Below are 266,895 nucleotides of genomic sequence, written 5' to 3' on the forward strand. Positions count from 1 at the left end.
TCAATTGAGAAGGAAATGGCTCAATCGGATTGGCCTGTGGGCCATCATCCTGATTGATGATTGATGTGGGAGAGCCCAGCCCACTATTAGTGGTACCATCCCTGGGCAGGTGGTCCTGGAAGATGTAATAGAAGTAAGTATCTATAAGCTTGAGGAGCAAGGCAGTAACCAGTGCTGCTCCCGGGCCTTGCGTTTCTGCATTGAGTCCTTACCCTGTCCTCCCTTCATGATGGGCTATAAGCTGTCAGATGAAATAAACCCTTTCCTCTCTGTGGCATGTGCTGTCACAGGAATAGAAAGCAAACTAGGAAGCTGGGCCTCTGCCATCCATCAAGTACCAACATCTTCAGAAAGATCCTACCATGTGGCGTGTCAGCCCTTGTGCTTGCTGAACAGAGCGTGCTTGGCACTGAGGTGTGTGAAGCGCAACTTAGCCAAGTTGACTCACGTTTTTCAGGGTAGTTCCAAGATGTGATTGAGTAATGCAAAGGGCTCCTGAAGGACAGCCAGGGGTCTCATTCTGGAAACACTGCAGTTAATTCACCATGGTCGTCGTCATCGTGATGTTGTCATAATTCAAAGGTGGGGGATTACACTTCAAAATCCTTTCCAGCCTATGGTGACACACACATATAATCTTAGCTCTTGGGAGGCAGAGGCAGGTGGATCTGTTTGAGTTTGAGGCCACTTTGTCTTACATAGCAGAGTCTCAAGGAAAAAAAATATATATACACACAATATATATATATGTATATATATATACATATATATGTATACACACACACACACACACACACACACATATATATATATATATTGGAGGTAGGGAGTGCAAGGAACAATGTAATTAGTTACATTAACTAGTTAACACTGTGAATCACACGGAGCCATCTGGAAAATACCCTGAAATTGGAAACTTTTAGAGACCTAATTACTGCGGAAACCTATGAGGCCCAGAGCAAAATGAGAGTGTCAACTCTGTATGGTGTGTGTGAGAAAGTTTGTGGTCGTTATCTCACAGGCCTAACGACACAGGTAGCTCTGACACCACTGGCAACAAGTGGCTGGATTTTATTCACTGGCCTTTATCTCAGTGTAAACATGAGTCAGCCCTAAGCTGGTGCCCTGCAGATCGCCTTGGAGGGTGGCCTCGGTGGTAAAAGGGCAGGCTGGGAGTCATGGCTTTGCAGAGCCCCTCTGGGAGATGCAACAGGTGTCTCTCAAGCAGAACTGCTGAGCATCCCCGGGATCATGCAGGGGATGCGAGCACAGTTCAGAAGGCCTTGTTTGCTTTCTAAAATGGTGGCTTTTGGGTTTTTTTGTGTTGTTGCTGTTGGTGGTGGTGGTGGTGGTGGTGTGTAGGCATATATCTTTTTTTTTGGGGTCCTTATATCTCTACCTCCCTTACAAGCTTTATTCTTTCCAATCCCCCCAACACTACACAGGCTAGAAAGGCTAGAGGAGAAAGGATGGAGACCTCTTTAAGCTACTTCCTGTTGATTAGGCGTGTTGAGTTCCTTGGGGGCAAGACCAGTCTTCCTTTTGTCAGGTTATCTCCAACTCCTTGTCTCTTTTCTCTCCACCATTTGACCAACCAGCAGGAAGAGGCAGGAGGAACCACCTCACCTCCCTGAGCCTCTGATCATTTTAGACCCCCTCTAGAGTCCCCAGAATTAAACTACCTTCAGCTGCCAGAATCACACCCCTGCCAGAGCACTTGCAAGGCAAATAGTCTGTTGCTGTGGACAGTCTGAGGTAGCCCCATATCCCACACCTAGGATTAAAACAAAAACATGTTTACGTAACTGGGTTTTTAATGACACCAAAATTCTCACTACAGTGGTGTGTGTGTGTGTGTGTGTGTGTGTGTGTGTGTGTGTTGCTTGGAAGAAAGCATCTCTTCTTAGGTTGCCCCACCTGTGTGCAGGTGCCTGCAGAGGCCAGCAGAGGGAATCTGTTGGAGTTATAGGCAGTTATGTATGTAAGGGACTGGATGTTGGAGCTGGGTACCAAACTCATGTCATCTACAAGATACAGGAAGTGCCTTAACCTCAGAGCCCTCTCTCAGCCCCTAGTTCTGTATTTTATAACCACTTATGATCTGACTCCCTTGTAAAATCCTTTGGCTCCTTCTCATTTTCAGGCTCTCAGTACACAGAGTGATGGGATGCATGCCGACGTGCACTGCTGTTAGTGAACACAGAGCCACTGGGCTGACAGCTCACAACAGATGGGCCAGGCCAGCCCTCACATAAACTGGGGCTCACAGCAGACCTGAGGCTGCTTGACAAATATGAAACAAATTATGAACTCACCAGAGTGTGTCAAGATAGGCGAGCTACGGCTTTAAAATTCGAGTCAGAAAGTCATCAGTCACCTGATGTTTCGGAAATCTAATAGGGAAAACGGTTAAGAATATTACTGAATCCTGAAAATAAGTGAAGAAAGAGGCACACTCATTGCCGAGCAAGCTGTGGCCTCAAGTCCCCGTTTCCAGCCTTGGTTTGGATTTTGGTGACAGCTAATGCCTCCTCAGATTCACTAATGTTGTACAATTAGTGACAGGAAACCCAGCTCTGATTACGGCCACACTTCCTCTCATGGTCGTGATTGCAGCTTCTCAGATTACGAGCAAAGCCTCGTTAGTCAGCATTGAGAAGGTAGGTGACTCACAACGTCTGCTGGGCAGCCTCAACACCCCATTCTGTTCCTTCAGTCTCCCCAGAGAGGACTTGAGACTCGCAGCTGACACACTGGAATATTGGCTATGCAAAGAATCACCTTTAAGCGTTCTGGGAAATGCATTGAATTCTACAAAAACAATCTGATTTATTCTCTCCCATGCACAGTAGTTTAAACGCAGCCAGCATTGCTTTATTATCACCCAGAAGAGATGGTAGACACGAGATATAATATGTGCTCACCTAGCCTTCAAATCGACCCTCCTCCCCACACTATTCCTGAGCCTTTGGGTTGCCATGGAAACCGCATGGCCTCCAGCTGAGATTCCTCCGAGACTTAATTGCATTTGGAATTTCATAAACTCTCTATTAACCTTTGCCTGGCAGGGATGGGTGCGAGGCAAAACGAGTTAGATTAATAGCTTAAAGTGTTGCCTGTACCCTGGTCCCGTGTGCCTAATGCTCCCTTTCAGTCAATTAAGCATGTGCGTAAGTGATCATTAGAGTGTTATTGTTGGCGTGTTTCTTCCTCATTGGGAATGCAGCCAGATGCAAAAACATGCGTCTGAAAGATGTGTCATTTCCAAGGGGGACTTGAAGGGGAAGCTAAATCTGTCTGTGTTTGTATCTGTCTGTCCGTCTGACTACCTTACATGGTTTTTAACCTGTCAGTGTATTTTTATGTTTAATCTGGACTGTCAACTTGACAGGATTCAAATCGCCTAGGAAACAAACCTCCTGACACGCTGGTGAGGGAGTTTCCAGAGAGGTTTAATTGAGAAGGGAAGACCAGCCCTTAATTGTGTGGGTACCGACCCCTGTGTCCTCTGCAAGAGCAGTGTCCACTTTTTAACCACTGAGCCTGGCTTTTTCTTTTTCAGTATTCTTGTTGTTGTTATGAGCCTTTGGCTATTTGGAATTCTCTTGTTGCTTTCCCCCTTTTCATCCTTCTTTCTCTGTCTCTCCATGGCATGCTTCCACACTCCCCCACCCCAGTTCTCATTTCAGCTTCTTGACTCTGCCACCTTATCAGATCACACGCTAGTATGGCTCGAAGCCGATAGCAAGAAAAGCTACAGAAACTGCACAAGAGCCCAGAGACTAAACGATCCACCCCTGAATGACCAGTGGGCCATTGAAGAAACCATGGAGGAAATTAAACATCCCGAGACTCAAATGAAAATGAACTCCCAACTGACAAGAACTGTTGGGACACAGCTAAGGCAGTTCTTAGCCGGTGGGTCTCAACCCCCTTGGGGGGTCCTATATCAAATATCCTCCATATTATATATTTATATCACAACTCATATCTAGCAAAACTTCAGATATAAGTAGATATAAGTAGCAACAAAATAATTTTATGCTTGGGGGGCGGGGTGGGTCACCACACCATGAGGAACTGTGTTAAGGGCCACAGCATTAGAAAAGTTGAGAACCTCTGTCTTAGAGGAAAATGTATAGCCATGGGTGATAATTTCTAAAGAGCTCAGAGAGATGGCGATGTCTGCGCTTTCATTCTGACTTTATCAATTCACAGCTCCTTTATTTTGGTTAGTCTGGCTCGAGGCTTCTCAGTCATTAACCCTGAGGTTGCCGCAGCTACAGTGAAATATAAGACTCCATCGGGTCTTATGCTCCCCCAAACTGGAAAACCTAGAAGAAATGGACAAATTCCTAGACACATATGCCCTAGAAAAATTAAATCAAGAAGACATAAACAACTTAAATGGATCTGTAGTTGGTTGAGGCTGTTAAAGGGAGAATAATTGGCTTTTGTGTGTGTGTGTGTGTGTGTGTGTGTGTGTGTGTGTGTGTGTGTGTTCCCATTTTTAAGTCTTCCATGATCCAATGGCTGCCTCACGCCGACACACAGATTAGCCTATACTTCAAGATGGGACACTCTTGTCTCTGTGATGGTTTGAATGAGAAATGTCGCCGTAGTGTTGAGCATTTGAATATTCGGCCTCCGTTTGATAGTGCTGTTTTGGAAGTTTAGGAGGTGTGTCCTTGTTGGAGGAAGTATGTCGCTGGAGATGGGCTTTGAGAGTTAAGGACTCACACCACTTTAAGGTCTGCCTCGAGGTTCAAGATGTGAGTTCTCAGCATGTTGCCCGCCGCTTCTCCACTGTAGTGGACTCTTATCCCTCTGGGCCCATAAGGACAAATAAAACCTTTCTTCTAATAAGTTGCCTCGGTCATGGTGTTTTATCACAATAGAAAAGTAGCTATTGTTTTTATCACAATAGGAAAGTAAATAAAGTCATGTCTCCTCCCAACTTTGTCTTCAGTGACAGCACAATTGGGGAGAGATGGGACAGGGCATCCCGTGTATGGAGTCAGGGGTCCTAACCCACCGAAGCAACTAGCTCCTAACGGCTAGTTGCCCTAAGACAATGGTAGGTGGTAAGTCAGCTCGATCACTTGTGCTTTTAATAGAACTCTAAGTTTGCATTGTTATAATGCAATTAATAACTGGCTCCCAGAATCAAAAGATTTCAGTTACAGCTAAGAATTTGCAACTTTTGCCTGAACCTTTGGAAACTTAAGCTGGATCACAGAGGAGAGAAACCAGGAAAGGGGAAGCGCATGCGCGGGTTATACCTGACATGCGCAGCTCATACCTGAGTGCAAAGAACTCTGCGCATTTAAGCACCTGGCCGCTTTGTTCTTCTGTGTAGCTGTTCTGCTGCTTTCTCCCAAGCTGTGTGAGAACTGATTTTCATAGTGAGACAACCTTACACGTAATCACGTTTTGCAGGGTGAAGAAAAACTACTTCAGAACTACAAAAATAAATGGCTCTGAGTTGCGTTTTGTTTAGGTGCGGAGTAAAGGCATCCTCGTGCAAAAACCAGGGACTTTGAGAATTACGTAGGAGATAGGTAATGAGAAACAAAACAAAACAGTCCTTTCTTAAACTGCTAAAATCTTAACACATGAGCATCTTTGAGAAATGGCACCGCTGAGTGAAGAGGTTGTATCTTAAACGTCAGTCTTGGGCAGTGGTTGCAGACCATCACCAGACAGCAGGCAGACTTAGGTGTCCCAACAGGGGGTGGTGCCTTTTAGCAGTCAGCCCCTCTCTATTTGGGAGAGTATTCCAGGACTAAGGACCCTGTTTTGTTGTTGTTGTCGTCGTAAGTGTGGTTTTCTGAGACAGGGTCTCATTGTGTGGCCCTGGCTGGCCTGGACCTTGCTATGTAGAAGAGGCAGGCCTTGATGTCATAAGGATCTGCCTACCCTGGTCTCTGTGGTGCCACCTGGCTTACAGCCCTCTTTTGTTCTCCTGTAGCTAGGGTAGAGTCTGGAAACCATTACTAATATTCTTCCTTTTTTAACTTGCTGGAGCGACACATAAATGATTGACTCCTTGAACCCCCCCCCCCCCCCCCCCCCCCCCCCGCAGCTAACTAAGGGAGCATGTATCAATTCTTAAGCTCCCAAAAGACACAGTGAAACCCGGAAAATGGCCAAAACTCAATGTTTCGTCCTGTTCTTGGATCATTTCCTTATGTCTACCTCAAAACTCAAGTGAAAGTCGTTATCATTGTCAATTTCTGCTTTTCCAAACATTCTTGACCACTGAGTGTATGGAGGGATACACAGTAATATTTTATAAGGCGGTACAACATAGCCCAAGCCAATGCTTACTTTATAATTCCACTTATACAAGCTATAGAATAGACAAAATTAATCTATGCTGGAAAATAATTAAATAATGATCAAAATAAACAATTTCACAATTTAGTCGTGGAGATAATCATACCAGGGTGGATAGTGCTCCCTCAAGTTCCTGTCCTTGGAGACATGGTATGTAAGTGTACTAGGAGACAAGGCCATCATAGTTGCAGTTGGCTAAGAGGCGGTATAGGAGCTGATCATCTTTAATTCCATTGGGCTGGTGTCCTTCCTTATGGAAAATGTTGGGGTGCACTGTGCGAAGGTGTGTCTTTGCATATTCAAATATAATGCTGTACCAGCAGAGAGCTATGGTCCAGCACGGTCTCATATTTTCTAATTTGTTCCTTCCTCACCTGCCCAAGGTAATCAAGACTGATTGGCTTTACTAAAGAGCTGACAGCAAAGAGCTGAGCAGGAAGGGGAAGGCGGAAGTTCTGGGCAGAGAAAGGGATTCTGGGAGAAGAAATCAGGGATGGGATGTGAACAGGTACAGAGGAAGAGCCGGCCACGTGGCGGGACACAGTGCCAAGATTAGCCGGGATAAGGCTAGAGTTGCTGAGAGTCTGCCCAGCTAAAACGCCTAAGATTTAAAATATTAATAAGCCTCCGTGCCATTATTCATATCACTGGCGGGTCTGAGATAGTTTTGATATAAAAAGGAGAGGAGATGGGGAGCAGAATCCATGAGAAGATTGTACAAGGATGGATGCGGAGGTGGGAGTACAGTGCCCCAAACCACAGAACCCTAGAGTTCATTGGATATGCCACCATGTTAGAGAGATGCCCTGACTTCAGACTGTGGACCCCAGACTGTGAGGAAATGTGTTTTTCTTGCCTTAAGCCTCTATTTATCTGTTGCATTATTATCATAGCTCCAAGAACCAGATTCAATACTTAGAAAAAAATCTACCTCTAAGCATCCATAGGTCATGTTCTAGGTTCCTGTTGTCACTCTTATCCCCTGAGGAATAAGCTAAAACCAGAGACTCCTGAGGACTTTGTCAATGTCACCCTTGTCAGTCTGACTCCATCATCTGACACCATCACTGCTGTAGGAAGGGCGTGTGTGGAGGCAGTTTAACAGGTGAGAAAGGGGCTGCCCTTCCCCCACATGGACAGCCAAATGACTAAATAAGATGTACAGTGTTTCCATAGATGGTGGCATGTAGCTAGGCTCTACTTTCTTTTCAGAGGAATCCCCAGCCCCTGGGTCAGAGTCTAAGCAGTTAGAATCTGTCAGCGAGTGTGGGTGGGGTGGGGTGGGAGTTGGGATGGGGGTGGTTGATTTTGGCTGGAGAAGGGTTCTTTTTTGGCCTCTGTGTTTTTTACAGCTTCTGTATGCAGGGCATGAATCACTTGTCCATCATGGTCTCATGACATCATGCCCCCCCCCCACCCCGACGAAGTACCATAGACACCAGGACGTTGCTCACATGGCCCTCCAGACTGCCACCAACAACAGTTTCCACCCCCTCTTAGTGTATGATTCTACGTCCCACACATGCCTGTATTCCCAGCACTCTGGGAGGCAGAGGCAGGCGGATCTCTGTGAGTTCAAGACCAGCCTGGTCTACAAAGTGAGCCCAGGATAGCCGATGCTACACAGAGAAACCCTGTCTGGAAAAAAAAAAAAAACCAAAACAACAACAACAACAACAAATGGAGGCCATCTGAACAAGGCAATGTGAAGACTACAATCCCAGACTCTGTTCGCTGGAGTTGGATAGTGGTGACAACACCTGTGGTGCCTGAGCCTCGAAGACTATGGGGTGATGGTGAGGATTCACCTTGACTGTGCTTCTGCGACTGCCACCTTCACTGTTTTCTATGTAGGCCAGTATTTTGTGCTGAAAACCAAACCCAACCAAACCCAAACCCAACCAAACCCAAACCCAACCAAACCAAACCCAACCAAACCCAACCAAACCCAACCCAACCAAACCCAAACCCAACCAAACCAAACCCAACCAAACCCAACCAAACCCAACCCAACCAAACCCAACCAAACCAAACCAAACCCAACCAAACCCAAACCCAAACCCAACCCAACCAAACCAAACCAAACCAAACCAAACCCAAACCCAACCAAACCCAAACCCAACTACCCATTCTGTGCAGCAGAGCATCCCACAACTTCTTTCCTGACTTAATGTTTGTTTGTTTGTTTTCCAGCTTGAAAGACAGAATAAGCCTTAGAACAGCCTGCTCACAAAGGACACACTGATCCCATAAAATTTGTCAGGACACAAGTTCAGGGGAACGTTTTTGAAAAGTGTTAAAATAATTCAAGATTTGGCCAAAGTAATTTCTTGGCCAGGAATCTCTTGGCTGCTTGATTTAAAATTTTCCTTTTACAGTTTAATAAGTGACTCTCAAATGCAAAAAGATAGATGATGTTTTCTATGAATTCTGAATTTTTTTTTAATCTTTAGTGACGAACCGCAGCTAGTCTCTTACATGACAGAAATTGATGAACCAAAGCGATGAAGATTTGATCAGGTCTCAGAGGCTGAGGTAAAGAAAGAAAGAAAGGAAGAAAAAAAAAAAAAACCCAAACCCATTAAAGGATCTGGATAAAACCCTTCATTTCAAGGAGTAGAGAGGGTGTGATCCTTGCCTACAAGCACACAGCAGAGCGAGTGCTCAGTGAGGGTCATCAGTTGCATTCCCAACCCCTGTGAGTGTACCTCTTTCTGGTATCTCTACCAGCCCTTCCACCATTATCAACTCAGAAATGTAGCGCAGGTATTTCATTCCTAGGACTAAGAACCAAAAACAATGGAACAACCCTACATTTGTGGCACAAGCCAAGAGGAAGGACTCTGCTGAAATCTGAAGGCCAGAAGCCTCTTCCTGGCGCCCCCAGTGGCCCTAGGTTTGGATAAGTGACTTTTACACACCATGAGAAACCTAAATTAACAGACAGACATGATGAGCTCGGAGGAAGTCTCTCTCTGAATAAAACATGGCACTGTGCTTCGAATGTGGAGCGTCCCCCACAGGCTCATGAACGTGAACACTCAGTTGCCAGCAGGTAGCACTGGTCCGGGAAGGTTGTGGAGCCTTTATGAGTTGGAGACTTGATGGAGGAAGTGGGCCACTGGGAACAGCCCTTCAGGTTTCATCACTTGGCCCCACTTCCTGTCTACTTTCTGTTTCCTGAGTCTGAGCACAGTGTGACCAGCGGCTTTATCTCCCTGCCGTCAAGTCTTCCCTCTGTGATGGACATTTTCTTTAAACCATGAGCTGAAGTAAACCCTTCCTCTCTTAAGGTAGTTCTTAGGAATTTAGCAACTAAGTCACATGGTTATGATTCTGGAAGTCAACCTTCCAAAGGCTTGCTGCAATGGGGTGCTATGAGGTGACCTCACTGGGTGTTCTTTAGTAGAGTATGTCCCAGAGCCCAGCATTGAACCGAGTTTCTCTGAGGCCACCAGCCACAGCTCTTTCCTCTCCTGTTATCTGGGAAAGACAAACAGTATGTGGTCAGGACACGAACTAGTCATCTTCCTCATGGACTGGTTTGACGTTCAACATAAAAAAAAAAAAAAAAATCTAGCTGATGCAGGGGAATAGAACACTGGCAAGCCCCCCCCCCCCCCTCTCTTTGCATTTCTGTAAGAGAGATTGCCTCCTAACTGTACAACATAACCGTTGATGAGTTTCACTGTTTAGTGTTAAGGCTCACACTGGAACAAGCCAAAAGGCAATACTCCTCTTGAGGATCACCTGGGGAAGCTCTCAGCTGGACAGAAACCCAGATACACTTCCACAAGAGTCAGCAATTTAACTGTTGTCAGGGGAAGCAGAACCTTCTCCAGGTAGTTGCTGTGTCCCAGTGGCCAGTGCTGGTTTCCATATCCTCACTGAAGAAAAGGATGGAGTCTTTTCCTGAGGCCACTGACATTTAACAAAGAAGATAGGCCGTTGCCACGGGGTACCAGTGTCCAGTGTTTTTGAAAAGGTTAAAGGCTCATGATGGATTGCTTTCTTGCTAACACTATTAGGTTGCACCGGGAGGGCCATTTGGGTCTTCATAATATTTGCCAGGCTTCATGCAGATCATCTCATGGAGGCCCCAGAGGCCCAACATCCGCATCAGACAGAGGCTGCCATTTTACACATTGAGTGATTCTTAATCTAAAAGGGCATTAACATAATTTTATCAAGGAATGACTCAGTGTTTTCATTTATGGGCACACTCGGCTGGTTTTCAGTACCCTTACAGAGTTGCTCACCAACGTGTTCAATGCTAGTAGTCAGTATCCCTTCAGCTCCTCACTAGACCAACCTCTAGGCAATCACTAGACTGATTTCTCACTTTGTGGCTCTCCCTATTCGGAGCCCTTCGTATAAGTGGAATCATGCAACGTGGCCCTTTGTGACTAAGCTCTTTTCACTTAGCACAAATAGGTTTCGGGATTTCTCCATGTCATGGTGCTAGAGTTGTCTTGAGAGCTGTATACTATCTCAAGGTACAGATGTACCACAATTTGTTTACATATCCTCTATCGACGCCATGTACCCTTCATGCACAAGTTATTGTGTGGAAAGATGCTTGCTTATACCTAGGTGTGCGGTGTCTGAGCCACAGGCATTGTAGATAGGCACAGTGCTATCCTCTGGGATAGTGCCATCCTACTCAGAGCAGCTGTGGTAAATCATGAGATGTTCAAATGATGGAGCTTGTAGAGAGAGGGACTGGGGAGTTTCATTAGACTTTCACTTGAGATGGAACAGTTCCTTCTTTTCTGTCCCTGCACTTCCATTCCCTGCTGTGTGTAACTCTGCCCAGCTTTATCTGGTCTCGGGTGGTGCTACGAGTGTGTAAGAGGTGAAAGGTTAACTGAAGAGGGGACTCCATCTATACAGCTTTGGGAAAGTTGTCATTCATGCTAGATGTGGTGAAAAATGCTTTTATGTTGATTTATTTTGCTTTCTTCCAAGCAATACACACACACACACACACACACACACACACACACACACACACTCTCTCTCTCTCTCTCTCTCTCTCTCTCACACACACACACACACACACATGTGAGTGCCATGTGCATGTGAGGAGGCTCAGGACAGCTTTCAGCAATGGATTCTCCACCCTCATCTAGTAGGTTCTTGAGTGACTGCCCTTCAGGATTGGCTCTAAGCTCTCTTACCTGCTGAGTCATCTTGCTGACCCCAAATCTGTGTGTAAGAAGGTAATGATCCCAAATTCTCAGCCGTGAGGCTCAAAATCAAGACCCTTCTTTCTGTAGGTTTCTCCCCTATTGTTGACTTTGCTTCCGGCAAGCAGAAGGGGACTAAGCATTTTGCTCACGCCATGTTGCCTCACATGTGTGGCAGAGACACTCTGATGGGCACCAGAAGGAGCCCTTTCCTGTTAACATTTGATTGGTGGGAACTTGCCAGATAGCTGCACATGAGCCGGGGGCGGGTGGTGGTGGTGGTGGTGGTCGGCAACAGCTGCCAATAAACCCAAAGGGGACCATTAGCTATGGTGGATGATGAGTCATCCTATCCTCTACAGACTTCTCTAGTAGAATCCTTGGTAATTTTGATAACAACTGGTTCTGTCTAGTAACCCTCCAACCCCATTATAGTAATTTCATTTTATTTATGATTATGAAGAGAGATACATAGTCAATCCTTGTCAGTCAACTTCTGTCATTCTCTTGAATGTGCCCTGTCTATTCTATGCAGGGCCAGTGTGACTGGTAGAATTTTTTTTTCTTCCTTGGGTGAGTTCCACCTGTAACACTTTGGTTTAATGCTGATTAAGTCTCTGGCTTTGATCCTCATAGAGACTTTATCACTGATGGCAAGTGAAATAAGAGGCCGAGTTTGTTTCAATTGATTTTGAAAAGATTTAAAAAAAAAAAAAAAAAAAAAGAGCTGATAACTAAAGAAATTGGTTTTCTTCCAAAGGAATTGCAGAACTTTAAACACATTGCAGCTCAACCATAGAATCTCATTCAGTATAAAACATGGCTTAGTGTCATCTGGAGATATTTTATTTTTGTCTTTTTTTTTCTTAGTTCTGGTCTTATTTTGTACACTCCTGTTGTTGTGTTTAAGATAGTTATAATCAAGATGGCATCCTTTTGAGAATAATTTTGGAGCTTTTAAAGAAGTTTCTGAGATAAGCGTTGGTTAAAATACTTGCTTTCATCTCTGCCACAGGACCCTCCTCTCATATCTGAACAACAATGAAATATCCCACACAAGTGCTTAAAACGTTAATGATCCTGTCACCTGGCATTAAAGAAATAGGAAACATCCCTTCAAACAGAATGAATCTCAATTCCATTTGACCCAACCTTTATTATTTTTCCCTTGGGAAATTAAAGTGAACAATAAATCTTAAAAGATATTAAGAATTTTTGAGTCAACCACACACACTTAATTGTAATATCCCCTAAGCGATAGACTAGGAGGTTTTCATGGTATTAACAAGAGAAATTGATGAAGTTAAGAAAGGAAACAGGGAAGGGCAACCACTTATTCACTGTGTCCGTTTGATAAATGCTGAACCACCCACCATGTACTCAACACTTGTCTAACTCTGGGGCCTAGCTGAATGTAGTTAGGGTCCATAAGCCTTTGCTTTGGGATGCACCAAGGCTATGCAAAGCTGCCTGCCTTTGCAAGATCAACATCGTAATGGACTGTGGCAGTAAGAATCCTCGGTAAATTGCATCGTAATTTGAAATGCAATACATATGAAGCGGCTGTCATTAACGTGTGCTAACTCCGCAGTGTGACATCTCAGGGAAGACAGGGTGAATTGCTGTGAGGTGAAATGAGATGGCGAGGGTGGCCTTCAGGAGGGATGCTAAAACCTTGGAGGACAAGAATAAGGCGGACACAGATCTGAGAACGGAAAGGAATCACTGTCAAGGACTTGAGGCTGGGCAGATCCCACAGAACAGCAAGGAGGTGGAGTCCTGGGGGCAGATGTTATGGCTTGCATTGCAATGCCTCCAGGACTCATGTTTTGAAAGCTGGTTCCTCCACTGTTTTTTTTTTTTTTTTTTTTTTTTTTTTTTGGCATTGATAATTGCATGATTTATTCAGATCATTTAATATACAATGACATGATTGTGACCCCAAAGTGTGCAAAGTTAAAGCCTTCAACTGCAGCTGAGAGGAGAGGGCAGAAGCGGTTCACCTGGGGATGATGGTGAGTCAGGAATGAAGGGCAGGTGGTCATAGTCAGGCCCTCCCCAAGCTCAGGGATGGGAAAGTGGGCTGAGGGGTAGGGCCCATGGGAGCCTCAAGCCAGAGGAAGGGGCAGAGACCTCCCCCTAGTTTAGGTCCAGAACCCAAATGCCACATGGCTGAGAGGACAGCAGTCCAGGCACCTCTTTCTCGCTGCCTCCTTCCCCCCCCAGGAAATGGTGCTCTCCTGATCCTCCACTGTTTTGTGAGTCTGTGGAACCCTGAAGAGGTGGGGCCTGGCTGGAGGGAGTTGGTCACTGTCTTAGTTAGGGTTACTGTTGGTGTGATGGAGCACCATGACCAAAGTAAACTCACAGAGGAAAGGGTTTACTTGGCTGACACTTCAGATCACTGTTCATCATCAGGACCAGGACTCAAACATGGCAGGAGACAGGACTACCCTAAATAGGAGGGAAAAGAGATTAAGGAGAACAAGAATGAAACCTTCTGGGTATCAGTTCCGCGGGGCAATTCCCCTGGAGTAATTCTCAGGAGTCCAGCAGATCATCTATGCGACAGAAGAAGCTGCACCATCCGTGGACCAAACCTGGAGGTCTCCACAGAGCTCACCACTGCTGCCAAATCCTCCAGCTCCCACGCTTTGGGCCAGAACCTTCGATTTCTCTCTCCAGTTCCCCCCTCCCAGTCATTGATCATTTTTGCAGTACAATGCCCTGGCTGAAGTTGCCCTCCCCTGTCTTTTGTCTTGGGCTGATCCTTCCTCCCTCTCAGTCTATCTAGGATGCTTATCAGTTTGTAGAGACAAAGTCTCAGTGGGGTCAAGCATCCCAAGTCCGTTTTCACCTTGGGCCCAGACTAAGGCATGATTACATTCTCTTGACAGCAGGAGCTGATGCTGAGGCTGTGGAAGATTGCTACTTTCTGCCTTGCTCATCATAGCTTGCTCAGCCTGCTTTCTTATAGATCCCAGGACCACCAGCCCAGGGTTGGCAGGACCCACAATGGGCTAGGCCCTCTCCCATCAATCATTGATTAAGAAAATGTCCTCTAGGCTTGCCTACAACCTGCTCTTATTGGAAGCGTTTTCTTAACTGAGGCTCCCTCCCCTCAGATGACTTTTTAGCTTGTGTCAAGTTGACCTAAAGTAGCCAACACAGTCACCAAGCATAGAGTTTTGGAGCCTTTAGCCTTGCATTCTTGCTGTAAGCCTCCAGGGATCTTGGGGGAAGGGGTTGTTGTAACACAACAGTAAAAATTCAAGGATACAGATACCTTTAAATCTTTGTCTTAGAACCGAAAGGATGGAGTTTCCATTGCTGAGATGTGGCCCCTGGAGGAGAAGCAGACTTCAGAGGGAATAATACATAAAGAGTTCAGTTTTGAACTTGTTAAGTTTGAAATGCCCGTCGTGTCCAGGTGGGAATACTGAGCAGGCAGTCATATGTAAGGATCTAATGTCAGAGGGAGCGGTTCAGCTGGAGACAGCACTGAAGTGCCTCCAGGAAGAATAATCACTCAGAGCAAGATCCTAGGCTGGAGATGACGAGGCTTCTATCAGGCACAGTTCTCTCTTAGCAGGGGGAGCTCACTGCACGAAACTTGAGAAAGTATATGGGGAAAGAAAGTGACTTCAACCAGGATAAGCTAATTCTTTGGCTCATTGCTCCAAGGCAGTAGTTTTCAGCCTTCGTATTCCTGCAAACCTCGTGTTGTGGTGACCCCCAACCATATAATTATTTTTGTTGCTACTTCGTAACTATAATTTTGCTACTGCCATACATCGTGATGTAAATATCTGATACACAGGATATGTGATATGCAACGCCCATGTAAAGGTCATTTGACCCCAATAGCGTTGTGACCCACAGGTTGAGAGCCATTGCTCTCACGGGAGCCTACCAAAAGGGCAGTGAATGGGTACTTCTTCTCCCATGTGGGTCCTGGGGATTGTCAGGCTTGGCAGCAAGTGCATTTACCCGCTGAGCCATCTCAACGACTCTCATTTTAGGGCAAGTTTTAAAATGGCGAACAAATCCCACTTCAAGGCAGAGAGCCTCTCCTGAATTTGCTCCTTGACTTTGCTCATGCTAGCATCTGCTTCGGCTTCGTGATGAGGATGCTATTAATAATTTGTCGCTACATTAGAAATGTATTGTCCGCAAGGTTAGGTTTGATTGATGCTCTCTCTCTCTCTCTCTCTCTCAAGGTTAAGAGCCTGCCAGCTGGCTTCCTGCTTGAGCAAAGGAAAGTGTGATATAGGAAGCTCCACCATTTAAAATTGACTGCACCCTTCTGGCTTTGAGTTTAAAAAGGAGGACGGGAACGGAAATGTGAGAGTGTTTTGAAAACAATCGATGATGGATGACATCATAGTCCAAACAAATCTAAAGAAGGCGTGATCAGAAAAAGAAGTAGAGACAGCCGGTGGTTTGGGTGAGCACACCTGTCGCATTCTCAGGCATCTGAACATGTGGCCCACAGCTGCTGCTGGCATTGTTTAGGAAGGTTGAGGAGGTACAGCTTTGCTATGGGGACATTTGTCACTAGGGGAGGATTTAGGGATTAAAGTACCTCTGCCAGCTGGGCACTGCGCACGCCTGTAATCTCAGCACTCGGGAGGCAGAGGCAGGCAGATCACTGTGAGTTCAAGGCTAGCCTGGTTTACAAAGTGAGTCCAAGACAGCCAAGGCTACAACAGTGAAACCCTGTCTCAAAAAACAAAAAACAAAACAAAACAAAACAAAAATGCCTCTGCCATTGTCCATCACTCTCACTACTTTGTGACTGGAGCTCAAGATGCGAGCTCTCTGCTCTGGTTGCCATGCCTCCCCACTGTGGTGGACCCTCGTCCCTCTGCTGCTGTAAACCTACGTCTAAGCCTTCTCTTCTGTAAGTTGCCTTGATCGCAGGGTTTCATCATAGCAGCAGAACAGCAACTAATACAGACAGTTTTCTCCGTTCAGAGAACTCTTAGCAGGGTCTGTGGTCCTTTCCAGAGACAGATAGTGTGGGATGATGCTGCATCTGGCTAGCTGCTCATCCTTTTTCCTCCAGAGATGAAGTGAAATGGATTGTCTTTCAGTGAACTGTCACTCTAACCACCCAGGTATTGTGGAGAGGGAGGGAGGTGGGGGTATTGTGGAGAGGGAGGGAGGTGGGGGTATTGTGCAGAGAGAGGGAGGTGGGGGTATTGTGGAGAGGGAGGGAGGTGGAAGTAGTGGGAGGGAGGGAGATGGGGGGGTATTGTGGAGAGGGGGGAGGTGGGGGTTTGTATTGGAGAGGGAGGGAGGTGGGGGTATTGTGGAGAGGGGGGAGGTAGGGGTATTGTGAGAGGGAGGGAGGTGGGGGTATTGTGGAGAGGGAGGGAGGTAGAGGTATTGTGGAGAGGGAGGGAGGTGGGGGTATTGTGCAGAGAGAGGGAGGGGTGGGGTATTGTGCAGAGAGAAGGAGGTGGGGGTGTGGAGGGAGGAAGGAGGTGTGGGGGTATTGTGGAGAGGGAGGGGGTGGGGTATTGTGGAGAGGGAGGGAGGTGGGGGGGTATTGTGGAGGGAGGTGGGTGTATTGTGGAGAGGGAGGGAGTATGGAGGTATTGTGGGAGGGAGGGAGGTGGGGGATTGTGGAGAGGGAAGGAGGGGTGGGGGTATTGTGCAGAGGGAGGGGTGGGGGTATTGTGGAGAGGGAGGAGGTAGGGGTATTGTGGAGAGGAGGGAGGTGGGGGGGGTGGTATTGTGGAGAGGGAGGGAGGTAGGGGTATTGTGGAGAGGGAGGGAGGTGGGGGTATTGTGAGCGGGAAGGAGGGGGGGTGGTGGGTATTGTGCAGAGGGAGGGAGGTGGGGGTATTGTGGAGAGGGAGGGAGGTAGGGGTATTGTGGAGAGGGAGGGAGGTGGGGGGGGTATTGTGGAGAGGGAGGGGTGGTAGGGGTATTGTGGAGAGGGAGGGAGGTGGGGGTATTGTGGAGAGGGAAGGAGGTGGGGGCATTGTGCAGAGGGAGGGAGGTGGGTGGGGGTATTGTGGAGAGGGAAGGAGGTGGGGGTATTGTGGAGAGGGAGGGAGGTGGGGGTGGTATTGTGGAGAGGGAGGGAGGTGGGGGTATTGTGGAGAGGGAGGGAGGTGGGGGCATTGTGGAGAGGGAGGGAGGTGGGGGCATTGTGGAGAGGGAGGGAGGTGGGGGTATTGTGGAGAGGGAGGGAGGTGGGGGCATTGTGGAGAGGGAGGGAGGTGGGGGTATTGTGGAGAGGGAGGGAGGTGGGGGTATTGTGGAGAGGGAGGGAGGTGGGGGTATTGTGGAGAGGGAGGAGGTGGGGGTATTGTGGAGCGGGAGGAGGTGGGGGTATTGTGGAGAGGGAGGAGGTGGGGGTATTGTGGAGAGGGAGGGAGGTGGGGGTATTGTGGAGAGGGAGGGAGGTGGGGGTATGTGGAGAGGGAGGGAGGTGGGGGTATTGTGGAGAGGGAGGGAGGTGGGGGCATTGTGGAGAGGGAGGAGGTGGGGGTATTGTGGAGAGGGAGGGAGGTGGGTGTATTGTGGAGAGGGAGGAGGTGGGGGTATGTGGAGAGGGGGAGGTGGGGGTATTGTGGAGAGGGAGGGAGGTGGGGGTATTGTGGAGAGGGAGGGGGTTTGGGGGGTATTGTGGAGAGGGAGGGAGGTGGGGTATTGTGGAGAGGGAGGGAGGGTGGGGGTATTGTGGCGAGGGAGTGGAGGTAGGGGTATTGTGGAGAGGAAGGGAGGTGGGGGTATTGTGAGAGGTAAGGAGGGGGGTATTGGCAGAGGGAGGGAGGTGGGGTATTGTGGAGAGGGAGGGAGGTAGGGGTATTGTGGAGAGGAGGGAGGGGTGGGTGTATTGTGGAGAGGGAGGGAGGGTAGGGGTATTGTGGAGAGGGAGGGAGGTGGGGGTATTGTGGAGAGGGAAGGAGGTGGGGGCATTGTGCAGAGGGAGGGAGGTGGGGGTATTGTGGAGAGGGAGGGAGGTGGGGGTATTGTGGAGAGGGAGGGAGGTGGGGGTATTGTGGCGAGGAGGGAGGTGGGGGTGGTATGTGGAGAGGGAGGCGGTGGGGCATTGTGGAGAGGAGGGAGGGGGGGGTATTGTGGAGAGGGAGGGAGAGGTGGGGGTATTGTGGAGAGGGAGGGAGGTGGGGGCATTGTGGAGAGGGAGGGAGGGGGGGGTATTGTGGAGAGGGAGGGAGGTGGGGGTATTGTGGAGAGGGAGGGAGGTGGGGGTATTGTGGAGAGGGAGGGAGGTGGGGGTATTGTGGAGAGGGAGGGAGGTGGGGGTATTGTGGAGAGGGAGGGAGGTGGGGGTATTGTGGAGAGGGAGGGAGGTGGGGGTATTGTGGAGAGGGAGGGAGGTGGGGGTATTGTGGAGAGGGAGGGAGGTGGGGGTATTGTGGAGAGGGAGGGAGGTGGGGGCATTGTGGAGAGGGAGGGAGGTGGGGGTATTGTGGAGAGGGAGGGAGGTGGGGGTATTGTGGAGAGGGAGGGAGGTGGGGGGTATTGTGGAGAGGGAGGGAGGTAAGGGGTAGTGCAGAGAAGGTACAGGCCAAAGTCACAGGGTGCTGACTCATGGGGATTTCTTTCCAGTTGTTTCCAGTTGTTGGCCTAGAGGCTGGGAAGGCTAACATCAAAGTACATGCGATGGCGTTGTAGTCCTTAGTATAAGTTAGATGAGTTTATCACTTGGACCTAGAGTTAGATCCCACACCACAGTAGAAGAGCATGATGGGAAAAGCCTACTTATAAGACAAGCCAGGTAGCAAAGATCAAGAGGCCAGAGTCCCACAAGGCCCTTAAAACGTCCCCTCAGTCACATAAGGACACCTACTAGGTCCTACCTTGTACAATTTCCACTACTCTAGAGACCAAGTCCTTTACACAGGTCTCTCTGGGGACACTTATTCAAACTACAACAACTATCAAACTTACAAACTTGTCTGTCTGTCTGTCTATCTATCTATCTATCTATCTATCTATCTATCTATCTATCTATCTATCTATCTATTTAGACAGGATCTCACTTTGTAGCCCAGGCTGCCCTTGAACTCCTTAACAATCCTCCTGCCTCTACCTCCATCATAGTGCTGAGATTACAGACAGGAACAACCTTGCCCAGCCAACTTGATTGTACAAGAAACTCACTTTTGTGAGAATGAACCCAGCCCTGAGATACTAATACTAATCAATTATGAATGGAGGACCTGCTGACTGCTGAGAGATCCTGCCTCTTAGCAGTGGGATCAAGTTCCAACAGATGAATTCCTCAGGGCCCTCTCTATTCACACAAGGTACACCATGGGAAAAGCATTTTCTTTTCTTTTTTTAAAAATAGTTAATTTATCTATTCACTTTACATCACAAATGTCACCCCTCCCTCCTCTCCTTCTGGTCCCACCCTTACTTCCTCTTTCCCCCTTCCCTCTCCCCTACTCCTCAGAAAAGGAGAGCCCCACCCTGCTTACCAAGTCTTATCAGGGCTGAGCACACTCTCCTCCCCTGCCCTGCCATGGAGAAGTGATCAAAAAACAGGTAACAGAGTCCATGTCAGAGAAAGTCCCCACTCCCCTTATTAGAAGACCCTCCTGAAGCCTGAGCTGCCCACTGGCTACATCTATGTAGGGGCATAGGTCCAGTCCACGCATGGTCCTTGGTTGGCGCTACATCTCTGCAAGTCCTTCTGGGCCCTGGTTAGTTGGTCTTCTTGTGGAGCTCCTGTCTCCCCCAAGTCCTTCTATTCTTCCCTCCATTGGGGAAAAAAAATTTTTTTTTTCATTTCACCTGGAGAAGCTGGAAATTCTAGTACTTACACTTGAAGGGATGGGAATTTTGCAAGTCCACATTCCTTCGAGCCTCTGTTTTTATAGAGAGGGAATGAGTGTTCTGCCAAAGCCCTGCAGATGTAAGCAGATGTTAGCTGCTTCATAGTGCTGAAGGTCAAAGATGCTGTGTTTGCTCCAAGCTGCACTTTTCAAGCTCCCCAAGGGTTGAGTGTGAAAATGATGGCAGAGAGGTCATGGACTTCACTCTTCTCACTAGTGGGTTTGAGCAGCTGGGTGATTGATCATGCAAGGGACACGCTTCTCTGCACAGTTGGCCAAGGGACCCTCACTAACTTATCCCAGAAACCTCACAAATCTTCCTGACCCCAAATTCCAGAGGCTTTGGCCATCTATAGTGCCCTGTAGCCTTCAGGTTCCTGCCATTAAAATGTCCTGGGGTAAGCATACCCAGAGATTAAATTCTTTTCCTTTAGTTGTTGAAGGCTGGGACCCTCTTCCTATAGCTAAGCTCTTCCAGTGCAATAAAAGAAAGCTGGTGCCTCTTTGGCATGGGGGAGATAAAGTCAGTGCACACCGTGAAGACTCCATGCCTCTTCTTTGTGACTGGATCATAAGCAGCCAGTTTTGGAGTAGGTCATCCGGTCACATCACCTATATTGTGTGCTTGGATATGTGAGCTGTGGAAAGCTCCATGCTTTTCCAGCCACAACCCAGTGAGAATGGAATTGCTTAAATCATGCTCAACTTAAGAAGGATTCATAATATGAAAGAAAGGGAGAGAAAGAAAAAAAGAAAGAAAGAGGTAGGAAGGCAGGAGAAGATGGAAGGGACATAAAGGTAGAATGAAGGAAAGGCAGAAAGGAGGAAAAGATACAACACCACATCTCTTTAGAAATGTTTTAACGTCTAAGGAAAATTCTATACTCAAAGTCCGTGAGCCTCCTGAGCAGGTGGAAAAGGAGCCTTCAAACATGAGGTTGTACGACAGCAAAGCTGCTGTGGAGAAAGGGCTTCTGGCTTGGCAACTCATCACGGATTATATGCAGCTAAACCAAATCCAGAAATTCTCCTCAAGAGAGCTAGAAATATATCCATTAAAAAGAAAACATAGGAATGGAAGTTGTTGTAGGCAACCTTATTCAAAATAGATAAAAGGAAATTTCGCTTTGCAACAAATGGAAGCCCCTGTAGCCCGGATGAACACAAAACACGTCAGGGAACACTGAAGAGGAAGAGGCAGAAAGAGTGCAAGAGCCAGGGTCAAGGATTCTGCTGTGAGGGTGCGTTTCTTAGGAATATCAGAAGCTACCCTCATAAAGTCTTACCAACATGGCTGCCTAAACATGAGCTGAACAGGGCGACAACAACGGACATGCTAAAGTCAACAGAGAAAGTCCACGAGGCCTCAATCCTCTGCAAAGGAAGGGAGAAATATTGTAATTATATTATAATTACAAAAGTAAAATTAAAAAAAGATGCAAGTAGTCCTCATGCATACCAACAGATGAGTGGATAAACAAAATGTGGTATGCCCATACAATGGACTATCACTAGCCTATAAAAAAGGAACAAGATACTGATTCATGCTACAGTTTAGAGGAATGTTGGAAATACTATGCTAAGTGAAAGAAAAAGGTATAAAGGGTCATATACTATATCATACAATTTGCATAAACTGTATAGAAAGCTCAGATGGATAGAGACTGCAGCTGCCTATGGTGAGAAGAAATAGGAAAGTAAGGAAGATTTTCAGTTTCTTTTTCATGTATTAGATTAAAATAGTGATACTTGCCCAACTTTGTGAATACTGTATATTAAGAATTATTGAATTGTATACTTTAAAATGGTCAGTCTTGTGGTATTATGTAAATTATAACTCAAATTTTTTTAAATTTAAAATTGCACTCATTTATCTATTCATGGAGGGGGTGAGGTATGCTTGTCATAGCATGTATGGAGAACAGAGGACAACTAGTGGGACTCTTTTCCTTCTTCTACCGTGTGGGTCCCAGGCATCTGACTCAGGCCAGCAGGCTTGGTGGCAAGCACCTTTAACCACTTTGCCAGCTTGCTGGCCTTTGTCTCTTACTAATGCTCCATCACCAAAGAAACTGACCACATCATGCCCAGACTTGTGACCTGCACAACTGTGAGATCATAAAGAGATAAGAAGCTATGAAATTGGTAGCAAGCTGTTATGTAGTAAATGAGCACACATGCATTTGAATATTAGTTGTTTAATTACAAGTAACTTGATATTACCATAATAATTGCAGTTAAATTGCACCCAGGGCCTCTCTGAGTCAGTTAGAATCACTTACGGCTGGACTCTTGGGAGCTGTGCGTTACTTACCACAGAAAAGTGTTGTGTGAATGTTTCCTGGGAAGATCTGAATAAATGCCTACCTACCCCAGCTGCAGACTCAAGACAGAGCAAAGTCATCATCCACCAAAGTCCAACTTCGTGAACTGATGAGTTTTGGGGATTATCTACAGGAGTATGGTTGAAGGGCCGCTTACATGAGCAGAGATGACTCCAGGGAGTTGCATCACTGAGAAGCCCATGTGAAACTGAGTGCCGAGCCACAAAACCTGCATCCCTGAAGGTCCCTGAACAATTTGCAGGCAGCCATACTTGTCAATGGGTCGTCTCTTCTCAGCAGTTCTTTTTATTTGTGTAACTTAGGGAGGGGCTTTGTGAGTCTTCTAAGTTTCATTTTTCCCCCTTTCAGTTTTGTTTGGTTTTTGAGTCTCTTGAGCACCCCTCTTTTAGGAGGGACATGTTTCATTTTGGAAGAAACTGTTCGACAACAGCAACAACAGTAGAGGGTTTCTGTTTAGATAAGTTTTCAGACTTGGAATTGCAAAGATTTTCCTAGGCTACCACTGACCGCAGAGAGAATCAGTACTTTTGTGGACTTCTGGTCTACCTCCTCCAGAGGCTGGCACTTATTTATAAGTGGTGGTCTGACTGTTTTGGGCATCTTTATTGTTGATGGCACTCTCCTGCAGAGGGGGACCCCATCTCATTTCAGCTTCAGTTGCTGTGGCATTCCTTTCCAGAATTTGTCTTCTTATCCTGTGGACCTCCGCATGGCCTGGGGACCACATGAACATTTCTAAGTGATGACCTGATCCAGTCTTTGTTCTCGTCTCCCATGCTTTTAGTGCCTAGTAGTTTCCTATGGTGCCTTTATATAGTGCTTAATCTGATTGAATTATAACATTTAGGGTATTTGTGAGGCACACCTTTGGTTGAGTCTGTGAAGGCTTTTCCAGAGAATGAACTAAACAAGACCCACCTTAAAGGCGAGTGGCACCATCCCATTACTAAATAAAAAGGGTAAAAGAAGAAAGCCAGTCACATCCTCATATGGGCAAACAGCTTCACGCCCCCCCATCTCTCCCCCCATGGACCCTACTACAGTCATGCCTTTCTTAACATGATGTACTTGAACAGCCACAACAAACCTTTCCTATTAGTTACTTCTTGTCAGGTGTTTGCTCATAGCAACAGAAGAGTAAGCAATCTACCTTATCGTCTCTCAGTGTAAGTGGCACAGCAGCAGCAACCCCACTAGCACGGAGCGTAGACATTGAGTGCTAGTTTTTTCAGAATCACTCTCCAGTGGAGGCCCATGTTCTTCAAGTGAGGAAGCTAAGCATCACAGTAACATGGCCATAGGATCTATGAATCATTGATGTCCACTGTTGGTGCTATCTAGGGCAGATTTTTTTTTTTCTGGAATAAGTAAGAACACAGTGTTTGTTTCCACTCTAGTTAGCAAATGTTTCATATTTGACTGCTTATATGTTTTGTGGCCACAGACATAGCTTTTCGGAATTTAGAAACAGAGAAAGTAGAGGCTTCCAAAACCCAATTATCTTGCAGGCATTTAATTTTTTTTTTTTTAAGTGATGCTCAGGTTAACCTTTACTTACTCTGTAGACATGGATGACCATGGGCCCCTTGGTATCTTCTTTCTCCTCAGTACTGAGATTATAGGAATGTGGCTTCTCAACCAGTTTATGCTGTGCTAAGTATTGAACCCAGGGCCTTGTGCACACTGAGCAGGCTCTAGAGACCTCACCCCTGGATGAGCTGGCCAGGTCAATTGGTTCCTTTATTTTTTAACTTGCCAGGAAATCCTGTATAGTTACTGCATGAAATCTAATGCTTAGAGCATGTCTGTAGATGTAGACGAGCTAAATCAAGTTAATTAGCACGTGTGTTAGCCCACCTACTCATTTTGTGATGAGAACATGTAAAAACAGAGTTTTATATTCTTTGACTAAGACCTCCCTTTCTTCCTTTCTTCTTCATGCTCTCCCTCAGCTTCTGATAACTATGACTCTAGTCTTTTTTCCTTAGCAAGTCAACATTTCTAGAGTCTGTATGTAAGATAATGAAGTATTTGCCTTTCTGCTTCTGTTCAGCTTATCCTACTTAACACAGTGTCAGCTCCCAGGTTCATCTCTAGTGTTACAGCTGATAGGATTTCCAATTTGAAGGCCAAATGCTGTTTCATGGTGTATCACTGTTTGTATGTGCTACGACCTCTCCACCTCCACCCTTACCTCCCTAACCCACCATCCCGACCTCTACCTTGACATTGGGGATGGAATCCAGGCCCTAGTGTCAGCTAAGCAATCTCCTAGATCTCCTAACCCCACCTAGATCTGCCCTACTTAAAAAATATATATGTATGTGTGTATATTCATTTATTGATGGACACTTACCCTCTAAGTCTACTTTTAAATTTTCTTTCTCACAGTTAGAAATGTCCTTTTTAAAAATCTGAGATCTGTGTTGTCTTAACTCTAACAAAATATGTATGAGCTCTCTCTGTCCTGTGACTCTAAAGCATAGATATATCTAATCATTTCCTATTCAGGCATTAAAGCCAATTGCCTGTGTCTGTTTAGGCCTTTTCTTCAGCTAAATGAAGTGGTTTTGGGTTCAGGGGAGGACACTGAGGTAGACTGGTATTTGAGTAAGGACTATCTATAGAGTTACTAACCTTATGGGCAGACACCGACATGGTGGGGGTTCTAAGCAGAGTTCAAGCCCCACATGGCTAAGTGGGGGGTCCCTCATCATGGTATTCACAGGGAGGAGGTGGAAAAGTTTCCTTCATTGGCTAAAATCGGTCACTGTTACAGGTAACAGTTGAGGAATGTCGGGTAGCCTTTCCTGGGGATTCAGGGTGGGGAGTCAAGACTCTGTGACCATTTAATATAGTTCCTCATGTTGTGGTGATCACCCCCCCCCAACCATAAAGTTATTGTATGGCTGCTTCATAATTGCAATTCTGCTACTGTTATGGACCATAATGTAAACATCTGATATGCACGATATTTGATATGCCACTTCCAAAGGGGTGTGGCCTACAGGTTGGGAACCGCTGATCTAGGGGAGTGGCTCACTTGACTTGTAGGAACCGCATTAATGTAATTTCTGCAGTTTTTGTGGTTTATCCAAAACGCAGGTACTTTTCCCACGGTGTGTTTTTCTACTGTGTGGCCATAGCTAGCGCTGCTCCTTTCTTTGTTTTTGCATTTCCTGAAAGGAGTGAAACTCACAGGAGGAGGGTGAGGCATGTTTGTCTTGTGTCTTGCTGAACTCAAAAGGACTCTGACCTTTCTCATCTAAGCTATTAAGGAGACAGACATTGACTCTCCTACCTCCTGGTTTACAGCCAAGAGCCAGAGAGAAATGCCAGATGCCTGATGTCCATGATTCACCGTCCAACAGGAAGACATCTCCACGACAGTCATTTAATTTCCCCCCATTTCCTGTGCGGGCCTTGGTTCTAGGTTACTTGACCTCTAGAGCCACCAGAGGCTCTATCCTCTGGTACAAAACGTGCCCCATCAAACTGCAGAAAAGACACAAAATGGAAGGGACTCAAAGGGATGCTGACAAATAACACCCTCTGCTCCAGTTCCCAAGCCCCCAGCTATCTTCATAACCAGTAATGTTCTCTTCAGACTTCTTTCCTCTTCATAGTTAGTAACTTTCTAGGCGTCACACATCAGTACACATATGACATATTTCAATACACATCATAGGACAAGAGACACACTGTTTTGTAACTTGATTTCTGCCCCCCCACCCCCCCGCATACCTGAGCCAGGGCAACATCATTACACATCAAGACTGCCTCTCATGCACACGATTACAGGCACCCCATAAATCCCTGAAACCACAGAAGGGTTAAACACCCCAGTACTCCAGCTAAACCCATCCTTTATCAATCCCAGTCAAAGCCACAGATAGGTGCCTAAAGCATTTTTGCTACTGCCGACCCAACTGTCGTTGATGAGTAGGAAGCATCTAGCTGAGCCTGCTGTAGCTTCTAGAACATCTAAATCCTGAAGAATCTGTGAGATGAGACAGAACTTTGTCAGTCAGTCACTCCAGGCCATGTTAGGGGTTCCACCAATATGGTGAAAAGGAAGACATGTTTTGAAGCTCAGCTCATAGGCAAAGGAAACAGATGATGGTTAAAGGGGAGCAGCCATATTTGTTCTGGTAGGGTCAGAGGTCAGTGGGTCTCCCACTGGTCAAAGCAGTTGAGTATGATTCGCTTAGGTACGATCGTGGCCACCACAGCCACCTTGATCCAATGCCCTCAGTTAATGACTTTAAATACATTGTGCTCAGGTAGAGAAGTAGAGCAATAGCACAGCGGTCGTCTTTGACATGTCAGCATAACATGACAGAAGTAGACCGTTAACACAGGCTTTCCCTTCCGATGGGTCTCTGCCTCCGGGCCCCAAGCCCCTAGCCTCTGCATGGAGGAAGCTGGCCAGAGGGTACCCAGGACGTTTACTGTTTTTGTAACTTCCTTTGAGCATTTGTTTCAAAACGGAACATTTATCTTAAGGATAAAAAGGCAGGATAGCACTGCAAAATGTTAACACCCGCAGATGTGATTTTTGCTCCCCTCTTGCCCTCTGCGGGCAGACTAAATGTGAGGTGAGTTTGCCAGGCAAATGGGCACTGTAAAAAAGGTCTGTCGCTTGACTGCCCCCTGGTGGTCAGAGAGGAGAAGGTCTAATAAATGGGAGCATTGGGCTTAGACCTTCAGGGCTCTTGGGCGTGCAAGCTCTCTCAGATCAACATCAGCTCCCTACTGACTTCTCTGGAAATGCGGAAGAGGAGAGCAGGACAGTGTGTGTTTGCAGTGTATGATGGGCGCTCGCTGTAATGAAGAGAGTCAGCCCTGTGCTGTGCATGAGGTGCGTGCAGGCATCCAGGAGCTCTCCTGAATTTTTCATAGCTCCGCATGCCACCAGGTCCCACAACCCGTTTCTTCCCCCTGTACTCTTCAGACTGGGTCTTTGGTGTAGGAGCAACAGTTTATAGAATACCCACTATGTGCTGAGTGTACAATAACATGGAAGAATACTGGGGTGTGCTGGTGGTCACTTAGGGGTCCTCTCTCCCTGGCATGAACAAAGAATTAAATGCTGGCAAAGGACAGAAGACAGAGAAAGCTTTTTCCTTTGGGATGGGGGAGGGTTTAAGGCTTGAGTCTGCTAAATATCCTGGTTCTTGCAGTTTTATTTTATTTTATTTATTTATTTATTTTTTTTTTAGGACTCCAGGCTCCAGAATTTTCCTGTATTGGTTCTGTTTAGAAATCCACCCAGTGCTTTCCCTACCATTTTTCCTCGAACTGCCTTCTGGGAACAAGAAGCTAGCTGTCTTCTCAGCCACTTACGTCCTTCTGTAAGTCTCCTTCATAGGAACGAGGAGGTTTTAACAGTATAAACGCACTGTTTCTCATGTTCACTGCTCATGTCTCCAAGGCAGAAGATGTGACCCAAAGCAGCCTGGACCAGGAGTGATGGTGGCCTTGCTCTTCCACAGTCAGTTTGGTCTTCAGTTTTCCTCCCTGGCATCTGCTGTGCTTTTCGGTTTGGGTGATGAAGGTTTCAAAGAGGAGTCAGTTCAAAGAATGAACTGCGCGGCACTTGCTCATTCTCAGGACACAGAACACACCAGTCACCACAGCAGACAGATCCACACGCACACGCAATCACTCCACTGGGTGGAAATGCCCAACCTGTAGCACTGGGCAGCAGCCTAGGGCCTGGAAGAAAGTGACTGAATCAGGTTTCCTGTCGCCACCCTAGAAAAGAGCCACAGTGACCTTCTGCTTTTGGGATCCTTCCTAATTTGCCCCTACTTCATGTTTTTTTCAAGGTCTTGTTGGGAGAAAACAACAGCTCAGGGTACTTGACAATCTGGACTTGGGTATTAAGCACAAGAAATACATCAAGTTCTTCTTCTTCTTCTTCTTCTTCTTCTTCTTCTTCTTCTTCTTCTTCTTCTTCTTCTTCTTCTTCTTCTCTTCTTCATGTATAGGGTGGTTGGGCTGCATATATGTCTGTGTATCATATGCATGCAGGGCCCAAAGAGGCCAGAAAAGGGCATCAGATCCCCTGGGACTCAAGTTGTGAGCTGCAAGAGGGCACTGGGGATCAGATCCCAGGCTTCTGGAAGAGCAGTAAGTGCTCTTGACTGTTGGACTATCTTTCCAGCTCTGAGAAATGAATTTAATAGACTTTGAGTTATCAACACATTATAAGTAAGGTATACAATTAAAGTATTTAAACAATGAGACACAGCAGCGGCTGGGGAGATGACAAGGCTACATTTCTTAGGTGCTGCCCCGTGAGTGGACACAGGCGAGTGGGGTTTTACTAACGGCCACATTTCTTAATGACCCATAAAAACATGGAGAGACTCAGAACAAAATGAGCACCCAGGAGCTGCCAGCTTGGTATGTTTGGTCTGAAGATGAAGCAGGAGTCACCGATGCTACTAGACTTTCATCCTGACAATGAGCCAGCATCAGGACCAGTTGGGTGAGTGAGACCTCAAGGTCTAGGCAGATGGTTTCTGCTGAGCAGCTTTTTACACCCAAATAAATGTAGATCTCCTGAGCTGAAGAGACGATCCCAAAGGGCGCAGGGAAAGCTGGTCCTAGAGAAGCATCCTCTGTGCCTTCTAAGGACTCTGGTGAACTGCAGGACAAACAGAAAGACTGGCACAGAAGAAGTAGATTGGTGCTGAGGGGATAGCTCAGTGGGTAGAGCACTCGCTTGCTCAGCAATCACAAAGGATTTGAGTTCAGTCCTCAGACTCCATGTAAAAGGAGCTGGATAAAGTGGGGACACGCGGATCCTTGTGGCTCTCAGGCCAACCAGGCTAGCCTCGCTGGTGAATTTCATGCCAGTGAAAGACTTCATCTCAGAGGTAAATAAATACAGATGGTGCCTCAGGAATAGCACCCAAGGCTTTCCCTTGATCTCTGTGTGTATGAGGGGTGTACACACACACACACACACACACACACACACACACACACACACACACATGACTTTTTTTTGAGAAGGAAAATGAAATTTCTATTTGGTGAGCTTGCAGGGCCCCAAGGCAAGATCCTAGTACATTTATCGAACAGATAATTAAAAAATAATGACCATTTAGTGTTGATATAAATTTACCAAGAGGGAAGTGTGCACCGTAAAACCTCATCTCTTTCCTGATAATCTTGCCAGAGCACTAGATTCAGATTCATGCAGCATGTCTGGCCGTTACTAAGGTGACTAATGATTTCCTTTTTGATCTCATAGACTAGAGGAATAAACAGAGACTGTTAGGATGCGAAAGCTGATCCCGATGCATCAGGAGTGATGGATTTGGACATAAATCCCTGGTAATTTACCCTGGATCCCACCCTCGTGCCTGCTTGCTTGATGCATCATTGTATTAATGATCTAGCAAATTACATTAGTGGGGAAAGCCAGCCAAGCCTCAACGAGAGAAGAAACTGGAAGAATACTTCAGAGAGGCTGAGATGGATGAGTATTTAAAAGTTCTTGGCTGACTTACACGGCAAAGAAATAAACGGACAGCCTTCTGCCGAGCGTAACAAATACAGTGTGGGAGGAAACACGTGTAAAGGAGAGACTGGAATGCAGACTCATCACCTGCCAGCTCTTCGGCCTCGGACTGCTCTCTTCTGTGCCTTCATTTCTGCAGCCGTAAATGAATGATTAGGAAAGAAACAGTCCATTTGAATGTGCTGGGAAGGAAAAAAATGAGACATTTAAACAGTATGTACATTAACCTACTTTCTTTTTCTTTTAAATGCATTCATTCATATTACATCTCAATTGTCATCCCATCCCGTGTATCCTCCCATTCCTCCCTCCCTCCTGCTTTCACCCTATTCCCCTCCCCTATGACTGTGACTGAGGAGGACCTCCTCCCCCTGTAAATGATCTTAGAGTATCAGGTCTCTTCTTGGTAGCCTGTTATCCTTCCTCTGAGTGCCACCAGGCCTCCCCATCAAGGGGACGTGGTCAAATATGGGGCACCAGAGTTCATGTGAAAGTCAGACCCCACTTTGCACTTAAGTGTGGCGAATGTCCTGTCCATTGGCTAGATCTGGGTAGGGGTTTGATGCTTACAGCATGTATTGTCCTTGCATTAGCCTACTTTCCAATAGACACTGTACACACTCACGATTGTTCTTGTTTCTTTATTTTGTTTCGAGGGGACTGGTAAGAAGCCACATGGTGAAGCTGCGCTCCCTGCTGTGTTTGCTTCAAGAGCACTTACTCGTACACACGTCCATTTTATCAGTGCGGTGGATGTGCAGGGAGGGAGGAGCAAGTCTGGGAAGGAAGGGAAGTCCCCATGAAGATGCTTCGCAAGTCTCACCACTGATTATCAGCCCCAAGGGGATTCAACCGATGCCATCAAATTACCCAATAAGCTCCAGGCTGGTCCCAAATCGAGGGGGTTGAACTTTGAATATAGTTATCCCCCACCGGTGCGTGTGTTTGCACACTTGGCTCCTGGCTGGCAGTGCTGTTTGGAGAGACGGCAGAACTTTTGGGAGGTGAGATTTAGCTGAAAGAAGTTAGGACTTGAGGCAGGCGTGGGACAGTGATAGCCTGGTCCTAGCTGTTGTCTCCTCTGTCCGCTTCCTGGTGCAGTGAGCCATGAGCAGGGGACCTTCACTGGCCTGCCGCCACAGCCGCTAGCCCCTCATGCCTCCAGGACTTCTCCTCCAGGACATCTTGTCCCATCAAACAGTGGCCAAAGTGAGTCTTTCCTACCGGGGCCCTGTTCCTTGCCAGGCACCTGCTAATATGAAGGATGATTAGCTGTGAGGCATGCTCTTGCATTGGTCAGATGTTTGCTATGTGAATATCTTGGCACGGGAGTGTAGCAGAAAGATCTCGCATAAGCCCTCCGATTCTCAGTACCACAGCATGTTGTAGAGAGGTGAGACATCCTGGTAGAGCCTGAGGAGCAAACGGCGGGCAGGGGCACCTGTGTGGAATCTGGTGGGTGCTCACTAAATGCTGGAAAGCATAGCCTAGGGCTTTGGTGACAGACGAAGCCTAGATAATTGAAAGAGGCTTAGAGATGATTCCTGGTTCATTAAGGCAGTGGCTCTCAACCTTCCTAATGTCTGGACCCTTTAAAAACAGTTCCTCATGTTGTGGCGACCCCCCCCAAACCATAAAATTATTTTTGTTGCTACTTCATAACTGTGATCTTGTTACTGTCGTGAATTGTAATGTAAGTGTCTGTGTTTTCTGATGGTCTTAGGCGACCCATGTGAAAGGAGTTGCCACCCACAGGTTGAGAACCGCTGCACTAAGGTTTGGTCAATCCATACCAGAGCATGGAATCAGTGTGTGGAAACTCAGTAGAAGAAAGATGAAGATGAAACTGCAAAACGAAGTGAGTTGCTTATAAGAGTCAAAAATCGGTTATCTTCACCTGGGGAGGATCCTGGAGTTTAAAAAAAAAAAAAAAAAAAAAAGATTTTAAAAATTGCCTAGGTATTTTGACCTCTGTCAATAGGCAGAGGTCAAATTTGCAGCTGTCAACAGAATGTAAAGAAAAGCACATCTGGGCAATTTGGGGCCCGAAGTGAATCGCTGTTAATGCAGCACATTTAGGTGTGGGTAGGCCAGGTCTGTCTCTCCTGCAGCCCATGGTTTCTCAAGGGCTCACACAGATACAAAAGACAGAACCAGACACACACACACACTCACACACACACACACACACACACACACACACACACACACACACGGGAGGGAGAAAGGGAGAAGGAGAGAGGGAAAGGTTCTGGCAGCAGCAGAGTTAGGGAGGGGGATTGGGGGGGAGGTTAGCAAAATTAGCACCGCTAATGAGAGACCTCTGTTCAGAAGGGTGCAAGGAGGGCTTCTTTATGCTTGAAATGTATAACAAGCCTCCTTGAAATAATTAGTAATTAGCAATAAGCTTATGGCCTCAAAAATAACAGGTTTTGAAGTACTTGGGTTAAGTCCAATAATACTTCATCGATCTGGTAACTTTGGTATCAAAGTGCCAATGTAATTATCCTCCTGATAACAAAAAATGTGGCTTTGAAATGGGATATATTAATTACTGTGTATTTAAATGGAAGTTACTTAAATATATATATCATATTGGTTCTTATTGTAGAAATGTCTACAGTACGGGGGCATCGGGCAGGCACTGCGTTATCCCTGCGGACTGGGTGCTATTCTGCCTCTCCTCTGTGGGCTGTCAACTGGCCAGCTTTCTCAGAGTCCCCACGGTGCTCGCTCCAGGTGCTCACCCCCATTCCTAGAGGTCTTCAAGTCAGTCTAGCTCATGAGCTCAAGATGGCTGCCACTCCTCACAGGCTTGGCTATTCTCTTCTGTTACAGAAAACAAAAACAAAAACAAAAACATAAACATTCCCACACAACTCTACCAGATCCCTGAGCAAACTAAAGAGTCAAGTGGGCCCTTCAGCATGCAAGCTATGATGACAAGATCTGAAGGACACACCAGTAAGGTAATAGTAACTTTTTTGCGGGGGGGCAGTAGACCTTGAATTTGTTGACCTGAAAAATGGAGGATGCCAAGCATTGCACCTCTTGGGACTTTCCACTCAGAGGCAAGAAAGAGCAGACAGCTCTCAACAACCTCAATGCTTCGTGAAGTAGAAAGGTAGAGAGGTGTAAGAAGTGGAGAGTTGGAAGAAAGCTCATCTTGCCTCTTCCTATTAATATTTGAAAATTATGTTTGATTGTGTGTGTGTGTGAATATTCCTGTGTACTCTTGCACGCCAAGCCATACACATACATGGGAGTCAGAGAACAACTTCTAGGAGTCAGTTCTCTCCTTCCCCCATGTGGGACCTGGGCCTCGAACTCAGATCATCAGCCTTGGTAGCAAGCACCATTATCTACCAAGGAGACATCTTGCTGGCTCATCTTCTGTCCACTTTAGCATAAACAGAAGCAGAAAGCAAAATCAACAAGCATGAAGAAAGCAAGGGTCCAGAAAAATGGGCCCATGGATACCAAGCTCTCTGTTGCCTGGTATGTCTCCTGTTCCTGTAGCCAGGGACAGGGGAGAGTAAGAGGGAGGTGGGCGTGGCAGCCTCTTTTCTGCCTAAGTGGCTGCCGAGCAAGGAAGAATGTGGGGGAGATGAATGGGAGCAGCCATCTCTGCGGCAGACCCAACAGAGCATCCTAGTAAACGGAATCTCTTCCCGCTGGGATTAGATTGCGACGGCTGGGTGCTCCCCCATTGTGCAAGGGGGCGGGGGGGTGTTGCAGCTGTCTCAGACAAAAACCGTGATCAGAACAGAAGCAAACAACCACCACTCTTAAAAATCCTCCCCTGACTTTTTGCTAGAACCCCTGTGGGGCAAGACACTGCCATCAGTAGAAACAGTGCCTCCAGACTCCCAAGCAGCCTCCACTCTCCTAGGGACCACAAGGAAATAAAAATAAAGGAAATAAAAGCCAGATCATCTTGGATTTTTAAAATCCAAGTTGATGTGTGTTTTTGTTGGTACAGTGAATTAGGATACATGGAACCCAGACTTTGCTGGCACGGACCTGGAAATGGGTGTGTGTGTGTGTGGGGGGGGGTCACTTTGTCATACACTAGATGAATTTTAATCTATGTTTCTGTACAGAATAATTCTGGACACTGTGTTCCGTGGCAGAAAGGCAAGTGCTGGCTCTGGCCTTCTGTCCCAGGCAGCATTTTGGGAGAATTTCATGCAAAGCTGTTCTGCCTTTTCTCTAGGCTCTTTTCAGCTGCTGTAACTTCCACTCAGCGGGGCTGAAATTAGAAGTTAATTTTTTCTGCTTTGTGCATTGGGTTCTCGTGGGTCTGAGAATGAGTCAGATTTTCATTAGTTTTTTATGTCTCCCCTGAGTGGCTGAGATGGTAGTGTGCCACCCCCCCACCTCCAGATGGACCTTCTGGCTAGTGGTGTAGACTAGTGACTCCAGCAATCAATGGTTTCAAGGCCTTAAAGCAAGGTGGCGCTATAGGGCCACAGGAGTCCAGTTCCCGAATGGCTGCTTTGCTCCAAGTCAGTCCAGACCTGCAATAAACTCCTATTCTGTTGGCCCCTAGTACATTTGTAGTTTATAGTTTATTTTGGTGCAGACTAGTCCCGTCTTTACAACAGCATCCAAATTCTGTTGTTTTGTTTCATTTCGTTTGTTTGTTTTTGTGGAATAAAATAATAGATGCTTAAAGTTTTGAATAAGTCGAGTTGTTTCTGGTTTGCTAGGATTTATTTTCTGCTGAGGACTGAACACCACACGTCACCATCACTGGGCAAGCATTGTGCCATAGAGCTATAACCCCCAGCCCCTGCTTCTATGTTTTATTGTTGTTGTTTGTGTGTTTGTCTGTTTGTTGACACAAATTCTAAGTTCCTCAGGCTGGTCTTGACCTCACCATGCAGCTTTCACAGTGATTGCCTTGCCTTAGCCTTGTGGCTGAGACCCCTGGCCTGCATGCTGGAAAACTAAATCATTCCCTAGCTAACTGCAGAGGAGAGGCTAAGATCTCTTCAGCTGGACCCGTTTGCACACTGTCCTCTCCACAACACCACTCCCAGATTTTAGATAAGGTCTTGCAATGCAGCAAAGGTGAACCCTCAAGCCTGACATCCTCCTGCCTCACCTTCCTGGTGCTGGGATTACAAGTGTGCACCACTACCTACCTACCTGTGACCGAAGAGTTAATGTTTTGCTTTACAGCAGAAAATAATTTAGTTTCAACCCAGCTTTTAACCTACTATTATAGGTGTGCCCAGCTACCTACTATTTTTTTTTTTTTTTTTATACCCCAGGTCCCCATGGTCCGTACAGCCATTGTGTCTTCTTATGGCTGCAACAGTTTTTCAGATATTCCTTTTGTCAAGGTCAAGCATTCCACAGAACGATCTGTTGCCACCTATCTGATACTTGCTAGTGACTAATTTATGGGAAGGAAGCTTAGAAGGTGCCATTTTCATCCTATCAAAATACCAGCTGTCACCAGGAGTCATCAATGGTGACATTAACTCTGGTCACCTGTATCGTGTCAATGACTTATACTTAAAGTAGGTGTAAAACATAGCGTGAGGCTGTAAGGAGGGGGGACAGGTAGCATCTACGGTCTTAAGACTATTCTGGTTTTCAGCGGACCTTCACCCATGGGCAACAAACACCCAGCTTCTTTCTTCTCTCTGCTCCTTGCATGAGACACAAACCTGAAAGGCTGGGGTTGGGCACTTGCTCTTCCACTTACGTTCATGGCGTCTTTGTTGAGGAAGTGCTGCATCTTGTTGTGGAAAACACACTGAGTGGGTCTCCAAATGATTGCCTTCCATGATATGTCTTGATCTTCCCTGACTGGAAAGTCATGATTGTCAAAATTCCATGATTGTCTTGATTTTTCGTTTAGGAAATGAACATGTTTGTGGTGGGGGCATCTCTGAGATGGAACACCCCCCAACCCCCACCCCATCCCTAACCCCTCTTCTTATAGCAGCGTGCATGCAGCTTGGAGAAATTCATCCAGAAATCTGAAGTGATGGCTCCAGTCTTTGGTATCCGGTCCCTTAGGATTTCAGGGTGGCAGCTTCAATTCCCTGACGGTCTAAGAAATGCGACCGATTTTTCGGTGAGTTTGTCTTATCTTTTGTTGTAAGGATGGTGTGACAGCATCTAAGCTCTCCACGGTCCCCTTTTAGTGTTTGAAGCCTTCTTCAAAGGAAAGGCCTTGACGCCGAGGTTTAGTCCGCCTTCATGTAAGAGAACGGAAGTTCACACTCTAGGCAGCTCGCTGGCAGGCTAACGAAAGAGGTAACCCTACTGTAGCTCATGTGTTTGCCTCCTGAGGCCTGGGGGTGGTGAATCGAGACAGTAGGACCTTGACCACAATTAGATCATAGGTGTAACTTCCCCCTAGACGTTTGGAGACAGAAATACATTTAAAAAAATCTTCCACATTTGTGGAAAATATACAGAGAACCAAGTGGCACCACGCCTGGCCCTTCCCCGGTCTTGAGGCATTAGATTAATGGAAGATAACAGCTTTTCTGAACCTCTAGGAAGTGGCCTCAAGTGTACTGACTGGAAACTTACAAGTGTGCACATGTAATCGCGGGCAGGAGGCAGAGCTAGGATAATTTGTTTCAGAGCGTGTCTGCAGACCGGAAGTATGCCGACTTGATGCCATTAGAGGATTTCAAGCCGCCTGTGGGGCAACCATGAAAGCTCAGATTAGGAAACACCCCCAAGGGGAAACATGGCCCTGAGTCCCATTAGATTTTACCAGAGGCAGCCAGAGGACGACTCAGCAGTTTGAGACTTAAATGCCCAAAATGTTCTTTCTAAACAGAAGGAAAGAAATGAACCCCAGATGGCGTTTCTTATTCAGGGTGCACAAATGCCTCCCACCAACACCAGACAAAGGTATAGAATAAGAATGAACATCTAGAATTCAGAAGAGCTGTCTGGGGGGGGGGAACCCCAAGAACCTGAATCCACCAATGCTGCAGATAGGAAAAAGCTGGCATATACCAGGGAGGCAGATTTATTTATTAAGCAGCCATTTCTAATCCTAAACAGAACTGCGATCCTTTGAAGAAACAGTTTAAAAATAGTTTATGCCACGCACAGGCATTCGAGCACACACACATGTACATACACAGACATTCACACTCATACACAAGTGTGCACACACACTTACTAGTGTACAGAATGTTGACAGCCCAACTTGGAAACAGGGTTAGTTCATCCTCTGTAGTGCACACTTCAGAATGACTCAGACATTTCAGAAAGCTGATCTTTCTTCTTCTTCTTCTTCTTCTTTTTTTTTTTTTTTTTTTTTTTTTTTTTGCAAAAGTTGGTTCTGCCTAAGCCTTGGGTAATCAGAAAATCTTATTAAGGAGAAAACTCCATTATCGTTTAGTATTTGAGTTAATGACCTCCTTTTATCTCCTGTTCTTTGGCCTAGAGCACAGGCTATTATATTAAAGGGTATTTTGGGTGTAAGAATTCAGGCTATAAAATGCAGTTGATTAATTTCACCTTGTCTTTAGCAGTGGAATATCTGCGAATGATACGATGCTTCCACAGCATCACTCTGTAGTTAGCTAGATAAGTCAAAATGTCAGCTTTTCCTAGAAATCTAGCATGGAGCCTAACTGTATTCGCCCCCCCCCCCGCGCCCCTCTCTTTCTCTTTCCTCTGTTTCTGTCTCTCTCTGTCTCTGTCTCTTTCTCTCTCCTCTGTCTCTCTGTCTCTGTCTCGTGTAGGTGTACGTACATGAAAGTGTGTATGTGTGAATGTGGTATGTGAGTGTATATGTATGAATGTGTGTGTGTGTGTGTGAGCGTGTATGTATGTGAGTGAGCGTGTGTGTATGTGAGTGAGCGTGTGTGTATGAGTGTCAACGTATGTGTGTGAATTGTGTATGTGAATGTGTGTGCGTGTATGTGAGTGTGTATATGAGTGAGAATGTGCGTATGTGTGTGTGTGAGTGTGAGTGTGAGTGTGAGTGTGTGTGTGTGTGTGTCGTCTTGGAGTTTGGAGACCTCCTCTGAGCTTTGTCCTTTGCGGATGAGCACGTCCTGAGACGGCACAGCACATCATCATGTGGGTTGGTGTGTGCCAAGCACGCTTGGGAAACTAGATGCGCAGAGGCAGCACGGCTCAGCCTTTCTTGACAGGCGCCTCTCTTGCTTCTAGGTTGCAGACGTGGCACTGACTGGCCGTCCCTCAAATGATGTTGTGTGTGCATGCTAGAAGCCAGCTCCCTGTGTCTCCCTCAGTCACTTTATTTTTGAGACAGGGTCTCTTACTGAGTCTGGAGCTTGCCGTTTTGCCTAGACTGCCTGCAAGTGAGCCTCCACAATTCTCCTGTCTCCGCCCTCTAGCCCAATGGTTACACATGTGTGCTATCTATCACTCCTGGCTTTTTATTTGGGTGCTAGAAATCTGAACCCAGGCCCTTATATTGTGTAGCGAGCACTTTACTTTCCAAGCCATGTCTCCAACCCTCAGATGAAGTTTGTGACCATCCAGGATCTATAATTAAAAAAAAAAAAAAAAAAAAAAAAAAGCGTTGTTCGTTTCCGATTCACATTAAGGAAGGCCACTCAGTGGAAATAATAATTCTGAGCCAATTTCTGATGGCCTAAGATGTCATGAGTTATGTATTTTGGAAAAGTCAGCAGATTGAAAACAGCAGTGGTAGAGACAAGGGTTCAAGGCCTGCTGAGATGTACGCCTGTGTGGCAAGCCAGCACCAACTGTGGACAAGGGTGTGCTTGCCTGAAGGCCACTTGTGATCTTAACTTCTTGTGTTTTAAAGTGGCTGTTGCTTTAGTAATTTCCATGGTTGTGTCTGGCATGTTTTCACAGATTAAATTCTTTCATTCAACACTTATTTCACGAGCAGAGACAACCCACAGCCTTCCCTGCTTCCTAAGTTCTACTTTTAAATTTATCCTTTTAAACAGGCTATACACTCGTGTAGGAGTGTGTGCGCATGCGCACACGTGCACCATGGTGTGCAGGTGAAGATGGCTTGTGGGAATCAATTCTCTCAGGGTCCAACTCAGGTTATCAGGCTTGGTGACAGGAGCCTTTACCTGCTGAGCCATCTTGCTGGCCATCTTTTCAAATGAATCTTAGTAAGGCCTCCTTAGTTTTGACATCCAATATGATCTACTAAGTAGTAAGTGTTTACTGGTAAAGTACATGAGAATATGAGTTTAGTTCACCCTAGGATTTAGCTATTGTAGGGCACAATATGGAAAGTGGAGTTGTGCGTGGGTGTGTGCATGCGTGTGTACTTCTGTGGGTGCCTGTGTCTGAGCTAGAAGGGTGTTGAGGAATTCACTAATGCTGTACGAGACTGGTATTAATTAAGAGTGCATTCTGTGCCATGTGAGATCCATAAGTCATATCCGGTCAGAGCAGAGACTATGTCTTATATAAATAATTATCTTTTAGTATTCTGTATGCAAATAAGTCTTAATAATCTCTTGGTGATGGAGAAACCATGCAGATATGTCAGTGTGCTCTGCTGGCCAAGAAGGAATATCTTCTCTCCTTTTTCCTCTCTGACTCTAAGGGTCCTGACCCAACAGGACTATTCTTTTCTCTTTATTTGAGTTTCTCAGGTATGATGAAGGTCACTAGATAAAAGCTTGCATATTCAAACAGCAATATACCAAGATAGATGCAAATAAACATACTAAAACAAAGCAAGCTAGACTTAAAAAAATAAAAAAAACAAAAGCAGAGCCCCAAGACAATGTAAGTTTTCACAAGATGAGAATTTTTAGCCAGGTAATAAAAAAACTTCAGTGCTTTTCATTCCGAGTATGGGAAGAGTACATTTGTTGGAAAAAAATTTAACCTACAGCATTAAAAAAGAGGGCTCAGCAATTAAAGGTGTGTATGCTCTTACAGAAGATTTGAGTTCAGTTTTCAGAACCACCTGTAACTCCAGGAATTCTGACACATGAGTTTTAAAATTTTAAGGGCACCTGGACACACACACACTCTCTCTCGCTCTCTCTTTATGTGTGTGTGTGTGTGTGTGTGTGTGTGTGTGTGTGTGTGTGTCTGTGTCTGTCTTTCTGCCTGTCTGTCTGTCTCTCTCTGTCTCTCCCCCTCCCTCCCTTCCTTCCTCTAACACACACACACACACACACACACACACACACACACACTTAAAAATTAAATAAAATCTTATCATAGGGAAATAACTACCATTGATTTTTTTCCTAAATAGAACCCCCCACAAGCAATATTGACCTGTAATTTTTTTTTCCTACAATGATGGAGTCAGACTAAAAACAGTTTCGAAACTGCCTGCTTTGCTCTCTCTGTCATTGGCTTTTCATTGATAATTGAATATTCTGGTATATATCCTGCTCCACAGAAGTGCTGGGTCCCCTGAGCTTTTGTTCTGTTTCTATTTCCTTTCTGTTTCTAGTAGGATAATACTGAGGATTCATGCGGATGGTTAGCCTCTTGGATTTGTCGAGGGTCTCTGGAGTGAAGCTGTCCACTGACCTCCATAGTCACAAGTTTCCGTGGTGTGTGCTACTTCTTGACACTGCTCCTTCAGCTGAGGCCATTCTGAAGTCCCCGGCCATCCTTTTCCATATAGCATGTTGCTGCACGAACATGGACCGGTTCTCTCTGAGAAATTGAAAACAGTTTTTCAGATAGTACACATCTTACTTCTCACCCCTTTGGCTCATAATTGGGTCTCTTGAAGGATTTTGTAAACATTCTTTTAAAATTATTATTATTTTTTTGTTTTTTCCAGACAGAGTTTCTCTGTGTAGCTCTGGCTGTCCTGTAGACCAGGCTACCCTTGAACTCACAGAGATCTGCCTGTCTCTGACTCCCAAGTGCTTGGTTTAGATGTGGTCACCACCACTACCTGGCCAACACTCTTTTTTGTTTTGTTTTGTTTTGGTTTGGTTTTTCGAGACAGGGTTTCTCTGTGTAGCCTTAGCTATCCTGGAACTCACTTTGTAGTTTAGGTTGGCCTTGAACTTACGGAGATCCACTTGCCTCTGCTTCTTGAATGCTCGAATCACTGCTGCCTGACTCAGCTAGCACTCTTACCCTTTATGTAGCTCTTATTTTTTCCTTCAGAACCATACACTTTCCACAAGCTCCAAATGAATATTTGCTTAAATCCCAAGTCATGATGCATGTTTGTTGTTTGTTTGGTTGGTTTTGGCCTGCTAAAACAACACTATGTTGCTTGTGGTAGAATGGGGGCACTTCAAATTTAGCAACGAGGATATGTTTCTGAGGGGCATTTGTCCTGTGGACTTGTCTTGTGGGTTGCTCTGCAGTCATTTTTTTTTTTTTTTTTTTTTTTTTGAGGGGGGGAAGTAAATCCACTTGCTGGTTTAATTCTGAATTGCATTGCTCTGATTTTGCTGCTGAATCAGGGGGAAATGATTTGTCTAAATGCTGTTAAAAATACAGGACTGCAGTTTGCATCGTAGGCATGTTAGAATTCTGAAGCTCGAGGAACTGAGACTGTGGGGTTGTGGATCCTTAACCTTGTGTTTGCGTGACCTTGAGGAGCCTGTAAACTCTACGTACTGCTTGTTTGTGTGTACGTGTGTGTGTCTATATGTGTCCATGTTTGTGTATGTCTGTTCATGTGAATGTTTATGGGTGTGGAGGTGCATATCTGTGTGTCATGTCTATGTGCATATATGTGAGTGTCTCTGTGTAGGCATGTGTATGTGTCCGTGTGTCTGTGTATCCATATTTGTATATGTGTGTCTGTGTGTGTATCTGTCTCTCTCTGTCTCTCTGTCTCTGTCTCTGTCTCTGTCTCTGTCTCTGTCTCTCTCTCTCTCTCTCTCTCTCTGTGTGTGTGTGTGTGTGTGTGTGTGTGTGTGTGAGAGAGAGAGAGAGAGAGAGAGAGAGCGAGCGCACAGGCATGTGTGTGTTCGTGGGTGTGTGCCCAATTTTCCTGAAGTCCATATGTTCATACTTTTCATTAGATTTCCAAGTGAATCCATGAGAGAAACAATGGATCAAAATCATACAGGAACCATTTTGAAAGGCACAGGCTGAATCTAGAAACCTGACCCAAGGTCAGTCTATACTCACTCCAGTGACTTAGCAACCAAATTAAACACGACATCTCATTCCTAATTCATATCAACAGGGTTTTCTAATCATCCCTCATGTTCCTGAAGGTCTCCGAGGCTGAAATGAACAGTTCTGCACCTGAAGACCAGGCCTGCCATGGACCCGGATGCATGTCTGCATTTCCTTCCTTTAGCTATAAAATGGAAATGAAAAACACTTTTTATAGGAGCAGCGAGGTTGCTCAGTGGGTAAAGGCATTTGCCACTGGGACAGACAACTTGTGTTTTAGTCTTTAGTCTCAGGAAGCATGCAGTATATGCAAAGTTGGCATCTGATCTCCAGATTTACACTACGATACACAGTATGTGCATACCAACACACAGACACACACACACACACACACACACACACACACACACACAACCCTTAAGTAATTTTAAAGATTTATTTATCTATTTGTTTTATGTGTGAGTACGCTGTCTTCATGCACATGAGAAGAGGGCATTGTATTGTATTATAGATGACTGTGAGCCACCATGTGGTTGCTGGGATTTGAACTCAGAACCTCTGCAAGTGCGCAACAAGTGCTGTTAACCTCTGAGCCATCTCTCTAGCCCTGATGTAAAAGCTTTTTTTTTTGCTTTTTCTGAGACAGGGTTTCTCTGTGTAGCCTTAGCTGTCCTGGATGCACTTTGTAGACCAGGCTGGCCTTGAACTCACAGTGATCCACCTGCCTCTGCCTCCCGAGTGTTGGGATTAAAGGAGTGCTCCACCACGCCCGGCTTGATGTAAAGCATTTAAAAATACCCTTTATAGAGGGATTTGAAGAACTGTGGAAAAATCATACTAAGTAATGACCAAGCTAGTCAAGACAGGAGCACTTTGCACACACTTATCTTCTGAGACAAACCGCCGCCATCTTTACAAGCTCTGCTGTACTTGCTTGCGATAGACCATCCCAGCTGGGCTTGTGCGTTCCAGTCCCTCCCTACCACCTGTAGTATGTAATTTTCCCCCAACTGAGCACAGCCCTGTGGCCCCAGACAGATTAAAGCGTATAAGCTGGGAAGGTAGTTCCATTTGTGTAGCCATGGGAAAGCCGTCATCCATGCTGAACAGACTGTCCTGTGAGGCCATTTGGAAGGGAACATCCACATTCTAGTAAGTAGCCCGTCACCCATAAGCTACTAGGACATCCAGTCAACTCATTGGTTCCCCAGGATGAACTTGGGTGGAATTGAGCCTCAGTTTATTGTTGTCACCTTAGGGGGAGGGGGAGACATAAGCAATTTTATTTTAGCAACAGCCTTGTAATGTATCATTTGTCTGACACATCTGAAAATTAGAGGTTTCTCAGATGGTACTTGCTTGTGCTTTGGGGCCATTAATAAGTAAAATAAGGATTAGTTGAACACAAGCGTTGTAATCCTGTACCGATCCATCAGGTAACTGAGGCCACTATTAAGTGCTGAGTGGGTGGGTGGTATATACAGTATAGATACTTAGGAAGGGTGATGATTTATGTCCCATAAAGAACACAGCAGGATGGCACAAGATTTCATCATGCTATCCAGATGGCGTGCAATTTAAAACTCATGGTTTATTTCCAGAACTTTCTATTTAATGTTTGTGGACCGTCATCAACTGTGTAACTAAAACAGGGAATCAAAACTGTTTTTCTCAGTTATGCTCATCCTTGGAAAACCAGGGGTGACTCTTGGTTTTAACCCAATGAAGTAAGTATTCTGTGTTCTTAGACTGGTGTGTGAGATTACCGTGGGGAGGCATATCTCAGCCCGCCAGCGTTGTGTTTAGAAGCTCTATGTGTAGATTGTCCACATCTGCCTTAGATTTCTCTCACTGAGTCTGGTCAATAGTAGGGCTTGGGTGATATGAACAAAAATATAAAAAGAACTCACATTTGAAGAGGCGTTTCTGAATCCAAGTGGTCATGAATAAATTTGGTGGTCTGGACCTGAAGAGTAAATGTCCTCTGCATTTAAGAAAGGACTCAGGAACGTGATATCAGAATGCCTGTTTCTATCTGGTGCTTTTCTAGGCTCTTGTAGGTCTTGCTATATGTTAACCCCTTGGCTTCATCAAGGCTCTTAACCAGTACAGCCCTGGGATCCATGCATCCTTTCATCCGCCTGGTCCTGTGCCACTGAGCAAGCAGCCATGTGACTGTTTTTCAAAAACAGAGTGACTCAGAATGATTGAATAGGCAAAGATACAGCTGGCAGCTGTAGAAACAAAGGCACGCATCACATGATGGACAGGAGGCAGGCCTGGGTCAGGACAAGAAGCAACCAGTGGCAGAAAGAAGATGAGCCCACAGTGAATGGCACAGCTCACAATGGCAACAGCAACGTGACTCTTTTTAGAACAAATAGCATCTTTATGTGAGCATGACTCTAACTTGAAATAAGAGGAAGGATGGCAGATGTACCCTGGATATGTAGCTTTGTCTGTCTCCTCTTGGTTGTCATGTGATTATGGCAAAGTAGTTACATGCCCAGGCTCTGGGGCAGAGACAATGGCTGGCTACGCTGGTTCTTGCAAACATGTTCAACTTGAATAAGCTTTCTCATTTCTGCTATCATAGGGTCGAAATTGTGATAATAATATTTCATTTCACTATTATTTGTATTCATGAATACAAAGGTTCCTTGCATATTATGAAAGACAAATGATATAGGTATTATAAAAAAGCCAAATATAAGTTAGATATTATTTTGTAAAAATTATTACAATACTTTTTTTTCTCCCATAATCTATTCTTAGGCTGGGTTGGTAACTAAATTGAGAAAATGAATGTTCATTTTCTTTCTTTCTTTCTTTTAAAAAAATTGTTCTTTTTTTTTTTTGAGACAAGGTTTCTTTGTGTATCCTTGGCTGTGCTGAACTCACTTTGTAGACCAAGCTGGCCTTGAACTCACAGTAGTCCACTTGCCTCTGCCTCCCAAGTGCCGGGATTACAGGTGCACGCCACCACGCCCGGCTTGAATGTTCATTTTCTAGTACTTCACAAATCTATGTTAATTAATTTTCATCACTATATCAAAATAACCAAGAAAAGCAATTTAGGGAGGAAATATTTAATTAACTCAGAGTTTCAGCCCTTGGTCAATTGGCTCTATTACATTTGGGCTCAAGGCAAGGCTGAAACATCCTTCCAGAAGAGATTGTCAGAGAAAATAAGAATGTGATGGAGAAAAGAGAAAAGGGCATCACCTCATGGCTGTCTAGATATGGAAAGAGGAGGGAGGAAAGGAGAGGATGAGGAAGGAGAAGAAGAGGAGAGGAGAGATGGGATGCCACGGACAGTACCTACCCTTCAAAGACACATCCCCAGAAACCGCCCTCGTCCAGACAGGGACCACCTCATCAGTACAAAGTCATCAGTAGCGGAACCCACTGATGAAGTAAGTGCCGTCATGATCCTGTTACTTTTCAGCAGCACCACAGTTAGGTTGTCTAGACTACAGCCTTTGGGGGGACACTTCATACCCAAACCATGACACCATTGATAAGAGGGAGTTTCCAGAACAGAAATGTACACTTCCTTCCTTACATAAAACAGAAACACCACAAAAACCTGAGCCTAAAACCATGGTACCCGAAAGACAGTCTTTTCCAGGTTACCTTCTCAGGCCAGGTGGTTCCCAGAAATGGGTAAAATCAATTAAGATATATAACAATTTGACCTTTAGAGTTGGAGTCCAGGCAGGACACCAAAGGCTATGATTTATGACCTAAATGTTTTTTTTTTAATAATCTATTTGTTAACTGTTTTATTGAACAAAACCATTAAGCCATGGAAATGAAATAGTACATTATAGTTTACAAGTAGCCAACTTCTGTAGGCATGTCACAGTTTGTTGTTATGAGATAGTCTCACAGTTAGGGCAGAAATTAAAAAATACATCTCTCCACTTCCTCTTTTTTGAAATTCCATCTTTAAGTCATTAGAAAATGGAAGACCCACGATATGTAAATTCAAATGCCATCATCACACTGTGCTACAACCTATAGCACTGTTGTTTCCTCCATTGTTTTTCTTTAGTGTCTTATTATGAAAAATCATTTGGAGGAAAATTTTAATTTAAGATAAAGCCTGAATTTTTTATTCACACAAGAAATTAATTCTGTACTGGTTATGCCCCAGAGGAATTAAAATCAGCAATCAGCTTAATGGTCATTATAGGAAACAGTGTCTTCGGTTTTCATAAACTTGCTTTCCATGCAAAAAAAAAAAAAAAAAAAAAAAAAAAGTAAGAACTCTGGGGGCGGGGGTCAGAGTCTATGTAATGTTGATAAATCTTCTGCACTAGGGTACGAGATCTGTAACAGTGAGGCATCTGTGAGTGGCACTGGCCGGCTCTTTCATCTCGTCTCTTTTGGGAAAGCGTGAAGGAAAGAAGGAAACTGTCTCACAGGAACATAAATTGCTACCTTCTCAGACTCAGTGATTATTTCTAGAACTTCAGGGAGGTGAGTGCTTGAGCAGTTTTGGAGAAAAATATTCTGTGGTTGCCCAGACAGAGATGATGGAAGAGGGGTGGGACGAGGGAGTTTGGGGGCACTGTCACTAAAGGCAACACGGGGAGGAAAAGGGTTTTATTCTGTTCACAGTTCCATAGAACAGATCATCGTCAAAGGCAGTGAGGGCAAGAATTCAAGCAGGGCAGGAACCTGGAGGCAGGAGCTGATGCAGAGGCCATGGAGGGGTGCTGCTTGCTGGCTTGCTCAGCCTGCTTTCTTATAGAAGCCTGGACCACTAGCCTAAGGCTTACACCACCCACAGTGGGCTGGGCCATCCCCCATCAATCACTGATCAAGAAAACGCTCTACAGGCTTGCACACAGCCCAATCTTAGGGAGGCACTTTCTCAGTTGAGGTTCCCCCTCTCAAATGACTCTAGCCTGTGTCAAAGTGACACAAAACTACCCAGCACAGACAGGAAAAGCCACACGAGACAAGGACGTATATAGAAGAGGTAAAAATGATTGGGCAGTTGAATAGCCAAGACCTCGCAGTACCAAAAAAAAAAAAAAAAAAAAAAAAATCAAACAAACATCAAAGAGTATGAATCAGCTCGCATTTGTATGTTATTTAAAACTGAACACTTCAATAAAAACTCAAAAAAGAAGGTAGGGCCATAACCACTCCTTAAGAACTCAAGCACATCTGCTAAAGATGGAAAATAACACCAAAAAAAGCTAACGCAAGGCTACAGTGCTGTCATGGAGTAGGTTTAGAGGGCAGAAGGCGTGCATGGCTTTCAGCTGTGAGTGACTGACACACGTTCTCCCCGCTAGCACCGAGATCTTAGAAAAGCTGATGTACCTAAAAATTGGTGGGGATGGAAAGTACACATGGGCCTAGCCATTCAGAGCATGGGGGGACAAGAGGAATGAACTGTCAGCAGGTACCAGGATCACATTGGGGGTGGTCATAAAGGTGGGATCGTTGAGATGGTTCAGCCAAGGGCGAATTCACCAAAATACCCTCAACCACATGCAGAGGCGTTTCCATAGTGATTTTAAGTCCCACCAAGTCGATGTTGAAGATCCACCGTCAAAGCGAGGCTGAGAAATACGTCGCTAGGGTTGGCCGTTGTGCGCTAAGGGATGATGAGGATGGCAGGAGAGAGGGAGGGGACCCTCACCACTGAGGGTCTGGGCATCTACCAGGTTTTCAGATGGCAACTATCATGGAACTAGTGAGATCATTGTTTTCTTTACATTTTTATTAAAACGTTATTTACTTTATGTGTGTGCATAAATTTTTTTTTTTTTTTTTTACTTATTTACTTATGTGTGTGTGGGCATGCATAATATGGCACGCATGTTGAGGTCAGGGGACAACTTGTAGGAGTTGCTTTTCTCCTTCTACCACATGGGTGGGTTCCAGGGATTGAACTCAGGTCCTCACACTTGTTGGCAAGAGCTATTCTCTGTGGCCCCTACAGGGAAAATTTGATGAGAGAGTAACCTGGAAAATACCAATCAAATCAGAGGGCAGGTGCTGGAGGCAACTGCATTTCAACTCAGCACATGAATGGCCTTGAGCTTCATTTCTTTAAGATTTATCTTATTTAAAATTCCTTCCCCGCCCCTGTATGTCTGTGTATCTCTGTGTGGGTATATTCACATGAGTGCAGATACCCAAGGAAACCAGAAGAGGGCATTGGGGCCCCTGGAGTTGGTTTTACAGAAGGTTATGCTTTGCCCAGTGTGAGTGCTGGAGATCAAAGTTGATGTAGTTCCATGAATGAGAATGACTCATATGTTTGAATGCGTCATCCCAGTTAGTGGACCTCTTTGGGAAGGATTGGGAGGTGTGGCCTTGTTTCAGTAGGTGTGGCCTTGATGGAGGTGTCCCTGGGTTTGGGCTTTGAGATTTTAAAAGCCCATGACAGGCCCAGTTCAGTTTCTTCTTTCTCTTCCCGTTGCCTGTGGATCAGGGTGTAAAGCTCTCAGCTACTGCCCCAGTGCCGTGCCTGCCTGCTTCCCACCACAACGATCATGGAGAAGTCTTTTAAAGCTGTAATAAAGGCCTCAAATGCCTTATTTATAAGAGTCATCTTGGTCATCTCTGCAGAGCAGTAGAAAAGTAAGTAAGACACTTGGGTCCTCTGCCAGATCAGCGAAAGAACTTAACCACAGAGCCGTCTTCCAGCCCAAGCTTTATCTCTGATGATGATTTTTTTTTTAAATTGGCTTTTGTTGTTGTTGGCTGTTTTTGAGACAGGGTTTCTCTGTATAGGCCTGGCTGTTCTAGACCTTGCTATGTAGACCAGGCTGGTCTTGAACTCACAGGGAGCTCCCTACTTCTGTCTTGTGAGTGCTGGGATTAAAGGCGTGTGCCACAGCAACCTTGTCTTTTATTGCCTTTAAAGTGTTTTCCCATATACATTTAGTTCACTGTCTTTCCCATCTTCCATATCCTCCCAATCCTCTACCCACCAAATGCTGTGTTCTTTCTAATGTATTACACACACACACATCTACACACACACACCTACACACACATACACCTATACACACACCTATACACACACACACACCTACATACACACATACACTTACACACACACACATACACACACACATACACCTACATACACGCATACACTTACACACACACATACACACACATACACCTACACACACAATCACCTACACACATACACCTACACACACACACACACACACATACACACACACACACCCCCCAAAACAAACCAAAAAGACAAAACAACAGAACAAAACCAGTTCAAAAGCCTTCAACAGCAGTAAGAAGTAATTGTTGACTGTCTAGCAGCTGAGAAGGGACATGGCTAATATTGATTTTACCTGTGCTGTGGGGAATAGAAAATCCAATCTCATTGACTGAAAGCCATTAATTTCTCCTTTGACAGGAATCATGCAGGGAGGGCCTCAAGTTCACACACAGCAACTTTTCCTGTGATCCTAAACCCAAACGGAGGTGGGCATGACAGGCTGCTCCGAGTCAGGTCAGTTGTTTTGCTATAACAGAGACAGGAACTCCAAATAAAGACATAGATTTTTCTTTGTAAAAGGGAAGAGGCTGGCAGAAGGCTTTTCTTAGGATCTTTCCAGAGTTCCTCAGCATTAAATGAAGTGCTTTCAGGTACCTTCCTTCCTATGAGTGGCCCCAACAGGGATCAAAACGTCTAGTCGCCTCTTGGCCTCAGAACACTCCAAGTCCCGCAGCTGGGGGGAGGAGGAGATGGGCAGGAACTGCTTGTTGCAATGGCTGTTTAGTGCCTGTTAATGTCACATTTTGAGGCAATGGTCATTATGTGCTTTCTTGCTTCTATCTTAAGAGACAGTGAGGTCATCTTTGGTGGCCACAAATGGGGCAGGAAGCAAAGTTAAAAAGCTCTTTTTAAAAGTCCATCCTTTGTGGTGGCACCAAGCCAGCTGAAAACCTTTAATCTCCTTAGTTCTTGCCGCAGCAGAAATGACATCGCCGACGGGACGCGAAGTTAAGTTTATCTATAGGGAGAGATGGCTTTGATGTTATCATCCAATCATCCTAAACTGACTAAATTGCTTATAAAATTTGTGAATTTGGGCAAAAGAACCTTCAAGACACCGCAGGATTATCAGTACAATTAACATTAAACGTCAATTCCACTTTTCATTATAACTGCTCCTTGTGGCTGTGGCCTGTGTGAATTGAAGGGTTTTGTTCCTTACCCCCAACCCCCGGGTGGAGGCTCAGGACATACTTGGCAAGCAGGTTTTGTACATGTCTCTGAGAGAATTCCAGATGGAGGCTCTGGTGGCTAGAACTAACCCAGTTGTTTTCACCCTCTGCCTCTGTGTGTTGGGATGCTGGCTCCTGGGACATTCCAGTGCCACTGTGCAAACTGGAGTGAGCCATGTGGTGACTCATACAACACACCTGTGCAAGAACCACCTGGCAGCTATGTTGCCCTATAGGGCTAAAGGGGCCTTTGCAAAGGTCTGAAGTAAAGTTTGCTGCTTATGGCTTTGGAGGAACAAGAGAATTCACACAATCTAAATGCCCTTTAGCAGGATAACCGCTCAGCTGGGGACACCATACCTCTTACTTACAGGTGCATTATGACATGTTATGTACTTCCCAGGTGTGATGTGGACATTTCACCGTGCACACAGGAACTGAGCTGAATGAAAGCAGAGAATGCCAGCAAAGGAAGGATTGGGCATCCCATCCAATGAGAACAATGAGCGAAACATGGAAAGGCGAAGAGATTCGGTTGTGATATCTCTTCCTTTTTAGATACACACATGTTCATTAAGTTATTCTAGTTACCTTTTTAAACTCTTGGAATATCTAAAGCCATGAGATGTTGGCCGTCATGTATTGATCATTTATAAGAATGGAGATTTGAAAGGAATCGCTAATTTATTTTGTGTTGGGGATGTGCCATGCAGTGCACATGGAGGTCAGAGGACAGTTTTGGGGAGGTGGCATTCTCCTTCCACTATATCGGTCCCTGGGGTAGGAATGAAGTCATCAGGCTTGGCAGTCAGTGCTTATTTTTCCCAACTGAGCCATCTTACCAGTCTTAAAAAAAAAAAAGGTATTCTTTAGAACTAAAAACAAGAAAAAATATCTCTCTTGAAAACTGTTGTGTTCTTTATTCACTAAAGAGATAGGAAAGAAGAAGAAGAAGAAGAAGAAGAAGAAGAAGAAGAAGAAATAGAAGAAGGAGGAGAAGAAGAAGAAGAAGAAGAAGAAGAAGAAGAAGAAGAAGAAGAAGTAGAAGTAGAAGAAGAAGAAGAAGAAGAAGAAGAAGAAGAAGAAGAAGAAAAAGGTGTCCTTTTCCCTCTACCTGGCCAGAAGCTCAGAAGCAAATCTGAAGCGTAGTTGTTAATCATTATTTCAACTTCTGGCAATCTGGAATCGACTAAGAGACAGGCCTCTGGGCAGATCCGTAAGGCATTTCCAAGAAAAACCAACTGAGGTGAGAAGACCCTGCCCTAGGTCACAGTGTTTTCCAACTAGTACCTCAGAAATCAAGCTCCACAGAAAAGGCGGTGTTGCCCGTGTGCCTTCAGCTTCTCGGAGAGCACGCTGAGGCCCTGTTGCTGCTGACGGCATCCTTTGCTGATGTCACACTCCAGCTTCTCTGGTCTTCCGAAGACCAGCAACTCTGCAGGAGTCATCCGGGACTTCAGCACCAGATTAGGTCCATGGAGACACGCCACCTGGAGGACTCAGCGGGTACTGCCATTGTTGAAATACCTGGTCCTTATCATGGAAGCTCTTGTCTGAGACTAGGTCTCTTACTCCCCACTCTGTGTTAAGATGTCTGGCCTCCATATTTATGGGAATTCTGTCTCCACCCCCCCACCTCACCGGAGAAGCCTTGGGGGTAACAGATATACACTTTTCATGCCCAGCTTTACAGATGTTGTGGGGATTCGAACTCAGATCCTCACACACCTGTGCAGTAAATGCTTTATGCACAGGGCCATCTTACCAGCCCAAAGGAGATCTTTTTTTTAACTATAAGTAAAAAAATGCAACCTTAGTGCAAACATGTTGAGATGAGGCTAGCGATTCACAAGCTCATTTGCTTTCTGACTCAGACCACAGAGGAAAGAACATGATTCCAAAGAAGTGAAGTTTTTTTTTTTTAATTCAAATCCACTCATTTATTTTAGCTACTTTCATCCCTTCTCCCCCGCCCCAACAAACCAAACCAAACCAAACCAAACCAACCCCCCCTACCAAGAGTGCTATGGGGAGCCAGATAAAGTGATAAAGAATACCATGGAGGGCTGGAGAGATGGCTCAGTACTCCAGGACACCAACTCTTCTTCTAGTGGAGGGCCTGGGATCAACTTTAGCACCCCTTATATGTGGCTCACAACTATCTGTAATTCAAATTCCAGGGGGCTCCGACACCCTCTTCTGGTCTTGTGAGCACCAGGCATGCATGCAGTACACAGAGATACATGCAAGCAAAGCACCCATCGACATTAAAAACAAAAATAATTATCACCATGGGAGTTTTTATTCCCTGAATTATACAGCAGAGGCTCTTCTTTGTTGTGTTCATACATATAAAGAACTTGACAAAAGTTATTTCTGTAAAGAATAGCAGGAAAAAAAAAAAGCTGTAGATGAAAGGCCTTAAAAAAGAAGAATTGAGGGGCTTATTGTGAGAGATTGCCATTGCTTGCACCGTGATTCAGTCTTAACCCACGTACTGCTCAGAGCCAGAAGTGCATTTTTAAAGATTAGCTTGTCATAACACAAGTGGAGTGGGCACCTCAAAGCATCAAAAACCCCCCTTCCAACCGAGACTCACGAGAACTGAGGAAGGAAGAAGTGTGCAGGGAACATTCTCTTCAGCTGCTCATTCTCCAACAGTTCCAAGAGACAGAAGCACACTGCTGAGGCGGTACATCTGCTCTCGCTTTCCCAAGCAGGAGATTGAGGAGATTGCTCGAAGGGCCGCTGGGGGCTGGAGCACCTCTCCTCATCCTTCGCATTTAGCTACCACCTTCCTCAGCTTCCTGTCGGGTCCAGGATAAAAAGTAAAAACAGGTGACTGTGTCAATCAAGTCAATCACAAGTAATTTAAAAAAAAAAAAAGGTCAGATGACAAAGCAATTAAGGTTTATGTAACTGGGACTTTTAAAGGAAAACAGACTTAGTTTGTGTTTTAGTTGAGGTTCTATTGTTGTGAAGAGACTCCGTGACCAGGGCAACTCTTATAAAGGTGAAGGAGACATAAACCTGTTTTTTAGGATCCCAAGTGTGGGATTGGAACAGTCTCGTGAGAGAGCAGGTGAGGTTAATTCACTAGAAGAGCAACCACCTTGTGCAGGAGCTTCATTGTTGCCAGCTGAAAAGATCCCGTGAACAGACTCTGGGAGGAGATGTATAAATGAGCCCAGAACTGGAGGCGGGGGCTTTTTGGAGACTTGGGATAGACTTGGCTGCTTGTCGCTGCACCTCAAGATGCTCCTAAAGAAAACCGCTAGAGGGAAGGCTTCAGGGCTCCGGCTTCTGCTGAGGTTCTGGGTTCTGGTTGCCCCAGGTTCCAGCAGAAGAAATCCTGCGGCTCACACCCAGAGAATCGTTCCTCGGAACTGATATCCTTAAGGTTTTGTTGTTGTGTCCATTAATCCTCATTTCCTATTGTTTTGATTAGTTGGGTTATAAGTGACGTATGCTCGGTCACTAAGTTGTTAATAAAATATATTGGCTAAGGAAATTGAGCCTACATAAAAGACAGTGTTTAATTGGGGCCTGGCTTACAGTTCAGAAGTTTAGTCCACTGTCATAGCAAGAGGTATGGTGGCACACAGGCAGACAAGGTGCTGGAGAAGGAGCTGAGAGTTCTGCATCTGGATCAGCAGGCAGCAGGAAGAGACACCCCCACATACAGCCCCCCACACCCCCTACACACACTGAGCATGGCTTGAGCATCTGAAACCTCAGAACCTCCCCACCCCCCCAGTGACACACTTTCTCCAGCAAGGCAAGGTCACACCTACTCCAGCAAGGCCACACCTCCTCATGGTGCCACTCCTCATGAGCCCATGGGTGCCATTTTCATTCCTACCACCACAGTTTGCCTCAGAAACTCAAAGAATACAAGTATGTTATCTATGCATGGGTTAGCTGTCCGTTGGGTTTTATTTTCTTCCATGTTGGCCTCAGTCTGATGTGGGAAGCTGAAGCTATCGCCTTCGCTAAGATGGCGCCTGGCAACTGGCCAGGCAAAATGACTTGCAATTCTGCTCCTGGTAAACAAGTCCTTATTTGGGTTGTGGGCCGTGCTTTGCTCTGACGTATGCATCCCGCCTTGTCCGGAACCAATTGGAGCTACCGACGTAAGGGCTGCTGATTGGGTGAGGCAGAGGATATAAAGGGGCGCAGAGGTGTTGAGGGAGGAGAAGCGAGCGAGCGGGAGAAGAAGAAGCTTGCTGAAAAGGTTCCTGAATAAACTGCCCGGAGAAGAACGCTCGGGTCGTGTCCTTATTTTCCGCTGGTAAGCGAGGGACGCGACAGTCTGAGATAGGCCTTCTCTGGAAACCTGCACCCATCTAGCGGTGTACACATATGAGAGAAAATGGGAAGGACTCCACTGAGCCTTTCCAAGTACAAACAAAGAAGTAGTGGGGCCCCTGTGTTAATGGCTTGGGTTGCATTCCTCAAACCCAATGACTTAGAGAGGCTAATGGGCTGGATTTTGTTAACAGCAAGACATGGAGTGTCGACCATAGTTGATGGGAGAAGGCTGTGTCTGCTCTGTGCGATGTATGTGGCCCCAAAGCAGGGGAGGAGAGCCATGTTTGAGATCACTGCAAGAGGAGACGGGTGGCAGGTACAGCTGATGAGTATCGCAAAATGCTGCCCTCGGACCCAGAGCTGACATTTATTTCTCACGGTTTTGCTTATGGGAACAAAAGGGATTGTGGAAGCCAGTATGTCCCCTCTTAGCAATGTCTGCCCTGGTTTCATTTTAATCAAGTCATAGACTTCCTTGCTTGTCCCCTGCTGGTTTCGTCATAGCTCATTCAGTCTAAACAAAATACAAACAAACAAACAAAAAACCAAAACAAACAACAACACAAAACAAAACAAAACAAAAAACCAACCCACCATTTTCTCTAACCTGCCTGGGGTGTACCACATTCAGTTTAAGAGAAAAGTGTGTAGGCAGAAAGTAAAGCAGGAAAAAAAAAAAGTCCTTACTTCTAACACATAACAAGATTTCAGATTCCATTTCCTTTGCTCAGAAAGTCTAAATTCTTCATCTGAAGTGGAAGAGTGTAAGATGCTAAAACGCCTGGTAGTGCTTACTTCTGATTACAGTCTGGGGCTGCCAGGGATAGCCTAATAGGTACGGAAACACACTTCTTAGAGTTGAAAGCATTACATTATTTAAAAAAAAAATATATATATATAATTTAAATATATATTGTATAGTATGTTATATATCTAATTATATATATATGTATATATAATATATATTCTATAGTATATATATATATATATATATATATAGAGGCTCGAGCTCCAATACAAATCAGACCATCGGAAGAGACTGAGAAAGATTGTTCTACTTTTATTCCCAAGGAAGTTCCAAGGAGTTGGCACTCCATAGCCTGGAAATGAGAAACACACCGATGAAGACTGGCGCCTGCTTAGGACCTACTTCGTGCTTTCCATACAAACCAGAAGCGAGCTCATGGTTCAGCTGCGTGTCCATTGAATCCCTGCTGGTTTACATGTTTGGGAACAGGGCTGAGTTCACAATGAAGGCAGTAAGGCATCTCGCTCATTTGGAAACCACAACCAAAACCTCACAGATCACAATTCTTAATTTATTTTCCATATAGCTCCCATAGTTGCCCCGGTCTAGGCCAAGTCCCAGAGTAAAGGACGAACTAACCTGGCAGGGGCCTGGCAGATTGAGTTGCAGGTACTCACCCTGAGCCGAGCAAGGCCCAGTCATTGGCATGACACTTGGATGTGACTGGAGTGATGACAGACTTTAACAACTGACTCACCGGTGAGCCAGTCATCCTGCTGAACCATGCGCTTTCCGTAGCCTTAGAAATCTATATGGAAACAAAATTGCTCTCACGGCTTGCCTAATGCAAATGGAAATGTCTGGCAGGCTGACTCCACACCTAGTTTATATGCTAAATGGAGACTCTGCCACACGTGGGGAGTGTGCCAAGCTCCTGGTGCGGCAAAGTAATGATGCAAGCAGAGACGGACTCTCAGTGGCTCTTCTCCAGCTCTGTAGTCCTCCCTGCCTGGCCCCATCCCAGCCACATTTCAGCATCCTGAGAGGACATAGTGGTTCCGTCACTGGGTGACACCATCCGCTTTAAAAATGTTGTGGGCTTCCTTCCTTCCTTCTGGGTACCAAGCCAGTCAGTTCTCTAAATCTTTCTCCAATGAGCCTTGCTAAATGGCAGTTGTTATTTATATAGAGATAGGCTATAAGTGTCTTTGAATGCTGGGCATGGTAGCTAACTGTGAGCCACACAGCATCAGTGAATTCATTTATGGAAGCCTGATGGATCTCTGCACTTAGGACCCTGGTAGCTGCCATATGAAAAGGCACCAAGCAGGAGAGAGTGCCGGCTTGGAATCACACTGTGCTCTCTGCTTTTTGTTTTTGAGTTTTTAATTAACTTTTTTTTTTTTTTAAATAGCACCCTTGAAGAAGTAAGAATTCATGCACTTCTCTCTTTGTATATGACCATCGTTAGGGTTTTCCAAAATTTATTTACCTTTGTTTTATGTGCATGGATGTTTTTTGCCTGTATGCATGTATGCGTACCATGTGTTTGCAGTACCTGAAGAGGCCAGAAGAGGGTGTTAGATCCCATACTACTAGAATTGGAGATGGCTGTGAGCTGCCATTTGGATGCTGGGAACCGAACCCAGGTCCTTTGGAAGAGCAGTTAGTGCTTTTTTTTTTTTTTTTTTTTTTTTTTGGTTTTTCGAGACAGGGTCTCTGTGTTAGCCTTGGCTGTCCTGGACTCGCTTTGTAGACCATGCTGGCCTTGAACTCACAGCGAACCACCTGCCTCTGCCTCCCAAGTGCTGGGATTAAAGGTGTGTGCCACCATGCCTGGCTACAGTTAGTGCTCTTAACCACTGATCTCTCCAGCTTTGATTTTGTTTGTTTGTTTGTTGTTCCTTTTTTTAATGCTGAGTAGCTATTTATTCTCTCTTCCAGTCATTCTTAGCACAGACATCACTCCCCACACCCAGTATATGTACTTTTTTCGATAGTAACCAAGACCACGCTTGGTCCATAACACAGTCAGCTGTGGGATCTTGGGAGGTCTCATGACTGGGAACAGAAATGGAAAGATCCTGGATTTTCATGATATGGGGGAATCTGCAGGCCTAAGGCATGGCTTGCCACCAGATTCACTCCTAAAATCTACCTTAAAGGTTGGAAGCAACCATTTGTGGATATTGGTTGATAAATAATGATGTTAATTATCCAGTCTATGGGGATCAGTTGGAGCCAGTGACTTAGATGCTTGTAAAACTGCTGAGGATTTCTGTAAGGCATCCCATTCATTCCCCATATGGTGATTTCTATCCTCTTTAGTTAAGAAGGAGAAACAGAAAGAAGCAGAAAGACACACAGACACACTTAGTCACACAGAAACAGACAGACACACACACAGAAGAGACAGACGCAGAGACGAACAGATTCACAAAACACCCTCTGGGCAGGCACAGATTCAGACTCATACAGCAGACAGACAGCAGATGGAAAACACAGAGAGCATGAAGTAAGTAATCAAAACTGGGACTTGTTCTTGGTTAAGGAACTCCAAAGGGAAGAGATTTTGTTTCTTTCCTTAATGGGACATTGATGCATTATTGGTGTCTTGGAGTCAATCACTATTGCCCTTAATTCATATAGCCATGTAGTTAATATTTCAGAATGTATGGTCTAGGGTTCCCAGTACAATTACTGAGCTGTATTTCTGTAGGAAAAAGGCCCCCTCACCATTATTTAGACAAACATGCATGGCTGTGTCCCAGCAAAATGGTATTTATGGAATGCCGAAATTTAAATATCTTGTAGTTCTCTTATATCTTATAATATTCTGTACTTTTGCTTCTTTGTTTCTTTCTTGCTTGCTTTCCTGCTCTCTTTCTGTTTTGCTTTCTTTCTTTCTTTTTTTATTAACTACTTGAAATGTAAGGATTAGCACAAAAATGGAAGGCATGTTCATTTGCTCTTGTTCCTCAGGAAGAGGCGACTGCAAGGATCCTACCATTGCCTCTTGGAGAGAAAAGATTCTATGAATAAGTGTTTAAAGCCAAAGGAGAAATCTCTAAATCAGCCATTTTTCTAGCTATTTTTTCCCCCTGTTGTGTGTTTGCACTTTTGACACAGTTACTGTCTATTCGGTCAATAGGATCAAAGCAGAGTGAATTTGGTTTGCATATTAGGTGGCCTACCATTGGGTTTTGTGTGGTTGTTACCGAACACTTTCTCCTAAGGGGCTTTTAAAACTATAGTGAATTGATGAGAGCCACAAGTTAGAGACTTGATTAATATGACAAATGAGAGGTAAAGGCTCGCTATTAGAGAACACATCAAATAGAACTCATCCGGAGGGAGGGATGAACTGTGACAGATGGCCGTGGTCTAAGTAGCAAAGACTGTGTGTCTCAAGAGGAAGGTGAAATATGGCAGTCTCAAAATACCACGTAACAGGCATGTTGCTGTCAAATCTTCATTGTCATTGTGGGAGCATTGTCTTACCATAATGGCTAAGTGCTAAGGGCTGTGTACTCCTGTCTGTGTGTCTACCAGGCCAGGAATCTGTCATCGTCAGTTTGATTTCCCTGTGGCTATCTTTGGATAGAAATGGATGTTAGACATAAGAATCTATGGTGACACAAATAATGACAGGTAGATATCCTAGCTATGGGTTAGCAGCTACTGAATCTCTCTTAGAAACGGACACAGGAGCTGTGCAATGGGAAATCATACGAACTTTTGGATGAGTATTCCTTCCTTAGTAAAGGAAGGTATGAGCATCCAGTTTCTTCATGAACTAGCACAGGGACAAGAATGTAAATATTTCAGATAATATTCCAGTGCGTTATTATGAAGTCAACCATAAGTGACTGTGTAACATTGGCCCTTCTTTCAGGTAGCTCTTTTATCAGTGATTTAAAAGCATTTAACTAGACTTTTAATTTTTTTTTGAGAATTTCATATATATATATATATATACACACCATATATTCATATATATCTATATCTCTATTATATTCACCACCTCTTCCTCCAGTTCACCCCCAGGACACCCTGCCTTGACCATGTTCACCAGTCAACTTCGTGTCCTCTCTCTTTCTCTCCTCTCTTTTCTTTCTTAGTGCTACCTGTATGTACATGGGTGGAGAACCATCCTAAGTGGTTAGAATGCCCATGCTTATAAAGTAGTGCTCCCAAACATTCATTGCTTATAGATCCATCAAGTTGGTCTAAGTGGACGTAATTGAACGGCACCTAAAAGAAATGACGCAGAAGGAGTCTCCAAGTGTAACCCTGACAACTTCCTTCTCTGGGTTGTGTTCTTTAGCTGACATCTGTCTTTACCATGACCTTATGTGGAGCATGAAAAGCCCAGGTACCCAGAAGTCAGAATGAGAAGCTTTTCCATTAGTAAAAAAGATAAATTCACTTCCGCTTCCTGCCATGCTTGGAATTTACTGGGGGTGGTGGCATTCTGTCACCTAGTCCAGTTTAATCCCCACACAGTGAAGTGAGAACACAATCCTTTATTTCTAGTTTCCTTCATTTTTCTTCTGATTTGGTTTACTGGGCTGCAGCGGCACTTTTCGGATGGTTGGATCCACCTGCAGGCCTAGATCCCTCAGGAAAAAAGGAGCCGTGGCTTGGAAGCTGACCAGGGCCATCTGCGTTAAGCAGTAGCGGCTTCAAATGAAGATGGCTCAAAGTTGAAGAGGCGCTTACACACCTAATAAAAAGAGCCGTGCCCTTTCTTAGCAAATAGGAGAAAAGCAGTAATCACAGAGTGGCCTCCTTTCTGTCACCTCTGTCATTTCTAGACTGAAGTGCCAAAATTGCTTCACCAAGGAAAGCTGCTTAGCAGTCTTGCCGCCTCTCTCCTACTCGTCTCCCCACTTTTAACTCTTCCCCGAGCTCATTGCTTCCCTCTAGTTGGAAAACTCAGGGACTCTCAAAGGCTAAAGTGCCGTTAAGGATCCAGATGCCCAGCAGGCTGCACACATCTCTCCTTGGATGCCTCACACTTGCTTTCCCAACCTGCCTCACCCACCAGTATTGGCCAGACATGATGAAGAAAGTCATGAAAAATTTCATAATGTCTAAAAATTTATGCCTCTTCTCAAACTATTTCTTTGCATTTAATATGCTGACATTTTAATCGTCCTTTAAGTGTAGTTTTGGAGATATACGCAGACCCTTAGACGAGTTTCCCACATCGCCTGCGCTCTGCCCTGAGCTGTCCTGGATACTGAAGTTAGGGCTCAGCACAGGCTGGGCAAGCACTTCACTTCTGAGTTAGTCAGACAGCCCCACCGTCTCCAGCTTATTTCACACTCTGAGGCAGGGTCTTGCTAAGGCGTCTAGGTGGATCTTGAACCTGCTTTGTTTTTCAGGCCTTATACGTTCGATCCCTTTGCCTCAGCCTCGTAGGTGGCTAGGGCAACAGCCTGTACCACCATACCTACCCTGCAGAGTTTCTCATAGTTTCTGTCAGCACCGTGTCATATGGAACTGAAGTCTGTGTGATGCATATACCTTCTCTCTGCTGGACGACTACATGGTTGCTCTCTTTTAGCCCTATGAGTGAGTCTTAAAGACAGAATCTCCACCCAGCATGCCGCCTTTGTGGAGGATAAGCCAGAGGGACTTAATTCCTTTAGTTCCTCCATTCCCCCCGCCCCCACCCTGATATTACCATTTGGGTCTCCTTTTTCATCTTTACAGTGCTACTCAATTTCTTTTCCTCTATTTTCCCCTGTTCATTTCTTCCTCATTCTTTATTTCCCATGCTGGGGTGGGACTCCAGCCCTCACACATGCTAGGCAAACCCTCTACCACGGCGCACTTCTCAATAGTGGGGACTACATAGCAGGGAACTTAGACCAACTGTCTAAGTTTTCAGTTGTTGCTAATAGGCAGACCCAGAAAAACCTCTTTTAAGAAAGACAGACATCTCAAGAAGCTTTTGAGACATTGCAACTTTAGTTTTCCTTCCAATTTTAGTTTTGCTCCACATTTCAATATTTTATCTCTTCGTGTCTTATATAAAGTGTGCATAACTAACTAGCTTAGGTTTTTGATGTATTTCGTTTATTTTATGGTGTAGATAATAATATGCTTCTAGTTAAAACACTGGAAGTGGTCTGGCTTTTCTTTACTGTCTTTGTTGTTGTCTTTTATAGTCCCATTGTGTACTCAGGAATTAAAAGTCAAAACACTATGTTTAATTTATCTTGAATAACAACGAAGACTGCTAGAAAGAAGATCAATATGTAAAATCCCCTATATGCCTGTATAGGGGCTGTACGTAACCCTAATGTATAGAATTCCCTTTAGCAATAACAGCGAAATGAATAAAATACGAAGAGGTGGGTTTAACAAAGAACCAAGATATTTTTATACAGCAAACTATAAAACTTTCATTTAAGAAGATTGAGGTGTGTGTGTGTGTGTGTGTGTGTGTGTGTGTGTGTGTATGTGTGCACGCACATGTGCGCAGATGTGTGTGGAGGGGAGAGGTCAACCTCAGGTGGTGGTGTCAGGTGCCAGCCACCTTGTGTTTGGAGACTGGGTCTCACACTAGGCTCTGAGGCTTGCGGATTTGGCCGGGATGGCTGGCCAGTGTTCTCCGGGGTCCACCTAGCTCTACAGTCCCGGGGGGCGGGACTGTAGAGGCATGGACCACCATGGTCAGCTTTTCACGAGGGTGCTGGGGACAGAGCTCAGGTTCTAACAATTGTGCAGAAAGCTCATTACTGACTGAACCATCCTTCCATCCCTAAGGCACACATGGATGGATGCCAAGGTACAGAATATGTGCATGTTTAATATATATGTTTAATGATCGAAATATGTTATGTAAGTACACTAAACTCACAGTGTTTCCCCAAAGAGGATTGATTTTAATGTGTGTAAAGGCAATCTTTATATTTATTCAATGAGCATTTATCAACAGGAAATGTGAAAAGGTTCCTCCCTTACCCCATGCACAAAATACTTCCTGGAGGAAGCAATCCAAGATTTGAATAAAAGGAGACCTGAGGGAGAGGCATATAAGGTGCCAGTCACCATATGTGCCTGTCTAGAGTCCTTCACAAGGCCTGTAGTTGAATACCTGGTCTCTTCTTGTTGGTGCTGTTGGGGGAGGTTATGGGACCTTTAAGAGGCGGAGCCTTTTTAGAGGAAGTACCTTACTGAGGGCAAGCTTTGAGTTTGAGAGCCTATTCCCTCTTCCTTTTCTCTCTGTCTCTCTGTTTTTCTTTGCCTCTGTCTCTTTCATCTCTCTGTGGCTCTGTCTCCATCTCTCTCTTTCTCTCTCTCTTCCTGTGTGCAGATAAAATGTGACCTGTCACTTTGTTTCCTGACTGCCAGGCAGGCCTCACACTTCTGATGCCCTGCCTTGAAGGATTCTGTCCCATTGGAACTGTAAGCCAAAATAAGCTCTGTCTTCTGTAAATTGCATTTGTTCAGCATATTTTATCACAGCAGCAGAAAAGAAAGGAATAAACCAAAAAGACCCCGTGGGAGAGCCAAATTAGAGGAGACTGCTGCACTCAAAACCCTAGCTGAGTTCACTTTTATCGCTGCCGACCAACCCTGCGGATGTTTTTTATCTATTTCTCCCACAACCCGTGGCTGTTGTAGAGGCACTGATGTTTCCAAGTAATAGTACTCAGAGATCTAATCTCGTGGGAAATAAAAGTGAGACAAGTTATTACCTTGAAGTTTGGATAAGAGTGGAGTTAAAATTGATGCCTCACTGTGTGATGTACGGCTCTCGGGTCCTAATTTGCATGTCTGTTGACTTGCAGTGTAACATGCGCAGGCCATACAGTGTTTTCTTATACTCCACAGCCATACTTGGTCTTCCTAAGTCCTGGCTAAGTTTCCACATGACAGATCCTGACTTGGGCCTCAGTGTTCAGAATCCTGTGTGCTCCTTTTCTCACTGGACAATGTGGTCCCTCAAAAGAGGGGGCTCGGTGATTAAGAGCTGAAAAACTGCTCTTGCAGGGTTCAATTATGAAAACCCGTATCAGGCAACCCATAGCTGTCCGTAATTCCAGCTAAAGGGGGAATCCAGCGCTCTCTGCTGGTCACTGTGGCGTGCGCACGCACGCAAGCATGCGCACACACAAATACTCTTTGAAAATAGTTTTAGTGCCCCCAACTAGAAATACACTTGTTATTTATCTTTAATAAAATGCACTATCCCCCAAGATTCTTAAGACAGCTGTGAGCCATTCCTTTTGAGAAGGAAAGCAGGGCTATGTACAAGGCAGTGCCCACTAGAAACCCTGGTTATCCTCAGGGGTCTTTACTTACACTGCCATTGTGAAATACCGAAGGCTGAGCGTATCAAAGCACAGGAGTTCATTTTTCTCAAAGTACTGAAGGTAGATGCACCCATTCTGTTTCCATCGAGGGCCCTGATCACCGTTTGCAGCCGGCTGCTGTCACTGTGTCTTCACATGGCCTTGATGCGTGTGCTTGGGAGAGAAAGAACAGCTCACTCCTGTCACTTCTTAGGAATCATTTAAGCTAAGTTTTTCCCTCACAGGCCCCATCTATAAATACAGACGTACAGGGCGGTCAGGTTCCAACATGAGGACTTGGAGGTTGGGAAGAGTCAACATTCGATTGTATCAAGGTAGGACGGCAGTTTTCTTTCTTTCTTTTTAAAAAATTTATTACTTTTATTTTATGTGCATTGGTGTGAGGGGGTCAGATCCCCCAGAACTGGAGTTACAGACAGTTCTGAGTGGCCCTGGGAATCAAACCCTGGTCTTCTGGAAGAGTAGCCAGTGTTCTTAACCATCTCTGAGCCATCTCTCCAGCCCCTTAGACAGTAGTTCTAATGGAGATGGTTGCTATCCTGACTAAGGAAGCAGTACATAAGAGAAAAGCAATAGATAAGTGAGTACTTACTGTTGGGGCCTGGTGGGATGGGCAGGGTGGCATATGTCTGTGGTCCTGGAAATAGCAACGAGAAATTCATGAGTTCAAGGCCAGCTTGGATACTATGTGGTGAGTTCAAGAGTAGTCTTAAATTTTTTTTTTTTTTTAAAAAGGAGATGGATTGTGCCTAAGTTTCTAGTCAAATGTGCCAATGTATATTTTAACAACTAACAGGGGCAAAATGGGCCTCATAGTTCTTGACAAAGTATGAGGAAAGTGACAGTGTAAACCCTCCTTGGGGCTGAGTGAGGATCTTTGCCCCTGCCCGCCATGCCTCGGCAGCTGTCTGCTATCATATTTAGTAGACACATGAAAACGCTGCTGAGTCCTACATTTTAGAGTGCAGATCACAGCACTTACAGAATGGAGAACATGTGTGGAATGAAAATAGAAGTGGCAAGGAGTGCCGGGGAACGCTGAAACTTCATGCTAGCATATCTCCAGGTGCAAAATGTGTGCCATGTGATCGAGGCGCTGACTCCTCTCATAAAGAAGTGTTGGCTAGAACACAGTTTAATATGAGGACAAACTCTTTGTCCACTACGTAGCTGATGCCAAAATGTTTGGCCTGGGTCCTTTCCTTTTGCTGGTACTGCTAGTGCTGGTTTGGTTACCCGTCAAAGAAATTCTTGGTTCACGACACCAAAAATCATAATATTCGCATATCAAAAATATGTTTCTATATCCTATGGAAGGGAAACTATTTCTGTCTCATCTCCAAGAAGGTCTACATCAAGAAGCTTTGAATTAAAAGAAAAATGGTTAGAAAAGGGGCATCAGAGTTCGTGTGAGAGTCAGATCTCACTCTCTACTCAACGGTGGAGAATATCCTGTTTGCTGGCTAGGTCTTGGTAGGGGTTTGAAGTTTACTGCCTATATTCTCCTTGGCTGGTGCCTTAGTTTGAGGAGGACCCCAGGGCCCAGATCTGCCTGTCATAAAGTTCTTCTTGTGGGTTTCCAGGACCCTGTGGATCCTTCTATTTCCCCATTCTTCCATGTTACTCTCGCCTAAAGTCTCAATAGGATGTCCTCTCCTCTGACCCACTTTCTTGGTAAGTAGTTTTTCATGGGACGTATCCCTTGGACTAGTGTTTTGATATAAGTGAGTATATACCGTTTGTCTCTTTTTGCTTCTGGGTGAACTCACTCATTATGATAATTTCTAGATCAATCCATTTGTCCACAAATTTTGTCCCCTGGATGGGGAGGCCTGGCGGCACTCAGAGGAAGGATAGCAAGTTACCAAGAAGAGACTCGATATTCTAAGAGCATATATAGGGGGAGGAGGTTTCCCTCAATCACAGACATAGGGGAGGGGAGAAGGGGGGAAGTGGGAGGGAGGGAGGAATGGGAGGAAACAGGGAAAGGGCTAACAATCGAGATGTAATATGAATAAAGAAATAAATAAAGATAGTTTCAAAAATATATTAAAAAAAAAAAGAAAGAAAAATGGACAGACAGGACCCATCCCTGAGATGAACACTGCTGTGATTCACTGAGCAGGAGCTCCTGCAAGGCCAGCGCAGGGCCCCAAGCTTAGACTCAAGCCCTCGTGGAAAAGGGTGAGTGGGGATAAGTGGGTAGAGACAGGGGGGCTGTTGGGGCTTGCTGGCCAGCAGCCTAGCTGAAAAACTATAAGCTCCTGGTTTAATATCAGGAGGATAAGGCGGAGCCACAGAGCCAGGTGCCTGACATCCTCCTCTGGTGTCATACACATGAGTGTGGTACCCCTGTCCTCTATCCCATGCTCACATGTATGCCTATACCACAACACACACACACACACACACACACACACACACACTTAAAAAAAAGAATACAACAACCAATCCTTCCACTTAAAGTCATATTGAATATGTAGATGTTTCAAAAAAGATAAAGAATTTATGTTTAAGATTCTCGACTCAGCACATAAGAGACAGCTGCTGGAGATCCCAGGCTGTGGGAAAAATGGGTAAAAACATCAAACTTGACTCAGTGAGTCCTCGCCTCAGACTCTCTCCTGATGTCGAGCGAGGCAGCCTTTGTTTGTTCTTTGATTAGAATCCTGGTCCCCAAAGCCCAGGCTTGCAACCACTAGAGAAACATATATACAATATAATAAAGTAAGTGGACAATAAGAGTTTTGTTTTTGAAACATAAAGGTCTTTTCCCAAATGTTAAAAAATATGGCCGCTCTCGCCTGTAATGCCATGAAGCCTAGGCTGGCTTTGTGGTGAGTCTCTGTCTCAGGAGATTATTACATAATAGACGTTCTAATAAAGCAAACGTGATTTGTTGGGTGTGAGTCATTCGCCAGCCCACTCATTCTCCATCGTGCTTCTAGCGGTTCGCAGTTATCTAGTAAATCGTTAACACTTTTCCTCTTCAGCCCCTCATGGTACTTCTATGGCTGAGAAGGCAGTTCTGGGGTGGGGGGGCGCCTGTGTGTGTGTGTGTGTGTGTGTGAGTGTGGGGTCACATCTGTGTGAGGGTGTGTGTATGAAGGTGTGTATGAGAGTGCTTGAGTGAGAGAGTGGGTGTCTGTGTATGAGGGTGTGTATGTGTGTGAGTGGGAAAGTGGGTGTGTTTGTGTAGGTGTGTGCATTTTTTTAAGCAGAGGTTCCTCTACTAAGTCTCCAATCAGTCTCGCTAGCTCCCCATCCCTTTCATCTATTACTGTTCTCTGTATAGATGAAACAGCTACGGTCCCTATTGAGTCTCAAATCCCTTTGTTTGTTTGTTTGTTTGTTTGAGACAGGATCTCTCTGTGTAGCCCTGGCTGTTTTAGAACTCGTCTGTAGACCAGGCTGGCCTGAGTCTCAGAGACCCGCCTGCCTCTGCCTCCTGAGCACTGAGATTAAAGGCGTACGCCACCACAGCCCAGCAAGTTTTCAAATCGTTTTGAACATTTGCATCGTTGATCGTGCGTCTGTCACTCGTTTAAAAAGTCTGATTCTACCGTGCCAGCTCTTGATCCCTTAGCATAAATTCTCAAATCAAGGTCCTGATGCAGGAGCATCAAAATGGTTCTAAAATTCTATGTTCTCGGTGGTGGGGGTGGAGTGGGAGGTCATCCACCTGATACAGAGAGGGCTCAGGATGACGGTCTGCTTACCGTTATGATTTTATAGACTCAAATTACAGTGGAAATTCTCACCAAATATGAGTGAGCCTTTTAGGTCATGTTTCTGGTTGTAGTTTGGAAAGCACTGGAGTGTCCCCGTTCTGTCATCTCGTCACATGGAGATCTGCCATCCCATTGATGAAGCTCAGTTCATTGGCAGGGCGCTGTCCCGTGATGTTTTGCGTGCCCTGTTGAGATGCTGTGCTTGCTCACTTGCTGGTTCAGTCACTGATCCCTGAGGTTGTTGACTGGCAGGCAGATTTGGAGTATCAAAGTTTAGAGTGGTGACTTTGACTTATAAACCGAAAGAGCGTTCTGCAAACAGCCAAGTCACGTCAGTATCTCAGCCATGCACACCCAGCACCTGCCTCTCACGCACTGGCACCTGCCCTTCCCTTGCTGCTTTCACAGCCAAGTGTCTTACCTAAATACATCAACTCATGTCTTTCTACATCAGTTTTTAAACCTGAGGGGCTTTTTTGTTTTTTTTCAAGCAATAAACCATTTAAATTGATTTAAAGGGAAGGCTGGGACTGTATTTTTTCCCCCTTTAAAAAAAAGCAAAGGCTTATTTGGAAACAGGTCCTTGGATAACCCCCACATTTGCTATGACACGATGAAATGGTCTTATTTTAAGCCCGAATCGCTGATGGAAGAGAAGGGGATAAACTCCCTGTTGAAACTCGAGGAGCAGATTTTTAAGCAGGCTTTGGATAGTGACAGGACAGTGATAGCGAAGGCCTTAAGCCCTGGTTTGCCTCAGCTGCCTAAGCTCTGGTCTGAGGAAGAAATGGACTATAGGACGTTAGGACAGCAGAGTAAAATGTAGTTTCATTTCACAGGAAAGCAGATATACTGAGGATGTAGGGACGTAAACTTGATACAAAGATTGACTGTAAACCCAGGAGGCGTGGCCTGTGTGGTGACTCACTATGGAAGGCTCTAAAATGCAGGCCTGAGAGAGTGAGACACCCCAGAATGTTTTTTCTGAGCACGTGCACAAACATGTATGCATGCACATGCACACACGCATGCACAGGCAAACACAACCTCATCTCAGTTTGGTTTATAGGTATTTTATAAGGCATTTTCCACTTGAAGAACAGATTTTTTAAAAAGTACTCCCCATGTTTGGGTGGAATGTAACCACTGCTAAGCCTAGAACAAAACCAGAAACTTTACTCTGAAACATGTAAAACACATATTAAATCATCTTCTGAAACTGCACAAGGGATTGATGGTGCAGCAGGAAGCTGGGCAGAAGGTAACAGTGAGTGCCCTTGGGAAGGGCAGAGGACAAAGCACGAGCCCAGTCCAGGAGCTGCTCCAGGCCACCTGCCCTGCCCCTCTCAAGTCTTGCCACCTCCCTTCTGGAGCTCATCTGGAGTTTGATTTCTTATTTTCAGACCTTAAAACCTAACTTTTAAAAAATCCCCCTATTTTTAACCAGGTCTCTTCTGTGGCCACCATTCCTGTGATCATAGCCTTGCTAGCATTACCACCACCACCACCACTGCCACCACCACCATGGCCACCACTGCCACCACCACCACCACCATGGACACCACTGCCACCGCCATCACCACCGCCACTGCCACCACCACCACCATCACAGCAAACAAAGACAACAACTTAGGAAAGAATAAGAGGCCCAAGAAAGAACAGGACATGAGAAAGATGAGAGACTATAAATGCCAATAAAGGCAAGAGATTACCAGTTAACAATGAACGAAAACAAATGACATTTTGGATAAAGCAGAAAAGCCTAGAGGTCAATGAGATTAAAGACTAAAACTCTAAAAACGAGCCAAAGAGATAAAGGATAAAGAAAATCCATGAGATAAAATTTTAGACAAAACCTGTGTTCCCACGGGATTAAGAGCAGGAACAAGGGGATAAAGGCAGAGTTGAAAATGTACAGAAACAGGCAGCTGCAGGCAGCAGCTCTATGCTGAGCCACAGGCTCCTGTTAGGGGCTGGCCTTTCTGTTCTCACGAGACTAAGCTTCAAATGTGGCGCAGTGAGGAAGGCACATAGGGAACCAATGAATCTGCTAATTAGCATGTGTTACCCACCTCTCGTTGTATGCCTAGCCCAGAATATCATACTTCGTAAGTGCAACACAACTGTGATTTGTTAATGTAGATGAGAATGAAAACAAAATAGCACTGGGCAGAGGACTGGAGAGGTGGCTCAGCAGTTAAGAATGCGTGCTGCTCTTTTAGTGGACCTAGGTTCGGTAGCACCAACACTGGGTAGCACCCAACCGTCTGTAAATTCACTTCCAAGGGATCTAACATCCTCTTCTGGCCTCTTGGGGCACTTGAACACATGTGGTACACACACACACACACACACACACACACACACACACACACACACACACACACAAACACATAAAGGCATTCTGTAATAGAGATTTTTTTTTATTAGTTGTACATAAAGTAATATTTTTAGAATTGATGTGGACATATCCAAGTCTTACACACTTGATTTTGAGTCATTTGTTGTTAAAATTGATAGACCATATATTCCTCAACTATGAGCTGGGTTTTAGTTTTACATTAATGTTTTGAGGGAAAAGAAAAAAAAAAAGGCTGACTCCTTGTTAATATTTGAAAACGAAACTTTGAAAAGGAAGCTGTTTGAATTGAATAAGCCAGTCGCATTCAGAATCAGTGGATTATTCCTAAAATCTGTATCTTTAAACAAGAAGGGGGATTTCTATGAAGCAATGATTAGAAAAAAAATTAATGACTAATTATCATAAAGCACTTAAAATAGCAACGGCTAACCTTATAGAGCATTTATGGATGGCGAGATACTTTTATCAACACTTCACAGATATGAATGCTGTGAGGTCAGCAATATTTGTGTTACATATATTTATATGTATATATTTGTGTTTTGTCCAGGAAAGAAACTGAAATGGTGAAGGTTGGATCAGAAGGCGGAGAGCATATGGGCAGTAAGTATGCGGCACAGCTGGCATGCTGTGATGGCTCAACATGGGTTGAGCCAACAGCTCTTGCTCGAATCCTAGTGCATCTTGCCACCAAATTAAAAAAAAAATGCTAGCCTGTTTGAAAGTCCAAGTTAACCACTAGGTACAAAACTTACATACACTCAGAGAAGAAACCCTTTTTTTTTTTTTTTTTTTTTTTAAGGAGATGGAGAGAATCATTGGAAACCAAGTTACCTGAGTTCTCCAATCAGGGTGTGTGGATGTCATTGTCCAGTGAGCAAGCCTGCAAGTCAGTCTCTGGGATCCTCTCAGAGACTTGACTGACATTCCAAGTTCCTACAGGGCCTGAGTCACTGAGCTCAAACTTTATGTCAGTATTTGCACTCGTGTTTAGTTTTAGGCTGAGTGTTTGAGCAGATGCTGATGACGTAGTCATGAAGATGAGGAAGACTAGACTTGCTAGTTGAAATATATATATCATTAGTGAGGCAATCAAGAGTTAAGCTGACTTCAGTGAGGCAGTCTCAGGGCAGCATACAGGAAGTAGAAATTGAGAATTGGCATGCCCTCGGTCTCACCTTCTGACCAGGCACTGCTTAGCCCCCAGCCAATTACCGTCACCTCAAAAAGCAAGTAGATTTACAGGTCTCTACACATCTTTCTCTTTTTTAATGGAGAGAATTAGAATATTTGCAATGTCAAAAATTCACATTAATAATAATAATTAATATGATAGTAGATAATATTATTACAATATAGTGCAGTTCAGATAAAACAAAACCCTTAGGTAATGTGATCTAACTCATAACAGAACAAGGCTGGTAAACATGATGGCTATTGGGCCTCTCTTTTGTGCCAGGTCTCCTAAGTGCTTTTGTATAATTGTTTATATTCTCTAAGAGAGCTTGTTCTTTGCAAAACAGATTTCATGAGAACATGCTCTTCATCCCACAGTGGAAATATGATAGACTCAAGAGACTGAGGCAGCGAGTGCCAAACAAAAGAGCCCGGTCTACAATGTCCCTTATGGTGCATCTCTTCCATCTGCAAATTCATTTTTCTAGTGTTCCAAAGCAACGCAGAGAGGGTGATAGCCCCAAGACTAATCAAGAAGCTTTCCCAAGCACCCCTTTTTCCTGTTCTATATCCTCAGCTTGTATTCTCCGAGCCACCCACAGCCAGAGACCAGAGCGGATCCTATTACCCCTGGCTTGCCCAGTGAAAACATCCTATAGCTGGTACGTCGTCCATGGTGTCGTCTAAAACAGCCATTAGAACTTGAGAAAAATGTATGTTATGATTCGCATGGTAGTGTCCTCTTCAAAATCCGCTGTGAAACACTGTTCCCATCATGATGATATCAAGAGACAGAGTCTTTGGGGGAGTTCTCAAGCTTCCTAATGCTGAGACCCTCTAATATACTTCCTCATGTTGTGGTGACTCCCAACCATACAATTATTTTGTTGCTACTTCATAACCATAATTTTGCTACTGTTATGAATCACAATCTAAGTATCTGATATGCAACATGCATAGGGGTCAAAGCCCATAGGGTGACAACCACTGGTATAGGTAGGCCATTGTTTCTGTTTTGCCTAATGAGAACATGGCATTCATGGTGCCATCTTGAAAAGAGACATAGCCTTCGAGAGATGACACATTTAGCCGACACTTTGATTTTGGGTGTACCATTCTCCAGAATTGTGGCAAACAAATCTTGGTGAGTTATATAAAGTGTCCAGTCTTGAGCATTTTGTTAGAATATAAATGGGCTGCATGTTTTAAAATGGTATCTTCTAAAGTTATTCACCAAACGTCTCTCTCTCTCTCTCTCTCTCTCTCTCTCTCTCTCTCTCTCTCTCTCTCTCTCTCTCTCTCACACGCACACACACACACACACACACACACACACACACACACACACACACACACACACACACAAATAAGCCATAAAGTCAGAGTCTCACATTTTATTACTTAGAGATTTTAGTACAGGAGGCCAATGACCCTGGAGCTACCCTTTTCGGTTGAATGACATTGGTAACTTTGTTGACTATCAAGTAGCCCTAAGTGACTATTTGTATGTAAGTCCCAATTTTATTTCAATTATCTATATGTTGATTTGTAAGTAAACTCAACTACTGCATCTCGATGTTAAATTTCTAGATCAGGAAGTGTGAGATACCCAAACTCACTCTTTTTAATTAAGCTGTTTCTGGATATTATACGTTCTCTGCATTTCTGTATGAATTACAGCTAATCAATTCATGCCAAACATAATATCCCCGTCAAGGATTTTTTTTCATTTTACTGAGTTTGTAAGACTGATATGGTAGTATTGCTATCTTGAAAATAATAAATTACCCAAAGACATGGAATATCTACTTTGTTGAATTTTGAATTCCAAGGCTGTGGAGATGGCTCAGTGGGCAAAATGCCTGTCATGCAAGCATGAGGACCTGAATCCAGACCCCAGCACCTATGTAAAGGCTTGACATGGCAGCACACATCTGTAACCCAAGCACTGGTGAGGAGAAATCTTCCTTGGACATATGCAGGTCCCCAGAGCTTGCTGACCAGCCAGCCCAGCTCGATGGGTAAGTTCCGGCTTCAATACAGGTATCTTGTTTCAAAAAATAAAGTGGTGGGGCTGGAGAGATGGCTCAGAGGTTAAGAGCACCGACTGCTCTTCCAGAGGTCCTGAGTTCAATTCCCAGCAACTACATAATGGCTAATAACCATCTATAATGTAATGCAGGCCCTCTTCTGCCCTGCAGGTGTACATTCAGGCAGAACACTGTATACATAATAAATAAATAAATCTTAAACACACACACACACACACACACACACACACACACACTGTTTATTTCTTTCAACATTTCCCCATCTTCAGCATAAAAACATTACAGGTCTCCTGTTAAATACCTCATTTTCATGTATTTTATTCATTTGATTTTGTTGCTAAAGGGATTTGTCCTAAGGTGTGTTTTCAGATCAGATACTGTTAATGTAGAGACACAGAATTGATTTTATATATTTGTCTTGGTAGATGGCTCACTGGATAAAGGGCTTGTTGCTCAGACATAAGGAAATAAGCTCAGATTTCCACACCCACATAAAACCCAGCATGATATGACATGTGTCTATAGCCCCAGAGCAGGATGGGAGGTGGGGCAATCGGTGGATCTTGGGGCTTTCTAGTCAGCCGTCTTAGCTGTAAGGGTGGGTTCCAAGGTCACTGAAAGACTTGTCTTAAAATTTGACACAGAGATCAATAGAGAAAGAGACTGGATATGCAGCTCTGATGTGCCACCATGCATGCATATACAGATAAACTGTTAATCTGTTAGTCACAGACAATATACCTCTGGCCTCATGTGTGTATGTTACGGGATTGGGGTGGAGTCCTGGGAGATTGCACAGGACTTGCCACAATTTTGCACTGTGGCTTTAGTCAGAGTGCAGACCCAATCTGGGGCAGAGGTACCAGCTTTGCTTCCTGCATTCCTTACCTTGTGGGGCCAGCCAAGAAGTCAGTGCTTTGAGGCAAAATGTGCATCTGAGGGCCAGCCTCAGTAGGGGTTGGGAAACAGATGCAAGTTTGGCAGCACACGTGAGATGCTAATTTACGGAAGAGGGAGCAGAGGGTCAGATTGACCTGATAACTAGAACGTTTGGTCCTGTGTGACGATGTCTCCAGGAACTTCAGCCAGGCTGTTGCAACGACACAGTCCTCAAAGCTCACGTATTTTCTTTCAGTGTCAACTATTTAAGTGACTTCAGTTAGAATAATTCCATTCTGGAAGTACTTGTGTTCTGGAAGTGACATTATGCTTTTCAGGGGTTCGCTTAATTGTCAGCAATAGATAGCTTTTTAAGAGTTAGTCAGCAATGTACCACATAATGAAGAGTGTGCCTCTAGCAAATAAATCTGAACTCAAAATAGATTTTTTTCTATTCCCACAAACTCTGGTTCTAGTAATTTTTAAGTATGGGTGTTGCCAGATTTTGGAAGCTTTTTAGTGTTTTGATGCAATCCTTATAGTAAACAAGGTTGAGTAATACTTTTGGGGTACTTGATTAGCTTTGCGTTAACATTGAGATGTAAAGCCATGTCCCATCTGTGGTGGCTTAAGTGAGAAGGTCTCCCATAGGCTCTGGCATTTGGACACTAAATAGCTCTGTTTGGAGAAACTTTAGCAGTATGGCCTTGCTAGTGGAAGTGTGTCATGGGGGAAGGCTTTGAGGTTTCAAAGCCTTGGATCATTCCCAGTGCAAATTCTCTGTCTGTCTGTCTGTCTGTCTGTCTGTCTGTCTGTCTGTCTGTCTGTCTATCCCTCTCTGCTTCCTGTTTGTGGTTGGAGATCTGAACCCTTGAGCTCCCAGCCTCTTCCAGTTCTAGCCACCATGTCTGCCACCTGATGTCACTCTGTCCCCACCATCACGAACTGTTATCCATCTGGAACCGTAAACCCAAATAAACTCTTTCCTTCTGTAAGTTGCCTTGATCATGGTGTTTAATCACAATAGCAGAAAACTAATGTATCATAGCACAAAGATAGGGCAGTGCGCGCGTGCGTGCGTGCGTGCGTGCGTGCGTGCGTGTGTGTGTAACAGTGGCTAAGGGAGCAGCTATCTTTTTACTGGAAGGGTTCTAGGTGCAGCGCTCAGGTGAGATGGGCAGTTCCATTGAGCTAGTGTGAGGAGCCAGCCGCTAGCGTGGATTCAGCTTGCTCTGTGTGAACTGTGTGAACTGATGGCTGATGTCATTGTTCTGCCATGGTTATTAATCTTAAGGTTTCTCAACCATGTCATGTTCCAGACACAAAAATAAATAAATAAATAAATAAATAAATAAATAAATAAATAGTAGATCTTTTTATACTTGGGTTGAATGTAGGATTTGGTTCAAAAGAACCTTTCCTAATGATGTCCAATTTGAAGTCAGGTTGAAAGACTGTCTAAGCATCTCACCCAGCAGCTACATGGCAGTAGAGATGTTTTAGCTGGGAGAGATGTGAAGGCAGAGGGAGAAAGCATCATAGGTAGCAAAAAAAAAAAAAAAAAAAAATTTAAACTTTGTGAGTGATTTGGGTGGGGGAAAGCTATTCTCTCTGCACATATGCCTTGCTATTCTGCTGAAAATGGGGCATTCTAGCCTGGCACACTGGGATGAAATCAGCCTGTTCCAGCTGCCTGAAGCATCAGAAATGATTGCAGCTGGCTAATCTCTAATTATAGAACTCTTCGTTGTTGGGGTATAAGGGACTAAATGTGTGCTTTGACTTCTGTGAGCCCCGGCTTTGTGAAAAGCTGGGGGCTTTTAGATAATTTCACCCCCTCTGCACAATACACTAAACAAATTTAAATTAACTCTTGGGGCAAATATAATTAAGAAGCTGCAGATGGTACTTTTGTTCCTTTGTTTGGCCAGAGTATGCCCTAACTGTGGCTTTGGATGAAGCGAGTAAGCCCCGTTTCCATGGGATCCGGTCCTAAGGTATTTGGAAAGCGCACAGTAGCGATTCCGAGGAGCACAGGAAGTTTATTTCTTTAGTGGTTTATTTAGAGAACGTTTCAAATGCACTGTCTACACTTCCGGTTTTCCTGTGACCCCCCCCCCCCCTTCATGGGTGATCTGCCATTCTTGCCCTCTGCTGATTATGCTTTTAAAGATTAATTTAAAGAGAAAAACATATCCAGCTCGAATCTAGGGCAAATTCCCAATGCCAGTATATTCATCTGCGGAGTCTGCCATTACAAAAGCTCTCAAACCAAGCACAGTTTTGCTATAGTTACAGAGGCTGGGAGCAGGATGACCAAGGTGCTATGGTGGCCATCTTTCTGGCTTGCAGATGGTCAATTTCTTCTTATGTCCTCACAGAGTGGAGGATACCTTATATTCCGTTCATAAGGGTCATGCCAGGAGTTCAGCTGGGCCTAATCGTCTATAAAGGTTCTGCCTCTGATAACCTCCTCTCCGGGGATGAATGCTTTCACAGATGAATTCCCAGGAGGACTCCAAGCCTGAAGTCCCTAACAGGAAGGCCTTGGATCTCTGGGATTTGCAAGAGTATAACCCTAAACTTGTCCATTTAAGAGGAGACAGATGACAGATTTGTTTGGTTAGCAGGATCTCAAGATCATCCACTTGTGATGCTTCTGTGTTTGGAATTACGTAATCATGATTAATGCTGGGAATACTGCTCAAAGCACTGAACAGTTTTTAGACACCAAAGAGGCAGTGTGCAGTATATTGTCTGTGGTAGTCTGTAAGCCCAGGCTCAAAATTTTCAATTTGTTTTGAAGTGAAAAGATTATCATTACCAGATACCCAAGAATTTCATTAGTTACTCTTCTCTATTCCTTAAATATTTTTGCAAGATGTTATTTAACTACTATCAAAATGTTATATAATACTTATATTTTTATTTTCAAAGGGATTTATTTTTAAGTGTATGTATGTATGTATGTGGATGCCAACAGAGTCCAGAAGAGGGTGTCAGACCCCTTCGAGTTAGAGCAGCGGGCTGTTGAGAGAGCCTGATGTGGGTGTTGGGAACAGAACTTGGGTACTTTGCAAAAGCATCAGCCACTCTTAACTGCAGAGTTAGCTCTCTCCAGTCCTCGTTTTCATTTTTTTTTTCATAAAATAGTCACTTGTTGGGTAAATCTAACAGTTCTTTAAACTCCCCAGTCACACTGGTATGCACAAATCATCAAACCTATCTTGGAAGACATACGTCCCAACTCCACTCTCCTTAGGAAGCAAAGCGGAAGGGGAAAATGACACGCTGCAACTTTGTTCAGGAAGCATAGCCCGTGGTGGGTAGGGTGAGGAAGAAGAAGGCAGTCAAAGATGGAAAACAACACGAAGCGATTCAGTGCTGCCAAGCATGTCTCCGTGAGGGACAGAAAGATGCTCTATCATTCAGAAGTCACATGCAACCCCTCCAAAAGAGGAAGGCATGCCCCTGGCTGGAGTCCACAGAAATAGAAAAGAGGGCAGACACACGTGTCTGGCTCCTTCCTGGCCTAGTTTCCCATTGGTTAATCTTCATGACTCGGGAATCTGTGCTCCGCCCACCACACACTTCTTACAGTATCAGCAGACCCTTGGCAGCATAAGAAGCCAGTTTGTCTTTTGATTTGATTTCTGAGGCAGAGGAATGACTGGTCATGTGATGAAGGTGTGGGTTACCCCCATAAGTGTAACTTACACGTGAGTGAAATGTCTGTGAAGGACAGTGATGGAGTGGTCCAGAAAGGTGGTCAGCAATCCTGCAGCATCCTATTATTTGGCAAACAATGTTCAGTCTGATTTAACATTTGTAACTTTGTGATATGAAAAATGTAGAAAGAGGAAAAGGAAAGAAGAACCTAATAGGCACGCAAATGATTGTTGAGCAGGAGGAATAGATCGACTGGAACCTGGAGTTTGGGCACCCTAGGCAAGCGTTCTGTCACCTGCTATATTCACAACCCCCTCTTATGTTTGTTTGTTCGTTTGTTTTAACAAAGCATAAAATCTAGCAGCCTTCATCCACATCCCCATGTAACAGCAGTGGGCTGACCCTGAAACACAGATGTCCCCTTCAGACACAGTGTGAGCTCTGCCTAGAGGGCGGCATTTGCACCATTCCCAGTGCTGCCCACTGTGCCCCTATCAACTTCGGTCGGTCCTATTGTCTGCTTGGCCACGATGGAGCTTAGGAATTAAAGACTCTTCTGGGAGCTTTTTCGATGCGATGATCTCTTTTTAAATGTTTATTCTCTCCAAGTCACTTATCCCTTCGTTGGTACCGGTGACCAACTGTAGTTGGTGAACACAGATATTTCTGGAAACAGGCCTGCCCCTGACATCTGAGGTGCTTGGGGCAAGAGCACAAATGCTTAAAGGTTATAGAGCGAGTCAATCAAACAAATACATTGTGACAGTAAAAGAAAGTCAAGGGTGTGTGTGTGTGTGTGTGTGTGTGTGTGTGCGCGCGCGCTGGTGCGTGCATGTATGTGCTGGCATATGTGGGTGACGCAGATGCATATGGAGGTGAGAGTGGAACCTTGAGTGTCATTCCTCAGGCTGTCCATTTCTTCCCCTCCCCCCTTCTTTTTCTTGAGACAGCGTTTTTCACTAAATCTCGACCTTTCCAGTTAGTCTACACTGGCTGACCAATGAGCTCCAGGGAGTCTCCTGCTCCTCCTTCCTCATTGCTGAGATAAAAAGCGCATACCAACGCTCCCAGCTTTTCCAAGGTTTTTAAAATACATGTTGTTCTACTAAGGAATGTGTTTTAAGGTATAGTTTAGATCTCAATCTGATAAACTGTCAAGGATGACCATTTATTTTTGCGCGTGCATGGTTGTATTTTGATACGATGTTTGTGCAAATAGTAACATAAAGCCTTAGATAATGTCTAAGATACTACTACTTATTACATGAAAGTTGTTTGTTTTTACTTTAGCCAAAGAAATCATTTGTGTTGCTGAAGTCAGCATTTTAAAATAATTGGTGGTTTAGTGTTGTCAATGCTATCCTTGGTGAGTAATCACAGTTTAGAGATTTTTTTAAAAAAAATTATTAATTCTATCTTGGAAAAGCCCCATTTCCCTAAAACAATAGGAACCAAGATTCTTAATGAATTCTTAGAGGAATATTCTGATTTTAAAATGGTCATGAAGTTTTTGTCCTATCAAGGTCATTTTTTAAAAAATCATGGTCAAACAAAGTGACAGAACTGAACTTGGTAAAATACAATCACAGGGAATATTACAAAATAAATTTATCATAGAATCCTCAATTCCCACCATCTTTTGAAAAGGTTTTTATATCCGTACATGAATATAAAGGATTGCTGCTGCTTTACATGTGTTATCTCTTTTAGGTGCTCTCTCTCTGTCTCTGTCTCTCTCTGTCTCTCTCTCTGTCTCTCTGTCTCTCTGTCTCTCTCTCTGTCTCTATCTCTGTCTCTCTGTCTCTGTCTCTCTCTCTCTCTCTCATGTGCATGTGTGTGTGTGTACCTGTAGCTGACTTACTAAACCAGGACACCATGCTACAGTTCAACCAAAATGAGTTCTAGAGCGGTGTGAACCTCTGCATGCATAGCATAAGGCACTCCTTGCTGCCGGTGCCCTCTCGTTTGTGATGACCTCTAGCACCCTTGGAACAAAGACGGGCATAGCAGACACTCAGCGTTCCTGGGAAATTCTTCTTTATGCAAGTCTTCTGCGTCCCTGCTCTGAGAGGAGGCGTGGCAAGTTAATTTGTCTTTTCTCTGACTCAAGTTGTTCTCTCAGCACTCTGGGACAGAGTCAATGCAGAAACAGACCATTTAGACATGGTTCTCTTTCACTTCCAGGATATAAGCCGAGCCATGAAGGGGAGGATGGCTTTGGAGACTGAGAGGCAGTGGGAACCACAGGAGTGGGAGTCACACAGATGGCTGGAAGATCAGGTCTCACAAGTCAGCATCCTCAGGAGCTTGCTAATGGTTCATTACAACTCCAGACCTTTGATGGGCGTTGGCTTAATGCTTGTAATCCCACCACTTGGGAGGGAGAAGAAGTTCAAGGCCTGTCTAGGCTACATAGAGAGTTTGGGGACAGCCTAGGCTACACGAGACCCTGTTTCCAGAACCATAAACAGACAAACACATAATCAATTAATCAATCAGTCAGTCAATCAATAGTAATAAAGCCTGTGGTCCAGCACAGATTATTCTTTGCTCAGTTATCAATTTAGGCTCCTGAGCTCTGGCTTTAAGCACTGACTGCAGAAGGATGGGTACCCGAGTTCAAATCCCTAGAAGTCAAATGAAAAGAGGGCCATAGTTTTTTGTATAGCTGTAGCAGAACGCCATGAGGAGCAGTCACAGTGAGCATTTAAGGTTTGCTGGCTGCAGGTCTGGCTCCAGGTTCAGTGAAATGCTCTGCCTTAAGGGGACAGATAGAGTGAAGAGTTAGAACAGGTGTTTAGTATGCTCTCTTGACCTCCACATGTGCACAGTCACACACCACTGCATACAACATATGTATACGTCATACATGCATGCATTTTAAAAAGATTTATTTTTGAGTGTGTGTGTGTGTGTATGTGTGTGTGTGCGCGCGCGCACACACACACACACACGTGCATGGACACGCGTGCATTCAAGTGAGTTTATGTGCCACAGAGCTTCTCTGCATAGCCTTGGCTGTCCTGGACTCGCTTTGTAGACCAGGCTGGCCTAGAACTCACAGAGGTCTGCCTGCCTCTGCCTCCTGAGTGCTGGGATAAAAGGTGTGTGCCACCACGGCCTGGTGATGTCGATTCTTCTAAAGCTGGAATTACAAGTATTTCAAGCCACCTTATATGGTGTTAAGAAATGAACTCAGGGGCTCTGAAATATATATATATTTCATATATACATATGAACTCAGGTATTCTAAAGTATTTATACGTGTGTGTATCTATGTGTGTATATATATATATATACACACACACATATGTATATATATAGACACATATGTATACACACACACATGCATATCAATCAGTTCATAGTCTGTGGCAGCCCCACACGACCTGCCACCCTCTGCTTCTCTCCACCTTAGCTCCTCCTCTCAGGCAGGCACTGCAGCTGAAACACTGACAGATTCCTGACGACAGGCTCTGTGTGTGCCTCTCCATGTGTGCAGTCCTCTGTTGCCCCTAAAAGCTTGCAAGGCTGTGGACAATAGATTTTGAAGCAGTAATGTCAAGAAATCGGGTGCTGGGACTCAGCAGCTAGGAGCATGTACGGCTCCTGGGGAGGACTGAGGTTGGGTTCCATCCCCATGTCAGGCAGCTCACAACTAACTGTCTGTAACTCCAGCTCCAGGGGAGCCAACACCTCCAGCTTAGGCACCAGCATTCACATGGACATACCCACACAGAGACATAATAAACACACACACACACACACAAACACACAAAATAACAAAAACAAAATCTTAACAAACATGCACAGCTACTATCTGTGGCTTTTTTCTTTGTAAATCAAAAGCTACGTTGTCAAAAGTTTGCTTTCTTACGGTCATTTTTTTTCTCCCTTCAGAAGAATGGTATAATTTACTAAAGTGGAGCTGAGTGGCCCCTGGCTCGAGCTCCACAAAGGCCACATTGAATCAATGTTTGCCAGTTCTCTCTGCCTCTGGTAGAGTGGCTCAGCCTGGCTGTTTGCCTAATAAGGAGATGGTTTCTGTTCGGAGCTTTCTGAGACTAGGAACAGTCTTCAGCATTTTTCATGCCAGCGCGTAACAGCGAATTTTTAGCCTAGAGCTATTTCTTTGGCTTCCCTGATAAAGCTAAGAATAGAATTGGAGAAGTTCTGGTTATTACAGATTTTCCATAATTACCATGGTGTGTATGAGCTAGATAGCACTGGCTATCTTAAGAAAATAAGCAATAGTCTTAGATACCATAACAGAACCAACAAAGAGTGAGAGGGGACTAGAAGACGCCGAGGACACCAACCATGACACCTGCACAACTGATATGTGTGCGCGCTGTCCTGACTTTACTCTTCAGCTGCCTTGATAATGTCACTGTCCCAACTGCCTCCAAGTGTCTGACTCCGTCATTCCTGGGCACTCATGTCTGGAAAGACAAGCACTGCCAATAAATGTAATTTTCCTCCCAGAATCTTCCCATAAAAGCATTAAGTATCTATCAAGTGACTCAACTCCCCAACAGACAGCACCCTATCCACTGCCGAGTCTAAGACTCTTTGAACTCTGGACTTCACGTCTTCGTCTCATCGTGTTGACAGATCATTTGTTATTGTATCATCATCTTGACATCACGTCAGTCTAATCATGCCTCCTACCATTGGTAGACTCATCTTGAACTCGATCTCAAAGGTGTGTGTGTGTGTGTGTGTGTATTCCGAGTTTGGCATCTTCACGTCAACAGGGCATCGAAACTCAGCCAAGATAGAACCCCTTCCTTACCAGAAGGGGGTCAGTTTAGCTTTGTTTTACCGGTTGGTGGTTTTGGGTGGTATATGGGAGTCTGTCATTTTAATCTCTTAACATTCATTTATACTGGAAACATTTTTTTTAAAATTTAATTTAATTATTTCTTTCTAAAAAAGGACACCTGGGTGCAGTATAAAATACTTAAAATCTGAGTGCTTTGGAGGTGGAAGCAGAAATGAAATTCAAGGTCAGCCTTGGATACACAATGGAGTCGAAGACATAATGCTTTTTTTTTTTTTATTGCTGTGATTAAAACATAGCCAAGGCAGCTTATAGAAGGAAGGGCTTCTCTTCGACTCACCATTCCAGAGGCATGAGAGTCCATCAAGGCAGGGAATCATGGCAAGAAGTGGCAGACTCGGCGTGGGGGCAGGAACAGCAGAGGGCTTGGATCACGAAGTGAAAACAGGAAGCAGGCAGAGCTAACTCCGAATGGCACAAGTCTTTTGAAACTTCAGAGCCGGCCTTCCAAGGACATGCTTCTTCTGGCAAGGCCACACCTCCTAAGCCTCCCCAAACAGCTACCAACTGGGGACCAGGTATTTAAATATCTAACTATGGGGAATATCTCATCTAGACTGCTATACTGAGACTCTGTCTTATAAGGACCGGGGGAGAGGGGAGCGGGGATGGGGGGCGGAGGAAAGACTAAAATCCTCTAAGACCTCACTGGACTAGAGGATGAAGAAGAGAGCTGCTGAGCAAAGGCTGAGAGCCGCAGCGCGATAAGGAGGCTGGAGGCAGACCTTGTAATAGCTTCCTCTGGTTTCCACTAATGGCTTAGAGTATAAGCATAAGACCCACAAGATAGGCCTCTGTTTTCGCTACCATTCTCCCAAGGACGTGGTATCAGGGACTGTATGCACTCTGGACCCCAGAGAGTGTGAGGGGACCTCCTTTTCCATGGGGTCAGCTCTCATAGTTAGAAAGAGGGTGGAAAAGAAATAACACATGGGGAATCTAGACCTTGCCTGGAAATGCAGGCGTTCCCCTGCCTCCACCCCCCACCCCCTCTATCCCAGGCCTCTGCTTTTTATCCTTAGCTTTCTCCTTCTCAGCCTTCTCCCTGACCTCAGAAGCCTCCAAGCTTCAGACACCCCCTCCTCCTCTCGCTCCTCCTCCTTACAGTAGAGGGGGAGATGCCATCTTTATTCCTAGAGCTTTTCTCATAGAAATAACTCTATGAGCAGTGGTCTCACGGGCATCTGGACTATATACCAAATGGAATTGACCCACTACATTGCAGAAATTCAAGCTATAGTTCTATGTTCTACAGAAAATGTAAAGAAACAATAAGGAAAGCCCTGCTCTATTCAAAATAGAGAAGGCAATTTCCCCCTGAGGTGTCTGAGATTTCCTAGAAGAAGAGCCTGGAAATCTACATCTCAAGAGTAAGACAGTGCTTAGTAATGTGGCAACAGCCTTGATTCAGATTTCTAACCACTGGCCAAGGTTTCGCTGGTTTTTAAAATTTAATTAATTAATTTATTTTTCAGTTAATGTGATTAATTATCTGCAGTTTTAACTTCAAAGTCTCACCCATTTATAGTTTTCTTCTTTTTCTTTTCTTGTTTATCTTTTGTTATTTCCTCCCCTTTCTTCCTCCCTCCTGACCCCCACCCCTCTCTCTCTCTCTCCCTCCCTCTCTCCCTCTCTCTCTTCCCCTCTCTCTACCCCCTCTCTCTCCTTCAGTACCCTTCCCCTCCCCTCTTCTTCCCTCCCTTCCCCTCCCATTTTTTTCTCTTTTCTCCTCTTGCTTGTCTCCCTTTCAAAAACGAGACATCCAAGTTTAATTTTACATTTACCTACAAACCATAGGTTTCAAGCTGATCAAACCACTAAGAACCGTGAAGTCTGGCTGACCATATCTTAGGGCACTGGATTCCAGGAAAAGGTTAGCTACAATGTTAATTACGTCCTTGTTGCTGTGACATAATACTTCACAGAAGAATCTTGAAGGAGGAAAGGTTTATGTCGGCTCAAGGTTTCTGAGAGACCTCAGTTCAACATGGAAAGGGAGACACGGCAGCATCCTTGGTAGCAGCAACAGACGGCAGAGACAGGAAGAAGTAAGAGATAGACCCAAACCAGTGGTGGGTAGCGTTCAAAGGCACACGTCATGGGTGAGCTGCTGCCACCAGCCAGGGAAGCAGAGGAGAGCTGTTCACAGGGTGATGGCCCAGAAAGCAAAGGGTAGGAACCAAACCCAGCTGGGCCCTTCTTCATCTCTGCCTTTTAGTGCTTTTAAAGCCTTCAGATTAGTGGCACAAGCTGGAGACTTCCTTGTGGCGACAACAAGGAGATGAGAATGGAGGGGTATTAAAGGATAGAGATAAGAGATTAGGGGGGAGGGAGAAAAGGCGGGAAAGGAAAAAAGATGAAAAAGAAAAAGAAAGAAGAAAACTGTAAATGGGTGAGACTTTGATGCTACACTCCAGGTAATTACGTTAGAGGAATAAATGACTGAATAAAGCCAGCTAGTGGTTACAAACGTGACTCAATGCTATTGCAATATTCCTAGACATGGAGAGCTTAAGACACTGGTCTGTGATGGGTGAGGGATTCAGACTCAGACTATCTGTCATTTGCCACTGAAGAATAAGGTGCAAAGGATGAAATGAAGCTTCTGGGTCCCCAGATGCCCTGTGTTCTATCCTCTTTCCTAAATTATCCTGTTCTCCAGGCGTTTGAGATTTCAGCCTTACAGATGTTGGATGAACAGTGCTTTAAAAACAATTTATTTATTTTATTTTGCATGTATTTGTGTTTGCCTGCATGTATGTGTGTATGCCATGGACTTGGTTCCTGTGGAGGCCAGAAGAGGGTTTCTTGTCCTTGGAACTGGAGTTATAGGCAGGTGTAAGCCATTAAGTGGATTCTGGACCCAAATCTGGGTCCCCTGCAAGAACAGTGCTCTTAACAGCTGAGCCATCTCTGTGGTCTATGAACAGTGTTTCTATAGGAGGTCAGGAGGTAGACATTTAAACCACTTTTTATACAGATTGTGTGTATGTATGTGTGTGTGTGTGTGTATGTGTGCACACATGTGTATCGGAGGAAAGTTTGTGAGAGCTGGTTCTCTCCTTCTACCATGTAGGAGGCAAGGATTGAACTCAGCTTGTCAGACTTGGTGGTAAGCTTCTCCACCCATTGAGATGTCTTCCCTGCCCCTTTCTTGCAATGCTTTCTTGAGGTGAGTAAAGGGCTGTTGTTTTATGTACCCAGTCAGCCCTAGTGACAACACAGCAGCGGGGATCTAATTAAACCCTGCACTGAGGTGCTCAAGCAAAATATGGGAAGTTGGCTCTGTTTCCCAGAGCCCCAGGGAATGCTACTGTCTGTGCGTATGTGTGCACTACCCACAGTTGATGAACAGATCAGAAGGTCTGCAGAGGTGGCAGCAAACAAACCATCGTCTCAAGAAGGTGACATGGGCACATTTTATTTTGTGTTAAAACAGACCTATTAGTGTAACTTAGTAGTAGTTGTGGAGTAAGAGGCTTCAGGAGCTAGACACATATTTATTGTGTTGAGTGTTAGTGAACACCATTCCTGTCCTGGCTTTATCAAAGCATAACGCTGAGTTATTTTCTCAGGACAATTGGGAGCTGGTACATTTTTCCAAGTCTTGTTATGGTGGTTTGCAGACTCTCAGGGGGAAAAGGTCAGAGAAAGGAGAGAGAGAAAGGAAGAAGGCAGGACCGGACCATGTTTCACTAGTGCTAACAAACGGCAAAGAACCTCAGACTGTTGCCATAATTGGCTGTTGCCCAGCTGTTCTCCAGGTAGCTGCAGCTGCTTGGTCAGCAACAGGCTCTAAACTGCGCATTTTTACTCTTTTTTTTTTTTTTTCTCTTCTCCAAGCTGTAGATGATGGATGATGGTTGGGGTGTGGAAGTTTTCCATCAGGGTGCCTTGGTGATGAACAATTTCCACTGGAAAAATCTATAACAAATCCAGCCCTTTGTCTCTCCTGGTGAATAGAGTTAGGCGTGTATGCATACAAGGGTGAGATTACTGCAGAGAAAACCTTGGATCTGCTCTAATTTATTATTTAGAAGTTGAATTGTTCACAGGTGTCAATATTTGACAAACGACGTGCAAGTTGTAATACACCTTACAGTGTCTGGCATGACAGACTGTTGAAACAGAACTGCAATGACTGCTGTTCAAACTTCAACAAGGCCGACTACTGCGAGCACATCATTTTTCATCTTTTTTCTTCCATCTTTTGAAACATTCTCTTATGTGTACAACGGGTGACCCTACAAGATAGAACTCATATCCCCAAAAGTGAAACAACAACAACAACATAACATAACTGCTCCTAGACACATTATTGAAAACATCTGTTTCAGAATAAAGATGGTGTGTTACTTATTTTCTCATTGCTATGATTAAGTACCCTGGCAAAAACAACTTAAGGGTTTCCTTTGGGTTACAGTTCCAGAGGAAAATGGTCCATCATATTCAGAGAAAGCTTGGCAGCAGGCAGATGAGGCACGGCCGCAGACAAGGACTGCATGGTGGCTGGAGGAGGAGGAGGAGGAGGAGGATGGCTGGTCGTTTTGCGTCAGCGCTCAAAGAGCAGAGAGTAAACAGGAAGTGGGGCCGTGACATTACAGGCCCACTCCAGTGACCCACTTCCTCCAGCAAAGCTCCACCTTCTGAAGGGTTTATCATCTCCCTAAAGCACCAGCTAGCAACCACGTGCTGAGACACAGGACCTCTGGAGGATATTTCTCATTCAAACTGCAAGAGGTAACCATGCCGAGGAGAAAGTCTTTTTCCCTGCCCTTGAATCTGGCCTTATTTGCATATACATATGGCAGACATGATTGTGGGGTTAACAAGTCCAAGCTCACTTCCGGGTTTTGAAAGCCCGTCCCGCCCCCAATCCCTGAGCTTGAAATTCTAGCAATCCCTGGGCTGATTTGCATATACATTGGCCAATGGTCCTTAATTCCTCATGGTGACTTCTTCCTCTCCGGCTTCCTTTCCTTGTGCTATATCTTTTCCTTCCTCTCTTTTCTTCCTGCCTTGTGGTCTCCATCTCTGACCTCAAGCCAAGGAACCTAAGCTCTGCCTACTTCTCTTCTGCCCAGTTGCAGGCTTCTAGCTAGTTTATTAACCAATTAACTGTAAATTGCATAGAGCAAAGTTTACACAACAAATGACTGCAACCAGATTTTGGGGGCAAGTAATTAGCATTAGACTACATAGCACCAGACCAACCTCCAACACACATGTGCAGGGAAGGGGTTGCGCCCTACATTTTATTCAACGCACATAAGATTCAGGAGAGAGTCTAAATATGTCGTATGGGGATCTAAAGAAGGGACTGGTAATATTTGCCTCGACACGAGAAGATGCCATGAGTACATTAGTTCTGAGGGTCACCCCAGCCATGCATGGGTGGAAGTAACAGAGGCAAAGTGCTCAATTTCTCTCTCTCTCTCTCTCTGATCCAGTGAAGCAGTTTCATGGGGTATAAATTTCTGGGCTCCAAAGATTTTAAACACCAGCCACATATTGTTCTGGAAGTTTAGGTGCTAAGAGAGAGAACTAGAGGGGGCAACTACAAACATAGAAGGTTCCTAAGAACCACATCAATACCAAGGGTGCGCTTGGCTCTCTGAAAATGAATTCCAAGTGCAAGTGCTGAAAGTGAAATCTGTTTTATTCTAAAACAGTCTTTATTTCCATGCGTTCCAGGTGGACACACCTCCACTGCTCACTCCCACCCTACCCCAATTCTATTGCAAACATAACACAGGAACCAACTTACACCTTTCCTGGTTGAACTGGAACCGTGCCTACATAGCCAACACCACCTACTGGGGTTGTCAGAACAGCATGGAGTCTGTTTGTTGTCCCTGCTAAGCACAAGAGGGAGGAATGTCTGGTAGAGCTTAGCCTCATTGCCTAAAAATAACGTGTCTTGAGAAAACCTTAACTAAAATGAATTTAAAGTAAGAACTAGAGATCTTCATACTAAATAGGGAAAAGAAGAAAAGAAAACAATAAATTAAGCATTGTCTTGAAAACTGGAACTAAATATTCACTCATTGATTTGATTCTACAAATATTTATTAGTTAGTTGACTTGCTGCGTACTAGTTTTAGCCCTGGGGTTACAATGGTAAATAAGACCCATTGGACTTTGTGCCCATTGTTCATAAAACCACACACCACGTGGCTGAATATATCTTAAACGCAAAACAGTACAGAGGTGAGTGGAGCAAATAAGTGAAGAATGAAGGCTTGGGAGGGTTTCAGGAAGATGTCCTTAGCTCCAGAAACCACAGTTGCACGTCCCAGCTAAAAAATGACATTCCGCCCCAACCCTCACGGGTATGGTAGTGTTCACGTGTTATCACTGCAGGGAGGCCCATGTGGTGAGATAGCTGAGTCACTCACAGGGCAGAATGGGTACAACCCGATGCAACTGTAACAAGATTCTTAGTTTTCATTCTAGACATAAGTGGAAGAGCAGCCCAATTCTTAGAGATCATATTTTTTCCATTAGAGGGGTTATATGTCATCTCATCTCAAGACGACTTGTTTATTCGTGTGTGAATGTGTGTGAATGTATGCAGGCCTGGTGCACACATCCCATGGCATGCTCATGGAGGTCAGAAGACAGTCTGTTCTCTCCGTCTACCTTGAAGGTTGGATCAAATCCAGGTTTTCAAGTTCAGTGCAAGAGTCTTCATTCACTAAACCATCTTGATGAACCCCTGAAATAAAATCAGTATATTTCTGGTTTTTCGATATAGGGTTTTCTGTGTAGCCTTGACTGTCCTGGATTCCTTTTGTAGACTGGGGTGACTTCGAACTCACCTGCCTCTGCCTCCCGAATGCTTGGACTAAAGGCATATGCCACCATGCCCGGCTCCCTGAAAATATTTTAATAGCTCAAATTGATAACCTTTGCCTCACATTTAACACACATTGCATTATAATTATAAAAACATAGCGTTTACTTAATTAATTAAGGGTTTCATAAACCTTTCCAGGTATCTGTCTTAACTTTTTTTTTTTTAAATTTTTTTGTCCCATTCTCAATCTTTGGTTCATGGTACTACATCTCCATGCAAAACTGGTTTTAAATGTTATTTAAGATACTTCCCATGACAGTTCCACTGGCTTCATGATATCCAGAACCCTCTGGAAGATTCCATGTTTCAGTTTCCCGCCTAGCTACATCAATGTGTAGTTTAAGTTAAATGGAACAGAGAGAGAGAGATTGTGAGACAAAAAATGGACTGGACACACACACACACACACACACACACATTAATTTAAAGAGATGTTCCTGATTGGAGGTGACCCAAACCATAAAGAGAACTTCGTCTGTGCCTGTTGGGTCCTCACTAGCTAGGAAAACTACTCAGACAATGAGGCCCCCTTTTGCTATGGTGTCAAAGACTAGGGTGGAAAAGCAAAAGATTAGAAGATAGAGACATAAGGAGAGGGACCTAATATTTTTAATGGAAAATTATCTTTGTGGGCAGGCAAGAGTCCTCTTTTGACACACCAGGAGGCCTGCCTATTCCCTGGAGAACTGGCAGGAAGCACCAAGCCACTGTGTCCAGGCCAATAGAGCAAGCCCCTGTTGATTTCCTAGCATTGTAAAGATTCTGGCCCCGTGCCCCAGCATCCCTGAGAAAGTGATTTCTCAGAATTGTCTGGTCCTCCAGGGATGTGCAAGCGTTTTAAATTGAGTTACAAAGTGAATACACAACCATTGTCCGCCTAGATCAACCCATTCACATGTAGTCAAATGTAAAATTCAGTGTGTTTTCAAAGACACTAAGAATCTGTGGAGCAGTGCGGAAGCCTGGGAGTGGAAAGACAGCATTGTCTGTAGACCTATTATCTACCCACGGCCATTTTGTTTCTCTTCCAAACTTCATGTTTACATGTTGCTTATTATTCCAATCATGATAAGAAGGATAAACCTAGCATTTAGTAACTGTTTTAAATTTTTTTTTTTTTTTTTTTGGTTCCAAGAATGTCACTTAATCTTTGGAGGAATCCTTGAGACAAATTATATCTTTATTTAAGAATGAGGAAATTGAGTCATAAGGAGATTTTTTTTTTTTTTTTAATTACACTACTGGTAAGTAGTTGGTCTTGAATTAGATTTCTTTCTTGTGAGCTGCCTGATTGCTCTGTTTTGACAGAGCTAAGTCAGTATATTGGAATTTAAACACTATAAATATGAAACAATTGATACAGGGCTGGAGAGATGGCTCAGCAGTTAGCACTGACTGCTCTTCCAGAGGACCTGGGTTCAATTCCCAGCACCCATATGGCAGCTCACAACTGTCTGTAACTCCAATATCTGACACCCTCATACAGACATACATGCAGGCAAAACAGCAATGCACATAAAAGAAAAAAAAATTTATAAAGAAGAAGAAAAAAAGAAAAAAGAAACTGTTGGTATTAAGTATGAAATTCAGATGTTCACCTTTAGAAAACATAGAGAACTGAAACGTTTATCATGATGTTGAGCTAACCATATTCAAATCTAACCTTTTTGCTTCTGCCTTTTCCTATTTATTGAATTGTACACTGTATATTTTATCCTATACGTACATACATACATATATATACATGCACTTGCATACTTATAGCAAAGACTTCAAGTTAACAAGGACTGCATCTGACACAGTGTTAAGTATGTGTATCATTGATTCATCATTCATTAGTTCACCAAACAAAGTCAGTGTTTTCTCAGAAACCCTTGGTAGGCACAGTGTTAATTGCTATGTTTAATCTAAGTATTACAATGGTCTTAAATGAGTTTGAGAAACACACTGAATACATTCGTTTTTCCCTTTAATTTTCAACTCGTCCACGTCATTTTGCCTATCTAAGTCCTGTTTCAAAGTTGAAAAGATGAAACAGTTTCCTTTGCTGTGTTTGAATTTATCATCTCTCTCCTTTCAAAGTGTGTTTTGACCATGTTACCATGTTACATAAAACCACAGGGAAGTCTGAGCCCTGTCACTGCCCTGGGAAACACTCAAGCTTCCTGACAGATCCCAGCGATAATTTTCTTCTTCTCCCTTTGAACTTTCCCTGGACTGTTGTGCAGTTAAGCCAAGGGCCTCCAGACAAACCATCAGCATTGTGTATTCCTAGGTGAACAGGCCATCTCATTTTAAAAAGGTACTTGAAAACCACTTACAAAAAAAAAAAAAAAAAAAAATCAGATGTAGGATGAGAACAGTGTAAGAATTGGATGAGTGGTAAAATCCTGAAGTGGGTTCATGCACGTTGCTAAATGGCAGCCTTTTATTCCAGTGTATTCTTAACTTTTAGCCATAACATACTGAACCAACTGCTTGTCTTCTGTACGAACAGTTCTTGCAAGCTAGTCTGGCTCCTTTCTGCTCATGGGTCGCTGAGAACTTGTCTTTTATCGAATGTCTGGATTTATTGAGTACGTTTATCATTTATTTTCAATGGGTCTATGGCACTCTGATATCAACTCCTGTTTCTCAGTTGAAAGCATTGTTCCTTCCCATCCCAGATGGATCACTGGAGTTGTTTACACAACCAATGTCCGGGTCCATCTCCACTCTGGACTACTCACAATTGGCACCGTAGTCCCTGAGCACGGGAGCCTTTGGGAAACTGACGGTCTTCAGATATGTGCACCGGAAGATATTCTTTCATTAGACTCCACACTGCCATAAACACGGAGAAGTGTCTGCCACCTAGAACCTAGCTCCATGGGACAGTATGATTAAGAACACACGTGTAATATAGTTCAGCACACAAGGAATTAATACTTCGTGAAATCTTATTTCAAAATTCAGAGACCTGTCTTTCAGAGATGTCGGTTTATTTCAAGTCAGGGTCAACATGGCAGGCAGGAGAAAACGAACAATTTGAAGAGGGACGGACAAACATTCCCAAGCAAGAATAAAGCCAGGATGGGGGTGGGAACTGAGTTTGTGAGTTTATCACTCAGTCCTTTGTGAAGGTGTCGGCTGATTTGAGTGGAGGAGTCCACCCTCCCCCATTGCATGGTGTCCTAGGCACCAGCTAAGGCCTGAAAAGCATTCTACACTCGCTCTTTCACAGCTCTGTCGTCCTGAGCTGGGCGCTTCCTCTAGCAGAATAAAATAACAAGAGCTCAGAACGACCCGTAGGGGATGCAGCCGGCCCTTGGGAGCCTCTTTTGTTCTAGGCAGTTAAAACTAACACACAGTGAAAATAAGACACAACTCAGCGTCCATCTCCCTCTCCTCCTTCTAGGTCCCTCCTTGCTTTCATAAAAAGCGATGGATTCATCTTTGCATGTTTGCATCCCCCGGGTTGGGTGGGGGCTGGGGAAGTAACAAGCCATGGGAGGCGGGCATTGTAGCCACTGCGGGGTGGGGGGGGGGGACATCCTTATTGTCAGTCCTGGCTGAGGTGGCAGGCTAGAGCATCTTGGACTCCCCATAGCTCCTAGCTGGCTACCAGGGTTGTGCAGAGAGCCGCTCCAGGTTCCTGTGGCTGCAACCCGGGGTTGCGCGACGCCGCGCCCCGCCCCATCGTCCCTGCAGCCTCGCAGGCTGCTGGGCTTTGTGGTTCGCCCGTGCCGCTGGGCCCCTGCTGGGGGTGTCGTCAGGAGCATGTGCAGACAGCAGCCCAAGGTAGAGCGAGCGTGCCGGGCAAGCCCTAAGACTTGCCTGGCAATGCCATGTTTGTGTGCGTGCTCTAACTCGGGGAGAGCAATTAGGGAGACGGCTCCCCGGCCGGACTTGGCTCATGTTTTCTTGTTTCTGTTTCAGCCTTCAGGATAATTCCTTCAGCAACGCCGCTGTGACTGAGTAAGTGATTCTTGCCATTACAATCGACCTGCATGTAGGTCTCAGAAACAACTATGGGGAAGGTACCCCGTTCCCAGCCCCTCTTCCCTGGCGATGCATTGTCTCCTAGAACCCGAGGCTGTGAGGCTGGCAGCGGCGGGTGGGGGTGGGTGGGAGGGGGGCACAGACTTCACACAGGTTGCAGCCAGTTTTAAAGCAGCTGCTGGGGGGGAGGGCGGGGGACGACGACGCGGCGCGGGCGGGGAGGGGGCAGTATTAAACCTAGCTGATACTGCGGGAAACTCCATGCTCCAAAACATGCGATCTGGAGCTTAGCTTTAAAAAAAAAAAAATTATATGACATGTCAGGAAGCTTGGTTGTATTTTGCCAACATGAGTGTCAGTTTCCATGGCGTGCATGCTGTGTACATTTGCCCCAAATAGATGGATGTGAGAGAACTGGAGTTTAATTCCAGCATATTTAAGCAGGGTAAACTTATCTTCTCTGTGTGTGTACAGATTTTTAAGACACAGTGCGATAAACTTTTCTAGATGCCTTTTGTCATTTTTTTTTTCTTGTCTGACCTCAATGATGCAACCGTAGAAAAATGCCTTACCTGATGCTGGGGGTGGGGGGTGACTAACAACAGTTCAAAGTGGAGGGAGGGGAATGGTGTTTTACTCAAGGCCAGCCCACACTGGTGTGTGTGTGTGTGTGTTTGTGTGTGTGTGTGTGTGTGTGTGTGTGTGTGTTGATATTTATAGTGCTGCATTTTTTATTCTGGTCATCTCTTCCTTAATATTTTGTCAATAATATAAATGAATGTGGAGTCTATTTAGCTAGCACTGTATGTGACTTACATATATATAGCTGGGTGTTATAAACTGTATGCATTCCATCTAGCTATCTTATCATAGGGAAATTCCTGCTTAACTTCTGGGATCTTTTGGTAAAGGCACTCTGGAAAAGCTTTGTAGGAGGGTGTGTGCGAAGTTGTGTATTCTGCCACATTAAGAAAGCATGAGTTCCACACAGAGGCTGCACGTGACTTGGGAGCTGTTTGCTAAAGGTACCCGAACAGCTAAAACCTTTGGGTTTTTAATGCTACCATTGTCGCAGAGACTTGGAGAGGGAGGGTTGAGGTTCCACTGTGCTTCCTGGGGCCTCTTTCCCAGGCGCCTTTGTTCGTCTGTTTGCTTGGCTACTGTCTTAGCCTCACACTTTGAAAGTCTCTTTAAAAGTCAGACCAGGTTGACTTTCAAAGATGCGCTATAGCCTGCCCACTGGGACCCTGGTCATGGTGGTGACATTGCCCTGCCTCTCTGCTTTCCTGTAAACGATCTGTGGACCAAGGATGAGGCCTGGATTTCCTGGTTAAGTGGTCAGGTATCACCTCTCTTTTCTCCTGCTGGGCTCCCTGGCACCACATGTTTTCTGGGCCTGATTCTTGGGAGCCTTGTGTGGCTAAATTCCTAGAATCAAACACCGTCACAGGCCCAGGCACTTCAAGATGAGGACTTTTAGTTCCAGATCTCATATGGATTGTGTGTGTGTGTGTGTGTGTGTGTGTGTGTGTGTGTGTTATGGTTAAATGATGGGGAGACTGTCATGTCTCGTCCTTGGATATTCCCCAAGGAGTTTTGATTGCATAAGGTCGGGTTGTTACTTCCAGAGATGTGACAGTGGTTCCTTTTAAAAGGCTGTGAGTAGAGACTGGAAAGCCATATGGGCTAATGCAAAAATCCAAGGAACTTACACTGTGCCCAAAGTGTCACAGGTGTGACGCAGCTCAGATGAGGGGCGTCTTGAACCTGTGGTTGTCAAACAGAACATTTTTTTCTCTTCTCCTCTCAGTAATATGAACCTATTCTTGGATCTGGGGGCCCAGTCCTTTCCCAGCAGGATCAGAGGGCGCTATTCAGACACACAGATATAGCAGGTGTCCCAGAAGTGTCTGGGTGGGATGGAAGTCCGGCTGAGGGGCCCCTTTCCTCTCTGATGTTCCTGAGATAAGCAAAGGTCCTCTGCCTCCTCTCCCCATCCTCCCGCATGGCCTCCTCCCACACCACTGAAACCCCACCCAGAGAGGCCTTCCTTTGAGTTAAGGCCTCTGGTATTGGTACTTATTAAAATGGAAATTAAAAACTCTGTGCTTTGGAAGGCACATCCAAGTCATTAGTGTTTCCTATGAATTATTTTATCAGATAGCCCAATCTGAAAGGAAGCTGCTTGGCCAGCTGTGTGTGTGTGTGTGTGTGTGTGTGTGTGTGTGTGTACGTGCGTGCGCCTGTGTGTGCACATCGTGTATGAGGTGCCTCTGGTAGTCAGATCCTGTGTCTCCTTTTATCTTGCTCAACCCCATCTCTCAGGAGCTCAGAGTTCATAGATGGGTAAGACTGGCGGCTAATGCGCTCTGAGGATCCTCAGTCTCCATCCTCAATCCTGTGGCGCCATGTGTACCACCACTATGATCAAATTTAAAGTGGTCGCTGGAGATCCATGCTCAGGTGCTCATACCTGAGCATAAGACAACAGCCAATTGAGCTGTGGCCCTGTCTTCCCAGCTGGAGGAGGTTTTGGAAGAGTCAAAGGAAAGTGGAACCAAGAGTCAAGGACAGACTCCTCTTCTTGGTTTCCCTCAGGCCTTGGGAAGCCTGTGCAGATCTGGGTGTATTTGAATCAGTTTGATATACAATTTTTTTTTCTTTTTCCAACATCAGAGTGACCTTAGCCTTTTCACCATGTCTGCGGCATCTTTTCAAGATGTGTTGTTTTTAAAGTCTCTTTCTGGGTCACCAAATTTAGACCGGTGCCTCACTTGCAAAAGTTCTGACCAGTAGCCTCTAAGCATTGCTTTACAAAGCAAATGGATCACCATTCCCTGGAAAAGGATCTTGTGAAAAATATAGACTCCTAGACTAAGAGAGGACTCGGGATGGGTTTTTGGATTGGAGTCGGGTCAGAGCTGGCTTGGGTTCTAGAAACTGTTAGATGGAAACGCTTTAGGAGCCTACTATTTAAGTGGCTGGGCAGTGGTTGAGAGCGCCGCCTGCTCTTCCGGAGGTCCTGAGTTCAATTCCCAGCAACCACATAGTGGCTCACAACCATCTATAATGTGATCTAGTGCCCTCTGCTTCAGATAAACCACTCATATATACAATAAATAAATTAAAAAAAAAAACAAAAAACAAAAACAAAAACAAAAAACCAACAACAAAAAAATAAAGTTTACATTACAAGAAGCTGGAGAGACAGCTCAGTGGTTAAGAGCACTTCCAGAGGATCTGGGTTCAATTCCCAGTACCTATGGGGCAATCACAACTGTCTGTAACTCCAGTTCCAGGGCCTCTGATACCTTCATGCACACATATGTGCAGGCAAACACCAACGCTCATAAACTAAAAATAAACAAATAAAAGTTTACATTACAGGGCTCGGGTGTGTGGCTTGGCACACATGAAGCCCTGGGTTTGATTCCAAGCACCAACTAGAATTGGATGCTGGTGAATGCCTCCAGCACTTGGTGGGAGAGGCAGGAGGACCAGAAGTTCAAGATCATCTTTCACTACATAGGAACTCAAAAAAAAAAAAAAAAAAAAAACCAAAAAAAAAAAAAACCAAAAACAAAAATCAAAGCCCGCCAAACAACTTTCCTCATCACACATAAGTTTACAATCTACCTTCAGAGTTGTATGGGGTTGAGGCAGGACGAGGTGTGATTCTGCTCATCTCTGTCAGGCAATCCAGAGAGCGCTGATGCAGGGGCTTCTGGGAAATTCCTCAAGAGGTTGCATCGCTGCATCTTTGCCATCAGGGGGGTGTGGTGCTGCAAGCGGAGAGAAGGCATTTCTCTTTCAGCCCATCAAGCTGGGGCCTCTCTTCCTGTTTAAACAGAGAATATAACTTCTTGTGGACATGTCTTTCGCTCGTATTATTCCAAGAAGTCTGGCTCTCCTGTCTCCTGAGCCTCTGGGAATTTAGACTGACAATGTCATGTGACTTCTGTCTGTGGGCTTAGCGGTATGGAGCAGGAACACGTGAGAGCCTCTGGAGTAAAGCCTTGGAATCTTGGGCAATAACTTGGCCTCCCCGAGACTGTATTCCTTCCTAGCCGTCAGGCTGGACAGACAAGGTGGGGATGGTCATGTGGGCTGTGAACCGCACACTCCTTTTTTGTTTTGTTTTGTTTTGTTTGTTTGTTTGTGCTTGGTAGACTGAGAAAACATAAAAGAGGGAGAAAAGACACAGCTTGGAGCTGTTGCAGAGAGGTCTGGACAGCCTCAAGTGAAGAGCACTGACTTAGCCTCCTAAGAAAAAGCTACTGAGGAATAAAGTGCTGGATGTGTCTTACACGGTTTGTTGTTGTTGTTGTTTTTTTGTTTGTTTTTGTTGTTGTTTTGTTATTGTTGTTTTTTCCTTTTCACCATGGCCAGCCATAAGAAAAACATTCTCCATCACAGTTCAGTCACACACAGACATGTGATTTCAGCAACTTCCAGGAAGCAGCTGTTAACCCTGTCTGTGCTGACATTGTCTAAGCACGCCGGCCATAAAATGTTGGTGGCTCTCCACTTCGTGGAGACCCACTGTGACAGTGCACAGTCTGAAGAGCACCAGGGCATGGCACATTATTGTAAGACTTTTGAGATTTCCTCTTGCTGAATGCGTAACTGCTTACAAATGTTTACACAACAATACCACGCATCCAAACAGCCGTTTCTGAACACACCACCACGATGGGCTGTTTCTTTTTATGAGGTTTTTCTTCTTCTTTTTAAAGTCAGCATCTAAAGTAGCAGGTTTGCTTGCGGCATTCTAAAACATCTTTAGTTTTAGTCAGTCATCTTCCTCTATCCCTCCCCTCATTTCTCTGACCCTCCCTTTCCATGTGTATACCACATATATGTTCTATTTTCTTTCCCTCTCACAGACCTCTTCTGGTTTCCCACCCTCTACCCTACTCCCCTCCTCTACAAATACACATATATAAAAATTAGAAGTGAGGATCCACATCTGTAGTGTTTACTTTTCTCAGCCTAAGGGCTATACCTTGCTTCACAGGATGTTTTTCAGTTTTGAGGACCTAAGGGGATCATAGAAAGGATTGGCTTTTCAGCTCTCCTGTGGCTCTCCAGTATCAGAAGTGAACACCGAGCTCAGGTCAGCTGGCTGCCTAGTCTGAGTGGAAGGTCTTCCAGAAATGGAGAGGCATGCTAATAGCTTTCCAAGGCAGAATCCATTTTTATAGCTGGGCCACTATTGTCCCTTCGTAAGGCCCCCCTGGACAAGGATAAAAAAAGGAGATGCTGATTGAGTGGTGCTCAGGAAAGAACCTGAGACATGTACTGCAGCCGAAGAGCAGCCGTGGGGCCTGTACTTGTGTCTCCTGAGTGGCAATTGGCACTTTGTTGAGGAGATATTTCTGCTTTACTAATTTGGTCCAGCTTTATGGCCCAGAAGGCACCTTCCCTTTTGTAGGTTCTGGAGCTGAATTTCCATTCTCAGGCCATCATGCTTGGAGGAGAAAACAATTGTTAGGATTCTGTTACAGTCTAACAACAGTAATTCACCGAGCAGAAGCACATGACTGCCAAATTCCCAGGTAGCGTTACTGAACTCCGGCCTGGGACTGTGGGCTGAAGCCTAGTTCTCACAGGCGAGAGTTCATGGTTTCTATATTCTGTGGCCTTTTTCTATTTTACTATTGGGAAACAAATTGTCATTCACATTGCAAAGCCCACGTGAACTAGGTGTGAATACTGATGACGAGGTAGAATGTAAAACTTGGGAGCTTAATTGCTATTTTTCATGAGATAAATAGAATGGGGTTATGGGTAGTCAAAGCCATGAGAGAGCAAAGGAGTTTAAATTTTTCAGTCAAAGTGAGCATTTTGTTAACTCGGCCAACTTTCTTTCATTGCCGGAAGGAACAGAATATTCTCTTAGATAAAGAGGGTTCAAGTCTGTAGGTGGTCTTTGTATAATTCACTACAAAAGCCATAATTTAAAAACAGGCCGTAAGAGAAGGGAACAGGAGCTTTCTTGAGTTAATTTGTCATCTAATTATACAGCATTTCCAGAGATGACTATTTAAATATATTATTGGATGTAGCATAAGTGCTGTATTATATTTGCACATATGTGTTTATTTGTTTTATTTTTGCCTACTCACTATGCTGAATTTCTCAGAGCAGGATCCAGATCTTTCTAAAATCTGGTATCCTCTAGAAATATAATGTTTGAGTATAGATATGTCTAACTTGCCTGAATCAACAACAGAAAGAAGTAGGGAAGAAGGCAGTCAGCACTTAATAACTTCAATAGGCGTTTGACATGGCTGTCACATATTTATGCCAGTGGATTGGACATTAAAATAAAAACAAAATGAACAGGTCGGCCCTTAGCCCTAGAAAAACATAAGACACATTGGCTCAACTCTTCTCGTCACTGTGACGTGACAACTTTACCAAAACAACTCAGAGAAGGGTTTATTTCGGCTCTTGGTCTGAAGACATGGTCCATCGTTGTGGGCAAGGCACCAGGCAGGAAGGAGCCTGAGGAGGCTGGCCACATGGTATGTAGCCAGGAAGCAGCCAGAGATGAATGCTGGAGTTCAGCTCACTTTCTCTCAGGCTATCTCTAGCCCCATGGAGTGCTGCTGTCCACGATCGGGCTGCGTCTTCGCACATCAATTAACACAATCTGAAAGTCCTGTTAAGTTGACTATGAACCACCACAGAAGGTGCATCGAGCCCCTGGGAGGCAGTAAATGCCTGTTTCAGCTGTTTATGCTGCTCGGTTACTCCCCCTAGGGAGCAGAGACATTCTTTTTAATTAATTAATTAGTTTATTTATTTGTTCACTTTACATCCTGATCATAGCCTCCTCCCTTCTCTCCTCCTGGTCCCACCCTCTCTCCCTCCCTCTTCCATCTTAAATCAAGGATTCTCTGAGGGTCCGTTGGAAGCAATTGTGGTTGTTTTATAAGTATCGTTATGTCTATAGGTGTTTCACGCAATAAGAAAGCAACTCAAAGGCTCTCAGGGGTACAAGAGACACCAAAACCCAAGGATAAAGAGGAAACATTTACACCTTAGTATGAACACAGTCACAGGAGGTGTGTGGTGTGAATCTGCCTGGGAAAGTTCCAGTTCAGAGCTGGTACCAGCTGGCTTTGGCCATTGAAGGGTGGATAGGAGTGGAAGATGGAAAAATGTTCCAGGGTTCAATGTGGAAGAGCCAAGACCTTTTCATCAGGTTAACTAGGAAGTCTTGTGAAAAAGAAAGATGAAGTCCAAGGCCAGTGGTTGCTGTTATGGCATGGGGGCACAGGACAGAGTGCCTGAGGCAGAGGCTTATGGGAGCTCTTCTAGAGCATTCCTCTTGGTGCCTGACATCCCCATGCTGGGAGCACCTTGGCGCTGGTGAGGTCAGATCCTGTGAGCTTAGACCAGTGGTTCTCAACTTGTGGGTGGAGACCTCTTTGGGGGTTGACTGACCCTTTCACAAGGGTCCCATATCCGATAGCCTGCATACCAGATAACTTACATTATGATTCGTAACAGTAGCAAAAGTGCAGTTATGAAGTAGCAACAAAAATAGTATTATGGTTGGGGCCATTACAGCATGAGGCGTTAGGGAGGTTGAGAGCCATTGGTTTAGGCCATGTCTGCCGTGGTGTGGAGGTGAAGAGTCACAGCTGGTTCAAAGCTTCTAGCTCATGCCTAAGCATATTGGTATTGCGTCAGTTGCCCATCTGACATCAGAAACTGGAGCTGGTTGTTTTTCTTTGGTGAGACAGTGGTGAGGATCATTGCACTTGATGGTTTCTCCATGCTAATCTCCGTACAATTCTAGGTTCTTGTTGCTTCTCCCGCAACGGGCATTTGTGTCTGACAGGCTGTTCCCCCTCTTGCCTCAGGTGTGACGAAGACACCGTCTCTTTCCATGAAGACCAGGATGACTGCTCTGGGCTCAGGTATGTCTCACCGTTGGTTCTGATTTGTGAGCGGGAAGAGGTCATGCTCATCTGCTATCTCTTCTTTCGACTTCAAGCATCTTCTTTCTGGCGTCCTCATCTTCTCCGGATAGTTCCGAGGGTCAGCGTTCAGATCCCCAGAACAGAACCTTTTAATTGGGAACTTCCCTGCTAAATTTGACATCATGCCCATTGTTATCCATTTTACTGAACGTCCTGGAATTCATGGTTGAGGGTTCCAGATTTGAACCTGAATGAGGAACGAATGTTCCTGTAAAAGATGCTGTTGAGTCCCTTTTCTCTCAGTGACTCAGCTCTGAGGGAACACACACATTTGGGGATCTTCTACACCAAGGCAGGATTCAAACTCCTGGTTAGGGAGACTTTATCACTTGGCTTTAAAATTGTCTAGATGATTTGCCTCCTCGCCAAACAGACCGGTGTTGTAAACTCTCTTTGCCAGTAGATTGGAAACATAAACGTCTTGAACCAAGGATTTGGCCAAAGAGACCGAGCCCTGTTCGATCACTCTGGGAGTGTTTGAGTTAGCCTGTCTGCTCCGTGTGCTGTTTAACCACAGAACTTTAGACTCTTCATCTACAAATTTGGGATCTCAGTACCTAACCTGAAGGTCTCACATTGTGATTGCGGGAGGAAATAGGCATGTGTGAAAGCAAAGCATTTTCAAGTGAAGACTGAGAAGGGAAGAATGAAATTCATGGGGGGCTGTACTCAGTTCACCTAGGACCCTGTGGTCAATGCCCAGTACTGCATGAAAAAGTCCTGGTGGTACAAGTCTGTACAGGATCCGAGGCTCAAGGTCACATTTGAGTAATAGTGAGTTCAAGGCCAGTCTGGGATACATGAGACCTTGACTAAAAAATAAATAAAAAGAAAGGAAAACAAGAACGGCATCCACATTTCTTGGGGGTTCAGGCCTATAAAATTGCCTGCGACTGGGCTCCCTTTGAAAACAGCGTGGTGACTCTCGTCAGCTCTTTTCAATACAGGCTTATTTTGTTTCGGGTGCATTCTAAATCGGGTCTTTTCTTCTTGCAGAGATGAAAACAATAAAGAGAACCACCCACAGGCGGGGCCTCGAATAGATGAACTTGCTCCACCCTCCCATGATGCCCAGCGGCATGTAGAACAGACCCTGCTGGTGGATGGAGTGCTGAGACCCAGTATGGGCAACTTCAAGTCCCGAAAACCCAAGTCTATCCTCAGAACCGAGAGTGGCAGGAACCACGGAGAAGGCCAGGTACAGCTCTACTACCAGGCCGTGGCTATGGAGGGGGCCTCCCTGGTGCAGGGGCACAGCAGTGTAGCGGGCTCTTTGCTGCGTGTGCGAGGTCAGCGTATATGTGGCCTGGGATGCAGCAAAGGCTTCTTAGGCACAAGGTGCTCTGAGAAAGCTAATTTTCTGGCACCCATTCAACTCCACATTCTATTCTTTCTCCATCCTCTCCTCCCTCTCATCTTCTCCCCTGCCACCCTCCCCTCTCTCCTTCCTTACTTTTTGAGATAGCATCTTACATAGGCTGGATTTGAATGTCAAATGTAGCTGAGACTGACCTGCTGCCTCTGCCTCCACCAGCCATGAGCACGGGGTGTACAGATGGGCGGTTTGTGTGGGGCTGGGGCAGGGTGTCAAAGCGAGGACGCCATCTACGATAGGCAAGCATCCTACCAACTGAGCGGTACCCTCAGCTCCAAGCTGGCATTCTTAAAAAGGAGGTTTTGATCGGAAGTTACGCTGTGTTCTTTGGAGAGGCGTTGGCATTCATGCAGGATGATGTATCCTTTATGCAGTCTTGGGGAGCCCACTCAGCAAAATTAGGAGCCTCTCTTTGATCTCAAGCTAGTCTCCTTAGGCCAAAGTGGAGAGGCCTTGGATGAGCCGTTATGCATGTGTGTTTGTTGTGTTGTATTCATATGTAGCATTTGCTTTTCTGAAGTCAATAAATATTAAAATGGATGATGAATGAATACTTTGCTAATAAGCTTATATACATATATATGTATTTTTTAAAATAGGGGTTTCCTATGTACCTTAGGCTGACCTCAAAATTGCCAGCTTCCTGCCTCAGCCCCGTGAGTGCTGGATGACAGATGTATACCACCACCATACTAGACCGATGTTCCATACGTGTGAATCTTCTCTAGTTGTCTAGAAATGCAGGGGGGGGGGGACCCCCAAACCCCAAAACCAACCAAACAAAAAATTTAATAAAAAAAAATTCCTGATAATTTATATTCTTAGGAGATACTCAGTAACTGTGACCTACTGTCATCACAGCAGGAAGTCACATTGCCAACTCCAAGATTACGTTCATATGTACCAAACATTACCTTTGGAACATGGCCATTCCGTGAAGGTTAGTTAGGTTCGATTGTTAACACTTAGTCACCTAAAAAAAGTAATGCAGGAGGCTCCAGGTGTGGTAGGTTAATTACATATCCCTGTTAATTCTGACCAGGTGGTGTTCCTGAGAGAACAGCCATGGTAGTGTGGCCTATGTGACTTGATTTGATGTGGCTTTGCAGTTTTAGGGTTTTGGCATCGTGACCTCTTGGTTGGGTCTTCCATTTTCCAGTGAAGTGCAAACACCCGTTGCATTGAGAAGCTGAGAGTTAATTATCCCAAGCTCCTGCTTTCATTGTGGAGAAAGAGGCAGGCATGTGAAGTATCACTCCTGTCCGACATGCTTGAGACTCTAAATCCATTGCAGCATCTCTCTGAGAGGGAGGGTTATGCTTGGATGCAGGTTCCAAACCGACTGGTCCTTGGGGGGGTCGGGATCTGATCCCGCATCCTTCCCTAGGGGGACCACCTGTGACACTTTAGGGTGGCCAGCCACTCCTCAGAATGCCTTCCTTCTTGCTGTTTTCTAGTGTGGCCTCAAAGAAATCACACCGTCCTTGTCACTTGTAATAACGTAGCAATGGGGCATGTAATTCCCAGCCTGTTGCTGCAGCTCAGGAAGGTTAGAGGAGCGAGAAGAGCTAGGGAAAATGCTCACTTGTAACTCTGCATTGCAGTCCTGGTTGGAACTTAGACCTCCCCAGCAGAAGCTAACTGGCCGTTCTGATTCAGTGAGCTTTGTTCTCAGATGCAACGCGGTAGGCAAGATATCGGTTACCAAACGGATTTTCCCAACTCTGTATCCTGGTTAAAGAGAAGACTGTTTATTATTGAGCATATACAAGTAGTGTGAATTTTTCGAATGTGGGTGAGGTGGGCGTGGACAGGGGTAGAAGGGATGTGGTATCACTCTTAAGTGTTTCTTTCAGGTTCACGTAAACACCTTGCACTAAATTGTTAGGGATTACAAACAGGTGAGACGGACAGAGGAAGTCTATGCTTTCAGAAAATAGAGAATCAAACTGCTAAACCATGGGTGCTCAACCTGTGTGTCCTCACCCCTTTGGGGAGTCAAATGACCCTTTCACAGCGGTCGCCTAAGACTATTGGAAAACACAGAGATTTACATGAGGATTCACAACAGTATCAAAATTACAGTTATGAAGTAGCGATAAAAATAATTCTATGGTTGGGGGGGGGGGTCACCACAACAGGAGGAACTGTATTGAAGAGTCGCAGCATTAGGAAGGTTGGGAACCACTTTGTTACATGAATAACTATGACGAAGTCTTCCTGATCCATCCATTGGACCTTTACTTCTTGTTTTTCTAGTCTTGGGTTGCCTGTCAATGAGCCATGACCTTTGCATTAAAGTCTTAAAAATCCTGCTCTAGTCCCCCGGTTTTATCAGGGGCGTACCCTACGTCTGTTGTTTTCTTTGACGTTTCAAGGGCTTAACCTATCTTCTTCTTCATCATGGGTGTGGCTTGAGGTTGTTCCTGGCCAAAGACGCAAACCAGCCCTAACACTGAGTACAATCACAAGCCAACTCTGGAGGACCAGCAACTGTCTACGGGTGACAGAAACTGAAGGAGCTGTGACAAATTGACTCCCCGGAATTTTGAAATCTGAAAGGTCTGAGCATCCATCACAACAGGCATGCAAACAAGATTATAAAATAAATTTCCTCCAAATTAGAAAGAGTGCCTTGAAGGATGTTAATCAGGGCTGTCTCAAAGGAGATAGGCAGTATGGGTTCTGGTTTTTATAAAAATGGACGACTCTAGTTCTTACACAGAAAAAAAAAACACCTCAATCTATAACCGATTCTAGAAGACCGTATTAAGAATATCACTGAAACAACGCACTAAGCCGGGCACTAGGTCTGTATTTTTTATTAAGCTCCGTAGACCATCTGCCTTGCTTTTAGCTGTGATATTATTGGGAAAGAATCCATTATGCAACCAGCATTTTGTCTGTGTTGTTGTATTTGAGAATCAAGTTTGTTTAATCAGATAGCACAGGCCACTTAGTCGCATTGGGAATGTGATCTCTGATGTAATGCAGGCTACAGTATACCTCCCCATCTGGAAACTAGTGGCTTAGGTGACTTAGATTCAAGTGAAAACAATGTTACAGACAAATTTACACAAAAACTATAGTCATCGCTGATCACACTTAGTCTTGGCTATTACCGCGTAAAGCCCCATCATGACTTGAATGAATGTAGACTGACCTATGACAGAAGGGTTTGGGTGGGTTGCAAGGTAAATGTGACATCCACGAGGTTGACCTCACAGTGTGGCAGAGAGTTCCGTGTTTAAGTCTATGGATTCTTTAGATGGGGGCTGGATCTGAGCCTCATTTGCAGCTGTGGATTCTGCCTGATGCTTCTTGCTTCAGTTACGCCGCTATGTTACAGGGTTTTCATTTTCTCCCAAACACCTGTGAAAACCCACAGGCATCAACTTCTTACATTTAAAATCATTGCCCCGGAAGCAGAAGCGCACCCATGTAGGCCTGTGGTTGATGCCGGTTCTGAGTTTCCTGTTCATGAAGTTGGAACGCACGGCCCTAAAGTTGCCCTTCAGTTTGAGCCTAATCTGAGGATTGGCCTTGAGGGAAAGGAGGCCTTGGCAGTTGTGGACAGTGTGGCTTATATCCCCCACTTTCCTTGCCTTTCTCTTAATGAACCCCGTATTCAGAATTAGCAGGTTCCATCTGATGCGTTATGTACGTTCAGCAACCTTTCTTCCCTCTTGACCTTGGCCACATCCATGAGAAGGAAGCAGAGTAAGAGGATCTGGAGGTGGTCTTTGAAGGTTCCAGGTTTGCATCCCATGTAAGTGATTTAAGATGGAGGGATTTAGGCACATTTTCTGGCAGAAGACCAGGGACCCTGGAGAGAACTGGAAGGCTGTCCTCTAAGAAGCTGAAGTGTTTGAGATGCAAACGCTTACTTGAGCCACAGGTTCCCTTCGCACTCGCTCTTCTCTTTCTCCTTCACACAGTAAACCACATGGGAAATACATGCTTGGATAAGGAGCCCTGAATGTTTGGTCTCCGGAGAGCCAGGTTCTGGGTAACTGTTAGTAAAATTCCTTGATATCGTTAAAGTCAAACCAAGGTGCACCCCCTCCCAGCTCATCCTAAACCCGGGTGTGGCTGGAACCCAGGAGCATCTTGTTGCTGTTTACAGTGTCTACTTAGATAGCAAACACTCTTCTCAAGGAGGGGAACTGGCCCAAGGCATGGATTATCCATCCCAGCATTCTATGAAAGATGAGAAATGTTTCTGTTTTGAGTGTGGTAGAAGTCAGAACATCCACCCGCCACAGCCTGGTGTGGGAAGATGAGGTGCGGATGGTAGAAGCAACTTCCTGTGTTGGTGCTCCAAGCTGTCCAGAGGGCATTCATTTTTAGTGCCGGTAGATGGAGTCTTGTCTTCCTCACTCCCCACCATCTGGCACCAGGCTGCACCCAATCTGTATGTCCTTTCCCCTGGTGGCTATTTTAACAGAATACAAACGTAGGAGGCTCTAAGGAGAGCTTTTCTGCACTGAGCTACGGACTGCCAGTCTCTTGCTAACCCACTTCCTTGGGGAGACCAGCTGTTGGGTCTGGCATATATAAGCATCTTTCATTTGGCTGCAGTAGGCCTGTTAAAAGGCTGGCACATGATCCAGATCTGCTTGTGAAATTTTCATCTTCATTCCTCTGTAGGAAAAAAAAAAACAACTTTAAATACTTTGAGTCAAAATAACCTATTAAATATCTACTGTATTTCTCTTTTTAGACAACATAGTTCTTATTGAGATCAACTGGAAGTTAAAAGAAAGATGGTTTTCATTCTGTGACACTGCCCTCCGCCATCACCAATAGCTAAAGTGCTCTTTCCTGTTATGGGTATACTTTGTGTGCAGTTTTTTCTTCCTTCCTGAGTATGCAGAGAGCATGGACACACTCTGGTTCCTTCACTTGTCTGGGTAATTGCTTTCACTCATGGATTCTGTTATATTACTTCTTGCATATGATATCACAGCACAGTGTAGATGCTTTTCTTCAATTCTTGCCGCGCTACAGATTTTCTGTAGGATCTTACTGGACCTCTGATGTATTTCCTAGTTTTCTTTCTCTTTTTCATCTTTTTTAGATGTTTTCATTTAAAGATATTTTTATTTAAAAATATAGATATTTAAAGGTATCTTTAGATCCTAGATCTTTAGATTCTAGAAAGGAATCTAGGATATCTGTAAAGTAACCTTATCATTTTCAGAGTAGAGAGATACATTATTCTGAATGATATGAGGGAATAGTAAGAGATAGACTTTATTGATTACACATTAACTCTGAAAAATGTAGAGAAAAATATATTCAAATGGAATAAAAAAAAAAAAATGAGATGCCCGAGCTAAAGGTTTTAAGTTTGCAAGCAATGGGAATCTGAAAAATGGCATTACGGTGCTTGGAGCAACATCAGATAACTGATGCAATGTAAGTTTTAGAATTCCCTTAAAAAAATCTTTCATTTCCTTTAAATGAAAAAGAGTAACTGGGCCTGTAGCTCAGTGGTAGAGATCTGGCAGCTAAGTCTCTCTCTCTCTCTCTCTCTCTCTCTCTCTCACACACACACACACACACACACAAGGATGTGTAAGCATGGGTGCATACTCACAGAACAGGGAAGTATTGATGTACTGGCTGAGTGTTGCCATGGAGAACAGTGCGAGCTTACCTCTATGTACACACTGTCTGGAATATTTAACAGAGATGCAGATTGCTCTCATATAGAACAACTGTTACAGTTTCCCCCTTGGCTCCTTATGCATCTCTTGTGTATTGTAAATAAAAATCTAACTCACACAGTTTCTATTTAGTTCCAAAGACAATTTCTATATTGTATTAACCATATAAACTCAATCCATACTCGAGAGTGATCAGCACTTAAAAGAGGTGGGGTCCTCTGTGCAGCTGCTCCATTGCACCTGCATCCCTCCATTGGGCTCCAAGATTTGATGCTTCCATCCAAAGCTTCCCTCACTAAACTCCAACGATGGGCATTTGAATAGCAGTGTATTGATGGAGCCAAGTGAATGACTCATAGATACACTGGTGGTTAGTATTGGTTGTCAACTTGACAGGAACTAGAAGATCAAAGGAAACAGCCTTTGGCCATATCTATGAGGCATTTATCTATATTAAGGTGGAAAGATCCACCCTAAATGTCATGCCCTTGGTTGTTAATTGGGTAAAAAGGAGAAAGTTGGGCGGGAACCAGTAGTCATCTTGTCCTGCTCATCTGTCACCTGCTGGTGGCACAATATGTCCAGCCACTTCACACTCCTGCGTCAGTAACTGCCCCATCATGATGGTCTGAACCCTCGGACTGTGACTCAAAACAAGCTCTCCCTTCTTGTGGCTTCTGTCATGTGCCTTGTGACAACAATAAAAGAGGTAACTGATACAGGTGCGGATGGATGGCTGTGGGTTTCCTTGCCCCCTGAGTCACTGACTTTCTGTGTGACTTAGGAAATCAAAGTCATTTTTTTTTAATCTGCCTTTTCTATTTTTGTAAGATGAAGATGATCAGGTTTCCCTTAAGAGGTTTTTCAGGATTAGAAGGCATGATGAGGAGCAAGGCTCAGTACTTGAGCACTTGTCTCCTTTGAAGAAAGCCTTGGGGTCAACACCTACAAGTTAAAAATAGGTAATGATATAAACCTTATGTGTTCAGCAACTTTTAGGGGTGGGGTACAAGTTGTTTAAAGAATGCTTTATTCCCATTTGGCTGAGGGTATATTAAAGCCAACTAAACAAATACCTTGAGTTAAACTAGGCTGTAAACCCAACCACCCACCTAGAGCCTTAGTGGCTTAAACCCACAAAGACACTCTTCTGCCACTTGCCATGTAAGCCCTTGTTGATCAATGAGAGGAGCCTGTTCACTGGAGTAAGTCAATGAGCACTGCTTAGAAAGACTGTGTTGTGATTCTAAAGAGAAAAAGGACCTGGAGGTTCCTATGCTAAGCACTCAAAGTTTCAGGACTACAGGGAGCCACAGAAGTTGTGTTCTCTCATTATTAATTATCCAGAGCTGGTCCTGTGTGCTACCCTGCTGGTTACAACCCTGGGATGCACTGGACCAGAAAGTAATGCTTTATAGTATGCCGTGGGGGAAAGAAGGAGTGATGGCCAATGGCACAAACAACTTCCATGTTGCTTATTCGAAAGAGCTTCCAACCCAAGGAAGACTATGTTAATTGGCCTCCCCCCCCTTCTGGTACTTCAAAATATAGAAGTATTAATGAAAGTAGAAGAGAAAAGAACACTAATTAGCCTACTTGTCCTGTTCTGTTATTTAAGCAGGAGCTCAGATTTTTCTGCAGCATCCCATCAATTAAACGTTCCCTTTATTATTTCGAGGAACAAGAAAAGTAGGTCTAGGTTTATAGACTGCCCACTGCCAAGTGAAAGTTTACAGCGCATTAATTTTGCTGTTTTATTTAGAGGGTAAAAGTGATCTTACTCTGGCAGAAGAGGATGACTTTGGGGTATGCCCACTAGCCTTTGTATTAGGGACAGCTGTGGGGGTGTGTCACAACTTGGAAGCATTTTAAAATTTGATACAAAAAGACTACCCAGGAAGGGGATTTGGCCGTCTGTATATTTGTCTGACATGAGAGCTGGCCTCCTACTTATACACTGTGACAGTCCATATCCTCCCACACTTAGCGATATTGTCAAGAGCAGGTCATCTTTCTTTTGACAAGATAGAAGATGGTTTAGTAAGGGCTGACACCGCCTGTTCTAGAGCTTGTAAGAAAAGCTGCTTAGAAAGTCTAGCTAGCATAGAAATAATGAGTTGACATTTTGGGTAACTAAGAATTACCAATCTAAACATTGTCAAACATGGTTAGATATTACCATGAGACTATGTCAACCACAAGCCTACAGTTTGGGGCTCTGCTTTCTGGAAAGGTATAGTTTCCAACTAAATACAGACTGACCTACTAAACTTGAATTTCAGATAAGTAATACTTTTAGAATAAATGTGGTCTAAATATTGTATGTTATATACTTAATTAAACTAGTTAATATAAATTCAAGGTTTATCTGAAATTTAAAATCAGCCTAGTATCCTATATTTTATTTGCTAGCTCTGTGAGCTATCAGGAGCAAGCAGTATGGTATTTGACTAAGCTACCTCCTCCTAGGGTGTGCATGTGCAATCGTACCTCTGTCACTTCGACCTGCCCAAAATTAAAATTTTCTTATCATGGGCCGAAGGGATGACTCAGTAGCTAAGAGCACTTGCTGCTCTTGCAGGGGACCCAAAATCAGATCTTAGCACACACATTGTGCAGCTCATAGCCACTTGGAACTCCAGTTTCAGTGGATCTGATACCCTCTTCTGGCCTCTGAGGGCACTGCACTCACATGCACATACACACAGAAATCAACCCTTTAAACAGTTTTTGTTTACCCTTTGAGGATAAAGGTGGCCCAGAAAGGGGTCTCAACAATTTGTTGAAATCAGGACTTGCCTTGGTATTTGTTTTCTCTTTAGGGTTTAAAATCTCATAAACACACAGGGGAAAGATGTTGATGCTGTCAGGATGAGGAAGTACCTAGAAGGGTTGGAACTCTTTACCCAGAAGTTCAGGACCACCCTTCTTACAGGGTCTGCCTTGACTGGGTAGTGGCCCTGGTAACGCGATAAGAAGGCTGACTTTCAGGAGAGACTTCTGTGTTAAAATGATAAAAAAAAAAAAAAAGTGTCACAGTTTCTGCCACAGAACAATAGGGCCAGGTTTTGTGCACCAATCCTATTGAAGATAAGCAGCCAGCCAGAGAATGCTGGCTCAGAAAACTGTGGCTTTTAGAAAACTGTGTGTGTGTGTTTTTAAATCAAGCTTTGTGTTGTGTGCATGCTCACATGTGAGGACCCCTGACCTCTCTGAAGCACTGTGTCCCACAGCCACCTCTGGCCATCAGACTGATGGTCTGTGATTGTGATCGGACTTTACCTTCTCATCCAACAAAGCCGGACTTTGTTTTGTACAGATGTCTTCTTGTCATCCTCGACCCTTACTACTTCATCGCTTGATAAGTTGAAGTCATGGGTTAGGGGTTTTGCATAGAGATGGAGGGTGGGAACTGAACCCTGGCTCCCTCACAATGCTGAGTTGCAGCGTTAGAATTGCTGGCTGGGTAGTGTTGTGGGCTGGGGAAAGTTCCTCAGGCAAAAGGTCACCCAGGTATCAGATTTGTGAGATGTGTATCTGCAACTATACGTTAAACACAAACAGAGGGAACTGCTAAGGTTTAGAGCTAAGCATGTATAGGGTTGTCTTTGGCTGTTTAGCATGTTTTAATTCTTAAGTATGGGCCATCCTTAAGTATGACACAAAGAATGGAATGCCCAGGGACATCACTGGCTGTTATAGCTTATGGCTTCACAGGGGACATGGTTCCTTCCCACTTTCTTCCCTTGTAATCAGTGCCTTCTCCACTCTAGTGAAAACAACAGCTGACTCAGAAATGCCAACAGCCTGGTCACCCGAAGACCGAGAACATGAGAATTAAACTAAACGCTGGGAGTAGCTGAATTTTATATACAAAACAGGCAAACACTGAAGAGCCGAGGTTCTTTCTTGGCTAAATATTTTCATTACTACAATTACTCACTAATGTATAATTAATGAGAGTCACTGTGGCATCTCCATTGCACACCCAGTGTATTAATTAGGTCCACTCTCCTTCCTCCTGCCTGCTTCTGCCCTCTCTCCTCATTCTCTTCCAGGTCCTGTAGTCATTGTTTTGTTTTGCTTGCACATGGCTTATTTCACTTAACACAGAATATTTCAGCTTCATCCATTTTCCTGAAAAAGGAATGACTTTGTTCATTGTATATTTACAGTTCTTATTTTCTTTACCCAATCAGGTGCTGATGGGCACATAGGCTCATTTCATGTCTTGACTATTAGGAATAGCACTGTAATAAGCATGAGAAGTACCTTTGTTTTTAATTTAATTTAATTTAAATATGTTCTATCTGTTACATACAGGGGGTTTGACAGCTCTGGTGACCTTTCTACCTGTGAAGAAAATGAAAAGAACCCCACCCCACCCCCACCAAAAAAAGTTTTAAAAAATCCTCTGTTGAAGTGCTAAAGATCTCTCACCCTTATGCAAAACATACAAAACCCCCAAATCAAAACCCCAACAGCATGGGAAATTAATAATCATTTCTGATTGGAGAGGTTTCTGTAGAAACAAGAGTTGTTGGCTAGCGGAGTGAGCCTTGTGTGGGGCAGGAATCACAGGAACTCTACTTCAGAGGGTGCCTGTTCTGTCAAGCCACTACCAAGTAGCTCGCTGTGTGCAGATTCTCGTGGTGTGGTAGTTAATGTGACATCCTAGGAGAGGAGCAAAGTGCACCCACGTATGTATGCAGGAGGGATTTGGCAGCCAGCACCATCCATAGGCTGGAGGTTGGTGTGGAATAAAAGTGAAGGAAGAGGAAAGCCATGGGCATAGGAATTCAATCTTTCTGCTCTCTGGCCACCACATTGTGAGCTGTCTTCTCCACTGTGTCGTCCCTGCCATGAGCCAAAAATAAACTCACTCCTCTTTCAAGTTGTTTGCCAAGTGACAGCACAGTGATGAAAGTCGGCCTGGTGCTGGTAGTCTCAAGGTAGAGTCAGCGTTGGCAGTCAGCATGAAGAAGCTCAGGATGGATCAGTCAAAGGCTCTAATCTCTGGGCAATATACACAAAATTCTGATTATAAACATCATGGAAGTCTTTGTAGACTCCATTTTTTTAAAAAAAAAATTATCTTTCAGAACTCAAAACTGGTAGCTACAATAATTCTTGAGTATTAATCTGTTTCCCTATGATTGAACCCTCAGTGTTTGGTTCAAGCTTTAGAAATGACACAACCAGAGCTTATGTCAGTATCTGTTTACGGGATGCTCAGCCTCTGGGTATACTTTGCTGACCAATTGCCTTTGAAGTTGGTTTACTTTGAGTTGTTCTCACTTGTGGTCCAGGAGGTTAACTGTGACTCACATCAGAAACTTTCGATGCTGAGCACTTCTCTGCACCTGCTCCATCTTGACGCCGCCTTCTACTCTGTGCGTCTGTGTGCAGCTGTGCCCTGAGTGTCAGAAGCAATAACTCGTTTGACTCTCATAACCACCCCTGGAGGGACATTGCCTCTCATGTTCCTCTCTGCAGTGGTGGAAATGGAAGCCTACAGAGAAGTTATTTGCTCCAGGCCATAGCAATTGAGTGAGAGGCTGAAAGGTATCACTAGCCAGTGACGTCTTTTTCATCCTGGTGGTTATATTAAAAGATGACTTGGGCTGCGTATTGGTTTGGAAGGGACATTAAACATACGAAGGAGCTATGAGTACCCACATCAATGGTCTCCACTGATAAAGCCTGACTGGACTCAGGAGAAAGGGGGCTCTCCTTCCATTTCTGGAAGATTAGATATACTTTTTAAAAACCATTTAATTGGGGGCTGGAGAGATGGCTCAGAGGTCAAGAGCACTGACTGTTCTTCCAAAGGTCGTGAGTTCAATTCCCAGCAACCACATGTTGGCTTATAACCGTCTATAATGAGATCTGTAAACATAATAAATAAATAGATATTTAAAAAAAAACCATTTTATTATGTGTATGGATGTTTTGCCAGCATAGGGCAAGAGCAGGGAGATGCACAGACCATTTGTTGTATGCCAATACTGTGGTTTGGTATGTTTTATATGACACTTCTGAGGCATTATGGGGGTCCTCTTCTCTCAGGTAGTGACCAGAAAAGTTCTATTTAAGTGCGGCACAGGGGCAGAAAATACAAGATCAGTTCCTACCTCTTTCAAGCTGAGGTAATTCTGTCTGTTTTTATGCTTTTTGAAGCTACTATCCGGGGAAGCTGACATGGCTTAAGAAATAATTGCTGGAGGTTAAGCAGTTGTGTTAAGGATGAAGAATAAACTGTGATGTAATTGGTGGCTAGATACACTGTGTGACCTTTAAGGTCTAGCTTTCTTAACATTACAGACGGAAATGACGTGTTGCTGTGGGTATTGATTTACCACCACCGTGGACCATGGTGGGATGGTGAGCTTCAAAGCTCATTGGCATTTAAAGTAGGGACTGCTAGAACATCCCAGGTCCCACCCTATCTCTCTGTTCCTATGACACAGGACATCTCTTCCCAAGATTCCTTGAAACATGTCGTCACCAGGATACAAAGGCATGAGACCTGTGCTGGTGGCTGGGGTGGGGGTATATCCAACTAGGGAGAGACAGCAACATCCATAACCATGGCCTTCCTATGGAGGCTGGGGGAAACAAAGCTTGTCATTTTGCTTGTATTTGGATCCCAGTGTGGCACCTCCGGTGACCTATGTGTAAAATGAGGGACGACAACACCCACTTGAGAGTCCTTGTGGGGATTAAATAAGAAAATCTTTTTAAGCACTTACTGCAACTCGTGACACCCGGTAAGAGAGCAACGGGCATTAGAACATGAGCCAGGGGCCGTGGCTGTCACATCCTAACACACCATCGCTGTAGTGGAAATGGAAATGTAGGTGTCTTTTCTTCTCAGGAAAATGTTGGGCGTTCTGTGGCCATGGTGACAAGGAACCATTAGAATCCTTGGTTTGGGCAGGGCGTATGCTTCTCTTAGTCAGTGCACATGCTAGTGCTCCTGGTTGTAAAGCCAGACAGTAAGAGCATAGCTCTAGCATGTGTACTTCTTTGAGTCTATAGTCAACAGCACTCCAGCTTTACTCCAGCAGCTAGAGGCATCCTGGTATCCAAAGGTTTCCCTTGTGACCGCGAGGGTCTCAACCTGGTGTAAGACCATAAAGCTGTCCTCCTTGATCAGGAAGACTTTATCCCTTAAATTTTAGTTTCCCTCCTTGGTTTAGGAAGCAGTAAATTATGCTTTCTGTTCAACTACTTAGCTGGGACTTCTTCCTCCATGGATATGGGCACGTTCACACAGCGGACCCAATTCATGCATCAGGACATTCTAAATGGATTAAAAAAAAATAAAGGACAGGGAAGGATGTTTCCAAAGTTGAGGGAATACGCTGTGTATGATGGCATGCATAGGGGCCACCTCACCTGTCACACCTGGACTGTGATACATGGAGGACAGGCATGCAGGAAGCTGGGGCTGTACCACAAGGGCCGTGGATTCCTTCTCTTCCTACTTGGCTTTGGCTACCAACTCAACAAAGCCAATTTTATCTGAGGGAGCATCATTTGTGGAATTAACTCTGTCAGCATAGCTTGTGGGTGGACATTTCCGTGGAGGCATTTTGCTTGATTGTTGATGGATGTAGGAGGGCTCAGCTCCCAGTGGTGGTGCCCTCCCTAGGTGGTCCAGGGTTATAGAACAGCTGCACATGTAGGCAGTGTTGTTCTTCATGGTTCCCATGAGCCCCAGGGAGCAAGGCAATAGGAGGCATTGCTCAGGGTTCCTGCCTTCTTGAGTTCCTGCTCTGATTCCCCTCCGTGATGGATTGTGACCTGGAAGAGTGAGTCAAATAAACCCCTTGGACACTTGCTTTTGGTCACGACACTTATCACAGCAACAGGAAGGCAAATTAGGCCACCATCCTAGAGTGATTCTTGTCTAGGACCTTTTCAACCATTTCCCTACTCAGTTCTAAGGAGAAGAGTTGGAGCCTTGCGTAAGAGGAGGTGTCTTTGCGAACCCTCCATAGAGAATTTCTCATAGGGAAAAAGATAAGACCCCCCCCCCTAGCCCCACAACACCATATATAGAAGAAGGAAAGGCTAATGGTTGCCTTTCTACCCTCCCTATCAGGACCTGAGGCTCCTTGGATTTAGTCACCTGTCCCATTCTTGGCTCTGACTCTACAGCTCATAGACAGGAGCTCTGGGGTGGGGCCTATGCAGCAGCAAGTTAGATCTGTGTGGATGCGGTGGTTGTAGCATCTAGTGTAATCACTGTCAATCACATGACCTCATCTTTTAAAAAAGGATTTAAATTAAAAAAAACATATGTTTTATATACATACACACATATACATATATGCATACATACACACATACATATATACACACATATATATAGAGAGAGTGTTTTGCCTACATGTTTGTTTGTGTACCATTTGTGTGTCTGGTGCCCGTGGAAGTCAGGTCCCTTGGGATTGGAGTTACAGAGAGGTGGGAGCTGCCATTGTGTGCTGGAAATTGAACCCAGATCATCTGGAAGAATAGTCACTGCTCTTAACGCTGAGCTGTTTATCCAGCCCCATGTTCTTTTTACAATAAATGTCATGCAGCCTGATAACAATTATTTAATTGATCTTTTAAAAAGGAAGACCAACAGTGGCCTCAGATCTACAGTTTGGACTTTGTGCCCAGGGCTGTAGCAGAAACCCCAGCTAGGCCAGTGTTGAGCTAGTTTTGGGATCCTCCTGGGTTCACAGCCTTGGGAGCTAGTTCTCCAAACAAAGTTGTATATATATATATATTTTTTTTTGACACATTCAATCTTTATTAAATCATTTAGTTTTTTTCCTTGTTGTTTCAAGTTAAGATTCCAGGCTAGTTCTTTCATGACATCTTTTTGAGACTATGACTGTATTAATTAATTATTAATTAATTATGTTTCTTGTTGCTGTGTCAAAAGCAATTTAAGAACGTTCTAGCAAAGTCATGGAGCTAAGCACATGAGGTACCTAGCCACATTGTATCTGCAGCCAGGGGTCAGACAGATTGGCTGTTAGAATTCACATTGCCTTTTCCTTTTTGTTCACCCCAGGACCACAGCCTGCTGCTGCTGCTGCTGTGTGTATTCAAGGCAGTCTTTCTACCTCAACTCCCCGAGTTGAAGTAATCCCTCACAGGCAAGCTTAGACATGGTCTCCTTGGCAATTCTGGGAGCCTGTCAAGTTGCTTGTTTGTATTAACCATGATTTTTAAAAAACAGGATCTGTTTAAAATTTTTTTTAAGACTTAATTTTTTAATTTGTATTTCATGTACATAGCTAGTTAGCCTGTGTGCATTCTGTGCGCCAAGTGTATGCATTGCCCGTGGAGGCTAGAAAAGGGCATTAGATCCTCTAGTGTTAGAATGATGGAATGTTGACTGGGCTGTTAGCTACTATATGGATTCTGGGAATCGACTCCAAGACTTCAGGAAGAGCATTCAATGCTCATAACAGCTGAGCTATCATCTCTCCAGACCCTATTAATGAGTTTTAACAACAACAACAACAACAGCAACAAAATTTTACTCTAATAATGTGTCCTACAAAATTATTTATATTAGTAATCCATCAGCAAATCATTACTGGGTATCTGTTGCAGATATTATAGAGAGCAAGTCCTGTGAGAGAGGTACCCCCGTAAATCTCTCATTCGCACATGGGTCTGGTTTGGGTGGCAGTGGCAAACTCCCAGTAGACAATGAAACAGCATTACAACATAACCGGAAGGATGGGCAGGAGTGTGCGGCACCGTTCTCATCATAGATTTCCTTTATTTACTCAGGGCAACCCTTGTCTGGTGTGGTCCTGTCCCCTTTAAACCATCCCTCCAGCTCTATGCCCTATGGAAATTAGTTTGAAGCATGGCCTATAATTTAGAAATACTGGATCCCTTCATCCTAGGTGCAGGCGCGCTATGTCGTTGGGTGTCGTGCGTGGTTAAAGTCTTCCTGGAATAAGAGGCAGTACAATTAATATTTAGATCTCATAGCTTTTTTAAAGCCTTCCTGAGGCCCACATAAAATTTCTTCTGGGCTGGGAAGGTGGCTCAGTCAGTAAAAGCTTTCCCGTGGAAGCGTGTAGACATGACTTTGGATCCCCAGCATTCATACAGAAAGCTGTCTGTGACAGTGGGCCTACTGTGGCAGTTCTTTGGAGGCAGAGATAGGCAGATCCTGGAGATATGCTGGCCAGCCAGCCTTTCCTAAGGGTAAATCTGTGCTGAGGGAGAGAACCAAACTCAAAAAATAAGGTGGAGATCAACTGAGGAAGACACCTGATATCTATCATCTTCTTACCTCGACATGCGTTCTCAGATGTGCACATACACAAAGCTTTATCTAAAAAAAAAAAAAAAACCAGGATTAAAAAAAATCACATGTGTGGGTACATGTGCATACATGCAGGTTGCACAGTGTACATATGTAGGCCAGAGAACAATTAGCAGGAATTGGCTCTCTTTCTACCATGTAGGCTCTGGATGTTGAATTTAGGTCAGCATGCTTGAGGACAATCACCTTTACCCACTGAGCCATCTTGCTGACCCAACACACAGCTCTTTCACAGATGACCTTTACTTGGAATAGTTCAGTCTAGTGCAGTCTTCTTATCCTTATAAACGAAAGCTCTGTATGGCTAAAGAGTATATCAGCCAGCTTTGCATTGCTGTAGCAGAGTACCAGCACAAGCTTCTTGAAAAGTAAAGAGGAGTTACTTTACCTCTCAGCTCTTGACACTCACAGTCCAGGCTTGGGCCACGGCAGATGGCCTTATACTTGACTCTGGTGATTGTAGTGAGTATTGTTACCCGGTAGGCAGACTTTAGGTAGGTCCATAGCATCCCAGGTTGAAATGGAGCTGAGAGAAAGAACAGGCAGTGAGACCCAACCCATTTCAAGGGAACACACCAATATCTTAGGGTTTCATTGCTGTGAAGAGATGCCATGACCAAGGCAACTCATACAGAGGAAAGCATTTCATTCGGGCTTATAGTTTCAGAGGTTCAGTCTACTATTGTCATGGTAGGAATCATGGCAGCCTGCAGGTAGTCATGGTGCTGGAGAAGGAGCTGAAAGTTCTACAACTTTTTTTTTTTTTTTTTTTTTTACTTTACATCCCAATCCTAAGCCTCTCCTTCCTCTACTCCTGGTCCCATCCTCCTTCCCTTATCCCTGTATCCCCCCTCCCCTACTCCTCAAAAAAGGGGAGCCCCTCTATCCCAGCACATCAAGTCACATCAGGACTGAGCACATCCTCTATCACTTCCACTAGGAGGAAGTGATCAAAAAGCATGCAAGAACGTCCTTGTTAGAGATAGCCCTTACTCCCCTTACTAGGGGGCCCACATGGAGACCAAGCTGCCCACTGGGTACATAGGTCTAGGGGGCCTAGGTGCGGTCTATACATGGTCCTTGGTTAGTGTTTTAGTCTCCACACATGCCTCTCTGGGCCCTGGTTAGTTGGCTCTGTTGGTTTTTTTTTGTGGAGCTCCTGTTGCCTCTGGGTCCTTCTATTCTTCCTCTCATTCTTCGACAAGGCTCTCTGCCCTCTGCCCAATGTTTGGGTTGTGGGTCTCAGCATCTGTTTCAATCTGTTGCTGGGTGGAGCCTCTCAGAAGACAGCAGTGTTAGGCTCCTGTCTGTAAGTATAGCAGAGTGTCTTTAATAGTATCAGGGGCTGGCTCTTGTGGAAGGTGCGGCCAGGCATTACTTGGACATTCTCTCAATCTCTGATCTTTCTTTATCCCTGCACATCTTGTAGGCAGGGTAAATTTTGGGTCAAAGTTTTTGTGGGTGGGTTGGTGTTCCCCCTCTCTCTACTAGGGGTCCTGTCAGGCTAGAAGGTGGGCTCTTCAGTCTCCGTGTCTGCAGCTGGTAGGGGTCGCAGCTAGAGTTACCTGCCCCCCACTTCCTCCCAGGAACTACCCTGTTGTAGATAGGTCTCCAGCCTGTCTTAGAGATGACTCAGGCCATGGTTTCTCTTTTATTTTTTTCTACAAGACAATGAGGATGGGGATCTGATGTGGGGAAAAGAGAGGCAGGAGGACAGAGTTCTACATCTTGATCTGCAGGCAGCAGAAGGGGACTATATGAGCATAGGAACCCTCAAAGCCCACCCCCCCACATTGACATACTTTCTCCACCAAAGCCACAACCATTCCAACAAGGCCACATCTAATAGTGCCACTTCCTATGAGCCAAGCATCCAAGCACAGGAGTTTACGGGGCCATACCTATTTAAAGCACCACACGTAATGACTTAGGAACTTCCTACAAAGGGCCTCACCTACTACAGGTCCAAAGCTCCTCTCAAGGCTGTCACCATGGTGACCATGCTTTTGCATAGGTCTCTCTGGCAGACATATAAACAAACCATAGGAGAACTTGCTGGAAGACTTAACTGGGAAGACAGATGCTCAGTGTCTGGCAAGAGTTGGCTCTTGGGGCCCAGCTTTGCACTAATACAGACAGTGGACTTTTAAGAAACTCATCCCCAGAGCCCCACACCTTGTTCCCTTACTGTTAAGAACTGGGCATCTTTGAACTACTGTAATAAAGGTTATGAAGTCATACCTGCAAGTAAGATTTGCGGTTCCTAGTATTACTGCTGTTTCAATGTTGATTCTCTTAAGACATCTCAGACTCATTTCCTGGTCAGGATCTACTTTCTATCAGTATTTTTTTGTTTGTTTGTTTGTTTGCTGGAGTCCAGTGCATAGCATTTTATTTCTCCTTTTTTTCTCATCACACCTGTAGTCCCTGAAGTAGTGTTATTTCCCCTGCCTGCTGAGATCTCTACCCAAAGAAAGGAGGGAGGAGAGAGAGAGAGAGAGAGAGAGAGAGAGAGAGAGAGAGAGAGAGAGAGAGAGAGAGAGAGAGAGAGAGAGAACCTGTTTCAAAGCCAGGAGAGAATGAAAGCATTTGAAGCATCTTTAAGAGGGGGGCTTGTAATGGTTTGCAGAGGGGTTAGGCTTATCTTCAAGCCCCAATAACTGCTTCCATGGAAAGCAAGACAGATGTGTCCCTTGCTACGACAGCTTGCGTAGCACCCGGTGTTGAAGGCTCTAAACCCTTGCTCGATCGAGTCTTGTTTTGTTCAACACTTGGAGGCAGTTTGATGTTACATTAGCAAACTGAAGGCCAGCAGAATTCAATGGGCCCAGAGTGTCTAAGAAAATGCCTGGTTTGAATTTGACAAGACCATCATCCATTAAAAAAAAAAAAAAAAAAAAAAAAAAAAAAAAAAAAAGGAATAAATGATAAGGTAGGAAGAAAAAGCCCTGAAAATAGATTCTTGACAAGCACCCAAGTACCCTCGTCTAAAACCATCCTTGAAAAGCTAGGGGAGTGCTGCTTGAAGAGTCTGCAGACTGCCTGTGCTAATGGCTGCGTTTGGTAGTTTCTTATTTGTTCGACAGAACCAGCTGTTCAAGGCCTTGCCCGAGGCCAGACTTTCCTCTCCTCAGACTAGCTCCAGTACCTGAGACGGTGTGTCCAGTGAGAAGGTCTGTTGCATAGATGTATACTTTCCAAAGCTCTGGAACTCTGGGAAAGTGAGTGGGGAGTCCAGACACTCCGCTGTCATGTATAAGCTTGGGAGACTGTTGTAGGATGCTGTCTTCTTGGCATGCACGGCACAGCCGTTGCCCTCTTGAGCTATTAACAACTGTGATTAATAGCCAGAAACCTGCATAAGATGGGGCATGTCATTAGCTTTCCGGCAGGGAGGGGTGAGGGGCTTTTTACCCTTTTCTGAAGATACATAGGCAGTTAATTGTTACTGAAGGTAGGGTTTACAAGGTCCCACCCTTGCCCAAAGATACATAAGCAGTTAATGGTTGCTTGGGAGTAGGGGCTCTTGAGGACCTGCTCCTCTGTAAGGATTTATCATTGGAAAGATTTGGTAGTGGGGAGGGGTTCATTAGCCTCTCATCAAGTTTCTATACACAGTTTAATGGTTGCTCCAGGAAGGGACTCAAAAATGCCCCCAGAATTTATAGTTAGCTAATGAGTATTAGCCAAGGGAAGGGCTCATGAAGCCCCTATCTCAGTTAGAGCTACTGTTTCTGAGATGAAGCACCATGACTAAAAACAGCAAGGGGAGGAAAGAGTTCATTTTACTCACAGTTCCACATATGGTTCATCCTCAAAAGCAGTGAGGGCAGGAACCTGGAGGCAGGTACTGCTGATACAGGGGCTATGGAGGGGTGTGGCTTACTGGCGTGCTCAACATAGTTCTCTCAGCCTGATTTCTTATTGCACATAGGACCTCTAGCTCAGGAGTAGCACCATCTACAATGGCCTTGGCCTGTGACCGCCATCAATTACTGATTAAGGAAACACCCTATGGGTTTGCCTGCAGCCAGATCGTATGGAGGCATTTTTGTCAGTTCAGGCTTCCTTATCTCTGATGACTCTAGCTGTTGCCGAGTTGACATAAAACTAGCCAGGAAGTCCTCCCCCACCCCCACGGATTTATAGATAGTTAATTGGGAACTATTTCTAACTCATTGGTATAGCTGTCTACAAGTTATCTGTGTTCCTGTAAATAATCCCAATTAAAGCCATTGGTTGGTTCACCAAGCTCTACCTGGCTAGAATAGCTTGTTCTTAGTGCCCTATGTGGGGTATCTTTTGCCACAAGGGAGGTAGGAGATGAGGAAGCCTATCCAAGGTGGACATTGCTGGGTTTAACACAGACACCCCCGACTTCAAGTAAGAGGGCAAAGGGCATGAACCAAAGCGTGGTCAGGAGATGGAGATGAGTGTGCATGAATTCACCAAAGCCCACAAAGCCTTCAGTGTCAGCTGTTGATGCTTCTTTTGTAAGGTGTTTCATTTGCAACCCCAGCCTACAGTCATAATGTTTACAGCGAGGGAGAAGGTGCTCAGTGCATCGTCTGAAGATGTAACCACCGAGAACACCCAGTCTCATCCATACCTCACTTTGCAGCTGGGAACTCCACACTGTCTTGTGGCTAGCCAGTTGGGTTCACTTGGTTTCTGGGTAAAATTTTTTTTTTGAAATGGTGATCCTCTTCCCGGCCCACTAGGACTGCTCTTGAAATAGACAAATCATTTGCTTTTTGCTAAGACCAAGTAAAGAAGGGAGCTTCTGAAATGAAACACCAAGATGACTTGAAAAGGATGGTGGACACAGTTTAATTTCAGAAAATAGCATGGTAGAGACTCCATATCGGTCTTTCAGCTAAGAGGAATTATATATATGTAAATAAAAATCTAAAACAGTGTGGGATTTTTGTTCTTTTTTTCCCTAGGTGACAGTTTTTTTTAAATAGAAAATAAAAAGCATTTAAGGGAGTTTAATTTCTACTAACAGGGAGATTACTTAAAGTATGTATTTTAAATTTATAAATAGATGACAGAAATCAGCATTATTTTTCTATTCTTAAAATTATAATAGTCTTTTTAAAGTAAAAATAATTTACCAGCTTTTGTAAAATGCCTGAGAGGCCATTCCGGCTGTGAAGGGGGCTCATAACAGCTCTGTCACAGCTCTGAGACCTGGCCAGTGTCACAGATTCACCGTGCTGTGTGTCCATGTAGCCATTGCATTAGTAAGGGTTCTTTAGGGAACCAGAACTTGTAGAATAAGATATATATATATATATATATATATATATATATATATATATATATATATATATATATTAGTAAAGGGGATTTATTAGAATGATTTACAGGCTGTGGTCCAGCTAACCCAACAATGGCTGTCTACGAGTAGAAGGCCTAAGAATCTAGCAGTTGGTCAGTCCATGAGGCTGGACGTCTCAGCTGGTCTTCAGTACACGCTGGGATCCTGAAGAAGTGGGCTCTAACGCTGGGGAAGGAACGGGCTTGCCAGCAAGAGCAAGCAGGCAAAAAGAACAAGTGTCTTTCTTCCATACTCCTTATATAGGCTGCCGGCAGAATGTGGGGTCCAGACTAAAGGTGTATCTCCCCTCCTCAAAAGATCTGGATTAGAAGTGGATCTTTCCACTTCATGTCAGTTGATTAAGATGATAAATTCCTCACAGGTATATGCAGCCACTTGGATTTTAGTTAATTCCAGATGTAATTCAAGTTGACAACCAAGAATAGTCTTCACAACCATGCATTTTTTTAAAAAAAAACTTTATTTTATTTCTATTTGTGTGTCTGTGTCGGTGTGTATATGCCACTTTCTTGACAGTATGCACAGAGGAGAGAAGAGGGCATTGGATTCCCCGGAGCAGGAGTTATAGCCATTTTGAGGCATGGAATGTGGGCACTAAGGACTGAGCAGGGGTCCTGTGAATGAACAGGAAGTGCTTTCGACCCTCTGATCCACCTCTTGTAGCCACGATTCCTTGCTTTTGGAAATGTTTTTGTGATCATTTAAACAGTGTAAAAAAGTAATATCTACTTTTGAAAATATTATGAATAACATCTGAAGACAAAAATCATGTGGTTGAGTGTGCTTTTACTAATGTTCAAGTTTTCTTCCATGGCTGCAGTCCGACTTGGCCTCCTGAGTTTAAAAACTCTTCAATATTCCATTGGGATATGAAGTAGGTATGCCACCTTCTTGTCCCCTCTATGACCAGCCATTCTTTGTATTTCCTTCCTGTCTTTTTTCCACTCTCTCTGGCATCTGCCTATTTATCAAACCTTTGAAAGTGTTAATAGTCTGACTTTAAATTTGAAAGTAAGCATATACTCATTAAGTAACTTACACAACTGAGTGGCTGATAAGTCAGGTCCATTATAAATCAAAGTATACGCTCCCATGTGCTCCTCAACATCTGGTTTTCCTTTCTCTTCTCCTTGGGATCTTAGTACACATTACTTGCCAGGCTTCTTTTTCTTTTTCTTTAGCTCACTTGAGATAGAGTCTCACTCTGTAGTCTATGCTAACTCAGAGCTCACTTTGTAGTCCAGGCTGACCTTGAACTCAAGGTGATCTTTGGCCTGAGTCTTGGTTTTGGATTGTAGATATCCCAAGGCTTAGCTGCTACAGGTTTGCCTTTAATTTTTAAAAAGGTGTGTGTGTGTGTGTGTGTGTGTGTGTGTGTGTGTGTGTGTGTGTGTGTGTGTGTTGTATACACACATACATATATGTGTCTCAATGTCTGTGTGGAGGTCAAGACAACTTGAAGGAGGTCAGTTTTCTTCCTCTACCTTCCCAAGGCTCAAAACCCCCAGGTCAGGTTTGGCCTTACCTGCTGAGCCATCCCATCTCACTGGCCCCAGGCTTACTTTTAATAGATGACTGCATCATTGGTCCCCTAAGTGATGGCATCCCTCAGGGCATCTATTCTTTTTTTTTTTTTAATATTATTTATTTATTTATTTATTATTTTGCCTGCGTGTGAATCAGCAGGCCAGAAGAGGGCACCAGATCTCACTATAGATGGTTGTGAACCACCATGTGGTTGCTGGGTATTGAACTCAGGACCTTTAGAAGAACAGCCAGTACTCTTAACCTCTGAGCCATCTCTCCAGCCCAGGGCATCTATTCTTGCAGGTTCTCTGCATGCTGTGACTGATGTCACCCCATGGGTATTCCTTGGGGACTTCTGGGCATTCTCACACATTTTCTGTCCCCCCCCCCCCTGGTGTTTCTATCACCTCTTCTCTTATTCCCAATTATAAAACCCCAGCTCTGACCTATTTCTAAGATGCCAGTTTACATGGTCATCATTGCTTTCTTATCATCCCATGGGCAGCCTGGACTCTTTCTTCCTGCTCCTCCTAGCAGTAAATACATTGCACTCATATCCCAGCTGAGTTTTGTCAAATCTCAGCTCTTCCCCTTTTCATTAAGTCACTTACTGTCCCTCTGCAGGCTGCTTTCTCTGTCTTTGCCATCTCTGAACCCAGTTAGCTCCCTCTACACTGATTACCACCTCCATGACCCATCCAGCACCGGCCGTCTCATTTTGGGGATGTTAAAATCATTTAGCTATCCTTTATTCCAGCTCTCCTCACTGTCAAACTGCATATGCTTGGCAGCTTCTCCCTGAACATTCAAATGCCATTCTTTTTTTTTTTAATTATGCTTCTTTGTTTACATATACATTTTATATTATTACATATAAATAAAATAAACTACATACAGCAGGAAGAACCACAAAATAATCAGGAATTATATAAATGTTACATTCATAGTGTTTTGGCTATTTGTATTTGGCAACCTTGAAGAAAACATATTATCTTAGTAAGTCTAAAATTCTGAATGTAAATCAATATCTATTATGTCTCATCTCTATCAAGATCTATCTAGACCTAAAAAATGCCTTAACCCCTAAACAATTAAGCTTAATTGTAAAACTAAACTATCTGGTCTTCAACCCCATCAGAGACTTGAGAAGGAATAAAACTTAATTACCTAAGTAAACCAGAAGTGCAGGTTAGCAGGTTCCAAAATGAAAAAATGGCAGAGACAGTTTGCTGCCTGAACAGTCACCCAGAACTCTCTATAACGTTGGAGAATCATCTTCAGACTTCTGGCCCAATATATCTGACAGACACTCAAGTGCGGCAAACAAACCACTGGGCAAAATGTCCTCGTTTCTGCCACAGACAGAATTCTGCCTAAAAATGGGCAAGCTTGGATGCAGGCAGAGTCAACAGCAAAACTCCCCCAAGACAGGGTAAGGAATTCCTCAATAGTTCCTACCTCACAAATATGTCTGTCAAATGCCTTTCTTACATATCCACTGGCCTCTCTTCAGAATAAATCCCAGCCTCTTCCAGGTGAACAGGTCCCGATGATTACAGGGTTTGTGGGTGACTTCTGCCTGTACCTTGCCACCCATGCTGGCCTGTGTGCCTTGCTTTGTGTCTAGTGATCCATCCGGTCCTGCACTGAGTTCCTTGAACATGGCCTTCCCTAGCTAAAACTTGCATGGAACATTCTGTCTTAGCGTCTCCCAGTCTCTTCCAGGTCATGTTGTTTCATCCTTCTATGACCCTTTCCCCCAGAACTGGGCTTACTGTCTTTTCAGTGTGTCTGCCAAATGTCTCCACCCACCTTTATCCCACAGTCCTATCGACCACACTGCACTTCAGTACTTGCTGGTGGTTTGTGCTACCCACCTGTCATCTCCACAGGGTGAGGTCACTAGATTGTGAGCTCCCAGGAAGCAGGGGTAAAGAAGTACACAGGCTATGGCCTTGGAAAGGCAAAACAAATAGTTAGGCGATGAACTGACGTAATTAGAAATCCAGGCTTTCGTAAAGCTGCAGAGATGGCCCAGTTGCTGAATCGCATGAGTCAGAGCCGCTAAGTCCAGGAAGTCTCATCAGCTTCTAGGGATCGGGGTAGGGGTGGGGAGGTCAATGGAGGTAAATTTCAGAACTCTCCATTGCTGCTAGAGACACCAGTGCTATTGGGGGAGGGTACACATTATTTTTAATATCACTGTTACTGTGGTCGTTTGAGGAGAATGGTCCCTGTCTTAGGTAGGGTTTCTATTGCTGCAGTGAAACACCAGGGCCAAAGAGCAAGCAAGGGCTTATTCAGCTTACACTTCCACATTGCTGTTCATCACCAAAGGAAGTCAGGGCAGGAACTCAAGCAGGCCAGAAACCTGGAGGCAGGAGTTTTGCAGAGGCCATGGAGGGGGTGCTGTTTACTAGCTCACCCTCCATGAATTACTCAGCCTGCTCTCGTGTAGAACCCAGGACCACCAGCCTAGGGATGGTGCCACCAATAATGGGCTGGGCCCTCCCCCATTGGTCACTAATTGAGAAAATGCCTTACAGCTGGATCTCATGGAGGCATTTCTTCAGCTGAGGCTCCTTCCTCTCTGATGGCTCTAGATCCTGTCAAGTTTACATGCAAAACCAGCCAGTACAACTCCCTTAGGCTTATATATTTGAGTGTTTGAGCGCCCTTCAGTGGAACTGTTTGGGAAGGATTGGGAGCACTGGCCTTATTGGAGGAGGTGTGTCACCGGGAGATGTACTTTGATGTTTCAAAAGTCTAAGCCAGGCCCAGTCTGTCTGTCTGTTTATATGTCTGTCTGTCTGTTTCTCTCTCTCTCTCTCTCTCTCTCTCTCTCTCTCTCTCTCTCTCTCTCTCTCTCTCTCTCTCTCTCTCTCTCTGTCTGCAATTTGTGGATCAGAAGCTTTCAGCCTCTGCTCCAGTGCCATATCTGCCCATCGCCACATCCTCTGCCATGATGGTCATGGGCTAACCCTCTGAAACCATACACAAGCTCCCCGTTAAATGCTTCCTTTTATAAGTTGCCTTGGTCATGGCGTGTCTTTATGGCAATAGAACAGTAAGATAGTCACCTAGTATTTGACAGAGACAACTCTTCAAGGGAGGAAAACTTTATTTTGGCTCATGGTTTTATTGGTATTTTCCACTCACCATGTCTCAGCCCCATGTGCTTGGGCAGAATACTGTGGTAATGGGACCATCATAGCAGTGTGAGCTAGAGCTAGAGGCAAATCCAAGTTTCTTGGTAGACAGAAAGCCCAGAAGATGCAACAGGAAGGGGCCAGATTCCCAAGATTCCCAGTGACCTATCTCTGCCCGCTAAATTTAAATTCAACCTCCTGAATTGTCCCTATCTCCTAGAATTGCACCACCAGCTATATGTCTAGAGTTCAACACAAGAGTCCACGAGGAACATCCAGTCTGTAACAGAGTGAGCAATGGAGTCATTCCAAACTCCTCCCAGGGCAAGAGTCAGGAAGGCGTACATTCCTGGAAGGAGGCAGCTTGATTGGGAGTAGTCCTTTGTCAAAACACCCAAGGGAGCTAATTCTTGTCTCTCACTCCATTTCTGCTGTGTACGTTCATTAAAGAGATGACCTTAACACTTTCCCAGTTCTGCCCCTACTCCAGAGTCTCTGTGGCAGCCTCCTGCCTCGTGCTGCAGAGAAGGAAAACCTCCAGGCCAGTACTGCATGTGAGTGTCATGCAGTACAGCTGTGCTCACACGGGTCGCATGGGACAACCTCACTCTGTAGCAAACAGATCACTGAAAGATGTCGGGAAGAGCTCTGGATCTACATTGGGGGCAGATTAGGACTAGGGCAGGGGTGCTGTAGCTCAGCCAAGCGACACAGCGTGGTCCTATTTTAGTTTGAATTAAGTATTGAATTGGCACTATGGTCTCTCCTAATGAGAACTACTTGAAAACAGAGATTTTTTTCCTAAACTTAATAAGGAACTATATAATTTCAATGATTTGAGGCCTATTAAGCTGTGTTTATGTTGTTGGAACATTTCCACTTCAGTAGGTGAACAGAAATGCCCACTGTTGTCTTAAAAATGTGTAAGTGTCAGTGATATATTTGAAAATCTTTTGAAATTCACCTTTTGCATAAAAGGCTATCTTTTTAGCTTGGGTAGGTATCTCTCTCCCTCTCTCTCTCTCTCTCTCTCTCTCTCTCTCTCTCTCTCTCTCACACACTCATTCTCTCTCTCTCTCTCTCTCTCTCTCTCTCTCTCTCTCTCTCTCTCTCCTTTTCATTTTCTCACTGCAGAGAGCTGGGAGATTAAAGCCCATCCCTAGATTTTAAATGAGGTGATGGAGGTTCTAAAACGTGCCTTACTCACTCTTGGACACCAGTGAGTGTGACATAGCACTTGGAAGGCTGAGACAGGAGCTTTGTGTGAGGCCAGCCTGGTCTGCACAGCAAGACTCTGTGTCTCAGAACAACAGCAGCAACAAAGCAAAGAGATAATTTAAAATAGCTTTGCTATTCTGATACTTGCACCGAAATGTGAAACAAACGGTGCTCAAATTAAGTGAGTTTTCTTTTGTTGCAGTCTTTTAAACCCCAGTTTCTCAACACCCAGGGCCCTTTTTTTTGGGGGGGGGGGAAGAATTGTATCTTTACTGAGAGTTTCCTTGTGCTGTTGCCTCTAGTTCTTCGAAAGGCCCTGAAAGGTTCTAGTCACATCTTAATACCTTGTGAGGTCCAGAGATGATTCCTATTTTACAGACAAGGGGACTAAAGCCTAGATAGTTCATGTAACTTGGCCTAAGGCCACACACACACTTAGCTAATAGCAAGCAGTGCTCTTTTTCTTGAAAACCATTGAGCTTGGGAAAAATTCTGCCAATATTTGAGTAGCCATAGACCTTTCTGAAAACAGCTACTGTGTCTGGAGAGCCAGCAAATATGAATAAAACTTGTCCTGGGAAGGGTCTTCCTGCCTGAATCTAGAGGCTCAGAAGAACAAAAAGAGTGTCTTAATTGTCCTCATTCATTCCTTTCCCCCAGCCTTCACCTTCCCTGTCCTACCACTTACAGGATGAAATTCATACAGTTTTTCCTGTTAGAAGTTTCTGGTGACTCTGCAGCCCCTTCCCCCAGGTTAGTCTAACATTTTGGAGAAATGGCTTGTAGGACACTTGACATAGACGGCTTCTCTCCCATCACCCTGGAAGAGGCTGGTTCTCCCTTGGCGTTGATAAACACTGCAGAGACAAATGCAACATCACCCCACATCCCAAATAATTTGACTGTATTTAATGGTCCTCTGAAATTATTGAATTGCCCGCGGATCCTCATCTCAGCATCTCATTCCTTTGGTGTAGGGAGACTATTTCATTTGAGAGGAATTTGTCATAGGCTTGTTAGAGGCTATAGGAATTCAGTTGTGGGTCCTAGATCTTCCATTTCTCTGTGTGTCTGTGTATTGTCGCAGGGTTAGTTGTTGTCTGGGTGTATATGTGTTATTCACTGCAGCTCAGCACTCAGAAGGGTTTTTATATAAATGGTGATGGTGTCATGGACACTCCAGGGTTGGGGTCTGTACCAATGCTGTGTAAGCCAATGGCAATAGTTATGTAGGTGGCAGTGGAGAGAGATCAGGTACATTTGGGTCTGGAGTACATGAAATAAATGTGCCTTAGTGTTCAGACTAGCTTAAAGTCATTTCTCCATACAGAAAGAACATCTTTCTGTTGTAGAAAATTTGGGAAAATCCATATGGACCCCAAATGCAGCAAAAGCAACGTATCACAGATAATTAAGATTTCAGTTCCACTCATCCCAACCTGTTCGGTTCTCTGAGCACTCGTACAAATTTTCTTCCTAGAAGCGAGTATAAGTATTATTATATTAAGTTTGTAATTGCCTCTATGGTGCATTCTATAATGTCATTAAAAACTTGTATTTGGCTTAGAGAGATGGCTTGGCAGTTGGAGCACTTGTTGCTTCTTCAGAGCACCTGAGCTTGCTTCCTAACCCACATGGTGATTCACAAGCATCTGTAACTCCAGTTCTGGGTTTCCAACACCTCTTCTGGCCTCTGTCTGGGTACCCAGCATGCACATGGTGCATATACATACATGTAGACAAAGCTCATAAAAATTCATGAAATACAGGAATCTTTAAAAAGCACATCTTATCAACTTTCTGATAGTCTGTGCCTCTGTGTAAGTGTGCACACTTGAGTGCAGGTGCCTATGGAACCTAGAAGGGGTGAACTCTCTCTGAACCTGGAGTCACAGACAGTTGTGAGCTGCCAGTGTGCTAGGAAGCGAGCTCATGTCCTCTGCATGAACAGTACGCGTACTTAACTGTTGAACCCTCTCGCTGGCCCCTGTGATATAATTTTTAAAGCCTAAAAAAATTCTTATGTTTTTGCTAACTTATAGTTTTGGAAGTGGTACTCCCCACCTCCACCCCACCCCCTTTTCTATGATCCTAGACCATCGACTGACTGAGAGAAAAAAAAATGGCTATTAAATGCGGCCATGGAGTTGTCATCCTCCCTGCATGGAAGTCGGGAGAGTGTGGTGCCTGTAGTTGCCCTTTGCCCTGAGCTGAGCTTAGCCCAGAAGGTGTGCTGTGGAAATGACCACCTCAGGCAGCTCATCTGCCCTTTCTGTCTTGTAGGAGACAGAGCATGTGGTGCCCAGCCAGTCAGAGTGCCAGGGTAGAGCGGGAACCCCGGCTCATGAGAGTCCACAAAACAACGTCTTCAAGTGCCAGGACACGGTGCGACTTCAACCAAGGTGAGTGTGTCCTTTTTCAGAAGCTACACTGTGCCTCTGGTTTGCTTCCTAGATGTGTCAACCTTTTCACTTGCCACCTGCCTGTGGCTCAAGGATCCTGACTTCACTAACATTTTCCTCAAGGTTAGAGAAGCTAAGGGCCCTGAAGGAGAGCCCTTGTGTTAAAGAGAAACACGCAAGGCCTTCCTCAGCTTCTGTTTGAAGATCTTAAGCCTTATGGCTTGGGGAGGGCAGGGTGTGGTGGTTTCAATAGGAATGGCTCTCATAGACTCACAGGTTTGAATGGTTGACTCACAGGGAGTGGCACTATTAGGAGGTGTGGCTTTGTTGGAGGAGGTGTGTCATGGGGGGCGGGGCAGGGGCGGGGCAAGCAGGCTCGGGATTTGAAGTCTTGTATGCTTAAATTATACCCAGTGTGATACCCGGTCTTCTCCTTGATGCCTGTGGTTCCAGATGTAGAACTCCCTGAGCACCATGTCTGCCTGCATGCTACCATGTTTCCCACCATAATGATCATGAACTAAACTTCTGAAATTGTAAAACAGCCCCAAAAGAAACATTTTCCTTTATAGGAATTGCTGTGGCCATGGTGTCTCTTCACAGCAATACCTAAGACAGTCTGCTTGTGGAGAAGATTTGTTCATCTTTTTTTTTTTTTAATGGCAGAGAAAATTTAGGGCTTGTTTGTGATGGTTGTATTTGAATTTACACCACGCCAGTTGCTTTTGCCTGAGATATCATTTGGCCTTTATAATTCTCTGAAAGCTGTCACTCGTAAGATTCATCATAAAGAGGAGCAGAGGCTGAGAGACGTTAAGGAACTTGCCTGGGCCCACAAAAACAAAAAAAGAGCTGAGCTGGAACGTCTGCCTGCCGTGTGTGTGTGTGTGTGTGTGTGTGTGTGTGTGTGTGTGTGTGTGTGTGTGTGTGTGTGTGTGTGTGTGTGTGTGTGTGTGTGTGTATGTGTGTGATCGTGACAGGACAGGTGCAGCCTCTGGGCTGACCTGAGTGTTGTTGAGTGACTTCCGTCCAGCAGCAGCCCAGGTCTGGCTTTGGACCCGCCAGACCTCCTGGAGACAGCTCTGAATGCAGAGCCAGGCTACGGGTGGAAAACTGCCTGCGGAAGGTTGGCATGGTGCTCCGACAGGAGCTTGGCACGGCAGCTGTCTACGGAAAGTCTCTTCTTGAAATAAACAGAAGGAAGAACTCAACAGCTCGTTGTATCAGCTGTCTCCGGAGGACCCTGTGCTTGGATCACTATAGCCCTCACTCAGGGCACGCTGTGTTTCTGAGCGTGACATTTAGAATTTTGTTTTTGAAGGCAGCACAATCTGAGTCATCAAGTTAAGAGAACACGGCCTGTACTATGTAATGGTGCTTCAGAGGCCCAACATACTAAATTGAGGAGCATAGAACCCCAAAGGGTGGGAGAGCGCTCCAAAGGTGGCGGTCTGCTCTCCAGGTGGAGTCATGGGGAGCCACTCAATTCTGTTGTGGTTGGAATGTGCCATCTCCCCACTAGGTTTTCATGTTTGAGAGCTTGTTACCTTTAGAATGTAAAACCTTGCTGAAGAAAGTGGGTCACTAAAGGTAGGCCATGCATGAGGTTTTAGAGCCTGTACCCCACTTACGGTCATCTTTCCAACTGTGGGTGCAACGTGACTTTCAGTCTCAAGTTCCTTTCTCTCACCATGCCTTGCCATCATGATGAACTTTATCCCCTATATGGTGACCCCAGCATCTCCCCGCTTCACGTTGCTTCTTGTAGGAATGTGGTCTCCTTTTAGTTGTTGCCTACTTTATTGTTGCATGACCTCAGGAGACGACAGTTGGACCCCATGTCATTTCCTCACAGATGAGGAATCTGTCCCTCTTTTTTTGAGGCCCGATTGTAACAGATCTCTTTTCATCTGGGCTTGACTCTGCTATGCAGTGACCAGCTTCCCCCATCCTCCCACCCCAACAGCCTGACTGTTCTCAGCCAGAATAAGGTCAGTCTGTTCCCATGCATATTTCAGAATAGTAGGAAACAAACAAAACCAACCAATCCCAAAGCTGAATCACTCATGCTTACGTATGGAACATGTGCTGTGGTCCTTGGGGTATGGACAGTTAGCAGATGGGGAAAAGGTCTTAGCAGGCTGAGCTTCTCCATTTCAACAAACTGGAAAGTGTTCTATGTCCTATGTATGATTGCGATGAAAACTGAGTATTTTACTGTGGTTGGAAAATGAGTGAGATTCGGTGGTGATCATTTGCATGTGGCTAGCTAAGAAGTGAAAGGTTGGGCCTACATGTTTCCATGAGGGACCATAAAGAGCAGGAGTTCTTAAATTGTTGAGGGTGATGAGATATGCTTTCATCTGACTCTCAGAGATGATGGTTAAAAAAAAAAAATATATATATATATATATATATATATATCCATCCATTGACATGTGTGGAAGACTTTGGAAAGTTCCCAGACTATTTCTTAATTGTGAGAAAACCCAGGTATTGAGTCATCGGTGAGCTTTCCTTATTAATTGAGGCTGCCGCAGTCGTCAGCAGGTTCTGTCTCCTGTCCAGCTAGCAACCCTCCAAAGATCCCAGACACCTTCTCATCTGTTCTCGCTTCTGGCCTCCACGCCCCACTTTCACCTTTTCACAGGGTCTGGCTTTCTGAGCTGGTGGCATTCCAGAATATTCTGCGCACTGTGCAGCTGTCAGCAGCCACAGGATCTTGGCCTAAATCACAAGTCAGGAGTGATGGTTTGCCATTAAGACTGGTCCTGTTGTGTTTCTTAGCTTGCTTTGGCTGGCAACCAGTCAACTATGGAGTCATTTATCACAACCATGGTAGTGTCACCCCGGGACATTCTAATGGAACTTTTGAAATCCTCAGAATATTACAGGGATCATGAAGTGTGATGAACAGGTGAAATGAGATATGTGGCTAAACATATCTTTGAGTCAGGTAGCTTGCATTCCGCATAACAGTCCTTTTCTGTGTTAGCCCAGCACATGGCTAGGCTCAGGCATATGTGAGTAGATGTCACTGTCATCTTCTTCTTCTTCTTCTTCTTCTTCTTCTTCTTCTTCTTCTTCTTCTTCTTCTTCTTCTTCTTCTTCTTTCTCCTCCTCCTCCTCTTTCTCCTCCTCTTCCTTCTCTTCCTCTTTCTCCTTCTCTTCTTCTCCTCTTCCTCTTCCTTCCCTTTCTTGTTCTTCTTCACATTTAAAAGGTGATTGTAAAAGATTACCAACTTTTTAGTTACTATTCAAAAATAAACAAAGAAGTTTCATTACGACATTGTTATTCATGTATATCATTGTAATAATTTGGTCATATTTTCTTCTCTACAATGCCACCCCTGCCAACCCTCATTGCGCCATTCTCATTGTAGTAGCCCTTTCTGGGTTTGTGTGTACACATGTGGAACCCAATCTTGATTCTGCATTGAAAGGAAATGTGGCGGTTTGTCTTTCTTCCTTACATGTCATTGTACTTGGGAAAAGGAGACCTCAACTGAGGAGTGGCCACATTAGATTTGCCTTTGAGTATATCTGTGGGGCATTTCCTTGATTGCCAGTTGATGTGGGAGGGCCCATGTCACTCTCTGCTATCCTTAGGCATATGGACCTAGGCTATATAAGCAAAGTAACTGAGTAAGCCAGCAAACAGTGTTTGACCAAGGTCTCTGCTTCAGTTCCTGCCTCCAGGATCCTGCTTTGAGTTCCTGCCTTGGCTTCCCTTGATGATGGACTGTGATAGGAATGTTTCAGCCAAATAAATCAACCCTTTCCACCCATGATGCTTTAGGTCGTGGTTTATAACACAGTAACAAAAAACAATAGGGCATCCAATATCTTCTCTTGTTCTCCCTTTGAGTTCTTTCTTTCTCCCAATAGTTCCCTCTACCTTAATGCCGTGTGCGTGTGTGTGTGTGTGCGTGTGTGTGTGTGTGCGTGTGTGTGTGTGTGTGCGTGTGTGTGTGTGTGTGTGTGTGTAGATGCTATGCATATGTATATGATGTATATATATTTGAGTCTAGACTCTATGTATGAGAGAAAATATGATAATTGTCTGAGTCTGGCTTATTTTGTTTGACATGATATCCAGCTTCATTTGTTTTCCTGAAATTGACATCATGTCATTTTCCTTTATGACTGGAAAGCATTGAAGATGTAGTGCATTTTTCCTTATCATTCATCTACTGATGGCCATTTAGGCTGGTTCTTTTTCTTAGTTATTGAAGACGGTGTAGCCATAGTCATGGATATGCAAGTAACTCTGTGGTGTGCTGACTGTTTTAGTCCTCTGGGTATATTTCCAGGAGTGGTGCACACATTAGTTTTATTTAGTTGTGTGAGAAACATGCACTCTGATTTCCATAGTGGCTGCACTGGTTTACATTGTGGGTGTGTGAGATTTTCTCTCTCCTCACATCCTGTCAGTATTTTCTGTCATTTGTTTTACTTTTATTTATGTGTGTGTGTGTGTGTGTGTGTGTGTGTCTGTGCGCGTGCGCGCGCGTGCGTGCATGCATGCACATGTGCGTGTCTGTATGTGTACGTATGCAAACGTCCTGAATAGGCTAAAAGACAAAACAGAGCAGTAGATCCTCTGGAATTAAGGAGAGTTGTGAGTTGCCTCACATAGGTGCTGGTAGCAAAACTTGGGTCCTCTGCAAGAGCAAGGAAACACTGTTAATACTGGTGAGCCAGTGCCGCAACCTGAGTCATTTGTTTTTTTGATTGTAGGCATTCTGATTGGGGTGAGATGAATCTCAGTGTAGTACTCATTTGCATTTCCCTGTGGGCTGAGGGTGTTGAGCAGTGTCTCATACATTTGCTAGCCATTTGTGTTCTCTTGAGATTTGCCCATTCAACTTATTTCCCCATCTATTAATGAAATTTCTTTTTGTATATAAATTCCAGGTATTAATATTCTGTCGTATGTATAGTTGGTGATGATTTTCTCTTATTCTTCAGGTTCTCTTTTCTCTTTGGTGATTGTTTCCTTTGCCCTAGAGAAGCTTCTTAATTTCATGTAATCCCATAATTCAATTGTGATTGTTCTACAAGTCATCAGAGTCCTTTTCAGAAAGTCCTCACCTGGCCCTTATATCTTGAGATGTTTTCCTGGATAGTTTCAGAATTACAGGTCTTACATTAAGGCTTTTGGTTTTGAGTTTTTTTTGTATAGAGTAAGGAATATGGTTTTGTTTCATTCTGCACATGTGGCTGTCCAGTTTCTCCAGCATACTCTATGGTAGAGGCAGTGTTTTCTCCAATGTGTGTTTTGACAGTGTTCTTGAAAAGTAGGTGGCCATAGCCAAATAGGTGTATTTCTGCATCCTTTATTCTTGTAATCTACATGTCTGTCTTTGTATGTGTGTGTGTGTGTGTTAGTCCTGTTTGCTGTTACTGTTACAAGGGCTCTGTAGTATAATCTAATTTGATCTCTGCTGTTGTGATACTAGTGCCAATAGACTCTTGGCTGAGATGTGATACAGTAACAGGATATGCCAGATTATTGTCTGGGTCAAAAATGACTGAAGAAGTCAGAATGAAGTCCCAACAGGTGTACAGCACTATACTCTTGGAGACAGGAGAAGGGTAAAATAATAAGTGTAAAAGATCTTTTTGTAGCAAGGGCCTCTAAGGGGTCATTTGTGTTTGGGGTGATTTGTAAAGGGTAGTCTTCAGAGAATTAATTAGTCCTTGTACATTTGGGGGGTGCTGTCCTGGAGCTTCTGTAGACCGCAGAGTGGATGTTATATCTGTGCCTGAGATTTTAAAAAATATTAATTAATTAATTCACTTAACATAGCAATTGTAACCTCCTCCCTCCTCTCCTCCCAATCCTACCCTCCTTCCCTCTTCCCCCATATTCCCCCCCCACTAGCACCCCCCCCCCCCCCCCCGCAACTTACCCATCCCGGCATGTCAAGTTGCATCAGGACTCTCAGATGTTTTATATAGGTGAGCTTCAGAGAGACCTAGGAATAGTTTTGTTACAATTTGGATATATCCTGGTTTTCTTATGTCAGCATAACAAACTGACCTAAAAGAACACTGGTGTCAGGTTAAAAGGTTCGAGCAGCACTGTGTCCTGTCTGAAGGCACTAAAAGGAAGGGCAGGGTAAGATGGTGGGTATAAGCCAAGACTGAGGTCAAGGACATCTCAGGCCGTTGTTCTGCCTACTGCTTTTAGGTTTATATTTTCAGGAACAGTTCCTAAAATATTTGTTAGGGCAACTCATGAAAAGTTTGAAGCCATAGTTTCCATTGCTGTCTGGGGTGGTCTTCTACCTACCTCAGGTCGTATTAGGCTCCTCACTGCACTTGGCCCATCTGCCCTCCCCGCCTCCACCCTACATCCCTCAGCAGGACAGTGGGCCGAGTGCAGTGTGTGAGATCCTGCATGGATAGGCAGTGTGGTGACAGACATATCTGGCCCTCATAATGATTATGAGTCCATATTGAAAAATCTCAAGTTTTGAGCTTTTGTTTGAAAACCTCCAAGAGTGGGGCAGCCTGGGGCCTACCATCCTTCCTACCCGGAGACAGTGAGCGAGCAGGCACGGGGTGGGGGGTGGGGGGGTAAGGGGAGGCGGAACTGAGTTCTTTTTTGCCCCTCCCATTTACTTATGGGGGTTACCAGGCATTTGATTCCAAATGCCTACTTCAATCCTTTTCTTCCTGGCAACTGCTCATCCTGGGAGCTCTGGCTCACTCCTAGTAGAGTCCGCACAGGCCAGAGTGTCTTAATGCCCCTTTCCTAGTTGGCAGTTTGATGTGTTAACATGGACTCTTGGTATCCCTGAGTGCTTTGCAAGTGTCTGACTAGTCCGGATGTTCCTTGGTGCCTGGTACTTAATGAGATGTGTACAATTAGAAGCATGCCTTCCCTTGGACCTGGCCAGCCTGCCAATGGCTTCCTACAACTCTTGCTTTCTAGTTTGGAGCCCAGGGAGGCTGTGACTCCCTTAGGTTCTTACTCCCCTGGGTACCAGGGCCAAGATGAGAACTGTAAATCAGTTTAGAGCACTTCATGAATATGCGTGAGTTTGACTGATTTTTATTGCTAAGGCCTATGCCTGTCTTGCATGCCCTCAGCAACAAGGAAAGGGGGATTTGATGACTGCCGGAGACTCCTAATGAAGTAGGGGATTTCTTCCTTCGCTCAGTAAATTTACTTTGGAGAGTGATTAACTCACTTGTGTTTAAAATATTGTATTAAAATTTATGACAGAATCAAACCTTAAGTGTCATTAAAGACCTCCTCTGTATAAACAGGAGCTGTTCCTCAACAGCTTCGGTGTTAATGAGGCTGGTGGTTACACTGGGAGCTCACTGGCTTCTTTATCTGTGGGTCTCCAGTTTTGGGGGTGGGGGCTGAGGATCTGGAACAGAGATAATGGGCTTTGATGGCTTTCTCCGGTCCTGTGTTTGTGGTCTTTGTGGTCCTTAGATGAAAGGAAAAGCTGAAAGCTTTGTTGCTTTACCGAGAGGAAGTTTTTCTTGGCAGCTATTTTCCCTTGGGAGATAAATCCCTTTATCTTTTGTTTTGAGACAATTTGTGTGTGTGTGTGTGTGTGTGTGTGTGTAGCTAGTTGTTTTTTATTTAACATTTTTTTAAATAGACGTGAGCAGACTCCTAATGAGTTCTGCTTGGAGAAGAAAGGACAGTTGAGAGAAGCAGACTGAGCTTTCTAGTAATACAAAGGATGCCATCCCCTTGTGTGAACCATCCAGGGGCAGGAGCTCCTCACATTCCCACATGCTCTTCCCCATTAGTGAGCTACTTGGGGTCTTGTTTGTAGTTTGTGAGAAGGGCAGGGACAGAAGCAGAAACAGCAGGTAGCTTTTCTTGCTGATGTTGAGGCACCCTAGTACACATTTTGGTTATGAGTGGGGACTTCAGCGTGTCTTTCATACAAAAGTCCCCATCGACTGCTTTGTCCACTTCCTCCCTCCCTTACACACCTGGGACCCTCTGTGGGATGAAAGGAACATTTGGATGAGTAAATCCACGATCTTGCAGGTGACCTTGTTCATGCACTGAAATTCTTGGTCCTTTTTGATCCTATCTATTGTTTGGTTGATTGATAACAGAATCTCCTTAGCCCAGAGTAGTTCCAAATTTACTATGTAGCTGAGGATGCCCTTGAGCTTGTGATTTCCACTCTTCTATCTCTCAAGTTCTGGGGTTACAGGTGTTCACCCCTCTTCTAATATAAGGAGTTGGCTCTAATGACTTTTAAGGCTTTTTTGTGTCTCATATTAAAAATGCTCAGTGCTTTAGCCGTGTTAAAGCTTAGACATAGATGGGCATTAATTTAAGACATAAATAACCTCCTATCCCTGTTATGGAGAACAGAGTTCCACACCAAATGCCTGGAATGACTAAAAAGAACACACAAATGGTAATTGGAGGGAGGGGACCCTGTTGGCATCTTCTGCTCCCTCTCTTCCTCCCCCTCCTCCTCCTTTAAGAAATCCACCCTTGGCCATTTGATATATTGTTAGCACTTTAATCTGACAATGGTTTGTTACAAGGCAAAAGGACACTTTTCTTAAAATGGCATCGATGGCAATAATAACAATAATAACTGAAATATTGGAAAATGCAGAAAATCACTCAAACACTAAAGTCTTCTAAGCTTACCATTTGCATAGAACCACCCTTGTAGTGTACACTTATGCCCTGTTGCTACACTTCCTGTGTTTATGTAAAAAGGAACTGTATGTGCAAGTGAATTCCTGCTATAGTGAGATCTGACTCCATTTCAGACCAGTTCTAGCATAGACAGGACTGCCAGGAATACGTCTGACCACAGGATGCCTCTGGGTATCCACGTGCTTGTTCAAGGTGAGAAAGGAGTGACTAGGCTGACCATCAAAGCAGCAGGGTGATTGCCACAAGATGAGCTCACTTATGTCTCCACCAAACAGCCCTAATTTCCAGAAATAAGCATGCGATCCTTCAACTCCCATAAGGAACATGTTTTATGAGCTTAGGTATCACTATTAGAAGTATTTCCAGGAGAAAGAACATGTTGTCCTGGATGTCTGAGTGTTTTAAGAGCCCTGTCAGCTTAACGTGGGAGTCGGGAGCAAAGGAGACAGAGAAGCATGTGTGAGCTGAAACCCAGATGCCGACTCTGGGCGGCTGGTTAAGGGCTGTGGTCAAGGCCACTCGGAAACCCGGAAGCTTATTTCTCATCTCGGTGACACAATGGCTCCTCTTGCCAACAAAGTTGCCTCTTTTCAAGATGCACATTAAATACTATGTACACACTATGTGCAATAACATAGTGTGTCCTCTCTGTATTTTTTTCTTCTGTGCTGCACGATTTGAAGGATTAAGTATGTGTGTATTTAAAAATATGTTGGACACACATTGCTGTGTGATTTGTCCCACTTAATTTTGTAGTAGCCCACTGTATAATACATTCTGGATGATATTTACTTTTAAAGATTTATTTTTTAATTCGTGTGTGTGTGTGTGTGTGTGTGTGTGTGTGTGTGTGTGTAGAGAGAGAGAGAGAGAGAGAGAGAGAGAGAGAGAGAGAGAGAGAGAGATTTCATCACGTGTGTGTGGGTACTGTAGAGGCCAGAAGAGGGTGTTGGATTCCCTAGAACTGGAGTTACAAGACGTTATGAATACCCTGATATGGGTGTCAGGTCCTCTGCAAGAGCAGTGTATGCTTTTAACCAGTGAGCTATCTCTTCAGCCTCTAGGATGGAATTTATTTCTTAATTTTGGTTTTTTGAGACAGGGTTTCTCTGTGTAGTCCTGGCTATTCTAGACTCACTCTGTAGACCAGGCTGGCCTCAAAGTCTTTGAGATCCACCCGCCTCTGCCTCCTGAGTGCTGGGATTGAAGACATGCACTACCTCCACCCAGCTCAGAATGAAATTATTGATGGGAACTGTGACTTTATGGTTTCACTTAGTTGGGAATAGAAAGTAAATAATAAAGACAGTTTTTGTGTAGAATCAGATGTTTATAATCAGTCTATGTTGCAGACCCCCATTTCTCTGAGTGCTTTGCTTTGTGGCCAAAAGCAAAGAGAATCCAATAATACAGAGTTGTGACCAAGCACTCAGTACCCTGCAGTTGGCATTAACAAAGGAAATTCCAAGGTCCTTTCACATGGGTGGGGTCTGGAGGAGAAAAGCTGAGGGGCGGAAACAAGAGGAAGCTTCATGTCGGAGGCTTCTTAGACTAGGCCTTGAAGTTATCCCTGACGAAAGAGAATAGTTTTGGTCACACTCAGCCTATTGAACAAACCCCAACCCACATAAAGGATCCCCATTGGAAAGGGTCTAGGAAATGAATCTGAGGCCATGAGCTCTGAAAGGAAGGGTGCCTTGGCATTGTAGAGACCCATATGCTAATTTTATCTCTGCTTTCTTTGATGAATTTTGAAGGAAGGGAATGAAGCGATCTGTGCCCCAGCGTTACGGGTGTTAAGGATTAAAGGAGAGACTGCACATGTAGCTTTGTTTACAGTCTAGCTTGCAGCAGGTGCTTAGCTTACTGAGACTGGTGGTCCTCTGGTGATTGAGTCTTCCCCCTCTTTGGTCTCCTTCCAGCTCCACAAGACTGACCTATGGTATGTTCTTTCAATATCCCTCATGTCACTAAGAGTTCTGCTTTTCCTCTCCATTTAATTCTACCCCTATCTTAGAGCCTCGTTCTCCACTCCCAACTTTCCGTGCATTTTTCTCTTTTTTTGAACATGAATTTCCACATTTAGGAAATGTTCAGTTGAGCTGGCCACCTGTTCAACCTCAAGAGTTCTTTGGTTTATCACTGCAAACAGTATAGAAGTTGTTAATCCCACTGGTCCAGAATGAGACCACTACCATGGTTTAAAGCCAAATTTTAGGCAAGCTTTAATAAAATACTGGCCAGGCTGATGGACTCTTTGGCCAGGCGGATCTTTGGGTTTCCAGAAAATGGCTCCCAAGTCATGTTTTACAGGGGCTTAAAAAGGCAAAACCCACAATTCCCTGCATTTCCCATCAGGTCCAATCAGGGGCAAGCCTACATCCTGACATACTTCCTGCCCATGTACCTCCTGCCTACATCCACTCTGGAGCAGGGGTACATCCTAACATGTTGTCTGCTCATGTATCTCCCACCCACATGTGATCAAGCACATCCTGTGCAGATAGGTCAAACAAAGTTGTTTAGGCGAGTGAAAACCTGTGGCTTGTTGTCTCCCATAAACAATTGCCATGAGCAGTTCGAGAAATATTTGTCCGTAAGGGGCTTACAGGGTTAGAGGCATTTTTGTTTCACGGGTCTCTTGGGCACAATAATTAAAACTTAAAATGTAACTTTGGCTCTCAGATGCTTACTTTAATTCTTTGGAGTGAGTAGTTCTCTTTGTACTAATGAGATACTCACTGTTTCCTAGATAGGCAAGACCTTGGAAGTCTAGATTGCTCTTCATGGTCATGACTCTCTTAGCCAGCTAATATTATTATAAGGCTCTGGGTTGGGGGCTTCTTCCAGGCTTCTGCCTCCATATCTTGCAGAGCCCAGATCATGGCTCCACTTTTTTGCACATGCTTGAGCTAGACTTTAACTTTTCCTTGGGTGAATAAAAGAATTATGACTACATTCAAACTGGTTGAATTTCTTGATTGGCTAGTTGAGGCTCCACTGATTTGGATTCTTCTTTGCTCAACTTGAATATGAGATTGTAATAGTTTCAAAGAGATTTGTATGAAGTGTACATGGCAAAAGTAGTCCTTGGTGGCCATAAGTGGCAGTTGGAGAAGTCAATGTCAACGAATGTGGTCCTTTGATATGTAGTTTCTGCCCATCTTGCTGATCTTGTTCGTGTGTAGTCAGGATCCTGAGGTGTCACCTCCAAGTGGTTGTTCCTTGATAATGTTAACATCTGTAAGAGAAAGATGAGTTAATGTTCTTTGACAACAATAAGGACAGGTGCTCTGTGCTTGCTAGTTTTAACGGTCAAGTTGAAAAAACCTAGAATCACCTGCAAAGAGAGCTTTCCTAGTTTAGGGTGGCAAACAGCATGCTGATGGAGGATTGTCTAACTTGTCATCACTGGCAGGAGACTCACCCTGGTCATGAATGGGCCCATTCTATGGGTTGGGCACTGAACTGTGCAAGCATACAAATAGCTAGCTGAGCATAGCAGTCAGGCAGCATGGGTACATTAGGAATTGGAAGCCTAATAAACTCTCTTTTCTCCCATAGGGTCCTTTTGGGGCAGAGCACTTTTATCATAACAATAGAAACAAGTCTAGAAACAGGATCTGGTGGTTGATTGTTAGGCTAGCTTCTTAAATTAAACTAGAGACTAACAGTCCCTAGTTAGAAAGGCTAGAAAGGGACAGGGCTTGGTGCATGGAGTTCTGGAATCTCAGTGAGACAAACTGACTTCCTGAGGTGTGGAGATCAGTGCTAAGGGCTTTTCATTGATTCTCATATTGGCTCCTTTTTCTATTGCTGTGAAGAGATATCATGACCAACGCAACTTATAGAAGGCAAAGTTTATTTATAGGCCTATAGTTTCAGAGGGTTAGGGTCCATAATGGTAGATGCTGGTCCTCAATAACACATACTTCCACTAAGTAAGGACTCAGGCCCCACTTATACCTTAATACTTTTATGGAGATTAGAGCCATCCACTAGAGATAGACATGACTAGTCCAGACCTTTTAAATCAAAGCGTCCAGAGTTATAGAGTGGGTAACCAAATAATTCAGGGGATTCCTAATTGGAAAGTGTTATCCTAAAAGTCAAAGGGCAATAGCTTGGGTGTAGCCATGGCATCTCAAAAGGAATTTGTTGACCTGGGCAAGGGGACATATGAGTTGTCAGTCGGTTGATGAACATCTCTTGACTTTTAATTTTTCAATATGTGAGTGTCAGTCTAAGATAATTCAAACTCTGTGCCTTTAAAGCTGACGCCTGTGCTGTTTGAGCTTTATTATTTGGCACAGAAGTTTATAAAGGACCAATAAGAGGGCTTGGGGAAATGAATGGCCCAGAAGTTAAGAGTGCTTGCTACCCTTGCAGAGGACCCAAGTTCACATTCTAGTTCCCATGTTAGGCAGCCTGTAACCCCTGCTCTGAGGTACTTGATACCCTCTCCTGGCCTCTGTGGGCACCTGCATTCATGTGCACACACCCCCAAACAGAATACATACAATTAAAAACAGATGTCTTTAAAAACAGTGAACCCATAAGCAAATGTCTTCAGTGTGTACTAGACACCATAGAGAAAGGCCCTTCATAATGTTGGTGCCAAGGGTGGTGGTTGTTGCAAATACAATAGTGCTGGAGTTTCCTGGCATCTTGTCTGTGTCTGCACATAGAGCTATTGTGGGATGAGAAGAATGCTTTGCTCAGGGTTGCCCTCTTGGGATATACCTTTTGTTTTCACAAAGAGTTTCAGGAAATGACAGTCATACCTCCAGCCAGTAGCCATCCGGGTATACATTCCTGCATCCCAAGCCCTGCTTCCTAATGCAGGGGCTTACTGTAAATCTTGAGGTGAGAGCTGAGGTTGGCCCTGTTCAGCCCTAAGGCCTGATTCGCTATGAAGCGTCCTGGACACAGGTGCCCATCTTCTGCTCTTCCTGTCCTGTTTCTTTGAATTATGGATTAGAAAGGTAGTGGCTAGTTCTTAGTCTTCTCAAGGAAGAAACGTACTTATTGGAAGTGATAGTTGTTGCAGCCTGCAGGCTTTGTTGGTATGCCTCAGGGAAAGGAAGGGGCATGGGTTATGCACATTTGATAATTTATAACAACTGGCAGCTGTCCAGGACTCTGAGATGAGTACTTCGTTATCAAATAAATACATACCTATTCTACATCCTGTGCAGGGATTGGCTGCAGAGATAAATGCAGCATTCATGAGTCCTACCCCACAGAGCTTGCTATCAAAAGGAAGCTACTGTTAAATAATGACAGAGATACAGAATTATGAATTGAGTAGTTTCCTATGTCTATGCAACAGGTCCCATTAAAATAGAAAACACAATTGGGAGGCACATGGTCTCCAAAGAGTAAACAAGTTAACTCAGAGACAATGTGGATCGGGGAGGAAAAGCACTGTAGGCATAAGGACATCCTTCCTGAAGGCACAAGCTTGTAAAGAGTGTGAGGAACCACAGCACAGATGGGGCGTGGCCTGAATGGAGGGCGGAGAGGTGGGCGGGGCTAAATCCTTCTGCCATCATAGGATCCCTTCACCATCGCGTCAAGGAGCGGAGCGCTTCCCTGGGAAGCCCTCTCAACACTGTCACATGTTCATCCTTCATTCCTCCTGCCCAGGTCATTTAACTTATTCGAGAGCCACTGGCGAATCCCTGGTAGACTCTCGAATTGTACGGAATTGTATTGTTTGAGGGCAGTGGGCAGAGCATAGCGAGTGGCCACATATCCGTCTGGGGAGGAGGGAGGAGGGAGGCCAGAAGGAACCTTTGTTATTCTGGCCGAGAGATTGATACCAGTTTTGCTTAAGATAGTAGTGGTGGTGAGTGGTGTGGAGAGGAGGGCACAGATAAACAAGTTTTTTTAGGGTAGGAAACTGAAATACTTGGTACCATACTGGCTGATGGGCTAGAGAGAGATAGACAGTTTAGGGGACCCTGGGATAGCTTCTACCAGCTGCTGGCTAGATGGAAGTTTTTCACCGAAGCAGGACTATTCCATTAACTAATTTCATTAGAGTTAAAAATGTTGGTATAAAAAATAAAACCCTGAGTGAAAATACAGTGGTGTTTCTTTCACAAATTATCACATCCTGTGGTTTGAAATTTTCCCAGCGCCAAGAAAAATATTTCAATGCTTAGCTGTTTTGGCTGTTTTGAATTCCTGTACACCTCCCCAGAGAGGCTCCCCGCAGGAATGGCCCTGCACCTGGCTCTGCACATACCTCAGGGCGCCAGCAAAGTGGCTACTCTTCAGCGGGCTGTCCACAAGCTCACAAGCATAGATTATGGGGGAGAAGCCGTTTTAATATTAGTGTACAACTGCCTCTTGTATTTCTCTATTGGAGAGTGTTTATTTTGAGTATTAGTATTTTTTATTTACTATATTGTGGTCATAGAGGTATTTTTGGCTCTGATGGTGGAGACAGGGCAATTAGTGATACTTTACTGGTGTAACAGTGGTGGTGTTGCTCATGGTGATGGTGGATGCTTTTTTGTGCTATTAGAGGCATTGCTCACAGCGATGTTGCAGGCATTGCTTGCAGTGATGTTTGGAGGTGTGCTCGTGGTAACGGTGCTGCTGCTGCTGCTGCTGCTGCTGGTGGTGGTGGAGGATGTATTCTTCTGATGCTCTTAGTGATAATGGTAATGCTGCTGATGGGGGTGAAGGTGTCAATGGTGGTAGTGATGTTGGCAGTTACAGTGGTGATTGTGGCAACCATTGTTGCAACCAGAGTGATGTAAATGAAGAATCAGTATTGAGGCCCACTGTGCTGCTCTGACGAGTACACACTGCGCGCCCCATCGCCTTTGTAGGCCTTGGCTAGGAAGCAACATTGGGATAGATATTAGAGTGCTCTGAATAGCTCATTTTTGCATTCCAGAAATATGGGTTTGATGGAGACATGCGGCCATTTGCCTGTCGTGGGTGGCTAGAGGCAGAACTGAGAGGGAGTGTCAGTGTGGTGCAGATGTCATCTATAAGGGAACCTCTTGTCAGGATTGAGCCTTCTTGGAGCTGTGTCTTAAGGGTACAGGGGAGAAGGAGTTGGACTCAGCTGCATCCTTGCTTCCTTAGTCACTACTGAGCATTTCCAGGAAAAAAAAAATTCCTGCTTCTCTTTTCCTCCTTACTATGACCTTTAATGCTCTTAAGTCAAGCTCTCATTCTCTTTGTCTCTGGGTGATCGACACTTTCTAGCTGTGAGGGCTTGACCAGTTCTGCTGCAAGGTCCTGGTCTCGGTGTCTTGTTTTTCTTTTCGCCTTGATCCTGGGATCTGGTGAGTCATAGGTCATTGTTGGTGTGTGTGTGTGTGTGTGTGTGTGTGTGTGTGTGTGTGTATGTATGTATGTATGTATGTATGTATGTATGTATGTATGTATGTGCCATTGTTGACTTGTTTATTTGTTTGTTATGTCTTCTCTCCTTTCATGAAAATACAGATCCTAGGACTGGAGTGATGGCTTGGCAGTTGACAGCACTGGCTGCTTTTCCAGAGGACCCGCTTTGATTCCTAGTACCCACATGCTTGCTAACGACCCTCTGTAAACTCCAATCCCAGAGGATCTGGTGTCCTCTTCTGATGTCTGTGGGCACCAGGCACACATGTGGTATACAGATACACATGCCAGTAAAACATCCATATGCATAAAAATAGGAATAAATTAAAAGAAAAAGAAATACAGATTCTATGAAAGTGGACCTTTTACGTACTGCCTTATGCAGGCCCCTGATCTAGATAATGGCACATAATCGATGTGTAATAAATACTTGTTGAATGAATAATGAAATTATTTATTTAACTGCCCTTCTTCCTATTGGGTCACTGGGCGTAATAATGCTAATGTCATGTGGTGCCCTTGAGGATTAAATGAAGTAATTTGATTAACCACCTGGTATGTCCAGCCGGACACATGAGGGCTGGCGAAGGCTGGGATTTCTCTCATCATGTTTCTTTCTTAACACCGCTGTGTCTCTGGTAGCTAGGGAACAAGTTCTAGTTAGCCTCTTCTCCCTTACACTGTTTTTCTAGTTCTCTCCATGATATTCTCTCTCTCTCTCTCTCTCTCTCTCTCTCTCTCTCTCTCTCTCTCTCTCTCTCTCTCTCATCAAGTCCAGGACCCAAACCCAGGGCCTTTCACTTGCCATGAATGACCTAAAGCCCAACCCCTATGGCTTTGGCTTGTCTGTCTTTTGTCTCCTATTTGGCTAGTTCTAAAGAAGATAGTAATAGCTACCTCATTGGATATGAAGGGCTGTTCATAAATGACACTTACTGTTACTGACAGCTGTATAAAAACAACACAGGGAGTGTAGAATCACATGAAATACCACACTGGAATCGTTACGTAATTATGATGACTAATAGCATATTTTTATAATAATCGAAGTTTTGTTAGGCTGAAAGATAAGCCAACACCCCTGTCAGATGGCTCACAGCTGCCTATAGCTCCAGCTCCAGAGATTGCAACATTGTCTTCTGGCCTCTGTGCACCCTCTACTCACATGCACAGCCCCACGTGCAGACACATGTATCCATGATTTAAAATACATCTTAAAACACCGCACCCCTGCTTTCCTTGGTTGGCAACAACAATGGAAGTGTAGTTTGAGGACCATCCTAGATGACAGAGAACTTAGGACCCTTTCAAAGACTGGAAAAGATGGGATGGCTTGGTCCCTACCCTGTCGAGTCTTTTTGCTACCTTGCCATGTTGGTGGCTCAGGGGACTGAGGGATGTGGCACAGATGGACCTGAAAGTCTTCCTCACTCTGTTCACCGTGGCCACCCATGCTTGACCTGGTGGCTGGGACTCTGAGTCTTTTCCTAATGACTACAACAGGATGATGCTGATCCCTGTGCACGCGTGGCAGGCATCCTCAACGTGCCTTCCACCGTCGTTGTGTTCTGCTTTATATGGCATCAGAAGCCAACTGTTTGGCATGGTTAGCCCAACTTGTGGCTAGAAAGAAAATGTCACTTATTGTTTTGAAGAAATTAGGCCTACACTGTTGCTCATTGTACCCCTCTGAGTGGGTTATAACATGCCAAACTCATTAACCTTGGCAGCCGTTCAGAGAATGTTTTGTCTTCAATATTCAAGTTGACTCAGGGTACTAGCTATAAATGACCATATCCACAAATAAGTCTTTTTTTTTTTTTTTTTAAGTAACTTATGGACTAAACATTTTACACTGTATTCAGGCCATTTTTCTTCTATTGAGAAATGTATTTAGTGGCAAAACCCATCTTCCCTATCGAACCCAGCAATGACTGTAGCATTTGTTGTGTAAATTAAGTGATAGGACAAAACTTTTGTGAGGGGTGTGTGTGTGTGTGTGTGTGTGTGTGTGTGTGTGTGTGTGTGTGTGTATACAGGCACCAGGGTGCACATGTGGAGGTCACAGGTCAACCATGGGTGTGGGTCCATTCCTTCCACTTGTTAAAGTGGTCTCTGTGTTTTCTCTATTGTTAGCCACTGCATATACCAGGAAAGGGAGGGTTATGTGAGCCAAGCTGATGATTGTATGACAAGGGCGAGCTGTGTGTAGGTCTAGGCAATGCATTGCAGATCCAGGATGGCTGGAGCAGCAGGGTTGAAATAGAATAGAAACTGTGTCCTCAGGAAATGGGGGTGGCCAGGGTGACTGGGGAGCAGGACCAGAGACACAGCAGGGAGTACTAGGGCCAGGACAAATAACAGGGCTCACATAGTCTGTATCCCAGACCACTGAAGGAGGCTGAATGGTACCCTTTAATGGGCAGGGTACCACTTGGGATTTCCAACAGGAACACGGCTAGATCTGTAGCCACCAGCTTTCTAATGTGTGTTGTTGGAATGGTTCTTTCAAATAGACATAATTTTCCTTTATATTTTGTAGAATAGACCAGAGGGCTGCCATTTGGCCAAAGGATGCCTTTGGAACTCAGCAGGACTTAAATGAGGTAGGTGGAATCACCACGGGTTATGCAAACATGAGCTAGCCAGTCTCAGAATTGCCTATTCTTTTCACAGCACCGAAAAAAAATTTTTTCCAATTAAAACTTTAAATCTGTTCACTCTTAAATGAACTCAAAAAAAAAAAAATCTGGCAATAAAATGTTATTTCTCTAATGTTCTTCCTTGTGTAGGGGCAAAAAGCTTAAAATAGAATTTTCAAGAATGCTTGCCACACCTTGGACCTTACCCAAGTCCAGCTGTCATTTCTTTGTACCCTTTCCAACTTTGCTTTGGGATTATATAACCAGGGCTGTGATAATTAACATTTGTAGAATGTTTTTTAAATTGAATTTTATCTACAATTTTCCCTTTCCTGTTTCTCACTGACTGGTGTTTGCAGCCTCAAATGTAAACTGGGCTTAGTCTTTATTCACTGAGCATAACACAACTTGATGCCCACACCCTAGTTTTCCTCATGTGCTTTGGGAGACAGGAGCCATAGTTTCCAATCCAAATAGCATCCATTACACTGGACAGCACATTAGTTAGCTTGTTCTAGACTTTCTGCGAAACATGTAATTGGATTGTAATGTCGGAAATCAGTATAATGTAATTCGATCACCTGCTGTTATGAATGCCTTGGCTTCAGACACTGGCTTGGAATACTCATCTGGTTTCTTTTGCCCTCATTAAGTTGGAGCAGTAGGTGGTATGTGGTGTCTCTGATTAGGATCATGGCAAAGAAAATAAATAGACTTGATACTCAGATGCCCATGAGAGAAAGGAATAGCTTCAGGCAGTTTATTAATTCAGCATTTTGATGATGTTTCTCTTCTGCCGCTCAGTTCCTATAAAAGACATTTAAATATTTAGGTGATTTAGCCTTCTTTCCTTCCTTTCTTCCTTCCTTCCTTCCTTCCTTCCTTCCTTTCCTTCCTTCATTTTTCTTCTTCTCATTTGTGATGATGATGATGACAATAATGCTGCTGCTGCTGCTGCTGCTGCTGCTGCTGCTGGTGGTGGTAGAATTTGGTCAAAGTTAACAGCTAAAGGTAAACCAGGTGTCTGGTTAAGCCAAGTTAAATGGCTAAATTTATGGGAAATGTACATACAACACAAACAAAAATGCAGAAGGCTGCTAAATCTGTGTGTGTTCAGACACAGCCTTCAAATTGCATATGTCTCCCAGAAGAAAGAGTTGAGAGTTTTGAGGAAAGCAGTGCGAGCCTGAGTAGCACCCATGTCTCTCTTCCCTTCTGTGAGGCAGCCAAGCGCTATGTGGGGAGCTGCAGTGCGTTGTGTGGATGCTCATGTCTGGGCAGGCCATGTGGAGAGAAAAGTCACTCTGTAGCTTCCTAAGCTTTGGGAGAAGCTCTGGTTTTTGAGATTGGAAATGATGAGAATACTGAGATGGCTTGAGCAGTTGTTTAAAAAAAAAAAAACAAAACAAAAACAAAAACAACCTCTCTTTGAAAACCCGCCTTTCTGCTCTCCTTCACTGTGCTGCATCGTGCCGGCAGAGGGCATGAACTGTGTGTGCCTGAGCCTTGCACTTCTGAATGGATGGTGGGCCACCTCCAGGCTAAGGTGGCTCCATTGGACCGGGTGTGGGAACACAGAAAACACGTGCTCAGAGTGGTTTTGTTCTAGGCCATGGGGCAGGCTGCATGTTCAGCCTCACATTCTTCCAGGAAAGCTCAGCTGGGATGAAAATTCAGGACATGGAAGGAGAACACAGAAAGCAAGACAGGGGTGACAGACGTGGCGTGGTCACACTCACCGCTGGAAACACCCCCAGAGAATGCAAATCTAAAATGTGCATCACACATAGCAACACTGCATTCGTTTATGAAAGAGCCCTCTAATATTCCTCTAAGTGATGGTCCTGTGTGACGCATATATGAAATACTGTCTTAATGAATGTGGAATGCACAGACAGAAACGTTTTCCTAGGAAGTAAGTGTGTGACCAAGATTACCTTTCTCCATCAGTCCGGAGTGTCTAGCTTTTGACTTCAGGTCTCTGGAGAAGATTCTGGTCTTCATTCTGTCCTCTTGACAGGTGCCTGTGGGGCTGTGAATCAGCCATCAACCACCTGACTGTGTGACTTCCGTTCACCTGAGCCATCTGGCGCCATCCCCGTAAGACCACCCAGAGTACAAATCAATGTGTTTCACGTACATTTTTATCTTTGGTCTGGGCTATTGCACCACATCCATATTATTAATAGATAGATGTCTAGGTCCAAAAAGCACCTTTAAGATAGAATGAGGAAAAACAGTGGTATTCACCCTCTGAACCTCATTAAGTTTATTTCTGATGGATCCCCTCTCCACCAAGCAATCACACCATGTTGGGCCTTGAGAGACTGTTAGGTGGTTCTCACACATACTCAACTACCATTGCCAGAAGAATGGCCGTTCGCCATAGGAGGAGGTTATCTTCCTTGACTGAGCATATAGTTCCAGGAGAGGTACACACAGTGGTGAGGAAGAGAAGGGAGCAACTAGCTAGCTACCCAGATCATCCACCCTGCTGATCGATCAATCGGGTGGCAGATGTCACAGCTCTTATCCAAACCCTAGGCTACAGTATCACAGACTACCAAGCAATCTCAGTTTTGAACCTGTCAGCTGGAGAGAGGGATTTGAATTAAGTTAGCTATAAAAGGCTTTTCAGTCTTAACAGAGTGATTCTACACTGTTTGATTCTCTCAATGCACACAGAATTTAGTGAAGGGTCCTGTCAGGAAGATGGTGAAGTGAGCTGTCCCAGAGTTATGCAGGGCTGAGACTTCCTCGTGACCAACCCTCTATGCCTACATAGGGAAAGGAAGCCATGATGAACAAATGACATAGATGCTTATCACTTTTACTAATTGATCGCATGGGTGGGCACCAAGTTATACAAGAAGGGTTGTGAGTAATAGCAATTGAAGTTCTGAAATGTCCTTTTGCTGAAATCTCTATTTTATTTGTTAACTCTATGGCCATTTATGTAATCATCTTCTATAGCAATGGTTCTCAACCTATGAGTCAAGACTCCTTTGGAGGCCAGATGACCTTTTTCCCAGGGGTCACCTAAGATCATCAGAAAACACAGATATTTACATAACAGTAGCAAAATTACGGTTATGAAGTAGCAATGAAAATGATTTTATGGTTGTGGCATCACCGCAACGTGAGGAACAGTATTAAAGGATCAGCAGCTTTAGGAAGGTTGTGAACCGCTGCCCTAGATGAAAACGGTCACCTAAAAATTGTTCATGACATCTGTTCTCACACCTCTCTGCTCATTTTCTCGCTCATAGATGCCATGAGGATGATCTGTGTTTAACAGTGAGGTGTCGGGAAGGCTTGCTTCTGAGTCTACCTTTATCTAGTATGTCAAGATACCAGGAAGGAGGTCAGCCACAAGATGAACAGCTCTTAAAGAGAACTCCATTTTAGATCCTCTTTAAGTGTATAGCCACGAATCTACACAGTTTGGGTCTTACTTGACTTCACCTGGCACCCTAGAGATGTATTATGCTTCTATAGCTGCTTTGAAGTTGGTTTTGACTTCATAGAAGTGCCCAGGAGATGTCCACATTTGTGGGTCACGTTGTCACTTCCACATTCCATAGAGTACCATAGAGAAGATGCTTGAAGTAGTGCTGGGTTTAGTCCGTGTTGTGTGTGGTACATTGACTGTGGTTCTACCACAAGAGAATACAACTGTCAGGAACATTCTCTTCATTACTTTTCTATTGCTATTAATGACACTCTGACAAAAGCAACTTAAGGGAGAAAGGGCCTACTTTGGACCACTGTACCAGAAGTGTACCAGTCCACAGAGGGGAAGGCTTCATAGCAGGAGCAGAAGCCAACTGGTCACATGGCACACCACAAAGGAGAGAACCAACAGGAAGTGAAGCCAGGCTGTAAAGGTTCAAGACTCATAAGTAGTGACCCACGTCCTCAAGATTCTACAACTTGCTCCAACAGTGCCAGCACCCGGCAATCAAATGTGTAAATACCTGAGCCCATGGGTGGGGGTAGAGATAAGATACAGGTAACAAATTATCAGCATGAAATAAATATTTAATGATCTCCTGATATCAATAAAAGTTTAATGTTGAGTCTTGGTAATTATCGTACAAAGGTAATATGTTCTTATGTATTCACAAACCAACAACACGAAATGTTACTCCTCCCTTTTCCACAGAGTTGTTGCAGAGAACCTGTTGAGTTATTTTTGTCCTAGCAATTCAGTGTCACCCTCAGCGTTATATACCTTGTTTCTCCAGTGTAAAGTTACCTAATACTTGCATTTTGTTATAAGCAAAACAGTGCTGTCCTTGGTCTCTGCATGTGTCTATGTGTGTGTCGCTGTGAGGAGGACATGTGCCCTTATTTGCATCTAGGATGTATGATAGAGATAGCTTGGCATCAGGCCATAAAGACCTCAAGAAGATAGAGTTACTTCTTCATATCCTTTGGGGATTGGCTCCAGGACCCACCCCTCACCTCCCCTACCCACAGTTATAAAACCAATGGATTCCCAACCCCTTATGTAAAATGGTGTGTTATTCATAAGCAACCTGCACACATCTTCCTGTGCACTTTATATCATCTCTAGATTGTTTATTACCTGATAAAAAACATATTCTAAGTAACTATCTTACTGCATCACTAAAGAACACAAATACTGTGTGTATCAAATACCGACAATTTACACATAATTGTTGGCCTGTGGTGGGTTGAATTCATGGATGCAGAAACTCACAGATTTGGAGAGCTGCCTTTACTGTTTGATTGAGATGTCTCTCTTCTTCAAGACGGCTTTACTACTGAGACAATAGCCTATAAACGCATTCTTTGACACTCCCGTGCTGGCTGAGAAGTAGTCCCTTCTGTTGGAAAGGACAGCCACATTTTCCATTTAGGTGAAAACCCAGGCTATCAAGTCAGGACTTAGTTCAGCTTCTATGGAAGCCTATTTTGAAGTGTCTGAGATTCTTTTCATGTGATAAAAGGTCAATTATTTCAGGCTTTAGTAGCAACAATGTTTTACTGATAACCCATCTGAGCACTGGGGACTGTGACAGGCTCCACGCTTGGCTAGATCCTGGGATTAGAACCTCATTGTAGGGATCCATCTTTGGGCTCCTTTTCCTAGTATGGCTTTATTTTTATTTATTTATTTATTTTGTCCAGCCCCTCCCTAGTAATGTATTATTCTTTTGTCCAGTAATCTTAGTACATATGAGTTCTGCATTACTTGTGTGTGTGTGCGTGTGTGTGTGCGTGTGCGTGTGTGTGTGTGTTTTGAGATAGGGTTTCCTTGTGTAGCTCTGGCTGTTCTGGAATTCACTCACTCTGTAGACCAGCCTGGCCTTGAACTTAGAGATCTGCTTGCCTCTGCCTCCTGAGTGCTAGGATTAAAGGGATGCGCCACCCTCCAGTCACTATCCCCGGCTGCGTTTTTTATTACTATTTTAATGTAATGCATTACCAAGAGCTTACTGGCTTCAAACACCCATTGATTAGCCCATGGTTGTATAAAATAGTTGAAGTCTCTCTGCACAGGGTCTCGCGAAAGAAATTAAGGCATCAGCCCGCCTGAGTTCTCCTCCTCCTTCAGGTTGCTGCTTTAACTCGGTTTCTGATCACAAGACCATCACATCTGTCCCTGTTACTGGTTGGCAGCTGAGCACAGCGTTCAGCTTCCAAAGTCTGCCATGCTCTGCTCATGTGACTGCCTTCATCCTCTAGCCAGCTATAGCATTTGAAATCTGCCTATGCTTCTAATTTCTCTGATGATGCTTTCTGCCACCAGCTGGAAGAGACTCTGCTTTTAAAGATTTTACTTGGATTTGGCTAGCACACACTAAATAATGGCTATATCTTTCGCCAGCTGAGTTAGAGCTCAATTACCCCAAGGGTGGGCATCCCTTCATAGCAGTGCATAGATTAGTATTTGAATAACCAAGGTACTATCCTTAGGGTCCTGCCTGCCACATAGTGGAATTACAGTCCTCGAAATCCAGAAAGTTCTACAAAGCTTTATTCTCGAGTCTGAATCCATAACTGGGGCATTTGTCCTTCCCTGAACTATTCGCTATGACCTTGGAGCTTGAAAGGAGTTGGTTGGCTAGATGAGGCCCAAACTCCCCTGCTCTGACACTGAGAATGCTGCTTGTAGATGGTAGCTAACTGGATATTTGTCTCTGGAAGCAGGAGCTCCAAGGTAATTTTCCTCTTGGCTGGCCCACTGCAGGTTGCCACCGGACATTTTTCTGGTTTGGCTTTGAGTTGAAGTAAATTGACCTTGCTCTCCTACCAAGGGCTCTTCCTCAGCTGGAGCAGTGTCCTGTGATTCATTTAATTTTAGGCACCTTTTGTTGTCAGTGTCAGCAGGGACCTCTTGTGGCCGGTGCTGTCATGGTGTGAGCACTAGTTCTCAATCCCAGGTGAAGGCAGGAGGCAAGCAGCAAAGAGCCAGGGCTATTTGGAGGTCCGGTAGATTCCACCCTTTCCTTCCAAGGGCACCTCCACCCTGGCTGCTCAGTTCTAGGGGAACCAGGTCTGGAGTCCTCACCTTCAAGGGGGTCCCAAATACCACTGTAAGTAAAGGAAGAAGCCATGCCAGCTGCTACACACTTTCATTTTTGTTTACTATTAGATTGGAAAAGCAGCAGGCTTGCTTGTGTTTGCTTCTTTCTGCTTATTTGTCTCTCACTAAGCTGTGGTGTGGCCTCCTCCACTTCTGTTCTTTCCTCCATCCTTTTTCCTTGTTATATTCCTCTTTGCACTACTAATTTCTTTCCTTTTTTTTTTTTTTTTTTTAAATTGAGAGACCAGAAGGGGGTGTTCAGTTCCATAACTGTTAGGGGTCGCCCTGTGCTGTTGTTTTTTGCTGCTTAGTATCAAGAGGATAAATGTGGAAACAATGTGCGTCAGGGGCTTTCCACAAAGGTAAAGTCTCTGAATAGCTCTTTTAATTAACATAAATATGCATATATACCTATGGGTCTCAAGGCCAAATTTTGTCTGGGAGCTTTGGCTATAGGGATTTTCTTTTTCCCTGATGAGTAATTTTCTCAGCAATATTTGTTGAGAAGCAAATGTATACTCAGCCCCAGGACTGTTAGAGAGAGTGGAGCAGGGGTGGGGTGGGGTGCTGAATGGACAAGTGAGCACTGTCACTCCAACATCCAAGAAGTTCACAGGGACATGCCTCAGTGACCTAGAGCTTGGCTGTCCTTGCATCAGCACTCTTTGAGTGTGAGGAGATGACTGCCCTTCTTAGGGCCATAAAGCTCAAGCTTCAGGGCGGGAAGATGATACAATTCATTTTCTAACAAAATATTAGTATTGGGGGTGGGGAATAGCTAGTGCTTTCCAATGTGACCTGTCATCCTTAGTGACACAAGAGCTCACGGTTTTCATATGACTTCCAGTGGGAGAGTTGCTGCTTTCCAGTGTTCAGCAATATCTAGAAAGTGGGTTAAGGTGGTGTCTTCAGGGGGGAAAAAAAGGGCTGGGGACTGCCATAGATAGATGGCTTGCCCGGTGACACACAATGAACCAAGTAAGTAAGTGATCAGTGGGCTTCTGTGGTGTCCACTTCCTACTGAGTTTAGTTATTTGTAATTATATAGTTTATTTTTAAATATGCAAATGATCTGTGATGTGTCTGTGTTTTCAAACTTCTATAAAATGTTACAGAAATGACCACAAAATGTAGCCATATGAGCAACAACACAAAGTCAGAGAACTGTGCACCTCATCTCATGAGAGACAACTAATTCTGTGGGCAAAAAAGGGTGGGTTTATCATAGCATCCCTTCTCACCAAGTCCCCAGGAAACTGCACTCGGTAGGTTACACATGTAGTATGTTCTGTCTAGGGAAGAAAAAGCCTTGCCTTGCAAACCTCTGACTCAGAGTATGAGATTATGAAACACTATTATTTTCTTTCATATAGTTTGCCTGTTTGTTAGTAAGGTAAGGGTAATCACCCAGGCTGAGGAAGTGCTATGCGTTATGTGTGCTCTCTGCGGCCCTGTTGTTGCTATTTTTCAAAAAGCGCTAACAGGATGCAGTCAAGACTTGGATCCTTTGGTCTGCACTCTGGTGCCTCCGTGTAAGCAGCTGATGCTTAGACACTGACGTTCTATTAGCAAGAAAGCAAGGGCTGAGCCTCCTGCACACAGGGAAACCAGACTGTGTGTGAGCTGAAGTGTGGCCTGATGCAAAGCATTCTGGGTTATAAGCATGCAGCCCCCAAGAAGACTAGCTACAGCCCAATGACTCTATGGGGAGAGAGAATTTGGGCTTCTCTTCAGAACAGCAGTTCCCTTTCACAGGGGTGTGCAGGACCCTTGGAAAACACAGATATTTACACTATGATTCATTATAGCAGCAAAGTTACGCTTATGAAGTAGCAACAAAAATAATTTTGTGGTTGGTGGGCACCATAACATGAGGAACTGACCACAACATGAGGAACTATATTAAAGGGTCACAACATTAGGAAGGTTGAAAACCATTGCTTTAGAGCCATCAACATTGGAAGAAAACCCATTTTGTTTGGTGAGAAGATTGAGAGTCTATCAATAGCCCATTTGGAGGTGACCTCTTGATTCTGTGTATCTTGTAGTTCACACTTCCTAACGTGTAGGGGCCCAGGTCCCAAGGGAAAGCCAAGGCTACAAGACAGTGGGAGTGGCTGAGTGCTGGGACTCAGGGAGATGTATTTGGCCCTGGGCTCAGTGGTATTAAACAGGCAACCGAGATCCATTTAAGATGGGTCATGGTCCCAGAAATAGGGTTTTATTTCTCAAGGCATAGACCTTGGACATTTGTATTAAGGTGATCTTGCTCCAGACCCCCTAAATCAGAATAAAGATGATGTGATATTGGGAATGTATGTATTTTGTCAACTCCCTGTGGGTTTGAGTTCATTAACCAGAGACTCAGAGGGTCTTCAAATTAGATCCTCAGAGTCCCATCCCTCTAAGGGTGAAAAATAAAGCTGACAGTAGTGAGAGATTCTTTTTACTGACTGACCCTACCATGTGATGTGTGTTCATAGGACAATAAATGGAAGACATGGTTTCTGCCTTCAGGGAGGTGGAAAGTAGATCGCTATAGTGATGGCCAGGTTGCCAGACACAGACAACTTGAAAGAGGAAAGGTGCTTTTTGGCTCACGGTTCCAGAAGGTTCCGCTCTTCATGGTGAGGATGCTCTACTCAAGTCATGGCAGGCAGGAAGAAGATGGAACGGAACGTTCCTGTTCATATGACTTGCTTCTCCCCCTGCCGCTTTTCATGTGCTCTCATGGAAGGATGCCAGATAGGATCCCGGGGCCTGGGAATGTCAGAGCAGGGAGCAGATGAAGGAACAGATGCAAAGGCGGCGGTGGGGGGGGGCGGGGTCTTCTGTGCTTATTAAGTGTGTATGCGGGGCTGGGAGCTTCTTTCCAGGATCATGTAAACTGAGGGAATAAGTGCAGTAAGTAGGTGCCTGGGAACGAACCCATATCCCAGGTTTCCAGCAAGGTTCCTGCTCAACGTGTCTCGCATCAGCGTGAGAATCTACGCACACGTCTCTGGGACATAAAGGGACGGGAGGGTGCCATAAAACCCCTACCTAGAAACCAAGTGTGAATGGTTCCTGCTCTGTAATTGCACACTCACAGATGAAGGCACCTTAAAATAGTTCTTCTCCATCCCACCCATGTGGGTGTTCTCCCTCTCAGCCCAACTAAAGTGGGACCTGAGTAATTGCAGAGAGGGGAAAATGAATGTCTTCTAAAATGAGATGCATGTCCTCTATTGTGTGTGAAAATCTAGAGAAGAGTTAACTTTAGAAAAACCGCACCTAGGTTGTGCAGACTTCTCTCTAGCTTGCTTCCCACATGGCGCTGTGGAGAGGCAGGGGTCATTGTCATTCCTAAGAGGGTTTGTCATTTGCAGCTCAGTAGATGCCCTACTATGTAAATGCTCTACTATCTAGATGCCCTACTATGGTGACTTTGGAAGTAAACCTGGGAAAGCAGCAGCAGGCTGACCAGAGCCATTGCCCAGAGGCACCATGGTCTTGCCGGATGTCAAAGTCATGTTTAAGAAGGGCTGCATAGAGGTAGCCTGTAGACTGCTCCGTTGTTTTCCTGCAGAAGGGAAGGCATGCCTTTGTGAGAAAGGTCATTAAGTCCGGTGTGAAGGACTGATGACATGGTACGGTTGTCACTCTCTCCTCGGGCTTGCCACTGCCTTCTAGCATGGCTTTAGGGAAATTATGTCTGTTGTGATGTGTTGGCTTGTTAACTGTTGCCTCGATGGGCTGGAAGCTCCAAGAGGAAGGAGATGACGTCAGCCTTTTAGCCACCATGCAGGCCTAACTCTTGTCTGAGCACCTGCACAGACCATCCCAGGGCAGTGAAGCATTCCTAGGCCTTCTTTGGATAGCTCTTCAGTGCTTCATCCTGATTGAGTAGGCTAGATATCTCCCATCATTGCCTGGGCAGATATGTGTGTGACGGTGGCATCGGCTTTTCACAGTTAAATCCCTGCACTGTTATCCTGGGGTCCTAGATCAATGGGCAATGTATTCCATTCAGACCCACCCCACACAGGGTGTCCACGTGAGAAGGATTCTACCGAGGAGGGCTGTGGGGCTGAGTGACAGGATAGGATGGTATATGGTGGGGACAGATGGGCCGCTGAGATCCTTCCATCCCCATTCCTTTATGCTTGGTTTTTTTGCCAGTGTCTCAGAGAGGAACAACCTGGCCAGGGAAGTAGCTCTCCAGTAGATCCGTTGCATCGCTCAGTGTCATTCCAGTGAGCACACACGAGGGAGAAGGTGGCACAAGGAGACAGATGAGAACAACTTCTTGATACTCCCAGATGTTTCCAGATTATGGCATCCACTCTCACTCCTAGGTAGGGTCCAGAAGCTTTTCAGTCTGATGTACCCCTGTGTACTGATGCCCCTCACTGTTCCTGTAACTCGAGTCCTTGGTTCTGCTCTGGACCCAAGTCTAGGTATCCACTCATGCCGGGTTCTACACTTCCATCCCCAGTGCATGCTGGGTCTCCTCTCCAGTCAAGTTAGAAGGGGACTTTGAAATCATTTAAAGTGAAGTTGCTGGTAGGCAGGTGCAGAAGTGAGACCCTGGGAGGGAGAGCGATGAGTCATGGATGCTATACCCAGAGGCCTGTCCACATGGCCAGACCTCTTCCCTGCAGCTGGTGTTTAGGGGGCATCCACCCTGACCACAGAGTCCAGTCCTGCTGTGATGGCTACCTACTCAACCTTCCCTCAGGTCACCTAGGTGCAGCCCTCACAGCAGGGGGCTATAATGCATTCCTGCTATTTTGGTCTCTTTTTGCAGATGAAGAAAACAAAGAAACAAACACAAGGTTTGGAATAGCCAGGGTACTTGCTCACAATGAGGCAAGATACAGAGCACAGTGAATGTTCCCTGTGGTTCTGTGGGATCCCAAAAGCCATGCTTTGCTTTGCAAATTACACAAGAACACATGAGAGCCCGGCTACTGGCATCACATTAAAAAAAAAGAAAGAGCTGGGCATGGTGGCACATGCCTTTAATCTCAGCACTCAGGAGGCAAAGGCAGGTGGATTGCTGTGAGTTCGAGGCCAGCCTGGTCTACGAAGCAAGTCTAGGACAGCCAAGGTTAACACAGAGAAATGCTGTCTCAGGAAAAAATAAAAAAGAAAAAGAAAAAAAGAAAGAAAAGAAGCTGAGAATGTGTCTTTGTTAGAATGCTTGCCTAGTGTGCAAGAGGCCCAGGGTTCTCTCCCTTCACCGCCTAAAACTGGGCACAGTGATACACACCCATAAACCACAACTCAGGAAGTAGAGTCCTGAAGACCAGAAAGCCAAGATTATCCAAGCTAAAAGAGAGAGAGAGAGTTCTAGGCTAGCCTGGGCTACACGAGACCCTGCCACTAACGAAAGAGATGGACATGTCCATCTTCTTGTGCATACACAACCCTTTAAAAAGTCGTTTATGAGAAAAGTCAATATGAGAACTATACCATCGTAACCACATGGACGCATGTACGCAGCTCAGCAACACTGGGCTCATTTGCATTTGCACTGCTGAGTACTGGTCACAACCTGTGTCTCTCTGCATCACACAGAACTGGAATTCTGACCACATGAGGCAACTCCCTGCCTGCAACCAGCCCTGGGAACAGCTCTGCTTCCTGTCTTGATGGCATTTCTACTCTCTTCCATAAGTGGAATTCCACAGGATCTATCCTTCTGTGACTAGTTACTTTCACTGTGTGGTAGCCTATATGAGTTAGTCTCTTTCCCTCTGAATTTTGAGGAATGTTCTTTGCAAGTTCATCTGTATTTTGAGTCTCCATTCATCTGTCTGTGGGCACTTGGGTTCTAATGCCATGTGTTAGTTAGTTTCTGAGGGGTGCCATTACAAAATACCACAGACTGGGTAGCTTAAATAGCAAAAAACGTATTTTCTCAAAAACCCTGAGGCTGTTAAGTCCAAGGTCAAAGTGCCAGCTGTCTTAGTTTCTCCCAGGGCCTCACTTTTTGGCTTGTATCTGGTTACATTCAAATGGGGAGGCTCAGGGAGCCTTCCATGTGCGAATATTGCTGTGGCCTCTTGCTATTTAGACGGTATCAGTCTTACTGGGTTGGGTTCTGATCCTTATGGGCTCTTTTAACTTAATTTAAATCTTTAAAGGCCCCTGTCTAGGTGTAGTCACATTGAGACCTGGAACTTCAATAGAGGAACTTGGGAGACAAAATTCAGCCAGCAACGCCTCTGAGCTCCTGAAATGCTGGGATGCGGGTGTGTAGAGAGCTGCCCAAGCCTTCAAGTTCAGTTCTTTTCAGCGCATTCCCGACAATGAAGTTGTGTTATATGGTTTTTGTATTCTTAGGGACACTCAGGGCTTCCCATGTTCTTTTCTGCAGTGGCTCCACCATGTCACAGTTCTATGGCATTGTCTGACTCTTTAGTGCAGTTTTGTGTGTTTGAAGCGACCGCTCTGATTTCTTAGTGGGAAGTTTCCTTGAAATCATCCTTGGTGCCTGTCAACTGATTGGTGTCCACCAACTGACCGGGTTACCAATGACTAGCGGTCGGTGTCCACCAACTGACTGGTTGCCAATGACTAGTGATTTGTGTCCACCAACTGACTGGTTACCTATGACCAGATTCTTGTGCTTTTGCTCTTTCTGCCTTTCCTCTCAGCAACCTTGAGCTCTCAGCTGCTGGAGACATCTTCCAGACAGGAGGAGAGAATCATGGGAGGCATCTGCTTGAGGGCCATGCTGCTTTGCCTGAGTGGTGGGTGTTAGGAATCAACTCTGAGGGCAGACAGTGTTCATGTCGGCTCCTGAGCATATCTGTGTGTGGTGGAGGCGGGGCCTGAGCTGCTGAGGTGCCCGCTGACTTCCAAATAGCTGAGAAAGTTTCAGATACCCCTCCCCACCCGACAGGGAGCACCAAATAAAAACACTGAGGTAGTATCAGCCCAGTGGATGAAGGCATGGGGGCAGGTGGGAAAGGTAGAAAGGAGAGAGTGAGGTGGGAGGAGATACTGGGGTAGGTGTGACCATGAGAGAGCGTATATAGGGCAGGGGTGTGAATTAGAGGCACAGTGGAAAGAATGGGGCGGGGGGGGGGGAGGGGGGGGTGCCGGGGGCGGGCGGGGAGTGTTCCGATATGAGGGCATTGGACATGGGTGAAGGAGAGGAGGGTGTGGGGGCGGTCAGAAGTAGGGAGTGTATGTGTGAAGTAGGGAGAGTGAGGGGCTTATGTTAGTATGGGAGTCGTAGGTAGAGTATGGGATGTGTGTGTGGAATAGGCTGTGTACGTGGAGGTTGAGGTTGGGATAAAAAAGTATATACAGTACAAGCTAGGGCATGTGGGGGTTAGGGCATATGCTTGTGTGTATGGAATGGGAGCAAAGGGTGTGGGAGGTTGTGTGTGTGTGTGTGTGTAGGCTTATGCGACAGGCAGGGGTGGAGCTGTAGAGTGGGGTGCTCCCGTGTGGCATATGTGAGGGGGAGAGCTGTGTGGGAGTCCATATGTTTGAAAGTTTGAGTAGGAAAAGCACCAATTGCCCAGCTTCCCGCGCCCTCCCCTCGCCCCCCTCCCCTTCTCGCCCCATGGCTGCCCTTGCCACAGCTGGAGGGAAGTGGGTGGAACTGTTCCTGTGACCTGCTGAGCTGTCCCACTGTGGGGGTCGCAGTGCCAGCCTGGACTCAGGCATGACTCATATTCACCTGCCAGGGGAATCAATTTGCTGGGCTGCTGCATCACGAGTGCGCAAGTCTGCGCTTGTCCTTACTAAGAACCTGGGAGAAATTGAAAATGCGACACGAAGGGGAAGGCGGGAGATTGCTGCTACAGGCTGCGGAGGATCAATTGCTCTCCCTCAAGTAGCTGAGTTAGGCTAACGGGTCCAGGGCTGTGTCCCTAGACTTTATTATAGAGAGGATGCAGCTGTGGCATCTCCTGCAAAAGAAGTAACTTTAGAAGGCATGTACAGCTGGGCGAAGGAGCCCAGAAGCCCCTCCCAGATGCCAGGGGCAGCCTCTGCAGCAGTAACTCTTTGTGTGCTGCGGTCTGCCGCAGTCTGTGTCTTGGAGGGACGGTGTTTTTTTTTTTTTTTTTTTAATGAATGGTAGCCTGGGAGTGGCCTAATGTCTGGCTCCTGATGTCAGCACGGTGAATGAAACAGTTGCAGAGCGTCAAGCCTCCGCACTTGGGAAGCAGGCACCTTCTGAGATTGGCTCTCCAGATGCAGATGTCTCTTGCTGACGAAATCACAGGTCCCATGTGTCACCGATAAACCGTAGACCTTAGGATTTCAATGAGCCAGAAATCGAGGAGGCTGCATGTGGACCAATGCGCATCTCTGACTCAGGGACCAGCTCCTTTCCCCTGAAACAGCTGCAGTTAGCCCAGACCCTTTTTCCTGCCAGGCACGGCGCCCCGGTAAAGGTGCTAGAGAGTGGCAGACCCATCGCTGTGCGTTAGCCATCCAGTTAGCTGGCTTCATGTTCTGCTTTTGTTGGCAGAATTCCTTCCTGAAGCTCCAAGCCCTCGAATCTGATCTGTGCTCCGCGTTTCTGACGAACCAGGAAGAAGATGGCCAGGTGCACGGAGTTAAGGACGCAGCCCCAGCTTCCACCCAGAGCGTGCCTGCTGATGCGGTGGATTCTGCAGGTAAGAGGCGAGAGTCTGGGGGATGTCCCAAATAGTACTCAGGAGACAGCTCAGCCTCTGTCTGGATTCCTGAGGGAAATGATGCAACCAACGTTAAAGCCCAAGCCGAGAGGAAACATGTGGATTTGGGATTAGCTGCAGGGCAGACTTTACTTAAATGAGAGTCAGCTGAAAGGACCCGTCATAACTTCTTGTCATTTTTCTGGTCGGTCTATGACAAGGAGTGGTGTGCTCTACAGGACGTAGCCGGTCTGTGCTGCCTTAAAACTTAGCAGATACTGAGGACCAGGGGAGTTCCAGTTTCCTCTGCCCTCTGTTTAACTGTCTGTGGGATGATGATCGCTAAGGTAAGCAGAGGCAAGTGCCCAGCTCTTAGCTCTTTCTCATCCTGTGTGCTTGCTCTCGCTTCGTCTGTATTTTCATTTCAAAAAAGTCTCAAAGTGGGCCAGAGATTTTTTTTGTGGGTCTGTCTTGTTTTAATTCTGGGGGCTGGCTGATTGACTAGCCAACAGAAGGCAAGTTAATGTTCCTGGGAAGAATTAGAGAGGAAGGAAACATCACTTTACCTGCGTGGTTATCCTTCTCTGTAGTAATAGGCCGGAGGCTTGCAGGCAGCTCCCTGGATGGGAGTGGGTGGGTGGTGGGTGGGGAGGTGGGGGGAGGAAAGAGTTTAGGGGAGCTAGCTCTAGGAGAGACCCTTAATCTCCAGGGACTGGAGGAAGAGATTAACAAAGGCAATTTGATTCAGTAGAATGAACAGCAGTCCTTAACACACGTCTGTATAGAACATCTCATGTGGTCTAAGCAGGCTGGGTAGTCATCTGCCGTGTTGGAATTTGTTTCACTAACAGTGGTTATAGGAGCTGCTAAGGGCAAGCTATTTCTGTTACTTATATTCCTATGATGAGGGCACTATTTTATGCAGTCTGTGGTAATAACCTACTGAAGTGAACCATATTTGCTGGCACAAGGACCCCAGGCCTAGTGGGACACAAGAGGTGAGTGGCAAAAAGACTTCCCTGTGGCCACACATCATTGACGATTGGTGGCCTTCTTGGGCAGTAGGTAAGCTCCCCTCCTCTACTGGCCTCTGTGTTTGGGTCAAATACATGTAGAATGGGTCAGAGGCCCAATCAGTGATTTCAGTCAGGTTGTTGGACAGTGTAGCCCCTATTTTCCAACCCTGTATTTTGTCTCTTCCAAACAAATAGCACACAAAACATATACAAAAGTCTCAAGCAAAATGCAAATTAACCTTTGAATTGTCTGACAGTGGGACTAGCTGTCCAAGTATCTAGCATAGAATGTTTAATATTTGTTGTACACTGTCTGTAGATGATTTTATGGTGTTTTTATGCTTTACATTTTTAAAAATATAATTTTGTGCTTTAAAAATTTTTTTATTCTGGGTAGACTGGATTTTGAGCAAGCCTTAAAACCCTCTTGTGAGATGTAAATAAATTCTGAACTTACCTAGGTGTAGTGAGAATTCTGGAATTTTGGTTTCTTTAAAAAACATGAGCTGGGCGTGGTGGCGCACACCTTTAATCCCAGGACTTGGGAGGCAGAGGCAGGCAGATCTCTGTGAGTTTGAGGCCAGCCTGGTCTGTAGGGTGATTTCAGTACAGCCAGGACTACACACAGAGAAACCCTGTCTCTAAAAACCAAAGGCCAAACCAAACCAAAACAGAAATGTTATAAGAATGTTTTGGTTTTAATCCCAGGTGTGGGGACAGGTGCTGCCTCACAGCAGGTGACTATGATTTGCCTCATGCTCTAGCAGAGGGGGTGGTTTTGTCAGGTGCAGGTAGTTTCTGCAATTGTGTGACCTTTGGAATCCTGGAGACTTTTCAGAGGGAATATAAATGCTAGGATACCAAGAAGCATGGTGGGTTGTTGGTTGGTTGTTGGCTGTTGTTGACTGTGGTTTGTTAAGTAGTCATGCAAAACAAGAGGAAATTAGATATCCCAATGGTGATGATCAAACATGCCCCTAAGGAACTCATTGCCCCTAATACCCATCAGGAGGTAGTCTAGTGATAACAATGCCCTCTTTCCAACCCCTGACTTTATTCGGGGATTCTCTTTCCTTTCTTGTTCATCCTTTTTTCTCTTCTGTCCAGTATCAGGGGGATGAAAGAGAAAAAGAAAAGGGATAGAGAAGGGTGGGGAAAAAAAGAACCCACAAAGTGGCAAAGACTGGTTATACCTAGGGGCTGCTCCCAGAGAGGGGCAAGCAAAACTTCCGTGTTCAGTGACGAGCTGAGCAGCAGGAACAGGCAGATGGCCACTCGGAGACAAGCTTTGTGGTTTGGATATTGGATTTTTTTTTTTTTAAAGTGCATAAAATTTGAAAGTGTGCAGACCTCTGTCCAGGTAACTAGACTCTGGAAAATGTAGAGAGCTAAGGGTTTTCACGGAGCCCAGAGAGTTTCTTAACCCAGCTGAGGAATTGTTGAGATGATAGGAATTTGTAAAATGATTTCGTGTTAAGTGGAGTATGGTTTGGTCTCATGTACTTCCAAGTCTCACTTTCCACAGGGAGCCTGTGCGTTTTATAACTCACAGATTCAGAACAGCAGTTTGTTTTTTGATAATTTAAGTATAATTACATCAATTGTCATTTTCCCCTTCTCTCACCCTCAACACCCTACAGTTGCCTTTTTGTCTAGAGGTGGGACCTGTGATATTACCCCCTTCTATGCCCATAGATGGATCAGTAGGAAGTGTCTATATGGATTCCTGTGTTTATTTATTTTTTATTATTTTGGAACTGTAGATATGTATTTGTGTTGTTATTTTTTCAATATTTTGGAACTGTAGGTATGTGTGTGTGTATACATGCATGTATGCATGTTTGTATATGTGTGTATAATAACTGTGCATGCGTACATGCGTGTGCATGTACATATATTAAATCCCTGGTGAAAAGAGGACTGTATAAGATGATCATAAATGGCCACAAGTCCATAAATGAGTATATTAATTTAAATTTAATTTTCTTAAAGTCTTACCCTCTAGCCCTGTGCTCTATGTTAATAGTTGATTCAGTAATTAGTATAAGAAGGACCAAATCCACCCAGTGATTTTTTTTAATAAGAATTTCTGGGTATGATTGCCATCAGCAAGTACAATACTAAAGTTCACAAGTATAAATTGATGTCACCATTAAAAGGTTTGGACTCACTTTAGACTTAATTAGTACGTGACTTAAGTTGCTTAAAATTCACAGTACGCTTTTGAACTGATGGTCTGATAGAGGCGTGGTAGTTCCTTGTCTGGTGGTTCAAACCTTGGTCTTTAACTCAATTCATGGCTTGTGAAGCCCCTGCTCACTCAGCAAGATGCTTGAAGTGCTGTTCTGTGAAGATGGTTTCCAACTGTGCCTGCCACAGGGATGGATTTTCCAGGGCCCTGTAGGCACAGCCTGTTCTCACCAGCATTCCAGAGCCTTCTTACACATCATAATCACCAGGAAGACTTCCCCACATGGGGGTTTTTAGGCTTTACCTTAGACAGTCTGGGATGTGAGTCCTGCACTTTGCATAGTTTATAAATACCCTGAGTAACAGGGTCCACTAATCAAGTGGATAATGCCTTCGCAGGGAGAATTTCAGAATGCTTTATTTGTGTTATCAGTGAGATTTGTGACTCAGAATCTAGGGCTGCTGAGTTTAATCTATTAACATCAAGATGAGAAAGGTATTCATGCACCAAGGTCCCAGGCAGGTGAGGTGGCACAAGATGGACAAGGAAGGGGGCATAGACAAATCTTAAGAACACAGGGGTCTCTAGAGGGAAGTGATGGGGTAATTGGAGAGGTGTTGAAAGGCCCATGAACTGTTCTTGCTTATGGAGGACTGTGGTTTAGGGCTAAAATGTCTCTCCCATACTGAGTCCTCAGTCTCCGATAGAATCTTGCATAGGGTCATCCTACCTGTAACCTGTCAAACACACAGTGTAAGATAGAAATTGATACTGACTGGATCTTTGTGTCTCCTTTGTCAACCCTGGTCTCCAGGATAAAAGTCTTTGCAGAAGGGGCCTTGTAGATGCAGCCCTCATGAAAGGGGCAATTCCTGTCAGAAATAGAGCTGACTGGCTTTCTGCTATATTAGGGTATGGTGAGAAGTCAGCTAATTGGAAGAGGGCCCTCTCAGTGGCTTGACATTGCTGGTGCCTCGACCTCACGCCTTGGCTCTCACACCCACAGAACTGTGAGAAAGGACCTTTCCTTGCTTATCAGCCCCTTGGTGTCTGGGAGTTTGCGATAGCAACTCAGACTGACTAAGACAGTAATCCATATGGTGGTTTCGGAACTTACGTGCAGCTGCATCAGCACTCATTGCTTAAGTAAATATTTTCACTCTGGGGTTAGTGAGTGTCTGTTCTGGTGTCACTGGGTGTCAATGCCTTGAGGGTTGTCTTTACAGTGGTTTTCCATGTTGAAGTGGGCACAGAAAGAGTTTTGCATCTCATATGGTTGAACACACAACCCTTGTTCTGTCTCTCCAGGGATGAGTGACAGAAGTTATAGTCAAAACACTGTCCCCAGAGATAGCAGAACACTCACTGCTTCAGACATTCTTTCAGCAGGATGTAGTTCTATAACAGGGCTTTCTTTGGACCGCCGGCAGATGGAATAATGACAGAGACTTTATTATTATTTATTATAGCCTAGGCCTTAGGTGGCTATTTCCCAACTAGTTCACGTAACTTAATTCACCCCTGCTTATTGTTGTCACCTTTGCCGTGTGGCCCATCACTGCTCACTGTCTCAGTCCCGGCACTGTTCTGCCTCTGTGTCTGGCTGGCTGATCTTGCGCCTCTCAGTTCTTCCTACAGTTCCTGTCTCTGCCCGGATGTCCCGCCTTTCCTCTCCTGCCTAGCTGTAGGTCGTCAGCTCTTTACTAAACCAATCAGAAGGTGAAGGAGGTGTGTTTACAAAACGCTGAGACAGGTGATGCTTCACAGAAATAACCACACTCAACTCTGCCATACAGAAATCAGCGTTTGGATAATAGACAACCTTTACATGGTGCACAAAAAGAGCATCCCAACGTAGTTCCTTCATTTGAGTAAGACGCTGCTGTAGACAACCTGTTTTCTCTTAAAGGACTTGGCTTGCTCCATAGGTCTTCTCTTCATCTCCATCAAAGTGAGTGCTGTCTTCTCACTCCTTCTTTAAGACACCACACTCCACCCGAGCAGCAAGGTGCTTGGAGATACTCGTGGTTATCTAGCTGAGAGGGCTGCACACCTCAAAACACAAACTGGAGGGATGGAGCTAGACGCTGGACAGGCTTCCCTGAACTCGATGTCATACCAGGGTGTCATGAGATGTGTTCTTGTTGGAGGTGCAGTTTATAATTGGATTTATAAGACAGCAGAGTAGCTCAGGTCTACCAACAGGTGGCCATTGTCACTCATAGAGCTTCTTCCTTTCTCTGAGGACCAGCCTCAGGTAAGCTATGAAGGTTCTATTGGATAGGATATATATCATTTCAACCTCAGAAGATCACATAATCCCCAAATACCTCTCAGATGCTTTATTACTTATATGGTTGTATAGAACTACATGTTTTTTTTTTTTTTTTTGTGTGTGTGTGTATGTATGCCTGCAAACCTTTCTTGAGCCTTCTATATGTTATTCATAAATATAAACACAAATACATTTATTTTCATGTCTATTTTGCCTGCCTGCATGTATGTATGTGCACCATGTGTGCCCCGCCTATGGAGGCTAGAAGAGGAAGTTGCATCCTCTGGAACTGGATTTATTCAAGGTTGTGAGGTACCATGCCAGGTCTGGGAACTGAACTCGGATCCTCTTTAAGAACAGTGAGGACACCTAACCACTGAAACACCTGCCCGGGCCCTTTCTAGAACCTTTTGATCTTCTCAGAATGTACCACCAGCTGCTTGAAGTGTAAAACAAAACAAAACAAAACAAAAAAACCCGGCTACTGCTGTTGGAAGTAGGACTACCGTATTTGTCTTCAGTTGCTTGTTCAGCTGGCCTCTCTTTTGCGCTGCCTTCTGTTGGGCACATTTGGTGATCCGGGAGATGGGTTTGGTAGTCAGCAGAGGGATATCTGCTAAGTGTTTTTCTATAAGGCATTGGAGCCGTGACCTCCCGGACAAAAGACTAGCAGCTCCCAGTGCCAGTAACGCTCAGGCTTGGAAGCACACCGTATAGTGTTTTGGTGAAGAGCAGCAACAAAAAACTACCCAGTGGATTTTCCTGACTTATCTTAATAATCAAGAGGAGGCCGGTTTCATCACACTCCCTGGATTAAGGAGGGGAAAATAACTTGAGAAAGTCAGTGCAACTCGCTGCAGGTGCCATCGGTGGTGGTGGGCAGGGATTGGGGGTGAAGGGGACAGGTTGGAATGGGGGTTCTCTAGCCCTCCTCTACAGACCTTCACTAGCCGGCTCCACTCAATTCTCATACCTCAAGATCGTTAATAAGTCCAGCGATATATTAACAACACATTAATAAAATAGTTTGAATCTATTCTTAGACTGAAGTTCCAAGAACCAGATTTGTGGTTAATTTGTCTGTTTTTGACTCACTGTCTCCACGGTCATTTTAGCTTTTCTGATCAGAACTGCCTGCTCTAAGGCACTTGTGCCTTTCTTGAGTGGGCGGTTTGATTTCTACTGAATTAAATTAGAATTTCAATGGTGAAGATGGGCAGAGGTAGTTTAATTTTGCCAAATCTTATCATTCATGGGCACGAGGCAGGGCAGAATGAACAGGGGACCCCTGTCCATCAAATCTCACAACATGAAGGGAATCTATAATGGTATCCGTTCAAAAAATATGTTAGTGCCTTTAAAACTATGGGTGTACACCTTTTCTTTTTCCCTTTTGTAAAATAATGGTGGCTTTAGGATCACTTTCAGCCGTTCCTGTTGATGTGAATAATTTTATCCGCTCTCCCATTACGTCCATGTATTTTGTAAGGACTCAAAGTCTGCGGCCTGTCAAGCTAATAGCTCAGTGCTCATTACATATCGAGAGCAGATAGCTTAGTTCCCTCTAGCCCCGTCACCCACTGGCTCACACCGCAGGTCATCTGCCATTGTGGTGCTGCCATGGTTCGAGACCTTGGCCTGAGGATGTCTGGTGTTTTACTGACTGAAAATTCTTTACAGCTGGGCCTGGAGAGATGGCTCAGTGGTTAAGAGCACTGGCTGCTCTTCCAGAGGAGCTGGGTTCAATTCCTAGCACCCATATGGTGACTCACAACTGCCTGTTGTCCCAGTTCTGGGGGATCCCATAGGCTTTGGACTTCTTGGGCATCAGGTGCACATGTGGCACACAGCAGGGAAGATACCCAAACATATTAAAAAAAAATACAGCGCCCATAAACTGACACTTATCACTGTGTTCTTCCATTTTAGATGCCATTTTAGAAATGTAAAATAAGATTAAAATAGGATCTGTTTGCAAGCATTGCTACCAACATGTCCATCAAAAAGATATTAATTCAACTTTGCCCTTTGCTACATATGTCAATAGAGCTTGTGTTCATTGCAAACATGACCCAGTTATTTGGATTTATTTTTAAATGACCTTGGTATGAAACTTAGACCATGGCCTTTTTGAAAGGCTAAATATGTTATAATTGATACTCAGCTTTGTTCTGAAATAATAGCTCCTTGCACATTTTCACAAGCTAGTTGATGACCCTGCAAAGGCTCTTTAATCCTTTATACATCAGTTTCCTTTTCTTTAAAATAGTGGAGAGGACACTATTCTTAGTTTTGTTGTGAAATTGCATAGAATAATGTGTGAAATACTCCATGTGTCAGTCATGGTAAATATTCAAGAAATGTTAGCTATTATTATTTTTAACTTTTAATTTATTTTACTTTCTCTCTCTCTCTCTCTCTCTCTCTCTCTCTCTCTCTCTCTCTCTCTGTCTCTCTCTCTCTCTCTCTCTGTGTGTGTGTGTATGGGTACACATACATGTCTTTATGAACTTGTGGAGGTCAGAGGGCAACCTTTCAGGAGTTGATTCTCTTCTTCAATCCTGGTTCCTGAGGATTAGATTCAGCTTTTTAGACTTGGCGACAAGTGCCTTTGCCCACTAAGACATCCCCGCAGCCTACCTATCCTTTAACAGGTGGGCATTCTTGCCCAATTCAGAATTTATATTTCACTAGTTCCACCTCATGATGATTAGATTTGTCTTATAAATACCAACTTCTGCATAATTTTTAGTATTTTCAGGGGGTGGGGCAACATTTAAAGATTCATTCTGCAGATCCCCCCTAGAGCCTTGAATATGATTGATTTTATGCTAGTTTCCTTAAGCAGAGGGTATGTGTGTGTGACAGCAGTAATTGACAGAACGGATAGCTGAATAATCACCACTGTTAAAGTTGAAACTACATTTGTCGCAATAAAATCTAGCAGTCGCTCTGCCTATGACGTAGCCCAACTCTATGAGTTCTGCTAATTTCCCCCATGTTTTTCTAAAGACCTTCATGGTGTTGACAGTAGGTAGTATTACATCGAGACTTTCTTTACCAAAGAAAGCATTTCAAACTGTATGGCCTTGTCTGAGGTCATATCTTCAGCTACCTTTTAGAAAGGAAAAGAATGTGACTCCTATAACTCAAACTGCAGGATAGTTATTTAAGCCCCTAGCCCAACCCAGAATTCCTTTTATTTGCCCTGATGCTAATGGCCATTTTGGCATGGTGATACTTTCCTCTATCCTCATTGATCTTTAAAAAAAATATATCTATTTATTCACTTGACATTTCAATTGTAGCCCCTCCCTCCTCTCCTCCTGGCGCCACCCTACCACCTTCTTTCCCCATCCCTGTCTCCTTCTCCTCAGAAAAGGGGAACCCCCCCTCCCACCAACCCACCCTGGCACATCAGGTCACACGAGGAATGAGCTCATCCTCATCCACTGAGGCCAAGCAAGGCAGCCCCACTTGGGGGAAGTGACTGAAAAGCAGGCAACAGAGTCCATGTCAGAGACAGCACTCACTGCACTTACTAGGGGACCCATATGAAGACTAAGCTGCCCATCAGTTACATATGTGTAGAGGTTCTAGGTCCAGCTCATGCCTGCTCTTTGGTTGGTGCTTCCATCTCTGTAAGCCACCATGGGCCTAGGTTAGTTGACTCTGTTGGTCTTCTTGTGGCGTTCTTGTCCCCTCTGGGTCCTTCTATTCTCCCCATTCTTCCACAGGACTCCCGGTGCTCCTCCTAATGTTTGGCTGTGAGTCTCAGCATCTGTTTCAATCCATTGTTGCATGGAGCTTCTGAGAGGAAAGCTATGCTAGGCTCCTGTCTGCCAGCATAGCAGAGTGTCATTACTAGTGTTAGGGGTTGGCTCTCTCCCATGGGGAGGGTCTCAGGTTGGGCCAGGCCTGGTTGGACATTTCTTCAGTTTCTGCTCTATCTTTATCCCTGCACATCTTGTTGACAGAGTACATTTTAGGTCAAAGGTTTTGTATGTGGTATGGTGCTCCTCTCCTATCACTATATGTCCTGCCTGGCTAAAAGGTGGCCTCCTCAGTCTTTATATTCCCCACTGCTAGCAGTCATCCCTATATCCTCCCTGGAGCCTACTCTGTTGATTTCCCCTGTCTCTCTAAGCCCACTCCCCTTCCCTCCCCTCCCTACTCTTCCTATACCTGATCTCCCCCTCATTTTCCTCCCCACATCCTCTTCTACCTAGTTCCCTCTCTTCATCCATTTCTGCTGTCTATTCTGTTTCTCCTTCTGAGTGAGATTCAAGCATCCTCCCTTGGGCCCTCCTTTTTACTTAGCTTCTTTGGGTCTGTGAATTGTAGTATATTTATCCTGTTACTATATGGCTAAAATTTGCTTATAAGTGAGTACATACCATGTGTGTCTTTCTGGGTCTGGCTTACCTTACTCAGGATGATCTTTTCTAGTTCCATTTGTCTAGAAAAATTTATAATTTCCGTAGTTCTTAGTTTTAATAGCTGAGTAGTATTCTATTGTATAAATGTACCATGTTTTTTATGCATTATTTGGTTGAGGGACATCAAGGTTGTTTCCAGTTTCTGGCTATTATGAATAAAGCTGCTATGAACATAGTTGAATGGTGGAACAGCTTTTGGGTATATGCCCAGGAGTGGTATAGCTGGGTCTTGAGGTAGAACTATTTCCAATTTTCTGAGATAGTGCCAGATTTATTTCCAAAGTGGTTGTACAAGTTTGCACTCCCACCAGCAATGGAAGAGTGTTCCCCTTTCTCCACATCCTCGCCTGCATGTGCTGTCACTTGAATTTTTTATCTTACCCATTCTGATGGGTGTAAGATGGAATCTCAGAATTATTTTGATTTGCATTTCCCTGATGGCTGAGGACATTGAGCATTTCTTTAAGTGGTTCTCAGCCATTAGAGATTCCTCTGTTTAAAAAATGAGCATAGATCCATATTTATCACTCTGTATAAAACTCACGCCAAGTGGATCAAAGACCTCAACATAAAATCAGATACACTAAATCTATTAGAAGAGAAAGTGGGGATCAGCTTTGAACTCATTGGCACAGGAGATACCTTCCTAAACAGAACACCAACAGCTCAGGCTCTAAGATCAACAACTAACAAATGGGACCTTATGAAATTGAAAAGGTTCTGTAAGGCAAAGGGCACTGTCAATAGATTGAAATGGCAGCCTACAGGCCGGGAAAAGATCTGCACCAACCCTACACCTGACAGAGGGCTAATATCCAATATCTATAAAGAACTCAAGAAATAAAGCAACAAAACAAATAATCCAATTAAAAATGGGGTAAAGAGCTACATCTCTTTTAACCAAGCAAGTCTGTCTGCTCCCTCAGCAGCCACTACATTGGCAAGCCTCTAGGTTTTCCCCATTCCCTTTCCTGACTCCTTGCTGACCTGTTAGCTCCTTGAAAAGCATAAATCCTGTATCCTTACAATGCAACCCAACAAAGTCCACCAGATGTTTTTGGTTGGTGTCCTAGTTTGCTTTCTGGTGCTGTGATAAAATGCTTACCAAACACCTTGCGGGGAGGAAACAGTTTGTTTCACCTTAGGCTTTTACAGAGCATCTTCAGAGGATGCCAGAGCAGGAGCCCAGAGGAGCAGAGGGGCTTTGCTCTCTATGGTGTTCTCTGGCTTGATTTCCCTGCATCACCTATAGCTGCTTCTCTTATGGAGCCCCATCACACCTGCCTGGAGATGGTGGCCTTAACCTTCCTCCATCAATTAGCAATGAAGAAAACACCACATAGCTGTAGCCATAACATTATTTTCTTTCTTTTTTTTTTAAAGTTTTTGATTTTTACAAAAGATTTATTTGTTATTATGTATACAGGGCTCTGCCTGCATGTACACCTGCAGGCCAGAAGAGGGCACCAAATGACATTATAGATGGTTGTGAGCCACCATGTGGGTTGCTGGGAATTGAACTCTGGATCTCTGGAGGAGCAGTCAGTGCCCTTAAACACTGAGCCATCTCTCCAGACCCCATAATGTCATTTTCATCCAGACAATACAGCAGTTAAAGTTCCTTCTCCCCAGGTGACCCTAGGTTAGTGTCATGTTGACAGCTGAAGCTCACTGTGACAATTAGGTTTGTTTCCATAGCCTTCCTTGTGTGTGACAGTACTGCCATCCATGCTGTCTGTTCTGAGACCACCAGGGCCACAGTTTAGGCTTGAATATTGCTAAGATTATGGGCATGCTTTGGGCTCATTTCCCTTCCCAAACCAGTCAAGGCTGGTGGTTGGCCACTGGGATGGAACTGAATGCTACCTATGAGCCTAACCACCATGGCAAACCCAAGAATGAAAATATTGAGCCCACGAGACTCTAGCTTATGTGCTGTTTTTGCTAGATCTAAGCAAGCCCTCTCAGGCTCTTGCTGAGATTTATTTAAAGTTTGTCTTGCTTTAAAAAAAAAAAATCCACATTAGGAAGATACATTTTTAAATCCGGCTGACTCATTGTAACGTAACATCTGCTTCTGCCTGGGGTTGTAGCCAGATCAGAAGTGGTCTCTTGGCCTCCACATACTGGAGGTAATTATTTCTCTGCTTTGTGTTCCCTACTGCTCAGTGAGTGGGCTGCCAGAGATGCATTAGCTTCCAGCAACAGAAATGTGTCATCTTCTCCTTAAGGAACTAACTGGTCAGAGCTTGCCCTGCTTCCTTCTCCTGCCCCCTGAATGGGTCAGCCTAGCTCTCTACACCTTCCCTACTGAATTGCAAACCAGCTTCACATCGATGTGATGCAAACCTCTCAGAACAATGGTTAGAACACAGCGAGTCACTCCACAAATGCTTGATGTTATTCTTCTAAGCACTGACAAGAGGTCCAAAGTGTTGAGGCATAAATTGATTGACAGCTCTCATAGTGTACCCCTTAGGTGCTCCTAGGAGGGTCTCAGAATAATAGTTATCTTCCTTGTTTTATACTAGTTATTAAAACCATAGTTCTCAAGGAGAGCACTTATCAGTGCCTTTCTGTGCCTATCCTAATGTCTCACCAAGGATGCATGGACAAACTGGTTTTGTTTTGGAGATTTTGAAGATTGAGCTCAGGGCTTCCAGCATGCTAGTGCAAGTGTCCATATCCCAAGCTTATCATCGGCTCAACACTGAGAAGTTTAAGATGAATTTGCTTTAATGTTGATTAGTTTAATAGGCGTGGGTAGCCAATCAGATTAACAACTTCTTTAACATAATTCTCCTGATTTAAACTGGAAATTTTACAACTAAGTTGCAATCATGTCTAGACACATTCCTATAATATGAAAAATAGGTTGCATGGAAATTCTAAAAGTTTATAAGAATGTGACTTGGTTTAAAGTCATCCTCATCCTCAACTAGCCTTGTGAGGAAGGCATCATCTTTCTCCTTTCAGTAGATGAAGAAAACAAGTTTTTAAAATTTTTATTTTGATGCCAGTGAGGAAAAGTGCTTGTTGATAAAACTGGACATGTAAACTGGACTTCCAGGACTCATTTTATGGAATGAGAGAACCAACTCTGGAGAGTTATCCTCTGACCCTCTCATTGTATACACGTGTGTACATACTGCAAGTACACACGTGCCCATGTGTGTACTCTCTCTCTCTCTCTCTCTCTCTCTCTCTCTCTCTCTCTCTCTCTCACACACACACGCACACACACACACACACACACACACACTGTTAAAAGCTTCACTAAGGTCCATTTCTCTTAGGCAGTGGAAGACCTGGTATTCACACTAACAGTTTCTGTACTGTTGCACTTGGGCTGACGTCACCGCCATTGCACCTAGGAGAATGGAGCCTCTAAACAAGAGGAACTAAAGTCCCTTGCAATAGCTAACTCCATTGAGAGCCTCAGACAATTTGTCCTCTGAGGGTCAAGACAGGTCACATGAGTAAAGTTCTCCTGCTTTCAAGCTGTATCCAAGCACAAGGGCAAGCCACGTGTGGCAAAAACATGTTTTACCATAGAGGCATATAAATGATAGTTTAAATGTGTAGTTGAATAGCAACAGCAAGCAATGATGAGTACTCTGAAGTAGGCTCGCTCCTCTCTGCTACATCTAGGAGGAGCCCAAAAATATATTTCAAGAACGATTCTGTGTTCTGGGGAAACTGTGGTCAGTAGACTCCTGTTGTGTGTTTGGAGTGGTACTTAGCACAACTAAGTACTAAGTACAAGACTCCATTCCTGGATCTGCCTCACCTTTTAGGACACCTCCCCCCCTGAATCTACAATTTCATATTACTGTGGCTTTTCTTTTTCTCAATTTAAGATATCTCTGTTGCAGAGATTTTGGATATTATAATAATTATTATATTATATATTGTATAATCATTGTGTGAGTACTTATATGAAATTTGTCCTTTCACCATTTGTAAGTGGGGTCCCTCATTGTTAGCTTGTAGAGCAGATCTTCTCATGTGTCTTTTCACAGCCCCGTGTGTCTGATACAAGAAAACAGAAGGAAGCCAGCAAACTGGCTTAGTTCCCCCCTTTCCCCCAACAGTACAGACATACCAGAGCTCTTGGCTCTTAGCTCCTTCCTCTGAACTGCAACATACCATGCCATGGGCCCTGGCAAGCTGCCCCTTACTTTGGAAGAAGAAAAGGTCATGTCTTCGGGATCCTTGAGAAGCCAACAAGTTCAGGGTGGCCACACAGTTCTCCCTGTGGGCATGGAAGAGGCTTCCAGCTCTGTTCCCAGATGGCAACACTGGCTTTGAGTCTGCCTTGGTCTCTTTTGAGCAGAGAGCTCAATGAATCTGTCTACACAAGTGTACACACAGATACACTTGCCAGTTGATGGAATTAAATGTGTTCTCAATTCATATAGTATATTTGGACAAGAGTTAAGGCTCCATCAAATTACCAGTAGTATTAGTTCTCTAGAGGAACAGAACTTAGAGAATGAAATACACACACACACACACACACACACACACACACACACACACACACACACACATTATATTCAATAAAATAGATAGTACTATATAATTATACACACAGAGAGGCATATAGATATACATGCATGCCCATCCATCTATCCATCCATCCATCCATCCATCCATCCATCCATCCATCCATATAGGATTTATTAGGATGGCTTACAGGCTATAGTCAAGCTAGTCCAACAATAGCTGTCTACAAAGGAAAGGTCCAAGAATCCAATATTCTTCAATCTACAAGACTAGATGTCTCAGCTGGTTTTCACAATACTCCAGAATCCTCAAGAAGTAGATTCTATTGCCAGTGAAGGAATGAACTTGCCAGCAAGATTGAGAGCAAGCCGGCAAAGAGGACAAGGCCCCTTCTTCCATGCCCTTTATGTAGGCTACCAGCAGAAGATGCAGCCCAGATTAGAAGTGTGTCTTCCGACCTCAAAAGATCTGGATTAAAGTTGTTGTGTATTCTTACCTCAAATGATTTAATTATGAAAAAAATCTGGGCTGGGTATGGTGGCACACACCTTTAATCTCCGCCCTTGGAAGGCAAAGGGAGGTAGATCTCTCAGCCTGAGGCTAGCTTTAAGTGTCCTAGAAATCCTCTGCTGGCATGCCTAGCTCTCATCGCCCCTTACACAGGGAAGCTGACATATAGACTGGCCTTGGTGGGACCTAGGGAGCTAACGTAGGAGGGACAGGAGAGGAGGTCACATCGTGAACCGGGGCCCAGAGCTGGCCTGCTGGGAGGGAGGTGTTGCAAAAGGCCTTGTTTTCATTTTGGATTTGCTCAAAATAGAGTGTTACATAATATTTTGGAAAGCAGAATGGAGTCGTTCCTAACTCTCTCTAGATTGTTCGTAGTTACCTTGTAGACTTTTTTTTATCTATCCATCTATCTGTCTACCTATCTATCTATCTATCATCAATCTATCATCTATCTATTTACCTATCATCTATTTATGTATTTATCATCCATGTATCTATCATCTATCTATTATCTATCTTTCTATCTTCTATCTCTCTCTTTCTATGTATGTATGTATGTATGTATGTATGTATGTATGTATGTATGTATCTATCTATCATCTATTTCTCCTCTTCCTTCTTTGTTGCTATTGTCATCCTCATCTTCTTTTCTTCTTGTGTTAAGATTTTATGAAATTTACTTGTGTATATGTGTGTGTGTGCACAATACCATGGCACATGTGTGAGTGTCAAAAAACCCTCTTGTTCTTGTTGGACTTAGAGTTGGGGTTGGTTTTCTCCTTCAGCCACGTGCATCCCAGGGATTGAACTCAGCTCACTCAGGCTTGCCCTTTGCCCACAGACCCATCGTCTCGCTGGCCTGGGAGCATCCCTGCTGTGTTTTGAACTTTGTGGTTTCTGTTGGGCATGTTCTGAACGTGGTGCATATGGGAAGGTCCTCATTTTGGAGAGTGACTCCTTGTCCCTCTTCTTCCTCTCACCCTACCTCCTCCCCTCTGCTCCTTTCCTGGTAAAGAGTTCTGTTACTCCCCCTCTCCTCACAACCTGTATCATTTACCCAAACTCTTATTCACTTTTTGCTTCTTTCAGTATCCCCCCCCCCCACCTCATGCAAATGATAGGATGTGAGACCCCTGCGCTGTGCTGACTGGAATAACTCATTCTGAAATAGTCTTTTGTTGCTGGCTTTGTGATATTTTCTATCCAGGCTTTCTGAGAACAAACATGACGGTATTTTGAAAGCTTTTCATATGCTCAGAAGGGAGACATGACAGAAACATGCCATTATCACTGATGTTATGATCCATATTTAGGAACGTGGCAGCTTCAAGTCCTCTGTCACTCCTAAGTCTGGATCTCTGATCTTGTTTCCCCAGACCCCATGCCAGCTAACAGAGATGCACAGAGTGACGCCGATGGTATGCCAGAAGACCTTCAGTCTGCTGGGACCAGCAGGCTGCTCTATCACATCACTGACGGTGACAATCCATTGCTGTCACCGCGATGCTCCATCTTCAGCCAAAGTCAGAGGTTCAACTTAGACCCTGAATCAGCCCCGTCTCCACCCAGCAGTCAGCAGTTTATGATGTAAGAAAGCCTACTTTGATGACTACTTCCATTTCATATACCAAAGACACTCACAACAGACAGTGAGCTTCAGCTCGGAAACAGGGTAGATGTGCCCATGGGATACAGTGTCAGACTGTGATCATGCCAGGATCTCTCCCTCTCCAGTTGGGAATACCACTTCCTACTGGCCTGAGATCTCAGGGAGAAATGGTCACTAGAGTCAAAATACAGGGCTGGAAGTTTGGGGAAGAGTGCGAAGGGTGTGTCTGTGCAAGCATCTAATGTGTGTCATTCTTAACTAGCTCAGCGAGCTTCCCATGTCTGACAGTAGGCGGAGTGTAGATTAAAAAGTTTCCCCCTCAGCTCTCGGTTAGGTTCTAGAAAGGTGCAATCTGAAAAAAACAAAAACAAAAAACTATCCCCCGCACCTCAAATTAAACAGGCTGCTAGATATAGCAGTATCTCTCTATGTGTCAGATGTGACCCACCCCCACATTGGTCACAGAGCAGCATCTTCCTGTGTGCCTGAAGTGGGATCCACACACACTCTGCACAGGCTCTTTGCATTTGAGATTGGAGTAAGTTCTAGGAACTATGTGGTATTTATTCGTTTGCTTGTTTGTTTGTTTTGTATTGTTGCACAAATACTTTTGATGTGTAATTAAAAGGAAGACTCCCTTGCTGGGCATGGTGGCATGCGTCTTTAATCCCAGCACTTGGGAGGCAGAGGCAGGCAGTTCTCTGTGAGTTCGAGGCCAGCCTAGTCTACAAAGCAGGTCCAGGGCAGCCAAGGCTACACAGGGAAACCCTGTCTCGAAAAACCAACCCCCCAAATCAAAAACAACAACAATAAAAGGAGACTCCCTTGGCTAAATCTGTTTCTCCCTCACAGCTTACTGCTGTTCTTGAGTTTATCTCAGCCTGGGTTCCTGGATCATGTATGATGGATCTGAGGGACTTAGTGAGTCATTATGGTTGCATGGAAATTGTGTGTCATGTTGACACTGTGGAAATATTTTCTGGTGAGAGCCCAGTTTCTTTTGACATACTTAAAAAGGTTCTTTTATGGCAGGATAGTTAATTACACATTTAAATCTTGTCTGAAAATGCCATTAGGTGTGGCTTTTGCAACCTGTTGGAGGGAGCACCTCAACAGGGTCTCTCTTCTGAATCCCAGGTTGACCTTACTATGCTTTGAATTATGTATTTCTTGTGCTGGTATTTTGACATTTGTATATGAAAAGTCCCCTGAGGATATTGGCCCATAATGCAGTGCTGTAGTCAGAGGTCACAAGGGATGAGTCGGGGGCTCCTGGTGGAGCTGACTGCTGGAATTCTCTGCTCTCATGGGTTCAAAGGTCAGACATCAGTGCTCACTGAAATACCTTGCTGAAAATGGCCTTTGTCTGTCTGTAACCATGGCAGGCCACGAAGCTCTTCCAGATGCAGTGGTGGGGATGGCAAGGAGCCCCAGACCATTACTCAGCTCACTAAGCACATCCAAAGCCTCAAGAGGAAAATTCGGAAGTTTGAAGAAAAGTTTGAACAAGAAAAAAAGTATCGGGTAAGTACCCCCGGGGTTGAAGAAAAAGTGCAGATTGTGTCAGACAAGTGTATGGATTTTTCTCTGGGCTCCGTCCCTTGGTTTTGGCTTCCCCTCCTTGCTGGAGGACAGCTCTGTATCTACTGGTCACCCATGTCCCGCCCGCCCCCAACCCAAGTCATGAGCTAAGTTTAATGTCGGGTCTGTCTTGTTCTCACTTGTAGGCAGCTGGATTCTACTAGGATGCTTCCCACTCACCCAGCTCCTTATTTTTAAACATCCCCCACCCCCACCATCCATCTGAACATCATTATTGACACTAGGTTTTCTAAATCAAAAAATTGGAAACCTTCGGGTTGAACTTTGCCCTTGTGTTGAAAAGAACTTTGGGACGCAGCATGCAGAACATAATGATGAAGACTTTTTTGTTTTGTTTGTTTGTTTGTTTGTTTTGCCATGAAAGAGCATCCTGGTGGATGAATGATGACTTCCTAAGTGTGGCACCTGCCGAGGCCACTCATAAGAACAAATGGAATCGTCTTTTCCTAGCAGACACCAGTCCTTCTGTTGGGTTCTGCAGAGCTGCCGGCGCAGCTTTGTCTTTTCTCACACATGAAACCACAGAGTCGTAGATTAGTGTCTACTTGACTAAAACTGCTCATATTTATTTTCTCTCTTGGACAGTGGAGTAGAGAAAAATTCAAATTCACAGAGAATTGCACAAAGATAGTGGGTCTCTGGCAGACAGCCCAGAACAGCTTGTTATTAGGATAAAATAGAGCAGGGGATAATCTCTCAAACATCTTGAAATATTTAAAGGCTCACTAAGCATTTGGTACAGAGGCAATCGGAAGGTTCCCATGAGTGTGTGATAAGTTTCAGGGCAGAACGGTGAGTGGGTAGTGGTCCACTTTTCCCTTCCTGTCCTGTGTGGCCTTGACTTCACCAAGAGAATGTTTTTAAGGAGTGGTGTTTAGTTTTTTTTTTTTTTATAGAAAACATGCAGTCAGATTGACGTTCAAGACTGGCTGAACAAGGATGCTACAGAGCCTTTTCATCCAGTGGTCATGGCTACTCTCTGGTCATGGCTACTCTCTCTGCCCATGCCTTTACCCCAAAGATAAGTAAGTTCACACCCACTGATGACTTATAACTAGCTCTGAGCTATCCTGCGAGGCTTGGCGCAGTAAGTTAACGATGAGTAGGCTTGAGTGGTGGTATCATAGGATTCTTAGTGTCCATCTTTGAGAGTCTCAGTATTCTGGGAGGAGCCGGTGTCACCTTTTGACCTTCTGGGGTTTACCAGGCCTATCGTACCACCACTGTGAACACTGCAGAGTGACAGGTGGGGGGTTCTATTTTGGAGCCTGTCAGGGCTCCTGAGCTGGCTGTTCTTGAGTCAGGCTGTTGGTGCTTTGCAACTGAACACAAACCCTAAGCAGCCTTGTGTCTCTGGACATGTGACTTCTTGTTCTGAGTTGTGCAGTAGAAGCTGAAGCTGAGGACACCATTGAAGGAACCTATGTGTCACTTAACTGCAGTGTTTGCTATGGAGAGAGGAAAAGGTCCTAGGTGTTACCAACCGTTTAATCTGTTTGAGCAATACCAAGGAGGCTACATGACCGGCTCTGTGTTGGGAGTAAGTGAAGGCGGCTTGTGCTCTGCACTGGGTCCCCACCTGTATTGTGAACCCAGTTATTTCTCTATTACAGCCACCGACAGTTGCCTATTTTATTCAGAGAATTTTCTCTTGGCACCTTTCACTCCTGTCTCGAGAAGCTTCAGAAGCAAGAGAAGAGGAAGCAGTAACCCCCCTGCTTTACACACACACACACACACACACACACACACACACACACGGGGCAGGGGTATAAATGCTAGAGCAATAGGTGGAGGGAGCTCATGCTAATTGCTGTATCAGTGTTTACCTTTTGTTTTTGTCTTGTTTTTGCAGTCAGCATCTTATGTATCCTAGGAAACAGGGCATCCCCTCATTCCTCTCGTTGGCTATCAGTCTGTGGTTAGGGGCCTGGCATGCCACCTGCCACGCGTAAGGCCTGTTCCTCCCCATTGACTGGACAGTGGTATTAACAGCCTACACTGATGATTTTTTGAATCTTAGCTGCTTCAGGGCATCTCTGCTTGACTATATATAAATACAGGTCTTTCCATTGCTGTCAAATGTAGCCTTGGATAGAAAGCCTTCCTTCCTTTCTTCTTCTTCTTTCCTCCTCCTCCTCATCTTCTTCTTCTTATTTATTTATTTATTTATTTTGAGACAAGGTTTCGCTATGTAATCCTAGGTGCCCTGGAATTCACTATTTAGACCAGGCTGGCCTTAAACTCACAGAAACCCACCTGCCTCTTGCCTCCAAGTGCTGGGATGAAAGGTGTGCGCCATCACCACACAGCTCAGATGTTCACTTTCGATCAAATATGTTAATACTGTACAAGGCCAGCCAGGCTTATCCAACGACTGAAGCAACAGCTCCAGAGAGGTCTGATGAACTCTAAGAGCCACACAACAAAGAATTGAGTTAACACAAGCCAGGTCTTCATACGGCCAATCAGAAGTCTTTCTAAGCTGCCTTATAAATCTTTTTTTTTTTTTTTTTTTTTTTTTGCTTAGTATGAATCTACTACAATAGTATTTGAAATAATATATCTGACTGCCTCATTTTTACCACTACTACCGTAGTGAGTTTGGGTGTCTGACTGTTAAGATATGCCACAAGACATTTCCACTCAGACACAAAGAGGCCTGGAAAGCTACCATGAATGTGTGGAAAGTTCTGCGTTTTCGAAGTCATCCGCCAAAGCCAACCTTTAGAAAGTTCCCCTAAGAACAGAACAATAAAAACAAAATTAATTTCTGCACCCTTCTTCAGGCTTTTGAGTACTTTGTCACAAAAATTCAGCCTCCAATTCTTCCTTCAACCTGTGGGAGGTAAAACCCTTGCTGCTCTGTTGGTCAGTGGCTTAAGATGCTGGTGCATGTTGTAATTTTTTGTATGCTCCTTTGGTGCTGTGTAGAGGCGGTCCAGGGAAGCACTGCATAGGTACGTCCTTAGACTAGAAACTTCTCTGAGGTTCCAAGGGACCAAATGTAAAACTTAGGTTGTCATAGCTACCTAGACAGCTAACCCCAAGGAGGCAGACTGCTCACCAGGGTTCTGGACACCCTAGGGGGAACTACAGTAAGCCAAATTTTCCCCTAGAGTGAAGGCTTGGGCCACTTTGTCATTGTCCATGGTTCTGATAGTTCAGAGCTCCATTATGGAAGGGGCAGTCTCTTATTCCTATGGTCTAGGGCTCTATCATGCACAGGGCAGTCTCCCATTCCATCCTCTCCTGAAGGGAAAAAAAATATGTGATTTTCCTTCAATCTTCCTTCCCACCTTGATATTTTTTCTTTTTTTATCTTTTTATTTTTAATTTTATTAATTCATTCAGATTACAACTCAATTGTTAATCCTGTCACTTGTATCCTCCCACTCCTCCCTCCCTCCCACTTTCACCCTATTCCCCTCCTCTAGGTCTATGATCGAGGCGACCTCCTCCCCCACTATATCCCACCTTTTTAAATGGTTTCTATGTTACCCCATAAGTGACTGAATCATTCCACGTTCTCACAGTGAATGCACATTCTTGCGTATCTGCTGATGTCACATAAGGGCAGTTATCTCCTTTGACATTGAGGGTGCTTTCCATCATCCTGTGCCTGTCCCTGAAGATCTTCTCATCTCACATGGGTGGAGTGAGTCTTCAAGGACTGGCTGCTGGCAGTGCAGGCACTCCACCCTGTTATCACTGAGCAGAAGGCATCCTGAGCATCACAACCGAGTTCCTTGTGTACTTGCAGGTGTGTGTGTGTGTGTGTGTGTGTAGGGGTAACCATCTTTACCTCAATTTTAAGATAGCATGGTAACACTGGATGAGGAGACTCACTGTGATCTGTGGCATAGAGGATGCTTGGCTACTTTTATCCACTGACTGATTTTCCTCTTCTGGGGACAGTTCGCTTTTGTGCTCTGAGAAGGATTTGAAAGTGAATGACTTGACTAACAGAGTCACACATCTCCCTCCATGTGTGTATGCCAGTGGAGACACCTTCAGAATTCTTTGAAGGTTTGGTGGAGATATGACTGCTACCACTCTTTGCTGCTAGTGAGAATGAGCTGGTAACAGTAACATTTGCAATCTGAGCTAGCACTTCTGCATTGCACAGCATGCACCTGGAGCAGTTTTCAGTGCTTTGTAGATATTAATCCACCACAGGAACTCTGTGAGGGAGATCTGTAATCCTCACATTCTTAATATGTGAGACCATAGAGCACAAAGACACTAAAAAAATCTGCCTAAGGTCACATGCATGATTAAGTTTCTCTTTAATGCTAGCTCAGTGGGATCTTTAGTTCTAATGGTGATTAGAAAGTAGGGCTGTTCCCCTTGAAAATTAGGGTGAGTCTCAGGTCTCAGAGACCATGGCATCTGACTTCTTGAGTTTCGAGGACTAGGGGATACTCACTCTTCCAATTGGTCAGTGTTTCCCAGCAGGGCCCAGCCCTGAGCCACATACAAAGTAGGAGGCATTCATTTTTGTACTGTCATTGTGTTCATCTCCATTGTCAGAGAATACGGCCTGGAAGTGAGGTGTGGGCTGTGGGTGGCCTAGAAGGTGATAGAGGATGGACAATGGGATGTACTGGCACGGGTAGGACATGTGAACATGTGTTGGGTGCCTTGGCACACTTTGAAGTAATGCCCACGGAGGGAAGAACAGTGCCACTCACCAGATCTCAGCCCGACGTCCAGCTCAGTGTCTCTGGTTTACTTGGGTGCTCAGCTGCTTAACACTTCTTTTTCTCTTCTGTCCTCCTCGACTCTTTCCCTCCTTTCTCCCTAATTTACCCTCTCCCTCCTTTGCCCCTCTTCCACGTCTCTTCCTCCCTTCCTCACTTTTCCCTTCCTTGCTCCCATCCACTTCCACTTTCCCCTCCCTCTGTAGCCGTCACATGGGGACAAGACCTCAAACCCTGAAGTTCTGAAATGGATGAATGATTTGGCCAAAGGACGCAAACAGCTCAAAGGTAAGCATCTTTCTTCTCAGAGAGCACCAGTTATGATAGCATAATGTCCATGGCGATTGCAATCCATTTCCACAGAAGCCTTTTTGAGCTTTAGTGTCTTTTTTTTCCAAGACAGGGTCTCTCTGTGTAGCCTTGGCTGTCCTGAACTCGCTCTGTAGACCAGGTTCGCCTCAAACTCACAGGGATCTGCCTGCCTCTGCCTCCCTGAGTGGAGCTTTAGTTTCTTGCTTAAACTGCAGCTCTGCATATTCTTCAGGCCCTTTTAATAAACCTCCTTACAAGAGACCTGGGACCTCCATCCAACTTGTGGAGTTTGTTACTAACTAGATTGTATTGAGCCAGGCAGATGACTTGGCTCCCTGGCTCTGGGTCCAATCTTCTTCCTTTGCTTCTTTCTGGGGTGGTTGTGTGTTATTAATGCTAAGGACAATTCCTGTATACTTGTGAAGTTATTTTCTTCCTCCTTCTGTTCTGTAAGTTGATACTTAGATAGATGGGAGTTGGTCCAAATTTCTGGAAGTTTCATCATCAAGAACTAGAAGGCAATAGTAATTTGATGGTATTAAACTGTAATGATGTAGCATGCTTATAAAACCCACAGTGTTTAAACTCCAAGCCAGAGAGTGGCATGGTGGCTTATAGTCTCAGTATTTGGAAAGCTGAGGCAGGAGGATTGCTGGAGTGGGCTACACAGTAAGTTGCAGGCAAGAATGCACTACAATTAGATGCTGAGTCAAACAACAGTATAAACAAAACACAAAGCCAGAGCACAAAACAAAATGAAGAAAATTATATATATTTGAGGAAAAAAATCAGTATAAATGGTCTTACTCAAGTTCAACTTCTCCTTCCCATGACATGTTCTGAAATGCACTTTAACATTCAGTCCCAGGTGGGTTTTTAATTTTTAATCATCTAGGGTTGCATAAAGTCACATTGTTAGAATGGTGGGCTCTGGATTTTGAAAGTTAACATTAGAGGATGGAGAGAGATGTCTTAGGGTTTAAGAGTGCTGCTCGCTTCTCTTCTAGAGGACCCAAGTTTAGTTCTCAGTACCCATGCTGCTGGGCGGCTCACAGCTACCTGTAACTTTAGCTCCTGGGAGTTCTGAAGTCATCTACTAATCTCTGTGTGCATCTTACTCACGTAGCAACACACACACACACACACAGTTAAATCTTTGAGGGCAAAGAGCATTAGATAAAAACGTGAAGTGTGTCAAGTTGGGGCTGGAACTCCCAATGCCCCTCTCATCTTCTCTTCCCTCAGCTCTGCATATGGAATGCATAAGCTCCTGTATTCCCAGAGGCCTTCCTATATACACAGCTCTTACCACGCACACCAACACATTGCTGCTCATAGAACTGCAAGTGCTATAGTAGGCAACAGTGGAAACCTGGACCAGGGTAGAGCATGTCTTCCTCCATAAGTCTGCTGCAATGCAAACCTGAGTTCTTGCCTCCTGTGGTTCTCCACTCCGTGAGAGCCCAGGACCCTAGGACTCTTCATGACTCAGTGCGTGCTTATGACACTGGTCATGGTTAAGGCTGACTTTGGCAGCTGGAAGCCATCCCTAGCATTGCTGATGCCTGGAGAGGGAATTCATGAGAAGCTGTTTTAATTTGGGCCAATGAGTCCTTCCTACTCGTGGTAACTCAAGGCACTTCTCTTAGAACTGAAGCTGAAGCTGTCGGAACAGGGGAGTACCCCCAAAGGCTCTCAGAGAAACCTGTCCTGTGAGCAGCCTCCGGTCCCCAGAGAGAATGGCAAGTTGGAAGCTGTGGGCCCAGAGCCAAGCTCCTCGGGAGAGGAGACTTCAGACGCTGTGATGTTGGAGAAGAGAGAACAGATTCCTCCCGAGGATGATGTGAAGGTACCTCGTACCCTTAGCATGGGGTGGCCAGGGCGTGCTTTAGACCACCCACCGGAGCCCTTTGCTACCATGGTCACATCTTTAGGAGACTCCCCCCCCAGCACTCTGACCTGCTGAGTGTCTGGCAGGCTAATGGCTGTGAGTTGGGACTGTTGCCACGTGAGTCTAGGGCATGCCACTTCGGGAAGGAGGAGGGGTATGTTGGTGGAAGATGGTATGGATGGGAGGATCTAGTCTATGCTATACCAAATAAAAAAATAAATCCAAGTCTAGGGAATAAACATATTACCAGTAAAGAAAAGCTCCAATATAGGTGCTTACCCATGTGTTAAAGAGTGATAAAGAAGGAGAGGCATAAAGAATTTCATGTTCTCAGAACAGAGCTGATTTAGGGAGTGATAGGTTGGGACTAAAGATCTCTGCTATAGGCGTCTTACTTTTGAAATCTGAGACAGCTGGATAGAGTTGTCACTTGGGTATCAGGATACATAAGCCTGGGGCTTAGCAAGAGAGATTTGATATATATTATAAAGAAAAGCAACCCTTACCTGGGTAATCCCTCTTCGTGATGCTTATCTGTGCTTCCATTTCACTTAGGCCATGGGAGATTTCTTGAAGTCCCTCCCGTATCAAAGCTGAGGCTGATGTGGGTGACTTTTTACTTCCTGTTTAAGAGCAGCTGATGTGGGTGACCTCTTACTTCCTGTATAAGAGCAGTAGTCACCTTGTCACCTTACACCATTTTCTGCCTCAACTCATCCTATTTCTTGCACAGAAAGACTATATATCGTTTACAACATTATAGTGTCCATACCTAATAGGCGTTGAATATATATCTGCTTGAGTGAATGTCCAAATGAAGGACATTTGACTCTGGAATGAAGTCTCGTTGAGAAGTGTGATGCCTCTTCCTATTTCTGCCATCTATGATCTGATCTTAATATGGCAGGATCATATACCAGATCTCATCAGATATCAGAAGGCCTGCATGTCCTGTCTTAGTCTTCTCACCAGGACTTGTGTTCCGTACGTACACACGGGAGTACAGTTACCTCCATCATCCTCTCACCTTTACATTTGAAAAAGAACCAGTGTATTCTGAGTGATAAAGGGAGGTCAGCAATGGTTGAGTCACAGGCTGGTATGCTGTTTCTCACATATGGCTAGGCTATCCCCAGCAAGCCCCAACATTCTAGACTTTGGTGATAGCCAGCTGATAACTTCTGAGTACATGTGTACGCTTAGGCACATCTGGGATTTCCTGTTCATTGGCATTTCCAAAGGACGGTCTGCTTTTATAGTTATCTTGGTTTTATCTGTATAAACATCTTGGTCAGTATGAATATTGTAATCACTGATTGACCAACATCCTCTGACAAAGCTCCACCACTCAGTAGTCTACTCAGTTATTAGTCAGTGGATTAACCCATTGATGAGATCAGGTGCCTTATGATCCTGTCACCTCTCAAGAGAGCTGTTGGCTGGGAACCAAGACACACAACGCATGAGCTTTTTGGAGGGACGCGCATATCCAAATCATAATAGTTGATGGCTGACAGGCAGTGACACATTTCCAAAGATATTCAAATGTTTGTTATATGAGTCTGGGTAAATCGAGATAGAAAAGTCATGTGAGGACTGCTGTCCTGGACTCCCATTCTGCTGAGAGTTGGGATGTAAGAAATGGCTTAAACAGACAAGGATCTGGGTAAGTATTGTGCAAGGAATGAAGGAGATGAATGTCAGAACACAATAGAAGCAGTCTTTCTTGAATAGGGTTATTAGAAGGACAAAGACAGTTGACATTTAATCGAGAAAGTTGGCAGGCCAAGAAAGCAGCAAAGAACATTCTAGATAGAACTCCCAAATATTAAGGGATGAAACAAGAGCTTGTTGCATACACAAGAATCTCTGGGCTGAGGCCTGAGATATATGGCAGCCTGAGATGCAACCAGAAAAGCTGCGACAAGTGGAATGACACTGAACCTTTCAGGCCATGAAGTGGAGTAAGGGTAGCCAAGTGGCAACAGAAAACCAGTACGGGATAATAAACATTTAAAGGATGTGATTATCATGTGAATAAGACATGGGGCGAATGAGAAGATGGAATGGGTGGCTTGATCAATATAGTGACATTAGTAGAAAGACAGCATACTCAAAGCATATTTTTTAAATTTTATTTATTTTTATTTTAAATTTTATTTTATTAATTTATTCATATTACATCTTGTATCCTCCTATTCCTCCCTCTCTCCCATTTTCCCCTTACTCCCCTCCCCTATGACTGTAACTGAGGAGGACCTCCTCCCCCTCTATATGCTCATAGGGTATCAAGTCTCTTCTTGGTAGCCTGCTATCCTTCCTCTGAGTGCCACCAGGTCTCCCCATTCAGGGGATGTAGTCAAATATGAGGCACCAGAGTACCTAGAAACCTACAAGAAGAAAATTATGATAGGCAGATTTGGGCCCAGGGGTTCCACTCAAACTATGGCGCCAGCCAAGGACAATACAGGCCGTAAACTTCAAACCTCTACCCAGATCTAGCCAATGGACAGGACATTCTCCACAGTTGAGTGGACAGTGGGGACTGACTTTCACATGAACCCTGGTACCTCAAAGCATATTTTAGTTGGAGCAAAAGCACATGTTGAAGCCTTAGACCAATGGTTCTCAACCTTCCTAATGCTGTGACCCTTTAGTATAGTTTCTCATGTTGTGGTGACCCCCCCTCCAAACAATAAGATTATTTTCATTGCTACTTCAGAGCTATAATTTTGCTAGTTATAAATTAAGATGTAAAGATCTGATGTGTGACCCCCAAACGGGTCATGAACCACAGGTTGAGAACCACTGCCTTAGAGGGAGACCAGTCAGCTTACTGACATATCAGAACTATGCAAGTAGGCAGGTTTTGAAGTGAAGGTGAAAATGTTAAGAGGTAACATATCCTGGGGACACATAAAATTTAAGATCAATGAAAACACAGGGCTTTCAATGAGCACTGAAAACCCTCAGTCCTGGGAGTGGTGGGATGGTCAGTTGGCCTTCTGAGTGAAATGAGTCTGCAGACAAGAACCTGAGTGCTTAGGAATCATAGATGCCATCCTTGCATCCATTCTGTAAAACTGGCAGAAATTCTTATTTCAAACATAGTGTCTATCAAGTGGCTTTGTGAGTGTCAGAAGCCTCTTCAGATAGACCTGGGAGTTTTGCAGTAAAGCCTTTTAGATGGGAGCTGTATGTAGTGGGATGTACAGATTTGATGGCACATTTCAGTGCTGCTGAGCACCAAAGAAGGGTAACACAGGGAACCATAGGGAGTCATAGGGTGGGTACCAAGTGTGAGTTCAGAGGTCACAGCAGAACCCCAAGGAAACATAATTATAGCATCTATCCTGTTCCCTGCTTCCTCAACAAGCTATGACATCTCAGTTCATCTTGTTAAGTGCAGTTTCTTAAAGCTTGGGTGGACAGATGACTTTCTTGCCACATTTCTAACTTGTATTAACTATTAAAATTTCCATGGCAAGGGATTCCCCCATCTCCCCTTAAACTTTTAGGGAACTTCTTGCATTGGTATTTAGTCAGAGTTCACACTGAAACTAGTGAACCCTAAACCAGCAGTTCTCACCCTAAACCAGCAGTCCATGACCCCCTTTGGAGTTGCACATCAGATAATCCTGAATATCAGATGTTTAAATTATGATTCACAATAGTAGCAAAATTACAAATATGAAGTAGCAATGAAATAATTTTTGTTGTTGGGGGTCACCACAACATGAGGAAGTGTATTAAAGGGGTGCAGTGTTAGGAAGCTTGAGAACTGCTGACCCACAGTGGTGGCCTTGTTAGCTCAGATATCATGACTCAGCCATTTTCTTTCCCTTTTATTTAGGGATTTTTTTTTTTTTTTTAAAGAGCTAGTCATTGGAAACAAATCTATTTTCTGTTTCTGCTTCTGTATGTTGCTGGTTATCTACACTACAAAAAGTGTTATCTTTTGATTTTTTTTTTTTAATGTGTGAAGGGAACCACATTTAGTAAAATATGGCTTACTAATAGCTACCATTTTCATAAAATAGTCAGAGAGAGCTGTCCAGGGTGATGGGTGTCATTTTCCAGGCCAGCATCCACAGGCCCTCCTGTGTACTATTAGGAATAAATGGAAGAGGAGGTTAAGGAAGAAAGAACTTGAATAAAACAGAATTTGCTAATATTTGTTGGCAGCTTGCTCACTCCACCATTCAAAGAAATTCTTTATTTCCCACGTGGCTGACGTTCTTAGGCCTGGCACACATCCTGAAGAGAAGCTGGCATTCCGAACTGCCACAAAGTGGCCAGCCCAGATGTTTTCTTTCTGGCCATGGTCAGGAGGTTATTTAGGAAAAAGCTGCCATAACTCCAGCAGATTTATCCATGTTTGTTTTCTTTATCCCGTAGAACTGTTGTGATAGCCTCTTTCTCAGAAAAGCATGGGAACTTTTATGTACAACAATCCCCTCCTCTCATCGCACAAGTGAGCTTTCTCTTAAGGAGATAAGTAAAACCGACATTTCCCTCCTTGGATAGGAAGGGACAGGACACTGTTACTTTTTAGTTTTTAGGAACCAAGGCCTGTCAATATTGTTCTTTGTGTCTGAGGCCCACATGTGCGCTGGTGTCACATGCTCGTTTCTGTTGAGAGATTCATTGGTAATGATCCCAGGAGTAAAATCCTTAGCATTGAGGGGATTTGTGTGCATTGGATGTGTGCTTCAGTTTTCATCTAGTGTCTGGAAGACATCATTTTCTTAAGTAGCACTCTCATTTTTTTGTTGTTATTGCTTTTTGAAGTTTCCTTGCATTTGTGCATTTAAAAAATACATTTTACTTCTAATTAAAATGCAGTCACATCCTTTTCCTCATCCCCAATTCCTCCCATACTGTCCTTCTAAAACTCATGGCCTCTTTTTCTTTAATTAACACACACACACACACACACACGCACACATACACACGCACACACACACATATACATGCACACACACACACACGCACACACACACATACACATGCACACACACACACACACGCACACGCACACATACACATGCACACACACACGCACACATATACATGCACACACACACATATACATGCACGCACACACACGTGTGTGTATGCGTGTGTGCCAAGTCCACTTAGTGTTGTTTATATGCATGTTTTTTAAGGATTGACCAGTTGGCCAATTAGAGGACTCATCCCCAGGAAGACTGATTCTCTCTTTCTAGATGTTTGTTAACTGCCTGTAGCTGTGTCTTGGGGGTGGAGCCCTGTGAGATTTTCCCCATTTACGTTGACATGTCAGCTAGTATTGTCATTGTTCAGTCTTGTTTAGGTAGCCATATTGTTGAGATTTCATGGGTGTAGCTTCCATGTTATATGTAGAAGACATAATCTTACAGCAGATGTCTTGATTTTTGTCTCTTTAGGATTGTCCTAGAATTTGGAAGGGGAGAGTAGATATAATAAGTAGAAAACCTACAATCAAATTCCAAAAGAAACCAATGCTTTAAGTATACTGTCTTGTAAAAAGCAATTGTAATGTTTTCTGAAGTAACATTTATATTTTCTCTCTTAAACTGTATTAAAATCCCATGGACTGCATATTGGCAGGATGTGTGTGTGTGTGTGTGTGTGTGTGTGTGTGTGTGTGTGTGTGTGTGAAGATGTTAAAAAAATGTTTAAAGAAAGAATTTGTCTAGAAAATTAAAGGCTTTTAAAGCTATTAACCAAAAGTAAAAGGTTTCTCCAGCAAATTATCTTCCTCCTGAAAATACAAACAAGTCTTAGATTACAGCCTGGGATGTGTGTTTGTGTGTGTGTGTGTGTGTGTGTGTGTGTGTGTGTGTGTGTGTATATTTATTCACATAAGAACATCATATACAGCTGGGCAGCCGTGGTGCAGGTCTTTAATCCCAGCACGTAGGGTGTGTGTATATATATATATAAGGCAGAGCATGTTCTGTGTGTGTAACAATGGCGGCTTGTACAGAGTTTGTGTTTGTGAATGATCATAGATGTTCAGAAGAAAAAGTGAGAGGTCTTGACTGGTCACTTAAAAATAAAGTAAAATAGAGGCATAAACTACAATGCATTGCAGACTTGTCCACAAAGCCTTTTGGTCCAATTTTCTATACTCATATCCTTTATGGGATTTTTTTCCCTAGGAAAACATAATGTGCAAAAGACACCATCTTTTTATTTTCATTTTACTAATTGCTATTGCATTAAAATGTTGACTTCCTTTTTACTAATTGCTGTTCCATTAAAATGCTATGGCTCCAAACATGACCTGTTTTTGTTGTTTTTGCCTGCTGGAATATTGCCTTAGGAAAGGGACTATAGCTCTGTGATAGAGGGCTTGTCAAGTTTATACAGGTTCTGGGATGGATCCCCAACATGTGGTAGGTGTAGGGAGACCACTGTCTGAGAAAAAAAAATTTTTATGTTTTTTTCAGGTAGCTAAGCAAGACAAGAACCTCATAAAGCCTCTTTATGACCGATGCAGAATTATCAAGCAAATCTTGTCAACACCGTCCCTTATCCCAACAATTGTAAGTAAAGATGGCAGCACTAACTGGAAACCTTGACTAGCACCTTGCGTCAATGCTATGTGGTACAATGAATGTTAGCGAGTGGCCTTCCTAGCTCTGCATATTATGATCCCACCAGCTACTGTGGTCTTCCTGGCCCAGTATTGTGCTTAATAGAGATGCTTCACAGAAACTGCTATGAAACAGAACATACCAAACTGGCATGCTTGGGGACATACTTTACTTTAAAAAAAATTTTTTTTTATTAATTTATTCTTGTTACATCTCAGTGGTTATCCCATCCCTTGTATCCTCCCATTCTTCCCTCCCTCCCATTTTCCCATTATTCCCCTCCCCTATGACTGTTCCTGAGGGGGATTACCTCCCCCTGTATATGCTCATAGGGTATCAAGTCTCTTCTTGGTAACCTGCTGTCCTTCCTCTGAGTGCCACCAGGTCTCCCCCTCCAGGGGACATGGTCAAATGTGAGGCACCAGAGTACGTGTCCATCAGTAGAAGAATGGATAAATAAACTGTGGTACATATACACTATGGAATACTACTCAGCTATTAAAAACAAGGAATTCCCGAAATTTGTGGATAAATGGATTGAGCTAGAAATGATCACAATGAGTGAGTTAACCCAGAAGCAGAAAGACTCAAATGGTATATACTCACTTATATCTGCATACTAGCCCAAGGGGCATGTCCCACGAAAGCCTTCACTCACCAGGAAACTGGGACAGAGGGGAGGACATCCTATTGGGACTCTAAATGAGAGAAGCATGGGAGAATAGCAAAGTAGAAGGATCCAGAGGGTCCTAGAAACCTACAAGTAGAACATTATGATAGGCAGATTTGGCCCCAGGGGTCCCACTCAAACTAAGGCACCAGCCAAGGACAATACAGGCAGTAAACTTTAAACCCCTACCCAGATCTAGCCAATGGGCAGAACATTCTCCACAGTTGAGTGGAGAGTGGGATATGACTTTTTCACACTTTACATTTTGATTTCATTTTTTACTCTCCTTTTGGGCAAGGAAAAAAAAAAAAAAGACAGAATGGGTTTCACAGTGGCACTGTCTAGACAAGACAGAACCTTTCCACCATTCTGTGTATGGTGTCTAATAAAACTGGTAATACAGTCTTTGACATACTGAAATCTTGTTTTGGTTCAATCTGGTCACACTATTCTAGATATACATAAATTTATCTCAATAAGAAGTAGTACTGAGTTAGGCTATTTTCTTAAAACAACATTATAGACAGAACTAGGAAAGCACCCCTCATCCTACCCCATCAATTTCAAAACAGCTACTCAAGATATCAGTGTAACAAGCAGCAAATGTTAAGAAATGAATTTAAATGTACTTGAGTATATAATAATAATTTATTTTATAATTTATAATTCTGTATTTTAAAGAATGGTAGGAGAATGATAAGTTGTCTAAACTGTTCCCCTTGAGGAGGAAGAATAGTTTAAAGGGGAATACCTTTTTCATGTTTGAAGAAAACCTTTTGGTTGTCATAATTACTGCAAAGGTTAAGGAATAGCTCCTGTGTCTTTGGCATTCCAAAAGCCCTTGTCACCTAAACATCTTCTGTATCGACTGTGGCCTGCTCTGTTTTATCTGAGTGGGACAATTTTTGAACAAGGTGTCTATAGAACATTTTGCCCTAACCCGTACTAACTGCTGTGCAGCTGGAGTACAGAGGTCCTGGGGGGAAGGGAGGACCCACTTAGCTGTACAGTACAACCTGAGTCAGGTCCTGTCATCCAAGGAGTATATCACCTAGTGAATATAGATTAACTTGAGAAGCACTTGTAGCCCAGCCAGCATGGATGCCTCTTTTCTCACTGTTTTGCAAGTTTTTAATGAAACTGGAAAAGGGCTCTATTTTCCATTCCTGGTCTCAGCAGCCATATGGGTCTGAGTTGTAGGGTCTTGTAGTCCTCTGGAATGTTCAAGGGACATGCAGTACTCTGTGACTGCTTGGCTCTGCTTGTGGCAAGCAGGAGGAAGAGGACTCTGATGAAGACTGTGCCCAGAGAAGCCAACAGCCTTCTTTACCAGCTCCAGTGTCCCGCCTTCCTGTCGGTGATCACCTCACCTACTCCGAGGCAGAGCCTATGAAGACCCTGCTACCAGATGAAAAGAAAGAAGGAAAGCAGCCAACTCTCTCCATGTCCAACTTACACGAGGCCACCATGTGAGTGAGCAGCCTGAGTGTAGACTCTCAAAACTCCTGGCTTGGGGAACTTACCTGTACATTAAAAATGCAACATCTCTTCAAAGTCTAAAGTATGCTCTCCAGCAGAGAATAGACCTAAATATGTAATTCAGTTGGCTTCTTAACTTGAAAATATATACGAGATAGCTGTGAAGAGCCACAGTAAAGCCCTACATATGTCATTAAGTATTGATGTGCTATTTACTCTGGTCCTCCTTTTCTGTTGTGTTCTGGTACTAGTAACCCTCGTAGCCCTTAGCAGAGTGAAAGGAGAACTGGCCTTTGAAATATTGGACCCAAAGGAGTAAGATCCTTAGTAGGTCAACCATGGCCAGAGTCTTCATTTTCTTTTCTTCTTTTATACATTCAGATGACATAGTATTCTAGATGGAAAATCACATTGGCCACCAGTCAATGAGTGGGTCTTTGTCTCCTAGTGACTCCTCAGTTATGAACTGTCTGGACTACTACTATTACTACTACTACTACTACTACTATTATTATTATTATTATTATTATTATTATTATTATTATTCAGTAGTTGGCATGCCTCTTGATCATTGTGAGGTCTCCTTTAACATGTACTATACCGTCTGCTTCTTGTGTGTCCCAAATGGAGATGAGGCAAAACCAAGGACAGTATGCAATATTTAGCTTGCTGGGAAAACAGACCATATCTCCCTTCCTTCTTCCATTCTGCCCAACCTTTGAGTTGTAGCTGTAGGAAGTCACTCCTGAGTTTGGTTAGGTGGAGGCATTTTTGAGCTCAATAGACTTGGCATATAGAAAATGCCAAAAAAAAAAAAATGCCTATGTATTCAGTCTTTGGATGCATAGACAAATTCTGCCATGAAGTAGACTGCAGTGGAATGCCATCTTCCCCTGCTTCATTTTTATTCCCAAGGGTTTTGTCCTTCTCCCCATACTCTAAGGACGTGATGATTTTCCTTTTGTGTCTCTTATCTGTGTTAACAAACATTAGTGTACATTTCTTGGATGCCCGCTCCCTCCTGTTGTCTTGTTTTATAACCATGACCATCACCCTTTCTTAGAGCATATGCAATACACAGCCCTTTCCCTTTGCCTATGACACTATTAGTGTTAGGGAACACTAGGCTTATGAGCTGCTCCTATACTGAGGCCACATTTACAGCGTGTGCCATACTGAGAATATTCTTCCATAATCGCTTTCAGTCATAATACGTCCATTTTCTGATGGGATAGAATGCAGGCATGATTGTTCGGGCAGGCCAGTGCTTAATAATGGCAAATGTGTTTCACCTGATACAGGCCAGTCCTTCTTGACCATCTCCGAGAAACTAGGGCTGACAAGAAGAGGCTACGGAAAGCCCTGCGAGAATTTGAAGAACAATTTTTTAAGCAGACGGGAAGGTAAGTGTGAGCAGAGGGGGATTTTTTAAAATGCTAATATTTCCTAAAGCACTATGGTTTGGAATGAACTCTGCTTTTGTAGGAACAGTGGTAAGATGTAAATCCTAGCTGAAGATTGTGCTTTGCCCAATGCAACACCCCGATGGTAACACTGTTAGGGATGTGTTATGGGATGTTTATGATAGTAGCTGTCGGGTATTAACACCAGTCTTTACAAAATGAAAATAATACTCTGAAAATGTTTTGTATATGAGTTTCATCACAACTACTGAAATTATCTAGGCTTCTTAAAGTTTTACTTTTCAGCCCTTATTCTTAGATTTTTAGTTCCACAGTTGTTTTCTCCCTATTACACAAATTTTTCCTTTAAATATCTTATGTAAACTTCACCATCCACCTCTGTTTGTTTTATTCTGGGGTCTAGTCTAAAAGTTCATAGCTATTTTTCTCTTCCTTAAATATTTAGTTAGACCATCTGTCTTCCTATATTTTTCTATCTCAACCCAGCTGTTACTATATACTCATTACTTTCCTGTAATTTTTACTGTGTTACCAACAAAATTCTATATATAATCAGGTAATGAGCATTAGTGACTTTTGGATAAGAGACAAATTGCTTAGCTTTGTTCAATCTCTGTTTACATCAATAAGCTGAAATGCTTTGTCTCCTGGGCTAAGTTGGAAAGCTATGCCTGTGTATAGCACATTAGTTTTTTGTTTTGTTTTGTTGAGACAAGGTTTCTCTATGTAGCCCTGGCTGTCCTGGACTCACTTATGTAAACCAGGCTGGTCTCAACCTTATAGAGATCCATCTGCATCTGCTGGGAATAAAGGTGTGCACCACCATGCCTGGCCTGGGGACATTAGTCTTAATCCCCCACCCCCACCCCAGGGTTTCTAATCTGCCACAACTGCCAGAAGATTGCAATGCAAATATCCCAGCAAAACCCAACAAAATTACATTTATTTTTAATTAAAAAAAAAAAAAAACTAGATTGTGTGGTCTCTAGCTTGAACTCGGTAGATAACAACATTGTGTAATGCCAAAAGGTTAGACACTCTTGCAAGGAGGTGACTTTCTCAAAGTCCCAAAGCTTCTAAATGGCAGAGATGAGCTGGGAGGCTCTTTTTACTGTCACATCACGCTGCCCTTTCTCTCCTGTCTTCTGTCACTTCCTCTCAGCCCATAGGCTGCTGTGAGGGAGTGGGACTAGGCTAGAGCACCTTGAGGCATCCATGTTTAGCATTGCTTGCTTCATAGTCCTTGGTAGCTTTTTAATTTGCTCTCCATTAGCAATGGGCAAACCAGGTGAGGGCCTCGAGGCTCGGCAAAGCAGGAGGCTCACTAGGTGCTTCGAGTACACGTCCAATTTGCATTAAAGTTCCTCTTTGGAATTATGCAGTGCGAATTTCCCATTCAGTGAAATATTTGAGGTGGCTTCAGGATTTTGAACTTAAATAGTTGTTGCATGAGAAATGAGCTCATTAGGGTTGCGACACATATACACAGTCTTTTCACCACTTTGAGTTTCCTGAGGAAATTTATAGTTTCACCCATTTGCACACAGAGGTCTACATTAGACTCTGAGAGGCTCCAGTGTGCTGAGCCCTGCCTATGGGATCTATCAGTATTATCTGACATGCCCTTTGGCAACAATGTGGCTTAATTGTCGTGCCTGTTCTCAGTAATAGTCATTGATTGTGTGTGTGTATATACGATGCATCAGTACATATCTAGGAATGAGTGGGCAGAACACGACTGCCCCTCACTGCAATCACGGAACAGCTTGCTTTATTGCCCCTTCAGGGCCTAAACCTACTTTAGCTCTGCCTGGGCTTGCTGTGTGTGAAGTTACATGCCCTCTTGTGGTGATAACAAGTCATCAATAAGAAATGCTCATTTATTATCTTGTTTCCTTAAGACTATTTACTGCTGAGATTTAACCCATCTATAAAGCTAAAATGACCATGCAAATTCATCTTTCTATACATTTAGAGACACTGGAAACATGGTAATAGAACAAAAGCACTCAGACTGTGCATGCACCAAGGCCTGTACATTAGTACATGCCCAGTCTTGGAATTAGTGTGCAGAAAGAGAGCTGCTGCAACTTTAAGTGTGTATGCGTTCCTTTATGGAGGCCAGAGGACAACTTAGGGATCAGTCCTCTCCTTCCCCCATGTGGGTCCTAAGGATGGAGCTCCGGTCAACAGGTTTGGTAGCAGGCACCTTTGCCCACTGAGCCATCTCACTGGCACCCGGTTCAGACTGTTTAGACTCGTGGGTTACTTCTGCCAAGGAGAGGCTCAGAAGTTCTGCTACACATCAGCAGAGACAGATGTAGCTACAAGGAAACTTGGGAAGATGTCAAGTTTACAAGGCAGACCCTGGAAAGTTTTGTCACTATGAATTTATGGATTACTTGCGTAATTCAGTATCTGCAGGATACTTTTTTTTTTTATAACAGTTTTCACTGTAAGGGCTGAGCACTCTCCACAGGCATGGACCTACGGAAAGAAAGAAGACGAGTAGACAAGGGATGCCTTGCTTTTTCTTCACACGTTTTCACCTGCACTACTGTTCTGTGCTTGAGCATGGGATCTCATATTCGCAAAACACACCATACTGTTGCTTAGAGAAATGGAGCAGAGATGGAGTGAGGCTGAGGGGACGGAAAAAACGCGCAACTAAAAAGAGCCCAATGGAAGCCACAGGCCTCTGTCAGTTGTAAAAGGACCTTTGTGATGACCTGGCTCATACACCGACTAATAGATTGTGTCTTCCTTTCTGCAGAAGCCCACAGAAGGAAGACAGGATGCCAATGGCAGACGAGTACTATGCGTACAAGCACATAAAAGCCAAACTGAGACTCTTAGAGGTCCTCATCAGCAAGCAAGATGTGGCCAAAACCATCTGAGGTTCGGTTCTGATCACCTCCACCCAAGACAAAGTCGAGTTGATCCTCCTCTACTGTTCTTGCTAAGTAGTTTTGATGTACTGAAAACGGAAGCACTTTAGAGATAGTATTAGCTGGTTTTTTTTTTCCAATAAAGGAAGAGCTCGTATAATTATACACAAGAAGGCATTTGAATGGGGAAATAAAAGGTAATATTGGGACCAGCAAAATCATTCGGCCTCCATGCCAGACTGAAATCCGTAGTCAAATGTAATTGTTTCAAAAACCATCTGATACCTTGTCAAATGCATTGGCAGACTACTTCCTAGGAAAAGTTTATTAGTGCCCCCAAAACTTATTTTACTGATGTATGGAAAAACCATGGTTTAAATAAATTGGTTGAGTCAAGGAGAAAAATCTGCTCTTCATCCAGGGAAGAAAATAGGCAGAAGGTAACCGAAGTGAGACAACACCCACTACCTTGTCCTGTAAGTCTGTAGGCATTCAGCACTCTAAAATACATGCAACTGTGTCACTGCTAATTTCTTATTTCTATATGAAAATAGTGCATTATTTTATCTATTATTTGAAAATTTACATTTCTGGTTACCAAAGTTCATTTGGATGGCATGTACTTTGTGAATTATCTTTGTCTATAACTGACAAATGTTTATATTAAAATAAAATATTAACATAGGTATTTTGGATAGATGTGTCTGCAGTAATAACTTAATGTGACCATAGTATTATTGCTGATTTTCTTGTTTCCTATACTAAGATTCTATAACTATTTTTCCATTGGGAATATGCATCTTTCTTAATGTTCCAAAGTCTGTACTTTATAAAGTGAAACAACTTTGCTGTGAGCTGCATTCATTCTGCACAGGGTGAAAAGCTTGGAAATCACCAAGGCACCTTTGATTTGCTTTATTTAGTGTATCTTGCTTTTCCTCCATTCATTTAAAACACATTTATTGGTTTGGGTTTTTGTAAAATCAAGTAACAGACATTTTCTCATTATCAACTTTGTTCATATTTCTGTTTTCTGTAATGTTTAAGCACGGTGTTGAAGAAACTCAGATTTTCATATTTCTTGGGCAGAAGAAAAAAAAAACATACTAGTTCCAGAAGTGGGCTATATATGAGAGGCGCATTGTTTTCTCTCTGTATTCACCTGATGTTTTAAACCTTTTATGAATCAGAGTAATGGCCTTCATCAATTTGTTTAATTGAAGTCATCTACTTGTAACAGGACAGATACACAACTATTTGAGGTTTACAAATTACATCTTTGATAAGGGAAATGGTTTCGTGAGATGTATACAATTGCTATTAAAGTGTAACTATATTCTATATGACTGTAAATATTTTATACAACATACAAATAAAATATTTTTCTATTATATTTATTATGTTGAAGCACGGTAACTGTTTCCTGTTAGCTAAGATAAATAACATAAATAACACTGTCAAACAACAAGGTGGAAGTGCTGACCAGTCTAGGCTTTTAAGATTTAACTCATGCTGCAATTACACCCTTTCATGCGGTTTGGAGTTATCCCAATATTTATTCAGTAGATTAAAATGGATGCATATTTAAACACCATTTATAAGCCATTATTTTGTACTTTGCTAAAGCGGTCTATATAACTGTCTTGTTATGTTTGGCATAAAGGAAACATAAAAGCATTGCAGCATCTAGGCGAACAAAGTGTCGGGACAACTTGGGGACATCATTGGAACTGGTGGACAAGGGTGGGCAAGAGGAGACACGGAAAGGCTCTGAATGATATATTTGCTTTTGGTGACAGCGGCATATGCATGCTTCAGTGGGAACATCTGATGGTGAAAATGAACAACAGAGGGAAATGCTCCTATGGGGAGACAGGGTGGGGGAGAGTACGAAAGAGGCGTTAACGTCCAACACTGATGTTACAGGTTTTGCAGCTGGGGTCTTTCTTTGCGTTTGCAGTAGACAAACTCATGAGCTGATGACCAGTGATTTCTGCCACGGTGCCCAGGGAAAGAGCCACAGGATCAGTGTAAATGACTTCTAAAATGACATCCTGGGCGTGGTGGTACACCAGCACCCCATCTTCTTCTGTACAGGTCAAGAACTTATTTTCCTTTGAATTAAGTTGAGGAAGGCGCTGCTTACAAAATTCATCTCCTGGTGATCCCACAGGGGCAATGACAAGAATCACATAATGATAAGCAGTGTACATACAGTAGAAGTCCCCAAAGTATAAGTTAGTATTGGGGTTGAAAAGTTTTTCGGCTGCAATTTCAAACCTGTATCTTCCATACGGCGAATCCTGGGGTGGCTTCCCCGTGTTGAACTCAGTGCTGCAGCTGAAGAAGATGCCTTCCAATTTCCCGCTGATGGGTGAGCCATGGCTGCCACTGTTATCCTTGACAGAAGGCTGCATAGCATTCCCATGATGCTCTCTGCCGGAGAAAAGAAAGAGCCACAGCTCAGTACAGTAGTGGCAAATTTACTCACTTACAGATTTGAACGGCACAGAAACCACTGCCTACTGTTAAGGGTTTGAAAGGCTAGGCTATAATCAGATCGCGGGGGATAGATCTTTTGACACTACTTATCACGGCCTTGGACTTAAAATAAAGATGACCCACAAACCTTGGAGATCTTTAACAAGTAAATTTCCTGGACTGAAAAACTGAATCGCAATTGGAAATCTGAGAGGAGAAACGAGCTCCATTTGTACTTAATGGGTTCCATAAGTGACTTTGCTAAAAAGAAAAGTACTGAAAATATTGAATAGATGAACACTGCTAAGGAGAGCAATGTTTTAACTTTTGAACAGCAGTTTAAATGTGTGTTGTCTACCCAAGGTCCAGCCTGTGTGGTGGCTCCACACTGAGCTGTTGCTGCCACAGGCCCAGGCACCTCCCATGTTCATGCCCAGAATCTCCTTCGCATCCTGTGGTTTGAAGATAGTGGCTGCTGCTGTCACATAACGTTCTGTGCGTGTTCTGAGGCACCTTGAGACAGTCCTCTTCACAAGTTCCAGTATCGTCAATGCTAACTGGAGTCTGGGGACACTGTCTGCGGAGTCATACAATTGCCTTGACCACTGATAATACTAGGGACGTCATTGCAAGACAAGTCACACAGAGATTACACTTTTCAGTTCTACGATCAAACTCAAAAGCATCTAACCTAACTGAAATTTAGTTTGCCATCTGAATGATATACCAACGAATGAAAAACTGTTCTTACAGTAGATACTTCTTAAAATTAGAATATTCTGCCAAATGCACAGACCAAGAAGAATGAAATAGAACTTCAGAAGAAGATAATCCATTGTCTATGAACTGCTTGAAAAACAATTCCAATTGAGGATTCTAAGGATGCTCATAAGAATCCAGCTTTTAAAAATACAAGGCAATGAGGGAAACATTTTCAGGGCATAACAGAGAGTTTTCCCAAGGATATTAAAAAAAAATCATAAAATAGAACTAATCAGAAACCTTGGTGCAAACACTTAATCAATGAAATAAATACAATGGCAAACTGCCAAGGCACGTGAGGATAAATAGAATTTCTAAATCTAGCAGGGCTTCAAGCCAACAAAAGAACAGAACAAAGAAAGCCTCTAAGATTTAGGATACAATTAAGCAAATATTCAAAGCAGGCTCAGATGTGAACAAAGTGGGATTACTTTTTTAAAAGAGGTAGACGTTTTTTCGAGATAAGGCCTCACTTTGAAGCGCCAGGTGGCTTCAAACTCAGAATTTCCCAACTCAGCATCCCAAGGGCTGGCATGACACCATATGTGGCTGGAGACAGGATTTCTACTGCCCTTGTTATAATTACACAGTGCATATATCAATTGTGAGCACGTAAGGATATTCATTATACACTGCGGTCACAGAAGGCCCACCGTTCAAGTGATGTTACTTTCACACTACAGAAGGCAGGCAGAAACAACAGCAAAATCTGTTAGGGTGTGTATTTTCAAAGTAAATTTGTAAACTTGTACTTGTTTATTAATGTACAGAGAAAACTAACCCTTTAGCTAAAGCCCTAGAAGGAATCCCAACACATTTTCAAACTGAGAGAAAGAGTAGATGGAAAACACAGACCCCCACACCTAATCTCTCCCTCTGCCTCGAGAGTCAGTTGTAGCTGTTACTTAAGAAGAACAAACTGTGCACCACTTAGACCAGGAGAAGGGCTTTGCTCCTTACATTTTGGCCATTTTAAAACCCGGGCACAGGCTGCTTATCAGGTTACCTCTTGCTTTTTGTTTGACAGTACCAGCTGTTCTCATTTGCTCCCAAGCCCACTGTCTGCCTGTCTTGCCTTCTATGTGGCCTGAGGCTCTGTGCCTTGACTTCCCTCGTGTTGAAGTCCTGTCAGTGTGGAATAGCAGCAGATCCAGGAACAGAAAAGGTGAGCCGTGGGTGTCCTCCTGACTTGCTCACGTGTCTGGACTCTGTGGCGCCAGCAAGGCTGGCTTCTGCCCGCTGCTGTTGCTGCTGAGTGACTCCGGACTCCCTTCTATTTCCACAGCTTGATATTGGCTGGTTGCTTTAGTGTCTTAATTATGCTTACACTTTTGTGAATGAATGGAGGTCTCATTAGTTAATTTGTGAATGGGGGTTCTTCCTAGAATTCCCCAATTATTCTTTTTCTTGTTCGGTGCCTACTAGCATATTTAAGAACAGGAAGTCCAAGTCAAAGCTAGTACTCTGATAAAGAATTATTATTATTATTTTTTAAAACCATCACTGGGCTTCTCAGCATCTGAGACAATGAGGTATGCTGAGGACCTGCCACCATTGTTAGAACAGCAACAGGTCTTAGATTCCATCACCTGGAAACTATCCAATGGAGCTTATTAAAAATGTAGATTTGAGAGGCTGGAGAGATGGCTCAGAGGTTAAGATGCTTTTCCAGAGGTCCTGAGTTCAATTCCCCACAACCACATGGTAGCTCATAGCCATCTATAATGAGATCTGGTGCCATCTTCTGGTATGCAGGCAGAACACTGTATATATAATAAATCTTTTTTAAAAAATTCAGATTTGAGGAAATGTCACTGGGAGGCCACATGAGAAACATAGTCCAGGAGCAAAGCCTGTATTTTCTCCAACCTGCTTTCTTTTTTTTTTTTTTTTCTTCTTCTTCTTCTTCTTCTTCTTCTTCTTCTTCTTCTTCTTCTTCTTCTTCTTCTTCTTCTTCTTCTTCTTCTTTTTTTCATTAATTCATTCATATTACATCTCAATTGTTATTCCATCCCTTGTCTCCTCCCATTCCTCCCTCCCTCCTGCTTTCCTCCTATTTCCCTTTCCTATGACTGTGACTGAGGGGGACCTCCTCCCCCTGTATATGCTCATAGGGTATCAAGTCTCTTCTTGGTAGCCTGCTATCCTTCCTCTGAGTGCCACCAGGCCTCCCCATCAAGGGGACATGGTCAAATATGGGGCACCAGAGTTCATGTGAAAGTCAGTCCCCACTCCAACCTGCTTTCTTAACAACCTGAATTTTTTTTTTTTTCATTTTCTTCAGTTTTCAGGAGCTTCTGATGTGCACTGGCATATATTTCTTTACACCTTGTATACCTTGTTTGTCAGCTAAAATCTACAGGCATATGTTTGCTAAGTTTGTAACTATTCCAGCTGTAAGTCTCACCCCCACTCTCCTGTCCTTTCTGGGTCTGTCACAACCTGAACTTTGGATTCTATGTCCCACATATTCAGTGTTCTGACAATTTTTATTTTCCTGTGTTACTCAGTTTGGATAGTTTCTACTTGTTCTTCAAGTTTATTGTTTTTCTTTCTTGTCCTCTTTGTTCTGCTTCACTCCATCCATTGCTATTTTATATTTATATTGTTATTTTGTCTCATATTCTGGTTTTAATCAGCTCTAAAAACACTTGTTCTTCATGTCTCATGCTGCTTTGTGCATTCTATTTTCATTTTTAATTGCTTATTGTAGCCGGGCATGGTGGCACGCACTTTTAATCCCAGCACTCGGGAGGCAGAGGCAGACAGTAGCTTGGTCTACAAAACAAGTCCAGGACAGCCAAGGCTACACAGAGAAACCCTGTTTCGAAAGACAAAACAAAACAAAAACAAAAAAAAACAAAACAAAACAAAACAAAAAACCAAACAACAACAACAAAAACATTTGTGTGTTTTCTATGGTCCCTACTCAATTCTTAGATCTGTTATCTTGGTGTTGGTCTTTGATAGTCCTTCCTTATCCAGACTCTAGATTACTGATCCTTGATATGATGCATGAACTTAGTTGTCTGGAAATACCGGCTACTGTGAGACTCTGGGTCTGACTTAAACCTAGTATTTCAGTAGGCCTCTTCTGAGTATACACTAGTGAGGGTTAATTTTATTTATTTATTTATTTATTTAATTTATTTATTCATATTACATCTCAATTGTTAGCCCTTCCCCTGTTTCCTCCCATTCTTCCCTCCCTCCCACTTCTCCCCTTCTCCCCTCCCCTATGTCTGTGATTGAGGGAGACCTCCTCCCCCTATATATGCTCTAAGAATATCAAGTCTCTTCTTGGTAACTTACTATCCTTCCTCTGAGTGCCACCAGGTCTCCCCATCCAGGGGACGTGGTCAGAAAAGGGGCACCAGAGTTCGTGTGAGAGTCAGATCTCACTCTCCACTCAACGGTGGAGAATATCCTGTTCGTCGGCTAGGTCTTATTTTAAATATTAGAAAAGGATGAATATCTAAATTCCCCTTTAGGTATCCAGTAACATTGAGGTGGGCATCAAGCTCCCACTGGACTCAGCCAACACAGTCTAGCTGAGACAGATTGCTGCTGCTGTCCAGCGGTCTTCAGTAACTGAACTGTAGGCCTCACTTGGTAGGCTTGGTCAGTGGTAGAAAGGTCAGGCTCCCGACTTGGCAATTCAGCACTCAGTACCACGCCAGCAGATCGGGTAGAAACTAAGCAGAAAGGTAAAAGGGCACCACTGGCCTCTGCTGGTAGGCGTGTGACCATGATTCTGCATACCTACCATGGTTTTGGCTGAAAGTGGATGTTTACTGTCTAAGGTTTCTGCATTTTCAGCATTTCGCCCTAGTTTTTTAGGTAAAGGGCCCAGGCTTTCTGTGTTTGTGATCTATGCCATTGGCATTTCTAGGTTGTCAGTTTCTCTAGCACACAGTCCAGCACATAATATGTAAAAGGAAACAGGGCACTTACCCAGAATTTTTGTCAGGGTTTCTAGGTGAGCTAATTTCTACTCTCTCTCTCTCCCTTTCACCTCATAGCCCTGTATTTTATACAAAAATTTTAGGGTTTTCAATTATACTCAATAGGAGGAATAAGAAGACCTTGATCTATTTCATTTCACCTTTTCACCATTTCTAAGCCTTGTTTCATGCTGCTACATAAGCCCTAGTTATTTACATATCCCATGTAAATCTGTAAGTAGGGTCCCATAGTAAAAGCAGAAGTGTAAGCAGACCTGGGAGCTTGGAGATGTGCCTTACTCTCAGTGACACAACACCAACTCTGAGGATAGATGGCTTGGCAGCAAAAGTACCAACCACAGGGTAGCCTAGAAAATGTGACCAGGCAGAGAACCACCTAGGCTAACCAGTGCATGTAGACAAGAGGATGGGTACAAGAGGCACTTTCATTCAAGGCAAGGGCACTCTCATTTTGGAGTTCTGTTTTTAGGATCAGAGATGGAAACTAGTTCAGCCCTTATGGATCGAGGCAGAACTTATCCATGACTTCCTCAGGTATGATGATCTGTAAAGATTCCTTCATAGCCAATCAAGCATTCTGACGATAACATTATAAAGGGATTCCAATCAAGGAGATGCATCTCCACAGCAGCTTACTAATTAAAATGCAAATCAAGATCCACGGAGGGAAATGCCCTGAGTGCAGTTCACTGCATAGAAGGCTGGAGTACTTTTGTTGTTATTTGTGGTCTTGGTGCTTGAACCTAGACCACTGCATGCCGGGCAAGGACTTTCCCAGAGCTCCCCTGCCAGGAGAGAGAGAGAGAGAGAGAGAGAGAGAGAGAGAGAGAGAGAGAGAGAGAGAGAGGCTTCTTTATTTAATAAGGCTTTAAAAAATGACGAAGAATTCTACCTATGCTTTAGTAACTGTATTTGTATGTAATGCTTCAAGATACAGTTTACATGGGTTTTACTGCTGTTTTTTTTCAAATTAAAACCAAAGTCAATTTTGTTGTTGGTACAAACATCTTTCACGCTGTAGACTGAAGTTAAATCATGTAATGTATGCAATTACTTTATTCATTTCCAGGTGCTCTGACTTTAGCTGTTTTGTAATTTTGGAAACACTTCTGAGAACAAATTAAGCCAATGTGATACAGTAGGGAAAGCCTCGGCCAATGGAAGGATGAGAAAATCCTAGAGAAACACTGACCTCTGGTGGCCACACTTAGCAGTCATTGGCAAGAACCCAGAATCCTGGAGACACCTAAGATCTATCACTATGTTCTGTTGATGGGTTTCTTATTGGAGGCAGTACCAATAGTGGAACTTTCTTGGTTTTCCCATTTTAATGCATTAAAAAACATAAAAATGTTTTTTGTGAACATAGTAGCCATTCTCAATCAACAGCTGACAAAGCACAATAACTTGTCATTCAGTTTAAATTAGCTGAATGACACCCATCTAAAATTATATAGACTCTAGGCCACTTAGGAGAACAACAGACTGAAATTTGTTTTTATAAGATACTCAGCCAGGCACAGTAGTGCACATCTGTAAACCCAGCATTCTGGGAGGCAGAGACGGGTAGATCTCTGTGAGTTTGAGGCCAGTCTGGTCTACAAAGCAAGTCCAGGACAACCAAAGCTACACACAGAAACCCTATCTCGGGGTGGGGTGGGGGGGGGGACAAAACAAACAAACAAACAAACAAAACCCCCCAAAACCCTAAAGCCAAATAAAAAAGATACCCAGACAAAAAGCAGACACGTTTGCTATCACCAAAATACATACAAGTACTTGGCACAACAAAGTACTTTGTTTTTTTGTTCAGACCTAGCATGGCAGGTCATGGTCTCCTAGGCTGTCTGGTACTCTTAGCAGCACTGAGCCTGGGCTACCTGCTTACCGGGTCTTCCTGGACAGACTCTGCCTATAAAGCAGGAACAAGGCAAAATGTGCTTCCCACAGGTGATTTCTCATGACCTCGGTAGTGAACAAAGTGGCCAATGAGCACTTCTTCTAGGACATATATGCTACGCACACTTCTTTCTCTGTGATTCCTTTTGCTTTTCTAATTGGAGCTCATTTGGAAATTTGGTTTAAGAGAAATTAGAAAAGTATGCAAAAATTAAACAAAAAAAAATCAAAGCTTATTATTTTCATATATTATCCTGTCAAGTCAAAAATCCTTTACAACTCTAAAATGATTAAGATACGTATTTATTTTGATTGCTTTCATTTTGATACGGATCTCGTGGCTCTACCCTAAGCTGAGCCTCCTGCCTCATCTCTTGAATGCTAGTACTATAAGCCCTAGCCGCCACACCCAGGGGAAGGCTTTAAAACAAAGACTATCTGGGTTGTGTGCACAAGTTTAGAATCACTGTAACATGTCATTTGTAAAAGCCTTTGTCTCTCAGGGCTGGAGCGATGGCTCAGCAGAATAGAACACTTGCTGCAATTCCAGAGGGTCCAGGTTCAATTCCTAGCGCAGGTGATGACTCACACCCATCTGTAACTCAGGTAACACAACGCCCTCTCTGGCCTCTGCGAGAATGTGGTATACAGACATACATGCTGCCAAGACAACCAAACATATAAACACTGGTGATTCTTACCTAACATAGTCAAAATACTCTTTGTGCTGGTTTCGATAGAAAACAGAGAACTTAAGCATGCGTCCTGCAATCACGTCGGCCTTCTCCAGCAGCTGCGTTAGATGAACTTTTGAGTAATCTGAAAAATGTAGAAGTCTATTGTTAAGTAATACAGTACCAGAAATGCCAGCCACACACTTTATAAGCCAGAGATTATTAAAATACATCTTTAGGGAACTCAACTTTGTAAACGGGAAGTTATAAAGAAAATGTTCTACATACGTATTTTTGTTATGGCTCATGGTTATTTCTTAGAGTATTTTTTGTGCTTTTACTCTTTCACATTTAAGACCCTGACGTAATCACACTCAATGCCTTTCAGACAGCAGCACTGCTACTCCTCCACTGATACGTTGAGTCAAGGCACCTTGCACACTGAAGGGACAGCACAGCAGGAAAGCAGACCTAATAACTGTTCAGTTTGTCTCTAAATCTGAGGCCAACAAGATAGACGCAGCCGTTTTTCTGATGCGGAAATTGCGACTGGCCAAAATGCAGTGAGTCTCGCAGCTGTTACCTTTCAACTAGGTCCTCCCTGATGGTACCCAGGTACAACACAGCCCTTAAAGTACTTAGATATTTTTGATCAACTTTTTGTTTTTTAAAGTTGAGAGTTATTGTCAAACTCCTACATCAAAAATTAAAGGGAACATTTGGCATATAAAGATTATATGCCTAGTTAAGCTGGTGCAAGTAACTGGTTTATTCTGGAGCATGCAATGTACAAAGCAAAAGTACAATTAGAGAGTGAGGCTAAAAGACAAAATCTATATGATTCATTCTCTTTGAAGAACTCATAGTCTAAAGAAAGAGAAATATGGACAAGATGGTCTTGAGCTGTTATAGACTAGAAACTGATTAAGCTGTGAGAGTCTAGTATATTCTATTTCTGATACCAGGTCACAGTATTAAAGACAATTTATTCAAAATAGTTTTCTCCCAATTCAGATTCAAGGGCATTGATAAAAGTTAGACAAAATGGTTCTTGATTACTTGGTAAACCTGAACAGCAAGTTCCCCTTAGCTTTGGACTATGAAAATAAAGAAGGCGAAATTGATTTATAGAGAAATACAGTTAAAAGCTGGTTTTACAGTCTCATTCCAAAACTAAATAAAAACTGCTCCAAAGTTCAAAATATTCTAGGCACTCTGATCAGTGCTCAAAAAGGTTCAGATTTCATGGGCTGAAGAGATGGGAGATCAGTTAAAAGCACTTGCTCCTCTTTCAGAGATCCTTGTTCAATTCCCAGCACCCACATGGTGCTCATAGCCAGTTACAGGTGACCTGATGACCTTTTCTGCCCCCATCCCCAGGCGTCAGGCACACACACTGAAGCTCAGACATCTATGCAGGCACTCATACATACATATTTTTAAAAGCTTCAGATTTCAGAGCATTCCAACTTAGATTTTGATTGTGGATATTCAACCAACAACACAAATTCAAAAGACAACTGTCTGCTTGTCTGACTTAAACTAAGCTGCTCTGGTAGGGTGCTACAAAAATAAATAAAAGATAATTCAGGAAAGGGACTGAATGTGAGGTAGATTCCAGAGAGGGATAGCAATTCCCACATGGTACAGCAAACAGAAGCCCTTTTGCTTGCTGTTAATACAAGATAGACCTCTTTAGCTATTTCATTTCTGATTACTCAACTGTCATAATTATTCTTAGTCTATCCTAAAATACTTATTTACATTTTAATATCTCTGATACTGTCTAACAATAGATGCAATCAGAAAACATTGCCATTAAAATTGTGGATCTTGTAATCCATGAAATATAGAGAAATATAAAAGGAATGGTACTTGCAAGAATTTATTTACCTTGTTCTCAAATACTGAAATCATTAGCAGTCAAGAGTGTTAAAATTCTTAGCAGCTTCTTCACAGAATAAACAAAGGGGCATGAAGATTGAACCAAAATGAGACAGAATTTCAGCCATTTAACATGCCCTTAGGATTTTATATTGGGCCTGGGATTAAGAAACAATACGTAGTAGCTAATCATGAGCTACGTCTAAAAAAATGTAAGTGTGAGGCCACATAAGAAGGCGTAGGGGGCTTATCTGAAGATTGCCACACATGGGGAAGTTGCTAAGCAACCTGAAAACAGTTTTCTCGATTTTTTTCCCCTACAAGTTCTTTCATTTTAAACAGCCTCTCTCTAAATGTTTTTTTTTCTGTGTGTATCTGGGTACATGTATGTGCAAAGTGTGGAGGTCACAGGTCACCACAAGTGTCAAGTGCTTTCTAAGAAACTAGGCTGCTTGGCTACTCTCAGGGATCTGCCTACCTTTGCAATTCCAGAGCTGGGATTACAAGCATGTGCAACCACGCCTGGCTTTTTAAAATGGGTTCTGAGATCCAAGTCAGGTCCCCATAGTTGTAAGGCAAGCAGTTTACCATCTGAGCTATCTCCGCTATCTCCTTGGGTTTTTTGTTGTTGTTGTTGTTTTTTGTTTGTTGTTTTTTTGGTTGTTTGTTTTGTTTTGTTTTGTTTTCTAATAGGAAAAAGTCACCCAGGGAAAGAGGAAGCACTAAAGTTCTATCCTGATCTACAAAAGGAGAGGATGACAAAAATGCTCAAGGACACTCAATGAGCATGTGCTTTGTGACTGAGTACACAGACGAGCAGAAGGGGAGAATGCCAGAGGTTCCATGAAAATACTGGAACATTAAAAATGGGCTGAGGGGCCCTGTCAGAGGACAGGCTCTCCACATCAGGATTCTCCAGTCCGAATGACTACTTAGGCCATTTTTAATGACGCAGAGGTGCACTCACAGGACAGTAGTTTTCCAGCACTTAGGTAGAAACAGCAGAAGCAGTTTTGCTGGGCAGTTTCCAAGGCCTATTTCTAACCTAAATGCTGTTTTTGGTTCTTCCCTTCAATTTCTATGAAAATAAACACAGTGAAAGAAAAATAAGTATGAACACCTTCCTTACAGGATGAGGCGCCAAGAATGTTGAGTTTATTCAGAAATTACATCAGTTTTTATGTGCAGAGCGTTCACTTTGAAGAGAACTACTCATGCATCAAAAAGACAGTCTGATTCCATCATTCAAGTTGCTTGCCTGAGGAGCTCAGTTCCTTCCAATCGATACGAAGTTTTGCACCTATTGGGCAATGCTGCCAATAGCACCACACCTCTGATGCAGTGCTTACTCACCTTAATAGTTACAAAAAGTACATGTTGATGTTCCAAGAACACTAAGCAATATAAACCACAGCTCCCTTACCTGCTGTACAGAATTCTATAATTTCACTCCATTCAGACACAACGTAATCACCATCAACTTGTTTTGAGGCAGTCTGCACTGCTACTGTATACTCAGTCCTTGGGCTCAAAAACCAGTGTCCACGAACAGTCATTGGCAAGGGAACTGCTTTTGCCACCAACTTTGTTGGGACATCCTAAGGGGACAAAAAGAAAGGAAGAAGAGGCAGGAAAAAATAAAGGGGAGGAAAGAGTAGAGAGTCAGGAAGGCTATTAAAACATAACTTCTATCAACTATTAACAGTAGAGACGAACCTAAACTGGCTAAGAGCAGGGTTCCTGTTTAAGAACACCCTATAATTATCATATTTAAACTATTTATTCTCCATATGCAGAAATTAACCTAGGAAGACCAAGAGACAGGTTTAACATTGTACAGCCCAGAAACAGAAAAGGACCTGTATTCCAGTTACCATTATTTATAACATACTGATTCCCTCTGTACCTGCTATCTTCCTCAAAACAGATTTTTTAAAAAGACATAAAATTAAAAAATAAAAATAAAAAAGACATAAAATAAATAAAATTTAAAGTCTATTAAATTAAAAATATATTTGCTTGATTTTTATGACTTGATAATTTTACTAGAGAAGCTCATTACTAAATATTTTATATGTAAAGGAGAGAATGCTTTAAAAGTAAATATTAAAACAGACCATCTGTTTCACATACAGATTAGGTAACTTTCACACAAGAATGGTGTCTATGTGTCTGAGAAAAGAGTAGGTCTTTTCAAGTACCAACTGATAAGTTAACCTGTGGGCTGAACACTCACTACACTTGCAAGGTTGTGGTATTATTCATGGCTGAAGTAGAGGTCAAGCCTTGAAGTAGTCATCATTTAATGTTAAGCATTCAAAGATGCTTCAAGAAGGCAAATGACCAGCAAGGAGAGCACCCCGCCCCCACAGGACTGGAGCTTGGTAAGTGACGGATGAGCAGCGTGTTCTTTCTTACAACTTTTCTGCAGTAGGTAAAGTCCTCGTTTACATATAGTTTGTGCGTCTCTACATACAGTAAAAGGCAACGACACCGGAGAGATAAGATGAGGCATCAAATTTTCCCAAGTTAAAAATAAATAGCACGATCTCTTTCAAAGAACAGGTTTTTGTCTGGTTTTATCACCAGTAAAAACAGTGAGGGATAAGAGAAACCCTCGAGCCAGGTAACAGTTGCTGTTAACAGCCACGTCTGCAGGAAGAGCTGTGTCAGGGGGTGGAGGACAGCGGGGGCAGCAGGTGAATGCTACATGTCTGCAACATGTGAAGGCTAGGAATTCTCATGCTCAAACAAAAGGAAACGAGCTCCCTATCCTCTCCCCCAATTTTTGACTCTCTGGGTATATTTTCAGGCCTAAAATGTTTAAACAAATCCCCACAAGTTTAAAAGCCAATCAGTGTGACTCAGGGAAGGATGTTTGCTTCCCTGGAAAACTATACAGAGCCCATGGCATATTCTTCTGCTTCTGCTTTCACGGAAGGATTTTTAGAGTAAATTAGTAAACACTTGAGCTATTCTTGTCTACATAGGGTAACTGAATTCTGAGTAGAGGGTAGCCTTTCCTTCCCCTCCAAACTCTACTGCCCTCTTCAAGCCAGTTTTGACTTTATTGCACAGATTTTAATATAACTGACTTATAAATGGATTATCTCTTGAACTATCCTTATAGCACATGGTTAATTCCTTTAAAAATTTTATGGGGATAATGTTTTAAATCACATGTAATTTTGATTCCTCTTAACGTCAAATCTCTAAGTCATTGAAATTAGTCTTTCTTTTAAAATGTCATCATGCTTAAAATGTTTTCAAGATGAAATGACCTAAGTGTACATCGACTTTACCTTGTGTTTAAATTTATTAGAGTTCTTGTTCTCTTTCTTGTTGAGGTCAATGAAATAGTGTGTAATGCGGTCCTTTGACTTGGAGTCCATCTCCCATGAGATCTTGAAGGAGTCACATGTGATGTTACTTATTTTGATGTTATGTGGGACAGGTAGTTCTTCCATCTCTGCTATGCCACTGTCTTGAGATTTGTTACCTGCCAGAAAATAATGCATAGAAAAATTGGTTCTGATGAATAGATATTTCCAGTTTCCAAAATCTTTAGTGGTATATATATATTTCTGAAATCAATCATCTAAGTACTGAATCTAAGATTCCATTTTTCTCATGAAGTAATTCAAATAATAAAGATATGTATATATGTATATGTATCTATATCACTGGTTAAAAAACAGATGGCTCAATTCTATGACCGCTATATATCTATTTCCCAGTTTCTGATTTATAAAAACACATTGAGGATTCATCTTGCCTATAAAATATTAACGTTACCTGGTTAGGTTTCTCTGAAAAGCCTCCAAGGCCCATTTCCTCTGCATTACCAGTCAGTTCTGATCCTAAGTAATGAAGATGTTTTGACCCAGAGGGTGGTACAAAAATGCTGATAATTAAGTGGTCCAGTCAAATGAAGGAAATGCTTATGTAACACAAGAGGCAGCAACGGAAGATGACAGAACTTGCTATTTCACTTTGGAAATACCATATAGGACAATGTACAAAGGTGATATACATATATTTAACTAACACTAAATACTACTCATTCGCTTGGCCAAGGTTTTTTGTTTTTGTTTTTTGTTTTTTTTTTGTAGTAATAATTTCTCTGAGATGGCTTGATGAGTTTAATTTTGAGTGCTGAAATAGCAGATAAGGCTAAAGATAAAGGCTGACTGCCAAGCTGACTAATCTTGTTAAAATCATCTGTACATTTCCACTGGAAGAAACTATTACCACCTTTCTAGCAGTACAACACAATGGCTGAAGGCCAAAAAGAGAAAATATACATGCATTTGCCACTTACACTTCTGCTATTTATCTCATTCAGCTGAATGTGATGCATAATTGATACATATCTCATGAAATGCTTTTTGTTGTTGTTATTGTTGTTGTTAAAATGTGAGAAAAATGTTACCTGAATTAAAATGCAGAGATCTGTGAGCACCAGGCATGCATGCAAGCAAAAACACACATATACAAAATAAAGGATAATAGTTCCGGCCATGATGCCTAAATGTTGGGTGATTCTAACATTTGTTGCCACTATGCTGACTAGTAACAGTGAATACAGAGCAAAGACATGGTTTCATAGTTTGTCTATCCAAACATGAATGCTACTTTAAAAAGTATTTCACAAGCAGTTCCTAACGACAGCATTTATTGACATGCAGAATAAAAACATTGGCATATTATGTTAGGAATATTTACATATGGCTTTCTCACTGAGCTTAAAGTGCCTTATATATTTGTACATTAATCCCATATCATATTTTTAAAGCCCGGGAGAAAAACCCCCATACATCTTACCATCCCATCCTTACCTACACCGATGCCCCACTCCCTCGGCACTAGAAAGCCACTACTCTCCTATGTGTCTTTGCAGATGATCTGTTCTGCAAATTTCCTGTAAATGGCACACATGCTCCTTCATGATTGCTTCTTTCAAGCAACACAATGTGTTCCAGATTCACTTATGTTATATTGTGCTTTATTTACTTTTACTGCTGAACAGGGCCCCATTGTATGGATATACCACCTTTTATTTATGCCATGAGCCGCTGATGGACAACACTTCAGCTGTTTTCCCTTTGGACCTAGCACAAATGCTGATGCTACCAACATTCGTGTACAAATTTTGGTGTGCACAACACTGAGTTCTCTAGTGAACATCCCTAGGAGTGGGAGGAATTAGAAGATGAGGTGATAACTCTCAGTCACTAAGGAACCAGATGACTATTTTTCCAAAGAGGCTGCATCACTTAGCCATCTCTCCAGCGATGGGTGTGGACTCTTACCAAAACCTTTTAGAATCTGTCATTTTTACTATAGTTATCCTTTGTACCTTTGCCCAAATTAGGTTACAGCATTTGTAACTTTAGAAGAGTGCAGCAACAAAGAACAATCTAAAACCAGGAAGATGCTCTAACAGATACTGAACATGCTGGTCCCTTGATTGTACACTTTAATCCCCTCACAGTGTCAGTAAAAGAATTCTATTATACAAATTACCCAGCTTCAGGAACTTTGGTAGTGCAGCAGAAGTGGATTAAAACAATCTGTTACTATCACTGTTTATTTCCGTACTCAACTTGCCTCCTATGTAGCCAGGAGAAGGCCCTAGACTTCTTTTTGGCATACTTCCAACTAACTACTTAATCAAGCACTTTCTTACCATCTTCTATCAACAAAGTATTCTAGTCCATGTTCTACCTTTCTGTGGAAGAACTGAAATCAGTACTTCTTTAAGAGCTATGGTTCAGTTTAGTAGAGAACAGCTGGTAGAGACTAAAACCTAAGTTGTAGGTGCGATCAGCGTTGTTAAAATGTTACTGTTTGTTATACTCTGGTTTCTCTTCAGATCCTATAAATCTTTTGCCTTTTACTAAAGATTTCCGTGGAAAGGAACAACTCTGAGTCTTAAACCAATTTTTTGAGGCCTTGCGTTTGCTAAGGCTAATAAAAAAATGTTACTGTTTGCAGGGCCTCGCCATGACTAGAAGAACCAGAAACCCATGCATGTGTGTCCACTAATATCTACATTCATGTACTTACACAGGACAGCATCTGTGCTTCCATTCACACACCAATTCTAATCCAGCAGCACACAGCAATACTCCTCCTTATAACCTCTACCATAATTTCAACAGTCAGAAAATTAATTTTAATTATTCATAATGTATTTATTTGTTCAACATAGAGTACATACAAGGAACTTCTGAACTGCAGTTTATTTCATTAAAGGAAGCAAATGTACTTCAATACTTACAATAGTTTTTAATCTCTAGTCAAAGGTAAGTAGTCAAATATTACTTTGCAAAAATCACTTGGAAATCTGAACCAAGCTAACTCAAAATAGTTTCCAAATAAAAAAATTAGTAAATCACATACACACTTAAGTTTTCTGCTTTTTCCAAATAAGATAGAGGATTGGGTAGATTTGTGCACATTAGATCAGTGTGGGTCAGACTAAGGAGCAATGCTGGGCTTGTACTTTCCTGTATGCTTGAATAGTTAAAAATATACTCAAAATAAAGTATACTAGCAAAAGCATATTTCCTTCAAAATGATTAAACATAGTTTTTCATTGCCTTATGTTCAATACACAATATAGGTCCAAATGACTAACAAAAAGCAATACTCAGGGACATCTCACCTTTATGTTCCTGTTAAGCTTAGCCCCTGGGGACAGCTGATATATTTAAAATTAGATGCTCTAGTCTGGTTCATGGAGACCAGAAATACTGCATGACAACCTCTACTAATAACTGACAGAAACAATGAAATGCAAAGCATACATAATACACGGAAAGGACCCAGACATCAAGGCAGCTCGCAGGTCTTTCTACTGCCCAGTTATGTTCTCTGGTGGTAGAAATGGGCTGTGTCCTACAAATCTAGACACTGAAGGTTTACTTACAATAACACTAATTCTATCTTGATAACATATTTAATAAATAAGGACTCTTCACTAACATTTTGCTGGTCAATATTGGTCTATTTAAAAGCAAGTCTGTTTAATTAAACAACATGTTTGTAACTGGGTATAGCTAAGCCCTCTCTGTTTTCTTTTGTTTTCCTGAAATCCTAGTGAAGAGGATATGCACACTGCAGGTTCACCCCGTTAACCGGTAACCAATCACATCAATTTCTGTGTTCTGATATTATTTATTTTTAGCAAAACTAAGCAACTATACATATATTTTATTCTCCTTACACAGTATTCATCTAACCAAAGCTCTTTAAAGTATTTGAAGTATACAAGGATATCTCAAGTTTTAAAAATGTCTTGAAATTTAAGTAGTTATTTATTCTATCTTCTACTTGTATGCTTTTCTTTTCAAACTAGTATTTTTTATTGGTTTCAGAAAAATGTGCTCTGAATCTTGTTACATTAAGAGGCTTAATATTTTTCCTATCTCTTTTTAATTTTTGCCTTTATCTTTACTGTTTCCATTCTGGTATACTATTTTTGGAATCAAACAGCCCATCATCTCAGGATGAACACTGAATTCATCTTATTTGCTTCCACTGCATCACTCTTACATTTTTTAAGTATTTTCACCCATGATCTTCCCTTAATCAGTCATTTAACTATACCCCATAATTTTGACAGTGTTTTCTCTGTAGCTTCCGAGAAATTCTATAATTTTTTTTCTTCCTCTTTCACCAATGCATGACTAACAGAATTTGCTGCGTTCTACCAAAGGAGAAAGTAGATTTTCACTCTTAATTTCTAGTTCTACTTACTGCATGTGACCAGGGTTGCATGAAAAGCTTTAGTTGGCACTGTCTATTTCTGTGACTGCTGCCCAAGGGCCATTCTCTGTTAGGCGGGGATGAAGGTGCCACAGTAGATGCAGGTTTCTGAATTCTAAGTCACATTGTTGGTATGTTTTCCTTACTTTTATCCAGGACAACTATCTTATGCCAAAAGTGCCATCTTAAATCCCTTACTGGTGAAAGAGTATTTCCCTAACAGTGCCCCTGCATCAGGGGCTGGGGCTCGTCCATGTGGACGTTTGGGTTACTTGGCTTAGGAGGCCTTGTGTGTTCTCTGTTAGTTATGAACTGGCTTTAAACATTTAAAACTGCCCTTTGTCCTCCTAGCTTGAATTACTATCCAACTGACAGGAGAGCAACACCTCCTTTCTCATTTCTTATCTTTCTGTGCATTTGCTCTGCCATTTATTTTTAGACAGCTAAATGCCTATTTTAAGTATGTCTATATCATGTTTTAAGAACAAAAGTGATTTTTAAGTGCATAGTAGGTGAACTAAGCACATTTAGCATTGTGGTATTCACAGATCTGTCACAGACCTCATGTCTGTTGTTTTATGTCTTCTTTGCTGCTTATGTTTCTTCCTGTATACCCTTTTGCTTGTTTTCTTTTTAAAAAATATTTATTTATTAAAAATATTTATTTATTTATTATTTATACATATTCTGCTCACGTGTATGCTTGCCCGCCAGAAGAGGGCACCAGATCTCATTGTAGATGGTTATGAGCCACCATGTGGTTGCTGGGAATTGAACTCAGGACCTTTGGAAGAGCAGTCAGTGCTCTTAACCTCTGAGCCATCTCTCCAGCCCCTTGCTTGTTTTCTTTAAATATTATAATTTTTACTCATGGTGACCATTGTGTGTGTTTTCAAAGTGTGCCTAACCTTCTTTGTTCACTTAATCTTTTCTCACGAGATTTCCCATTAAGAATGGCAAATGGTGTCACACGCTGTCTCCGTAACTATCAATGAGTGTGATTCACATTTTCCCTTTCCTATTTTCAGTTCTGCCATGATATACTTTTACATATTTTTCTTCTTATTTTTCCTTTAAAAAAGCAGGCAGCCGCAAAAGAGGACATGCCATTCTGTAAGCGACATGCTTGAACTCTGGGACTAATGAGGAAAGTAGGGCTCAGAGTCAGGGGCGAAGGGATCCACGGGCCGACCTCACACTCAAGGCAAAGGACACTGTGAATTTTAAAATCTCACTTTTCAATTGGGTATTTATTTTGATACTTCTAATCAATCATTACAGATTACATATTCCCATTATGCTAATCCTAAGCATTTCCTATGCCGACTGCTGCATCTCCCTTGAACAAGGATCCGACTGTTTAAGAGAATGGCTAGGTGCATGCCTACAGGTCAAACGGACTTAGAAATGTGTGAAGCCTCTAGGCTGCTTCTTCATGGGCCAGCCAGTATAGAAAGAGGTGATAACCCACGTGTCAAAACCTAACTTGTGACCTGTAGTAGACAATCAATGTCAGCTGATTCAACTTACACACACATAAAGGGAAAGTATTAAAACTGCTCTCTTCTGTGCTCTAATTAATACATAGCTCTGCTAACACTGTGGACTGTCAATAACCCTAGTAATCTTTAATGATTTATTTCTTTGGAAATCTCATTTTGTGGGCATTTGTTAGTGTCCATATATAGCTAAGTACTTTTTAGAGACCCATATGTTAAAAGAGACTTCAATTTTTTTTTTTTAGTTTTGATGTAATATTTATGTATGAATTTAATTTCATTTCATGCTTTTCTCTCAAATATATTTTTCCCTTTTTTATTTTCTGTGGGCAAAATTCTATTACAGAGCATCTCTGAATGCTGTTTTTAACTTTTTTTTTTTAAGCTCAGTTTGCTGTGGTACTTGGTAACGCACAAGGAGGAAGTCTCAAGCTTTATCTGCATGTGTCACCTTTCATTGTTCTTTTCTGTACACCTAACATTTAAGCCGCTCTTCAACAGTTTTCTTTGTATCTAGGCTTCCACTGCCTCTAATTATCTGCATTTCTAAGTAGTTTCACATCCAAATAAGTAATTTTTTTGAGGAGCATCTACACAGTAGTTATGATCCAAACAGCATTTCATCCAAATTTTCACTCGCAAAATCATAAAACATAAAAGCGTAACACCAAGTCATAGCCACTATTCCTGTTGGATTAGGATTGACAGCGGAGGACATGGAACACCAGCTGTGGCAGCCTGAGCCAACAGCTCAAGAGACATACTGACACCTGTATTTCAGTAAAAACTTTTGTCTCCTTTCTCTGATGCCAACCTATGAGGTCAAAACAGGGCACCATAACTATTATCCAACTCAGAAGCCCAAGAACCAGGACTGAGGAGAAGCTGAATGGAGTATTATGCACCTTACTTTTAGGGAGTTCAGCTTTTATGAAAATCAAAACCAAAACCCCCAAACCAAACCAAAACAACAACAACAACAACAACAACAACAACAACAAAAACCCTGTTTATCCTGCAGGGCTGACCCTTCCCATATAACACTGGACTTTCCAGTACATAGATGAAACAAATTTCCAGTTTTACTAACATATGAAGTGGTACAAAATTAATACGTCACATTCCTATTCAACTTATTTCTAATAGCTGTGTTTGGTGTGAGAGTCTAAGTTAAATTATCTAATACATTTTAAAGCAGAAGTGGATCAATGTCCCTAAAGTTGAACCAAGGAATAGTAAAACGCAACAAATGAAAACACATATACATGTATCCACCCAAACATACCAAACTGAAAAAAAAAATTAGAAAGGACACTTCTTTACCTACTTAACATCGGAAACTAGAAACCTATGTATATATGTACTTGGGCCAAAAGGAATAAAATGTAATGGTTTCTTGTTACCTTTCCTTATAAAAGCAAAACCAAAATGACAAAAGATCACACTATTAAATGTGTTTTCAAGATGAAGTAAATTTTTTCAACAGCATTAAAAACCACACGGTGTGTACAGCTGGAAAGTCTCTGACAGATGGTAACATGAGACAGGAACAGTTTTTCTAAAGTTCAGCAGAAATTTGTAGTAAAAGGGATAATTTGATATGATTATAAAAAACAGCTGACAATTTAAGCTAAGCCTTTCCCACTTTCTAGGCAAACTAAGGTACAAATATTAACTACAATAGACAATACTTAAATACAGCATCAGGCCAGACTGTTTAGAAAAATGTATGAGCACTTACATTAGCAAGACAGTATTCTAAATCCTTAGCACACACTTTTATTTCTTTCTTTTAATGTGTGTGTGTGTGTGTGTGTGTGTGTGTGTGTGTGTGTGTGTATGTGAATGTATGTTACATGTGATCAGGTGTCATCCAGGCCAGAAGAGGGCATTGGATCCCCTGGAGTTGAGTTTTATGTAGTTGTGAGCTACCTACTGTGGGTGCTGGGAAATGAACTCAGGTCCTCTGCAAGAGCAAGTGCTCTTAACCACTGAGGGAAGCTTATGACAAGTATTAGTATCATCTAGATTCTAACACAAAGACGTTTCATAACATGTTCAATACCTAACAACTGGTATAAAAGCCAAGATCTCAAACCAAGTGTTGGAGCATTCGGTGTGGGCTCATGACCATCAAACCACCCCCAGATGGCCTGCCTTACCTGCTCTAGAACTATTTGCATTCTGGGGAAGGGGTGGGGGAGGAAATCCCAGCACATTCACTGTCCTTAATCTATAGACTAGAAATGGTCTGCATGAGAATCTAAAGTCACTTCTAGCTGTGAAATATGAATCATTAGAGTTACTATCTTTTGTCAAGCTTAGTTTTCTTGAACTTAAAAAAAAAAAGATGTCTATATGTATGATTGTGAGTACATGTGGTGCCCAAGGAGGCTAGAATGGAGCAGTGGATCCTCTGGAACTGGAGTTTTGATGGTTGTGAGCTGAGCCACGTGGGGGTGGGAACTGAACCTGGGTCCTCTGAAAGAGCAGCTAGTGCTCGTAACTGCTGAGCTAGCTCTCTGGCCCCTGAAGTTTCTTGTTTTTGTTTTTGCACTTTTATTGTTTATTTGTTGGAAGTACTTCCTACTATCTGATGATTAAATATGTACTTGCATTCAGGATTCTTTTATCATTATTTCCTTGCACCAATTCATTGAATATCAAGCACATATTCTCTCACTAGGATGTTGTGTAGCCTTAGCTAAATCATTGAACATCTTTAAAAATGCAGACTGTCAATTACTTCCATTTTTCTTGATATTTTCATTTTCTTTATTTTTCATATGATATGTGCATGTGTGTTCACATGTATATGTTCCTGCAAGCACACTGGCACTCATGTGTTCATGGAGGCCAGAAGTTGATGTCAGATGACTTCCTCCTCGTTTTCCACCTTACACACTGAGGCAGGGACTCTCCCTCGAACCCAGGGCCTGGTGGCTGGGCTAGTCTAGCTAGCCAGCTTGTTCCTGGGATCCTCTCTTTCTTCTTCCTGAGGCTGACATTACAGGAAGGCCTCTGCATCTACCTGGCATTTATGTGTCTTCCTCTGAGATACAAAAGGACATTGGGTATTGGGGACCCAAACCCTAATTGTCACCCTTGTGCAGTAAAAGTGCTTTACCCAACTCTCCATCCCCTCAGCTCTTTGCTGTTGTTCTTGACTGTTCTTTAAAACTGGTCCTACGTCCTGTTTCCTGAAATCCTTGCCTGACTATTACTGGGACTTCAGAAAGTGTGTCTCAGGACCCTTCGGGCACTGTCAGTGTGTACAGACAGGCCAGAGCCTTCCACTCCACTCCACTCTTTCATATTGTGTGGACTTTAGAATCAAAGAATTGAGATCAGATATCTGTTACTTCTAGTTCTACTATTTGAGATTACTTAGATTATTTGTGTTCAAATGATTTACCTTACAATTAAAGAAGATTTTCATAACACCAGAAGAGGTAGCTTGACCAGGAAGCCAATGAAACTTACATTTTAAGATACCCTCACTTATATTTATGGCATTTTATTTTTATATCCAAAATGTTATGCTGCTTTTCTCAAGGCACCCAAAATTGCATATACTTGAAGCACTATAAAATACGGATCAATTGTTGCCTATACTAACAATACAAATATGCAATCCTTAGCGGGGGGACTTGGATGACTCAGAGTACTGGTCTGAGGTTGATTTCAAGGAGACGTTAAGTGAGTTAGGGCTTTGTTTTCTTTAGTTTGTCAACTGCAAAACAACAGTGGCTGAACAGAATGTGGGTTTTCCTGAGTATAGAGGGCTAAGTGTGAAAAAGAACCAACTCTCAAACAAGGCAGGCATGATGCAATGTTATTGTATGTATCTAGGAAAACCTGACTTACACTCACTCTTTCTTACTTTCTGGTTATGAATCCTTATAGGTGTGTTTAATAATATTTTAATTGAATGATTTATAAAAGACAATTCACTATGTGCCACATTTTGGGCAGTTGTTTTCCATATTTACTCTTTCACTGTGAGATAGCTGTATAGAATATGTTTTAAAATGCAATGAATACCAGCATTATAATAGCCACAGAGGTCAGAGTGCACAGAAGCATCTGAGACCCTCTACACGAACTCAGTGTTTCATGTAAAAAGCACACAGAGAAAATGAAGATGGACATCTTTATGCCCTAGGGAAAAATAAAATTGCGTCTTAAAACATTCAAGTGCCATAACTGACAAGTTACTTAGTTATTTTATATTTTTCCAATTTTCACCATGCAAACTTGTAAACAAGACAATCCACTGAACTCCAATGTGTTTTCCTTTAAAGATGAGGCTGTGCTCAGAGAAATGTCATGATGTTGATAAGCTCAATGACACCCATCTTCCTGAATAAGAAGAAAAGATGTTTTATTCCCTCCTATCATTTCAAATCTCCTTCGTACTTGACGGTTAAAAGGTGTCTTGGTTTCAAAACAAACATAGGCGATAATGTGTTTTTGTAAAAGGTAGTACAGTATACTATAACCTGCCAACTAAGGGTTATGAAAGGAAAAAGTCGTTCTTCCTAAGTAAATCTGTGCATTACTTTTCTATTCACCATGACCAAACACCTCACATGCACCTATGAGAGGAGGGGTGAGGATTTATTTCTGGCTCACCATTTGAGGAGCTATAGTCCCTTGTGCTGGGAAAGGCACAGCAGCAGGAGCACCAGGATTGGTCCCACTGAGGCCACCCACAGTCAGAAAGCAGAGAGTGCTGGGTGCTGCTGCTCATCACCTTTCTCTTTTCTCCCTCCGATTCAGTCCCAGATCCCAGACCCTGGGGTGAGCCACCTATGTTTAGCACTAGCCTTCTGTCCTCAGTTAAATCTTTCTGAAAGAGTCCTCAGAAATCTGTCTCCTAAGTGATTCTAAATGCAGGCAAGCCGACAGGTAGGATTAACCATCACAGGTCCACCCTGTGTCAACATAGTATCCACTCACAGCACTTTTAAACTATTAACAGTAAATATATAAGATTTTGAAGTTAGGATCTCATCCCTGACTAGTTTTGTTTTTTTGTTTTTTTGTTTTTTTTAATCAAAACTTTACCCTGGCAGTTAGAAGGTCATGACTTCTGTTCGACAAACATGCACATTTGTTGGCTGCTCATCAGTACAAGAGGATCAGAGCCGAGTCTGTGAGACTCCGTGGTCCATGCTTTCAGAATTGTGTATCACAGTCTAGGAACATGCATATGCGTATACACGTGGATTCTAAACCCTCACTGCTACACATTTTCCCAGATAACTTATTTGCTTCCCTTCATAGCCAAATTTCTCAGGACACTTGCCTTTTTCTTTAATCCTTACATACTCATAAGCTCAGTCAAATTTAGTTTCAGTCTCTGGGACTCCAGCAGATGTCCTCTTGTCAAGTGGCAGCAACAGCTCCCTTTCTATCCTCCTTCGACTTCCCTGTCACGGGGCTCAGGACATGCTACTTAATACACACTTGCACTGGAGGGAACATCTGGAGGCACCCACTTTACCGCATGAAAAGTTCTGACATTCTTCCAAAGTAGGTGAGAAGACTCATCCTGAAGTATCTTCCCTATGTCTAGAAGAATGCCATTATCCCTAAGACCTGGAGCGGAAGCTCAACAACCCTATCCCCCTACAGTCATCCATTTCTTCATCACACCAAACACAGGCCACACAGATTTCCCTGTTTCTTATGCCTTCATTTCTAAGAGCCCTTTGTCATACAATATATTTACTCCATAAACTTGGATGTTTTCCTCTTGGTAGCCTTGGTTACATAGGTCTTGGGCATAGATTGTTTTAGAATTAGGTAAGTGATGTATAGATTGTCCCCTCCGCCGCCCCCAGCACTTACTCCTTCCTATGTGTGAGAACTTTGTCATACCAAAAGTTAGCGTTTCTCAGGGGTCAGCTGGAGACTCTTTCCTGATAAATGCTACCTTTCGGAATGAACACCACACCTTAAGCCATAATAGAAATGCAATGTGACTGCACCTCGCTACACTTCATGTTGTACGTCAAAGACACCTCAAATCTAAAATAATATGAAACACAGCATTTACTTATTCTCCTCCAAATTACTCCCCAACCCAGTATTCTGTACTTTAGCAAATGACTCCATCTACTGAGCTGCAACATCCATAAAATTTAGTTTTCAACACCTAATGCAGGTTAATGGTCTTATGTTAGTTTTCTAGAGCATCGATTTTTTTCCTACATGAAAGCTTTGTTCTGTAACTTACAATGCTTTGCTTCCAGTGCCCTTTAAAATAGTCTATTTCTTCTCATATCCAAATTGGTTTTCTAACATAAAAACCATCCATCGATGCATTTATTCATAGGGATACAGGACTTCACTGTGTACCTTGGGCTGGCCTGGAACTTGCTAGTTAGTTCAGGACGGCTTAACTTTAGGATCCTCTTACCTAAACCTCTTGAGTCTTGATATTACAAGTGTGTATAACCATACTTAGCTACATTCAAAACTATCTTTTAAAAAATCTTTTTTTATATGTACTTGTGCATCTGTATGTACACATGAATGCAGATGCTCATCAAGGCCAGCAGAGGGTGCTATAGCCCTTGTAGCTGAAGTTGCAGGTAGTTATGACATGCCCAGCGTGGATGCTGGGAACTGAACTCTGGTCCTCTGAAAGAGCAGCAAGCACTCAACCTCTGAGCTACCATTCCAGCCCCAAAACTAACTTCTGAATAAAAAATTTTCTATAAATTCCCCCAAATGTACAACAATGACATTGGACTATTTAAAAATGCAAAAAAAAAAAAAAATGGTTAGAAAAAATTAAGAAGAATGGGTAAGAAATAAGGCTGGAGTTGGAGGCGGGGCCAAATCCCATGGAGTTTCTTTTTTTAATTCTAGAGAATGAGTACTAGTAATAGGCATTAGTGACTAGCTGGCATTACATTTAATTGCCATTTTGCACTTCTGTCAAATTCTTCTGAAGCACCAAGAGAGAGCACAAGTTTAGGGAAAATAACTGTTCCAACATTAATGTATTTTATAAGGTTATGTTTAAGATATCTGATCTTAAAGTATATCTGCATTTTAACATACAATGAAAATAAGACAAATTACCTGTGTAAATAGCATTATGAACATATACCAAGAAACACATTTCATATTGCCATTAATATATTACATTATAATGAGTCTTAAGGGGTCTTTGCACGTCAGAAAATTAAGACTGGAGAGCATAGGCAAAGTAGTCTGGGAAGAAGTCTCCAGACTACGAAGGAGATATCACAGGAAAAGTTCACCAGTTGATCCAGATGAAGCTCTTTGAAGTGTTTGTGAAGATGTAAAGGGTGTGTATAGGGGTGAAACACACATCTACCACACAGTACAAAGCATGTTCTGCTAGAAGTGGCTGTACTATATCTGACAATTTACCATTATTTCAACTTCAAATTTTATTGCTGTAAATTGTATCATTACAATTTCATGAGTAAAGCTTTCAGCAAAGCAAGTGCTTTAACTATTAGTTTCCGAAATCAATAGTTTCTGCTCTGTTGAACTTCCTTTTTCTTTTTTCTTTTTTTGGTTATCACTAAAAATAACTTTGAAAGGCCTATTAAATTATTAAGTCCCAGAAAATGTAAGACAATACACAATTGGTCCAAATGCCCAACCATATTACATACAAAATGCTATATAAAAAGATGTTTGTTAAACAAAGTGAAAGAGTTATTTAAAAATAATCTGTAAGAACAAAATCTAAGTGTAAAAAGACTATAGCTTGCTGACAGTAGCACTAAACAAATACCCCACTGAACACTAAAATTGAGAGTTCAAGGTCAAATGTTAGGAATATATGTTAGAAATATATGTTCAAGGAGGCTGGAAAGGTTGGTCAGTGGTTAAAAACATTGGCTGCTCTTCCAGAGGACCTGGGTTCAATTCTCAGCATCCACATGACAGCTCACAACTGTCTGCAACTTCAGTTCCAGTGATATCCTCACACAGACACACATGCAAGCAAAACATCAATGCAAATTTAAAAACGAAGAAATATATGTTCAAGCAAGAACTTCAAAAACAGATTTGGCAAATATCTTAGTTTCTCTTTAGCCTCCAGTGCCATTATTTTTCTGCCCATCTGAGGTCCAACATTTCAATTGTTTTATAAATTAATATTTCCTTCAAAGAAGACTATTTTGCTAAGAGAGAAAAAAAATCTAGTGCCTTCCACAGTAAATATGAAAACCTTACTATATAAAAGGAAGGAAATCTTTACATTGTAGGGCTTAGGACATTGTTTCCATGTTAGCCGCTCCATAGCTATTCCTTTCTAAAAAGAACTAGAAGAGTTTTAGATGGCAAACCAACCCGCCCACTAGGCACCATCTTCCTATCCTATCGCTTCCATGATGAAGCTGTCTGAAAGACAGGAAGGGACGCATTGTAAGGAGGCAGGGGCAATGAAGCAGATCGGAAAAAACTACCAACGTTTCCTTGCTCTCAAACTCTTCCTTAGGGAATCAGATGGATATTTCTCATAGCTTTCCTTCCAGATGGATTTTGTTTTCTAGACATATCACAGACATTTCAAATCCAACTAGTCCACTTATTACTGAGCTTATTTTTTTTCAGATTCTCTCCACTCAACCATTCCAAGTCAAAAGATACCCAACCTCTAATCTTGCACATTAAGCCATCGATCATCACCTCTTGTTTCAATATCATCCTTTTAATATAATCACAAAGCTCACAGATGTTTGTCTCAAACATTGATATTCTAATTCTCTCTCTCTCTCTCTCTCTCTCTCTCTCTCTCTCTCTCTCTCTCTCTCTCTCTCTCTCTTTCTCTCTCTCTCCATCCCCAGAACCCTGGTCTCCTGTCAGGATGCCATATGCCATGAGGATAGAGCCAGGGAAACACTTACTAGATGCAGGTTTCAGTCACCAAAGCTGTCATGTAAATAAGCCTGCTTTCTTTACAAATCCCGCTGGCTCTGGCACTTCCTCACGGCACCGGCACATGGGTTCATATGGTCTCTCAGCTTAGGAAACCATGTGGTCATGCTTCTTAGAGCACTGCTTCTCCAGGTGTAGCCCATGGATTACTAAGGGTAGCTCATCTGGAAATGTATTAGAAAAACAAAGTCTTGGGCTCCACCCCAGACCTAATCAACCACGGACTCAGGGAAGGAGGCCTAGCAACTGTGTTCTGACAGGCCCTCCAGGGGATACACTTTGAGAACTGGACCCACTGACAAGAGACTTAAACTTTTTTAGTACAGAGATGATTAGAGGACCAGCAAACACCATCATTTAGCTTTCTTTGTGATTATTTTAAGCTATTTAAAAACTGGGACACAAATAGTGCATATCAAACTCAGCTACAGTACCTGATTTGGAATAAATATCAAAAAGAAAACTTTGCCTATTACGTAGCATCTAAAAAGATGGGATTCTATACCCTATTGTGTATATTTAAGTATGTGCAAATATATGCTTAAGTGAAATTTCAAAAATACTTTGGGTATTTGCTTGCAGCATTTAGTTCTTTTTAGTCTAGGTTCATGCATCTATTTGGTTGTTCCCCTCAGCAGCAAAATTCAACACACTAAAAGATTAGGATGAGTTTTGTGTCCTGTACGATTATACTAGTAATGAAGTTACTATAAGTCTGGGGTCTACCTATACGTAGGTAATTAAAAAGCATCCTAGATTGAAAAACAAAATATAACAAGAACCATTAACCAAATTTACATGGATATATTGAGACGAATTTAGTTTAAAATGTCAGAAGTCTGTTACTTAATATAGCTAAATTTTCAGCTATCATTGACCACACTGACAGTTATATTTAAAATAAAGATATCGGCTATAAGCTTTCAGAAATTGTTAGTATGTCTAAATAAAGATAGTCCTTTTTTGGTCAAGATTTAGACTGTAGTGATGAAATTTGATAGGTTTTCTTGGATTTTATATGAAAAATTTTTGCAAAACAATTACACTAGACATGGTTAAAGGTAGATTATAGACAACAAAACAAGATCTTGACTCTTTTTGAGATCAGGTCTCATGGAGCTCAGGCTGACCTTGAGTTCCTGATCTTCTTGCCTCTACTTCCCAAGCTCTGCAGTAACAGACATATTTCTCCATGCAGGGCTCATTGTTTTAAAAAAATAGTTTGATTTAGAATAAAGAATATAATATATATGCATATATAATCTTAATTAATAATTATTTCTATAAATCAACATGTCTTCAGAGTTGATACCACCTCTGACATTTTCAAACATATTAGTAGTAAAATTGTCAGTGCACCTGAAAATGTCTGCACATAGAAACATTCCCTCCTAAACTCAGACATGAGGATCTGCAGGGACATCCATCTTGGAGTAACCCCTCACAGGGCTGGCTTACTGCAGTTTGACTTCCTATGGATCTCTGCATGATGCACATAATCTCTAAACTTTGTTAATATGCAACAGCAAGTCAGTCTACAATTTTCTTCCACAAACTTTCAACATCTTTATCCTGTCAAGAGGGGCTAGCTCACAGTGTATATTTTAGTGAAGGGTCAAATAGTAACTATTTTAAAGGGTTTGTGGGCTATGTGGTCTGTTGCAGCCACTTACCTCTGCTCTAGGAACATAATAAATAGAAAAATAAATTTATAAATGTACATTTATTATATTCACATAAAATGGGCACATCTGTATTCAGTATGGTTTTACACACATCGACAGGTGGGAGGCTTGGGGAGCTGGCGCAAGGATCATGATAACTAACTCCTGGTTTACATCATAGACAATACTCATAAAAATACAGCCTTTGGGAACTGGTCACATAATACATGTGCAACATTTCCTTGGTCCTCATTCGCCTTAGTCAGTAACTTTTAAAGTTTTAAAAACTGATAAATTCATCAACGCTCTGACTTCTGGAAGACAAGACAAGTTTTCATGAAAACCAAAGTATACAGTAAAATTGTGTGTACCTCAACTTTAACGGCATACAACTAGTGAGAGAGGCTATAAACCTATTGTGCTACCATTAGGCAACAAAACCCTGCATGCTGTAGAAAACAAAAACAGACATAGTCACAGAAGTTTACACAACACTATAGCCAATTATATATATATATATGTATATACACACACACACACACACACACACATCACATTCCCAGAGTGGCTTAATAAATTGGACCACAACCATAGCTCAAATGTTCAGAAAAATAGCAAATTAGCTACAAATCTGAGATGCTTTTTCTTTCACCATAGCTATGATGTAACTTTTTTTGTTTGTTTGTTTGTTTTCAAGACAGGTTTTCTCTGTGTAGCCTTGGCTGTCCTGGACTCACTTTGTAGACCAGGCTGGCCTCGAACTCACAGTGATCTGCCAGCCTCTGCCTCCCGAGTTCTGGCATTAAAGGTGTGCACCACCACGCCCAGCGCTTTGAATTACCAGACTCTTGTTAGCATTTTAAACAAACCTGGACTGTAGATTTAGTTCATATTTGGGATTCAACTTTGGCCTTCCCCGAACTGTGTTCACTTTTTTCTTCAGGGAGTGAAATACAACAAAGCTCCTGAGAGACCACTCTAAGACTGATGCCAAATCCAAACCTCTTTCTTCCACATAAGTTCTAGTCACCTTAGTGACATGGGTATTTTCCAGGAGTATTGTTCTGCCCATTCTAGAACTCCTTTTCAGAGAAAACAACTGAAGAAGACATGCTATGAGTTTCCAGGTGGCTTCTTAAGATGGGATTTAAAATGCCTTAGCTCAAATGGTTTCCCCTCAACAGTAATCCACCTAAAATGCCTCACAAGATTCCAACACGATCTTTATATAGATGAGCAAAAGTGCCTCTACTTCACTATCTCCCTTAAAGCAGCAAAGAGTTGGTTTTTTTGTTTTGTTTTGTTTTTTTATAAAGTAACAGTTCTAAAACCATCTGTCACTAGGCTGTGGGCTTTCTGCATGTCCGCTAAAACCTTTCCAAACATCAGTTTTCTTCTCAAAGATACGTGTATATAACATATCCTCAGTAAGGCAATTCAATTAAAAAGTCTGAATTGTTTTGAGTAGTATGAATGAAGAAAAAGATGGCCCTAGAAAGAATATGCATCCCCTCAAAGAGTTCCCTCTGAAACGGTGACAAACAGTGCACAGTACTGTTCCAGGGATTCAGTGTCTGTCAAGTAGAAAAGTTCTTGAAAGGGATTTAGAACATGCCTAGATGTACACCGAGACCTGAAATCTGAAGGGTAAAAAAACTGATGCTATCAAGCTGTCTTCAAACATTTCCTTTTCCTCATTTTCCCTCATCAATAATTATTTTCAACTTTGCAGAGTTACAGTTTTACCTTTTCCTTATCACATTCCACTCTGCCTGGAATTCAGTCCTGAGGCCTGTACTTGTGTACCCCTCTACCCTGCCCACACCCCATGTTCTAAGACCTGGGAGCAGAGCATGCTGATGCTCTCTGCACGTATGACCCAGATGTTCCTGCTTTGCTACATTTTTTAGCTCCAATTCTTTGCAAATGCTGACTTTTCTCCTCAAATATATATGCCCAAACATATTCTACTCAGTGAGACATCAGAGTAATTATAGTCTGGCAGTAAGAAAGTATTTTAAATAGCTAAAAATAGGTATATATTCTAGCATAGTAAGAAGACAATTCGATAATAACAAATTAAGACATTCTTAGAAAGAAATTTAAGAGAAATTGAAAATAAATCCAGAAAAAGAGATATATTCAACAAGGCAAAACGTAAAATTTGAAACTTTTACTAAGGGCAGAGGAGGGAATACAGAAATGAGCATCAAGTGAATCACCTATTGTTATTGCTGACGCTGATATACAAATAAAAACAAACAGGGAGAAGCTCACTCACATGAGTTACAGGAAAAGCAAGATGGGTCAAAATGAGTGGGAAATATTAGTGAAGACAAAGCCGAGTGGCCTGAATGTTGTCTACACAGTGCTCGGCCTAGAGTGAGTCTCTGAGAGGCCTGCCTGGGCAGGCCACTCAAGTGCCAGTTACTACTTAGGCCACACAGTCATTCGGCCACTGGAGGGAGTCTGTTCACATAGCCTTTGATGTGATTTTCCCCTCCAAAACTTCTGGGTCTTCTGTGGAAACTGAATAGAGCTCTTACCCAGAGCAAGAACTGGTTTAACATAGCTGACGGCTTTCTTGCTCTTGTTTGTTTCTTTTAGCTTTTATTTATTCATTGTGTTCTTTGCTCACTAGTAAAAATTTACAGCACCCTCACAGTGGTATTTGAGGCAAAGAAATGAATACAGAGACATATGACACAGAGCAGAGCAGCTGCTAGAAAAGAGCATGAAGGAGAATATTGTCAAGCAAGGGCAGAAGGGAGCTGAGGCAGGCACTGGTTCAAAGGGTTTGTCCAGGTCATGTGGCACAGGGAAAGTGGCAGCAGATGTGAACTAGAAATTGAGGACAACTTCTAGAACTAAGAATGACAATGGTATACTGTTGGGATGGCTCCAGAGCAAAGGGTCAAAATTCTGCCACTGAGATCTTTTCCAATTTACTCCTGAAACTCAGAATTTATGTTTGCCAATAATTTCTCATGAAATGCTTTCCTGAGTAGCACACAACTGAGTTATTAACAGGGATGCAAATATTGGCCACAAAAAAAAAAAAGAGGTTTAAAAAAAGTACTAGGTTCAACTCAAGAGAGCATGTGGAAGATAATATTCCATTCCTAGTAATTTTTCTGTTTTATAACAAGAATTGTGGTCTATGCTATAGAATACTTCATTTTACATTTCAAGAATCGTATATGACATTACTGCGCCTGTTTTGCATGAGAGTGCCTCGGGCTAAAACAGGTTAAGTAACTTGCCCAAGGTTGCGAGCTATCAAGGGCCAACTGTCTAGGCTGGCCGTGTGATCCGAGATGACATGACTGCTATTCCATACCGCCCAGCAGTGGGACAGGGTCATGATTACCTCACATTCTTGTGATGAGGACACCAAAGGCATGGATTACAGGCATTCTTCCTAGGTGGTTGCTTCAGAGACGGTATTACAGGCTATCTAATGTGGACTGAGCCCTTGTGTATTTGGGTTACTTTGTGCCCAAAGTTAGAACGTGTTCAGTTCATAGGTCAAAAGCATAAAAGGTTCCAGCTCCTCCTATAAGTTTAGTAAACAAGATCCCTTAAGGGGATCTACAGTTTGAACATATAAAAGAGAGAAAGTTCCCCCTCCCTTTCTCCACAAAACTGTGATGACAAAGAAACCGTAGTTTACTTAAGTTGTATTCTCTTGCTAAGTCTCACTGTAAACCTCATACCTAGAGGTGAGGACACCATATCTAGACAGTTACAGAATGACCTACTCAGAGAGATAATGACTCTTAAAAGAGAGAAAGCTTTGGGGGGGGGGTGGTAACACTATAAAATTAGTCTTTTCTACTTCACTATAAACAAAAATATGGGGAGCTTCAAGAAACACATAGAAGTCCATCTATCTGTCTGTCTGTCTGTTATCTAGGCAACCTGTATATAAACCCTTCTCTGTAAGGATCAGAAGCACACACACATGATAAAACCATGATGAGGATCATATTTGATATGGGACTACATTTTTCTTGTCACAGGTCAGCCAGTACCTCATGTTACTATTGGAAGAAACAAACTAAAAGCGGGTCCCCATATTACTGAAGTTTTCAGATGAAAACTGGATGTTTTTCCTTCCATTAAAAATCATTATGAAGCTACATGGTATATTCAATATGACAACACCAGAGTACTCCAGAGCTAGGAAAAGAACGGTAGTCTGCCTGGAACAGGGATGAAGAGAAGTCCCCAAGAGCTACTCTACACATTTCAACTGTTTCCCAATAAAATCTTATCTAGAATCCTCATTTTTGTACTACAGTGACCAGCACATGGACAGGAACCATGTACCAGTGACAAAGCCAACAAGCTTAGAGAAGACTACTCACAAGGTAATATGCATGTGTACTTAAGGAACCCTCTTGCTTTATTAAAAATTGGATGCATGACTATTTGAACTCAGATATTCTTCCAAGACTATTAAATATTTCGAAAAATAAGAAATCAATAAAAGGAAATGCTGCAAGATGATGCTATCAACACAAACTACAATCCATAGGAAAATCAGCAACAGGCAAAGCATAAAAGAGGAGAGCCAAAGGAATGAGAGACAGGTGTGCTTACCAGGAGCCACAGCTTGTGGTTCATGATACATGCACAGCATGATACAATTCAAAACATTTGCAAGTAGAAAGGAAAGTACATTAACAATCATACCACACTTTACCCTCCTCCATTTCATTTCATTTCCAAGGAATTAATGTTTCATTTGTTGATTATCAAATTAACAAGAGTAAAATGAAATGATAAAGAGTAAGCCACAAACAAGACAATATACTCCCTCATTCATAAAATGGAACTATAGCTCTATAAACCTAAAACACAAAAATATACCTTCAGCTACATATGCTGCCATAATTTTGCCTTTCTTCTCTATATGTTGGTAGAAAGTGAAACAGTGAGATTTGAGAGGGAAGAAGGTGAGTGAACTGCAGGGAGCAAACATCATTGGGCTGGAAATATCTCAATGTGAAACTGTGCTAAGGAAAGTCAATAGAGATTTAATGCAACACAGTACAAACTATTTTATTAAAAACTGTTTTTCCCTCTAAATTATTCTCATGAAACAAACTTACTGACTAGAAACTGCCCTATATTGGAGCAGGGTCACAGGGGGAGGGGAAAACAGAAGTATTTGACAACCTTTCTATGGAATGTCTCCATTTTTTTTTTTTTTTTTTTACACATTTTCTAAGACGTGGTTCTTTGCACTCCTTGGTTTAAAATGTTTTACAGAATGAAACCTGATTAGTCTAGAGGACTACAAATAATAATTTTCATCGCGATTGCTTGATCCCAGCATCCCCCTCAATTAAATGTTACGTAATTTGCTCATTTTGCAGGACTCATAATGTCAACTGGAACAACTAAAAATGGATCAGAGGAGCTGCTACTCCAGAAAAGACTAGAGTAAAAGTAGCATTAACTTCTACACCCTACATCAGTACTCTGAATTTCACTAAAGAAGTATTTCCCTAATACCCACAATAAACACAGTGGGTGCAGTTTTAAATACCAAAATCATTAAGGTCTGAGAAATAACACTGAATTATCTAGTTCCACTATTTGAATAAGCACTTGGTAATTCACTGAACTAAATAAAGATCAAACCTACTTTCATGAGACTCTTGGTTTTCTCTGAAATCAATCTGAGAAAATAAAATTAGTTGCAATTAGCAAAGGTAATCTACCGATAAAGGAAATATAAGCAGCCTTTACAAGCATATTTGTTTACTTAGACTACACCTCTTTCAGAAGTTAAAGTTTGTTGTGCTCAAAGAGTTTGGATTTTGGTTTCAAGATTATTGAAAATAAAATCATACCAATAATATAAAAAAATTGTTAGTAAGCAGGACTTTAGTGCTCAATAGACTTAAATGTTTAAGATAGCAATGCTTAAACCAGTTGCTGCCATTTAAATGCCTCTGAAATATAAGATCTTTGTTTCCTATGAGTTACACTGATAAAAAATTCATGACCTTACTGTGAACAAATTAATAGCCCCCATAACTTTTCTTTAAAATGCTTTATAGCCATTCATTACTCACATACAGTTAAACCTTAATTTCACCGAGAGTCGTGTTTCCATGTCAACTGATTCTCCCGTGTTATGTGCAGAATTTAACAATTATTTGACCAATCAGCAATCAGATGACTTCTTTACAAATGAAGTTTTATTCCAAATCTCTGAAACAACGCTGATCCTCCAAATAGCTCAACGAACAGCGCTGTGCCCACACTGCACAGAGTGCTAGCAATTTAACACCCGGACCTGTGATCCATCATTTTCATACCCCCCACCCCGGAGACTGCCAACTTTAAAACAATAGAGTACCGACACACCAACAACCAATGGTGTGTGCTGCACACACACCGAATCCCAGCAGATGCAGATGGCCAATTCCTGTTCAGATTTTTGACAGTCTAAGAATCGCTCGCTGCCCAGAGCCAAGCTCCTACACCTAGTGTCTGTCCTTGGTGCTGAAATGCAGCTGTTCTGCCGGCTGACTAGAATACTAGATGCTCTCACCCCAGTTAGACACTTCTGGGGTTCAGAGGTTTGCAAGGCAATGGATAAGTTTCTGGTCAAGCGTAGCTGGCCTTTGCGGTGGCGGGGTGAGCGGGGAGACTCAAGACCTGCCTGCTGCAGAATAGGCAGCACCGGGCCGCAGACCGGAGAGAGGAGCCCCCTCCATGGCAGAGCCCTCTCCCGCTGCTCCGAACGACTCCCTCTTCCCGGTGGACCCCTCTCCCTTGGACCCGAGAGGCTCCCTCCCCACATCCCACCCCCAGTAGCCTTTTCCCGCGAACCCGAGCTGCGTCCTCTCCCACAGACCAGAGAGGCGCCCTCTTCCCCAGCAGCCTTCTCCCGCCGCCGACCCGAGAGGCTCCCCTCTCCCCGAGTCGCCCTCTCCCACGGACCGGACACCTCCGCCCCGCGTCCTTTTGTCTCCCGCCGATGCCGCCGCCGTGCCTCACCATCGCGGTCGCACAGCTGGATGGCCTCCAGGCTGAGGTTCTTGATCTCCTCACACGGGCTGCTGGGGCTGCTGAGGGCATGGTCCAGGCGCGGCACCTCCATCTTCGCGACCCCGCGTCTAAGCCAGGCGCCGGCGGCCGGCGGGGCGAAGGGCGGGAAAGGCCGGAGACGGCTGAGGGCCGAGGGCAGCCTCCCGTCCGGAGTCGCGGCCGAGGCGACGACGACGAAGACGGCGGAGTCGGCGGCGGCAGAGGATCCTCCGAGTGTGCCGCTCGGAGACTGAACGCCGGCCGGCGCGAGAGCGGGAGGAGCGCGCTCACGGCTGGAGGGAGGGCCGCGCGCGCGCACGCGCACGGATGGTGGTGGTGCAGGGGAGGATGGTGGACGCGCCTACCTGCCCGCACTCCGGCCCCGCCCCTTTCCTACCACGCGCAGGCCCCGCCCCCTGCCTGCCGGGAGCGCGCGCGCACGCGCCCTCCGCTCCCCCCCCCCCCGCGCGGGCTCTGCACCCCAGCCGGTGGCGCGCACACGCATCTAACGCGCGGGCGCGGTGACTCCGTCGCCGTCCTGGCCCCGTGGCGTGCACCCGCACCCACCTGCGGGCGCGTAGACCGTATCCCGGTTCCTGGCACGCGCCCGCGCCCCCGGCGCCCGCCGCTGCCTCCCTTGGAGCCCCAGCCCCGCCTGCCGCGCGCACGCGCCCTCGGGCCTCCCTGGCGTCGCAGCTCCGCTCCCCGTCACCGGGGAAGAGACGGGGTGCGCGAAGGAGCGCGGGCTCTGGGAAGCTGCTCGGCGCGCGTCGCGCGCTCGCCCGGCGATGGCGGCTCGGCGCTTTTCTCTTCACAATGCCGGGTCGAGCCGGACTGCCCACCCAGGCTGCGGCGAGGCGAGCGCGCGCAGGTTGGTTGTTGACCACAGATTGGGAAACTGAGGCTCCGACCTCCCAGGCTCCCCTTTATCCCGTCTGGCCCCGTGTCTGCGCGCCCGGCCGTCGTTCCTCACATGGCCCCGCTGTGAGAAATGAGCGGCCACCTGAGGACTGCACGGGGCGGGGAGTGCGAACTCAGGTCGGTGCTGCGAGACAGGTGAGGCAGCGGGAAGGCGCCGCTGGCTAGCTTCTGAGGAGGCTGCTTCCGGGTGACAGCCACTTGTCAGCCTGCCTTCTCACTCACTCAGCTAACAAACAAGTCTTAGTGCTCTCCCTGGGCCAGGCATTGTTCAGACTGAAAATGCAGGCGGAGGCGCATCACCTGTTCTTTGTTGCAATAGAAAATAAAGAGGGACCTGTGGTCTTCCAGGGATGCTGTATTTGAATGCCCCATTGCTTCCAGTAGCAATGTTGCAGTGCACTCTGATGATGGAAAGGTTTTAGGGTTTAACAATAAAGCCGATGTAGGCGACAACCTCTGTTCCCATTTGCTGATTCAGAATATTTTTTATTTTGTTTTTCTTTATATCACTGCATCAAAAGAAGCCCCTCTTCCCCCTTTGTATTATTTATATTTATTGGTAATCATTTAAGTTCACTGTTTAATGATTTTCCAATTTCAAACATTGATATTCACCCATAAAAACAATTTACATATAGATTACTATATGCTACCTTTTCTAGTCATATCCATTTAGCCATAAACAACTAAATCTAATTAATTAAAGTCTCATAAAATGGATGGACCCACTTTACATAAAATGAGCCTGTGAGAAAACTTGGCACAACTATAGGCTGATGAAAAAAAAATCTTTGTAAGGTGTTTTGAATCATTAGGTGAAACGTCCTCGTTATGAACCTTGGGATTAATGATGATGGATCTCTGTTTTGAAGTTTGAAAAAACATTCCAGGAGTAAAGTGGGAGTGTCCCTAAGGAGAGAGTAAATTACTACTCACCAAGAGAAATGACAAGAGAGTAGTTATTGGTGAATTTCTTGTGTTCAAAAGCCCAGATCAGTAGAACTGGATATTGATAGCAGAAGCAAGTGGGTTCATCTTTCAGAGAATTATTAAGTTTATAAATCATAGGAGAAACTGTAAACTACACAAATAGTGTACTTACAATTGAGAATTTTTAACAGGCATTCATTAGAACTTTTATTCATGCAAACATTATCACCTGGTATATTGAAGATAATATATTAAGTGCTCAGAATATATATCCCAATTGGGGACCATATTCAGTCAGCTGTGAGTAGGGCATCATGGACAAAGAGAGTGTATTAGTTATTTTCCATTACTATTACCAAGTTGCTGACATAGCATAAAAGAGTAACATGGTCAGCTTGTCATGGTAGGGAAGGCATCTTCAATAATGGCAGATGAGAAGGCATAAATAGTGGCAGGAAGCAGCCAAGAATGATAATACACCTCCAAGGACCTGTCCCCAGGCATCCATTTCTTCATCTAGGTCTCACTTTTCGAGTTCTCCACAATCTCCCAAAGAGCATCACCAACTAGACCAAGAAGCTGAGGCAGACATTGCAGATAACCATAGCAGGGAAGGCAGGAGTTTGCTTTCTGTAACTATTAAAAGTTCCTCGACCCAAAACATAGCTGGGTTGAGATCCAATAGAATGGTCATGAACCATCACATTCAGTGCAAGGTGCCTTTAGCAAACACTATGACATTTACTTTCCTGGCCAGAAATATCTAAAGTACCAAAGACGTGGCTACTCTTCAGTCAGATAGAGCCACCAGACTGGACTGAAAAAGCACAGACATGAATTGTAGTCACCAATTGAAAGCACACTCCTGGGAAACAACCACGAATAGACAGGAATGCCATTATAGACAGAAGTAGAAATCACTGTTCTATTCCAGTAACCTTTGGCATGCTTCTCGAGTCTGTGGAACCTCTTTCTTATGGTCCAGGTATCATTTAAAATAGGACCTATCATTCAGCTGCTTGAGCTGTTTGCTGTCACAGTCAAAACTCTGGCCTGAGCCCTGCCGCAAATGGTATGGTCTCTGTATATACATTCAACTCTGCCAGTGCCCTTCATGTTTTATTTTCACAGGTGTTAATCTTATAAAGACAACCACATTATGATTTATAAGTTTGTATACATCAAGAATTGAATCAAATTTGAGCTACCCCTCAATCATATCCTAACCAGCACTGTACCCAACATTGGAGTCCTTGACAAGAAGCTACCTTTGTAGTGATAAAATCCTCATGTACTAATTAATCTAAACTGTATGTATTTTGGGCACAGACATGCCTCCAAAATGGCCTTAATTTTTCCTCTTAAAAAATTATTTATTTATACATATGGATGATTTTGTCTGCATGTACATCAGCATATCACAAGGGGGCATTGGAAGCCATGAGTCTACAGTTATAGATGGTTGTAAGCACCATGTAGGTGCTGGGAATTGAACTCAGGACCTCTAGAGGAGTGGCTAGTGCTCTTAACCACTGAGCCATCTCGCCAGCCCCAGTTTTTCCTCTTTTAGTAATTGTTGTATGGCAAAGCTTTGCCAGGGGAGATGCAACACTTACATCTACTTACCCCAGATAGCGATAACAGACCAAAGTACGGATACCACCAAAGTCCAACTTGGTAAATGAATGAGTTTTATTGGGGTTACTTATAGGAATATGGGTGAGGAGTTGCTTATAGGAGGAGCAATGACTCAAAGACAGCTACATCACCAAGGTCCGACCCAGCATGAGTGGCAGCTCACAAAAGAAGGGAAACCTGGAGCACACTGAGCCTGTAAGCAGCTCAACAAGTTAAAAAGTGTACTTACCAAGTGTCCGGGCCAAACATCTTCCAGGCAGCTCAGCTGTTTCTGCTTCTTTTATGCAGCTGCTCTGGTCTCAGCGTCGTCTTTGGAGATTTTACCCCCTGAGAGTCTTTGTGGCTTAGCTTCCTTTGGTCTGAGGGAGACTTCAGCATTTCTTGCTAACTCTGGCAAGGTGAGCCTAGTGAATCTGGTAAATTCAGGGACTTCCTGAAGCCACATTTAATTGTGTACCTTCTGGTTTAAGGAGCTTTCTGTAGGATGGAATGTTTCAATCTCAGAGGAAAGTGTTATGCAACAGTATTACACGGTAATAATTCTTGCTGTGTATGTTCAAACCTATAGCTAAACTTCCCCTGAACTTCCTTCATTTTACCTTAGCCAAAAGACAGAGAATCAATATTTCAAATGTTAGTGATAATACATTGTTATGAGCTCTTCTATCGCTGTAGACACCTTTGGAAGCTGAAAATTTGATATCTCCATATATAGACATGCTAAGTTTGGAATTTAGTAAAATATAAAGGAAAACACGGTAGTCTGTCATGATCTAACTTTCCTCTATGTCAGACATCCTGTGGTGCGACACAAGATTGCCTTTTGTCAGGTACACAACCTGACCTTGTATGTACAGAAGAATTTATACTTCTTCCTAGGCATCTTTATTTCCTCTGTGCCGCATGGTTTAGGCACATCTTATTAGAGTCCTTCAAGTACTATACTCTGGACAGTGTGCTGAATCATTACATTGAATTGCAGTACTTCGGGCGTGCTTATTTATATTACTTCAAATACCCTAGGATTTTTATGATCTGCACCAGAGACGTCCAAGTTCTTTATGGCTAGGTTTAAAGAGAGAGGGGGCATAGAAATAGTCATAAAACACCTAATCATTGAAGGCACTGTTTTTTAAGTTTCTTGTGATAACATTACTATAACCTTTCCTATGCCTTTATTATGAACAGTAGGACAAAAGAAAATTCATGATTGATAGGACATTGGAAAGAACTGAAATATTTTAAATTAATTCGCCATGACTCAAATAGTATATGGTCTTATGAAGATCAAATGAGAAATGCATATAACAGTATTGTATGAGCTGTAAATACAAAGTTAGAATATTGTTATTTGGGGACACTTAGAATTTCATTTTAAAAGATGTAATCATTTTTGTAGTACAACATTCTTGAACTAATTCGGTAATCATTTTAAACCACCAAGAACATCTGTATTTGGGTTAAAATTTTGATTATAGTACTGAGGGTTTTAAAACAAGATGACAGTTTTAAAACAAGATAATGGCAAATCAATTAATGCATTATATTACCATAATAAAAATAAAAATTGTATGACCATCAATAGATACAAGAAAAAATTTATCAATAGCCAATATCCTTTCATGTTAAAACAAAAGGCCTTTAAAATTATGGTTATACAAGCAATATACCTTAACAAAATAAGGGCCAGATATTACAAATGCACATGTAATATCAAATCAGTGAAAAGCTTTTTAGCTGTAAATCAGGACTAAGAAAGGCATTAATGCCATTTCTATTCAGCTATACAATAGTACTGAAGATCTTTGCCTAAATAATTAGGTGGAGACAGAAACATTCCAATTGGAAAGGAAGTAGCAAACTTGTTTATTGACAGATGACTAAATCATATATATATATATATATATATATATATATATATATATTCCCCAAAACACCACAAAAGTCTAAATAAATTCAGTAAAGTTGCAAGATAAAAGGTTAACACACTGGCATAAATGAAGATTTACAGATATCTTCTTTTCCTGCTCATACAAAGAGCAGAAATCCAGCCTTGATTGTTCTGTGCATCTCGCACACCTTATACACTTATAATTTTAGGACTGTGTAATGTTTGTGAGAAGTTATATGCTTTCAGAACAACAACAACAACAAAAAACCCAGACATTTACACTGGGTCAGATCTGACAGGATGCATTCCTTGCAGCATACTGGACATTGACATCCTGTTTGGAGAAAGGGCTTGAAAAGAAAGAAAGGGGAATATAGAAATATATAGGGAAGATAGAACAAAAAAAGATTAGTAAATCTACTCCTCAACTTAATGCCTCAATTGTCACTCACAAGATATTTTTAATTCACTGGTATAGAATTTTGTATATAGATGCAAAAAGTTCTAGATACAGTGGTACAGAATTCAAATGTAAGATTATTCTTCACACATTATATATTAATATGAGTTATTGTAACCATATAACTCAGTTATAATACAAGGTTTACTTCCAGTGCTTTGAAAGTGCTATAGCAAGCTGTTTAGGAGAAATAAGTTATACGAATTAAATGTTAGCAGATTAAATCATGGTCATGTCCATTGCTAGTCTACTTTTATCACAAGAATATACATCTTAGGTGCAGCAGATAGATATGACTCTATAGAAAGATAAGGTCTTCGAAAGCCCCAGAGACATGCAGAATATGACATTGAAAAGTGTTTTATTACTTTAAAGATTCATTTTCAATGAGACAAGTTAACTCCTGGAAACACCCAGCCTACCTCAAAGAGGATGATAAGCACTAAAGAACCTCCTTATGGAGATGGATTCAAATGTGGCAAACTGGCCACTGGGCAAAAGGTCCTCATTTCTACCACAGAATTCTGCAAAAAAAAAAAAAAAAAAAAAAAAAAAAAAAAAAAAAAAAAAAAGGCAAGCTTGGATGCAGGCAGAGTTGATGGCAGAGTTGGCCAAACTTTGCCAAGACAGGGTAAGCAAGTCCTCAATTGTTCTTACTTCACAAATATGTCTGTCAGATATAATGGGCCAGAAGGCAGAAGATGATGCTCCAACGTTATAGAGAGTTTTGGGTGACTATTCAGGTAGAAAACTGTTTCTGTCATCTTTTCATTTGGAAAGCTACTAACCTGCAATCCCAGCATACTCAGATAATCAAGTTTATTCCTTCTCAAGTCTCTGAGGGAGTTGAAGACCAGGTACCTTAGCTTTACAGTGAAGCTTAATTGTTTAGGGATTAAGATGTTTTTAGGTCTAGATGGGTGTTCTATGTTGACAATGACAGCATGTGATGGAGATTGATTTACATTCAGAAATTTAGATGCACCAAGATAGGAAAGATGTTTTCTTCAAGGCTGTCAAATACAAATAGCCAGAACACTAAGAATGCAACATTTATATAATTCCTGATTGTGTCACGGTTCTTCTTGCTATAGGTAATCTATTGTATATATGTGTAATAATATAAATGTAGCTGTAAAAATATAAACAAACAAAGAAACAAAAGGGTTAACACACAAAAGTTAGTTGTATTTGTATGTACTACTGAAGAATTGTCTAAAATAGAAAACCAGTAAGCAGTCTCTGTTTGAGTAGTATCCAAAATAATAAAATGGATCTGGAAAGGTGACTTAGCTGTTAGGAGCTCATAATGCTTTTTCAGAGGACCAGAGTTTAGTCCTTGGCACATTGTGCTTGGCAGCTCAGAGCCAACTCCAAGAATCCAGCATCTTTTTCTGGCCCACACAGGTTCCTGAACTTGTGCACATACCCTCACACAGACATATATGTATGCACATAATTAAAAATAAAATAATTTTCAATTTACTTATATATCTCAAAAAAATATCAAAATGTCTACAGTAACCAATGTAGTGTGCAGATTCAGTGAAGTTTCTAACAGAACTGCAGTGACATTCTCCACAGAAAACCAACACATCCCCATTAATGTCATGAAGATATAAAATATTTCAAAGAGCTAATGTGATCTTGAGCAAAAAGTACAAAACTGAAGGTACCACACTTTCTGTTTTTAAGTTATATTTAAAAGCTGTTGTGCTAAAAATATTAGGTTACTAGCATAAAAACAGACCATTGACTAATGGAACCAAATAGAAAACTGAGAATTAAGCTTGCATATATGCCGTCAGTTTTCTGTAGAAGTACAAAAAATATACACTAGAGAAAGAAAGGGATCAGAAAAACTGGAATTCTCTTATATAAAAGGAATAAAATTGGACCTTCTACACATCAATTAACTCAAAATGGATTACAGACTTAAACATAAGATCTGAAACTATAAAACAAGAAGAAGACATGGAATAAACATTTGGCATGGATCTTAAAGTGGATTTTCGGATTTGACACTAAAAATAAAAATAGACAACAGAGACTGCATCAAATTGGAAGATATCTGCATAGCAAAATAAACAACACAGAGAACCATCCTAAGCAATGCAAAAAATGTGTGGAACGTCTTTATATACATACTAAATATGTAAGAATCTCAGTAGCAAAATACAAATAACAATTCAAAAATGGACTAAGGGCCTAAGCAGACATTTTTCCAAAGAAGGCTTCTAAAATTCCTACAAATATAAGATGTAAGATGCTCAAAACCACTGAACATAGAAGTAAAAACCCACAGTATCAGCTAACACAAGCATGAGGAAGTTAGAAGAGAGAGCATGTTGGCAAGAATATGGAATAAAGGGAAAGTTGTGGGCATGAAAAGCCGTACAAGCATTATGGGAAAACCAGTATGGATGTGTCTCGAGGTGAGAGTAGGAGAGTTACCTTATGAATCAACAATTCTACCACTAGATGTTTTTCCTAAAAGTAGGAGTGTCTTGTAGCTATATCTGCACTTCCATGTTTCTTCACAACAACGTTCAGTAAAGTTGTAAGCAATGGGGAAAGCGGGAACATTCATTGATTGGGGACTATGTAATAAAATATTGTTTAATCTTTAGAAAGGAGATCCTACCATTTGTATTAACGTGAATGGGTGCTGAGGACACTATGGTAGATAAAGTAAGCTGGACACAGTACAATGAACACTGTGAGATCATGCTTGTATGTGAAAGCTAAAACAAAACAAAACAAAACAAGCTAAAGTTAGTATCAGAGTGATAGGGGTTATTTGTGAATGGTAGTGGGAAAGAGAATCTATTGATCAATGAATTCAAATCTTAGCTGTGAGATGAGTGAGTATTGAAGACCTATGTACATATTGGTGGCTATAGAAAGCAGATAGATGTGTGCCATGGTTGGAATTTGCACTAACAATAGATCAGATGTGTTCCCACAAAACACACACACACACACACACACACACACACACACACACACACACAGCTGAAGTGAGTGACATGATAATTGGATTGATTGTGCTAATCACGTATATAAATGCATACACATCAAAACAACATTCTAAATATATGAATATCTATTTGTCAATCATAGCTCAATAGCACTAGAAAGTTTTCTGATCTAAGAATGAAAATAATTATCATGGGGGCATGGAATAAAGGTTGAAAGGTTCCCTCATTTGCTCTCATCACTAACTCACTAGGTCTTGGTAAGACTTGCTCCGGCTCCTTCCCTCACTGTGCCCCTGTCCCCAATGTTTGTCATTATCTTATGTGCCCTCTGTCCAGCTTCTTCAGTCTTTCCCTTCCTCTGAATCTATTTAGAGTCTGTCCACCATCAAACCTTAATCTAAAAAGAGCTTTACTTGAACAGATCACTATCCAGTTTGTTAGTTCTATATTGTATATATTTGTTCCAGCATATTTAGGAAACTCATAATAAACTGGGAAGTGCTGTAAAAGTTATTTATCACCTCCATTTACTGCTATTTCTCATAAAACTTGTCACCAATCTATAGCATTCTGATTCTTAGTCCTCAAAAGTCATTTCAATTTGGTAAGGTTTTCAAATCACTAACATATCAAGGCCTTCTTTCATCTGCATCCTCTTTGATATTTCAGCATTTTATTTCTGCTGAACCTCTGTAGTGCTGACCTCTCCTAGATCTCGTCCTGCCTGTGAGCTTAATGCTTCTCAACTCTAGCTTCTAGTCTGTCCTCCTGAGGGTAGATATTCTTTAAAGTTCAACCTTTGACATTATGTTCTTTCCTGTTTAAAGCTATTTCCTTGGAGGATTCGTGTATGCTCATGAATTTTAATCTCTTCTTGATGCTTAAGTTCCCACCTTTATTTCCAAATTCCTATTTCTGGTCCCCATTTCTAAACAAGCCATTGCCCTGCCTCCAGTTGTCTAATGAACATGTTTATGAGCATTCTTGTCATTATTTCTAACTGATCAATCTCTCCTCTAATTGGAGCACTTTTCTGATTTTCTCCACGACACTCACATCATTCTCTTTATATCCTCTGTTTAGTCCGAGCCACTACTAAGATCGGTACATGAGACCAGTTAATCAGTACTTGCTTAATAAATTACAGTGCTGCAATTTTCTACCATTAATGTGGAGATATCATTAGGCAGACACAAAATTGCAAAGTAGTGTTGTAAGGTTAATCTGTTTCGTTGGATGAACAGAATGGAGGGAGACTAAAGAGATTGGGAGATTATTATAGCTTGGCAAAAAAATTGAGGTAATATAGATTAAGTGCTATATAATTAAGTTAAAAAAGAACAATAGATAACATAGTGATGTTACAATATTATATTTCTGAAATTGTCAAAAATATTAAAATTGACAATATTTTATATGATAAAGTTTATTTATTTTATAATACTTATATTTATTACTATATATAATAATGTGACAAGGAACAATTTTTGTTTTTCCAATCTTTAAAACCCAATAGCTATTTTCCAATGATATATCAGTAGATTATTAAAAGCTAAATCAAAATCTTTAGATACTGCTATTATAAGTTTATAAGTAAACAAAGCTAAACAAAAATGGCCCATAGATCAGGCTCTCTTAAACCACTAGTCAAATTTAAAGGAGCTTGTGTTGATAGAAGGAGTCTTGGGATGAATGGAATGCGGAAATGAAAAGTCTTCTTTATGGATGACAGTGTTCTTCTCTTCTTCTCAGTGGTCCGCCCTTTCTATTCATCATCTACTGAAGAAAAGCACATTTTCAAGCATGTAGACTTGCCTAAGAACCTTTTGAGGAATCTTGGAAATAAAGTCTCCCTGATGTGCAGAGGGGTGGGTAAGTATGCAGTCAGAATAAGTCACACTATAGTCATAATTTATCGCAAGTTACTTTTCTTGCCTTCACACACCCGTTTTTTATAGGCTGTACTTTGCTTGAGGCAAAAAATGAAGTAATTTTGTTTCAGGGGATAATGGGATGGCAGGACTGTGCTACATAGTGAGTTCAAATATGTAGCACAGGCTAGCCACTGAGTGCCGAGATTGTAGGTGTGTGCCATTACACTCAACATCCTTTTGTTCATTACTAACAAAATGGATTTTTGGGATATTCCCCTTTAAAACAGTTTAAAACCCAGAAACACTGCCTTGGTGTCTCTTTAAATATAGCACAGAGGTGGCCAGGCAACATTTTATCTCAGCAGAATTAGAGCAGCAGCTCTCACGATGATGAGCATGTCTTAGTTCCACAGAGTTATGCTTAGAACATACCCCAAAGCCTTCCCATCCTTGTAGACATCCTGCAGATCCTGCTCTGTTTGTACTGTTGCATCGGTGCATTGTATGTCTTATCTGCTAAGGAATCATCAGTATGAGAATGGCTGACTTAACAGTCACAGCTGGCCCTGAGCCTTTCTCTGTAATATGTATGTATAGAAAACTGTTATGCTGCAGTTGGGTAGAGTGCACTTTTCAGACCCTATCTGAACTAGGCCTCCTGCAAGAGCAACAATGAGAACTTGAGAGAGAGAGAGAGGAGAGAGAGAGAGAGAGAGAGAGAGAGAGAGAGAGAGAGAGAGAGAGAGAGAGAGAGAGAGAGAGAGAGAGAGAGAGAGAGAGAGAGGAGAGAGAGAGAGAGGAAATGAATGTACATTATTGACTAATAGGGTTTTGGATTTTGTTTGTTCATTTGTTTGTTTTGTTTTTTGTGTGTGATGATACAAAGATACTTTTCTACTGCAAATGATCACTTTCAAAAGTAAGATACGTGGAGAGACACTTAGAATTCACTTGTATTAAATATACCTATCAAGGTGAGATGTCAGTAGCCATTCGTGGGAGCACTTCAAGACAGTGGAAATGGTGAAAGGCACGTAGACAGATGAGCATCAGCTTTTGCTAACAAAGACACTGTTTGGCAACACATAAATGAGATGTTACTGTTTCAGTGTGTGCTCAGGTATATGGTGTAACATTCCTAAAGGTGCCAATTTTTTTTGTAAGATGGCTCATTTCTTTTACTATCACCTCTCCTCTACAAATCTTATCCATAATAGCTAAGACAAGTTGTGTATGGCCATGTCTAACATTGGGAAACTTGTTACCCCTTGAAGAAGTATGTTCTCCCTAAAGAACAAGCTAATCACCTTTTTATACCGAGTCAGCATTTTCTGACATCTTGGAGGCACAAGTAACACTCAAATATTCTTCATAGGCCTGTCTCTTGGTCTCCTTCCTTTCCTCCCTCCCTCCCTTACTCTTTCTTTTTCTCCACCCCCCCCCCCATTTGTGTTTCAAAACATCTCTTCTGATTTTTTTTTTCTCTAGGCAAAAATCTTGGAAAATAACGCAGTCTGTCTCAGGATTGTGTTCTTGCTGCACTCTGGGCGTGCTCTAAAGTTCCAGTTGAGGTCACAGTGTCTAGATCTAAACCCAGTAAATGAAGCTGGTCTCCTGCGTGTGGAGCAGCTTGCAGCCCCCTCAACTGTTTGATTGCAAATGCTTTTCAATGACCAGTTCTTTCATATTCAAAAATTCTCTTTACTATTTGTCAGGGTGTGACTGCTCATATTCATAGTTGGTTAAGAACAGTTTTGTCATTCTACATAACAGCCTTCTGGAAGCTGGAAAAAGATGCCAGCAGGTCTCACTTTTACATATCATAGGTGATATTAAAACTAATTATGCCTAACATATAAAATGACATAAGTGCTACAGTGTAATTACACTTTTTTGTGTGCAGATTCTTGGTTATTCTATGATATTTAAGACTTTTAAATCAGAAGATGTTAAGAAGCATGATATTAAGGGTTTCTTTTTAGGATAAATGTCAAATACCCACAAAGTATTCCTGGCTTCACACATTTTGCGGGACAGATTCTGAGTTAATTTTCCACGCAATGAGAAGTGTTGACAGTCCAGGAAATGCAAGGAAGAAGTCTCATTTGAGATATTCATAGAGCAGGCCTCATAGACTTCTGTGGATTTAGCTAATCCCGTCGTTGTAATAAAGAGAACTAGCTCACTGGTCTCTCATAAGATGCCTCTCTTACAACACAGTCCCACACTGAGTTTAAGTTTCCTTCACAAAAATGCTGGGCAGCTTAGACAGTGATTTATCTGCCTCTCACACTGAGTTCTCAGTAGTATTTGTTCCCAAGACTGCCGCAGAGGTGGCTGACTGCGACAAGGTCAGCTTAGTCTAGCTCAGCGGTTCGGTTCCCACCCTTCCTTGTGCTGCAGCCCTTTAACGCAGTTCCTCATGCTGGGGTGAGCCCAACCATGAAATTATTTTCATTGCTTATATCATAGCTGTAAGTGTTGGTACTTTTATCATTTGTAAGGTAAATATGTTTTCTGATGGCCTTAGGTGATCCCTGTGAGAGGGTCCTTTAACCCCAGCAGGGTCGTGACCCACAGGTTGAAAACAGTCGGCCCAGCTGCTTGCAAAGTTGAGCTCCGGAGCAGACTGCGCACAGTTCATCCTTGCCAACATCCACACTGATAATCCCGCTGTCCTTGTTTCTGTTCCATGTTATGGATCAATAGTTGTCTACAGATAATAGTCTTTTCTTTGTTTTGTTTTGTTTTTAAATTTGGTGAGAGCCATTTAGGTATGTGGAGGCAGGAAAAGAGAACAAATCTGAACAGGTAAGTACTCCTTGGTCTTCCAATTAGCCGATCTCTCTCTTAAGGGTGACTTTACACATGGGAACCCAAACAAGTGTTATTAACTGCGTCAGTGTGTGTCAATTAGGCCAGTCTGCCTAGTGGCATGTGAATGGAACAAAACAAGCATTTAACTTCAGTGTCTGTTGAAACCACTCTAGGCTTTGGTACAGCCCAGCACAGCCCGTGCCGGCTTTGCTTCATGCCTTCATGTGCAGTAGTAGATGTACAAATGACAGTTACTAGTCTCACCTGATGGACCAACAGCCGTATCTGTACAGGCCAAAACCTAGGATTGATTTTTTTTTTCCCTGACACTTTATGAGCACTTAATTTGGATAAGTTAAATTTGTTTCAAGCATCCCATTTTTTGTTTTGTTTTCCCCAACTCTGGAGACCTGTGTGTCTTTGTAATGACAATGGCTTCTAACTGAAGGGAGGAGATAAGTTTATAGAAAGTTTTATATGTCCAGGTTTTAAGATGATTTAAAGCTTACATTTCTACTCTAGAAACTTTGCACACACCTGTTTGCCATCCCTCAACTCACAAATAACAGAGACCTTCCTCTCCCTCTGCCTCCTCTCTCCCTCTGTCATGGTTGGTGGGTACTGGGGAGAGAGTCTGCCACATCATGGCTTTTCCTTAAGCACTAGAGTGTGGTCTCCATTCATATGACTAACAAACTTTGGCAAATGTTTTTACTTCTTTAGTGCTAACATACTGGTAAATTAAAAAAAATTATTCTGAGAATGAGTGCACCAGTGAGAGAGAACATTACCTTTATGCAGTAACCTACTTGTCATAATTTGGCACATACTAAACAGTTTTTTGGTTTTGTGGTTGTTGTTGTTGTGGTTTTCTTTGTTTTTTGTTTTTAAGAAAGAAAGACATTAGCAGCTTTCTGGGAGACTATCATCCATAGGAAAATATATAAAATATGGCATCATGCCTTTAGTTCACTTTAAAAAATTTTTTTCCATGGTACTGGTCTGTTTCATGAGGGTGGTTGACTTTGGCATTCTCTGTAGTAAGCATGTACTCTGAGGGTATTGATTTAGAGAACTGTAAATAAGAAGGATGAAAGAAACAGAAAAACATAAATAATTTCCCCAAGCTATTTGTAAATATTGATGTTTCATAGTTTTATACAAACAGTAGAACTTAGAAAAAGACAAAAAGTAGCAAATGCTGTAGTAGAGGAAATAGTCATTTTTTTTGCACATTAATTTGCAAAATAGCCATTTTGACAGATTGATTTCAGGCGGGGAGTCTGTGAATAAATGCTCATTCACGCCAAGCACTAAAGGACAGAACTCTCCTGTGTGCACACTGCACTTGGACTGCTGCTGTGTCAGCCACTGAACTCTGTAAAGAGGCAGTTCTCAGCCTGTGGGTCATCACGCCCACAGGGCTCACATGTCACACATCCCGCATAGCAGGTGTTTACACTAGGATCCATAACAGAAGCGAAGTTACAGTTATGAAGTAGCAACAAAATAATTTTATGGTTGGGGGTTCCAGGATTGGGGTGGCTGAGAATCACTGCTGTAAAGTGACATAAAAGCTTCTCCCTGTGTGCACCAAGCTGCTCTTTCTCCTGCAGAAGTATCATTCTTTTAATAAAAACTATGAGTGCTCTATATACAATGGCTCTTTTAAACAAAGCATATGAGATGAGGTACATAGACAGTGCACCTTTTTATGTAAGGAAAGACTTTGTGAGTGTTATAAAATACCTTCATGTTATTTCTTAGATTAATTCTTCTCTATCCTGCTATTTTGTCTAACAGTAAAAACGACTGAAGTTGCCCTAACAATGCTGTTATATGAAAAACTGGGCTTCTGAATATTGCTTCAATTCTTGTTGATTTTTGAATGCATTTCTATTATATAATTACTGTGTTTTCTTTACCTACACACACCAGTAAAAACATTTTATATTAACTTTTCTATTTTCAATTTTGATTTCAATGAGTTTTTCATTGAGACATACGTGCGTTTGTTTTTGAGATTTCCAATTACTTCTTCTGTATAAGCTTCATGATTACAAAATATAGAACAGTCTATATATCTTTTTATTACATTATAAAATTATGATATTATTTTCCCAGTAATTCATGTGTCCTTACAGGACCAGTCATTCTTCTGGACTTGGCTAGGCATGTGCTACCTGCTCATCACTCACGCCTTATCTTTAACTCTAGAATGATATTATGGGTCTTGAAAGATAAAATTGTAAGTAAATATTTGTAATGTGATGATTTCTTACTGTTCAAGAATACCTGAACAGGGATTATTTTTTTTCCAGGATGAGGCATTGGATCTAGGGCTTCTTATGTGCTAGGCATGTACTCCACCACTGAGCTGTAGCCCCAGCTCTGTTCTAAACATTTTTTTTGTTTGTTTGTTTGAGACAAGATTTCACTAAGATGCCCATGGTAGCCTTAAGCTTATTCTGTAGGCCAAGCAGTCCTTGAACTTGTAATTTTCCTGCCTCAGTGCCCCCCTCCACCAGAAAGAGATGGGGGAGGGAGAGAGGGGAGGGCAAGGAGGGAGGGAGGGAGGGAGGGAGGGAGGGAGGGAGAGAGAGAGAGAGAGAGAGAGAGAGAGAGAGAGAGAGAGAGAGAGAGAGAGAGAGAGAGAGAATCTGTGGGTAGTATGGAAAAGGAAACAGGAAATGAAAAGGGTGAAGAGAAATCAACCAAACCGGAAATACATGCAAATCCTAAATGAAAGCAATATTCTATGAGTTAATTTTAAGAATTAAAAATTTTAAAAATCACAAAAGAGAATCAATTGCTTTGCTTCCATGGAAAGAAAAATACCAACACCTATCCATTTTCAATTCTGCAAATACTACTTGCTTTCTTGAATTATGACTTGGTCATTTCCCACCCCCTCACCTCCCCATGGTAACTGTAATATAAAACAGAATTGAGGAGTGGTTCCAAGATTGAAAAGACCCCGTGCTTCCTTAGTGGCATGAGCATTGGGGTTTATGAAACATGTTTGCTTCTATCTGAAACAGAATTAGTTTCCATTTTTTATTTATAATACAAGAGTACACCCTACATTTGAATTCTTTGAGTAGCAAAAAGAAATCTCACGTGACCTAAGGTCAACCTAACTTAACAGCTCCAACTCTCCATGGACAAAAGTTCATAACCGCTGTAAACTGATGCTGACCCCTGAGTTATCTAAAGTAACGTTATAGAAAATGCACAAAATTTATGAGAATTAAAATACTCTTAAAATAGCAAATTGGAAACTTCAAACTTAAGTAATTTCCTTGATGATATTTACTTAATTACAATTTTATAGTACCTGTGAAGAAGTGATGAGCCATCTATCTTTAGAACAATTAATTTAGGTTATTTGCATGTGTAATGGGTAACTAAGAAAAAGAAAACCCACAAACCAATAATTATGCCTGTTTTAGATGTGGAAGCATAGCTAGGAACTTTTGCAGTGAGTTCAGTGGTGTGCTGGTGAACGGGCTCCACACAGTCCTGCTGTGCAGCATTTGCAAGCTTCTGTGTCACAGGTACTTCACTCAGACTGATTTAACAACTAGCCCTGGTCTAAAAAGATCTTGACACTTGGTAATCAGAGCTTTCAGCACATTAAATGCTTGATTCTATGACTTAGTTACTTCTGGATGATGATAAATGACGTCGATCAATTACACTAATGGCTCTAATTCTTCAGGCCTCATATATACAAAGCTTTTCTATGTTGCCTTTTAGTGTCTTCCTGCTGATTTCCTAGGTCCGTCCAAGAAACTTGTCTTGACCAGTGAGATATTATTAGTTATGATACAAATGGAAGGTTGAAACATTCATAGTTTTACTCTTTTCCTTGAAAGATGATGCTACAGCAAGATAAACTGAGGAAACTGAAAGAATGTCTTGTCAATACCCTGGCTTATGTGTCAGGATGAAAGGCTGCTTCATTGATAATGAAAACAAACAAACAAACAAAACAAACAAACAAACAAACCTAAAAACAACTCAGGAAACAGATTCAAGGGGAAAAAAAGGGGCAACCAAAACCAGTGGCAAATGCTGATGTGGAGTAGAACCCACTACAAAGAACAAAGAAGAGTTGAAATTAAATATAGCTAATTGTGAACATATGCATTCTGTATGTGACTCAGCATTTCTTCATTGACCAAGAGGGCGCGGGAGGCCGTCATCTCAAACACAGAGGTCTGCAATCAAATGATCACTTCTCAGGGAAGGTGGACAGGACCTACAATTGATTGCATTACTCGTGGCTTTTATTGCTTAGCTCCACGGTCTGCAGCCACCTAAACATGAGTGATCTCAGAGGAGCACTCCAGCTAGCTCAGCTTGACTCTTGGCAGTCCAAAATACCAACATTTCAGGAAGCTTTCAAGCTGATTGCTGCTGAACACACCCGTTACTGAAAATCACACAGCACATAACTAAATGCTACACACATCAAGATTATACTTACATGGCATCATCTTTCACCTGATTATTTCCTATGTTCTTGAGGTGATTGACATTTACTTTATCTGTACCGAGAAGGTTCTGTGTCACAGAAAGCAGGTGCCCATCCCTTCCAAGCTCTGTATGGTGATGTTTGATTAGTTGCTTAAAATGGCCATGTGGGAAGCTGGCTAGCTAATGCTACAAATCAGAGATCCCCTGTCCTGGGGCCAGTTGTTTGGCCCTTACCAGCACATACCTGAAAAGCTGACAGACTATAGCTTTCCCCTACTGCAAATCCTGGGCCCCAGCACTATGCTATTTATAGGAATGTATAAATGCACTTAAAACATGACTTCTCAACAATTGGTGTTTTTGGAGAGCCACATTGCTCTCTGAGGTAGGTAAAGAGTCTCAAAAATAGACCATTTTATTTATGTCATATCCCCTAGATTAGACAAATTAATCACTGGACTTCTTAGTTTTGCCTTCCTTAAACTTTTGCCATTCCTACTCTTAGAAATTCCAATTTTCACTATCTCTCCATAAAAGTCATTTTTTTTAAGGTGTAGGAGATGGCTTGGTTAATAAAATGCTTGCTGTGAGAATATGAGGCCCTGAGTTTGGATCCCCAGTACCCACAAAAAAGCTGGGCATAGCCAAACATAAACCAGTAAGAGGTGCCAGAGAAGGACCAGCAGAGCTGGAGGATTGTGGGAGCTTGAGCCTAGCTGAAAAAAGTCCCCTAGCAAGTTCCATAGTCAGGGAAAGACCGTGTATCAAGGGAATAACAGGATACATAGTGTTCTCTGCGTACTTGCGTACAAGTGCAATGACACACGTACGTATATACACACGCAAATAAATAAATAGAAAAATATCTGAAGTAATTCATATACTTAATATATTGAAAAATCTCAAACATTGATGCAGAAAATTATCCCTCAAATTCTATGTACATATTGCATGAACTATTTATTATAGCTGAAAATGAAACCAACATGATATAACAGAAAAATTCATCTAACTGTGCTACATAAAAATTAATTGTTCAATGACCTACTTGGATCTGTAGGAAAGATAGTTAATGATGTCCTAGGAGAGCAGGTACCCATTGGCCATATGTAGAAAAATTCCTTAGGATGTCCTTCTTAAGATAAAAGGCATTGGGGCATATTTGGCTTCTTAAACAGTGTAGTAATAATACCTACAAATGTGAATAAAGAATTGTGAATACTTATTTAATAGTTAGGATCCCAGTGGAGATGGCCCTAATTTTAAAACCTTTCCCAATTATTTAATGACTCAGAAGTAATTATGGGTGAGATTCCTTTGATGTGAGCTTTGAAGCAAGAAAAGCCACGTAAAGCAAAGAAAAATTTGGTGGCATCTTACAAAATACGAACCAAAATATCAGTGCACTATTCACTTTTGTTCTAGACTATTAAGAAACTCATTGGCTACCACTTTAATCTGTTTATTGTCTCTTCCTCTTCAGAGATTATAATTAGTGTGCACTGGATGTATATAGTTTTCTAGCTGATGTGTTCCCCTACAGATAAAATTGTGACCCTGCTCACTTAATTCTGTTACTTGTGAATCTTACATGTTGTTATTCCAATTACATTAATGATACCTAACAATATATGAAAATACTAGGCAAAATCATTATCATTACTGGTTTATGATGAAAATACCAGCCCCCCCCCTCCCCCCCCCCCCGTGTGTGCAAGGGTGCATGCGTGAACATGTGGGTAGGGCAGACATTGACATCAGGATGTCTTCCTCAGTTGGTTCTCCACCTCACTTTTGAGACAGGTTTTCTTGCTGAACCTGCAGCTTGCTACTTTGTCTAGACTGGCTGGACAGCAAGTTCCTGAGATCCATCTGTCTTCAATGGCTTGTTCTGGGGTTACAGACATAAATGTCTGTTACAACACCATGCCTGGATTTTATATGGATCCTGAGTATCCAAACCTACATCCAAGTGCTTAACACGGCAGACTATTTACCTGCTGAGCCTTTTTCATGGCCCAATGTTAGGACTGTGACACAAACTCAACTTTTGTGCTAAAGTGCAAAATTATCTTAGATAATGAAAACCATAGATAAGAAAGACATAGTTAGTCAGTTTGGACCCAGCTCTGTAAATACAGCCAAAATGACACGTGTGTGGAATGTGGACAGGAGTCACTTGTGTCATTGCTAGTGAATCTCTTATGCCAGAATTTAGTGGACAGAGCTTTAAGTCATTTAATTTGTTTTACCTACTGGATTCTCTCCTTTTTTTCTTATCCCCCATCAAATACTCATTTGAGTGAAAGGAGGAAAACATCTTTTATAAATGAACAAATTATAAGAATGTCAGGGGGGAAAAGCCAGAGCTCTCTGTCAGCACAGTGTTCTTAGACTGTGTTTCTCTTAGGCAATCAAATAGATTTCTTGAAAGCCAAAAGTAAGTGTTGTGTCTTGAAATGGAGTCCTTTATGTGTGTATTAGTGTATCCATCCTTGGGGGTGGGTTGGGTGTCACACACCAGGGTCTTTTTTTTTTTTTTTTTTTTTTTTTGGCTTGTAAAAGGTTGACTATGACCCAGTGTCAGTGTCATAGTTAAGATTTCCTTTACTGTGGTAAGCACCACAATCAAAGGCAATGTGTGGAGCAAAGAGTTTGTTTCTTCTTACCACTCTCAGGTCATATTCTAGCAATGAAGAAAGTCAGGGCCAGAACTCAAGGCAGTAACTGGAGGCAGAAACAAAGCCATGGGAAAATTTTGCTTACTGGCTCACTCCTGACGGTTTGCTCAGCCTGCTTGCTTATATAACTCATATACCTGCAAAATTTTGGGACTACCCACAGTGAGCTGCACTTTCCCATGTCAATCATTAATCAAGAAAATGCCCTAGAGACGTACCTAGAAGGCCCATCTTACAGAGGCATTTTCTCAATTAAAAGTCTTTCTTCCCAAATGACTCTTGCTTGCCTAGAGTTGATAAACAACAAACAAAAACCAACAGGACAGTCAGAGGTAGCCAGTGGACTGACACCTAGTTGGGGAGCTATTTTAAGTATTTAAAGTCACTCTGCACAAAAATCGTCTACAAGTAGATCAAAGACCTCAAAAAAAACATGGAACTATGAAAATTCTAGAAGAGAAGTTAGGAAATTTTCCTAACATACAAGCATAGGCAAAGACTTCCTAATAGGACTTTGGTCACTCAGAGAAGAAGGTTAACAGTTAACAAATGAGAGAGACCTCGTGAGGCTCAAGAGCTTCCACAGAGCAAAGGAGACAATCCAGTAAAGAGACAGCCTACAAAATGAGAGAAAGCCCGTGCCATCTGTACATAGGACAGAGGAGCAATGTCTACAGTACACTTATAACTCAAAACCCGAAACAGACGACCCAGGAAGAACTGGACTGTATACATGAATAGAGAATTCTCAAAATAAGATGCAAATAGCTAGCAAAACCACTTACAAGTCTTCAACATTCTTAGTCACCAAGGAAATGCAAATTAAAAGTACTGTGAGATTCTATCAGAAAAGCTATCAGGGAACAACCAAATAACAAAAGCTGTAAATAGTGGGGGAAGTTATTACATCATTACTCATATTGATGGTATGTAGACTGATGCAGCTACTATAAAAATCAGTGGGAAGGTTTTTCAAAAAGCTAGCAATAGAATTACCAGAGGGAGCATATTCCTTAATGACTCCGTATCCAACTATAGATATTTGCTTGTCCGTGTTCATTGCCACAGCATTCTATCCGCACTAGCTAGTGCTGATGGCGGTGATAACATGATACACATACACAGTGGAATTTTATTCATCTCTAGAGAAAAATTAAATACATGTTTTCCCTCATATATTGATCCTAGCTTTGAGTCTCTAATGCATGCTCAATTTGAAGTTCCTCTAGCAGCCAGAAAAGTAGAAAGAGGCCAATTTGAATGGGATGCCTTAAGAGAGGGATGAAAATAGAAAGCAGGTAATATGAAAGTATAGGTTTTGGAAGAGACAGGGCGGGGACTAGGGGAGGCTAGGAGGAAGTGGACAGGTTCAACCAAAATGAGGAGACATATAAACCTTCTTTCCTATAACAAAAAATTTTAAATATAATTTTTAATTGTTTAAAGGGAAATACCCAACACGGCTAGAAAATATGTTCCTGGGAACCACCCCTCCCAGTGTTGGGAGTGGGCTACCTTTTTAATGACATAATGATCAGAAAAGCCCAAAAGGCCTTCAAATAGCACAGATTCTTGACATTTCTTTTGTTTGCCCACCAGAATTGACTGATAAGACCGTATAGCTGAAGACACCACAAACCTCAGTTGCATGATATAGAGAAATCAAGAGGTATTGAGCTGGAAGCTTCTGGCATAGTGCCAGAAGGTGCTATGCAGGCTGCTGGGGAGAAAGATATCAACGGTATTACTCAGCTGTGAACTCTATGATAGTAACCTGATAAGCACGGTATACCCATGTGTGCCATAGTGGTGTGACAGTTCTGGGAGCAGCAAACTGCTCTCTAATTGGGGCCTGCTCTACAGAAAGAACCCATTTTTGTTACTGCAAACCCAGTCAAAAACCCATGGTGGAGGTCAGCAAGCAAAGGCTCAGCAGGTGAAGTCACTTGCTGAACAGGACTGGAGCCTGAGATTGAGTTCCAGAATCTACCACATAAGGGTGAAAGGAGAGAGCCAATTCCACAAAGTTGTCCCCTGACTTCCCATACATGTGCTATGGCATGAGTGATCCCATATGCAGATGTTACACAGATACTAATAAGTTTTAAAAACATGTTATAGAAGAACCAGTAATAGAGAATTTTTGATTTGTTACATATATAATTAAAAATAGTGATAAATAAGGACTCTGAAAATCTCTTACTACATAGAAATGTCTTATTTCATAAAAATTTGTTATCTTTTTGTTACCAAAAAAAAAATGGGTATAGACTAACTGGCAAAACAAAATGATTTCAGAATTACAGTTATTGTCATCTTGGCAGTACAGTATTAAATGAGATAAAATATTATTTAAAAATGCCAAGCTTAAATTTGCATTTCAGTGTTAGAAAAATTTGCAAGCATAATGCAACTTTTAGACTACTGAATAAAGTTAACCTGGAAAACATAATTTGAGACAAATGGCTCTGGGTTCTGATCAGCTAACTTTGATCCAATCATTGAGCACAGAGACCAAAAGCTATTATTAGGAACCCAATCTAGAGAAATTAATTTTACATTATTATAAGAGCTTTAAGTCCCAATGGAGAAAACTGAGTATTTACATCTAACTAATAAGAGGAAACTGAGCAGAAGCCAAGCTGCCTGAGGCTTACCTATAGTCAATTTTAAGGATTCCTTCTGAAATTCCTCAGTCCTGTTGAGTCTAGGAAGTGTTATGTTACAATATATAAAAGAACAGAAGGAAAACCAAATTTCTAAATGCATACTTAGAGATTTCCCACAGGGATTTGTCAAGTCAACTTAGTGTAAGGAACCTGATAAAGGCCATTTCCAAGCTATGCTGAATCAGCAGTAACCATTAATATAGCCTAGAGCTAGCTCAGATAGGTTACTAAACTACTGAATTTAAAATTATTTATCTTAAAAATAACTATTTCCAATATTTGTCAAGTACACGACAGGCACCCTCATATGGACGTCATATCTTTAAATTTAATCCCCATAAGACTGACAAAGTATGAATGACTCATTTTTCTTCTCTTGAGGGAGAAGTACCTGGGACAGAAACAATAAGCCATGTGCTTTGGAACACGTTGCTTCTGAACCACACGGCCACGAATCTAACCACA

The 266,895-nt window shown here is 43.2% G+C and overlaps 2 protein-coding genes and 1 non-coding gene across 6 annotated transcripts; 2 read left to right on the forward strand and 1 right to left on the reverse strand.

Moving 5' to 3' along the window:
- Positions 1–93,284: 93,284 nt before the first annotated feature.
- Positions 93,285–204,632, forward strand: Fam13c (family with sequence similarity 13 member C). Of its 3 annotated transcripts, none has more exons than XM_051153200.1 (14): positions 93,285–93,455; positions 101,357–101,413; positions 102,473–102,674; positions 132,396–132,514; positions 151,093–151,156; positions 166,228–166,375; positions 182,692–182,902; positions 184,310–184,448; positions 189,436–189,517; positions 191,191–191,390; positions 197,891–197,986; positions 199,980–200,176; positions 201,488–201,589; positions 204,384–204,632. In XM_051153200.1, the coding sequence occupies exons 1-14, from the start codon at positions 93,394–93,396 to the stop codon at positions 204,505–204,507; spliced, it is 1,803 nt and encodes a 600-aa protein (XP_051009157.1). In that variant the 5' UTR covers positions 93,285–93,393; the 3' UTR covers positions 204,508–204,632. The 3 variants fall into 3 exon arrangements, with proteins under 3 accessions (XP_051009157.1, XP_051009158.1, XP_051009159.1); XM_051153201.1 differs by having other exon boundaries at positions 199,983–200,176; XM_051153202.1 differs by having other exon boundaries at positions 166,291–166,375.
- Positions 204,633–204,929: 297 nt separating this feature from the next.
- Positions 204,930–243,357, reverse strand: Phyhipl (phytanoyl-CoA 2-hydroxylase interacting protein like). 2 transcript variants are annotated; one of them, XM_051153198.1, is made up of 5 exons: positions 243,057–243,357; positions 219,466–219,662; positions 217,587–217,761; positions 214,307–214,424; positions 204,930–206,934 (listed from the first exon to the last, which is right to left on the reverse strand). In XM_051153198.1, the coding sequence occupies exons 1-5, from the start codon at positions 243,157–243,159 to the stop codon at positions 206,400–206,402; spliced, it is 1,128 nt and encodes a 375-aa protein (XP_051009155.1). In that variant the 5' UTR covers positions 243,160–243,357; the 3' UTR covers positions 204,930–206,399. The 2 variants fall into 2 exon arrangements, with proteins under 2 accessions (XP_051009155.1, XP_051009156.1); XM_051153199.1 differs by lacking the exon at positions 243,057–243,357 and adding an exon at positions 234,342–234,749.
- LOC127196002 (U5 spliceosomal RNA) lies at positions 222,019–222,135 on the forward strand. The gene has a single exon (XR_007831410.1). It is a non-coding gene; the product is annotated as a U5 spliceosomal RNA (small nuclear RNA).
- Positions 243,358–266,895: the final 23,538 nt, after the last annotated feature.

This window comes from Acomys russatus, chromosome 11 (assembly GCF_903995435.1).
Source record: "Acomys russatus chromosome 11, mAcoRus1.1, whole genome shotgun sequence".
In the NCBI taxonomy this organism is placed as follows: Eukaryota; Metazoa; Chordata; class Mammalia; order Rodentia; family Muridae; genus Acomys; species Acomys russatus.

Excerpts from the sequence above, each read along its gene's own strand:
- Fam13c (XM_051153200.1), top strand. The coding sequence starts at position 93,394 with ATGTTTTCTTGTTTCTGTTTCAGCCTTCAGGATAATTCCTTCAGCAAC. Across the intron at positions 102,675-132,395 it reads GGAACCACGGAGAAGGCCAG|GAGACAGAGCATGTGGTGCC; the intron begins GTACAGCTCTAC and ends TCTGTCTTGTAG. Across the intron at positions 184,449-189,435 it reads AACAAGAAAAAAAGTATCGG|CCGTCACATGGGGACAAGAC; the intron begins GTAAGTACCCCC and ends CTCCCTCTGTAG.
- Phyhipl (XM_051153198.1), bottom strand. The coding sequence starts at position 243,159 with ATGGAGGTGCCGCGCCTGGACCATGCCCTCAGCAGCCCCAGCAGCCCG. Across the intron at positions 217,762-219,465 it reads CTAATAAATTTAAACACAAG|GATGTCCCAACAAAGTTGGT; the intron begins GTAAAGTCGATG and ends TTGTCCCCTTAG. Across the intron at positions 214,425-217,586 it reads TATAGAATTCTGTACAGCAG|ATTACTCAAAAGTTCATCTA; the intron begins GTAAGGGAGCTG and ends TACATTTTTCAG.